Source organism: Pelmatolapia mariae, linkage group LG17, assembly GCF_036321145.2.
Source record: "Pelmatolapia mariae isolate MD_Pm_ZW linkage group LG17, Pm_UMD_F_2, whole genome shotgun sequence".
NCBI lineage: Eukaryota > Metazoa > Chordata > Actinopteri > Cichliformes > Cichlidae > Pelmatolapia > Pelmatolapia mariae.
Genome location: NC_086242.1, coordinates 3,023,497 through 3,248,885, shown reverse-complemented (window position 1 = coordinate 3,248,885; position 225,389 = coordinate 3,023,497). Strand labels below are relative to the sequence as shown.

Genomic DNA, 225,389 nt, shown 5'->3' with positions numbered 1-225,389 from the left:
CACTTTTCAAGTATTCCAGTGTTACTAAAGCTTACGTGCACTCCTGTGATCTTCGTTTATTAAGTACGCATTGACTTTTTAAGATGGAAGTCCGGCTTGAGTGAGCATTCCAGCTGAAAAATTCTGTTTTTCAAATGGGACGCACCAACAGAGATCCCCTGCACCGTGACGTCAGTAAACACATTTTTCTGATGACTTTATGACATTCATTCTGTAAACTATAGTCATTGTTAGAGTCATTAGAGATTCATAGATTCACATTGAAAGGAAGCATAAGTCTAAATCAGTTATCAGGCAGTATCTCTTGCCATTTTCTACACATCTTCCTACTGAACCCCTATTGGTATAACCGGTTCGTGAGTGTTTTCTAGAAATTCTTGGCTGTTGCTCAGTGAAATCTGATGGCGACAAAGAAGTCAAAAAGTGAGTATTGAACCAAACACCTCCATGTGATCGTGAGGCGGTTGACTTGGCACCCACTCGCCAACTAGCTGAGTGGTAGTAAAACTTGAAAAATGCAACACAAACTGGAAACAGAGGATGTGTGCATTCAAAATGTGCAACTTTTACTTAGATGGCAAATGGTCTACATTTCTGGTTTGTCTTGCACTTTTCACAGTTTCACTACCAACGAAAGATTTGACTAGAGCCAGATGGATATAGGATTTTTAAGACCAATACTGATATTTAGTGCTTTAAAAATCTGATATATCACTCACTGTTTTGTTTTTCTTTGACACAGATACACATATAGTTTCCTAACATTCGTTGTATCTTGTTGTTTATGAGTTTTTACAAATATAGAGTGACAGTGAAAAATAATCTTGTTTTATTTATTATTATTATTTATTTTAATATCGGCCAATTAACATCCACGATTGATATAGCATCCCCTACCAATATATCGGTAGGGGATGCTATATATGTTCTACTGGCAAGTGTTTGCTTATAAGTTGGTGTCTTCCATTCAGACTGTGGGTTCCAACATTTTCCTAGCAAACAAAAGAAGACCAAAAAGGGTTTTCGCCTGCTGGTCGGGGAATACACTTCCATTCAAAATGGAAGACAAGAGTGGTTACCGATCATATCACTGGTGGTCAAACCTCAGTGCACAAAGTGGGTATGTGTAATATGAAGTAATGACAAATACACTGGTAATTAACATCACTCTGTAGTTCTCCTCAGCCACATAAAATGCTTAGCCTCTTTTTAGCCTCTTTTAGTCAAGTGTTTTGATTTCATTTGGTTAGCAGTCCAAAATACTAGAATGAACTACTGGATTTACTACAGTTGGTCATTGTTATTAGTCATCTGTAAGCACTAATAGCTTGTTTTTCTGCCCCCAGATAATCAAAATTCAGTTGATATTGAAGAAGGAAACTGATCGATTATATAGGATATAGTTACTGTAAAATAAGTTCTTTGAACCAGGTAATTTGATTTAAACATCTTAATCAAGTAAGGTGCTATGCATCTTAGACTGTTGACCAAATGACTATATAGTAGGCTACTTAACCTGGTCATTGTGATCCTCTTGGTCAGATTTGTCTGTATTCCTTTATGATACTAAAGAAAATGTTGCTTTTTTAAGAGTAACAAGCATAATAGTTTCTGGTGGCAGCAGATGGTGGAAGAAGTGACAGGCAATAAAAAAAGGGGGGGGGGGGGGGGTGCGAAGGAATGGAAAAATCACTTCCAACATGTTTATACTCCTCGGAGTAAGGGAGGGGGACAGGAAGCAATGAAGCTGGTGGGGAATGTGCTGCACGTTAACAAGAAAATGCAGATGAGTGATGCCGGGGAACTTTAAATGTTCCTCCTGCTGCTGGAGGCTAAGACCTGGTGAGCTGGTTTCCAGTGCTAATGAAACATATCCGTTATAATGTGCTGGAAGTTCATCTAAATGAGAAAATCAATTTAAAAGTCGATAGTAAGTTTTTACATGAATTTCCGGTTAAAAATACAGCACATATTGATTATAACAGGCAGTAAGGCCAATCCTTCTTTTTGCATGTTTGAGATGGAAACAAACTGCAGGCAGGAGCCGTTCTGCTGCATGTTTCCAGCTGGTGGGACTAACAGATGGCAATAATGGGATTACAATAATCGGATTTTTAAAAGTGGCATATGTAATCTTAAACACCTACTGTAAAAACACTGTAATCTGATTACAGACTCTTTGAAGAGAAGAATGCAGAAAGCATTTAGATAAAATTAATGAGACTTGTTTTTGTTATAGCATTACTGGAAATGTCTTCACTGTGTTCAGCTGTGAAGCGGAAGAAAGCCTTCTTTCTTTCCATGTTCAGTCGAGGTGTAGGATGCATTAGGAGGTCATACAGCGCGGGGACGCCCCCAAGTGGAAATCAGCAGCATTACAGCATCAGTCCAAGATAAAAATATTTCGGTTTCGCTTTCCAATCATCAGAAAAGATACCGAAGTTTTCCTCCTCACATGAAACCAGCGGCCGCTGTCGTCAAGCTGCGGTTTGGTCTCACAGGCGGAAGGAAACGCAGGCAGAGCTCGGAAACGATGGAGACAGAAATACTGAAAATGATCTGCGCCAATCAAGGAGCAGTCAACACTGAGGATTTAGTGTATAATCTGTTTCCCGGCGATCCCACGAAGTTGTCGGAGATCATTTGTAACCAAGAGAAATTTGCTCGTTGTTGTCCAAACGGGCAGGAGAAGGTGGTGGCCAGGACCCACCTGAGACTTTGCAGAGCCAAAGACTGCCCGGGGACGTGCAGGGGTCTGCACCTGTGTAAAAACTTCCTCTTCGGATTCTGTGAGTTCAGTCAGCTCAGGTAAATGTACTAGAATTAAAGTAAATAATAGAGTTTACTGTATTGGGGTATTATCATTTCTGCACACCGTAAACATGTAAAGTCATCTGCCTGGTGTTCATTGGTTTCCCTCTCACTCAGTTATTCTCTGGGGAATTTTGAGTTCTGCTGCTTTTCACACAGTTAATGTCAGAGTTATAGTTGGCCATCTGACAGCTCAGGTGGAGGCAGGATTTCAAACTCTTTTATCGTGTAAACCTGATATCTGCATCGGTTGCTACTCACAACAAGAAATAAGTTATGTTTTGACACAATGAGCTGAACCATGTTGTAATTGGGAGGAACACTATGCAATATCTGCCTTGGACATTGCCATACACTTGCTACATATATTGTAATAAGTCAAATAACAGGAATAGAAATGAAGACACAAACAGAAAAACAGGAGGAGCCTACAGAGAATTTATAGAGCTGTTCTTGAAAAAGCAAAACCAAAATCCCTTAGACATATTTTCTCTGATGTTTTTTTTTTATGTGCAGCTACAACATCAGCTTAGCTTAGCAGTTAGAAAAAAAGAGTGGAAGTGAAAGGAAAATGGCTTTACAGTGTGTTGGGTTGAAGTTTTGTCTCAATTTTAAATGTTAAAGGGATTCTAGTTCTACCCAGCTATATATAAAAAGCTAGTATTAGACTAATCCCTCTAAAACATATGTCCCAAAACCTAAGTTTGACATTTATGTAATATTACTACCATGATTTATTAGGCTGTCATTTGATTTAACCCTTTGGTTTTAAACACTAACAGCCTCAAAAACAGCTGACTTTGTACCAGACAGGTAAGCTTTCACAATCATCCCACAGTGAGAGACATCGGCTAATTTAAAAGTATGACACTGTTTTTATTTTTGGTTTGGGTTTTTTCTTCATAACTGAGCAAATGGATGCTAGCACTCACAGTCACGAATCAGCTGTATGGATTCTGTTATAACAGGAGGGGCTGCTGCTTCTCCCATGAGCTGACCTCTGATCATAACCAAAGCCTTCTGAGGGAGCATGAGCTGGAGAGCCTGAGCCAGGAAGAGCTGTGCACCCTGCTGCTGCAGAGTGACCACACACTCCTTCCTGCTGTGAGTCTTACTACCGAGCACTCTTAAGTTGAATTTCAATCAATACTGGATCTGCTGATCAAGCAGCCTTTCTTTAGACACATTTTCTTGTCATGCTGATATCAAGCTCAACCTTCCCACCAACTTCACAAAATACAACAATATTAAAAAGCTTGAGAGAGTTTTTCTGTTGCAAACAAGTTAATAAGAAAATGATCCCACATTGACTGATGACCTCAGTAAAAATATTTCTAATACGTTTAGGATCTTGGGCACCAGTTTCACATTTTATTTATTTATAAAGCATTTTGCTAACTTTAATTTATCGTGCATTTATTGCACAGTAAAATAAGTGATAAAGCAAAGTATGATTTTGGGTTATACCTACTTACATGTCCTCAGTTGCTCAGTCAGATCCACCTCTCGCTTATAGCTAGTTAACATAAATAATCCATATCCATGTTTTATATACAGGCTATGATTGTAACCACCTTTTCTTTTCTTCCCTCCATCAGATATGCTACAACTACAACAATGGTGATGGAGAGTTCGGCAGGTGTCAGGATGGTGATGGTTGCAGGAGGCTCCACATCTGTGAGAACTACATCAGCTGTGAATGCAGCTGCTGGAAGAACCACGATTTTAATGCTCCACAGCCATTCAAAGCTTTGCAAGCTAGAGGCGTACCTGACACACTCTTTCAGTCCTTGAAGGCTGCTTATGCAAATAAACAGGCTTTGAGGCTGGCTGGAACCAACAGGGAAGATAGAGTCCACAGAGGAAACTGTTCCAGTGGTGAAGTCTCTGCTAATGACAACAACACTGATGAAAGCAGTCTTTTTGGTAAGAGCAAAAAGCGGCCACGCCGTTGGGGTAGAGGGAAGGATGGTAACCAGGTCAACCGAGAAAACGCCCGTTTCTCAAGTGACATTCATGCAGCTGACGATGAAGCTGCAAAAGCCAACAAAGGGCACAACAAGAGACAGAGGACCATTAGAGGTAAATCTGGAAACACTTCTATGGGGAGATGAACTAAAACTGCTGTCTGAATGAAGCCTGTGAAATATTTCTTGTTTCTTTCAGATAAAACAAAGATCTGCATGTACTTCATTAAAGGTCACTGCAAACATGATGGTGAGGAAGTCATATTTATTATATGTTTTAGGTTTTAATGTAGTTCTTTCTTGATTTTGATCAGCTGTCTTTATTCTTTCTCCTTAGATCAATGTTACAAAGCTCATGATAAGATGCCGTACCGATGGCAGGTCCAAGAAGGAGTCCAGTGGACTCCTTTGCCCGACAATGAGACAATTGAGAGAGACTACTGTGACCCCAGTAACTCTTGCAGGTACTCACACGATTAAATTCAGTGGGATTGAACTTCTTCAGAGATTTATTTTACACAATCATCTCAATGTTTTTAGATAAAGTGGAACTATTAAGCTTTTCCATATTTTCTTTCATATATACACTGATAAAATAACAGATGCTCATTTTAAACTTTGTCAAAGTTTAAAAAAATGATAATAATAATTTGAAACTTTAACATAATTATATCCTATAAAACAAAAAGGAAATATGAACTGAGATAAGATTTTCTGTTGCTACAGGAAAATCCTTTCATTGAGTGTTTCAATGCACAAAGGTTTTTGTTTTAACTGAACATTTTCATGTTAATACTTTCTGATTGTCTGTTTGCAGTAGCACCAGCCCGCCCGTGCACTTTGACACGATGACGTGTGGACAGAACAAAGTGTGTCGACTCTCGACAGAAAACTCAGTGATTGAGCCGACCTTCATCCACACCACCGAGTGGCTTTGGTACTGGCAGGATGAGTTTGGGAGTTGGAACATGTTTGCATCTGCCGTGAGTAACTACAAAGTGTTGGCAGAAACTTTGGCAGATTGCTAAAAATTAACCCATAAGGACCCAGAACATTTTTTTTCAGGACAATTATGAGTGACGTCAATCATACAAAATGGACCACCTTTAACACATTTCTGGAGCTTTTTAAATAATAGCTCCTCCCACTGTCAGAAAACTGTTTCTGGTTGTTAGTGATGAAGTATGAACCCTGCTTCTGGGTCCAAACTTCGACTTTGTTCATCACATGTTTTAATGCTTTGCATCTTGTTCTGTTTAATCTGAACAAGCCCTTAAAAATAGTCAGTGATCACTGTCGACCTCTCTGCATTTTTATTAGCACTGTTCATATGCAGCATGTTTTAAAGCTCAGTTTTTAAAACCTTAACTACAGCCCATTGCCCCACGGTTTGCAAGACACCAAATATTGGAACAGGTCAGGAAAGAATCACTTTGAGGCTAAGAAAGATTAAAATGGGTAGATGAAGCTGAGGATCAGGAATTTTTCATAGCAAACAATCCAAACCATGCAGCAGTACATTAATGACTAACCTCATATTGTAGATGGATTATCTTAGGGGTTCTCCTGACTGAAGTTTCTTCCATTTACAGGAACTTTTTCCTGCCATGCAGTTGCATCTCTGGCTATCGGGAATCTCATGTTAACTTCTTAAGGGCAAAAAACTGGACTGGACTGTACTAATGTGTTTATATTATGCTAACCATAGCTCCGTAGCTAGCCACCACATAGCAGAGCATAATATGCAAGCTAGCCAAACTTCAGTAACCCTACAAACTCGCTGCTGTTTAGTTTTCTGTCTTCATGTATGTGTGAAGTGATAGCAGAGCTGTACGTTGTAATTTTTCAGAAATCCCTCAGGTAGAACATGGCGTATCATCTTCAGTGGGAAACTGGTGAGCTTACTTCTAACTCTGTTAAACTTCGCAAATCCTGTTTTTCATGGATGACTTGATGTTACACTTTCCACAGCTGGTAGAGCAGCCACACTGATCATTTTTGTAAAGAAGAAAGAATTTTTAGGTCTCACTCATGCCGCAGTGTTTGCTTGAGTTTGGACCTGGAAACAGCTAATGATGTCCGACTTAAAGGCACATTGTTACAAATGTGTCACATTGGACGTTCATGATCAATTTATTCCCTATCTAGAAATGAATTAGCTAAACACAGAATCAACTTTGCATTTCCATAACATATATGATGATCATAACTTTGCTGGAAAAAAATTATATTTCAAAAAAGTGTGCAAAAAAAGACCAGTTACCATTTGGCTTAGGCTAAACTCCTAAAACAGCCACACTGTCACATATTTGAATAATTTCATTAATTTTCATAACCACCAAAAAAAAAAAAAAACAAGTTTTTTTTTACCAGACTGTAAACTGAGTGAATTTGGGTCATTTTAATATGTGAGGTTATGAGGACTTACCTGCTTTTTTTTTTTTTTTTTTTTTGCTTGGTCATTTAAGGAACTGCAGTCGTTATTTGGCACTTCAGAGTTGGCTTAATTATTGACTCTCGATGAGGTCAAATGTCTACTTCGAGAAGAGAAAGCATGGCTCCAAATGAATTCTAATCATGCTAATTTACTCCTGGATATGTTAATCACTAGCTGTTTGCTAATACATTGGTCATATCAGCTTATTGTCAACAAACTGTTGTCACTCTTTCATCAAATATCCAAAAAGTCTATTTCAGAGACCATTTTTGAGGCCACTGCCATTGCTTCTGCTGTAAGCCCCAATATACTGCAAGTGCAATAAATGCTACACACAATGGGAAAGAAATATTGCTGCCAAAAATGTATTCTTAAAGGAACTTAACATCTTGATGTGGCTCATCAGTTTGAGTTACTCTGCTTGTGGCCCCCTGTGGAGTCATGTGATTTTGGTAGGAAGGGCCGAGTGGTTCTGAAGAGACAGAAATATAAAAAATATAAAAAAAAGAGACAGAAATATAAAAATAAAAACCTACCCTTCTTTGCACTTGTTTTGATATGGTTTTTTTTTCTTGCGGTGTTGTGTTGTCTAAGCTTTTAACTTATTTTTTATACCTGTAAATCAAGGCTGCCAAAGTCTGTGTTTACAGCTCGGGCATCTCTGAGGAGTGGTCAGCAGCTGTGGTGACTGTATTTGATTGTAAGGAAAGTTTTAAGCCTAATCTTAAAAGTAGAGATAGTGTCTGCCTCCTGAATCCAAACTGGAAGCTGGGGGAAGAGGGGCCTGAAAACTGAAGGCTCTCCCTCCTGAGGATATGAAAAAAAGAACTGTTACTCTACATAAAGGTGGCCTAGACCAGGGGTCTCAAACTCGCGGCCCGCGGGCCATTTGCGGCCCACGTCACCTCTACTTGCGGCCCGCATATTGATGTGAAGAAATATTTTTAAAAAACTATTATACGAAAAATGATTTAATACGACGGCAGAGTGTTACGGGCATGGCCCTTTAAGACTGTAGCCTCGTGGGCGGTGTAGTCCTTGCAGCAGGGAGAACGTGTGGGACCCATACTCCGGAACAGTAGGAGGCGGTAATGCTCCTTTTACGTTGGTTGCCAACCGCCGTTAAAAAACAAAGAAGAAGAAGAAGAACGTGTGGGACCGCCCCTCCCGCTGTGTGTGTGTGAGCGTGAGGGAGGGAGAAAAAGGAGATAAGCACGAGCTGTCACCGAGCAGAAACGGGAGCTGGAGGCATGTAAATATAATAATAACCACTGCAGCCAAGAAGAGTGCCTGAGGAGCCCTGTTGTAAGTAAGCTATTAAGACTCGACTGTACACCGTGTTCGTGTTTTCCTCCGAAACAATAAAGTTCTGCTGGAGCAGCCTTTCAACGCCTCTTTCTGTCTCTCGCTAGCAAGGTTGACCCAGACAGCAAAGCTAGTTCCCGGCTACGAGCCCGACACGGAACCCACAGTATTAGCCAGAGGTCTCCTTACCACGGTTCGGAGCCGCGGACCTGGCCGAGGTAACAAGAGAGTGCAAACATGTTGAGGGATTGGCTGTGTTAGTTCAGTGAGAGATTTATTTGGAAAGAAAACAATTTTCACTTGCAGTCAAAAACTAATGTGTACGCTTATGCCTGCATTTTTATTTTGTTAAATACAAACAAAATTGTAGCAAATGTGCTGCCACGTGTCTGGCCAGAAAGAGCTGTTTATTTGGTAGTTCAATGAAACTACTGTACTATACTGTACTATACTGCTGAGTGACTGTCTTCTGCTTGTCAAATACATTTAATTGCAATGTTGACCCTGTGCTAACTTGCATATGACAAATGAAACTGAAAGGCTTCAGATAGTTAAGAGTGAGAAAAAAATTGCGTTCATGTTTGCAATTTTGTCTTGTTACACAATATTTGGAATTAAATAAAACAAACAAAACACTACATTTTAGGAAATATTAGTGAGTGTTTTTGTTTTTTTTGTACTACTTGGACACTAAAGTGGCCCTCCAATGAGATGACGGTGCCAGAAGTGGCCCGCGGCTCATTTGAGTTTGAGACCCCTGGCCTAGACTATAAGAATATTGCTAACACCCTGAAAATGAGCTGCAGCACGGTGGCCAAGACCAAACAGCAGTTTAACAGGACAGGTTCCACTCAGAACAAACCTCGCCATGGTCGACCAAAGAAGCTGAGTGCACATGTTCAACGTCATGTCCAGAGGTTGTCTTTTGAAAATAGATGAATGAGTGCTGCCGGCATTGCTGCAGAGGTTGAAGGCATGTAGAGTCAGAAGGAAGCCTCTTCTAAAGATTATGCACAAGGATGCAGTTTGCTGAAGACAAACAGACTGAAGACATTATCTGTGGTCTGATGAGACCAAGACAAACATATTTGGTTCAGATGGTGTCAAGGGTGTCTGGTGGCAGCCAGGTGAGGAGTACAAAGACAAGTGTGTCTTGCCTACAGTCAAGCATGGTGGTGGGATGCTGCATGAGTGCTGCTGGCACTGAGGAGCTACAGTTAATTGAGGGAACCATGATTGCCAACATGCACTGTGACATACTGAAGCAGAGCATGATCCTCTCCCTTTGAAAACTGGGCCTCAGGACAGTATACCAACATGATAACAACTCCAAACACACCTCCAAAAAGACCAGTGCCTTGCTAAATAAACTGAGGGTAAAGGTACTTGACTGGCCAAGCATGTGTCCAGACTTACACCCTATTGAGCATCTGTGGGGCATCCTCAAATGAAAGGTGGAGGAGCAAAAGGTCTCTAACATCCACCAGACATGCGGCTAAACATGTCACTCTTGGTTCAATTGGGGAGGGGACCAGAGAAAACTGCAGAGTCCGACATTGTTTGGGCAAAGTTACACACCGATTCAATATTGATTTTAGTGACCTCCGATTGACGTAACCGGGTGTCATTACTGCCAACATGAATTATAATTTTACGTTTATCCTTGGCCAGCTCTGGCCCCTGCAAGATAATTGACTATGGTTGCTGGTGTCTGTAGCTTCACATGTCTCAGAACAGAATCACCAATTACCAGAGTTTGATCCCCGGCGGGTGTGTCGAGGAGTGGGGAAAAGACTCATTCATACAGAAAGGAACATGTTGGTGATATGTCTGCATTTATAAATTAGATAGCAGTTATCTGCAAACGTTAGCTAATCTCTCTGTGAGTGATTAGAGTCAGTCCTTGCAGTCAGACTTGGACCGACTTGAACTTTCATGGTGTTGACCTTGCCTCCAATCAGACAACCTGTGCAATCACCTTGCGCTCAAAAGTGTGCAACATCCTCAAGCTCTGGGCAAAAATGTATTCACTACAAGTTGTAGTTGGTCACAGAATATGAATAAATAAATCAATAAATCACCAGGCAGCCACCAATTTTTACACCAGTCTTATTTTTACTTATTTTTTACCACGGACTAATCCAGTTAGCGCTGTCAAGCTAAGTGTGTCCAGTGTTGGATGGTCGTCAGTTGAATGTAAACATTATCTCAGCACGAGGGTCCATGAAACCAGCCCTCTTGTTCAAAGTATTTCCAGAGTATTTTAATTTAATTTGATGTATTGATATTTGGTGTCCATGTAGTGTTACAATATTACCATCCAAAATATTACGATACTATGGTGTATCAATGTTTCCCTCATTCCTGTGGTTGGCAGTTGTCCTTTTCTTATGAACTGTTCTTTGTTCATATGCCAATGCAGGTTTCCTTCTGAGGTACTGTTCTCACTTTGCAGATTGGTGGACATAAAGCAGCAGACATCAACAGCGCAAAGCTGGAGGAGAAGTTTCTGGCCAATGATAAAGACGTGGTGGAGTTCACTGCTGGTTCACAGTCATATTCACTCAGTTTCCAAGGTAAACAAAGAATATGGAACCATGCTGACTTCTGCATGTTAAAATATGAAAACGGCTTTATAATTATTGTGCAAGTTTAAACTTTTGCCCCTCAGACATGATACAGACAAACAAGCACTATGGCACCAAAAGGCCTGTTTGTAGACGGCCGCAGTTTGTCTCTGCTGCAGATGCTCTAAAAAAGAAAGTCAGGTATGTCATCCCAAAAACAGCTCCACCAGACTTCTTTTACGCCAAGATCTCTAGAGACCAGCATGTTGTCTTGAATCTAACATAATTTCTATTCAATACTGATAGGGTAACCATGCCAAAGTACCGATATTGCCTTGGTCTTTAGAGTCAAGCAAAGCTCACTAACCAAAAACAAACAAATAAAAAAAAAAAAATATTGCTGTTGTAGAGTACAGCTTCATAAAGCTTGACAAGAGCTGATGCCGGTAAACTTTAGTCCTGCAATTTGTCTCATTAAACATTTGCCTGATTGAAATGTCTGGATCCAGGAAAGTTGTAAACTTAATTTTAAACAAAAATAAAATTGGCCTTGTTTTTTCGACCTTTATAAAAATGACATCATTAAAGTAAATTTGAACCCTTTCTCTCTGCAGAAGGTCTTCAGCTCAAACCTCCGCTTCAATACCAAAAACCTGGGACAACACACAGATCCCTCAAACAGGATACTCGGTATTGTAAAAACCATAAAATATAACTTTTCTTTCTCCACTGTTTTAAGTCACACTCTTAAATTTTGATGTTTCCAAAATTAATTTTATTCTAATAATATTAAAAACAGAAGTAAGCAAGTAAATTTACTGACAAATAGCATCTTCAACTCTGCCAACTGCATTTTGTCCTCATGTCTAAGCTTTTCATTGGACTGAACCAGGAGGGACAGGATCAGAAATTCGTTTATTAGAAGGACAGCTCATGTTAAAGTTAGAGTTAACGTTAGAAAAAGAACAGTTTCATACAAGGTTTTCTGCTTCTTCACGTTCGTTCACGTGATTGTTTTATTCCTGTTTTTTATGGGGGCTTTTTTTCTTGTGATAAATTGTTAAATAATTTGAAAATCGAATGAAGTGCAGCCGTCTCACCTGGCTAATCTGACGTGAGAACAGAGTTTCTGTTGCAAATGGTGTAAGAGGAGACAGACAAAGGAAGAAAAAAAACTATAATAAAGAATTTAGTCGATATGTGTCGCTTTAGAGCCGTATCTCCAATTTTTAAAAAACGTTAGGTAACAATTCATTAAAAGTAAACAAGCTCAAATTTAGCATTGTTAGGCATTTATTTCTTTTTTGTAAGCAAAAGTACTTTAGTATTTTTGAATAGGCTAAAAAAGTACATTACATTAGGGCAGCCTGATTATTCTTTAATTATTATTTAGAAACACATTAGCTGATTGCTGTTAAGCATTGGGACGGCAATTTGTCCCTATTCAATTTAATTTAATTTAGTTTTATTTTATTTATATAGCACAAAAACGTCCCCTTAAGGCATTTTATATATTAAGTTAAAACCTTGCAATAACACAGAGAAAACCTCAACAACCAGACGACCCCCTATGAGCAAGCACTTGGCAACAGTGGGAAGGAAAAACTCCCTTTTAACAGGGAGAAACCTCCAGCAGAAGAAGGCTCAGGGAGGGGCGGGGCCATCTGCCATGAGCAATTGAGAGGAAAAGCAGAGAGCAGAGCACTTGTTATTTTTCATTGTCATTGTGAATAAAAATATTTAATGTTCCTGTTTTTGTTTTTTTTTTCATACAGCGAATCTCGCTCCAGCCCAGCTCAGAAGAATTTAAGGAGGTTGAAGCTCTTTTCTATAAAACCATGAAAGACTGTGATATCGTCAACATTGAGAGGATTCAGAACAAAGCTCTATGGGAAGCCTTTCAGTTGTACGTATTTCATTTAATGTGCACCCATCTTTCACTTTGAGTATAAAGTTACTGTTCCACTGCTGCCAGCTAAAGTGAGGTTATGGTTGTGTAACTGATATGACTGAGGTTTTTATTAAAGTGTATATAGTATTACCAGTTGTCAGTTCACTGAGGTTTGCAGGCATTCATTTATGCACCGCTCTGTTAAAGCCCTGCATTTCATTCAGGATTCATTCAGAGATGGCCTCACATTTGACCAGTGATGGGAATAACGGTGTTATAAGTAACGGCATTATTTTTTCAGTAACAAGTAATCTAACTTATTACTATTTCTATCGTTACAACGCTGTTACAGTTACTAACAAGAAAATGCGGTTGCGTTACTATTTTTGAACAAACAGACGGTTGAAGCTGTGTTCAGGTTACCGCATCTTATATCAGTTGCACGGAAGTAGCTGTAAGTAATCTGGGCGCTACAGCTTTGAGCAGCTGCGCGCGCTCCCGCGGATGGCAATCACTTTGTGGCACAACACCTGGAGCTAAGGGGGCAAAACAATCGTATGAGTGCTGCTGTTTGACTGAGGAAGAATAAAGTAGTCGTGGTAAGCCAGTCACATGACCACTTAAAGACAAAGCAACAAGGTGATATATACCAGTTTATAAATTGTGTTGATAGGCCACGTAAAACCAGAGTCATGATAAACAAGATATACGCGGCGTTTTTTCCTGAATACTTTCGTCATGTTTACTGTCTAAGGACAGCTCTAGCAAGCACTCTCTGCTTATGACCTTATGTTAGACCTGCAGGTATCAGGCTGTGATGTTCTCCTTTATAGTGGACAGAAATTATTTTTTGCAGTGGCACAAATAATTTGTGTGGCATCTTATTGAATACAGAACACCTGATTGTTATGTAAATAGTTTGAAATGGTTATAAAAAAAAGGGGTAAAAGGTAAATGGCTGCAAATAACTTTGTTGTTTGCAAAACTTGTGCATAGGATTTTAAAATTGACAATTTATATTTGCATTTAAAGTTATGAAATATGATTCAACAAAAATGTTTATGGTTGTTACAGTAAAAAATATCACTTTTTCTACTCAGATTTTATGTTTTTTGTCTGATTTCAGATCAGTTGTGCTAATACAGTATGTCAAAATGAAAACATAACAGTAAATTCCGACATGTGAGGTTGTGCTGAAAAGGATGATACCAAACAAGGCAAAGTAAATAGTTTTGAAAGGTGAAATGTGGAGGGAGAATTGAAAGTAATCAAAAACAGCCAATAATACTTAAAAATTAAACATTTTTTTAAAGTACCGCAATAGTTACTTTTCCTAGTAATTAATTACTTTTAGAATCTTGTAACTCAGTTACTAACTCAGTTACTTTTTTGAAGAAGTAATTAGTAACTATAATTAATTACTTTTTCAAAGTAACTTGCCCAACACTGCATTAGACTGTAGAATACTTTGGTATACAGAGGAGTTCATGGTTGACTCAGTGACTCCAAGGTGTCCAGGTCCTGTTGTTGTGTAAAAAACAAACCCAAATCGTCGCGCCTCCACCACCGAGCTTGAAAGCTGGTATGAGGTGTTTGTGCAGACATGCCCGTGCACTGTGGCCAGACATCTCCGCTTTGGTGTCATCTTTCTGAAGGACATTATTCCAGAAATCTTGTGTTTTGTTCAGATGCAATTTTGCAAACCTGAGCTGAACATTTAAGCTATATTTTCAGAACCAGAAGCTGCATCTGTTGTTTATACAGCATTTAGCTGCATTTAGCATTCAATGTTATCCTGGTTTCTGCTTGTGGCTACAGAGACTGCTGCTGCAGATGTTTGTAGTATATATACTGTAGATGTGTAGATGTATATAGTATATTTATTCACTTTATATTCCCACACTTACTGTACATGTACCAGTTAGAGTTAGTTTTTTCCTGTCTCCTATTTCAAGGCAGAAAAATCAAATGAAGAGCAAAAAAAGAGATGGAAAGGTGATGGAGAAAAAGCTTTTTCATGGCACTGACTCCAAATTTGTAGACACCATCTGCCACCACAACTTTGACTGGAGAATCTGCGGAACTCATGGAACAGCTTATGGCAAAGGTGAGTTAAAAAGGTTATTGAATATTCAAATTATGTTTTCATAAAAAATACATTTAAAATCAAAAATTCCAAACATTCTCATTTCAATCTTGCAGTCTTTTTTGTGACACCCTTGGGTGCTGGGAAGTGATACTTTAAAAAAATAAATAAACCAAAGGCTTTGTTTGTCTCTGTTTATCACTGAAGAAAATAATCCTTAGCCCTTTGTCTTTTCCCACAAATAAAGTTTTGATAATTGTATCTTTTGGTGTGTAAACACAGGTAGTTACTTTGCCCGTGATGCCAAATACTCCCACAACTACACCGGTGACACTGATGTGAGAGCCATGTTCATCTCACAGGTGCTGGTGGGAGACTACACCAAAGGGTCCTCTGATTATCGCCGACCTCCTTCCAAGGATGGAGGGGGCATCAACTTCTATGACAGCTGTGTGAATGATGTAATAGACCCCTCCATATATGTGGTGTTTGAGAAGCAGCAGATCTACCCCGAGTACCTGATACAGTACAAGACCACAAACCTACTTGATGTATACATTAGGAATGCAGCAACTATGGCAGGATTTAATCAAAGTACTATTAATTCTTGTGTCATTGCTTAACAAAAGTGGTGTAAAAGGGGGTAGGCAGTGTCTTGAAATGGAAATTTTCTTTTGAAGGAGCTCATTAAAGTTTGTGCTGAATAATTTAATCATATGCAAACACATACCTGAAAGCAAAAAAGCACAAAAAATTCTTAAGTAGAGATAAATATATAAAAAAAGAAGCAGTAGATATTAATGACAGATATGTTCACAATAGAAAAGAACTCTTACTTACTTCCACACGATTAGAAAATGTGAATTGTGAGCTGGTCTGTAGTTAATGTAGATTAACAGTTTATGATTAATTAGCTTCTCAGTCAGATGATATTAAAGCATTTTAGGTTTAATTCAAATGATGGGGAAACCTTGATGAAAATGCTGAATGATGAATGATTTATATTTTACATTTTCCTGTTGCACTTTATCATTTCTATTTTTGTTTTTGTTGTTTTGATGCTGAAGTTTTCCCACCTTGACCAAATGTAAAATGATTTTCTACAAATTGCCAGCATTTCCACTCACTTATTATTTATGAGCATATTGAAGATGCACAAAAAAACACGTTGGTACGATCCCATTTGCTGAGGTGTTGTTTATAGAAAATATACCAACTTTTAAACAGAATAATAAAAAAACAGCACAGTGAGTTAACCTTATCAGAAGAAACACCTAAGTGCTTTCCTCATGATTATTTGGAGGTTTTTTATGTCAGCCACATTTAGTGCTTATTATACAAACGAATCATAAAATGTCAATTAATGATAGACCAGATTAAATGGTAAATGGCAAATGGCCTGTATTTGTATAGCGCTTTACTAGTCCCTAAGGACCCCAAAGCGTTTTACGCATCCAGTCATCCACCCATTCACACACTGGTGATGGCAAGCTACAAATTAGACCATTAGAGTCAGAAATTCTCGTAATGACTTGTCCGAGACACATGATGGATTATGTGTTGGTGCTTGATTTTAGCAACAGGAAGCAGGGACCAACTTTTGAGAACATGAATAGAAACAAACAGCGGCTCTGTGTTTGGAAAAACCTGAAAAAAGAGAAAAATATTAAAAGGGCAGCACAAAGTCGATGCTGTGGTGGCTCGTAATCTCTTGAGTTAACTTTAAGATCGTCCCATTGTGCACTACAGAGCACACACCACTGCTCTTGGAGTCACGAAAACATAAAGGCTGCGTTAAAACTTGATAACTCATATAGCATTACACTTCTTTCAACTCAAGTTCCATTGCACTACTTTCAAGCACTTTGCAACCTGTCCTCTAATTTGGTCATTTCTTCTAGATGCATTTCTCTTGCTTGTATATATTTATTTTGTTGTATGTACTCCTTTTGTCTGTTATTTATTCTTGCCGTCCTACTATTTCTATTTTTATTTCATGCACAGTTGATGTGGAGAACCCGCAATTTGTTTTGTACATGCACAAAGAAAATAAAAGGCTATTCTATTCTATTCAAAAAAAAAAGAGGCATGCCTAACTGGCATCATTTAGTTATCAACTATGATGATAACTTCAAATGAATTCAGCTATGTTGCAACTGCAAGCAACAAAGTTGCAAAACAAAGAACAGTCCTGGGAACTGTTGGCTAACACATGGAGGTCTGTGCCACTTTTTAAGAATCATCAATGACCCACTGCCAAAGTGATCACACTGGATGTTTGCTGCCATGGCTCCAGACTCTAAGTCGTGTGCTCAGTGTGAGAAAGTGGTGACAGCAGTAGCAGAGCTATTTGTCAAATGCTAGGAAGGCGATAATGCATAATGTATATTGAATCATGCTGAGTATGCACAGGTGGCGGTGCCTGATTATTGTCACCAATGTTGGGTCCTTACTTAAATAATGTCTTTCACATTACTCCTTACTTTTCTTAAAATAATGCAGTACCTTACTTAATTACTTTACTGGAGAAAGTAATTGGTTAGCCATTTCACACTCCTGCACTGTCTGTCATGATCCTGGGTCTTTTGATTCATTAGGCTATGTAAGTTCATTTGCTTATTAGTTTCCCCTTGTGGTTTCAACCCCTGTTAAGTCTCCCTTGCCCTTCATATGTTTCATGTCTGCGAGTTTCATGCCTGTGTTCCTGTGCTCTGTGTTTAGTTTTACTCTCCCCTTGTGACATCGTTATGTTCATGTGTGTCAGCTGTTCCCATGTGTTCCCACTTCACTCATTAGCCTCCTGTGTGTATTTAGTCAGTGTGTTTTCAGTCAGTTCTTGTCAGGTCGTCTGCTCGTCCACTTTACATCTTCAGGTATCCATGTCAGTTCACCATGTTTAAGGTTTTTTCATGTTTTAGTTTTAGTTCACCCAGTTTAGGTTATTGTTTGGTTTCATGCATGCCCTTTGACTGTATTTATTTTGCCAGCCTTAATGTGATTGAAATTGTAAATATTCAAACTGCTGGGAAGATTGAAGAAGCATTTAAAACCGATGCAAAGATTATTACATATTTCAGTGTTTTATTTTCATTTTGTCAACATGGTTAATGTTACAAACAGTGCTTTTATGTGCTAACAGACTGTGAAGAGTGATTATCTGGAAATTCACTATGTCCTATGCAACCAGCTAGCAAGGTCTATGCACTGGCAAATGAATGTTGCCATTTGGACCTTTGGCATTGAAATTGTGTTTTATTTTGAACTGGAAACCTGATTTAGAAGGGTGCATCCAGGTAAGATTTTAAGGTGACTACTGTAGTTGTGCCACAAGGTTGTCAGTGAGAAAAAAACATTGGTACCAATGGGAAACTTTTACTTGACATATTTTTATTTTTTGTTTGTTACAAATTTTCTTTCTTTCCTAAAAAAAAAAAAAGAGAGAGAACATATACAACGCTACCCCTATATGGGGCAGTATAGTACAAGCCCCACTGTTCCAAGTGAAAAGTGGTGTCACAAACCAGTGGCAGCTTTCCCCCCTACACCATCCAAAGGCTGCATATGATGGAAAAAGGGTTCGTCGGAGGGCTGGCCCTACAGGAGGCCTCAGAATAAGAGGACTCCATAAGGGAGGAAATCCAAAATGAAATCCAAGAAAAATGGAAATTAGAAAATGATCCTGGCGACTGGAAGGAAACGCCAACAACTCTACGCCATTTAACCTGTACCAAAAGCACCTCTGGGAGGTTCTAAGGAAGGAATACCCAACTGATCGTAATACGGAAACCACGGGCAACATAAAAATGAAAGACAACGAAAGGATGCTGGAGTACTTAAAAAGGGCCACCACCCTGTGGGAGAAACATACAGGTGGACAATGTGTGAGTCCGGTACTGCAATGCAGGCACTCTGGCGGATGCAGTTTGTGAAGGGCCTAGGTAGGTTGCCCTACAGAATGCAGGTGGACAAATTGGAGCACTACCATCGTCGGTATGTGGTAAAGAGGAAAACAGGAGGGGAAAGAAGTTAAAGCTCCATTGAAAAGACTACTGCAGCACCAGGTGGCAAAGACTGATATGGTGTCTCGAGGAGCATATGCTCTGACAATGATTCACATTTCTCCAATAAAGAACTGGCAGAGGTAGAAAAGGCTCTAGGTATAACACACCGATTTGTTTACCACCCTGCCTCACAGGGTTGATTTGCCCTTTTCACCATGGTGAAAAGGGCAAATCAGACTTTGAAGAGAAAAATTATGGCATATATTAAGACAGTAGACTGAGATGGGTGGACGCTCTCCCCATTTTTCTTATGTCGATGAGAACCTCTCCGGGTGCGCATACACACCTGATGCCACATGAGTCGCTGAGAGGCAGGCCAATGCCTGGCCCAACCCTGAGAGGGAGGTCATATGACCTCTCTGGATGTTTGGCAGGTGAACTGTGATGAATATATGACAGCGTAGACTAAGTGAGTTTTTAAGTTTTGTTTAAGCAGGTGCAGCTGGCTGAGCCAGAGAAAACTACAACTGAGACTCCAGTAATAAAGGCTGGTGACTAGGTGTGGGTGAAAGTCCACAATAGAAAGTGGCTTGAACCCTGGTGGACAATAGAAAGTGGCTTGAACCCTGGTGGACTGGACCCTATGAGGTGATTAAATGCACATCCAGTCTAGTGCTGTCCAGATAAAAGGTAAAGCTGGAGCTAAATAGCACCACCTGACACATACCTGCACAATCACCTTTGTAAACTCTGGCTGAGGTTAAGCCTAATCTGCCAGAAACCGGTGAAGGCGCCAAACAAATAGTGATCTGACTCAAAAATTGACCATTGCATGTCCTTGTTAGTATAAATGGCATGTTTCCTAGCTACTATAGAGTGCTGCGGTTATTGTTGTTGTATTCTGCATGATTGAAGCTTGTTGAATAGACTGATAATAACCGCTTTGTCCAAGGAGAAAGGCCTACCACCCTATCAGTTGCTGTTGTTTGGACAACAGGAGGAGTTAGAGAATGATGAGGAGGTGCAGAACAGTAAAAACGGGGAGCAAAGGCTCTGAGGGCAATAGCTGGTGTGTGGTTGAAGGTTTGAAGCTTGTAGCGATTTGTTGTTAATAAACCATCAGACAGGATGGAATACCGGCAGACATGAAGGGAACCAGTGGACTGAAAATCATCCTTAAATAGGAACAGACCATACCACTGATAAAATTTAGGAAATTCCCCCACATTCATCTGATCATAAAACTAACGGCAATTAAATATAAATATAAACCAACTAAGTTAAATCGATACAAGATTCCATAAAAACTGAAACAGGAAAATGTTTGTACACACATATGATTATGGACAGAGGTCCACCCTTCCAACCAACCTCAGAACTCCACGCATGCACACATTAATGCAGATATGTCTTGATGCATGCTCAATCATCCAGGTAAGTAAATCTCCAAAAGTTGATTCTGTTCATCTGGACGTAGCGATTTGTGGGAGAAACGTTTCGTCACTCATCCAAGTGACTTCTTCAGTCTCAGCTGACTGCAGGTTTCCCCAACCTCATAAACAGTACATTTGCATAATGACTGAAACCAGCCCACTGAAGGAACAATGGGCTGTGAGCTCAGTTCCTTCATCATGATTATGCAAATTGTCATGACCATTGATCAACAACTACTGATCAGTGACCATGAGTACCATTCACAGAGAGTTGGGGAATGGCTGCAATCACAGCATTGTAAGATGGCGAAAGATGTACCCTTAGGCCCCCTCCTCGATTCACAGATGGTCTTTCCCTTTTCACATAAATGGCCTCCTTGACTCCGCGCTCAAACCAGCGTTCCTCCCTGTCCAGGATGTGTACATCCTCATCCTTGAAAGAGTGTCCACTGGCCTGTAGGTGTAAATAGACTGCAGAGTCCTGGCCTGACGAGGTAGCTCTTCTGTGTTGTGCCATCCGCTTCGCCAGAGGTTGTTTGGTTTCCCCGATGTATAAATCCTGGCAATCCTCCTGGCACTTAACAGCGTACACTATGTTACTCTGTTTGTGTCGGGGGACCCGATCCTTGGGGTGGACCAATTTTTGGTGCAGCATGTTTTGGGGTTTAAAAGCCACAGAGACCCGGTGTTTAGAAAAAATGCGTCTGAACTGCTCCAATACTCCTGACACTTATGGGATCGCTACAGGTTTTAGCTTAGGCAGCGGTTGTCCTTCTCTCCTGGATTGGCCGGAGCTTTCTTTTGGCGCCTTCCCAGCTTTGACAAAAGTCTCACGACGTACCACATTTCCCGGATCACATTAACTTGGTGGACCGACACATCAAATTCACCAGGGAGGATATGAAAAGTGGCAGGTTAGCCTTCTTAGACTGTTAGATTTCCATCAGTAATGGGGGACATCTAAAAGCTGATGTGTACCATAAACTAGTGGTGCAACGGATCACGGTTGATCCGAAATCCGAACCGATCCCACTCCACGGTTCGGTACGCACGTGATCCGAAGATTCGAAAAAGAAAAAAAAGTATGTGTATGGTGCGCGTGGTCAGTCTGTCAAGCGGTAGTTATGGCCAGCGCTAGCGGTCCAAGTAGCGGAGCAGAGGAGTTTGCGGCATTTAAGCAGCCCTTTGCTGCCCAATCCGACCGGGCTAAAGCTATTACAAAAGCTATTGGGGTGTTTAGCTGCAGACGGGAGGCCGTATTCCGTTGTGCAAAACAAGGGGTTTAAACTGTGATGAACGTGCTTGAGCCACGCTATGATATCTCGTTGCGCGTCCACTTCAGTGACAAGATCGTTCCAAGCATGTATGAGCAGGAAAAGTTTAAAGTTATGGCTGAACTGTCCCAGGCATCTTCTGTTGCTCTAACTACAAATGGGTGGAGCTCCAGGGCAACGGAAAGCCACGTGACCGTGACCGCTCGTTATATCACAGCGGAGTGGTAGATACAAAGCCCTGCACTGCCCTATAGATTACATTACATTAGATTAGATGAAACTTTATTTATCCCTCAGGTGGGTTCAAACTGAAATTCAGTTCCCAGTAGCACAGCACCGACAGAAGTTGCAGAATGTGAGCAGAAATATACCAAATATACACATATATAAATACAGAGACTACAAAAGGGATAAATAGAATAAATAGGAATAAGAATACAAGGGAACGGCACATTTCAAGTATTGTGAGTCTATTACACCGTTGGATATTAACAAAAACTATTGCACAGTGAAAAGGCACTACAGCTTACTTGTTCCCCCCTCCTTTGTCCCCATTTCCCCTCCCTCTCCCCTCCAGTGAGGAGTTAAACAGTTTGTTGGTGTCTGGGACAAAGGACTTTTTAAGTCTGCTGGTCTTTGACTTTGGGAGAAGCAACCTGTCACTGAACAGACTCCTCTGGTTGTTTATGGACCATGCTGGGCATCCTCTGCATCCTCTGCACGCAGCCATAATGTCCATATTGCACCTTAATTTGTTTTTATATAAGTGCATGGAATGAGTCTTCAGTTGAATGTTTTTTAATAGGCAAAAAATACTTAAATAAGTAAATGGCGAGTCGAATTTTTGTCTTTTTTTATTTTTGCTGATCCGAAAATTGATCCGATCCGTGACCCTAAAACCGTGATCCGATCCGAACCGTGAGATTTTTGATCCGTTGCACCACTACCGTAAACCTACACATACGGATCAGTATTTAAGGTTTGACTCTCATCATCCACTGGAGCATAAAATGGGTGTCATCAGGACGCTACAACACAGAGCGAACACCATCCCCACTGACACAGCAGCCAGGGAGGCAGAAGAACATCACATCAAGAAGGCCCTGAGTAAATGTGGTTATCCAGCTGGACATTTGTCAGAGCTGGGAAGGCACCAAAAGAAAGCTCCAGCCGATCCAGGAGAGAAGGACAACCGCCGCCTAAGTGAAAACTTTACATACACCATTTTTCCACCCATGCACTCCTCTACACCACTGATGGTACTGACTTCAAACACACCATAGTTGGTGCAAGGTTTCTTTTTTCTGTTTTATTTAGTTAAACTAGTTTGGATGACATTCCCATGCATCTCTGGTTTTTTGTCATGGCTGTGCAGCCTGGTTTGTGACAGCTACTCCTAATAGCTAAAATGTAGCTTTTGATTGTCACATGCTGCAGTTCAGTGCAATTAAGTATCAACCCAACAAATGTACAAACTAAGTACAATAATCAAACAAAATGAAATGCATTCATAACATATGTAGGCATAATATTATCCCTCTCACTCTCACATGCGCACGCACGCACAGAGGTATAGCATTGTGGAGGAATTTTAACCCACTCATCTTTGCAGAGTTGTTGTGATTCAGTCACATGTAGTTGTATACATAAGGATGGGTTTAGGGAGGTGCACCTACTTCATTTGTCTCAGGAAGTGCTGTCACTGCTGGGCCCTTTTTGTCACTGATTTGGTGTTGCTGGTCCAGGACAGGTCCTCTGTGATGTGAACACTGAGGAATTTGGTGCTCTTCACTCTACTGTGACACCAGCAATGCTGAGCAGGAGATGGACAGCCTCGGTCTTCTTAAAGTCAACAATCAGCTCTTTTGTTTTGTCAACATTAAGAGATAGATTATGGCATTGCACCAAAGTGCCAGCCACTGCACCTTCTCTCTGTATGCATCATCGTCCCTGGCAGCTAGTTATCAAGGCAGCCAGCCTGTCTCTGTAACCAGTTGGAGAGCTCCTTACATCACACGGCATGACAAACTTGCATTTCTTTTTGGAAATGTTAAATGGAATAGCTAATCTAAGGGCTAATCCCTTAATTAATCCCAAAGCTAATACATTTGCTAATATGATTTAAACTATTAAGGATAGAAAAGGTCAAAATAAATCTTTGATTTTTTTAATCCATTTCCCTTTAATTCTGTTTACTCATTTCTCTTTTTTAAATTGGCATAACATTTGTTTTTCAATAAATTCTAAATGTTTTTGTTGCGAATTTTCTGTTTTATATAGATCCTGTATCTTCATGGCATGTTTCATTACTGGAAATGTTTCAGCTGTGAAGTAGAAGAAAGTCGAGGTGTGGGATGTATGGAGGTCATACAGCGCGGTGACGACTCAGAGTGGAAAACAGCAGCATTACAGCATCAGTCCAGGTTAAAAGTTGTTGAGTTTCACTTTCCAGTCGTCAGAAATGAAGCTTTCGTCAGTTTAATGTCACAGGTGGAAGTTAACGCAGGCAGAGCTCGGACACGATGGAGACAGAAATACTGAGAATGATCTGCGCCGGTCACGGAGCAGTCAACACTGAGGATTTAGTGTATAATCTGTTTTCCGGCGATCCTACGAAGTTGTCGGAGATCATTTGTAACCGAGAGAAATTTGTTTCGTGTTGTCCAAACGGACAGCCGAAGGTGGTGGCCAGGACCCGCCTGAGACTTTGCAGAGTGAAAGACTGTCTGGGGACGTGCAGGGGTCTGCACCTGTGTAAAAACATCCTCTTCAGCGGATTCTGTCAGTTCACTCAGCTCAGGTAAATATACTGGACTTAAAGTAAGTAACAGAGCTTATTTAGGGATTGTTATTTATGTCATGTAGTTATATCACATATGGTTGTAAAATCAACAGGTTTAAAGTCCAGGACACTGATGGTGCCTTTAGGTATTGTTAGGAAAATCCGACAATTTATAGCAGTTTGACACATTTATTCAAAAAGCTAACCTAAACAAGTAACAAAATGTGGCTTTGAAGGCCAGTAGGAAAAGTTGCTCTCTGGTCGTCTTTTAGACTGAAGTTTAGCTTTGAAATGAGTAAAAAGAGTGACAGTGAAAAGAACATGGCTACGTTCATCCAAAGAACAGAAAGATTTTCCAACATTAGCAAAGTTTACTATGAAAAATAAAAACTAAAGCGGATGCTACGTCTACCCAGCCACATATAAAAAAAAAATCTACTATTGGGCTAATCCTGTTTCCCAAGCATGTTTCCCTAAACTTCAAACTTAGTTTTCACATTGATGTCGTACTGTTTCTGAGAGTTATCAGGGTGGCTATTTGCCTTGAACCTAACAGCTGACTTTGTACCATGCAGATAAGCCTTATTAATCATTACACAAAGACAGCTGTCTTATATGACGCTGTTTTTTTTTATTCTTAACTGAGCAAATAAATGCTAGCACACCCAGTCATGACTCAGCAGTATGACTTCTGTTATAACAGGAGGGGCTGCAGCTTCTCCCATGAGCTGACCTCTGGGCATAACCAAAGACTTCTGAGGGAGCATGAGCTGGAGAGCCTGAGCCGGGAAGAGCTGTGCACACTGCTGCTGCAGAGTGACTACACACTCCTTCCTGATGTAAGTCTAACAACACACATATCATGAACCAGACAAGTCTAGTTTGCATTAAAATGAACTGTCACCTTTTCTGATATTTGGCATCTTCCAGCTGATTTTACTCCCAGCTTTCAATTATTTAATTTTCTTTTTTTTCTTGTTATGTAAGTGATTGTTAGCTCACTAATTTAATCATTTAATTAAATCTGTATTGTCCTCCACTTTTCCTGCCAAGTTTTTATACGCAAGCTTAAGTGTAACTTTAATAAATACTGGATCTGTTGATCAAGCAAGCCCTCCATCGACTTCACAAAACATTACTGGTTTGAACAACAACAATATAAAAAATGAGTTGTATAGAAGTTTATGTGAAAATGATGACACATTGACCGCTGACCTCAGTCAACAGTTAACCTTGCAGTTTTTGGAACCATTTAGAGCAAAGTCTAAGGAGCTTGGAAAGAAAAGACTTCTTTAAGTTGCTTGAAGACGTTGTTATTGTTATTATTATTATTATTATTATTATTATTATTGTTGTTGTTATTGTTATTCCTACTACTACTACTACTACTACTAATAATAATAATAATAATAATAATAATAATAATAATAATAATAATAATAATAATATTATTATTATTATTATTATTATTATTATTATTATTATTATTATTGCCCTCTGACTACTGGTGGTGGTCAGAGGGCCCGGTGGCGCCAGTGTCCGGCAGCCTCGCCTCTGTCAGTGCGCCCCAGAGCAGCTGTGGCTACAATGTAGCTTGCCACCACCAGTGTGTGAATGTGTGTGTGAATGGGTGAATGACTGAATATAGTGTAAAGCGCTTCGGGGTCCTTAGGGACTAAGTAAAGCGCTATACAAATACAGGCCATTTACCATTTACCATGTTATTAATACTATGAGTCAAAATCAATTTAAATCAGTTGCTTGGAGTTTGGATGCAGAGAAAGTCTTTGATATGGTGCAATGGGAATTTCTTTATCTAGTACTAAAACAATTTGGATTCAAAGAGCAGATCATAGGCTGTTTGAAATTGCTATGCAGTTGTCCAACTGCGCGGATTAAAATGAATGGAAATTCGTCTTGGACTATTACACTGGAGAGTGCTTGTTTGCACTTTTTATAGAGCCCCTGGCTCAATGGATTAGAGAAGACCAGAAAATCGAGGGCATTCAAGTTAAAGGAGTGGAGAATAAAATATGCTTATACGCAGATGACAGATGACCTTTAAAAATCCAGACTCTAGTCTTCCCAAACTGATCACGCGCCTTGAACAGTTTAGCCAATACTCGTGTTACAAATTAAATATACACAAAACCCAAACTCAAACTTACAACTATGTACCAAAAGAAGACATACGTAAAATGATTTCAAATGGAATACTAACAAACCGACATATCTTGGAGTCACCATACCAAAGGATTTGACGGAAATTTATAACTTAAATATAAAATATATATATATAAAATATAAAAGTGGACTTGGGAAGATGGGCACCTTTGACAATTGGTCTGTGTGGTAGAATAGAAATTGTGAAAATGAATGTTTTACCCCGTCTGTTGTTTCTTTTTCAATCCCTGCCCATTGAAATTCCCCAAAAACAATTTAATGAGTGGAAAAGAATGACCTCACAATTTATTTGGCAATGTAAAAGACCCAGGGTACGACTTAAGACTCTACACTTACCAAAAGACCAAGGTGGATTATCCTTACCTAGCCTGGAGGACTATAACAATGCGGCACAGCTTCAGGATTTGGTTAAACTCTGTGATAACAGATATGAAGCAAAATGGAAAGATTTGGAACTTGCTCGATTAGATTCACCTCTACAGTCTTTACTGGGTGATATAAGTCTACAGAAAATTGCGTAAATTGCATGATTGCAGCAAAGTAGCTTTAAATATATGGATTAAACAAAGGAAAAAATTCAATTTGGAAAGGAAAATGCGAATACTAAGGATATGATACAGGTTTCACACCAGCACAGTTGGATGTGGTGTTCAGAGAATTTACAGCATACTGTAAAATCTCAACCAAAACAGACATGGACAGCTTCCTACAACTCAGTGAAACTTACAGGTTAAATAAAACACTTTTACAGATAATTACAATTGAGACACCATTTTAATAAAAATATTAAAAGTTGCAAGGGAGGATTCTGAGGAGGCGGGCCTCATTGACATGTTTGTCGACACCTATAAAGGTAAAGTACATAAAAGGCTGATCTCGAAACTGTACTGATGGTTACAATCATACAGGACGCACTCCACCCAGTATGTTAAGAACAGATGGGAGAAAGAAGCAGATATCACACTTATGTATGAAGATTGGTAAAATATTTGTAAAACAAACATAACTACCTCTAGCTCCCCTCTTTGGAGGGAATTTTCCTGGAAGAATAGTATTAGATTTTTCATTACATCTAAGTATAAATCACTTCAGAATAGCAAACCTGAACCTGGTAACTGCTGGAGGCAATGAGGCAACACTATGGATGACCACTACATATATTCTGGCACTGCCGGGCTATTAAATCTTTTTGGGCCGAAATTCTAATGAGGATTTAAAAGGTTATGGGTTTCAAGATTGAGTTTTGCTTTGCTACAATATATTTGGGAAATGTACCAGTTGAGATGAATATGAAAGATAAACACCTTTTTAAAATATTCCTGGCAGCAAGTAAAAAAACAATAACTAGAAGATGGCTGGACAAGGACCCACCAATGGTTGGACCGTAGTAAAAGATATTTGTGAAATGGAAAAGATGACCTTTTCTTTAAGACTCTGTAAAGACAAATTTCAAAGATATCGGTCGAAATGGTTTTCGCGTATGCAAAAGGACTGTGAAAAATGTGGGGAAAGGATCTTATTCATTCCCTTCCCATTCTCTTTTCATTTAACCTGATTTTCTGGTCTTAATTCCTTTTGATGCTGAATGGACACTTGTGTATGCATGCACAGAAATATGTAAAAGCGTATACATGCATGAGTATGCATGCATGCACGTGTAGATTATGTATGTATATGTAGATGTGAAATTCACATAGCCTTTTCCTTTGTGTTTGTGTAAATGTTAATGTTCCTGTTCCTAAAAATCAATAAAAATAAAGAAGTTGGACATCACGATGGCTATATTCATCTTTTATATACAGTCTACTATTGTAACTCCCCTTTTTCCCCCCTTTCTCCATCAGATATGCCACGACTACAACAACGGTGATGGAGAGTTCGGCAGGTGTCAGGATGGTGATCGTTGCAAGAGGCTCCACATCTGTGAGAACTACATCAGCCGTGAGTGCAGTTGCTGGAAGAACCACGATTTTAATGCTCCACAGCCATTCAAAGCTTTGAAAGCTAGAGGCGTACCTGACACACTCTTTCAGTCCTTGAAGGCTGCTTATGCAAATAAACAGGCTTTGAGGCTGGCTGGAGTCAGTGACCATGGTCAACAAAGTCAGAGAGGCAGAGGGAGAGGTGGCCATCAGCTCAGCAGGGGCTTTAGGAGAAACAGAGGAAACCACAACAGCCGCCCAGATCTGCATCGAGCCCGTTCACTTAGTGACATTGCTGCAAACATTGATGCCTTTGACCTGTGCTCCAGCGATAGACTGAATGAAAGTGACGATGAAAACTCTCCCGCCAGTGACATCGTTGTTACCAGGAACAGGGGCAACCATCAGCGTTTTCATAATGCTCGTTCCTTAAGTGACATTCATGCTGCTGTCAGTGATGAAGCTGCTAAAGGCGGAGAATGGCAGAACAATAGACAGAGGCCTGTCAGAGGTAAACAACAGCTGAAAACACTTCTGTGGGGAGATGAACTAAAACTGCTGTCTGAATGAAGCCTGTGAAATATCTCCTGTTTCTTTCAGATAAAACAGGGATCTGCATGTACTTCATTAAAGGTCACTGCAAACATGATGGTGAGGAAGTCATGGTTAGTAAGTGTTTTAGGTCTAATGTAGTTCTTTCTTTGATCAGCTGTCTTTCTTCTTTCTTCTTAGATCGATGTTTTAAAGCTCATGACAAGATGCCGTACCGATGGCAGGTCCAAGAGGGACACCAGTGGACTGATTTGCCCGATAATGAGACAATTGAGAGAGACTACTGTGACCCCAGTAACTCATACAGGTACTCATCAATTCATCAACTCAGCCATCTCAGGGGGGTTTTAAGATCTAGTGGAACTACTAAGCGTTTTCACTTTTCTCAAATATACATTGATAAAATAACAGATGCTCCTTTTAAACTAAAATCAAGCTCAGTGTATGTGATAGTAATATTTATGAGGGTAAAAAGTTTTTGAAAAGTTTTGATTTTGGCTCTGTATGATGTCAGTGCAAGATAATGTTATTAAAATGGTCATTTCAGGCACGCCGTGTTTGTTTCACGTACCACATTATTCCATGTTCACCAAAATTATTATAGTGAAATTTAGTTTAAATCACCACTAAATACTGAACAAAGAATCAGAAAAATCATCAAAGTTTTCACATAACTGAACGTCGTCATGTTAATACTTTCTTGACTGTTTTTTGCAGTAGTACCAGCCCACCCGTGCACTTTGACACTATGACCTGTGGACAGAACAAAGTGCGTCGACTCTCGACAGAAAACTCAGTGATTGAGCCGACCTTCATCCACACCACCGAGTGGCTTTGGTACTGGCAGGATGAGTTTGGGAGGTGGAACATGTTTGCATCCGCTGTGAGTAACTACAGAGTGTTGGCAGAAATTTTGGCAGATTGCTAAGACATTAAGGCACGACTTTAACAGTCCACTGTGTATCCACATTCAAAAAATGTAACTAATTGTGAGTCTGATTTAATAGTTTTATTGAAAAACACAAACAAACTATTTCTAATGTGAAAAATTCCTCATAGTTTGAGCCTGCAGTGCTTTGTTTCCCCTACAGGAGAACTCTACTATGCATTTCAGTGCTTTTCAGCTTGTGTTTCATGTTGTTGTTCTATCCTCCAAAAATATCATCAGCAGTGATTCCATTACACTCAAGGAGAAATTTTAAATGATTAAAAAAAATCTGAAAAAAAAAACCCAGTTACGGCCAGGGATCATATTTGGCTGCTAGATAGCAAAAGTTGCGGAGTAGCTTCCAAAAACTAGCATGTAGTACATGGATTGTCACTTCTCTGGTGTGGAAGGAGCCTGAGCTAGTACCTAGGTTTCAATAGTATTTCAATGTGCAAAAAAACCATACCAAAACCCGTTTTTGTACCAGGCTGTAAACATATTCAGTTCTGCTGTAAATTTGGGTCAGCTTTTTAAGGCTGTTTTTTGGTACTTAAGTGCTTACTTAATTTTTGACTCTTGATGCAGTCAGGTCTCCTTAAAGACAAAGTGGCTCTAAAAGAATTATAATGATGCTGATTTACAATTAGCTCAGGTACTATAATCAACTGTTCTTCATTAATGTCCCAGTGCAGGTTTGAGGTCAAAAACTCGCTCAGTTTTCTTGCTTTGCAGACTAGCGGACATAAAGCAGCAGACATCAACAGCACAAAGCTGGAGGAGAAGTTCCTGGCCAATGATAAAGATGTGTTGGAGTTCACTGCTGGTTCACACTCATATTCACTCAGTTTCCAGGGTAAATAAAGAATGTGGAAACTGTTTGCTGACTTCAGAAATGTTAACATGTACAATTGGCTTTATAATTATTGTGTAAGTTTAAACTTTTTTTTACCCATCAGACATGATGCAGACAAATAAGCACTATGGCACCAAAAGGCTTGTGTGCAGACGACCACGGTTTGTCTCTGCTGCAGATGTCCTAACAAAGAGAGTCAGGTACATCATCACAAAAACAGCCCTGCAAGAAAGTTTTCAGACCCCTTTACCTTTTTTTTTCTAAATCACGAGATCTTTGAATGCTGAGAAATGAGAAATATTGGCAAAATATGTTGAAAAACTCAAAAACTGGTGTTGATAAATTTTAGAAGCTCCTTTTGCAGCAGTACAGCCTTGAGTCTTCCTGACCACATCTCTACAGGCTCCACACTCGTGAATTTGTTTTTTTCTTGTCTTTATGGCAGATCCTATGAAGCTTTCTCAAATTGAATGGAAGACAACTGTCATTTTCACGGCACCATTATTTTGTACCAGGCTGTAAACATTATCCATTCTGCTGTAAAAGTGGGTCAACTTTTTAAGATATCTTCAAGTGGCCATTTAAGGAATTGCAGTTGTTTTTTGAAGACAAAACATGACTCTAAATGACTTCTGATGTTGATGATTTACTCATGGAGATGTAAATAAGTAGTTAGCCATATCAGTAATTGGTCATATTAGCTTTTTAGTCAACAAAGATTTCACAAAACATGATGTCTACAGGTTTCTTAGAGACACTGTTGGGCTTCTGGTCTCTTCCCTCAACAAGGATCTATTTAGTTACTTAACTTAATAAGATTCAAAGACTCTAGGAACAATCCTGATTGTTCTTAAATTCTTCTGTTTCACATTTATCAGCTGTGTTCATTTGATCTGATCAACCCCAATAGCTATAGTTTCTACAAAGAGTTGCTAAGACTTCATGACTTGTTTTTTACTGGCCATAGTTTGAATTACAGGGATATTATATGCACAGGTCTGTGCCTTTTTTCAGTCACGTTCAGGTTAGCCCATTTGATCTAAATCCCAAGAATTAAAAGCAAAAAAATATACAATTTCCCTCATTGTATATATTCTATTACTTATTCTATCCCCTGTTGAATTTGTAAGTTTGCTCATTAAAAAAATGTTATGATTTTAATGGAGTTTTATTTTAATAGGAAGAGTCAAAAATCAACCAGATATTTAGAAAAAAAACCCACATTGCATAAAAGTTACAAATAGATTTATATGTCACTGAGTGAAATAAGGATTTGCTCTTCAACCAAAAATGTCTTAATACTTGGTGGAGAACCTTTTTTGGCAAGCACAACAGTAAGTCACCAGGTTTGCACACATCTCAGTAAGGATTTTGGCGCATTCCTCTTTACAGAAACTCTCTAAATCCTTTAGAGTTCTTGGCTGCTGCATAGCAACTTGCAGTGTCAGCTGCCTCCACAGATTTTCTATAGCCTCCTTTATTGCCTTGATAGTATCTTTTGGGTTATTGTCATGCTGGAAAATTCATCCTTTACTCGACTTCTGTGTTCTGGCCTAAGGGAAGAAGGTTCTCGTCCAAGGTTTTACATTACATGACACTGTCCATTGGCCCCTCGATGTGGTGAAGTCTTCCTGTACCCTTAGCAGAAAAATAGCCCTGAATCATAAAGTGTCCACCTCTGTGATCGACTGTAGGGATGCTGTTCTCTGGGTCATACTTAGCATTTGTCTTCCTCCAAACCTGCCAGGGAGTTGAGGCCAAGTTTCATCTGACCGCAGCACTTTCGCCCAAGCCTTCTTTGAATCATTTAAATGTTCAATGGCAAATAGGTAGTCCTTAAGAATACCATTCTTGAGTCTCTCTGGCCTCTTGAGCAGAGGGACCTTGTAGGTGTCAGTCACCAACAGCACCACTGATAGCACACAACACGTAATGTGTTACCAGTGGTGTCCTTCACGACTGTGGAACCAGCTGCCTTCAGTTTATTCAGCACCTCCCTTGTAGTTTTGGGCTGATTCACCACCTTTCTCACGATCATCCTGCCTGACATCCTTCTCACTAAGCTTCTTGCTGATGGTCTTGCGGCCCATTCGAGCACGGTGCCGGTCTACAGTCATGTGCTTTAACAGCTCTTTGGCCTTAGTTTGTGGACAGGCTGGAATGCAAAAAAAGGACAGACGTGCTTTATATTGGATTCAGTTGAACTTATATTGCACCAAATTAAGATAATGGTCACCTTAAGGTGCTTTATACACATAAAGAGTTGAGATCAGGAGTAACCATAACTGACTGATTCTGTGGGAGGCAGAAATGTGGCTCCCTGTATGGGATAAAACCCTTATTTCACTCAGTGACATGCAAATCAAAGAACTCGGTAATGTGGGGTTTTGTTTCTGAATTTTTGGTTGATCTCTCCATTAAAATGAAATGACCATTAAAATGAGAGACTTTATTTTTTAATTTCCTTGTAAAGTGAGCAAACCTACAAATTCAGCAGGGTATCAAAAAGTTATTTCCCCGTCTGTGTGGAACCTTAGCATGAGTCAGAATTCTTTAGTTTTGTTTGTTTTTTTGTTTCGTTAGTTTGTTTTTCAAGGAATTTGCAAGAAATTAAAAAAATATGTTTTTCATTGTTGCTTATAACGGAAAAATATTTTATTCATTTAAAATCAAAACTTAAAAAGTTTGAATAAAGAAAAGTAGTCTGCATACCGCAGTGATTTATCTGATTTAAAAACAATGTCATAATTAAAGTCATTCTAACCCTTCCTCTCTGCAGAAGGCCTTTGGTTCAAACTTCCACTCCAATACCAGAAACCTGGGACAAGACACAGATCCCTCAAACAGGATACTCGGTATTGTAAAAAAATGATAACTATTTCTTTACTGCTATAGGCCACACTCTTAAATGCAGATGGTTTCTAAATGTATTTTATTTTGATAATATCTTTAAAAAGAAGTAAACAAGTAAATTCACTGAGAAAAAGAAATGAAGAAAAGATCAGAATGGCAGAGCTGAAGATGCTAAGATTTTCACTAGAAGTGACCAGGATGGGCCAGGATAAGAAATGAGTTTTTTAGAAGCACAGTTCATGTTGGATCCTTCAGCAGTTCATAGAGACCAACCAAAGAGTTTGAATCATAACTGAAAATAAATTCAAACATTTCACACTATCTGCTGAAAAACCTGCTTTATAGGTTTTCATATCACCTTAAAAGATTTGTGTGTTAGCATTGTGATCATGTTATTTGTCTCCACTAAAATTCTACTTTTCCTTTATAATTGTGACTGAAAATGTTTAATGTTCCTGTTTTTTCTTATAGCGAATCTCACTCCAACCCAGCTCGGAAGAATTTAGAGAGGTTGTAGCTCTTTTCTCTGAAACCATGAAAGGCTGTGACATCATCAACATTGAGAGGATTCAGAACAAAGCTCTTTGGGAAGCCTTTCAGCTGTACGTATTTCATTTAATGTGCATCCAGTAATTAAATGTGTTTGGCTTGTGTTGTAAAAATGCTTCTTGGAATAAAGCTCAATCTGGAAAGCCTGTTCATTTTCCCTTAATTGGTGCCACGTTTGTAAGGAAAATGCAGCTGCAGGTTGAGCAGCAGAGTTGAGTATGTGGGTTGACATCCTATCTTTCAACCAGCATTTGTCGCATGTCCCTTCTGTTCTGTCCTCTCCACTCCCAAATTCTGGAAGTAGTCTTTGGGGGTGAGCGTTGACATCTTGGAGGACAGAGCGGAGCTCCACACCATCACACTGCCAAACACAAACGTTAATCTTCCCTGTTTGAAAAGAATTTAAAAAAAAAAAACTTTTAGGGTTGTGTTGCTTAAGTTCATCGAGTTTGGTGGACATTTGTTTATGCACAGCTCTCTTAAGGTCCCACTACAATATTTCACTCATGAATGAGTCTGGGCCATTCATTGGGCATCATATTGATGTGTTTCTTTTTCAGCCATTCTGTTGTATATTTGTGGTTGTGCTTGGGATCATTGTCCTGATGCATGACCAAAGGTTTTGCTGTCAGACAAAACAATGAACAAATTGTAGTTCATGGTTGACTTCATGACTGCAATGTAGATTTTCAGAACCAGAAGCTTTATCTGTCTAAGATCAACACATGTATTTCTGACTTTTTTCTGCTTTGTCCAGTATAGTAGCATTTTAGTATTCTGTCCCAAAATGTTGAATGGACTGATTCTTATATAGCGCTTTTCTACTCTCCCGGAGTACTCAAAGTGCTGTATACAACATGCCTCATTCACACATTTATACATGCACTTCTAAACTCAAGTGCAAACTAACAACATTCACACACCGATGAAAAACCAGATTCTGTTCATCTGGACGTTTTCAGTGGGAGAAACATTTCGTCACTCATCCAAGTGACTTCTTCAGTCTCAGCTGACTGCAGGTTTCCAACCTTATAAATAGTACATTTACATAGTGAATGAAAATAGCACCAATCAATGAACAATGGGCTGTTAGGTCAGCTCCTTGATCATTAATATGTAAAGTGTCATGATCATTGCTTTCATGCTCTGGGGGATCTGTAGATGCCTGGGGTCTGGATCTCCTCCATGCCTGCTTCATGTCTGGGTGGCAGGGCTATGGCTCCCCAAACCTACTATTGGACACTTACATGAACAAACCTTATGAATACAAGTGTGCTCACACACACAGGTGTACAAACAGGTACTCACAGACACACACACTATCTTGGTTGGCTGTTGCCTGTAAACATATCGTGCATTACTAGTCGTGTATGCTGCTCAGTAACATTCTATATGTATTATTTACTGTTACTTATGCTTATGTTGGTTGTTACCGTGGTTTCCTACTGTTTTCTTTGGGGGTTTTTTTTCTAGAGCAGGTCATTATGCAGATTTTCAGTGTCTTTTCTCTCTCTATCCCTCTGTTCCCAACTTCTCTTTTCTTCTCTTTCTATCTTTCTTGTCCCCCGGGTTCTGGTTGCCTCAGATCTACATAGATTGAGTGACTTTACGTTCACACACTTACTGTACGTGTACCCCTTTGAGTTAATTTTTTCTGTCTCCTACTTGAAGGCAGAAGAATCAGATGAAGACCAAAAACAAAGGAGGAAATGTGACAGAAGAAAAGCTTTTTCATGGCACTGACTCCAAATTTGTAGACACCATCTGTCACCACAACTTTGACTGGAGAATCTGTGGAACTCATGGAACGTCTTATGGCAAAGGTGATTGGAAGAAATGTTGAATAGTATCCAGTTAAAACACAGAAACATTTTCATTTCAGTCTTGCAGATGATTTTTGTGACACTATGCTTCCCTGTTGTCTTTCCCCACAAATGCATTCTTTTCACAGTCATGTTTTTTTGGTGTCTAAACACAGGTAGTTACTTTGCCCGTGATGCCAGATACTCCCACAGCTACACCGGTGACACTGATGTGAGAGCCATGTTCATCTCACGGGTGCTGGTGGGAGACTTCACCAAAGGCTCCTCTGATTATCGCCGACCTCCTTCCAAGGATGGAGGGGGCATAAACTTCTATGACAGCTGTGTGAATGATGTAATGAACCCCTCCATATTTGTGGTGTTTGAGAAGCAGCAGATCTACCCCGAGTACCTGATACAGTACAAGACCACAAACATGTTTATTGATGGCACAGTACCAAAGCGAGTGGCAGGGTCGAGACTAGCACAGCAATCTGTGGCGGTACCAAGACAAGTGGCAGTAGGGAAACCACTGGTATTACCCACAGCAGCAGTAGTACAGAGACCAGCGGTAGCACACAAACTAAATACCATCTTAAGTCAAACCACTTCGCGGCACCTTCCCAGCACAGCTTCTTCCATGGACTCAACCAGTGGAACAGTCAACAAACCCACACCATCAACTCCATTTTCCACACTATCCCCAAGGGAATTGTTAGATTTTTCTGAAAATGTTAATTACAAGACATATGTAGCTGAGTTAGTAAAAAGGTTTTCCAGAAGTGGTACCTGAAAAAGTTATGATTTGTGAACTGTGCTCCAGAAAAAGAGTTGGTAGCACCAGCTTCCCAGTTAGATTCTATTAAAGTATTTTAGGTTTAATTTGAATGATGAAGAAACTTTGACAGACATGCTGAATATGTAGATTAGAGGTAGTGCAGGTTTCTAAAGAAAGCTTCAGAAATGTTAAATAATTCATACTTTCTCTTTCCATTTTCAAATTTCTTGTTTGTTTTTTCTCTTTGTTGTTTTGATGCTCAAACCTAAATCACATGTACTGTAAAATTATTTAAGGTGAATTTCTAATAATTGACAGCATTTCCACTCATTATGTATGTTTCTATGTTCAAATTAAACTTTGAAAGAACTTTTATACAGAATAATAGAGAAATGGCAGCACAATGCTAATATCACATAAGCACGCTGAGTGCTAGAAGAAAGAAGAAACACTTGATTGCTTTTCTCGTAACTATCTCAGGAAGTTAGTGGTTATCATATTAGCGCATCCCACTGTATTAACACACTGTCAGATTAGGCCATTACAGCCACAAATTCTCCTAATACTTTGGCCGAGACACATGACGGACTGTGTGTTGGTAGCTTTGCTGTTTAGACAACCTTTGTGATGTCAACAGGAAGCTGGGACCAACTTCTCGGAGCACAGATAGAAACAAAGTGCTGCAGTAGGGATGGGTATCGTTTAGGTTTTATCCGATACCGGTGCCAAACCGGTACTTTTGAAACGGTGCCGGTGCTTAAACGGTGCTCAAACCGGTGCTTAAAGAATGGAGAACACAAAATTGGTCCAAAAACCTCTCATGTTCAGCTGTTTCTTTTGTAAAAAGATAACAATGTTAGCCTTTTCTGCAGCTATAGGGCATATATGGTATCACTCTTGGCTGGAAGCAGTGCTTAAACAATGGAAAAAACACAAACTTTGTCCAAAAACCTCTCATGTTTAACTGTTTTCCACTTTTTCTTTGGTCATTTTAGCCTTTTTGGCCAGGGTGAAGGGAGTATCTGCCATCAAACAAGAAGACAGCCGCATGTAACTACGACGGTGTTTGCTAGTTCACCTTACATGCATTAATGTAATAATGTGGTTAGCGTACTCAACGTAAATTACACACGAACAACATTAAGCTACTCACGCAGAGAAGAACGGCTGCTGCTGCCATCATCATCCGTCATCATTTCTGCTACACTGGCAGGGCTAGGGGCCAGGACTCTACTCTTCGGGTTCTTGGGGGATGTTGCTAACTCCGGGTCCGATAACAGGCACCACACCCGCAGTAGATGTGCTCGGTGTGAGGTCTCGCAGCAAGCTATCAAACACGGCGCATTTCTCGGCTTTAAAAAAAAAACGCTATGCGTCGCCAGGTGTTTCATCAGATTTGAGGTGTTACCTCCTTTGACAGTATCACAGTATCAGCTTAAAGCACTTGTTGCAGGCTGCTGAGTTTGCATCTTTTGCTGTGAAGTACAGCCAGACTTTTGACCGCTTAGTCTTGGGCATTTTTAATCTGTAGCTCTGCTCTAAAAGAACCTACGTACCTGGACCCGCCTACTATCCTCGGAAACGTAAAATGATTGGCTAGAATTGGCTCAGGAAAAAAAAAGCACCGAAATAAAGCACCGAAATGTGCGCTGCTTTTCGGTCTGGTTACTACCGTTTATGTCAGAACGGCACCGGACACCGGTACCCATCCCTATGCTGCAGTGTGTGTGATACTCACTTCTCCGTGTTTGGAAAAACATGTAAAAAAAGAGAAAAAGAAAGAAAACAATAAACGATGAGCACAAAGACGATACTGTGGTAGTTGGTTATCTTTTAGCCTAACTTTCACACTTCGCCCTGTTGTGCACTGATGAGCGCACACTGCTGCTGTTGGAGTCAAACACATGGAAGTTTCCTTAAAACTTGATATGAGGGCAAAATATTAGCCTGTCAGTTTGTTATAAGCTATAATAACTTCAGCTGAATTCAGCTATACTACAGGGGACCAGGGATGGACAGTAACGCATTACAAGTAACTAAACTTGTAACGCGTTACTGTAATCTGATTCCTTTTTTCCATTAATGGGTAAAGTACAATATTACTATTGCAAAAAAGGAATTAGATTACTGCTACTTTCCAATAAGCGCTACTGCGTTACCGAAACGTGATTTTATTTGTGAGCGTGTCATACGAGCGCGTGACGTCTGTGGCAGCAGCAGACGTGTGTAGATGAAGAATGGATAATGTGGAGCTCGGGAGAGAGTCCGACCATGCAGCGTTTAAAGCTCGGAAGTACTCACATTACTTTGAGTTTGATTCTGTAAAAACATTAGCGTCCGCTGTGCACTCTGCATGATTAAAACTAATACTAAGTTTTTAAAAGATACTTTTTCATTTGATTCAATTTTATATGATGGATTATGCAGAAAAAATAGAATTGGGCTGATACCTGAATACGTTATAAAGCAATAGTACTTTATAACGTATTCAGGTTGCATATGTTTTTAAAAAGTAACTAAGTAATAGAGTAACTAATTACTTTTGAAAATGAGTAATCAGTAAAGTAAAGGGATTTCTTTCTAGTTCACAGTCTGAGTATAACTGCAGGTAAAAAAGTTTATAAAAAGAAAAATATACTGTTAGATGGTGATGGTTTGGATATTCCATTCTGTATATTACCTTCCTCTTTAGCTCTCCATTTGAAACCCCTTGCAGAGTAGGCTTAAGATAAGATAAGATAAGATAAGATAAACATTTATTAGTCCCACATGTGGGAATTTTTTGGTCCCAGCAGAAAGCACAACTTTATGAGCAGTAAAAGTTAAGAAAAACACAATAGAATAGGATAAGATAGAATAACATACTATACAACAAGAATAACATGCTATATACAATAGAATAAAGTACCAACAAAATAGAATAAAATTCTCTGTTATAGTAGGAAAAAAAGGTTCACATGGTATTGCACATAAGTATTGCACATAAGTATTGCACATAAGTATTGCACATAATATTGCATATAAGGGAGAGTGGGCGAGGGCTATCATGGTGTATTGGATGTTTGTGTGTGTCTGTCTGCACATGTGTGGTCATCTGCAGAGACCATGTTGTGGAGTCTGACAGCAGTTGGAAGAAAAGACCTGCAAAATCTATCCGTCCCACACCGTGGGTGCTGCAGCCTGCCACTGAAGGAGCTGCTCAGTGCTGTCAGAGTCTCCTGCATGGGGTGGGAGATGTTCTCCAACAGGAATGACAGCTTAGCCACCATTCTCCTGTCACTCACCACCTCCACTGGGTCCAGAGGGCATCCAAGAACAGAGCTGGCCCTGCGGATCAGCCTCTTCAGTCTCTTCCTGTCCCCAGCAGAGATGGTGCTGCCCCAGCAGACCACACCGTGCTCATTTTCATGATAAAACATGATTGGTCAGTAGTACTGGGACTACCTGTTATATTTTTATAATGATTAGATAAGATATGACTAAAATATATGATTACACACTGTTTAAAAATACAGTTAATCCAGTTCCTTCGCAATAGGCCATCCATACGTGCTGTCACAAGAGTTTGCTCTATAGCACAGCACTAGACTGTGCTGTGCAGTAGTATACAGGAGATGGGCTGTTGCGCAAGGACACATCCACAGAGCCATAGACGCATTGTGACGCCATGTGTTTTCATTACTGGACATGTTTCAGCTGTGAATCAAGAGTAAGCCTTTCTTTTCATTTTCAGTCGAGGTGTATGGAGGTCATACAGCGCGGTGATGCCCCCAAGTGGAAATCAGCAGCATTACAGCATCAGTCCAAGATAAAAATAGTTCAGTTTCGCTTTCCAATCGTCAGAAATGATACCGAGGTTTCCGCCTCCCATGAAACCAGCGGCCGCTGTCGTCAAGCTGCGCTTTGGTCTCACAGGTGGAAGTTAACGCAGGCAGAGCTCGGACACGATGGAGACAGAAATACTGAGAATGATCTGCGCCGGTCACGGAGCAGTCAACACTGAGGATTTAGTGTATAATCTGTTTTCCGGCGATCGTACGAAGGTGTCGGAGATCATTTCTAACCGAGAGAAATTTGCTCGGTGTTGTCCAAACGGACAGGAGAAGGTGGTGGCCAGGACCCGCCTGAGACTTTGCAGAGCCAAAGACTGCCCGGGGACGTGCAGGGGTCTGCACCTGTGTAAAAACTTCCTCTTCAGCGGATTCTGTCAGTTCACTCAGCTCAGGTAAATATACTGGACTTAAAGTAAAGAAACAGAGCTTATTTAGGGAGTGTCTGAGTCTTCGAAGTTAAACGGATGCTAGCTCTACCCAGCTGTACATCAAACCTATTATTGGGCTAATCCTGCTAAAACATTTTTCCCAAAACGCTGAACTTGACTTTCATATAATTCTATGTCCATGAGCTATCAGGCTGTCTTTTGACTTGCAAACGGACTTTCTACCAGAAAGATAACCCATGACGTACATGACAGCTTTTTTTTGTTGTTGTTGTCATTATTGTTTTGGGGTTTTTTTCTTTTTTCTTTTACTGAGTACTTACCGTCCTGACTCAGCTGTGTGGATTCTGTTATAACAGGAGGGGCTGCAGCTTCTCCCATGAGCTGACGTCTGATCATAACCAAAGACTTCTGAGGGAGCATGAGCTGGAGAGCCTGAGCCGAGAAGAGCTGTGCACCCTGCTGCTGCAGAGTGACTACACAGTTCTTCCTGATGTAAGTCTAACAACACACAGCATGAACCAGACGAGTCAGTCTAGTTTGCATTCCTACGACACAATGCCACACCCGTTGTTTCCACTAACATGTTACTTTTGTTTTTTAAATGAATTGAAAGTGTTTTTCTTTAAAAATGTTTTGTTTGGTTTTTTTGAAAAATGTAGCTATTGATAACAATGTTGAACATTATTACACAGGAAAAAACAACTACACGTAAAATAATTACACCATTGACGCCTCTGCCTTTCTAAACGGAGGGACAGCAACTGTGTGTGTAAATGTAAGCGTGTAAAAACTGCAGATAGTCAGATTAACAGTAACAGTATTTTGTCTCTATCCGCCATTGTAGACATTCATCTCATGTAAACAATAACGTGGCGCACAGCGTGACATGACAAAAGGCACATACGTTTGACGCTTCGTGATGAATTTCGTTTTCTTGTAAAACGAAGGGGGGGCTAGCAAAAAAAAAGTTTGGGAACCACTGTGTTAAATGAAAGTTCTTTAAATGCCTGCATTTTATTTAATGGCCAGCAGGGGGAGATTCAAATGGTTGCATCTCCCTTGAATTTACCTGTTTTTTAGAAGTTTATGACAAAATGACCTAAACTGATTCAAATCAAGCTTGTGCTGTCAGTCGTTTATCGTGTTTCCTGTCTTACTTATTTATACAGCTTATACGTACAGTGCCTTTTTAAAGTCAAAACAAACAACAACAAATCAAACGGGAATGTCAGACGGCTATATCCATCGTTAATAATAGAATGTATGATTATAATCCAGGTTTGATTTACAGTCTGTGATTATAACCACCTTCGCTTTTCATCTTTTCCTCTCTCCATATCTCCAGATATGCCACGACTACAACAACGGTGTTGGACTGTTTGGCAGGTGTCAGGATGGTGATCGTTGCAAGAGGCTCCACATCTGTGAGAACTACATCAGCCGTGAGTGCAGTTGCTGGAAGAACCACGATTTTAATGCTCCACAGCCATTCAAAGCTTTGCAAGCTAGAGGCGTACCTGACACACTCTTTCAGTCCTTGAAGGCTGCTTATGCAAATAAACAGGCTTTGAGGCTGATTCGAGTCAATGACCATGGTCAACGAAGTCAGAGAGGCAGAGGGAGAGGTGGCCATCAGCTCAGCAGAGGTGGGAGAGGTACTTGGGACAACAGGGGCTTTAGGGGAAACAGAGGAAGCCACAGCAGCCGCCTGGTGCAGGATCAGGCCTGTTCACTTAGTGACATTGCTGCAAACATTGACGCCCTTGACCTGTACACCAGTGATGGACTAAATGAAAGCGATGATGAAAACTCTCCCACTAGTGACATCTCTGCCGCCACTAGCGACAACGATGCGAGCAGCGAAAATGATGTAAGCCAAAACCGGACATGGCATCCAAAAAAAGCTGCAGTGCCTTTTAGAGGGAGAGGCGGCAACAGGGGCAACCATCGGCTTTTTCAAAATACTCGTTCCTTAAGTGACATTCATGCTGCTGTCAGTGATGAAGCTGCTAAAGGCGGAGAATGGCAGAACAATAGACAAAGGCCTGTCAGAGGTAAGCAACAGCTGAAAACACTTCTGTGGGGAGATGAACTAAAACTGCTGTCTGAATGAAGCCTGTGAAATATCTCCTGTTTCTGTCAGATAAAACAGGGATCTGCATGTACTTCATTAAAGGTCACTGCAAACATCAAGGTGAGAAAGTCATGGTTAGTAAGTGTTTTAGGTCTAATGTAGTTCTTTCTTGACTTTGATCAGCTGTCTTTCTTCTTTCTTCTTAGATCAATGTTTTAAAGCTCATGACAAGATGCCGTACCGATGGCAGGTCCAAGAGGGACACCAGTGGACTGATTTGCCCGATAATGAGACAATTGAGAGAGACTACTGTGACCCCAGTAACTCATACAGGTACTTACATTTATTCTTCAACTCAGCCATCGAAATTTTAGATAAAAGTTTTGTGCGTTTCCATATTTTCTGAAGGTAAAATGCTTCAGAAAGCTTTGGTTTTAGGAGGCGCTGGCTCTCTGTGATGTTAGTATAAGTTTTTTTTTTATCATTGTAACAAACTGGATTGCAAGTTAATCTGATCGTTGTGTCGTCAGCGTTATTGTGTTCAGATTTGTCACACAGCTATGACAGACTTGCTCCACACGTGCAATGATGTAATTTACTGAGTGTCCTTGAAGGTGTAATAGTCTAGAGGCTGTTAAGCCTGTCGATCATATCAAACACCTGTGACAGAGAGTCTGTAGGAGAACATGCTTGTGGTTGGCTGAGAGTGTATGTATGGGGGTGGGAGTTATGGAGCGTGTGTGTGTGTGTGTAGGGGGGAAAAAGTAGCACAAGTTTAAGAGGAGACAGAGGGATTGTTTTCATTCTTCAGGGAGCGCTCTCTTTGTTTTGGCGTTGTCTACAGCCCACAGCAGACTGTGTTACTGTTCCTAATGAACAGCTGGTACACGGAATACCGAGCGTCTCTGTCTCCTGTTGGAGGGACGCTACAATACGGCGGTTTCAGGTGCAACGCTCTGGATAAATATTAAAATAAAATATTTGATTCTTTGCTGAATTTGTAAGTTTGCTCACTTAAAATGAAATGAACAGAATTTTATGGTAGTTTTATGTTAGTTACTTATTTTAATGGAAGCAGATAGAATATCAACACATCACAGAAAAGTTCTTTAACCTGCATGTCGCTGAGTGAAATAAGGATTTGATCTCTGACATGGCACACAGAACTCTGTCACAGGAAGCTGTGTGGAGTGTGGTGGTTGTGGTTTGGTGACCAGGTTTTTATATTTTTATGTTCAGTGTTAAACACATTGAGTTGACATGAATTTCCAACAACAGTTCAGGGAGTCAACAACAGCTTTGGGACAAGGCAGAGAAGATGAAGTTGTTTACAGATTACAAATTACAATCAATCTATTAACCTGTTAATTACCATTACTCCTGATCTCAACTGTGTATAAAGCAGAATAGATTGAAATCTTGCTGCAACCTTAAGGTCCACCTGCTTAAGTGAACATCTTTATGATTGAGAGAAGGCTTGGGAGAAAGTGTTGTGGTCAGTCAGTCAGTCTCTTTGGCCACCATGTTTGGAAGAAGAGAAATGCTGAGTATGAGCCAAAGAACACTTTCACCACAGTCAAGCGCGGAGGTGGAAACATGTTTTCAGCTGTTTTCTGCTAAGCGTTCATAATGAGTTCCCCAGAATGAAGTTCCAATGGACAGTAGGTTTGAGAATCAGGATCCAATTCTTGCAGTGAACCAGTTCCCTGTTGTCCAAATCAGCTGATTTCAGTTTGTGTGTTGGAGGAGGAAAACAGTGGCGCAGTCTATAGCCTGGATATGGACTGTCCTTTTATTCTTATTGCACAAAAAAACAGACAAGAGCGTGATGGTAAAGTGGAAACTGCATCTAAGACAGAAACAGCTGCACTATGGTGGTAACACAACTTTGGCTCTTTGCACAGAGAGCATGCTAAGACTAAGCTAGCCAAGAACCCAAAGTAATGTTAAAGCTGCAGCCCATCAGCCAGAGCCTGAACTTCAACAAGTAACAAACTGATGAGCAGTCAGGCTGCAGGCTCTCTTTCTACCTGTTCATGTTTCTAAAGTAGAATCACCATGGCGATCGCTCTTTGTGCTGGTTTTCATCTTTGCTCTGTGTTGGCAGCTTTTTGTTTACACCTAAATACTATGACAAGGATCATATGTGTGTCCTCGTGTCGTCATGATTTGTGTTGGTGTGCTGAACTGTAGCCTAAGGTTTGTACTATTATACTATTAACTGGTTATTATGACAGTGTGTTTTAGTATTTTAGGAAATGTAAAGAGTAATGTAACAAATAGTTTCCTCCCCGGTGTAATTAGGTTATGTACTGCATTATTTTAAAAAAGGGTTTTGTGTAATTTGTGTAATACATGTTTACATTTTTTGAGTAATGACCACAAAACTGATCACAAGAAAGATGGGAAATCCCTCCAACATGCACAAACATTTGACCACACAAGAGGCAATTAATTCCATGAATGTAATGTCTTTGCTATGCTGCTTAGAGATGGTGGTGACTCAAAGCAGAGCCAATGAAAACCCAAGAAGAATTGATAAGTGCTATCAATCATGGAATCGGAATCGCTAAATTCTTATCAATTCCCATCCTAAATGGACAGGGCCATGCACCGTACAATCTTGGAAGAGAACTTCCTTCCCGCAGCGTGCCCACTGAATGGAGGGATTTTCCAGCATGGCAGTGACCCAAAACATACCAAGTCAACAAAGAAGTGGCTAAAGAAGAGCAAATTAAGGTCATGGAGTTGCCTAGACAGTCTTCAGACCTGTCCCATAGAAAATCTGTGGAGGGAGCTGAAGCTTTGAGTTGTTCAGTGGAACCCAAGAACCTGAAGGGTTTAAAGAGTTTCTGTAAAAAAGGAGTGGTCTAAGATCCCTCAGTGATGTGTGCAAACGTGATGGCCAACTACAAGAAATGTCTTAATGCTGTGTTTGCAGGAAGGGTTTCTCCACCGAATATTAAGTTATGTTTAGCTTGGAGATCAAAAATCTATTTCACTCAGCGACATACAAATCAGCGCAGAAGCCCCCCCCCCATTGTTTATTCCATAACTCAGTCGTCTTAAGTCATTCTTAAATGCCAACTTTTTCAAATGACACACACCCAGTACACAGCTGGCAGTGGATCCAAAACATTTTCTTTTAGTACCTTCTTAATTGTCTGTCTGCAGTAGTACCAGCCCAGCCGTGCACTTTGACACGATGACCTGTGAACTGAAGAAGGTACGTCGGCTCACGACAGAAAACTCGGTGACTGAGCCAACCTTCATCCACACCACCGAGTGGCTTTGGTACTGGCAGGATGAGTTTGGGAGGTGGAACATGTTTGCATCCGCTGTGAGTAACTACATTATTGTTACTGTATTTAAAATTTTTATGTTGTTGAGAAAAAGACAATATTAAGACATAACTTTAACAGACCGCTGTACAAACATATAAAATACGTATCTGACTGTTTACTAAAAAGGTTGTTTGCACTCTTTAATAAACAGTGAAGACAGTCGTCTTGTTGTCACCCATTAGTTTGTCGATTGCATTTCAAAGCTTCATTTTCACTGTTGTTGTGTTTTTGTTTTACTTTTTAAAACTGAACACATTAATTTTGTCAAGATATTTTAAACAAGACTCCAAATGCATGCTAGTTTTGTGGACATGTAAATAAAAAACTCTTTACTGCTGACACATTTAACATATCAGCAAGAGTCTGTTGCTAAATCCAAAAGCTCATACTGTCACATTTATTACGTAAGAGCAGTAATAAAGTAAGTAATGGGTTCTGTTTGTTCGTCTGTTTGTTAGCAGCCCAGTGTCCACAGTTTCAACTTTCAATTTTTGTATGATGGTAGAGCAGTACAACACACTTTATTTTGTCAATACGATGCACAACATCACAATGACAACAAACCAGACTGACATCATCATGTAATATAAACATCATTACTCACTTAAATTTTAGTATAGCTCTGGCCCGTTGGAGGGAGTTACGCTCTCTGACACTCTGTTATAGTAGATTGTTTTATAGAAGCCGTATTAAAGTAAATAATTTCCCACTACCATTTAATTTTGACGTTGCAGCCATTCAGAGCTTACACTTTCTGATCTTTTTAACAAACCAAAGGTTAAAGTCTTTGCCATGAGTAACTTCACGTCTTAGGAGGAGTGTAATGGTGAAGTAGTTCCTGAATGATATTTTTGTGAAACAGTGAACAAACATGGAAAAATAGCTGCAGCAGGTCAGAGTTTTATATCCACGCTGACGGCGTGCCTCAGCATGAAGAGCAGGTGGAGCTGATCTGTGCTAACTGTGCCACTGTACATCTGTCTCAGTCACATTATGAACGCCAGTGCTATTCCTACTGCTGTAGTTAATACTACATTTAAACTGCAAAAAATGATGTACACAAAGGAGAAAGAAGTGAAGCTGGCAGACATTTACTCTTAAAATAAATTAAGATCATGATATTTCTCAGCAGTTTGAGTTACACTAGCTGTGGCCCAGCGTGCTTTTTTATTTTTTTTATTTTGGCCTTCTTTATATCCTGATTTATTTGTTTCATGGTTAATGTTTTCTTTGCTCTATTCTCTTATTTACAGCTCATCTCCTAATCTTTAATCTTTTACCTACCAAATTTATTCCTCTCATTTCAAGCAAAAGAATTCAAGCATTGACTTTTTGAGGATAAAACTGAAATAAACACCTTCATAATCTCTATTCTGAATTAAAAACCTGTTGAGATTTTTAATACTAAAATAAGCAGTCATTTACCTTTGATTTATAGGAAAGAGGAAGACTTATATGCTACCAAACAAATGAATGCACTATAGCTTTGCTTTTCTTCCATTTTCATATAAAATGTCTGCAACCTAGGATCAAATTTTTTAAACTCTTAAGGCTCCAGGTGTGGTCGTTAACACATATACCTAACATGCAAAAGATCCCTAGCTTGATACCAAAACACAAATCTAGTGTCAGGAGTTCAAAAGTCCAAAGCCATGCCAGATGGGCGCCACATAAATGAGCTTGGTGAGGAAGGACGTCCAGCATGACGACTCTGCCAAATCAAATGTTACTGTTTTCATAATTGTGGCTATGCTAACTTGGGAATATCTACCTTGAGACCTTTATAATATTACAAGCTCTTTAGACAATATTCTTTTGCTTCCCAGCTATTTATTGTTCATATGGCAATTCCTGTTTGTTATGTGTTTAAAAACCTGCTTGCCTTTCTTACTTTGCAGATTGGTGGACATGAAGCAGCAGACATCAACAGCACAAAGCTGGAGAAGTTGTTCCTGGGCAACAATAAAGACGTGCTGGAGTTTACTGCTGGTTCACACTCGTATTCACTCAGTTTCGAGGGTAAACAAAGAATATGGAAACTGTATCTGATCGCTGATTTCTGTGTTTTAAAAGTGGTGTCATAATCATTGCACAAGTTTAAACTTTTATTTATGTTTTTTTTGTTACCCGTCAGACATGATGCAGACAAACAACCTTAATGGCACGAAGACGCTTGTGTGCAGACGGCCACGGTTTGTCTCTGCTGTAGACGTCCTAACAAAGAAAGTCAGGTACGCCATCCCAAAAGCAGCCGCAGCAGAAGGTTTTCAGACCCATTTTTAAAAATTAGCCCGATGTCAGAATTATCAGTTTATTCTCTGTGGTGTTCTTACATCTGAGAAATTCATTCTAATTGGGGAGGAGAATTCATGTTCTTGTTCAGTTTACTCTTCTCATTGAGACAATCAAAGCTCTAGATATGGTTTTATATACTTTCCTTTTCCTGTATCTAGACCTTACCACAGTATTACCTTGGAGATCTACAAAGACTTTATTTGGAACAATGTCAGGCCAAAAATCACTAGTTGATGAGATCTTTGAGCACTCAAGTGGCACTGCATTAAAAATAGGACTGTTGAGCATCTCTCTCTCTCGCAACTGGTCTCAGTTCCCAGACATTTGTGGACTGTTGTTAGAGAAGAGAGGGGATGCTACACATGAACTTGTGTTTTTGTTATGATGGTACAGTTTTTCCACTTTAAACATTCGACATGTTCTCTGTGCTCTAATGTGAAACAAATCATTGCAATCCAAAAATTGCAGCCTCAGACATAAATCTGTTTTTGTTGGTAGTTTTTTGATGAATTTGCAATAATAATAATCATCATCATAATAAATTTTTAAAAAATCCAGTAAAATAATCATACTATTGTTATTATGACTTTTAATGGGGAAAATGTCGATTTTAATTTTAATTAATTTCAGTACTGACACAACTATAAATGTGTTTTTGGGTTTTAAAACGAACAATAATGAAAGCATTCCTCATTTCTGTTTGCAGAAGGCCTGTGGTTCAAAATGTTGGCCCAGTACCGGACAACTGGGACAAGAAACAGATCCCTGAAACAGGATATTCGGTACTGTGAAAACCAACAATTATAAAAAATATAATTTTTCTCCGTTGGTTTAGCTCACAGTCAAGTTTAGGTCATTTCTAAATGTAAACATCATTGAGTAATTGGTCATCTATTATTTCTTATTCTTTGCAGTGTAATTTTTAACAAAATGTGGAAGGGATAATTAGTACCAGATAGCTGAGGTCGTTTTTCACATGTATGCAGATTTTAGGAGTCAACTTTCTTTAGTACAGCTGCTGAAAACTCAATGCCTCAGTTTATTCTGATATAAGACTTTGTATTTTTAATTTTCAAAAAAGGTTACGTATTTGTGAAATGAGGTGTTTGGTAATAAAAAAAAACTTTAAAAACAATATGGTTTGAATTGAAAAAAACATTGGCAACAATGTTTTCAAAGGAAAAGACAGTCAATGATTTCAGTATTGCTAGATATCTGCTGTTTCTTTTTTCATTTCATTGTTTTTTTTGAACAACATTTGAAAAGTATTTTACATTAGCACAGCCTGATTATCTCTTTCTTCAGCCAGCAAAGATGCTGTGTTAGCTAAATGGAACATAATAAAGTATTCAGCGAAAAAGACAGATATTTCCTTCAGCACTTGGTGGAGACCAAAGCAGAGCTAAAAAAGTGTTGTTTAGAAGCCAAAGTAAAAAAAAATGTTAATAATTCTTTCTGTTTCTGTGTTTGATGGTGTTTTAAAATTGTGATTACAGCTTGTTTTTGTTCGATGTTATTGTGACTGAACATTTTCTGTATTTCAATGTTTTCTTACAGCAAATTTCCCTCCAGAGCAGCTCAAGAGAATTTAAGGAGGTTGAAGCTCTTTTCTGTAAAACCATGAGAGACTCTGATATCGTCAACATTGTGAGAATTCAGAACAAAACTCTTTGGGAGGCCTTTCAGTTGTACGTAGTGACATCCAATTAATATGCATGCATCAGCTGCTTGTTAAATTTGGCTGACAGCTTGTGTCTACGATCGATTCTAACCAGGTTATTGTATCTGTGCAGGTAGCCACCCCTGTCTGATAAAGTGACATCATCAGTTACAAAACTCATGTTGTATTAAAGTAGACTTAAAACTATTAATGGAGAAAATCAACCCAATAGGGAAATATTTAATGAAGTCATAAATGAACTGAGAAGATTTTTGTTCCTACATTTAAATTAACTGACCACTTTTTTCAACTTTTTGCCCCCTGCTGGAGATTATAAAAATATAGAGCTTTAAGGTGCCCGCAGTGGTGTTACTTTTAAAATATACTGTGGAGGAGAACACAACCATGAGAACAAAACTGCGTCTCAACATCCAAAAGAACAAATCATGAACTCACAAAACATAAAAAAAACTTAAAACACAGGCTCAAAGACACAAGACCATGATTCACAGCTTGGTTTAATTTGTTTCCTGTCTCCTTTTTCAAGGCAGAAGAATCAGATGAGGACCAAAAACCGAGGGAGAGATGTGCCTGAACTAAGACTTTTTCATGGCATCGACTCCAAATCTGTAAACACCATCTGCCACAACAACTTCGACTGCAGAACTCATGGAATGGCTTATGGCAAAGGTGAGTGGGAGAAATGTTCGTGCTGAAATAGTTATTGGTTATTCAGCATATGTTCAGCATACATTTAAAAAGCAAAAACTCCAGCCACTCTCATCTTTGTGACACCGTGAGACCTGTGAAGTTATTCTTATGGAAAACATTTCACCTCGTAATCACCTCTGCATGTTTACCAGTGTCCTTCCCCACAAATAGATTTTTTCACAATTGTACCTTTTGGTGTCTAAACACAGGTAGTTACTTTGCCCGCGATGCCAAACACTCCCACGACTTCACCGGTGACACTGATGTCAGAGCCATGTTCATCTCACGGGTGCTGGTGGGAGACTACACCAAAGGGTCCTTCGACTATTGCCAACCTCCTTCAAAAGACGGAGGGGACATAAACTTCTATGACAGCTGTGTAGATGATGTAATGGACCCCGCCATATTTGTGGTGTTTGAGAAGCACCAGATCTACCCCGAGTACCTGATACAGTACAATTAGACAGACGTGTACTGGTGAAAGAAACCAGCTACACTATTAGCTTACCAACCGAGCACAGTTTTTTTCATGTGCTGATAGTGAGACAAATGTGAGCACTTTGTGTACTCAGAGTAGAAAAGAGATATGAGAACCACTCCGTTTACCATTTAGCATTTAGCAATGTTGGTAAAAATGTGTGAATTGTCCTGGGAAATACTTGGTAAAACTAGCTTCCCAGTCAGTTGCTATTTTAGGTTTAATTCAAATGATGAAAATGCTGAATAAGCAAGTTTCTTTTGTTTGTTTCGATGCTCAAAGTTTTTCAACTTGACCAAATGCAAAGTGATTTTTAAAAGAAGACAAATTTCCACAAATCACAAACATTTCCAGTCAGTCTGTCCTCATGTGCAAAAGATGCACATAAAAACAGGTTCGCACAATCCCATTTGCTGAGGTGTTTTTTATAGAAATTACAGTTTAATTATAAAATTAAACTTTTATACAAAATGAAAGAATGACATTTTGAATCGCTAATGATCTCAGCATATATCTGTATGTATCTCCTTAATGGTGGGCCAATCGAAAGAAAAGTTTTTCAATAACATTGCAGTTATTAACATCTATTTTAAGCCATGTCTTTAAGTTTTCATATTCATCTCCCTGACAATGCGATGATGTCTCCATTTGTTGTTGTTGTGACATTCAACATACGCGAAGGAATTTTGTTATACTCAACATAAATACAGAATGAAGAATTTGACAAAGCACTACAGGCTTAGCAAAAACCGCCCATAGGACAGGTTTATGCTAGTAATATAGATATGCTGCAGCGTGCTAACCATATCGGAAGAAAAGCCTGAGTGCTTTCCTCATGATTATCTCGGGAAGTTTTATACGTCCTCCACGTTTAGTGGTTATTATGCGAAAGCATCGTACCTAAAACATATCAAATAATAAAAAAGGATAACGTTGGAGGCGATTAGAGCCTCATATTCTCGTAAGGATTTGTCCAAGACACACGACGGACTACGTGTTGGTGCCTGATGATAGCTTTGCTGTTTTAGATGACCTTTGCAATGTCAGCAGCAAGCAAGGACCAACTTCTGGGAACACGTATAGAAACAAACAGCAGCAGTGTGCGATACTCACTGTGTTCGGAAAAGCTTGAGAAAAAAGAAAGCGAAAAACATAGACCTTCTTGTCCTGCGGTCCCCAACCTTTTTTGTGCCACGGACCGGTTTAATGTCAGACAATATTTTCACGGGCCGGTGTTCTGGGAATCCATCCTACGTGACAAACCATCCTACCCGTTGTTTGTACACATGCGCACAAATAAGTGGCGAACCGTCCTACCTTTGTGAGTATGAGCGAGAAACATACTCCGATGGGCAAAGTTAAGTGACAAACCATCATGCCTACTTAAATTTGTGCTGGAATTAGGAAGTAGGATGGTTTGTCAGAACACCGGCTTTTAAGGTGTCGCGGATAAATACAAGAGAATAAAATGATACGACCAAGACAAAATATAAAAATAAACGTGAATGCACTGTGTAATTGTGTAACTTTATTAGCAGTGTCCTCCTGAAATGCGCCAACAACACTGACAATAACGTCCTCCTCTCTGCCCCTTAATGCTCACTGGTCGCTATAGTAACGCGTAAATATTTATTTCAAAATAAGACACACAACTACAACACGGGAAAAGACTCAAGGAAACCGAGTTAACGATAAAAACCATGAAAACCATAAATTTCACACCCGAGCCTCAACTCTCGCGACCCGGTACCAAACCACTCACGGACCAGCACCGGTCCATGGCCCGGGGGTTGGGGACCGCTGCTCTAGTGCAGCACAAAGGTGATTGTTGGTTGTGGTGGTTGTTAAACGTTCACTTCGCCCTGTTGTGCACAGTGCACCTCGTTTCATTTGCCAGTCTTTCTAGTTCATAGTCTGACTGTAAATGCAGAAAAACGTTGATAAAAAAATTAATTTCTGTTTGAAGATGGTTTAGATGTTACATTGTGTATATTGCCTTTCTCTTTAGCTCTTTTGCAGTCATAGCCCGCTTGGTCAGTAGTACTTGGATTAGCGGTTATATATTTATAATGATTAGAAAAAGATATAAGAAAATACAAATACACCATGCTACTAGTTTTGCTTTTTGTTATTGTTCTTGACACTATATGAGAGGGTACTTACAGCCCATTCAGGTTGCACAGTTAGTCCAGTTCCTGGACCGCTCTGTCTCCCAAGACAAGAAGGCAGGCTGTGCGTGAGGAAACCCTGAAAGGGCCATAGAAGGGCATCAACCCAGCAGCAGGACCGCTATCTGTTGCTTTATGCAAAAAGTAATAGAAGGATCACTGCCAAAGCCTTACAGAATGGCATATTTATGTGCATGTTCCCAATGAAACTGTTAGGAACAGACTCCATGAGTATAGCTGAGGTCCTGATGTCTCAAACAGCAGTCATGAGAGCTGCTGACTAACACATGGAGGTCTGTGTTACCTTCCAAGGATATGCCTCCAAAGGCTTACCCACTCCCAAAAAAGTCATACTGGATGTTTCAGCCTTCATAAAGTTTGCCGATGGCGCCTCCAGATTTTTTTTTACATGTGCTCACTGTAAACCTGTTCTATTATTAAAGCTTTTATTCTTCTGAAATGTTCTATCAAATCAGATTTTTGTGTGTGTGCATGTTGGCAATCATTCAAATAAATAATTATTTAAGAGTTATCAAGACTGTTCACGTGTGTGGTTCTTGATTATGGCCCACTGTGGTTTACGTGGCCTAAATTATAGTCTGCATCAGGACATATGATGATCTGCACTTCCTTTTGGAGTCACAGTCGCAGGATAAAAAACTGCAAAACAAAAAAACCCCTCTTTACTATATTTGTTAAAGAGCAAAAAGACGAAGGCGAACAAGCTTCAGCAATAAGCTGTGGGTTTACAAACCTTCTTTTTGCCCTCAAAAACCCTGAAAAAGATTCGGAACAAATAAAGATTACGATAATATTTACAATAACAACATTCATATTTTCCCTTCATATTCAGTTCTGCTCAGGCGTTCCAACACCTTCAGTTAATGAGGAATACTTACTTCTAACTTAGATCTTATGAGATGAATCGTCATCATAATCATCAGTTTGGAAATACTGGACACATTTTAATGATCACTATTGCTGTGATTTTTACTTTCCAACAATAATGAGTTAACACAACAAAACACAGCTAACTGCTGTTCTTGTATTTTTAAAAAGTGAGCTTGTTGGCGAGCTGAAATGTAAAGGCGGCTGTCTCTAAAGTATTTTGGGTTAACTTCTGTTTTTTAAATGTGCTATGGGCTATAAATAAAATAGACGTGACAGTCAACACATAGTGCATGTATGAGGCATATTTTTTCATTTCCAAAAAGAAATAAATAACGCAGTTCAGTTGGTTACATATTGAACTTGGAGAAGACAAAACAAGATATCGATCCTCCTGTGCTCGTATCAATCTGTTACCAGTATTAGTGTTGGTATGATACTCTGGATATTCACATTGTTCAGTCGTTCAGATGTGCCACTGGGGAATCACCACAGTTTTTCACTGTGTTCTGTGTAGCAGTTATGCAAACAAGAAGAGCAAAGATATTTTTGGACTTGTGATTGTTGTTAGTGCACAGCTGTGGAGCACAAGTCAAAAAATGCTCACACAGTGTGGCACTCAGAAAGCTGTTACAACACCAACACAAAGAGTTTTGCTACAATAACAGTCCCACAGACGACATGACTTATATTTAGGTTCACCCTCCCCACCCCAGGCAGACATGCATAAGCTATTTAAGGTCCCTACAAGCTGCAAACACACAGCCTGGCAGCTGATGGACAGTTAAGCAGCTAAAGACCCGAAAATTCACCCCAAAGGTTTAAAGGAGAGCAAAGCTGAAACAGGAGGTAATAGCTATGACTTCCTTTAGTCAGACTTTGAGCTTTCTGTTAATCAGCTCTACTGTGTTAATGTTACACTGTGTGCTGAGTACAAATGTCTTCCCTATATTCTTTCATGGACGCCCCCAAGTGGAAAACAGCAGCATTACAGCATCAGTCCAAGATAAAAATAGTTCAGTTTCGCTTTCCAATCATCAGAAATGATACCGACGTTTTCCTCCTCCCATGAAACCAGCGGCCGCTGTCGTCAAGCTGCGGTTTGGTCTCCCAGGTGGAAGGAAACGCGGGCAGAGCTCGGACACGATGGAGACAGAAATACTGAAAATGATCTGCGCCGGTCACGGAGCAGTCAACACTGAGGATTTAGTGTATAATCTGTTTTCCGGCGATCCTACGAAGTTGTCGGAGATCATTTGTAACCAAGAGAAATTTGTTTCGTGTTGTCCAAACGGACAGCCGAAGGTGGTGGCCAGGACCCGCCTGAGACTTTGCAGAGTGAAAGACTGCCCGGGGACGTGCAGGGGTCTGCACCTGTGTAAAAACTTCCTCTTCAGCGGATTCTGTCAGTTCACTCAGCTCAGGTAAATATACTGGAAGTATAGTAAGAAAGGTGAGTCATGGCCCGAGTGAAACAGCCACCGTCTCTGTTTATGCAGGCCTTTTCTAGTAATGCTGAAAGTGGGTGCACAATATTCCAGGGTTAAAGGCCCTGATAGTGTCTCTGTTTACAGTCACTGAGTATGACACTGACGGTGCGTTCATGTATTGTTGGGAAAATTCGACATTTTAAGCAGTTTGACACAGGTTTGTTAGAAAAGCTAACCTGAGCAAATATCATGTGACTCGAAAGGCTAATAGGAAAAGTTCCTCTCTGTGCTTCCTTGTAACGACTTGTGAGTCTCAATAGAAACTTTATTTTTATTGTCGTATTTGTGTACAACCAAGTTACGGACCATTAAAGAGGCTAAAATGTCAAATAATTCGTAGTGTTTTTATTATCAGTAGTATTTATTATTGTCGTCATATTAACTGGTTTTGTCCCAGAAGCCAGCTACAATGACAAATTCTCGGGTTTGGAAAAATATAAGAACACATATGTTGACAGACACGGCAGTCAAAATTATTTTTTTATTGATATTGGGCAGAATCTGGAAACAGACACACACAGCATGTGTAAGTGTAATGATGAATTAATCCACGTTTGGCAGCACTTGGTTATCATGTTTGTGTGTGGCCCTAATCCTTCTCATGTCACAGTCCTGACTCAGCTGTGTGGATTCTGTTATAACAGGAGGGGCTGCAGCTTCTCCCATGACCTGACCTCTGATCATAACCAAAGCCTTCTGAGGGAGCATGAGCTGGAGAGCCTGAGCCGAGAAGAGCTGTGCACCCTGCTGCTGCAGAGTGACCACACACTCCTTCCTGCTGTGAGTCTTAACCTAACACACGATAAAGCACCCTGACGAAATATTTTAGGTTGAACTCATCATCATTGTCATAACATCTTTTCACATCTGATTTGTTCTGGATCATGTTCATTTAAATTGTAACACAGGGCGTTGGCAGATCGGTACTGTTGATACTGTAGCAATAACAAACAGTACAGCTGATACCCACACAGTGTAATATAATATGTAACTCTTCACAAATTGGCAGTCATTGAGGTGCTCTTAAAACTTAGAGGTAAAGGTGTTTTCCAAATGTGTATTGTTCTCCAATTTTAAAACACGTTTCTGTCACGTTGGTGGCAAATCAGCTTTTTTATACATGTCAAAAAGTATATTAAAAGTTTTAAAACGCATGCAATGTAATTGGTAAGTAATCATTTCCTTTCGTTTGTTTGTTTGTCTGCAGTACCGTCCACAGTTTTCAAGATATCTTTTTCAGATTTTGTGTGATGACAACAGCTGATTTAATTTAGATGAAAATTGGGTCACGGTCAAAGTCGCATCTAAAAAATCAGTCAAAACGTTATATTACCCACAATTTTTTATGGATCGTCTTTAAACTTGATAAAGCTATACTAGGGCTTCAGGGGACATAATTTGACCTTAACCTTCATTTTTTGTGCCCAAGGTCAAATTTCACCTTGGAAAGAAAAGTCAAGAAACCATATCAAGTAATATATCATATGGAAGGGCATAGTGAGAGCGGTACAACACACTTTTATTTTTTTCTATACAATGCACTACAATGTTACAAAGCTGCCATAAAAAGCTGACCTCATCATTTTGTAAAAAGACTTCCTCTTTTATCCTGTTGCATAGACGTTTAAGAATAAATGACCTAAGAAAACGTTTTGAACAATTTAATGTGGCATTTAGAGTAAAAAAATGCAAACTGGTCAAAAAAAGTAGGATGTTGCAATGTTTATATCCATCGTTTACATACAGTCAGTGATTGTATTCCATCTTTTACTTACAGTCCATGTATATAACCACGCTTTCCTTTCATTTTTTTCTCTCTCCACCAGATATGTTACGACTACAACAACGGTGATGGAGAGTTTGGCAGGTGTAAGGATGGTGATGGTTGCAAGAGGCTCCATATCTGCCAGAAGTACATCAGCCGTGAATGCAGCTGCTCGAGGAATATCAATTTTACTGCTCCACAGCCAATAAAAAATTTCCAAGAAAGAGGCATACCTGGTGCCCTTCTGCCATCCTTGAAGGCTGTGTATGCAAATAAAGAGGCGTTGAGGCTGGCTGAGAATGGTCAACAACAGCGGAGAGGCAGAGGGAGAGGGGGTAGGGGTGCAACAGGCAGCAGGGGCAATAGGGGAAACAGAGGAAACCAGAGCAGCCGCCCAGTGCAGGATCGAGCCTCCTCACTTACTGAGATGCTTGCTGGCACTGACATCTTCGATCTGTACACCAGCAATGGACTGAATGAAAGCGACGATGAAAGCTCTTCCACCAGTGACATCTCCGCCGCCACCAGCGAAAACGATGCGAGCAGTGAAAGTGGTGAGACTCGAAGACGGAGACGCCGTCATGGAAAAAGTCTAGCAGCTGTCAGAGGGAGAGGCGGCAACAGGGGCACCAATAAGCAACCACTACCAAAAACTCGTTCATCAAGCAACATTAACGCTGCTGTCAGTGATGAAGCTGCTAAAGGCGGAGAATGGCAGAACAATAGACAAAGGCCTGTCAGAGGTAAACAACAGCTGAAAACACTTCTGTGGGGAGATGAACTAAAACTGCTGTCTGAATGAAGCCTGTGAAATATCTCCTGTTTCTTTCAGATAAAACAGGGATCTGCATGTACTTCATCAAAGGTCACTGCATACATGATGGTGAGAAAGTCATGGTTAGTAAGTGTTTTAGGTCTAATGTAGTTCTTTCTTTGATCAGCTGTCTTTCTTCTTTCTTCTTAGATCGATGTTTTAAAGCTCATGACAAGATGCCGTACCGATGGCAGGTCCAAGAGGGACACCAGTGGACTGATTTGCCCGATAATGAGACAATTGAGAGAGACTACTGTGACCCCAGTAACTCATACAGGTGCTTACCAAGTTCTCACAGGACTCTATGCAGTCCTGCAAAACACAACGTGATAATCTGATAATCAAATACACTTGACTTTTTGATCATCACAGACTGTATAAAAGCAGAACTTTTGGCAGTTTGCTGGTTTGGAGCATTCAGTTAGGTGTAGGGATGGGAATCGAGAACAGTTCCCAGTAGTGGCATTCCTTGGAATTGTTAGTCTGCTTGCCTATTGATTCTAATATTTGTTCCACCTGCACTTGAATCAGCTGATTTCAGCTCATGTGTCTGAGGATGAAAGTAGTGGAGCGGTCCACAGCATGAGCACAGACATTACTTTTATTTTTATTCCACAAAAGAACAAGAGTGTGATGGTAAAGTGGAAACTGCATCCAGGATGGAAACAACTGCATTATCCTGCTAACACAACTTCAGCTCTTTGTAAGCACCGACACTGACAACATGCTAAAGCTAAGCTAGCCAAGAACCCAGAGTGATGTTAAAACTGAGTGTATGCTGACCCCGGCTCAGCAGCCACAGCCTGAACTTCAACAAGTGACAAACTGAGGAGCAGCTCAGTTTCTGCCTGTATATGTTTCCAAAGTAGAATCACCGTGGTGATCGCTTTAACGTCTTTTTGTGCTGGTTTTCATCTTTGCTTTGTGTTCATACATAAATACTATGACAAAGATCATATGTGTGTCCTCTTTAGAATAGGGATTTGTGTTGGTGTGTGGGCCTGTAGAATAAGGTTTACATTGGTAACGGGTAATTCACTAGCTGGGCCAACGTCCTCATTTATATTTGACAGCATTTTCGTAGATAAAGGTGAGTGGCTTTGACATGAATTGAGCTGCGGTTTGAGGAAGGCCTCGAAAGGGACCTACGGCGGCTCCGGGACCTGGCAGATCCCCACGTACTAAATACAAGTGAAGAAGTTAAAGAATTGAAAAGGGGATGGAGGGTGGGGCATGTAAACGAGAATGAACAGCTTGTAGGACTGGGGGAACCTATATAGATGAGAACTGGAAGGAGCGTGTTTGGAGGTGTGGTCCCACTCCTGAAGTTCTGATACTTAATCTCCAATTATGAGACAAATTTATCCTAAAGTGAGACCCAATACAAACACAAACACAAGGACCTCATACCAACTGTCCACATGGTTGTGGAAAGGAGACGATTTAGGTGATGATTCCATAGCCACAGGACACAATTCTTTATTTCTATTTCTGTTTCCTTAATATCAACTTCTTTCAAACTCCACACACCAGTAAAAAGGTAGCACGTGTTAAAATGTTAACATTATGTCTTCTGTTTTGGGTGTCTGCAGTAGCACCAGTCCAGCCGTGCACTTTGACACGATGACCTGTGGACTGAACAAAGTACGTCGACTCTCGACAGAAAACTCCGTGATTGAGCCGACCTTCATCCACACCACTGAGTGGCTTTGGTACTGGCAGGATGAGTTTGGGAAGTGGAACATTTATTCCTCAGATGTGAGTAGCATCAGAATCCACTGTTCATCCACAGTGTTTTCAAAAGGTTGTTAGCACTTGAGTCAGTACTTTTGTTGTAAACATGATCAAAAAAAACATTTGTAATGTGGAAAAAAGTCCCTCGAACTATGACCCTACAGGGTGTTTTCCCCCTCCAGGTGATCTCCACAAAGCATTTCAGTGCTTTTCAGCTTGTGTTTGTTTTTATTATTTTGTCCCCAACAGTGTTAGCTTTAGCTCTCACCAGGAGTGATTCTATGAGACACATGCAGCATTTTCAATGACAACAAATTCTTAAAAAGCGATTCTATAATATCTGCTCAGAACCATATTTAGGTGCTAGACAGCAGAAATAATGGAGCACTGAGCATGTAGGACCTTTACATAAAAGGTGCACACAAGCACCTTAGTGTCATCCACTGGGGTTTTTGACTATGTAAATGTGTAACTGTTTGCTAACACGTTCAATATATCAGCTTTGAAGTCACCTAATATTTCTCTGTTGTCACTCTCTCATTAAGTAGTTAAAAGTCTGTTAAAATGTCTATAAAGTCATACTGGCTCAATAGATTTATTACATCAGAGGCTGTTATTAAAGCGTAAACTATCTGATTTTCTATTCTAATCAAAGGTTAAAGTCTTTGCTCTGGGTAATGCCACGTCATGGGAGTGGTATAATTGTGAAACACTTCTCAACAGATTGTGAGGTAGAAAACAGTGAACAAACATGGAAAAAATAGCTGCTCCAGAGTTTTATTGAAGATATCCACACTGACAGCATGCCTCAGCAAGAAAAGCTAGCGGAGCTGATCTGAGCTAAAAATGGTCACTGAACCTCTGTTTTGGAGGCCACTGCATTGCTTCTGCTGCAATCACAACTATATTTTTCATATGTTTTTATCCCCTCTGTATTCTGTTGTTTAAGCTGCTGGACTTACAGCTCATGATTAAAGTTTTAATCTTATCTATTATGGCTGTAAATCGAGGCTGCCACAGTCTGTGCATACAGCTCTGGTATCTCTGAGGAGGAATTAGCAGCTGAAGTAAACGGCTACATGTACCAGCTGTGCTCAGTTGAACATGTGAACTGAGCATGCTCGTACTGGACTGTTGAGTTTAAAAAGTAAATAAGTGAAGTTTGGAGGCTCTGTTCTTCAACTTTCAAAGTTAAAGTCTGTTAGGGTAACTCTACTGGAGAGAACGTCAGACTTTCAAACGGCCTCAATGGTTTTCAGCTAAGCTAATTTGACAGCCGCTATCTTGGGATTTTTATTAAATATTATAAAATAATTTCTCTTACTAATTGTTCATTGTTCATATGCCAATGCAGGTTTGTTTACAGATTAAAAACACAGTCACGTTTCTTGCTTTGCAGACTAGTGGACATAAAGCAGCAGACATCAACAGCACAAAGCTGGAGGAGAAGTTCCTGGCCAATGACAAAGACGTGGTGGAGTTCACGGCTGGCTCCCAGTCGTATTCACTCAGTTTCCAGGGTAAACAAAAATATAGAAACTCTCTCTGTTGACTGATTTCTGCATGTTAAAATGTAAAACTGAGTTTCTCATTATTATTTAACTTTAAACTTCCCCCTCAGACATGATACAGACAAATAAGCACTATGGCACCAAAAGGCTTGTTTGCAGACGGCCACTGTTTGTCTCTGCTGCAGATGTCCTAACAAAGAAAGTCAGGTATGTCGTCCCAAAAACAGCCCCGCAAGAAAGTTTTAAGACACCTTCACTTTGGTTTGCACTATGTAGTGTTTTAAATGAGTCTGATAGAGTTGTTAACTCCTTGATTGTTACCAACCAGCCTGTAGAGACCAGCGTGTCTACAAAGAATCTAACATAATTCCTGTTCAACACTTGATTGAGCCGTTTAATTGTCATTAGCAATGTTACACGTACATGCAGTGAAATAGGACGCCTTCTGATTGTACATACAGAGAGATAAATGATGCAATACATGAGGGACGAGGAGGAAAAAAAGGAACTCCACCCAGATGGGAGAACAGTTTGAGAACAGAAAGAAAAAAAAAAAACCCGTAGCACAATGAAGCACATGAATCCTCACAACTTACAACGTAAAAAACACGTGACTTGCAACAGGGATTGGGGGGCGGGGGGTATAAATGGAGACAACAGTCATCTGATCCTGCAGCTGAAACCTGGCGCTGGACAGAGACCTGCCTGATCGCATCAGGTGTAAGCATCGAAGGCGTTTGGAGGGCGGGGTGTGTGTGATTGTATATCTGTGTCTGAGTACATGTGTATGTGCGCGTGTGTGTTTCCTGTATCCAACTCGAGCGAGAGAGTGCTCTTTCACCTAGTTTTAAGCGAAAGAAAACAATCCTCAAGCCGCTGCAGGTGACCTTGTGGAAGAATTTGGAAGAATTTGATGTTCCAGCTTTGGCCCTCGAGCTTCCAGCTGGTGAGGGAAGGCCACATGAAGATAGTGTTTGTTTGGGTTTGGTTTACCATTGTGGGTAAACGTGCCAACAAACTAGTGTTGCCAGGGCCTTAAGAGTAGAGTGAAGCAAATTCACCATGTTTGTCCATTCAGTAACAAGAATGTCAAAAAACAGGCAAGCACTAGACATTAAAAATGCTCCAGTCAGAGCTTGCTAAATGTAAGGTTTTTTTAAATTTCCACAAATTTCATTTAAAAAATCCCAAACCGATTTTGTAGAAGCTCCTTCAGTAGTAGTACAGCTGTGAGTCTGGCTTCTACACTCTTGGATTTGTTTGGTTTATTCTGGTCTTCATGGCAGGTCCTGTCAGACTTGGTTGTTTCAGGTCTGTTGATGCACATTATACTGTAGTGGAGTTTAACTCTGGACTTTGTCTGGACCACTGAAGGACAGACTCTCTGTAACCAGCAGCAATGCCTATGATGCAGGTCATTGCTGTGCTGAAATGTGAACCTTTATTTTGATCTCACTCAGCATTTGCCTGCTGTCTCTGCTGCCTGAAGCAGCACAGAGCATGATGCTACCAACACCGTGACATCACTTCATGTTGTGAGAGCTGTGTGCCAAGGGAGCTATCTGGTGCTCTTTACTCAAAGTGGCTTCTTTCAAGCTTCTTTCTGCCATAAAGACATAATTGATAAAACAGTGACACAGAGATATGATTCTAGACCCGTTCCCTGATCTAGACCTGGTGAGGCCTGTCGCCCTGGATGTTAAGAAAGAGTTCCTAAGATTTCATGGTTGGTTGGTTTGTTTGTTTTTTTCTGATGTTAGTATGAACTGTGGGGGTTATTACATGCTCAGGTGTGTGTCTTTCTTAACTGTATCCAGATCATCTCAGCAGTGGGTCCTATTTGTTCTTTTTAATTTAGCAATTATAAAAAATTGCTAAATTAAAAAAGAAAAAAAAACACCCCTAAAAATTACAAACATGAGCTCTTGTCATTATGGCATGTGATGGGAAAAATGTTTTGTTGATTTAAAATGAAATCTTGAACCATATGTAAAAAGTGAAGGTGTCTGTATATTGAGGAAACTTTTAATGGCGTTTGTATTACTTATTTTTTCAGACATATTATACCCAAACCTTGTGTATTTAAAGTCATCCTAACCCTCTGTCTCTGCAGACGGCCCGTGGTTAAAGCGTCTGCTCCAATACCAGACAACTGGGACAAGACACAGATCCCTGAAACAGGATATTCGGTATTGTGAAACCATAAAATATTACTTTTATGTCTGTGCTGTTTGAGCTCACACTCAAGTTTAGACATTTTTAAATATGTATATATATATATATATATATATATATATATATATATATATATATATATATATATATATATATATATATATATATATATATATATATATATATATATATATATATATATATATATATATATATATATATATATATATATATATATATATATATATATATATATATATATATATATATATATATATATATATATATATATATATATATATGTATATATATATATATATATATATATATATATGTATATATATATATGTATATATATATATATACATATGTTAACATATTCCAAACATAGTAATGTAGATGTACAACTTAATGTTATGCAGTGTAATTTTCTAGCAAAAGGTGAAAGCAATCAGTTTTTTTTAAATACAACACTATATTAAACAATTTAACAAGCATACAAAATAACAAAAAAAGAGATAGAAAAAAGATTAAATAAGACAGCCGAACGACATAAAATAAAAACAGACAAGCCTTTATCTTAAAAACGTATTTTTAAGATTATATCTGATCTGTCATCCTTCCTCAGATAGAAACTTGATTATGGCCTCACAGTATTTTTCAGTGTGGGCTCTTACGTTACACCATCCTGAATACTGGACGTTCCAGTTATCCATTAAAGCCTGGGAGTTTACATTCTCACAGACTTTATTACTGTAGTCCTTTCCGTGTGGGCTTTCCTCGGTACAGTTCCTGAATACTGAGCTCTCTGTGTATTCTGAAACTGGTCACCCTCTAATGTATTTACCACCCTGTCATATATCAGTAAACATTATCCTTCCTCCTCATTTACGATCTCATCGGCTGTCTGAGAGATTTGGAGAGTTTAACTTGAGACCCGGCTGTATTCACCGGGTATTGTATTGTATTGTTGATTTAAGACAAACACCATTTACTTTATTCATTCACTGGTTCCCACATTGCTTCCTGTGCAGATGCCACTTCAAGTGGAATTTCTACAGTAAGCAAAAGATTTTCCCAAATAATTTTTTCTAAGAACATATTTGGGGAAAAAAAGTTGAAAAAAAAAAAAAAAAGTTAAAAAAAAAAAGAAAAGCTAATCTTAGAAATATATTTCCTATCGTTGAATTGAGAGTTTCCATGTCTGTGTTTCTCCGTGTAGTCCGACTCTGCCATCAAGTTGTTGTTTTTAGGACTAAAATGCCTTTTTTAACACTGTTGCTGGCCTTGTTTAAAAATAACATTATAGAATTTATATTTGTACTCAATATGAATTCTTTAGCTTTATGTCTAACTAAATGGTGAGGGGAAATGCTCGTGTCGAAAGATTGCAATATTTTTTTGTTTTCTTACAGCGAATCTCCGTCCAGCGCGCTTCAGATGAATTTAAGACGGTGGAAACTCATTTCTGTAAAACCATGAAAGGCTTTGATATTGTCAAAATTGAGAGGATTCAGAACAAAGCTCTTTGGGAAGTCTTTCAATGGTACGTATTCTCTTCTGCGGTCCACAAGTCAGAGACTTCAGTAAACTGACTTCTTTTATCCATTTTTTGCCCCCTGCTGGTGATTTGAAAGAATACAGATTTAAGCATCCTGCACTGGTGTCACTCCTCAGAGCCAGAGGCTGTGTTAATGTTTGTGTACACAGTCTATGGTCAACGTGCACACTTTCTGACTTTTTTCTACTTTTTCCACTGTTTGGCAGCATTTTAGCATTTAGTGTTTTCCTGCTTCACATGTTTAGCAAATGTGACTAATGCTGCACATAAATTCACTTCACGGACACACACACGACATACAGACAAACCAGACTGACGTAAGATATTTGTATGTCTTCTATTTCAAGGCAAAAGAATCAGATGAAGACCAAAAACAAAGGGGGAAATGTGACTGAGAAAAAGTTTTTTCATGGCACTGACTCCAAATTTGTAGACACCATCTGCCACAACAACTTTGACTGGAGAATCTGCGGACTTAATGGAACGGCTTTTGGCAAAGGTGATTGGAAGAAATGTTCAAGCTGAAACAGTTATTGATAAAAAAAAAAAGAGCATGTTTTCATAAACCATAAACCAGCTCCAAACTCACCAAACAGACATTTTTGTCATCTGTGGTTGTGGGGAATGATGCTTATGTTTTTGCCCAATAATCACAGTGCTCTTTTGATGTCTAAACACAGGTAGTTACTTTGCCCGTGATGCCAAATACTCCCACAACTACACCGGTGACACTGACGTCAGAGCCATGTTCATCTCACGGGTGCTGGTGGGAGACTACACCAAAGGGTCCTCTGACTATCGCCGACCTCCTTCGAAGGACGGAGGGGACATAAACTTCTATGACAGCTGTGTTGATGATGTAATGAACCCCTCCATATATGTGGTGTTTGAGAAGCACCAGATCTACCCCGAGTACCTGATAAAGTACAAGACCACACACCCACTAGTTAGTACATTGATGTACAGTGGTGGTGCATCAGCACCAGCACCAAAGCCAGTGGCAGCACCAAAACCAGCAGCTACCATATCGGCTTACCAACCTAGCACGATCTCCTCTGGATATAAAGCCAGTGCTTCCTCTTCTTTTTACTCACCTAGTACAACCTCTTCCCCCTACCAATCTAGTTCCGCATCTTCCAGATACCAATCCAGCTCGGTGTCTTCTGGGTACCCATCTAGCTCGGTGTCTTCTGGGTACCCATCCAGCTCGGTGTCTTCTGGGTACCCATCCAGCTCGTTGTCTTCTGGGTACCCATCTAGCTCGGTGTCTTCTGGGTACCCATCCAGCTCGGTGTCTTCTGGGTACCAATACAGCAGCACCTCTTCACAAATGAGTACGTCTTCCTCCTCGTACTCAAACAGCAGAACAGTTAACCAGCCCACACACGTCCCTCCATCTCCCTCAGCACCCCCAAAGAAAACATCCGATTCTTGTGTCATTGCTTAACATCAGTGGTGTAAAGGGGGGTCGGTGGTGTTTTGCAATAATAATGATAACAATAATAATAATAATAATAGCATAAAAACAGACAGCAATGGCGGATCTTGAGCACTAAAAGTATTTATTGGAGCAACTGAGAAGAAAAAAAAATGAAGCCACAGATATGAATGAATTCCAGAAGATTAGAATATGTGATTTATTAGCTGCTGTTTATAATGAACAGATTACCAGTTTAGGAATAACTCACTTCTCAGTCAGCTGCTAGTAAAGCATTTTAGGTTTCAAATGACTTTGAATGATGACACTTTGGTTTGCTGAATAGGTAAGCAAGAGGCCGTGCAGTTTTCTGAAGAAAGCTTCAGAAATGTTACATTTTCCCGTTACACATTATAATTACTTTTTGTTGTTGTTTTGATGCTCGAATTTTTCCACCTCGAACAAATGTAAAATGATTTTCTACAAATTGCCAGCATTTCCACCCACTTTGTTTCTATGTGCAAATTGAAGATGCACATAAAAATGTGGCATGTTGCAATGCAACACGTTCTCACTCCCAAAGTGTAATATTTGACGCCATGTGACAAATCATCTACATATTGCGCTTCCACCTAACACGTCACTAAATGACGAGATCGGAAAAATGAGGAAACATGAGAACCGTTTGGAATCAATCTACACATGTTCGTTCATTTTACTTAAATCGCTTTGGAAAACACTATCTAACATCATTAAAGTGCTGGTTAGGGTTAGGGATAAGGTTAGGCTTAGACCTGGAATACAGGGCTGGAACGTGTATTACAGCGGGAGCTTCATTCTACTGCATTTCACCCATGACCCGCTGTGTAGCATAAGAAGGCGGAAGGTTACCTTTCGCGTTCCTCAGGAATGCCGCGGGACGTGACAAACCGTCGGGATGTTACACCTCAGGAGTGAGAGTGGGCTGCATGTTGGCACTATCACAATTGTTGAGGTGTTGTTTATAGAAACTACACTAACTTTTCTACAGAATAATAAAAAATAAACGGCAGCAGCGTGCTGGCCGTATCAGAAGAAACACCTGAATGCTTTCCTCATGATTATCTCAGGAAGTTTTATACGTCATCCACATTTAGTGGTTACCATACGAACGCATCGTACTGTATCAAGTAATGATGAAAAACACTGTGTCAGATTAGGCCATTAGTGTCACGAATTCTCGTAACAACTTAGTCAAGACACATGACGGACTGCGCGTTGGTGCCTGATGATAGCTTTGCTGCTTTAGACGACCTTTGTGATGTCAGCAGGAAGCTGGGCCCAACTTCTGGGAACACAGATAGAAACAAACAGCGGTGGCGTGTGATACTCACTGCTCCGTGTTTGGAAAAACCTGAAGAAAAATGTTAATGATGTTTACAACTTTACAACTACGAGTGACAAACTCAGGAGTACATAGCTACCTTGAGTCACTTTAAATATTGCTCTAGTGACTGGATGCCAGTATATCTCAGGTGATCCATATAACATAAGGCTGTTGCAGAGGGCCGGGCTCAAATCTGACCCCACACCATTTGCATGCCTTCTCCCTCCTTTACTGTCCTATCATAAACAAACACCCCCCGTAAATGTTGTTCACTTACTGGACTTGCGTCTTTCAGTGAACATTAAAAAAATATAACTGGTTGAGAATCAACCCCAGCCATTGCAACCTTACTGTTTCCGAGTGATGGCCAGCGTTTTGGGGCGATATCCAAGCGTGGCCTGCTCGTTCCGTTTGTCTATAAGGTCTTTTTTAAAAAAAATAAATCTTCCCATGAGAAGATTAACGATTGTTTGGATGTTGCATTTTGGCGATGTCTCTGTACGGTCCTGCACAAAGCCTGCTTAACCGTGATTGGTTAATGCTCCTTGGACTTTCTCTTTAATCTTTCAAGTGATTTGAAAATAATTTATGATTAAAATGAAAAAACGTGACTTAATCTTTTACCAACCACTAGAAGGTAAAAAAAACAGGCTATATTGATTATTTTATTGATAAAATGTAAATGAAAGGCTTGTAATGTGTATGGTGGCTGATTTGTGTCATGCAGTGTTTAGGGTGTGATTATTGATCATTTCACCTGCTCAACATGAATAATCACTGTTTTCACAATTATTAAAGTAAAGCATGTTGAAGCACATTAGAGTATGTGTGTTTGTTTGTTGCTGTCGGAGCTGCAGTTCGTTCTCTGTCTTTTTTTTCTGCGTGTCTCATAGCTGACATAAAAATTGCCACCAGCAGTCATTTTGGGGCTCTTAGTGAAATGAGGCAGGGCATGAAAAATGATCAATATGGCTGCCGGTGCTTCATCCGACACAAAACATTAGGCCTGTAAAGTAACCCCGCTGTAGCACCCCCTCCTATCAGCATACATGCACTAGCAACCGCCTCCTGTTATGTTTCCTATAAACTGCAGTGTGAATATGGGTACGTTTGGATGTTTCCACTGTAGCAACGAATGGTGGAAACAGACTTTTTGCACAAAGTTGTTAAATCCAGGTCTTCTGTGATCTGAATGAAAGAAAAAGAAAAAAGTAATCGGCCTTGGTTAAAGATCGAAAACAGTGTCACACTGATTCTGATTAGGCCTCACTCCTGGGAATTGTTTTAGCCATACACTGTATATAAAAGAAAAAAAAGAATACATTCTTAGCTTTGTGCAAGTGGAATTCACAATGAGGCAGATGTGACTTTGAAATGCAGAGATAAATATGCTCACTTGCTAGTGAGCCGTTGGGCAGACGATTGTCGACAGAAACCCCCCAAAAAAGCATCAGGAAAGGGGTTACTGAGCTGAGAGAGCAAGGCATTTAAGTGCAGTTTCCTCTTTAAACTTCTAAACAGCAGAATGTTTTGGTTTTTATTCAACTTTAAGTGTCGCCCTCTGGTGGCCATTAAGAAGCCTGATTCTATTACATGTCATATTACAGCAGTGTCAAACCTTCAGGCAGTGTCCATCTCACATCTGACACATCCACATCATGGTGACATTTAAAACTTTCCTCTCTGTGCTTCCAAGTTGCAAAGCATAATGCTGACAAATGGCATTATGCTGTCCATCTTACATATACAGTCTATGCTTTATCTTCATATTTTAGATTTTCTGCCCACTTCTTTTTTCCTTCAGCCCTTACCTTTTAGCATAAGTACCTGTTGAGGAGGCGGGGTTAAAATAGGGAGGCAGGTACACAAACAAACTGATAAAGCCACCAAGGAGTTATCAAACCAAATGCATTGTGTTTCCATGTATATTTATTTTTAATGTATGTAGTCCTGTTTCATTTCCAAATAAGTCTACATTATTTCAGCCTGTTTGCATTAATGATATCAAATCTGTAAGAATAAGTGCACCTGTGGTGGTTGATGGGGGACTGACACCATCACTACCTTTGGTTAAGTGTAATTGAGAGCAATTTTTTTTCTGTATGGAAAAAGACAAACAGCTCAGCCTCCACATTAGATTACAAAGACCCAATTCCCAGGGTGAAAATAAATTTGGCTGCCACTTCTGCTGCATCCATTTATCCACCACCCGTGCTTCATTATGCCTCTGCTGCCCATTAAGATAGAGCTGTCCTATGGGAAATGCAGCTGTGCCCTGCAGGATGCAGAAAGTCCACCAAGCGACAGTAAGTATCCACTGACATTAACCAGCTTAAGTGGGGCCCCTTCCTGTCTGACGTGTGCTTCGTGGCGGCTGCAGTCCTGGCCCTGGCTGTCATTTCCTGGACCTCCAGAGTCAGCTGCCAGGACCTTCCAGGCTTCGGCGTATCAGACAATCTGGTCTTTCGTGCAGTGCACTGGCTTATGAATTAAATATGACTCCTTTCTGCTTTGTTTGCACGTGGCCCTCCCGGCGTGTGAGATGTTTATGTTTCTGCTGAGTCACAGTGGTTTAGCACCAGCTGATGGAAGAATGCTATGGCAAAAACCGCAGGGTGGGGAGGCTATGAAAGCGAGTCAGATCTTTATTTCTGGCTGATGGCAGAAGTTTTTGTGGAGTATCTGAAATAGCTGCTTAAACTTAAATTGAAGGTGCAGCCAGCAGATCCATGCATGTGCAAGACTTCAGACATCTTTGTGGTGCAACAGTGTAATGTAAGTAAGTAATGTAAGGGGTTCAAAAGTCGTCTAGGGAATTTATATTTGAGATGTTAGAAAGCATCTTTTTATGGATAATTTTAAAAGAACTCTTTGATTTATGAACAAATATATAGAAAAATAACGACAATTCCCCCTCAGCTCAGCTCTACTTGATGGTCAGTGCTAATTAGGAAATGATTATCATGCTCTCATGCAAAAATAATATAGCTAGCCATCGGTAGTGAATCCCATCACGTTTGCCAGGTAATGCTGGCATTAAGGTCAAAGCACTTAGAGCCCTCAAAGCTTTTCTGGCTTCATTTAGGTGCGATAATTAATGTGTTTGTTAACGGTCCGAATGGGCCAGGGAAAGAAGCTGTTAGTGAGTCTGGAGGTGTGGGACCTGATTGAGACGCTACCAGTGGGCAGCAGGTCAAACGGGTGGTGGGTGGGGTCACTTGTGATGGCCCTTGTTCTCCTCAGACAGGAGGATCTGGCGATGGCCTCCAGGGGTGACAGAGGGCAGCCAATTATTTTTTGGGCAGTGTTAATTACCCTCTGCGCAGCCTTCCTCTTCTCATTGTGGCCCCTGCGTACCAAACATCCAGGCAGTAGGAGAGTCTCCACTGTGGAGTGGTACAAGGCCAGCAGCAGCTTCCTGGCCTCCTGGATCAAAGATTTCCTCACAAACCGGCCTCAATCAGCCCGACTCGACCCCCACCTCTCCCCCCGACAGATATTATTTAACTGTATTATTTTGTTATAGACACTGTATAGAAAAGATGGCTGTATCCACTGTGATGTCACAGTAGCCATCTTGTTCTTTTGAAGTGGTATGTGCTGAGCGAGGCATAGATTTCTTTTCTTAGAAAAAGAGGTACGCTGAATGAGAGCCACATTTTACATTGTAGCTCTAAAAAATAATCAAACCCTGAAATTTGTCACTCCGCATGCCTTCTTGTGAGAATTGGATGAACCTAGAATTTCCGTTTCTTCCATTTCTCTGAACATGAGGACCAGCTCATCATCGCTGTCAACGTCCTGTTTTTTATCATAGTGCATTTTTTGAGGATGAATTTTTCAAAAAAAGGCAAGAGGTTGGACGTGTATATAGGTTACACAGGAAGTCTGGATCCGTGAAATCCAGAAATTCTTTGCAATTTTCAAAATGCATTCAGTGTTAAAATATTTACTAAATATGTCTTTGCAGATGGAATTCTTTTTGTAATAGAAGTCATTATAAGTCATCCCCTCCTGGCTGTTAGAGAGAATGCAGGTTCAAGGCATTTCTTTAAAAAAAAAATGTTATAGCCATCTTTTATATACACTCTATAGCAAACCCCTGTAGACATCCTTGTTAATTAATTTATTGCAGTAAATGCATATCATTTTAAGGACTTTTCGCAGTTTCCACAAAAAGAAATAAAACTTAAAGAAAGTGAGTCTGAGGATTAGAAACAATGAACACAGTGCTTCTCAGGTGTACTTCTTCCCCCTTTCCTGTTTAAGCCATCTTTTATACCAATCAGCATTCAGTCTTTGCATAGTTTGGTAGGTGTTCCTCTACAGCAGGGGTGTCCAACTCCAGGCCTCGAGGGCCGGTGTCCTGCAGGTTTTAGATCTCACCCTGGGTCAACACACCTGAATCAAATAATTAGTTCATTACCAGGCCTCTGGAGAACTTCAAGACATGTTGAGGAGGTCATTTAGCCATTTAAATCAGCTGTGTTGGATCAAGGACACATCTTAAACCTGCAGGACACCGGCCCTCGATGCCTGGAGTTCCCCCAGGTTGACTTTATATCAAAAACAACACCATGAATGACGTCACAGCAGCTACACCCATGATTTATATACAGTCTGTGGTTCCACTATATGCACATTTTACTCATTTGCACGTCTGCTGGAGGTCTCTTAACCCCAAAATGTCATTGTAACTGTATTAAACAACTCACTTGGTCATTTTCCACAATCCACAGTTTCATTATACATCTAATCTGAAAAACCCCCAAAACAGCCCAAAACAGCAAAAACTGCACTAACAGTGCCACTGCTGTGAGACAGAGACTTCAATCTTCTGATGCTGCGCCGTCATGTCAGTTTGTATTTGTGTTCAGCTGTTGTACAGATGTATCCTGCTGTGAGCTGATGACAGCATTTGCACTGCACTTTGGGGATGCAGCCTCCTCTGTTCTTGTCTGCAACAGCTGTTTCACTGATGGAAAACTGAGCCAGGGCAGCAATGGATTTATGACCAAGAGCAGGCTGGATCATAAACTGTCACTGATACAACTAAAGGAACAAAAAAAGTCAAACAGGCTTAAAATTGAAACAAAGCAGCATAAAATATACATACAAAAGCTGATTCATGTGTACATCTGTAAACAACCATCAACAGCTCGTGCTGAGAGCTTTACTGCAGTGCAACATAAAAAAGTGGCGTTAATTAGATCCCATTGCAACGTTTGCATCCAGAGGGCTGGGAGATGGACCACTGCTTTTCATTAGAGTGTAATTAGCTCCAAAACAATCCTGGGATTTGTACATTCATTCACACTTTTACCCCTGAATTCATTAAAAGTTTTCTTAATCCAGCTTTGTGCCCGTGATGCTGCCGTCTGGCGTGCTCACTGAAGAGAGCGCAGAGTCATTATGAGGCAAGCATTCTGCATAACAAACTGATGAAACCTACTCTTATTGCATCAGCTTTTTCTGTTTTGACCCCAGTGAAACAAACTGGGCATCGTGTCTGCAGACAGTCGGTCATTAAAAGAAATCAGTGACGTTATTACTCTCTGTTACATCAGTAAAAGGCAGGGGGTCAGCTTTTAATCCCTTTTTTTTGCTGTCATCAAATATTTACCACTGCTGATATCAGCATCACCAATATCTTCCCACTGGTTTCTTCATTTATATTTTGTTGTGATGATGGTAAGTGGTGGTATGTTGGGAGGCTACCTATCATCGAAGCATTAGTAGATGTTTTATTGGTCACGTGTGGGCAGCGTACATACCTGTAGATCAGAGGTGTCCAACTCCAGGCCTCAAGGGCCGGTGTCCTGCAGGTTTTAGATCTCACCCTGGGTCAACACACCTGAATCAAATGATTAGTTCGTTACCAGGCCTCTGGAGAACTTCAAGACATGTTGAGGAGGTCATTTAGCCATTTAAATCAGCTGTGATGGACATCTTAAACATGCAGGACACCGGCCCTCGAGGCCTGGAGTTGGACACCTGTGCTGTAGACTTTGGTTGTGGCAAGTTGAGCACCTTAATTCTTTGTGTGCAGATTCAGTGAGGTGCTGGAATCATTCCTCAGAGATTTTAGTCCAAGTTTACATGACAGCATCCCACAGTTGCAGCAGATTTGTCAGCTCGGCATCTGTAATTTGAATCTACTGTTCCACCACATCTCAATGGTGCTCAATTGGATTTATATCTGGTGACTGTGGAGGCAATCTCAGTGCAGTGAACTTACTGTCATAAGTGCCTTTCTTGGATTGATACCACCGCAGTAAGATCAGTACTTTGTTTCTATCCTCCAAGTTCAGTTTGTAGCCCACTGAACATAGTCTGAACTTTTTTGTGCTGACTTTCATGTCTATTATATTTATAGCATATAAACAACAGACGTTGACCCAAAGTCCTTTAAAGACAGGCACATTTAGATTGCAGGTCTCAGAAAAACCCAGTTGCAAAATTATTGTGGAAAGTAAAAAAGATGTAAAAGTGTCATGGCACTACACTACATTTCGGGGGCAAATGTTGCACTTTGTGTCTGTGTGTGTGTGTTTCATTATTTCACATAAGTTTAGCAATGAAATATTAGACAATTTAAGATTTTTTGCAGTGTCACCGTCACCATGGTGATTCTCTTTGTCAAAGTGTCCCTTTGCACATTCTCTATATGCGCTGACATCCTTTGTTATAACAAACTTTAAGAGATTAACAAATACAGCAAACTGAATACATGGATCAGCAGGTTCATGTTTTCTACATTAAATACACATTTCATGATTAATTTAAAAAAAATCAAAAAATATTAAAAGGGATATTTGAATTAAACACACGAGAACATTTTTTAAAATATAATTTTCTTTAATTTATTTTTCCATTTCATTTTAAGAAATAATTATCCGACCAATGAGCTTACAGGGCCGACTGCGGTAATGAATACGCTACACCCCTCACGTTCCCAGCATGCATTGTGGAGAGAGAGTGAGAGAAAGAGAGTGAGGGGGGACTTGGCTGGGAGGCTGAGGAGGACCGCGGACCTGAGCGCAAAAGAAGAAGAGGCAGCAGCATCAGTAGAAGAAGAAGAAGAAGGGTCATCGCTCGACACTTGCTGATAACTGACAATTGCCGCTCAGGTAAATTGTGCGTGTTTGCGCTTTCTGGTTCTCAGCATCATGCCCACGTTTCTGTTCCCAGCCTTTGTCGGGGTGTTTGTGCTTCCTGCTGCGGGTTGTTCTGTTAGGAGAGAACAGCTGCTGCTTCACACAATGAAGCTTATTTTTTTCCTGGGCATTAATCATGTTTTATTGATTATTATCGCTCCGATGGAAAAGATGTGTTTTGGCTACACGAACGCAGCGTTTTGCTGTGTCAGACTCATTTGAATTGGCAGCTCGTGTAATATAGAGTAGGTCTGTGCAGGGATTCCCTCAGCCGTGTCTCTGCAGCCTACAGTCCAGTCACTCCTCCGCTGTAAGGGAGGGGAGGTGGGGAGAGGGGCTATCCATGTCATGACTGTGACCAGGGGGTGGCCAGTCTAGTGCTGTGTTAAGGCAGATGTCAGGCTACATTAACTCGTGTGTGTGTGTGTGCGCGTGTGTGTGTGTGCGTGTGTGCGTGTGTGTGTGTGTGTGTGTGGTTCCCATTCAGAGACATGAAACTGATGTAGAAGAGCCTGTTTTAGTCCTAATTAAGCTGCTACTTGTCACTAATCTGGTTTAAAGTAAAAAGCTAACTTTTAGATTTTACTTTTTAAGGTATTTTAATTATTTTAGGTAATAGCTTGATAATATTAAAAATCATATATATATATGCTTTTAACCCAATTTAAACCTGCAGTAACTATTACGGCCGCTTGGGGGCAGCAACGAGCGCAGCACAGAAAATTGACATTTTTATTTTGACTTCTTAGCATACAAATCAGAGCTCACCAGCTAGCCAGTATTAGCCTATCGTGATGTATGTGTATGATGACAGTACAGAATGTTACTGGCTATATGAAAGCTTAATAAATTTAAATACATTTAAGAACATAAAGAAAAAGAAAAAGAGTTGCTGATTCGGAGTCAAGTAAATATTGGCAATTGGTTGAAAAACCTGATATTGGTCAGAAGAATAATTTAACATCATTTGTTTCTGGCCTTCTGGTCCAAGATTTACTCTATTTCTGTGTCTGTTAATTTAAACTAGGTGTAGTTTTTTAGCTGCTAAATGCTAGCCAGTTGCTAGCACAGAGGTGCTTGCGACCACCATCTTGATTACTAGCCTGTTGCTAAGGCTGTATCCACACTGGAAGCGATTTGCTGGATGCTAAAGCTTTGACAGCTGGTCACTAGTGGACGTTCCACGTTTTGGTTGTCTAGGTAACTTTCAGATACATTTGTCCACCAATCAGAGTTTAGTAATGATGTTTTGATTTAGATGAATGATGACGGTGCTGTTATTTGTTTTTGTTGCCAGGTTACAGATCAGATTATACCACACCCAGTGTTTTTCTTATTTACCCAGAGAGCTTAATTGTTGTGGAGCAAGAAAAAAAAGCACTTAAAGAGTAAATAAAAAAAATTTCCTGGTCTATAAGTGTTGCAAACAAACATGCATATTTATTGTAATGCACTTCTGTGCTGCACAATGTATACAGTATTACAACTTAGTTATTAATATTTATTACCAATGACGCCACACTACAAAATAAACGCAATGAAATAGTAATGAGGTCATCAGGAGGCAGATGCAAGCCTTCTGTCCATCAGCAGTTATCTGCTTCCCTTCCAGCAGATGCTCCTCAGCATGAAAGGCTGACTGCAGCTGCTAATGATTCACGTTTTCTGGCTAAAAGATGAATTGCAAGATAAGAGTGACCTTTTTGTCCTTAATCAGCCGGCGTTACTGGACGCGTGTCAAAGTTAATGCAGAAAATAGAGCAGTTTGTGAAATGACTAGGAGAAACAAGCTGTAGTAATGTGGAGGCTTGTTCTGAATGAATCAATATGCCACTGATGCTGCGATTATGGAAATGATTCACTGACAACCTGTTGGTCATAGCTCAGATATGAAGGGAATGGATGGTGTATTGGATTACGTTGTGCTGGAGCTTTATACGAAATGCTGAAAGCCAGAATAGTGTTTACACTTCTATTTTTTTCCCTTTAACTGAAAGATGTCGTCTCTTTTAAGCTCGAGGTTGTTTGAGATTGACTGAGTGATTGATGGATTGATGAACCTCTAATCTCTGCAGCGATTCAGTACATTTAATCGGCCTCCTGCCTTTTTGTGTGGACGTGCACTAATGCGGTGTCTGCAGTGACGGCTTGGCTCGGTCACTACCGCGGTGACTTGGCGGTGACTCCTCGCCTCACCGGCTCCTCGCTGCTGCTGCTGCTGCTGCAGACACTTATAGTGAACTGAGACTGTTGTGTCACTTGAACCATCAAGTTTCGCAGTTTGACGATGACTTTCCTGCTCCTCCTAGGTGTGCTCTAAGTGCAAAATTAGTGAGATTTTCAGTTTAGGTCCAACGCTTCATGGTTTTTGAAATGGATTTTGTATTCCTAATCGGAATTATGTCCCCATTATCCAAATTGCGTCTTGGCACAATGTCTTGCTTGGAAGTAAGTTGGTAGAAAGGAGAGGCAGTGCACTGAAAGCATTTCGCAGCATGTTAGCATTTTGGTGCATTGAAATCAACACCCTAGAGGCTAATAGTGTCTTCACAAGCTGCCATTTTGCAAGTTTTGCGATGGCTGATCAACTAAGCAGCAGGCGTCCACGCACCCTCCCACAGCAACTCAACATACCATCTTTGCTGTAAACGTCTCGGCCGCCGCAGAGGCGAGAACGTACAGGGAGAGAAAGATACTGCAGATTAACAGTATGTTTTATAATGTTGTGCAGTTGGTATTTTTGGACTTCTGATATATTGGGAGGTTCTTATGGATCGAAGTCTGGAAAAATATGTGGCAAAACCTTTTGCTTGGTGTGGCCCAAATGCAAAGGATTCAGTTTTCTGCAAAGTTAGTCAGATTTAAAGGTTTTGGTTTTACCAGTCGGACCGATTGAAATCGTTTTGAGCCAGTGCTGTATAAAGATGGATATATGTATGTATGCATAAATAACAGTTTAGCTGATAGCAAATGCCACTGCTGATATTTAGGACTTAGAACACTTTCTGCTCTGAGCACATTCTGTATTGAGTATGAACACTATATATGTATTTATTACCATTAATTAATCTACTTTTTTATGTAGCAATTTCGGTAATGGACTCCTTATGAGGTCACGTAATACAGCCCAATAAAGTCATGCCATCATAATCAAACCAGTTTAATATTGTGCATTAAACATATCAGACTGAGACAGAAGTAATTTATTTATTCCAGAGCTTTATGTTGATGTTGTTATTGTATGATAATGACAGCTTGGTAGAGATGTTTTGTTTTTTTCCATTGGCTCCATAGCCTCCTAGTGCACTCCTAGTAGCAACATGAAAAAGGTGGTGGAGTGCTAGGCACACAAAGATGAGTCATGCAAACATCCCTGTTTCCTGAAAGGTTGGCGTGTTAGTTAGATGGACTTCTGCCCTGCTTGTAGCTGTACGTAAAATAAGCGTGGGTTACTAAGTGACTGAGAAGACAGTGCAGATTATGTGATGATGCTGTTGTTTTGTTATATTCTGAATTCTGTTATTTGCAAAGTACAGCGTACATATGGAACATCGAACGGTTAGCAGCATTTACAGCTAAGCAAACGTATGAAACATGAGCAGTGACGATCAGTGAAGATGAAAATGTATTTTTAGTTTCCCAAACGTTGCTCAAAGGCATTAACAGTCTGATTGTGTTAGCTTGTGGAGCCATATAATAGGAAATACCGCTAGCTTTGGACTGGGTTAAAAACAGCACTGCACTCTATAGGAAAGGCCAGAGTCGTCTCTGTTTTCTGAGGCGGCTGAGGTCCTTCAACATCGGACATTGCTCAGGATCTTCTATGAGTCTGTTGTGGCCAGTGCCATGTTCTATGTTGTTGCATGCTGGAGCAGCAGGTTGAGGGTCGCAGATGCCAACGGCCTCAGTAAACTGATCCGCAAGACCAGTAATGTTGTGGGGATGGAGCTGGACTCCCTTGGGGTGGTGTTGGAGAGGCGGATGTTGTCCAAGATAAGGACAATGCTGGATAACACCTCCCACCCACTCCATGACGTGCTGGCTAGTCACAGGAGCACGTTCAGTGAGAGACTGAGATTACCAAAAAGCACCACTGAACGACACAGGAAATCATTCCTGCCTGTGGCCATCTCCCTGTACACCTCCTCCATCTAACACACTGTAAACACTGCAGTAGTTACAGCCTTTTTGCACATGCTCTACAGCAGCGGTCCCCAACCATTTTTGCGCCACAGTCCGGTTTAATGTCAGACAGTATTTTCACAGATCGGCCTTTAAGGTGTCGCAGATAAATACAACAAAATAAAATGATACGACCAAGACATAAATTGTGGTATTTTGTAAATATAATAATAAACGCGAATTCACTGTGTAATTATGTAACTTTATTAGCAGCATCTGAAATGCGGCATCAACATTGAGAGTAACGTCCTCCTCTCTGCCCCTTAATGCTCTCTGGTCGCTATGGTAATGCGTAAATATTTCTTTTAAAATAAGACACACAACTACGACACAGGAAAAGACAGAGGGAAACCGAATTAACGATTTCAACTCTCGCAGCCCGGTACCAAACGACTCACGGACCGGTACCGGTCAATGGCCCGGGGGTTGGGGACCGCTGCTCTACAGTAAAATAGCAAATGACAAAGTTCACAGGTCAGAGTTAAGTGTCAATCATCTATATTTCACCTCTGTAATATTCTTGATATTTATAATTGTGCCATTTGTATATATTGTAAACTTTGTAACATTTTGTATTATTAATTAGTTTAGTCTGTTACTGTTACTGTCTTGGAGCAACTGTAACCAACATAATTTCCTTAGGAATTATTAAAGTATTCAGATTCAGATTCTAATGATTGTGAGGCCATACTTAGCAGGAGGCAGCCATTGCTTCTGAATAAGCTAGCTAAGCTCAGAAAGACAAAGAAAAACATGTCATACTGGATGAAAACATGAGTTTATCTTTTTACAAGCAATGAGATTCGCACCTTGTATCTAACTTTGGTACTATATAAATAAAAAGGAATTGAATAGACCCCAAAGGTGGACTGACTTATTGACAGATGACTAGATTAGCTGCTACTAGCTTACAGCTAGCACAGGCACAGAAAAGTATCAAAAGATTACAATAAAAGATGTCCACGACATGTCCATTATATATGAAAAATAAAATTACAGACAGGCTGTTTTGGTTTTTCCAAAGCAGAAATAACAAAGTCAAAAATCAAAATTGGGTTAAATGTTAATAGGAGAAGTTAGGTAATCTAATACAGTGTAAAGAAGTATTATAGTTAAATCCAAAAAAGCCAGACGTAGTAACGAAGCCTGGGACTCGACTTTGGAAAAACAAAAACATATGTATTTAATTTTTTTTTGCTTGAGGTGGGTGAGAGCATTGGTCTGAAGCAACAAAACAGCAGTGATTTAATTAGATTTTGAGGCTTGAGACAGGATGGCTCTACAGAAGAGGTCAAGGTAATTTGAAAGGATCTGATAAACCTTAATGGGCCCGGCGTATTTCATGGCTGTCTGCCTTGTAGATCAAGATGCTCGGCGTTGAGAAGTTTGACCGATTTGTTTCCAAAAACAGCAAAGGAAACAACAACACATGTGTACGGGTAGACAGAGAGACTGACTGACTGATGATGATCGATGAATATTAATATGATCTATGGTAACCATGACAACAGGGCCTGCCACCAAGGAATTTTTACTGTATGGCCCCAGGATAGTAACATCATGAGCATCAACACGGCACCGATTCCCACACATTTATTAATAATCCCCCAGAATGCCTCGGGGCAGGTTCCAGCCAGCTCTTTCTCCCAGCGTTTTGTCTCTCTGCTCTCTTTAATTTCATATACCTCGCTCTGACTCGAGTCCAGGCAGCTATGCTCTGCTCTCTCTCGTTACAACCCCCAGCCACTCACCTCAGACTGTCATGAATAATTAAAACCTTGTTCCACTGCTCGTGGTGACACGCTGCACACCGGGGAGATGAGCACTGATCCCTGTAAGCTCGTTCCAGTTTAGCAGACAATATCTGTCCGTGTGTTCGTGTTTGGCTTTGGGGTGTGAGGGGCGCTGTACGCTCCCGTAAGAGCCTTAAGAAGGAAGTTAAGAGCAGTTAGGGTCTTAGATAACACACGGTTTAGGTTTCCACACTTTGTCATTTAGGAGAGGCAGGCACTTGAAAACCTTAGCAGGGAGCAAGTAGTCTTTATGGCACGGTGTGAATATATGGCACGTGCTCTTAACTTCCTGTAGGCCTGTGGAGTGGTCAAAGAAGACGACGTGGCACTGCTGCATGTCTTCCATCACTCAGTCAACACTTCTAGCAGGCTTTGGTGTGTAAATTCACAGAAGAGGCGTTCAGATTATGTGCTAGATGTAACAGATTCGCAGACAGGATGTGAAGGAGGAAAGAACAGGAAGGAAGGCTGCTGGGTCTGCCGCACTCTCTCCTCGTCAATTTCGAGATTTTTAAATATAGAAAAACGCACGCTGTACATCAGCGGGGGTCCAGAGTATGGTGTGGCATTATCGTTCTCCTTCCCCTTCATTATGGAGCTAAGCCTTTGATTATTGCTGAGCCAAAGTCCTGTTGGCTGTTAGAGTTTTCTCTAATATGTCTTTTATATGCTGCTGATTTTTGCCACTCAGGCGACAGCGAGCGCAGCCGTTGTGTCAAATGTGATTCGGCATAACAGCCGCATTGTTGCTATCATCTATTTCACCTAAGAATTATTCAAGCTTTTGAATGTTTGGATATTTCAGTATAAACTCAGGCTTTGCCGCAATAACCAGCGATTGACCCTGTTTCTGCTACTTCCTGCTAGAGTCCCATGAGCAGTGTTGCCACCTGTTCAGGAGTAACAGTGTGCGGGTATACTGCTGAGAGAACGATGAGGAAAAACCTTTAAGGCTTTTATAACTTCAGGCACAGAGGAAACTTTGCTGAGGGGGTAGTTGAAAAAGTAGAAATGTGCCACAAGTGTAAAGATAGTGATATTCATCTTTTCAATGAGATCAAGTCGTTACAAAGAGGACAGAGCTGCCAGTCAGTAACTCTATGCCTGTAATTGCTACAGTTTGCTGTTCTCTTTATGCTCTCGGTTTTCTAGCTCCTGCTTTTGCTGTTTCTTTTACTGTAATGTGACTGAAACCTGGCTTATGTCTGTGAAGGTTCTCAGTGACTGAAACCTGGCTTGTTTGCATTGTATAAACTTTGCAGTGGTTGACATATTAGCATAAGTCCATGGGGGGATGCCCATCACTCGGTGGTAGGATACACTGTTAAGCTTAACTGCTGGAAAGCTTATTACAGCTCCTGTTTTGCTGTTCCTACTGACAACTGGGATCCTAATCCAGAATATACTCCTGGGCAACAACCCCTAAATTCAAGTAATAATAGAATAGAATAGAATAGAATAATCCTTTAATTGTCCCACAAGGGGAAATTTGGTTGTAACAGCAGCAAAAAGACACATATACAAACAAACAGTACACAGGACACAGAACAGAAACATACACAATAAAGTCTTAATCTCATAATATTCAGTATTTCTATGACTGTCATAAAGAAAGGACACTGTTGACTGTGATTCCATTCTCATGCTGCTGTATATTCAATAGAGAGTAAATGTGTATCAGTCTCAAGCCGCAGACTTTGATGCTGAAAACAAAGCCAGTGTGCCAAAATCTGCAATGCTTTAAACAGCCACTTGAGGCAGGCTTCAAACCCTGTACTTTAGTTATCTATGTTGCTAGAGGGACTTTTATATGTTAGCAATGCATAACATATATTTGTGTCTCTACAATTCACATTGCTAGCCAAGGTAGCTAGCATTAGGTACCTTGGCTAGCAATGCTTTAAATCTAGCAGTGCTTTATGTCCCATTACTTACTTCTTCACCCTCTCGTCCTAATGCAATCAAAAATATTTCAAAATACCAAGATGGCATCAGGTAAAACAAAACACACTCAAGGCTTTAAAATGTCCATATTTTATAAAAACCCACTTCCCAAAAAGTCGAAGGCGTCGTAAAATGTAATCGAAAACCGAAAGCATTGATTTTGCAAATATCATAAAGCCATATTTTATTCATAACAGAACACAGAAAATATATAAAATGTTTAAACTGAGAAAATGTACCATTAGCTCATGTTAATTTTGATGTCAGCAACACATCTTCAAAAAGTCTGTAAACTTCTGGGAGCTGAGGAGGTCTTAAGTTTTGGTTCATGATACTCTAAACGATTTCAGTTGGTTATCGGTCTGGACTGCAGACAGGCTAGTTCAGTTAGCATCATCTTGGTGAAATATGCAAGGCCTTCTCTGAGAAAGATGTCAACTGGATGCTCCCATCCAGCCTAGAATGAGGGTAGAGCACCACACAGACCAAACAAAACACAGGGCTTAAATACACAGAGGGGGCAATCAGGGAACGGGAGACAGGAGGGAAACACAGCTGGGACAAATCAGGGCTAACGAGACAACGGAAGCAAACCCAGATACATTAATATGAGACACAGACTTTCAAAGTCAAACAGGAAACATAACACAGAGACACGGACTTGACAAGAGGATACAGCTGACAGGGGAGACGGCAACTATGGAACACAGACAGAAACCAGAAGACTAAAATTCTGACATAAACACACAAAGAACCTAAGCTTAGAACAGTCCTGTAACCCATTAGACAAAGAAAGCTAGAATATAATCAAATAAACAAAATGAAAGAACCAAACACACAAAACACTGGGTCGAGGTCCAAGCACCCTAACACCCGTAGATGAGCTATTCAGAGTCTTCTCAGTTTTATGTTGAGGAACGTTCTGAAATTGTTCCACAATTTGTAGATGGAGGTTTTTTTGCAAATTGATAAACATCAGCTCGTCTTTATTTCTGGGAAAATTTGCCTCTAAGATACTTTTTGCCACAAACTTGTTGCCATTTAACCAAATTTGTTGCAAAGCATTCTCCTCAGTTTAAACACTTGATATGTTTTCTATGTTCTACTGTGAATGAAAGATTGATAGATTTATGATTTTGTTTTTATTTAGATTTTATTCAGTATTCCAGCATTTTGTAGGAAATGGGGTTCCCTCGGTACCATATGTTAAAAATTGCTTTACAGTGAGCAACTTTTTAAATGTCTATGAAAAAAATCAACATTTTTACACTAACAATCTTTCAGTTTTTTGTAATATGAAAAAAGTCAAATATATTTTACAGCTTCACACACTTTTGTGGAGAACTTTTGAGACTTTTATAGCTAATTTTAGTTTTCGACCTTGTACTTCAGTGTTGTGGTTCATTGTCACTGCTCTCACTCTCAGCAGCCCTGCTTTTCTAGCAGGGAGCCATGATAATATCACTGTATGCTATTTGCCCAGCAGCGAACAGCAATAAGGTGAAAGTTAGTCACTAACGGGGGAGCATAATTAGCAGATTAAGGGCCCGATCTTTTTCTCGGGACCTAGTGAAGACGAAATTAGAGCTAAGTGGATGGTGAATGCTGTATTTTAATTTGCTGGATGGCCAGATGATGCAATGAACGTTTTGTCTACAGAGTTAAAAGAGTGCAACTCTTACCTTAGGATGAAAACGATCAGGTCATTGTGGACACTGTGCTGTATTTAGATTTTGTAATAATTCATGTAACCTGACTGATATTAATAGGGCGTTACTCGTCTCTGAGCTCAGTGTTCTCTCAGAGAGATCCAGTGCCGCTTTATCACACTGCTAACAGCTGTAAACTGTGCTGCTGCTAAGCAGAATAGTACGGTTCAGCTTCTGTGCAGCTCAGGTCTCACTTCAGTTTCTTGCCTAGCAATATCAGACAACAGCTGCAAGTTTCACAGAAAGCTTCCTTTTGGCGATAACCTGACTACAATAACTTGTCAAGATGTAACATTTGCTCCAGATCCTTCTCTTATGTCTGCAGGCTTGTCAGGTTCTCCTCCCTTTGCAAAAACACAGCCACAAACACTGGGCGCATCCGCCTGAGACATGACGCCACAATAAGAAATGCACTTTCATCTAATCCAAGCTCCATTTATAGTGGGAGCAGCCTAGTTTTAATCAGGTTTAGGGGTTTCTTTTCCTCTCCGCTTGCGTGCGTGCTTCACTGCAGTTTGATGGCTAATCTGCCTGAATGTCTCTCCTCTGCCTCGCTGGGTTCCATGTGTTATATAACTGTTTTTTTCCAACTGACTCTTGTCTGCTTTACAAAGAAATGAGCTATGAATCTCCTCCAACTTTGCATCATCACGGCTGCGTCGCTGAATTATTTGCCAGCGGTTTCTGTCCCACCCGGCATGGGTAACTCGATCTTATGCAAATCGGGTTTAACAGATTCATAGCTGTTATAAGAAAAAAGAAAATCACAGTGGAACAACTTTGAAGTGTCACAGTAATAGCAGCTCTAGTTTTTCATCCTCATCGATGTGACACTGCTTTCCATCTGTGGTTCATTTTGCCTGAGGTCTGATTAGTGTGAACATGGAAAAGCAGAGAAGCATCATATTTTTAAATATTGGATCAGATTCATCTGTGCCTCAGCATCTAATCCTGATGCTTACATGCCATATACTGTAGTCTGCTCAGTGAACTCAAACTCTCCATAGATACTGCTGATAATCTTTTACTCACTTTAGGCTGTGTTAAAAAATTCATAGCCTGACAGCTTTTTCAGTGTCTTATCATCTGGATTACTGTAAACACACTACTGATATATTATCATCAGAACTAATCTCGAGAAAGCATTTCCTGTTTTTTTTTTTTTTTTTTTTTTTTTTTTTTTAAATCTTTATACCAAAGCTTCAGGACGCTCATGAGATAGTCCGCTATTAATAGATATGTATAAAGCTAAATGACGAGAATAATTAAATACATGGTAAATGGACTGGTACTTACATAGTGCTTTTCCACTCTAATAGAGAAAGTGCCCAAAGCTCTTTCTACTACAAATCTCACTCACCCTTTCATCAATTCTATCTGTGAAGCACCAAACTGTCACCTCATGGTGCTTTATATTGGAAGTTAAAGACAGAGAAATACGATTAGACGAGGAAGGAAAAAAAAGTTATCTTCCTGGTTAAAACTGTACATTTTAACACAAGAGTGTGTTGAGTTTGACTTCATTTAGGAGCAAACCTCAAGCTGCCATTTGAGGAACTGCAGTCAAGTTTGCATCATCCTGTTAATGTGCACTCATTTTGAGAAAGGGTGTTTGAAACTTCGTTGTTCTGTTGTGACCTTGTTTGCTCGGTGTAGGGAAGCACCAAACAGTTGTCTGTGCCATAACTATCATTGTCACTGTGCTTTAGTACATCCTCCATCATGATCATCATCTAGCCGCTAACTGTGTGATAAACTCATTTTGTACGTTTTTATCAGAGCTGTTTTTGCTTGATTAGCTGCCTGCTGGAGCAGGAAACATGGCTGATTAGAGCAGTTAGTCTGAATCAAAACATTAATTTTGCTGGCTGCAAGCAATTACCCAGAAGAAGTTAAAATGCTTCTTTAGCACTGGGGGATTTTCTGTGAATACGTCAATTCAGAATGCGACCAAAGAGACAACCACTCCAGCAAAGATTGCTGTAGCTTGTATGTTGGACTAACACAACATCAGACATAGAGAGCACTAAAAACTGAGCCTGAGCTCACTTCTTGTGTTTTGAATCTTCTCTTCTTTTTTTTTCTGTTTTTTTTTTTCAGGACTACAGGTTCTGTTCTTCCCTCTCACCTCTGGCCTGACTGACCCACCAGCCCATCACCATGAACTACCTTCGCCGGCGCCTGTCAGACAGCAGCTTTGTGGCCAACCTCCCCAACGGCTACATGATGGATCTGCAGAGGCCGACCCCGCCAGGCTCATCAACTTCTTCTCCTGCCTCCCCAGCCACAGAGAGGCGGCAGCCCCCGAGCATCCCAAGCCAGCCTCAAGCCTCGGGCGCATCCTCTGGCTCAGCCTCTGGTCCGGCCGCAGGCTCAGGGAGCTTCCTCAGCTCCTTCTCCAGCGTGGTGAAGAGTGCACAGATGGCCCAGAACGTGGCGGCTGCCGCGCATGCTAAGTCAGCGGCGGCGGCGGCGGCGGCTGCTGAAGGCGCCTCTGCAGGAGGTGTTCAGCCAGCCAAGCCTGTGATACGCAAGCCTAAGATCCTGCTGGTGATTGATGATCAGCACACAGACTGGTGAGCAGAAGCCTTTTAATGTAGTAGCACAAGTGTGAGTTTATATTTGAGCAGAAAACATTTCACATCACAGTGCTTGCTCTTTGAAGTCTGAAATGACTCATCTGAGATCACTTCAAGTTCCAGCAAATAATGAACTGAAGTGTGACTGATTTGTTTGTCAGGGTACTAGAACTCCTCCATGTCATTTAAAGTCGTGCTTCCCTTAAAATTTCCACAGTGGATCACAAAAACCAATGAGCAGTTAAGTGGAAGTAACCTTCTTACTGCTGTATAAAGTGTATAGTAGTATCTGCAGGTAGACATGGCAAATTAACAAATTACAAATTAAACTTTGTTCAAACTTAGAGTGAACTTCTTTGATACATCACCAGGCCTTCTAAAAGCAAGTCTACAGCTGGAAGACATATAAAATGTTCAGTGAGTTTACCCTGATATAAGGTTTCTTTACATTGACTGTTTGATTATTAAACTATAAATTAGCATGTTTTTAAAATGTATATAATTACAGAAAAAGTGTACATGCTTTGTAAAACAGGACTGCTGTCATGGATGTAAGAGTGAAGCTGGACTAAGCTGGCATTAGTAGGGATGGGTATTGATAAGATTTTCACGATTCTGATTCCATTTTCGATTCTGTTTAACGATTCGATTCTTTATCGATTCTCTTATCGATTCTTTTTAAAAAAGGAGAACATTAAGGTCGATTAGCTTAGAACTTTGTTTTATATCTATCTCTCTGAACAAGATAGAAATTTAGGAGTAACATGGCCTTACAAACCCAACAGTGAGAACTTAAGAGATCCACAGCCTACGGCTCTTCAATGGGGTGTCACAGGGACCCCAGGAAAAAAAATTGTAAATGTAAAATAATAAAATAAATATTCTTCTGTAGCAATAACAAAGTATAATATAAATTATTCTGTAGCAATTACACAAGAATATCCAGTAATGTCCCTGCCTACAATTAAACACATTCACTTACCGAAAATCGGGGGCATCTGCTGTGGCAAATGGGTGCAAGCTTTTTACCACAAACTTAGTCACTGCTCGGTGACATTCGTCTATCCTGGCCTGAAAGGAGACGCTACCGGTAGACTGCAGCGACAACTGCCAGCCAGACTCTGTCTGTCTCTCTCATCATGGTCACCTAAACGCACAGTAATGGCAGGTTTTGTAATAAGGCAGATCGCACTAACATAATATGCACTGTTAGTTGATTATTTACCTGCCGCATTAACGGGAGAGGACGTGCAAACGTTACCGCTGCTGCTGGGTTGAGATTCACGAGTCCGGAGCGGAATTAAAAACATGACATTCATTTAAGGTCATCGCGTGTTTTGTGAGCAAATGCTTTTGCATATTCGTATTGTTTCCTCCCTTAAATGAAATATCTATTTTGCAAGTATTGCAAGTTGCCCTGTTGTCATCCGTTCTCGTAAAGTATAACCAAACTTTTGAGCGTTTGTGGTGCGTAGGCGCCGTGTTTCCTGCCAGGTAAATGATGCTCCGCAACGTGGTGATGTCATTCGGGGCGACTGGAATCGATAAGGGAATCGTTTGTAAAAATGCCAAACAATTCCAAGGAATTGAAACAGTGGGAACTGGTTCTCAACAAGAACCGGGTTTCGATACCCATCCCTAGGCATTAGAGTAAATTGAAGATTAGAAACAGCTAGCCTAGCATTGCTAACTGACAAAATATAGTTTTTATTCATAAAGAAATAAATAAATATAAATATATAAATAAAATATAAAGTGACAATTTCCTGCTGTGTATTGTTTTTGTTACTGTAGTTCGTATAATTCAAGTAATTCTGAAAAGTGCTAGGCTAACTGTTTTCAATGTTTATGCTAAGTTAGGCTATCTACTTCTAGCTCCGGTTCCATACGTTTAACGCAATGATATTAACAGTAGTACTAATCCGACACTCTTGTCTGGAAGCAAGTAGGTGTATTTCGAAAAACATCTGTATTCCTTTAAGATGCTACTTTTAAAACATCTCATTGTCAGTAAGCTAATTAGCCACCAAAATCTTTAGCATCTAAAAAGAAGATATTGCTAAGATTAAAAAAAGTTCAACTTTGATAGCTTGTATTTCTCCTTCTACTCTCCTGCCAAATGGAAAACATTCTTGTGCTTCAGTTTGAATGAAGTGAGACGCGTTATTGTTTATGATAGACTCGTACGTCCTTGGTCTTAGCTGGCTTTTGCATTAGCGTTCTTTGCTGGAATTAAAATTGTCATGGTAACAAGGAAAAGGAACGATGGAATGTGACAGGAAAAAAACTGTGCTTTAATCAGAAGAAATGAGCTCTTCTTTCACTGACAGCCCATACATGAATTTTTGAAGCCGACTTCAGCTGCCTTTTACTCCCAACGCCGAAGGAATTGATTTCCTGAGCTGCAGTGAAGACACACGGCAGCCAGTTTATTGTGTTTGTCTTACGGAATCAATAAACCACTCATCCATTTCATGAATTGTTATTCTGTTGCCTGACATTTGCTGGTAGACCGACCTCAGCTGGGCTGTTATTAGCCATTTCTAGCCGCTCGAGCTGCACCCACAGAATTAGTAGGGATCATTATGTGCGGAGGCATCCTCTACTAAGGAGATCAGGCAGGGGTCTAAAAATGATCCCTAAATTAAAGCGCCCCACTGACAGCCGTGTCAAAAGCACCAAGATTGCTCTCAATTTCCCGCAAAGCCGGGTGGCCTCTTTTCCTTAAGCCGGCTGGCTGCAATCCCAAGAGGACCCATTTCTTTTCACACCCTGGTGTTTTTGAAATGAGTCGTCAGGGGATCATCCACCCTCTGAGGCACAAAAGCTCATTCAGCCACTCTGATGGAGCATCCTCACTGTTTGAGAGAACAGCGGGGTTTTTTTTTTCACCAACTCTGTTAGTGAAATAAAGAGAGAAGAATTGAAGTTTTTTGCGGTTGATTTATTTATTTTTTGTGAGCTTTTGCAGCAACAGGAACATCTGAGCAATATAAAGCAATCCAGGGTAACTAAACCTTACCTTCAAACGAGATTTTAGTATTCACATTTTGATCATATGAGTCAACTCTGTCAAAATAGCTTGCGGCACTGTTGTTGTGGGTTAGATTATGTGTGATGGATTGCGATTTTGAAGTCCAAGTGTCCATCTATGCTCCATAGTTTTGCTTTGCTTATTGTTATTTATTGATTGCAGCTTTTATTCAAAGTTTGAGCTTCTTTCTGCACAGTTTGACACGACAGTGCTGAGTTTAAGGCCCACATTTTAAGCACAAGCAGGATTTCTGTGATGCCACAGCTTGCTTTGAAGCCTTAAGCAATCCAGCATAACACCTACACATGTGAGATGTAGAAACACATCATTTTTTAATCATTTCTTACATCTTTTTAAACATTGCAACAGACTGGCAACCTGGCCAGGAGACCTCACATACCCAGCCACCCTCAATTTGATAAAAGGGATTTACTTAAAGCTTCCAAGCAACATTTTAATAACACATTATTTTTTTAAATATTGGTAGGCACTGCCTTATTTTTGGCATCGCTGAACACATTTTCTGCAATAACTTTTCAGCATTTTGCAATTTAAGTGCTCTAAGAGGAAACTGCATTTCTGTCTACTCTAGGATGTCTTCAGAGGTAGGAGACAAAGAGACAGTGATCCTGTTGGTTATCAATGCAAATGTGCATGGATGTCACTTCACAGGGCAAAGAGTCTCATTCAGTGTCAGGAAATAGAGAAGGAAAACATGATATTGCTTTTAACTAGTGAATTCAAAGTGTGTCAAGCTGCTGTTAAACGCTGCTAAATGTAGAACTGTTCCTGAGTTAACCACTGGGTGGCACTGTAGCTTACTAAAAGCCTCATAGACAGCTGCTTATCACTTCCCTTGACGCTTCAATGTTTCCTGTAGGAGTGATGAGCTTTGACCAGCAGATGGAGTTATCTGATAGACTATAAATTTTATCTGAAGCACTTCCTCCTGCAGTCTTGTAGCGTTTGAGCCTACAGATGTTCTCAGAGTATTAGTCTTTACATTATCACTTATCACTTTGATTTCATTTCAAACCAGTCTGGACTGTATGACCTCTCATGTTATCTCTAGAGATGAAGGTCACGTCTTTTCCATTTAGATAACAGACTGAAAGCAGTAATTAATCAATAATTAATATCCAGTTCAAGATGATTTTTTTTAGATTCACTTAACACTTCGGACTGTTATCACTGATGTTCATTGTTAGTGAATATACCTAAACTTGGCTCCAAAGCTGCCTGAACAACATCACATCCATCGAAGGCTACAGGTGCTTCTTCATATAATGCCATTTAGCCAATATGGAAACTGATACTGTTGTTGGACTAGTCGTGTCAAACATGAGGCCTGGGGGCCTGAATTGGCCTGGCAAGAACTCCAGTTTGGGCCACTGGATGACTTTGGAAATGTGAAGGAAATTTTGGACTTTGGACCGACAGATCTTTCATTTACTGCAGCAGGATTTCTTCATTGTGTAGATGTACCTTTGAAATTGCATCTTTTTCTTATGATAAGATGTCTCAGGGGTTAGTTAAACTTATTTACACTGAGAGAAAGGAGTTTCATCGATTAAGATCAAAGTGGGCTGCATGAGGCATGTAACATGAGCTGGACATCCCTGATTTGAAGCTTGAATTTGCTTGATGGATGTCCTGAGAGTAAAGACAACTGTTACTCATTCTGCAGGAGATTATAAATGTTCATCTCCAGCTCCTCTCTGGTATGTTTGCATGTTATCATTGACCAATGGCAGCTTTAAGAGTGTCAGCCATGGTGCTCCTGCTAACAATAAAACTGAACCAGCACTGAAGTGGTGACTGTGAATGTCCTCAAGATCAGCTCAGGAGGTGGCTGTCGACTTGAGTCTTGAGCCACTTCAGCCAGCAGTCGAACAGTTAACGCTCGACTCTCAGATGCAGATTGAGGGGGGAAAAATTTGGCTGCTCTTTTTGCAACATGTCTTCAACTAAACCTTGTCGCTGTATTTCATTTATAACCGTTGGGAAAGTGATGTATTGTGTGCTGCTTTGCTGTTGAAATCTCTAGGTTGCTCAAATGACAAAGTGAAGATAAGAGTTCCAATTGCGTTGGCCAGGTTTATGATTTGCTTTATGACCCTTTATTGACTCATGATGTACTCTTGATTTTTTTTTAAGCCCCAGGAGTCCAATGGTCTTTCAACATCGCGTTCTAAATAGATGCAATGTGGTTTTCATGTATTTACATAGAAAAACATCGAGCTTATTCTGTATATGGTCACAAGTTTAGAAGCTAACGTAATGGTTTTTGTATGGAAGAAGTGCAATTGCTAAAAAACACAACTTTAGCTCTTTGACAGACATTCAGCAGGTATATGGGCATCCATCCATCCATCCATCCATCCATCCATCTTCTTTTGCTTACGCCATTTTCCAATTTCTGATGGGGGATTGCAAAATGATCCCAGGACAGTTAAGATGTGTAATATCTCCAGTAGACTGGGCCTACTTTAAAGTTTCCCTTCAGCTTGTTGTGCCTAGAAAACACCCCAGAGGTATCCCAATGAGACGTTATAACCAATTCAGTTGGTTTGGTCCAGACGCCCTAGGACAGGGGTGTCCAACTCCAGGCCTCGAGGGCCGGTGTCCTGCAGGTTTTAGATCTCACCCTGGGTCAACACACCTGAATCAAATGATTAGTTCATTACCAGGCCTCTGGAGAACTTCAAGACATGTTGAGGAGGTCATTTAGCCATTTAAATCAGCTGTGTTGGATCAAGGACACATCCAATACCTGCAGGACACCGGCCCTCGGGGCCTGGAGTTGGACACTCCTGTCCCAGGGAGAAAAAGGCTTTGTGGCCTTTTGGATCTGATATCTCATACCGTCTATCATAACCCAAAGCTCCTGGCCTTAGCTACAGGTTGGTATTGGCTGGAAAAATTGAAAGATTACATGTTTACTGGTGAAAATCCAAATAATTTTGTACTTAAGTGAGAATAGCTTGGGCTAGAAACCCAACTAAACACAACCAGCGCAGATTGTCAGGCTGCATGAAAAACGATGAATTCACTTGCAGCTTTTCTTACTGAATTACTGCTGGACAGCGATGTGTTTATGTACAGTTGGGAAAAAGGGAACAAATTGCCCTGATCATCGGCCATCAATCTTTGAACCGAACTAAACAAAGTGACTGGTTCAGGCAAAGGAATATGTGATTTCCACAACAGCTGCCTTACTCTGCTGCCCGAACCTGATTGTTGGAAAAACAAACAAACAAAAAAATTCATTCATGTCATTCATCCAGCCCGTCTACTTGTCTAAATGTGCTTAACCTCCTAAGACCCGAACTCTTCCACGACATGCATTTTTAATTTCTCTTTGATATTTGGGCATATTGGGGCCCGATGAATGTAAAAACAAAGAATTACCAGATTTTTTTTTTTTTACCTTAATTTTGTTTTTAAGAAGAATAAGAGCCACGTATGAGGATATTTGTTTAAAATTTTGATAGAACAGTAGCAGTATAATGTCCTCGTAAGTAGATATCAGGCCCATGTAGGGCAAAATTGAGTATTTTGGTCTAAATAACCCAAAATGTGATGTCCACATATGTGGACGGCAGGTCCTAGGAGGTTAATATAATTCCAGATTCCAGCATGACATAAATAAATGGCTTTTAAAAAGACGTTTGTATACAATCATGTGGTCCATAAATGAAATGAAACTGTAGTTTTCATTGGGTTGTGCAGGAATATAGTGAAGCTATCTCTTTTGAGTGTAATAGGAACACCAGAACTTGTGCTGTGATTTCAGACAGGTTGCTCAATAGTTTGTCCAGTCTTTCTGAGCAGCCCTGACTCGAGAGCACTGTGAACATATCGGGTGTCCGTTGATCTATCCTTTCCCCCCCGGGGCTGAATTTCCTCCTGGGCATTCCAGCAGAGAGGCTGGGGTCTCTGGGGAAACCCTGCTCTGTCCTGACAGACTTGGCCTCCAGCAATGACTGATGCACAATAGCAGTACACAGCACTGAGAGCATCACCGCAACCACCAACAATCCTTCCTTTTCTGCCTCTCCCGCTGCCTCTCTTTCAGGCTGACTCGTAAGACGACGGGCCAAGTAGCTGTCAGTCTGTTTGCTCTGTGTTCTGAATGATATGAGCATCTGATTGCTCAATTCAGCCCCACGCTGGCATACTGCTTACTTCTTCACGAGTAGCCCAGTACTATTGACATCCCCTGGTCATCTCGAACCACATGAAGAGGATTTTAATTTTCTGTTTTGTCTGCAGAAGAAGCACAGAGGCCACACACTGGCACAAAAAAAGCTAAACATCCTCTCGCTGCGTTTGTTAATCTATGCTTTGTCTCACAAAGAGGCCAAACGTTCAGAAAGTGCAAAATGAATTCATTAGAAGGCCACTGGGTTTATAAAGCACTCAAAGGGTAAAGACAGTAATTTACTTTAGGAATGTTTAGTGCGCATCTAAAAGGTCCAGATAAAAACGTCCCAGAAAGTTTGATTAATTTTATTTGATCACTTTTAGATACAGATTTCTGGGGAAAAAACCCCTTTAAAGTGCATACCTTACAAAACAGGCACGTTTATTTTGGAGAATGCTCTAAAAATTAACAACATGAGAAAAGAAACGTGAAGTCGCTCACCTGCTTTCAGTCTCTGAGATTAGTAATCAGAGGCAAAGCCTCAAAGTCACTCCTACATTTACATTTTTCTCTGCATACAGGGCAAAATGTGACCATCAGAACGTTTCTACTTTCAGCATCAGCTCTGGTACATAAACCTCACAGTAAATGCAGATGGCACACTTTTTGTGTTTCAACTTACTGGAGGCCATGACGGCCACTCCACTTGATTCACCGGTCAGTCTATGTTCCCACCCTCAGCTATCGCCACCAGCTCTGGGTAGTGACCAAAAGAATGAGACGGCAGGTACAAGTGACAGAAATGACCTTCCTCCAAAGGGTGTCTGGCTTCACCCTAGAAAGAGGGTGATGGGGTTGATCATTTGGGAGGGATTGCTACCCCATCCACATCAAAAGTAGTCAGATGAGATGCTTTGGGTATCAGCCTCCTGGACGTTTACTAAGTGAAGTGTTTTGGGCATGTCCTGCTGAGAGGAAGCCCCGGGGCAGACCCATGACAATACTTGTAAGGTTACATCTCTGTGCTGGTTTAAGCTGCGTACATACTGGCAGCGATCGTTTTGCAGCTGCCAGCTGGTTGCTTGCAGACATTCCAGGCTCTGGTTGCCTAGGCGACCTTCTACTGTATTTACTAGCAGGTCAATTCAAGTTATTTATATACTGCCCAATCACAACAGTCACCTCATGGTACTTCATATTGTAAGATAGAGAGCCTACAATACAATATTGTAAAGGCTTACAATAATATAGAGAAAATTCCAAAAATCAGATGATCCTCTATGAGCAAGGACTTTGGCAACAGTGGGACGAAAAAACTCCCTTTTAACAGGAAGAAACCTAGAGGGGAGGGAGGGAGGACAAAAGAGCCAGAGAGTAATGATAATAAATGATTAAATGCAGGTCATATGCTAATCAACAGTATTTTTCACTCTCATTGGTATCCTTAGTTGCTTGCCTATAAAGTTTGTTGCAGATCCCGCCCACTTTGCATTGCCATCATTTATTTTTATATCGTAGTCAGTGAAAGCCACGAAACATCACTTTTATGAAGGCCTTGGAAAAGCTGGAGAAGGTGTCCAGGGAGGGTCTTAGACTGTTGTTCCCACAACCTTCAGCCTGATAAGCAACAGAAGGTGGATGGAGCTACAATTACACTTCTATTACAGATTAAAAATGAGTGGTGAAGTGGAGATGCGACTCACCAGTAATTGCCACAATCCAGCTGTTGATGACACATTAACAGGAGATTATGTGAGTTTGGTGCTTGCAGTTATTTGTAGTGTTTTTTTCTGAGTTTATTACAAACCTGCTGCATAAAACAAAAACAGGATCCATCCATGATCTCCTCCAAAACAACAGAGCTGTAACGTAAAGTAATACCATCCATGCATGCATCCATCTATCCACCCACCCATCCACCCACCCACCCCCTTTGAGTCCAGGGGGCAGCACATTGGGCAGAGAAGGCCAGACTTCCCTCACCAGTTCCACCTCTTCTTTTTTTTTTTTTTTTTTTTTTTTTTTTAAACCTGTCCCGTTTGTTTCTTTTGCCATCAGAATTATTGTCTAAAGGCGAAGAAAGATGCCCAACGGATTTACTTTACCAAATGGACCATCCCAGCCTTGCCGTAATGGTCCATTTGATTTACCTTTTATTGTTTATTTTATTTTATTTTTTTATTTTTACTTGCTAGATACGGGACAGGGGAAAAGAAAAGGGAGAAAGAAAGAGGGGAAAAAAAAAACAGCGGAGAAGAGGGACGGGGATAAAGGGCAAAAAACAAAAACCAACAAAATAAGCAGACAAAAAATACATATATCGATCACCTGGATCACCTGTTGAGAAAGAAAAAAGAAAATAAGCAGAAGAAAACGAGAGTAATAGAATAAACAACATCACAATGATATATGGGAATATAACACTAAATACTTAATATTAAACATTATTGTGCAGCACGTAAGATCGACAGCGCACAGTGTGCAGTTCCACCTCTTCTTGCTTATCCCGGGGGACACAGAGTCAATTCCAGGCCAGCTGAGAGATATATTCTCTCCGGGGAGTCCGGGGCCTCCTCCCAGTAGGAAATGTCCAAAATACCTCACCTAGGAAGCTTCCAGGAGGCATACTAGTCAGATGCCCGAACCACCTGAACTGGCTCGTGGTGAAAGACCAGCGGCTCTACTCCGAGTCATTCTGGAATAACTGAACTCGTCACCCTACCTATAAGAGAGCCCAGCCATCCTTCGAAGGAAACTCATCTCCTCCAAGAATTGCTTAGAATAAATTTCCCAGACACAGCAAAACAGTTGTATGAGGCGCTATCATCAAATGAAAGCGGTCACAGTCTTTCGGCCGCAGTTTAATAAGTTTGTATGCGTGCATTTCCCACAATGTGGCCTTTCAAATCATCAAAGTAACTTTCAAAAACTAGCCACAAACTCTGACTTCACGGATTATATGTTTTTATATACAGTCAGGTCCATAAATATTGGGACATCGACACAATTCTAACATTTTTGGCTCCATACACCACCACAATGGATTCCAAATGAAACGAACAAGACATGCTTTAACTGCAGACTGTCAGCTTTTATTTCAGGGTATTTACATCCAAATCAGGTGAACGGTGTAGGAAGTACAACAGTTTCAAATGTACCCCCCACTTCTTAAGGGGCCAAAAGTAATGGGACAGAATAAGAACCATAAATCAAACATTCATTTTTTAATACTTGGTTGCAAATCCTTTACAGTCAATCACAGCCTGAAGTCTGGAACACATAGACATCACCAGACGCCGGGTTTCATCCCTGGTGATGCTCTGCCAGGCCTCTACTGCAACAGTCTTCAGTTCCTGCTTGTTCTTGGGGCATTTTCCCTTCAGTTTTGTCTTCAGCAAGTGAAATACATGCTCAATCGGATTCAGGTCAGGTGATTGACTTGGCCATTGCAAAACAGTCCACTTCTTTCCCTTCAAAAACTCTTTGGTTGCTTTTGCAGTATGCTTTGGGTCGTTGTCCACCTGCACTGTGAAGCGCCGTCCAATGAGTTTTGAAGCATTTGTCTGAATATGAGCAGATAATATTGCCCGAAACACTTCAGAATTCATTGTGCTGCTTTTGTCAGCAGTCACATCATCAATAAATACAAGAGAACCAGTTCCACTGGCAGCCATACATGCCCACGCCATGACACTTCCACCACAATGCTTCACTGATGAGGTGGTATGCTTAGGATCATGAGCAGTTCCTTTCCTTCTCCATACTCTTCTCTTCCCATCACTCTGGTACAAGTTGATGTTGGTCTCATCTGTCCATAGGATGTTGTTCCAGAACTGCGACGGCTTTTTCAGATGTCGTTTGGCAAACTCTAATCTGGCCTGCCTGTTTTTGGGGCTCACCAAAGGTTTACATCTTGTGGTGAACCCTCTGTATTCACACTGTTGGAGTCTTCTCTTGATTGTTGACTCTGACGCACATACACCTGCCTCCTAGAGAGTGTTCTTGATCTGGCCAACTGTTGTGAAGGGTGTTTTCTTCACCAGGGAAAGGATTCTTTGGTCATCCACCACAGTTGTGTTCTGTGGTCTTCCTAGTTTTTTGGTGTTGCTGAGCTCACCAATGCGTTCCTTCTTTTTGGGAATGTTCTAAACAGTTGTTTTGGCCACGCCTGATGTTTTTGCAATCTCTCTGATGGGTTTGTTTTGTTTTTTCAGCCTAATGATGGCTTGCTTCACTGGTAGTGACAGCTCTTTGGATCTCATCCTGGCAGTTGACAGCAACAGGTTCAAAAAGCAAACAGCACACTTGAAATGAACTCTGGACTTTTTATTTGTTCATTGTAATTGGGGTAATGAGGAAACAACACACACCTGGCCATGGAACAGCTGAGAAGCCAATTGTCCCATTACTTTTGGTCCCTTAAGAAGTGGGAGGCACATATACAAACTGTCATAATTCCTATACTGTTCACCTGATTTGGATGTAAATACCCTCAAATAAAAGCTGACAGTCTGCATTTAAAGCACGTCTTGTTCGTTTCATTTGGAATCCATTGTGGTTGTGTATAGAGCCAAAAATGTTAGAATTGTGTCGATGTCCCAATATTTATGGACCTGACTGTATGTTTTATATAATATGTTTTATATTATATGTACATGACAAAAGAATTTCCCTCGGGATAAATAAAGTTGTTCTTATTCTTACACATATTCCATGAGCTCTGTGGCTCATTCCCTCAACGTCTGAATGAGCTGTGAAGAACACAAACATATATGTAACCTATGTCTGAATGACAGAATGCTACTTTAATTTAAAGCCATTGTCTGACTGACATTTCTGTTAAAGCACGCATGGCTGATCATCTGTGCCCACTAAGATGGCTGTGACCTTTGCTCTCTGATCATTCACCTGTTTGATACTTGATACTTTGTGCCTCTCTGCACACAGAAAGCACATCTGTTGTGATCAGCACTATCTGATCTTGGCTGTCTTTTTCTAATCCAGATAACTCTTTATAGTTCCATTTTTATTTTTACTTCTAAAAAAGTTCACATAGCTGCCTAGGACATAGTGTTACAGCAGATGTGACGCTACTGCGAGACATTGTCTATATTCTGCTGTTTCCAAGTGGCTAAAGAAATCACTATTTGCAGGTTTAAAGCTCAAGTTATTGTGATGGTCTTGTTATGCATCGCTATTGCGGCTTTGTGGGAGTCCCTCCTACAGCGGATGTCTCCAGTGGCCCATTTTTGCCCTCGCCACACACATGCGCACAATCAAATGGTGAAAACAACACCAGCTATATATATATATTTTTTAAACGAGCTAAACCAGCACATTTTAAATTTTTATCTGCTTGTAAAAATATGAGGGCACTATAGAAAATCTCCTTTAAAAACAGAGCGGTATTAGCACATCATCAGCTCTGATGGAGTCCTAATAAAAGCAGCGATAACACATGCATGACTCATACGCCTTCTATGAGGGGTACACAAAAAGAAGTAACTTATTCTCATGGTTACAAAAAAAAAGAAGTCGTTAAGCCTCGTGGTGTTTATATAGTGGGCGTATGCACGACCGAGGGATGGAAAGCCCAGGCCTCTGTGCAGCGCTTCTACATGTGATCACATCTAAAACACTCATTCAAACCAGAGAGCCCAGTGGTCTGTAAATTAAATTGATGTAAATTAAATGTTTTGCAATACCTTAAACATATACCGGGCTTTTTTTTTTTTTTTGGCCATTCAGCCTGCCTCGCGCTCTGAGGCAGCGGTGGTCCCGACTGTCAGGGGGCATTGCCTGTGTAGTATGTAGGTCAGTCACATTGAAGAATCACAGCTTCCACAATTACAGAGAATGAGACGGCTTGGGACCCAAAACTATCAAGCCCAACAGCTGGGAGATGTTAGGAAAAAAGATCCTCCTCAGTGACTGTAATGAACATTAATGAATGGAGCTAAAAGGACACATGTGGGCAGATGAAAAAGAAAAGAAGGCGGACAGGCAGAAGAGGAAAGAGGCTTTCTGTTTGGTGGAAGAGAAAAAAAATGTTGCAAAAAGGGAAATGTGTTTCAGTCTGAGGAGGTTGAAAAGCCCGTCCCAGTAACAGAAGGCCTGTAGCATGTAGCCCAGATCCTCAGCTCCTCAAGGGTCCAGCCTGGAGCCTTTGACAGATTGTTCACTGTCCCACGTCTGAGAGTTCAACAGCATCACCTGCGGCTATAAAACAAAAACAATAACCAAAGATCTTAAGAAGGGAGAGCTGACTTATATCAGATAATGCTGCTCTTATTTTGAGTTGTGTATCGTTAAATACTAATCAAATTGTGCCAAGTTGTATGAGTTTTTTTTTTTTTTTTTTTTTTAACTAAGGTTGTTGCAAATGATTGTGAGAAACCCCGTCTTCAGTTATATTCGCCATATATCATTACCCAACATGCACTGCGCAATTATGTATGCAAGACAAACTGGGTGTATTTTTATTCACATTAATGTAGTCATAGATAAGTTGATTCTATGAAAGTCTTAGGCTCAGAGCCTCCTCAGTATACATTAAAACTAGAGCATGATATTGTTGATACTGTGGCAGGTGTTGGGTCAGTCCACCATTATGGTCTAAATTAAAAATGAATAGACTGAAACAGTCAGATGGATGGAAACATATTCCAATTACAGTTATATAATTGACATGGACATAATGTGTAGACGCTTAGCTTTCATTTGAGGGTCTCCAGATTCAAATTGGATCAAAGATTTGGGACTTTCAGATCCTGAACATGTGCCACCCTCTTTTTAAAGGGACCAAATGTAATTGGACAACTGACTCAAAGGCTATTTCATGGGTAGGCGTGGGCAATTCCTTTGTTATTATATGCCATTATCAATTAAACAGATAAAAGGCCTGGAGTTGATTTGATGTGTGTAGATTTTTGTTGTGAAAAACATGCAGTTAAAGGAGCTCCCCATGCAGGTGAAACAAGTCATCCTTAACCTGCAAAAAGAGGAAAAAAAAATCCAAGAAATGGCTAGAATAGCCGGATTGGCAAAATCTACACTTTGGTAAATCCTGAGAATCAAGGGAAGCGCTGGTGAACTCGGTGCAAAAAGACCTGGATGTCCACAAAAGAAAACAGTAGCGGATGATCAAAGCAGATAAAACCCCTCAGAACGGCCAACCAAGTGAACAACACTCTCCAGGAGGTCGGCGTATTGATATCCAAATCTACAATAAAAAGAAGACTGCATGAAAGTAAATACAGAGGGTTCACTGGAAGGCACTCATAAGCCTCAAGAACAGAAAGGCTGGATTCTAAAAAAGCCAGCACAGTTCTGCAAAAACATTCTTTGGACAGATGAAACCAAGATCCACCTCTGTCAGAATGATGGCAAGTAAAAGTTTGGAGAAGGCAGCTCATGATCCAAAGGATACCACATCATTTGTAAAACATACCAGAGGTAGTGTGACGGTTTGGGCGTGCATGGCCGCCAGTGGCACTGGGACACGAGTGTTTACTGATGATGTGACACAGGACAGAAGCAGCCAAATGAATTCTGAAGCGTTCGGAGACAGACTGTCGGCTCAAATCCAGCTAAATGCAGCAAATTGATTGAGGAGTGTTTCATAATACAGAAGGACAATGATCCTAGACATACAGCCAAAGCAACCCAGGAGTGCATTAAAGCAAAGCAGTGGAATATTCCAAGTCAGTCACCTGATCTCAACCCAGCATGCATTTCACTTGTTGAAGACTAAACTTCAGACAGAAAGGCCCACAAACAAACAGCAACTGAACGCCGCTGCAGTAAAAGCCTGCTAGAGCATTAAAAAGAAGGAAAGCCAGCATCTGGTGATGTCCATGAGTTCAAGACTTCAGGCTGTCATTGCCAGCAAAGGGTTTTCAACCAAGTATTAGAAATGAACATTTTATTTTCAGTTATTACTTTTGGGCCCCTGAAATAAAGGGATTGTGTTGAAAAATGTTTTAGTTCCTCACATGTTTATCTTTTTGTTTAACCCACTGGATTAAAGCTGGAAGTCAACTGCATCTTAGTTGTTTCATTTAAAATTCTTTGTGGTAATGTACAGAACCAGAATGAGAAAAAAGTTGTCTCTGTCCAAGTGTATATGGACCTAATTGTAGCTGCTCTGTGTCTTTTTTTAGGCTTTTTTTAAACTGTGTGGTTTTTTTTTACCGGTTTAGCCGTGCATTGTACATTCAAATTAACCAAAGAGAAAAATATAACAAAGTTCACTTTTCACTTTTCTGTACACAAACATCTTGAAATAGCTCACAGACGCCACGTGCCTCTTGGTAAATCTAAATTCTGCAAGTCTGATGGGACAAAGTCTGATGGGATGTAAGATAACTCTTCTGGTAACTGGAACTTAATTGTGTCAGACCTCAAGGAAACGGCTGCACATCAGGACAGGATGATTCCTCTATTTTTCCCGCGTGACTGTCACGTGACTTCTAAACTTTAGAGCAGTGAGAGATCACTGAGTAAGTCCTCGATATATAGCAACCGCAGTGCAGTTTCACCCGCTCTACAAACTGCTGCCACAAACACATGAGAAAAAGCAACACACAGCTACTCATTCATCGTGCTGCCTTTATTAAAAGCACTTTCTTTCACCCTTAGCCAAGGGATTGTGTTTACTTGAAGCCCCGCAAGGTCAGATTCTGTAATCATGGAAAATGTGAGTCATTATTTTGCCTGCTTGCAAGGTATTTTGGAAGGTCTGTTGAAATTTCAGCCCTCTTTCTATCAAATAAACAAAGCTATTTTAAGGTTGTTTTCACTGTTAGGAGTGTTTAGAGCACGTACATTATTCTGCAGGAGAGGAATCACCATGTTGAACAGTGCATGTGACCTATAGTAACAAATCATTTTGTGTTGAAATAGTGATTTATACCCTCTGAGTATCGGCTGAAATCAGAATTCCACTGTAGAAATGCCAAAAGTGCATAATGCAAACAAAATAAATCATCTGATATGGATCAAAAGCAAATCTATTATCATTTCTTTTACAAATTCTCTCTTTTATTTCATCTAGGGCCAAGTATTTCCGAGGGAAAAAGCTGAACGGGGAGTACGAGATCCGTGTCGAGCAGGTACAGTGTATTTAATAACGCTATTCTGCCTATTCACCATTTTAAAGTCATCATTGATAGCTATTCTGTTATGCACTCATTGATCCTTTAAACATAAATATTTTGCTTCTTAACAGCTTCGTAGTGATTGTGCAGGCAACATGTCACTAACTTTGTTCTTTGAAAATATTTGTAATAAATGATATGAAATGATTTACGAAATGTTTGGATTTTTATCTGTTCAAAACGCCGAAACCAAAACTGTATAATAATGAATAATGCACACCAAGGTTATTGTCCATTTAATAAGAATGTAATAAATCCTGACAAGCTACATGTCGTCTTCCATTGAAAGTTTTTGTAAATCATCAGTTTGACACTTTGGGACATGTGTGCAGTGGTCCCTTGTTTATCGCAGGAGTTACGTTCCAAAAATAACCTGCAACAGACGAAATCCGCGAAGTAGTCAGCTTAATTTTTTTACAATTATTATAGATATTTTAAGGCTGTAAAACCCCCCCACTACACACTTTATACACTTTTCTCAGACAGGAATGAACATTTTCACACTTTTCTCTCTTGTTTAAACACTCTCAAAGTTCAAACCTTTGTAAAAAAATAAGTCCAGTATTATAAAATGAAACCTGTGTTGTATTTTTCTTTCGAACGTGAGGGTTTGAGGGCTTCAAGCATGAAGGCAGTCTTACTTTTCATATGTTTTCTTCAAGCTAAAACTGCACCGCTAGCTTAACGGCTAATTTAAGTTAATGAAGTTCTTCTTTGTCTTAATGGACACTTAAAATTTCTTCTCAGTCTTGAAATCTAAATGATAAGAGGTTGTTTTTTTTGTTTTGTTTTTTTTTAATTAACAGCGTATAACATTTAAGTGAGTGCTTTAGTTGTTTAGGGGAAAAAAGCTCCTAACGCTTTCACTCATGTTTCACTATATTCAAGTATTCCTGTAAGGAAGAAAGCTTATGTTAATTCAGTACAGTTATGAAATTACCGCTTATATGTCTAGACATGCGGTATTTACAGTGTGTAGATACCATCTAATTTACCTTTAAAAAGCTGTTCAGTTTGACATGTGCAAGCCATTGTTGAGACTGAAGCTGTCTTTGAAATGGAGTGGTGTGTTTTTATGTGAGAAGGGAAAGAAACCACAGAAAGCTGGAACGCTGATTTTATAGCCTGTTTGCTTTACTCTCAACTGTTGTGGTCACATCCTCTTTGTAGGACGGCGTGGGAGCTGGAATGAATCAACACTTTCTTTTGAAAATTAATTTTTCTTTTTTTAATCTTGCGGCGTCATAATTATTGAACTCCAATAAAAATATCGCTGATTTAATAATAAGCTCCCTTAAGAGAATAGTGAGGGTGAAGCGGCATATGAGCACCCCTCCACCCCCCACATAGCTCAGCTATAGCTTGAACTGACCTACTTGGATTTTGTTCGACCCTCTTTCCCAGAAGCCCCCTGCACTGACAAATACAAGTCGGTTGCTAATTGCCTTCAGCAGCCAGTTTCTTCATCGGCTGTTTGGAGCCTCAAAATGATGGAAACACGATCTCTGTGTGAAAACTTTGCGACATGCTGTGATGAACCATTTTAGGGAACAACAATAAAAGCAGAGAGTCCTGCTGCACTGGCTTCTGCTCTCTTGAATTCCACTGTTGTTGGCTTTTTATATAAATGTCCTTTCTTGAGTGACTTTGGGCTTTGGGGAGGCCAATCAATGTCTGATAGGTTTCCACTGTGTGTTTTTCTACCCAGGAATGTTTTTACACACTGCACTGGGAGTGTGTTTGGGATAATTGCTGTTGCCAGTCAAACACTTTCCAGATGATACTACTTGGCAGATAAGAAAAATCTAACTGCACTTTTCTGCCTTCATATTTCCATCCAGTGTGACAGTTTGGGAGCTGAAATGCAGTTCCGCACCATGACAGAGCCTCCGTCGTGTTTTACAGTTCTGATGGGGCTTTTTGTGACCTGTGATCGACTAAAGGGCCAGATGCATCTCTTAGGTCTTTGTTGTATTTTTTTTTTTTTTGTCATTTTTGAAGAACATGACTTTTAGATGCTATTCAGTTGCTTCAGATTTAGTTTTTGGGGCCTGCCACTTCCTTTTTTGTCCTCCGCTTGTTCAGTTTCCTCAATTTTCTTTAACAAAATGTACACCATGCCAAGATATGTCAAGTATTTGGCTAATAGCTCTTTGGGAATCACTTTGTTGGTGCAAAAATACTTTTTTATGCCTGTTAAACTGTTATCTTTGGCACCTTTACAACTAAAGAAATGGGAACAAATGGTGTGACGGGCTGCTAGTGACAAAGTGCCTAAAGATACAATTTGAATTGGCTCTTTGCTAATTTGTCTGCTTTGTATAGACACAGCACTGGTAAAAAAAAGGGGGCCAATGTTCAAAGTAAGACCGGCAAAAAGCCTGGAGAACTGCTGCTCAAGACTGCTTTGAAAAGTTACAAGACAGTGTGGCTTTTCAGAAGCAAAACATAAAGAAATCAAGGGTGGCTCAAGATTTTTGCCCAGTACTGAAAATAGCCTCTTTGTTTTTTTCACCAGAGTTGAAAGATAGCTCAACATGAAGGCCGTTTAGGTGCTCCCTGAGCTGTTTTTTCTCAAATCTCTGTTATAATGTAATTACAAACTGCATGCCTTACATGGATGGACATTTAGTTTGCTAGTTGTCATGCATCATGTTCATGCTGGTTAAGCTTTCTAAAGCAATGCCAAACCTTCATAACTCTTCTCTGACTTGCTTGCTGCCATATAAGGTACCATCTTTAGACTCACAGAGCACACACTCACCACAGCGTGTGATGGTGCACTAAAGGAGGCCGCATGCCAGTCTCTATGAAAGAGAACCAGGAGAGACTGGCTTTGATTCTCAGATGTGATCTCTCATTAAAGTGTGCTACCTCTATAGGACATTTGCGTACCTATTATTGTGGATTATTCCCTTTTATTTACACGACTCACTTCGAACTTCAGTTTAGTTGATGCTCACAGCCCCGTGTACACTGGCTAATCCCATTTTTCTTTTTTTTAACCACTAAACAGATGCTTGTGGGAGTGCTGCTGGTGGCTTCTTTGTGCTCCTAAGTGACTCATAAAACAAGCTTGAACCCATTGCTTTCTCACAAAATCATTACATGCAGCTTGTTCAGTAGTATTTCTTGATTCTGTTGGGGTTGAGGGTAACTGTAAGTCAGCATACCTTCTGGATTACAAATACACAAACAGTCCTGACTGCAGAGAGCATTCCCCGTTTCTGTGTAACTTCTTCACTGCACTCGGCAGTCATAGGGCTGGGAGTTGTAGATTTCTTTCTTTCATTGAAGCAGTTAGGCAGCACGGTGGCACGGTGGTTAGCACTGGTGCCGGTCCTGAGTTTAATTCCACCATCAGGCCGGTGTCTTTCTGTGTGGAGTTTGCATGTTCTCCCCGTGTTTGCGTGGGTTCCCTCCGGGTACTCCGGCTTCCTCCCACCGTCTAAAGACATGCAGTTTGTGGGGATAGGTTAATTGATTAATCCAAATTGCCCATAGGTGCGAATGTGTGAGTGAATGTGAACGCGAATGGTTGTCTGTCCCTGTGTGTTAGCCCTGCGACAGACTGGCGACCTGTCCAGGGTGTACCCCGCCTCTCGCCCTATGACAGCTGGGATAGGCTCCAGCGCCCCCTGTGACCCTGAAAAGGATAAGCGGAAGCGAATGGATGGATGGATTGAAGCAGTTAATTCTGGTGCCTTAAATGTTATATGCTGTTGGAGATTGATCGTAAGCTGTTGTGGGCAACCGTGTTCAATCCTCAAACGCTTGACTGCGATCACTCTCAGACAGATTGTCTGCCTTGATCTCACCTCATCATTAGCATCCTCTTCTGTCACACCAACCATCTGCATGTCTTCCTTCACCACATCCATGAACCCCTCTGTGGTTCTTCCTCTTTCCCTCCTGCTTATATTGAGCATCCTGTGCTCGGTGTATCCATATCCCTCCTGCACGTCTCAGATTTGCCTCTCTGAGTCTCCACACTGCTCTACCCGAGCTGTCCCTGTGATGTATGTTACACTTATCCTGTCCATCGTGCTCATTCTCACTAAAACTCTTTATCTCTGACAACTCTAGCTCCATCTTTCTTTTCAGAATCAGAGTCAGAGAAACTTTCTTAATCCCAGAGAGAAATTGTGCTGTCATAGCAGCAAGTATACAACAAACATCAAGCACTGATATAAAGTGAGTGTAGAAACAGAGATATTGACAGATAAATATTAAGATAAATAGATCAATATGGAGATACAGGTATCAATATATATATACATATAAATATAAAGTGACAGGGTGCACTGAGGTGTGATTAATTATCTTAATGTCTGACCCAAGTGGATGAATTAAAGAGTCTGATGGCAGCAGAAGGAACGCTCTCCTGTAACGTTCCCTCAGACGGCGAGGTTGAAGGAACCTGTTGCTGAAACTGCTCTTCAGATTGTCCAGTGTGTCATGGAGGGGTGGGAGTCATTGTCCATGGTTGCCAGCAGTCTGTCACTGATCACCTCCTCCAGAGTGGAGGACAACAGACTGGGCCTTCCTGATGAGTTTGTTCAGTCTGTTTGCGTCCTTTGCTTGATGCCTCGCCCCCTGCATGCCGCAGCAAAGAAGATGGTGCTCGCAACAACAGACTGATATAACAAACATATAGAGCAGCCAGCTGCATACATTGAAGTATTTGAGCTTTTGTAGAAAGTAAATCCAGCTCAGACCCTTTTTGTAGGCAGCGTCGGTGTTAGCAGACCACTGCAGCCTGTGGTCCAGTTGATACTTATGTAAATGGTAAATGGCCTGTATTTATATAGCGCTTTACTCAGTCCCTATGGACCCCAAAGCGCTTTACACTACATTCAGTCATCCACCCATTCACACACACATTCACACACTGGTGATAGCAAGCTACATTGTAGCCACAGCTGCCCTGGGGCGCACTGACAGAGGCGAGGCTGCCGGACACTGGCGCCACCGGGCCCTCTGACCACCACCAGTAGGCAACGGGTGAAGTGTCTTGCACAAAGACACAACGACCGAGACTGTCGGAGCCGGGGCTCAAACCGGCAACCTTACAATTACAAGACGAACTGCCAACTCTTGAGCCACGATCGCCCCATATTTTGTATTGTGAATATTTTAATATCAGTCCCACTAATGCAGACAGGGGAGGGTCGGGATCTGTTCCTGCCAAAGTCCACCACCAGCTCCTTTGTTTTGGCCACATTTAGCTGCAGGTGATTAACCTCACACCACCTCACACACCGATCAGTCAGTCCTCTGTACTCCTCTTCCTATCCCATCTCCACACTTCCAGTAATGGCTGTGTCATCAGAGAATTTCTGCAGGAGACGAGTTTCTTTGATGTACTTGAAGTCGGTTCTATAGATGATGAAGAGAAAAGGGGAGAGCACAGTTTCCCTGCATTTCCATCCCAATCTTTAATCACTCTAACCCAGGGGTCGGCAACCTGCGGCTCTTTAGTCCTTATAGTGCGGCTCCGCGTGGTTTGGGAAAATAAATTAGAAGTATTTAGCTGAAGTGTATTTTATTTATGTTAGTTCTTTTTTTAACTTGTAGTTCTAAATTGGAAGATTATTGTGATATTGAAATATAAAAATAAAATTATATTTTATTATTTTTTCATCGCTCAAAATAAGCGTCACACTCGCGGAAGCCGGTGTACCCGCTGAAACGCCGTGCATTTATCGAGACTTTATGTAATAAATGATATGAAATGATTTACGAAATGTTTGGATTTTTATCTGTTCAAAACTTCGAAACCAAAACTGTATAATAATGAATAATGCACACCAAGGTTATTGTCCATTTAATAAGAATGTAATAAATGTTGACAGATTATGGCAATCCTGACAAGCTACATGTCGTCTTCCATTGAAAGTTTTTGTAAATCATCAGTTTGACACTTTGGGACTTTATGCTGACACAATGTGGATCTTCGGAGCCATGTTAAAAACAAACACCGCTCACGCCTCACAGATGACAGCTTACAGTCCTGCGTAAAGATGAAAGTGACTTCGTACAGCCCCGATTTGCAGACGCTGTGCGCAGAGGTTCAGGAGCAGAAGTCCCATTGTAAACATACCACAGCAGACCCGACGATGTTTCCATGAACACGCTTGTCAGCATCTCTTTACTGACCACTTTTCACACACGGTTGCTGTAAGCATACAGCCGGCTGTAGCTTTTCAGCTCACAGCCCGACACATACCAACAACAACACAACAGCATAGATGGCACAGACGTTAAGGCGGCGAGGCGTGAATGCGGGTACCGCTCAGGTGCGTCCGCCTCCCCTGCAGCGGCGCTGCAGACCACGCCCCGCCACACACATTAACCAGGTAAAATGCATATTTAGGCAGAATTTTGCAAATATCTATTTTTCATCTTTTAGCAGCATAGTGCTTTTTTTCCAATTATTTTTTAAAAGTCAGGTCAAGGCTCCAAAAGCCCAAAGGCGATATAACAGTTTTTGTTTGCTACATGGATCATTTTAGTTCAGCTGGGTGTCTTTCCTTTTGTTATATTTCTTTAAGAGTTCAAAATGTGTTAATTACATAGATAAAATGTAATTTTCTCTGTAGCACTTCATGGATTTCATAAGCAACACACCTTAGTTATTCACACAAAGCATAAAGGTAAAAAACAATATATACAGTGTTATCTTCATTTTAGATGTCAAAAAGTATTTGCGGCTCCCAGTGTTTTCTTTTGCGTGGAAACCGGCTCCAAATGGCTCTTTCGGTGTTAAAGGTTGCTGACCCCTGCTCTAACCTGTTGCACATCCTTTCCAGTTGATTTCTTGAGGTCTTTTTCTCCTTCCTTAGTGTTCGGCCTCACATACACCCAGTGTTGGGTGTAACGCGTTACTGTAATTAAAATACTTTTCCACTGAAAAAGTAGAGTAACTAATTACTGTTCATTTTTAGGTATTTTAATTACAGTTACTTACAATGTACTTGCGTTACATTGTAAAATAATTAAACTCGCTGAATATCATTATTTAATTTCAATAATTTATCTTCTAAACGTAGAAGTAAACTCCGCCGCTTTAACATCGCTGTAGTGCAGCTGCACGTCATTTCGCGCCAGTTTGCTGCATAGTCGTATTCTACAGCGGAAGACGTCGGACTCGGCTGAAGTGTGTGGCTGTTTTACGAAATGGACATATTCCTGTCTCTTCACTTTTCTGAAACAAGCAGACAAGAATATTACAGCAACATGTAAGCTATGTGCTGGGGAGAAAAAACTATCGGCTGCTGTTAATAGTGCGAGTAATCTACTGAAGCGCCTGACACGAGAGCATAGATGAACACTTCTGAGTGATCCTTGTTCATCATCCATGGATAACACCGCGGCAACTCCTGCTAAGCAGCAAAACATGATTTTACTTCAGCAGCACAGAAAGCGTCTGAAGGTGAGCTTAAAAAATGACTGCAGGCTACATAGCTGGACTGGCCATCGGGCATACCGGGCATTTGCCCGGTGGGCCGATGGTGATCTCCCTCTGTTTCTACTTTAATCATGAAACTGATCAGTGATCAGCTGATCGGCTTTTCTCTCTTGTTTGTTTATCGCTCTGAATCTTATAACAAACGTTTTCATCTGATGTAAAATGTATAGAAATCCATTATTGTACATAGTAATTTTTTAGGGTCCCATCATATTTTCTTCAGAAGTAGCTAAGTACTGTTTATGATGCCAGCATTTTCCCACATTTTCTAGATTCTGTACCAGTACTGTGTGTGAAATGCCATCAAAAAGTCAATTAAGTTTTTCTTTCTCACCTGTCTCTCTATCTCCTTTCACTTTTTAAAGGTTGCCATGTTAGAAAAAATATTTTGCCCTGCCATGCTGTTTATTGATGTGGCAAATGAATGATTTATGAAAATATATCTAAATCTGTCATCAGTAATCAGTAATGATCATGTCTCACCTCTAGTCTTTGTCTTACTTTCAGGTTTTCACTATGTGTTGTAGATAGTTCAGGAGGTTAACTCGACCAATACCAGAATAGGGAGGATGGTGAAGGTTTAAGTTTATTAGATTGATACATATATACCAACAAGACAGTGTACATCACTGTGACAACAGCGTTTGTTTTCATTCAAAGGCTTTATGGCTTTTCCTATAATACCTGGTGGACCGGTCTCTAGTCTAAATGCCCGGGCCGATTTTTTTTGTCCCAGTCCGGCCCTGCCAGGCTACATTGTGGAACAGATGCTACCGCTGCGTACTGTAGCGTGTCCGTCTTTAAAAAAATTTATTTATTATTTAAAGAGTTTAATTTCTATTGTTTGTCCACTCAAGGTTTATATGGATTTTAAGAAGTATTTAGTTAAATACTTATGTAGTAATTAAGTTACTTTTCTGACACAGTAATTAGATAAGTATTTTAAATACAATATTGACTAAGTAATTAGTAATAGTAATTAATTACTTTTTTAAAGTAACTTACCCAACACTGCATACACCTCACTACAAACCATTTCCTTTGCAACCCCCCCACTGAACATTAATGAAATTTGATAAATAGTAAAAGGGTAAAACCGGTTATGACAAAGGCTCGGTAATATCTACAGATTTCCCAGATATTTCTACCTCACTGTGGTCCTGTCTAACCAAGCAAGGCCCAAACAGGGAAACATCAGAAATCAATTATATCCCTAAGATAACCCCGTCTTCTGACCTGCATCTGTATTATATCCTTCATAGATGTTTCCTTGAGGAGTTTTATCTTGCAGTAGGTGGCTGTAGATTATTCGACCCACTGACTCAGTCAATTTGTTATTTGAACACTTGCCTGCTGTTTTACATTTAGACTCAAGAGCTGTGTTCATTCAGACGAGTGGTACATTCCACAGATCTTTGGAGCTTGTGGGATATCCATCTCCTACAATGCCTTTTGTATGTGTCTGAAGGGTCTTGGATGTGTTGCAGGCTTGTGGCAGTGCCAAGTTCAAGACCTTCTCATTTAGTTTCTCGTGCACTGGCAGTTTTTTACCATGCCTGTTTCACTTTTAGATATTCAGAAAATTCTGACAGTCTGCTGCAGGATTTTTGTAAAGTTCAACAGCTACAATCAATGTTGATCACAGACGTAATGACACCCAACAACAGGCTGGCAGACAAACTGCCTGTTTACTACCCACAACTCATAAACACTGCAATTTACACAATTGGACAGATTAAACAGAACTGAAGAGGTCTGTTGTTTGCAAAAGAACAAGAGGCACTTCTGTAGGGTTGCCGGCTCATGTGTGGTTTGGGTCGCGCGGGGCAACATCTGCTGAGCAGGCATATGACCTCAGCGCTGTCCACGCTCCTTTCCGCTGCAGTCATGGCAGCTCACAGGCAGTTGGCTGTATGTTATCCGTACCCTTTTTTGGCTCGTACTTGCCCATGACATAGGGCATGTGGGGAGAGCTTTCAGAAGACGGATGTGTAACTTGGTGTGTAACTTGCTGCCTTCTGTTGCTCCGTTGCACTTAGCATCTGTCGTGAATTTCAGCCGTCAGTGCCTCAGTGGATTATTTCACTGTTGCACAAGGTGGTAGCTATTAGCAACAAATACCTCTCTGTGGTGCATATGAATAGTCCACTGTACTTCAGGCTTCTCAATTGCATCAGCATGGGATTCAGCCGAGCTTATCGAGAACGACGAAAACATTAAACAAAGTATCTGCCCCGCAACTACTGTATGTTCCCCATGTGCTGAGTCAAGTCACGCAGTTTTGTTCTGACTGCAGCGTAAAACTGAACAGCTCGACCTCAAATAACAAAAACAGCGCCTCACATGCCAGATAATAAAACTGCTATATTTATGTAACGTTTTCTATTTAGAGTTGTATTTAAACTAGGTTTTAGTTTGTCAAGGTATTCCCCATTGAAACCAGAGATGTAAAGCAATAAAAGAAGCAGTTTGGAGCAGAAAAACATCTATTTTGAGGTGAAAAGAAATCACACAATTGGAGCTGGGGATAGTGAGATTTTATCAATAGCCACTGGGGAACAACAACAAAAAGAACAACTGTCATCAGTCTGGGTTAAAAGAAATATAATGGGCATTTGTGGAGAGGAACCATAATAGTTCAGTTGGGTTAATCATGGCTTAGATCTTCATAAACTGTTCTGAAGAACATTTATTGATTTATCTTTTATTTTGCCTTCATGATTCCCTGTAATGCCGGAATATAGCGCTCAAACTGCTTTAGCCTCTCATACTTAAAACGACATTTCAGCTGCGTTCATCAAAGTCATAATTCAGCTCTTATCATCTCCAACACTTAAGATTTAAGACTGAGCTGTATTTATGTCTTGTACTTGAAATGACACTTCCACTACCTTTATCTGTTTTATATTGAAATAAAAAATCCATTTCATTCATTTCCTTTAGTTAAAATTACACTTCAAATAAAGACTCATCTGTGTTTAGTCTGTCTTCCACTTGAAATGCTACTTTCACTGCTTTCATCTGTTTTTAACTGGTTTAGCTTCCAGTTTGTCTGTGTCAAATGACGCCCCTACCCCATTCCTCCATTTAAGCTGAACTGACTTTTTACCTTGCAGCTCAACGACTGTTTCGTTCTCATTTAAAATGCCAAATTACAGTGAAGCTGTGAGACATTTCAGTTGCTTTCATTACCTTACTCAGGGTTACTGTCACGGTGAGCTGTGTGGCAGACAGTGGTTGGACTCACGTAGGACTCAGAGACAGAATATTTAACTTAAAGGCGGCAGTTTTTATTCACTGGCAGAAAACGAACTTAGAAACACAATACATGAGCACTAGAAACAAAACCAAAATCCAAACTAGGAAGGATGATCTCATGACGTGGCCTGACATAACCTGACAAAACATGACAAAACATGACGACTGAGGAACACACAGCTAACATGGAGGACGCGTGGGAAAAACACAGGGCTTAAATACATGCTGGCATAATCAGGGAAATGGGAGACAGGAGGGAAACACAGCTGGGATAATGTACTCATGACGAGACACTGGGAAGCAGAACTGAAACCATAAACATGGGACAAGGACTACCAAAGTAAAACAGGAAACTGAGACAAAGCACCAAGACGCAGACTAGACACTAAGACGTGGAAACATAGGAACCTGAAGCACAGAGATGATACAAAACAGAAACCACAATCCAAGGACTGAAGATGTAACATAAGCAGAAAAGCATAAATCATAATGATAATCAGAACTATCAGTTCACCAATAAACACAAAGCACTGGGTCATGGACCCAGTACCGTGACAGTTACTGAGACTTCACCGCTTACGCTTAAGATGACACTTCAGTTTGTCTTGGAGACTTGCAAACTTAAAGACCCCAAATTTCCATTGCACTTATTACACTTCAAATAAATTCAGACAATTTCAGCTTTAATACTTCAACTAATCTTTGCTCCTTCAGTCAAAACTGGAAATCATAAAATATTTTATGTAAAGTTATCAAATGTTTTCACCTTCAAGAAAAAAAAATGTCGTTCTGGACATTTTTGCAAATCAAAGATTTAGGTGTAACATGGCTGGTCCGTTTAAGTTGTTTTTGATTCAGGACCAAGCAAAAGGCACCTTTAACCGCGTGAAAGTTAATAACCTTCCTCAGTCCAGATCTAAAAACACCAACAAAGATTCCAGATGAGCTGCTGTCTAATGGTGTTTACTGTACTATCCATGGGTTCATGTAACTTGGCAAAGTTGACAGAGTGCACAAATAAATACTCCTTGTTGCCTTTCACCACAGCAGTGTTTGCCTGGTATGAGACTTTATCAGTCAGGAAGAGGCTGTATCTGATTCAAAGGCCAATTAGACGTTAGCTGTGTGCTAAAAAGAAGAAAAGATCACAAGTTTGGATTACTGTGATGAAAGTAGCTGTGAGTAGAGGGAATGACAATGAAATTGAAAGTGCAGAAATTCAAACAAGCTTAAGTAAGCAAGATTTGTTGATCTCAGCTTTGAGCCATAGTTAAACTTAATCATAAATCAACTTTCTCCCCAAACGGTGCTTCTGCTATAGCAGTTTGACTGCACACCATTCTTAATTCAGCCTGGATGCAGGTCAACAGATGAGAAGAATCAGTTCTGGAGGCAGTTGTCCTGTGTATCACTTCCTGTTTTCCTTTCCCAGGGCAAGAGCTGTTCCAAGACAAGTGTCTGAATGTGGTACCGTGATGGTAACCATGGCACTGTGTAAAGCCTCCTGCCCTGGCTTCTGGGCCTGTGCCCTGTACCAGCTTCTTCATCCATTACTACCCAGTGACACTGGCTGTTAGCACTCCTTTTAAATGTAACCAGCCAATTGGAGATGGCGTGTAATTCTTGAAGCTTGCCAAAATGTTGCCCACTCTCTGGTTTTATCAGGTCGCCGCACAAGCCACTGTAGGCCCTGGTGTTTGGGATGGGATTTGTTTAGAAGCAGCACGGTGCATTAGTGTGTACATGTGCATGGGAGTGTCACGCAGTCAGTGTGCATTTGGGTGTGTTGTGCATTTAGGAGCCTTTCTTGGCACGGCATGTGCTGCAGAGCACACAGATGTTTCTTTTGGGAATGGGTATCAGTAAGAGGGGAGCTGAGAAAAGAACCAGAGCCAAATACATGTCCTTCAGGCACAGTGAGCATGAGTGGCGCCTCGTTGTCCCTGAAATAAGATTATGGTATTTATTCGCCCCCTGCTCTTCCTCTGAGAGTGCAAAACAATAAATAAAAAGAGGTGGGTGGGTTTTTTTTCTCCCTCTCGCTCTTGCCCCCCCACCACCCAAAAAACCCAAACAGTTTTGTTACTCAGCAAATTCTTTTCAAAGGAAGTTTACTCCCCCATACAAGGTTTACATGGGCCACAGAGCTATCCTATCCTGATAATATTCCTTTTTATGCAGATGAAAGCCCATGCGAGTCTCAATAAAGCTTGGCAGCGCCTCAGATGAAAAACGCAGCTTGAGGATGTCCAGATACCAAATTGTTTAACTAGCAATGCAAGCTTATTTGCTTATTAAATTACACAAATACTGGACTGAAAATGAGTGGCATCAGGGCCTTACGGAGTGATGAATCCAAATTTTACATTTTTTGGTTAAAATCAGCATTAATATGTAAGAGAAAGGTATAAAGGTCTCTGCAACCATCAAAACACAGTGGAGGCTGTCATGGTTTTGGCTGAATTCATCCAGTGATGAGCTTATCAAAACTGATGGAAGAATGAATGCAGAAAAATACTGCTCTGGAAAGCAACTGATTGGTAATAGCTTCACGTTTTGCTCTGACAGTGATTCCAAATCTAGTTTCAGTCCAGTAAAAGCATACCCGGATAGAAAAAGACATAATGGGACAGTCATGGACTGGCCTCCCCAGAGCCCGAACCTTAACATTATGTAAGCAGTGTGTGATCATCTTGACAGAGAACAGACCAAACGTTGACTTTCAAGCTTGTTAGAATTGTAAACTAAATCTGATATTGACTCTTTTTTTGTCTGTATTGTTGTCTGCCAACACCTAAGGGGAAATGTCTTAGCTGCTAAATGCCCAATTGTGTTTTTGTAATGTGTAATGAATTTGGGATTTTGTAAGAGTTCTACACTGGTAGAATAAAAGCAGTCTACCAATGACATTGTGAGTAAAAAAAAAAAAAAAAGCAAAAAAAAATGGTTTGCTGACCATTCTTGCAGTTAACTACAACTTTCTCCAAGCTGTGAAACGGTGACATACCTTAATGCAGATTTGTCAGACCAGCTGCAAAGGGTTTCTTGCATCTAACAAGTCCATGATTTAAACCGTCAGCCCTCGAGTCATAAACGTATTTCTGTGATTAGCTGAATGCCATATGTCATTAGCCATGTGCTGTACATGTGTGCTGGGATTTATTCCAAAGGCCAGATGTCACTGTGGGAAGGTGTTTTTCACCCCATGAGTGTCCTTGGGAAACATTTGAATTGTAAAAATAAGAAGAATCTTTTCAACTAAATTGACCAGAATCCGAGTTTTGAATCATTAAAACATCACGCTGCGAGAAAGCCGAAGTTTTTCTTCGATAATAATATTAATAGTATGTTCAGATGTAGCCCATTAGGTGTGCTACATATTGATATAATTTCTGGGTCCGGCTCTCCAGCCAAAAGCAGTGTTTTCAGTATCTCGTCCTCGTGCCGTAGTCATGCAGCAGTTAAAGCAGAGCTGAGAACCAAACAAACGCTTTGCTCTCTGTTTGACACTTTTGTGAAATGGTTATGAAATGGTCGCTTGGTCATTATTTCATTTTTGCTCACCGAGCCACAGCCGAGCCACAGCCGAGCCACAGCTGGCTCGGGATTAGCATACCAGGAAATGCAGCCGTGTTTCCTGTGAAATGTGGCGCTCGAGAGTTGACCACGTCACTTCAGATTGACTTTTTGCTTTTCCACAGAGTGCAGGCTACTTGTTTAGGGCCCATTTAATCCACTACTTGAGTGTCATGTCTCATACTTGAAACTGATGTGACGACTAGCAAACGGCAGTGTTTCGTGTCTGAGGTCAACCGACTGCTGTTTAGTGTCCCTCCAGGGGCGTTCTGTACCTGCGGCAGATGGAAGTTTACAGTTACACAGCTTGACAGACTCTCCTCTGAGGGAAAGCAGAGAGCATGTTCAGAGTGAGGAATGAGGTCTGACAAACAGGCTGGAGCTGCATATTTAGGGTGTAGCTTTGGTTATATTACACAGACATATGTAGCGTACTATTGTTTCTGCTGTACAATGCAATTCAACTCTTTATAACTGACTACAGTAGCTGTAGGGGCACCAATGACTGTAAATAGGCGTTGTGTTTTTTAAGTGGATATGATGACTGTATTTGTACAAGAAGGTACAGCTGGAGAGTTTTTAGCTAATCCTAGCTAGCATGAGTAATTCACAATTATAAACACAAAGAGGTATTAATGTTGGCTAGCAAAGAACAGGAATTTATTTCTTTGACAAACTTGCTCAGGAGGTAGAGAAAGTTATCTACGTATTGGAAGTTTGGTGTTTTGGTCTCTGGCTGTTCCAGTTTGTTTGCCAAAGTGTCTTTGGGTGAGATACTGAATGGCAATGCCTCAAGATACTCTCTGAGGCATTCATCGGCGTATGAGTGCATGTGAATTGGATGAATGAAGCATGTCGTGCACTCAGTGCTTTGCTTCGAGTGATCAAGTAGAGTAGAAAAACTACATAAGAACTAGTCCATTTACCATTTAATTAGAGGATATGGGAATTCTTGGGGAGAACATGAGGCCCAAGTGGAGCTGAACCACAGTTTTTGGTTGATTTTTAAGTCCTGGAGTTTGCCATATGGGTGAATGCCACAGTTGACAGTAAAGGTCTAAGCATAACTTCATGATCATTCATCTAATGGTTAGAGGTAGATATACACTCAGCAGAAACTTTAGTAGAAACTGGGTTGGATCCACTTTTGTCTTGGCAGAGATTCAATAAGATGCTGGAAACATCCTTCAGCGATTCTGCTCCATATGGACATGATACCATCTCACAGTTGTTGCACACCCATGATTCAAATCTACTGTTCCACTCTCTGTTGCTCTATTGGATTGAGATCTGATGACTGTGATGGTTATTTGAGTACATTGAACTCTTTGTCATGTTCAGAAAACCACTTTGAGATGTTCTGAGCATTGTGACATGGTGCATTGTCCTGCTTTAAGCAGCAGTCAGAAGATGGATATACTGTGGTCATAGAGGGAATGGCACGATTAGCAAAAATACTGAGATAAGCAGCGGCATTGAAACGATTCTGACTTGGTAGGAAGAGGCCCAAAGTGTGCCAAGAAAATATTTCCCACACCATTACACCACCAGCAGCCTGAGCTGTTGACTGAGCAAACAAGGCATGCTTTCATGTTGTTTATGCCAAATTCTGACCCTACCACAGCTATTAGGTCACCAAGGTCTGGACCTCGGTAATTTCTTTTCCAAAACAAGACAATAAAACTGAGACAAATCAGTGTTCATTTGCCACATGACTTTTAATTTGAAAATTTTATGAAGTCCCTGCCTGTCCTACAGTCCCTCTTACTGGGATGTATTGAGAAGGTTAGGTTGATAAATCACCCACAAGGAAGGATAATAGGTTGATTTAGGAGCGATGGGTGAATCAGAGGCACAGTAGGGCCAGAGTCACTGAGTAAGTAACTTTTTCCTTTGTGCAATTTTAATTTCAGTATTTACTTTCAGTATTATGCTATACATATAGCTCACATTTCTTTTTACTCCCACAAAAGAAGGAAGATGATAAAAATAGTTTTTTACAGCTTTCAAAATTTCTGGTTTTGATTGTGTCGCAACTCTAGGAGCCTGTCTCCTCTGAAGTGTAGCCTTTTCTGTTGGTTATTAGAGGTGCTTCACCTTAAACATAAGATATTAACAGAAACAAATTTGGACCTCATGGATTTCTAAACCTGAGCATGATGCTGAACGTGACATACACGCACAAATCCAACAGGCACATTTGTTGTCGTTTTCCCATTTTAGCAGGTTTGCCTGGGTTTTGTGTAAGTTCTGGTCTACAAAGAGTTTCTTTATGAGCTTGTCTTTGCCTGCATATGTGCTGAGGTCATTCTCTAATGGTTGGAGCTTGTTTGGGGAAAGGAAGGTCTGATGTACCTCTGACCAGCATCACTGAATGGTGCAGTCAGAAGTATGCGCACACCCATTAATGATGTTATGGTATTCTGGCACGCACTGGAGTAATTTCCTATTTCCTCATTGCTGTCTAGCCGCAACAAAGTTTCTTACTATTTTGATCATTTCTTTAGGAAACCTTGAGAAATCCTTTGTAGTAACTTGGTTATCAATCTGACAGAATTACTCTTACTCTACTCTGAAATTTGGTCCAAAGCAGTAAACTTGAATAGATTTATGGGCTGTTGTGACAATCAGTACAAGGAAATTTGAATCATCCCTCCCAATCGTGCACAAAGTCCATTCCCAGAAGTCAACTGTCGCCTTTCCTTCTGAGTATTTCTGGACGTTTGACTGAGTCATTAGGTAGCCAGGCTACGGCCTTTCACAAGGCCCTCACTGTCCAGGAGGCCACTGACTGGGAATAACTCAATTAGCCTTCTCTCACCAGCTCACTCTGTCACTCTGTATTTTGCTCATTTCCATGCAAGTGCAGAAATGTAAAACGGAGGTGAAAGAGTGTGTTGTAGCACTATCTTGGTGGTTGTTGGTACTTTTCACAAACAACATAAAGTCAAATTTGAATGCAGTCTAATGCAGTGCCCATATTTCTTCCAGCTTGCACACACTGATTCAAATGCACTGTAAAATGCTCTGTTTGTGCATGTTGTTGTATGAGCTTGACATGCCTTGTCTTCGTTACCCCTAGGCAGAGTTCTCAGAGATCAACTTGGCTTCCTACGTTAACTCGGGATGTATGGTGGACATGCAGGTCAATAAAGGTGGCACCAAAGTGATCAGGTAAGACACTCGAAGGGAAGTCGTTTGAGGCACTAGGCCATCCAGTATATACTGTGCCACAGTGAGCCTGCACACTTCTTTTGTCTCAGTGCTGTTAAGCATGGCTCTGTGTTTCAACCCCCCTCCCCCAGCATGAGTGCGACTCTGTAAAATCAATGCTTTAATGCGATTTAGCCTTTGAAAAAACTAAAAACGGCTTGCTTACTAATTTTTAACCTTGCAGGAAAATCTGTGTGACAGTGGAAAACTGTTTAATCTTTTCACTTTGGTCACAGTTTTCATGTGCGTTTGAGCTTTCTTTTATCTCTGGCTCTCACAGCGTCACCGTGAGGTTTTTCCACCCTGCAAATGCATGTTAAACAAGCAGGAGTTGTAGCTAAGTGACCGAATTAGAACTCTGGCAAAACTGACGGTTGCTATTAATCTACTTGTACTAGTTCTTTGCATAAATGTTTCTAAATAACATGTAGACCTCATGTTGCTTTTACTTCATGAAACCTTTCAGTACAGCTGTTGTGGGCTGATGATGGTGACAAGCTTGGACTCCACACAAGTCATGTCTTTGGTGTTTTTAGTGACGTACTGAGCAGTTGGGTCAAAAATGAAAATATTAGCAAACTTTTCATTCTTTAGCTCGCAAGAATGGCTTCTCTTCCTGTAGTACTAGTTTCATTTTAGGAAAACTTGCACACAATGATCAACGAATGGCTCTTGACCAAACGTTTGTTCGATGTCAAGGCCATTTTTGTTGTTTTATTGACCCTGTTCCAAGAATCACAAGAATGGGCTCCTAAAAGAGTCGCTCTGGATTATGATTAATTTCATAAATGAAGTGTATGCTGTGAGATAACGTTGCCTCCAGTCTAAACCATTTCCACATGGGACAGGATTTAGTCTTAGTCTTAGCTAACCTGTAGAAACCCATGTACAAGGATAAATCCAACTTAATTTTAAGTTAAGATATTTTGCTGATGCATGGCTAAGGCCTCATACGTGCGGTTCTATGATTGCCGTTGTTGATATTACACCTCTGTCTACTTATTGTTCTTCCGTTTTACGCCTTAGCTGTAAAAGCCTGATATCCTTGTTTCCCTGGTGGGTGGGCGAGCAACGTGGACACATAGGTTTGAAAATGAGAACGAAGCAACGTAGAACTTTCAAGTTGACATAATAGGTGTGTACTAAAACTCTCAGAATCTCAGTGACCTCAACCTCAAGGTCAAGGTCAGAGGTCAAGTTTCCTAGAAGTGTGGTAACTGCGATAACCCCCTCAGGTACCAGCAGTGGTACCTGAGGGGGTACCAGGAATTTCTGTTATTACTCTTCCTGGGTTTTAGCTTGGATGGCACTAATTGGCTAATCATTAGTCTTTCTTAGGCAATCATTGGATCAACCAATGAAGTGGTCTGAACCCAAGCAGTGCACTTTAGATGGTAGTTAAAAATGTTACTTTTCCAATGGACTTTTCAGCAATTGGACTGCACTGTTTCCAGTCCTAAGCAAAACAAACGTAGGTACTTCCTATTAGCTGCTAACATCCAGCTAATATTTAGCAGCAGTGGAGCAAAATAGGAGTCGGAGGAGACAAAACAAAATGATAGTAATAACAAAAATGATACTAATAATAACTGTCGTTGTGATACTGTAGCTATAGAAAATTTGAAAATGAAATAAAATAGTAGTAATAACTGTACAGTGTTTTATAAATAATTACATTTAAAATAAAAATAAAAGAGAATCCTTAAATGTAACCTAAACTGTGCAAAATCATGTTTTATTTTTAATTAGCAGTGTTACCATCTATGTTTGTTATCTCATTAAATTAATTTTCCTGTTGAAATATTGTTGCGTATGGGGAGTTATGGGAAGAAGCCTGACCATGTTACAAATCAAGTGAGAATAACTGCCGACCGAGAAGGCGAATGGTGCTAATGTTACAATGCCACCTGTTGTCAGAGTTGACACTGAGGTTATTGTGGGGGTTGAATATTTTTCATGATGTTGCTGTAATGGTGGAGAAGCCAAATTGGTTACAGATGGTGTTACTGCTGCCTCGCTCACAAACACTGACATTCACTGCCAGATTATTTGGGCTTAGCTTATCATTTATTATTCCGAACTTGACCCTAGAGAGTGTAATGGCTGTTGTAAGTAAGCAGGCTGATTGGATGAATTCTGTCAGTAATCATAGTTCCTCATTGAGTAGCACCGAACTGTTCTTTGGATGAATAAACTGTAAACTGATTAAAATCTGTTCATTGTATAGATCATAACCAGTGAAAGCTAATTTTCAATTTCATTAAATAACACATTAAATTAAAAAAGAAATTGAAACACAAATTTACAAATCATATATCAGTTCATTACAGCACAGTACAAGTCTTATGCCACCTCTCATTTCACAGGTTTATTCTCTAAGGCCTCAGTCACAGGCCTAGAGACTGGGCCATGACTGTGGGCCTGTGTGGCTCGTGCCTGAACCACTTAACAATCAAGCATATAAAAGACAGACTGTATTTCTAGGGGAAAGCCAACGAAGCTTCATCAGAAAAGGTCAGAAATGAAAGAAATGAAGCCATTCTTAAGGAATGACTTCTTGACAGGGAAACTAAGACACGGAGAAGGCTGCGTCATGGCTTGGTGCCGTATTTCAGCGAGTGGTGTTGGAAATTTTGTCAAAAATGATGAGATTATGAATGCAGGAAAGTACTATCCACCATGGAAGTCGATTTACTAAGGAAAGAGTGATTGGCAGTGGCATGATAATGGCTCCAAACACACTGCCCGTGCAGAAAAATCATACCTGGATAGAAAAAGACACAGAGGAACAGAATCAGTCAAGGACTGGTCTCCTCAGAGCCGAGACCTCAATATTATTAAAGCAGTGTGGGATCGTGTTGACCGAAAACGGAGCAAACTCCAAAGAAGAGCTTTGAATGACCCTCAAGAAGTCTGAAGAACTATTCCTGAAGACTTTAAAGAAGATTTAAAGAAACAAAAAGAAAGCGAAGAGAGTCCAGGCTGTGATACAAAATTTGACAAGCTAAATGTGGTGCCGAATATTGACTTTCAAGCTTGTTAGAATTGTACAAATCTGTGGATTTGTGCATATTTCAATACATTTCTGCACCTGTTTCCCATTTTGCAAAATAGAAAAAAAAGAGGGACAGCCTAAGGTTTTTGCACAGTACACTCTAAGCCAGCAGTCCCCAACCTTTTTTGCGCCACGGACCGGTTTATGCCCAACAATATTTTCACGGACCGGCCTTTAAGGTGTCGCGGATAAATACAACAAAATAAAACTATTACCGGTACCGAAAAAATGAAGATTTATTCATAACACACGTGAAAAGACCCAGGAAAACCGAGTTAACGATAAAAACGATAACAAAATAACGCTGAAAACCGATAAAAACCCTGAAAACCATACATTTCACACCTGAGCCTCAACTCTCGCGGCCCGGTACCAAACGACTCACGGACCGGTACCGGTACGAGGCCCGGGGCTTGGAGACCGCTGCTCTAAGCTGTAGAAGGATGGACTTTACATGTTGTGCTTATGTGGTATAACAAGGCAAATAGCCATCAAATATAACAAGCTCTCTGACCTGATATATCCGTGTGCATGAAAATGAAAGATATTAATCAGTTCACTCATGGATTTATTTGGCTCTTTAGCTCTTTAATCTGTTTTTATCTCTTAAGAGATTCACGTTTGATTTGATATTTTAATATTTGAAGTGTGGCGAGAGTTATATTTCATGGAAAAGAGACTGTATCTTAAAGCAAAATGTTTGTCATCTGGTGAGTATGATGACAATTAGAGATTAGCAGGGCAGTCATGTAATCTTTAAACTGTCTTTATACTTTCAACTGGGAATGCAGTAAAACCCAAGCAGTCAGCAAAATTACAGATGCTGACTTGAATTGACTTGGATGTCTAAAATGCACGCTAAGAGTTTGCTTTGCCACCAGAAGTGAGGGCTTTATTAGAGGGTATAGAAATACAAAGTGTCTTTTAAATATTTGTTTTTGTCTTTGTTGTCAGCGTAACCCAAACAATATCAGTGCTGAGATGCATTTAAATATTAACATGAGTGATGAACACACACATGAGGAAACTGATTTACTTTCTGTCCAAATGACCTCATCCATCCATATTCATTTGTTGACTCCCCCGATCACACTGAAATCTAAAACAAGCTAGTAGTAAAACACTGGAGTAGAACACTGTAGATTTAGATGTAATCGATTACATTTTATTGAGCTATTTACAGCAAACAGTGAAGCAAAATGGAGGGACGGAGGGAGGGTAAAGGGTATTGTGTAAGGAAAAAGGGTTGGGGGGTAAAGGATCAAGGTGTGATGGGGATAAAATGGAGGAGATGTAGGATTCTGAATCTCCTGAATCCTTCACAGTTTTCTGGATGTGGTGGAGGAATGGGAGAGGGAGAGCTGGTGCTGGAGGATAGAGGCAGTTTCTGAGAGGGATGAGTTAGGGGAAAGATGGAGGAAGGTGGAGAGGGGAAACGGTAGGAATCAAAGTTGCTTTCTCCGCACTCCTGTGTGCCTCCTCCCTCTTTCATTGTCTTTCCTCTGCATTTTCCTCTTCCCTCCATCTCCCCCAAGTCTTTCTCTTCCTTCCTTTTCCTCCTCTCCTTCCTCCTCCTTTTTCTCCACCTTTTACACTTTCTGATTTTTGTGCCACGACCCCTAACCCTTTCTGTTCCTTTTCTAAAGTGCAAGCTGTTTGACAAAAAAAAAATCACTAAGGATTCTGCATTAAACTGTGAAACATTCTGAAATGCTTTTGGGATCCAACAGAACATTATCGTGAAATGTCTGTGAAGGTTCTCAGTCATCCAGGTCATCGTAGTCTAAGGAGCTTGGAAAGAAAAGCGTCTGGACTTCTTAAAGTTGCTTGAAGACGTTTCACCTCTCATCCGAGAAGCTTCTTCAGTTCTAAGGTCAAATGGCCGAGAGTCCCAGATTTAAACCCAGTGGGAGTTTCCCCCCAAAGAGGGACAAAGGACCCCCTGGTGATCCTCTAATCACATGAGCCAAGGTGTGAAAGCGGGTGTGGGACCTAATCAGCCAGGGTTTCGGGTGAGCTCATTATCGTGAAATCCAACGATCAGCTCAGGCTGCGTACCTGAAGCTGTTGGATCCTGCTGATGAAGAGTTTTGTGTCTTTTTCTGCCTCTCTTGCTTTACCATCCCACTGATTCCCTTCATCCAGAAATTCTCAGAGACAATGTTTCTCTCGTTCTCCTCCTTTTGGACTTTGGTTATGCAGGATTCCTCCTGTCGAGCAACGTTATCTTGAAGAGCAGCACAGGCGTCGTTCCATTCTACTTCTTTTCTCACGGTGGACGAGGTCAGGTACCTTTGTTTTATGCCCATCTTCTTGGATAGCGATCTTTTCTTTGGGAGAGCTGTGTTCCTCTTTTAGAGTTTTCATTTCTTTTATTGTTGAGGATCCTGTGTCTCTTAGCTCTTGCACGGTTGCTGATTGTAGCAGCTGGTTTGTGGGTTGCTGCTGACTGAGTGCAGTGTTGTCTCAGCTGATGCTCGCTGTAAACGGCAGCACAAATGTGAACTAGGCCTAAAGCCTGAAAGCATAAATGTAGCTATTGCAAAACTCCAGCCTCATTCTTATCATTAGATACACATAAAAACACAATGTGTCTACTTATGTATGCACCACATTCACTCCAGCACGCCACACTTGGCTATAGGACCTGCTGTTATCCAAGGACAGCAGTTGTTGCTGCCAAATGGGATTCTTAGGCTTCTTATTTCCACACTTACACGGGTATTTTTTTAAATTTGGATTTTTCCAAGTTTGATTTGAAACACAAAAACTCAAGAAATGATCCCAAGTGATTTCAAGTTCATGGCAGAGCGACAGGTGGCGCTATAACGCACACTGTGAAGAAATGTTAGCCAATCAAAAACCTGCAAACGATAACATGGCGTGTAATGACATCACAAAAGGAGCTAAAAGCACACACCTTTGTGTAATTAAGTAAGTTGTGTAATTAAATCTCAATTTTCCATATCCACATATAAATGCAAAAATGGAGTTTTGGAAAATCTTCACCCTGGTAGATTTTCATAAGCGATCCAAAATGGCGTTTATTTAGACTTTCCATGACACTTTTGCCACTGCAGTAGCAAAGCAGGATAAGATGCACATTGGCTGTTGCATTTGACAAGATCCTTAACCAAGATCAAGATTTGGCAAGAAAGCGATGACGCCAACCTGGTTATTTAGCCAGCTGAACCTTAGTGTCCAACAAATGCACATGATTAGTCTTGGTGCTTTATGGACTTCCTGCCTAAACATAGGAAATGTTAAGAATGCCGGTCTGGTATCATGGTGTGAGGACAACAACCTCAACACTGATAAAACAAAGGAGATGATTGTGGACATGAGGAAGAAGAAGAGGCCTCACCAGCTGCTGTTTATCCAGGAGTGTGAAGTGGAGAGGGTGAGCAGCTTTAGGTACCTGGGCGTCCACATCAGCGAGGACCTCACCTGGACACTGAACACCACACAGCTGCCCTCTCTGCAGAGCAGCTACCATCGCAGAGTCCAGAGGAGCGCCGCCTCCATCCTCAAAGACCCCACACACCCCCAACACAGACTGTTCACGCTTCTGCCCTCCAGACGAAGGTTTAGGAGTGTGAAACCCAGAACGTCCCGACTCAACAGCTCGTTCTTCCCCACTGCTGTCAGACTCCTGAACAGATGACCTACCTCAACTGCAATTTGCACGTCAGACACTTTGCACACTAAGTTCATTTTGCACATTAAGCTCCTTGTACATCCATCTACATCAACATTTGCATACCACACTCTTCTTCCTTTACTTATTTTTGTACTTATTTATTTATCTTCCATTATTTTTTATCCTCATTTCTCTTTATTTATCTTGTTCTTTTAACCCTTACCTAACTTGGCATTTGTGTATGGACAGCAAAGGAAAAACGTGCAACGTGGCACAAGCTGTACAGCCTACAGTAGAGCAGAGTGACACACCACAAGGTACAGTAGTTCTGGCATTTTATTCCCTGCTGCTCTGCTGTAGTCAGCCCTTTGGCTTCTCTGCTCTCTGCTGCCAAAACCTCCAGCCAGGCTGCTCGGCTCAAAGTGGGAACACTGGTCGCGGCAGCCAAAGTTTGATAAGCCACAGAGCAGTGTTCCTCTCCTCTGCCATCTTCACAGAGCTCTAACTGTGGTTAATAAAGGCAGATGATTCATTAATGGTGATTAATATTGGGCTATGGGGACGTTAACTGCTGGCGGTTGAGTATTTTATTGAGCTTGTTTTACTGTTGCACTCACTGGAAGTAGTTTGGGGCTGGAGCCAGATGCTTAAAATATAAATGTACAATTAGAGTGGACGTGGAGGATTGAGAAGCTTTGGCGTGTTCTCTGTAATGCAACACTGAACCGTCATCGTGGCGAGGATCACAGTTTTATAAAAAATCTTTTACTAGTCTTGGAGGATCTAATTAATACTTCTGCACACGTTATTATACCCTCGAGGACACTGATACTTACAGTAACACTAGATCTCACAAGTGAACCACTCCAAATGCCCTTATAAATAAAGTTCAGCAAATACATTTAGTAGATGATGAAATGGTGAGTATTATTAACCCACTTAGCTCCAGCCCAAAAGCAGCAGTTGTATGGACAGAATAGCAGCGACATTCAGTCCAACCAGAACCTTGTAGATTAGAAAGAGCAATTCAGAAGTTCCTCCATACTTAGTGATGTTAGCTGCAAAAAGACACAGGTACTCAGCAACCTCGCTTTAATGTAGCACTGTAACTGAGCTGTACTCGTGGGTGCAGATTGGCAACATGTTGCAACCAATCTGTCTGTGTTTATAAAGGAGTGGGTTAGGGCTGTTCGATATAACGACATATATATCGGATGATGATGTGAAAACATCTATTGTTTCATATTATACCCTTTCGTTTGTTTCGTGGTGTTGCAAAATAAACTGTTTACGGCAATATGTTTTCATGGTTTGATGGTCACTGTAGTAGCTAGATTAATTTCTTAAAGTTCCCTATTTCTCTTTTATGTATTTATTATTTATTACACTACAGATGGACAAGCGAATGTTTTTATGTGTTGTCGTTAGCAACAACAACGGTAAACCCAGCGTGTGGCTCCGCTGTCCGCTTGTTTATTTTCCACATAAACCTTTCACAATAAAGCTGAAGATCGTCTTGAGATTTTTCAAAATAAACTGAAATGATATACATTATTCTCAAACATCAAATTTCAGAAGATGCATCAAACAAATTACCTCAAATAAAAACATGAAGTAACTATAAATGTTATAGTAACCACATGGATGCAGGCACAGAGAATACCAGCATGGCCAGTGAAGATGACGCAGAGCCAGGTAGCTCCAAACAGAAGGACCAGTCAAAACAAACTGAGGACTTTATTCCTAAATGAGGTGCTACCTCTGTAGCGTGGAATTAGAATAGAATAGAATAGAATTCAACTTTATTGTCATTGCACATGTCACAAGTACAAGGCAACGAAATGCAGTTTGCATCCATCTAGAAGTGCTTTTTTAGCCATAATATAGATATATTACAAAATATATATTAGCAATAACATAGATATACAGATATATTACAGAAATCGGTCTGTTATAGGTATGAGGGTACAAAATATGGGTCTATTATGGGTATGTTACAATGTACACGGTATGAAGGTATGTTATGAATATGCTATAACTATAAGTATGTACAGGCTATGAACAGGATATAAATATTAAAACTATACAGAAATATTAACTATGCAAGTTATAAACAGTTGTAGAATTATAATTATCTTATTGTGTGATTGTCTATACAGCATTTACAGTAGTGCAATTAAGGTAAGTGAAATATGTGGGATAATTTCTACAGAGGTTATATGAAGTGCTAGTGGTTGTGAGTGGTGGTTCAGTCCATGTTATTATTGTGTGTATGAGGGTACAGTTGTCCATTTGTTTGTTTTTGTCCATTTTCCTCTAAGCTAATGTTGGGCTCAAGTGTCCTAAAAATCACACTTTCCCTCTGAGAAGTTTGATTACATGCTGACATTACATGAGAGTTCATTCACTAAGTGTCCCACTTAAAGAAAGTTTCACTAACGCTGGCGAACAGCAGCAAAAACAGCAGCGCTTACCAAAAGAAAGGTTCTGGATATTCTCAACAACTCACCTCAGCATCGCTGTCTTTGGTCAGAATTGCGCTTCATTGACTCACTGACTCACTGAAGTCTTACAGCGGTCTCCAGAGACATGGACACCTGACTCTAAGGTAAACGGACTATGTACTCGAATTGGGAGGGGTAAGAAAACTGAATTCAGCTGCCGGCTACCAACCTAAAAGTTCACGTTTCTATTAACCATTATTCTTACCCATAAGCATTGGGTTTTTTTCTCAGGGATATAGTCCTTTAAAACAGCGGTCCCCAACCTTTTTTGCACCACAGACTGGCCATTAAAGTGTCGCGGATAAATACAACAAAATAAACGACTCACGGACCGGTACCGGTCCATGGCCCGGGGGTTGGGGACCGCTGCTCTAAAATGTCTCAATGCATGCTCAATCATCCAGATAAGTAAATCCCGTCATCCAGACGTAGCATTTTCAGTGGGAGAAACGTTTCATCACTCATCCAAGTGACTCTTCAGAAAGTCGCTTCTGGTCACACCTCATTGCTGTGATTGGTCAAATTTTGCTCCCTTCAGCGGGCATTACACCAGACTTCAGGTGGTGATGCAGAGGTCTAGAAAACAGACTGACTTACGTTTTAATATTACTTAAAAATGTCCTGTGGAATCTTTTTGTAGATAAACACAAGTTCACACAAAAAAACCCGAACTGATCAATAACTCCACTATTTAAAATGAGCCTATTTAAAGGATGTAACATATGCTATTGTTATTCATCAATAAGAGCCGAGGTGAGGGCAGTCATGGGTAAATACACATACATACAAATTATCACGTACTCGTTTGGGCACATATTGCAGTTCTGTCATTTTCTGTCAATAAAAACCTAATTTTGGATGAACTGTCAGGGCTGGAGGTGATGCTCTGAATCGGTTTCAACATTAGATCCAGACTTCTCTTTAATTCTGCGCTTTTTTTCACTCTCTGTCTCAAATGGCTGAATTAGCTCGTCACATTCCTCGCCATTCTCAACCCCACAGATGGACAGAGGGAGGGAGGCCGCCAGATTACATTAGCAGATCCTTGTCCTGTTTCTTTCTTTTTTTTACCCCCTCTTTTCATTTAATTTTCTATGCTGAGAGCTACCCGCCAAAGAAGGCCACCCCCGCTTCCCTTTCCAAATCCCTTCTGCACATATAACAAGACTCTCTGCCTTTGGTTACCTCAGGTGACAATTTACAATTTAGACCACACAGAGGCTGTTCACACACGTACACACACACACACATTGGCTAGCAAAGAATCCTTAACATCCCGCCCCCCTTCTGCTGACCCCCTTAAAAACCCATTTTAATCAGGGAAGGAACTGTCTGCCCAGAGCAGCCTGAACACTTAATACCTCAAACAGGTTCATCTTGTTACCGAGCAAATAAATCCCGCTCACAGACACGCTGAGTTGAGACGTGGCTTTAGGAGGCCTGAGGGTGCTTTCTTTTGACTGCAGTGAAAGCATGCAGCGGCCGTGAGGCCCGATCCACCATCTCTGCTTTTGTAATATAGCCATGAATACAAATGGCCCCGCTAATTCACTCAAACTCCTAACAACGCTCATTTCCCCTCCTGCCAGAGGTCATTTGGCGCTGTGTTCCTCTCGCAGCTCCTTTTCCTCATTACATCTGCCTCCCGTGGGACTCTTTTTCCTAATCTTCAACAACTAAACATTCTCAAAATTGCGGCACGCTAAAGTTACTCCCACTCCCGTTTAGATTTAACACGTGTGAAGTTTTATTTTTTTGGTGCTGGGCCCCGTTTCTTTTTTTGGGTTGTTTTCTGTGTGACCTCAGTGCCGTGTCAAGATCAGCCTCGGATTGCGAGCTCAGCTGGAGACAATCCAGACCTCTGGCAGCCCTGACAGCAACTTCCCAGGATCTGAGATGCTGCCAGGTCACTCTGGTGCCACCAGGCCTGGAGCCACGGCCGCAACCACAAGGAGTCCTAGAGTCAGACTAGGGGACCACAACAAGATGCTCGGCTACAGGGAGAGACGGGACACAGAGAGAGAAATAAGAGTTGTTCAGAGCCTTTGGATATGGTAGCGTCATGTGTCCAGTCCTTAGTAAAAATCCAAAACAGCAAACTGAATGAATTGTTTTAACTTCATAAAAGTGGCTTTATTAATTATTTAATCTCATCAGTGTTCAGGTTCACATTTTTGCGTCTACTGTGTCAAACTGTTTTTAGTTGAACAGATTTTCTAAAACTCAGGAACCTTTTCTGTCTGTGCTGCACTCGAGTGCAGTGGGGCCTCTGAAATGTCCTGTAGCTACAGACGCTAACGAGCGCTGCGACATCGAACGGTAGAATTCTGCATAGAACATACATTTTATTATAAAATAATTTGTTTCATTGTATTGATCAATTATAGCTTGTTTAAATCATGCAATCTCTAACGTGTTAAGCTAACTGTGTTTTTCAGCTATGAGGTAAGCTAATTGGCTCGCAGAGCCATCTCTGTGCTGGTTGAGACTGTATATAAAAGATGAACAGCAGCTGTGATACCTCTTACGTGCTGCTGTTTTGAACCTTTAGATTAGCGTTTTGGCCATTATTTATTTATTTATTTATTTATTTTTATATAGTGACCAAATGCGACTATATTCTGATGAGGATGCAAACGTTGGGACCTCTGAGCTAATGCTGGCTAGTTTTGTTAGAAAAATGCGCCTGCAGTCCACTGATTAAATGTAACGTTGATTTTTAACTAGCGAAAAACAAAATGTACTCGCCAGGGAAACAGAAAAGCCAGCTCCAGTGGTTTCCAAAGTGTGGACCGGTGCCCCCTGATGGGACGCAAAACGTACTGCAGGTGGGCTGCAGTAATATAAAAACTGAAATTCAGTTTTAAATTACTCACAATTATTTACATTCACATATTTATATAAATGTAGTTATTTATGTAAAAAGCAAATTAAAACTGGTAATAGGAGGGGGTTAGTTTGTGATATCACTCATTACTCTGACCTAAATTTACTGCTCTTGGGGTTGGGTCACTCATTCGCCTTAACACCTAGAGTATGACTGGTAGCATTAGTGGTTTTTAGCCTGCACCCTGTGTTAGGTTCCCATTGACTTAAGGAAAAACTGCCTTAGTGTGTTCAGTCAATCCTGAAGAAGAAAAAGTGGCAGAGTGACTATACCTCATGAAAAATGTAAAAGTTGTAAAGAAAATCATCTGTCCTGTAGTTGTCTTGAAGTAGGAAATGTTCCCCATATATACACATAAAATGATTGTGGCCTGATTGAGAGTTTTTGCTCTGGAGTGCGTCCTCCTAACAGGAAAGCACAGACTTTTCTCTCTAAGGTGCATTTCCCTCTGATGACAGGGAGCCAGCGCGGCACAATGCACCATTGTGTACGAGCGCTGTGCTGATCCTCGGTATGTACTGTTTGACATTTGTGGCATTCCCGCCGAGTTCTACCCTGATTATGCTTATCAATGAGAGACAGACTGATGGTGGAAGATAAGGCCCTCACCAGCTTTTGAAACAGCCACAGGACCGTTTCGAGAACAAATGTTCCCCACAGTTCAGACATCCCTTTGGAGCCTATTAGAAGGTCAGAGATTCTGTATGATAAATGGATCTGGAGACCAAACGGCAGCATATTGTCCTGAGTTTTGAATACTTTCCTGCTCCAAGAATGCTGATGAAAACATCCTGTTGGCGCTGTTGTGCGGTATATTTTATGATGGGCTTACGTAACTGCCAGGCTCGCTGTGTATTCACAGCCACTATAAAGTGGAGTGTTTTAAACATGTTTATCTGTGCTTTGAGAATTACCTGCCTTGTGCTATGACTCTTTCTGTCCTATAGAATTTGCACCTTTTCTCACTGGAGCAGTGGAAACGCAAACACAGCGCAAGATCGTAGAGTTGGCGGTGTTTTGGGGGTTACTCATGAAACCGAAGCAGAGCAAATATTACTTTGGAGATGTTAGTATGTCTGTGTGACAAATTAGTAATCACCCTTCTTCTGGATCTATTTTCTGTCACCCGTTTCAAGGGGAAATATTTTACTGTTGGAGCAACCAAATGTTCCCCTGTGTTCCCCAGCTAGCTGTTGACCTGTGTTTAAAGGGTTGTATGATGGATCTTACTCAGATCAAAGCTGTAACAGTTTACCAAAATATTAAATTCAAAACCTGTAAAGCCAAAGCAACCAGACGTGAGATGCTGAAACTCACCCACAAAGCTGGGGGAAACTGCAGAGTCAGGCAGTTTTTCTCTGTGGGTTCGTCACTGGGAGCGGCTGCATTCACGAGCAAGGAGTCATGAGATGAAGATGTTGACTTAAAATAGTGTCAGTAGCAGCTCCCAAACATTTTCTATGACTTATAATCAGCACATACTTTAGCTCATATTTGCACACAGCTAGTGTCGTGCAGTGACACCTCCCTGTTTTGAGGGTTTTTGTGAAGTGACTGTAAGAGTGACGTGTTGATACGGGACAAGTCACCAGTCTATACCAGGCGAACACACAGAAAGTGAGAAGACCTCAAACTCTCACATCCACAGCTAGAGCCAGATGAGAGTCACCAGTTAACCCTATCATGCTGTGGGAGGAGCACCTGCACAGACAGGTAGAAATAACATGCACGCGCCACACAGAACCACCCACTCGGTCCCTGTCTGGCTTACTTTACAAATCCTGTCTTATCTGTGGAATTATGAATCCACACGGATCCTTTCTGTCCTCACCTCCTAATCTATATCTGTGCTCTTCCCCCATCTGAGCCTCTTATTAGCCTTTTATTGCACTGTAACCTATTCAAAGGCCACATTAGAATATCGCCTGTGAAGCGGTGAGTCTCGGGGGCCCGAGGTGTTAGCATCGTAAAACATAAACGTGCTGCTTCAGGGTTAATCCGTGGCTCGCGGGAAGCAGTGCTTTAACAGGATGAGCCCAGGTGAAGACACACAAAAGCAAAGTTAATGGGTGACAAACTTCAGTGATGCTCTGCTGCTCCAGGGCACTGCCTTCATTAACTCTAGCCCAGTGAAATCCCACTGTGCTGAACGACCGCTGCGTCTGCCCGTTCTGTTATAATCAAGTAGTGTAATCAAGTATGTTGTTTGAGGCTAATAAGGTGTACTTTGATTAAACTGCTCGTGCACAGTTGTAACCAGAATGGAGTTTGCTTGGAACAGCACGTCCCGTGTTTAGGAAGCAGTCGAGTCTGGTCGGGTTCTGGGCTTCAATAAACAGCTCCATCCAGTATAAATAGCAGAGCCTTTGGTCTGTTGCCACTGCGGCCGAGCGCAGCAGCAGCAGCAGGGAGGAACAGCTGTAGTCGCTCTGTCGCCGAGGACAGATCACTCCTCAGCCATCCTGCCAGTCTTCTCTGTGCAGTCTAACATGAGCAGCGCTTGAGGACCACAGAGTCTGCTGGAGGGCCTTGCTATAATTTCAGCCCTCTACCTACTGCACGCACCTGTGTCTGTAACTGCAGGTAATCCAGGGGCTTGCTGTGTACCTTTGTGTTCTGTTTTAATACGTTTAAGTATTCGTCACGAGGGGAATGTGTCAAAAGGCGTCTCCCTTAGCAACAAAGAATTTTCCCACTCTGTAGTTTCCATCAGCTTTATATTGCCTCAGTGTCTTTCATTGTTTTGGTTTTATATCCCACAACTTTGTTTGGGTTTAGTCTCACCGCTCTCATCAGCTTGGTTTCCACCTGCAGCGGGCTGATGCTTCCTTTAGAAAAATCATGTCGGAGCATGTCAGATTTGGTACTAACCACGGAAACATGAGTGCGAGGATTTTACCAGTCTCAGTCTGTTGAATCTTTGTTTCAAAGCCACTGGAATCTCACAAGTATATACAATGTGTCATTTTACATTAGTGTCATTATGCACCAAGTTGTGGAAATGGGTAGGTGAGTCTCTCATGACCAATTTATTAAATATGGACACTTTTGTGTGCAAGCCAGACGTCACTGTATGATTGAGATCAATTTTAGAGCCTGATCAAATTAATGGGCGGGGCTCATATATTGGCTGATTTTAGCTATTTGCCTGTATGTCTGTATCGGCTTTTATAACGGCTGATAAATTAATGAATATTGGAAAGTAAAGAACAGGCAGGAGAAACGCCCTTATGAATGTCGATGTTGCACAATTTGTCCACTAGAGGGCACCCTGCAACATCCCGTATGGTTAGAACACTAAAACCTGATGTTCTGAGCAGAGTGCGGCACAGCATAAACTATTAATCCGTAACTCGTTGTCATAATAAAACAAGATCTTTTTTTAAAACTTCATTGCCAAAGTAAGGACTCAGAAATTCACATAACAAATGTTTATTTCCCATGTCCCCAAAAAAATATCCCCTAACATGTCAGATTTTCAAATGAGCAAATATTGGTCTTATATTGGCCGGGCTCTAATAATTTTTACATCAATGTAACAATTGGCAGGAACATTTGTATAGAACTTTAAAGTTTCCAGGTAAATAAATAAATAAAAGTCAAACTGAATTCCCATTGTTACTATGAAATGTGGGCTAGTTTAAAAGAGGCTTTCAGGTGGGTGATGGGGCACTTGGCTCTGATCCCAGAACAGTGTGTAAAAAGGAAGGATTAGGCTGGGTTAATTGGATAGATGGTCCAAAAAGATTAGGTGCTGCAAGGAGCATTACTTTACCCCATCAGCTCGATGCACTGAACGACAGACTGTAAACACAGCGTCCAGATATAGTGTGTTAATAATGTGCCAACAGAGCTGTCAGCCTGCAAGGAGACACTGTGCTGGAGATGCTTGCCCTCAGTGCTGTTAGGTTAGGTGTTAAACAGGAAGTTGATTGTTACATGGAGGAGTGGGTGGATGGTTATGATCTGCCAAAAGAGTCACATTGTACTCCACCTGTTGGGTCCAGTTTACATGATCAATAAAAAACTTTTCTGGGACATCAGGCACCTTAAAACAGCTGTACTCATGAACCAGTGCTGTCAGAATATATATATATGTATGTATATATATATAATATATATTTCAAAGTGGTATAACACAACCACTTTGAAATGCAGTGGTTAGGAGTGGAAATGCAGGCTAGAAGGAGCCCGGGATTGAACCACCAACCTTGCTCTACTTCTACCTATTGAGTCAAAGCTGCCTGGAATTCTTCCCTACTCTAACCCTAAACAGCCTAACTGTATGCGTAACCTTGACAACAGGCCCAGTTTGATGGTTCCTTTTCCATATCCGTCCTGCTGCAGGTCCTTCAAGCCAGACTTTGTTCTGATTCGCCAGCACGCCTACAGCATGATTCCCGGTGAGGACTTCAGGAATCTTGTCATCGGCCTCCATTTTGGCGGCGTCCCGAGCGTCAACTCTGTCTTCTCCATATACAACTTCTGCAGCAAACCTTGGGTGGTAAGCGCTCCGTAACAGCTCTCTTTGCTCTACTTTAACCCACACAAAGGTGTCGCAAAGTCCCTCCCTCAGCAGCTGCGTCCGACTGATTTATTTGTGCTATTAAATGGAGCTGCAACACCTGTGATTTGAGCCAGCCAGCAGAGCGGGCGGCCTCGGCCACCACGTGTTTTTAGTCACAGTGCTGAGAAAAGCTACAAAACTGCAGTGAAAAGTATGTAGATGCTTGGCTTTGAAAGAGGTCATAAATTTAGGTTTAAAGCAGGAAATATGCAGCACAGTTTTGTTAAATGTGCCATTCTTCACTACATATTTACAGTTCTGTTACCCATTTTACAAAGCACAAGTTAAAAAAAAAATGAGGTGGTTGATCACCAGTAATGCACCTATCATGCTGTATATGTTAACCAACTGCTGAATGCAACATGTTTAAAACAATGAACCGAAGCAGGTCTGAAGACAAATCTATTGGAAAGGAAATTCCAGCACCTCGAGAATAAATAACTCCAAGAAAGAATTACCTCGGGGTGTAAGCAAATGGATTATTGATTTTAGAAGAACAGGTGTTCAAACCCTCACACTAACAGGTGGGTCTAACTGTACCAGGCCACATTTTATAAACAAAAAAAAAAAACAACAAAAAAAACCTGGAGTTTCAGACGATCCATATCCTCTGCTCCTAAAAGTCGTTAACACGCATGAATCTTATAGAAGTTTCTGTTTGTCGTCCTTCTTGAATAATGACGTCTTGTTTATTTCTGCTTGCAGTTTTCTCAGATGATTAAGCTGTACCGCTCCCTCGGCCCTGAGAAATTCCCCCTGAATGAACAAACTTTTTATCCCAACCACACACAGATGGTGAGTGCCTCGCAGATATTCTTCATTTCAACGGGACACGGGGCGGGGGGGTGTTCACTCTCATGGATGTGCACAATTTATATAAAAAAAAAAAAAAAAAAAAAAAAAAAAAAAAAAAATCACGAAAGACCTCCTGTGGAGCATTTTTCAGTAAGTCTTTATTATAAAAATATAAAACACAGAAATTAAGTCAAACATTTCTACAACCCCAACAAGGAAATATCCCCAACCCACATAATTCATAAATCAGTGTTTACACACAGACTGTACACAGCTTCCTTGATTGGATTTTTTTTCCTTTTGACTGATTTCTGTGTTAAGCAGATAGTATATTTACATAAACATGAACCACAGAAATAATGACACAGAAATGCCACAGCTGGAGGAAGAGCCTCATCATTATGTATGGAGGTGAAGAACGATAAACTAAATACTGCTGAAAAATTCAGGTATAAAAAAAATTCAGTAAAAACAACAAAAACCAAACAAAAACAGTTTTATAATGGTACTGATTATTTTTATCCTCTCGGCTAACCTTAGCTCAAAATGCTGTTTAAAAAACAAAAGAGAACAAAAAAAACAACAACAAAAAAAACAAATAAGAGAAAATATAGAATTTTGTAGAAATTAAAGGGATAAAAAAAGTGACATAGATAACCAGAAATGGACCATAAATTAAACACAACCTAGTTAGCCTAGCTTCACATAGTCTGGAAATAGCACAGCTAGCATAACTCACACCATCTCAACATATGAAACATACACAGTAGTGTTTGAACGAACTTTAAAACACCATAGTTTGTCCTTCCTCTCCAGTATGCTATGCGAGGCAGTTTACAGTATCCTGCTTTAAGCTACCATAAACTAGGCTAAATGACTGCCAAAAATAGATGCATAATTAGCACAAACATGTCAGAGTGCTATCAGTATTCTTTTAGCAAACTAACAGTTTCTGTGCTTGGTGCTCTCTTAGCATAAATTACGAATGGGCTCTTCCTCTTTGTGAGGCCAGTCTGTGTCCGTTATTGGAATGGAATGAAGGGAAGTAAAAATAAGAGAAAACCCCAGACGGGAACAGGCGAACAAGAATGAATTTAGTGACAATATATTGTTACTTTCATTTATATATAATGTTCATCTCAAATAGTTAAATAAAAAAGATTGAATATACACTTACAAAATATGTCCTTCTCTGAAACCTCTGTTATAATTTTAATTTCATCGGATTGGTAACGAGTACCAGCTTGGTGGGGGGACTATAATGAAGCCAAAAAAACAAACTACCATAATAGTACCATAATATTGAATTTGCTGATGCTGGTGCTTCATTTAATACACTGCAGTGAGTTCACGATATTATTTGGCCTGTTTTTCTTTTACGCACATATACCACATAGTATAACCCAATAAACATATAAATAAATGTAATAGAGGTTTCAGATGAGTTGATTTCTGTAGCTTATTTTATATACAGCAACAAATAAAATATCACCATCTCTGCAAGAAATCGGGCGCTTCCCCGCGCTGGCACTGTGTTACTTTTAGCATTTGTGAAGCAGTGCGCAACAGTCGCTTTAAAAACAGGAAGCAGACTTACTACCATTATAAAGACGTGTGTTACAGTTCAAACTGAACATAACCGATGAATACTTCACTGTGAAACATTGTCCATTTCACAAAGGGGTTTGAAGCCAAAATAGACGTGTATCTTTAACATATATAATATGTTGGCGCTGTTTCGGCCATGTTCGGTATATTGATAGCAACAAGCTAGCTTTACTCAGCAAATTTACAAAGGATCATCTTCGTAGAATACTTCGTCTGACACCTCCTGGCTTTTGCTTTAGAGACTTCTCCTCGTTCAAATGATCCTGACACTAGCTACTAGCTAAACTGCAGGTTGCTAATTGAAGCCAATGATACTGATGCTGTAAATAATACTTATGATTAAATCTTTTCAGAAGCTCTCGGTAGGTGGAGCGAGGTCTTACACTTTTTATTGGCCCTTTCTGTCTTTGTCACCGATGTCAACTTGGTGCAAAGGATGGTGTTTGTAGTACAAGGGAAAAGGAGCTACAGGACAAGCGGTACAAAAAAAGGGAGGGTGGGGGTATTATTTTCTATCAGAAGTGCTACAAACAGGCACTGTAATAGATTTGCTCTTTTTTTTTTCCTTTATTACCCCTTTAAAAAGGGGGACATCACCCAGGCAGGTGAGCTTGAAGAGTCCTGTAATACTCTAAACGTGACCAGGGATGGGACGGAGTTTGGGAGGCGGCAGCGAGTTTCAGTCAGAGGGCGTTTGGGTTCAGGGGTCAGTGGCATTGATGGTGGTTTTATCACGGGTGGTCATGCCTCGGTACCAGCTGCAGTAGCCCTCCTTCTGCTGGATGCAGGCGTAGTGCCGGGACTGGTAGCCGGGATAACCGAAGTGGGACAGCATGTCTGTCCATAAGCACTCATTCTTGGAGGTCACGAAGCAGGGCAGGTAGTGGCAGGGCTTAATCTACAGAGAAAGGAGAAAAATCCGAGATGAAGCTTGACAAGCACTATCCCATGATTTGGCATGTTGCTAGAACATACATGATACTGAGTTATAACAGCTTTTTATTAGTGCTGTCAGCGTTAATCTTGTTAAAATGACGTTAACGCGGCAAATCTCCGTTAACTCCCTAACGGAGTTTTGCCGCATTAATGCGGTTATGGCGTTAACGTAATTTTAACGAGATTAACGCTGACAGCACTATTTTTATATTATAACTGAATATCATACCATAGCGCTAATTAGCTTAGCACTTATTAGCTTTGCAAGAAGAGGTTAAAAATGGCGGAAAATGGTAACACTAGTTGAGCTTGGATCTGGCTTCCTAGTTAGCATAGCAAAAAGACAAATGAGCAGATTTTGGCAGTATGAAAGATGTTCCCTAAATACTTAAACAATTTACCGACTGCATTTTCTCAAATCCTAAAGTACTTCGAGTTTACAGTATTTAGGTTTACTTAAGGTTCAAAGTAGAATTAGCTTAATGAGTGTTAAGAAAAATAGCTTGGATCTTCAAAGACACTTGACATGAAATACACGCTTGGTGAAACAAGCAAAACATGCATCTTTGCTCTACTGCCTTTCAGCGTTTGCTTTCAGGGATTTACTGCAGCAGATTTATTGATCTGATGGGACTGGGGGAAAAAAAAATGACAGCTCTCTAAATAACTAAGCTCAAACCCTGTAAGTCTACACTGGCACGTGCTGCTTTGTGCGACGGAACGTTGATGTCTTCCTGAAGCAGCGAGAGTTTTTTGTAGTTTGTTAAGGATTCAGTTCGATGTTAGCCTTTCGTGCGTCACCACTCCAGGTGCTCACACAAAAAGCAGCTTCACAGATGAATATACAGCCTGAAGTGACAGGAAGATTCACATAACTAACCGGGGCGCTGCGTAACTGAGTCATCACACTTATCTGGATATGAATTCAGCAGCAAATTCAATTAGTACATTAAAGGCCACGTTTGCCATTTTTGGCTGCTTTTGTTACTCAGGCCAAGAAAGTTTATCCTCCGTGGCTCAGAGATGTCTGACATAACTTCCCAGTTCGAGTGCTTCTAATGATCTGTAGAGAGTAATAAAACTGCCACGACATGCTTCTTCGCTCTCCAGTGCAGCAAGTCCTCATTTGTGAAGGAATGCGAAGGACAGTGGAGCGGGTTTTTTAAAACAGTGCAGTGATTTCTGTGTCTGCTTTGCGCTTAAGGGCCGTCACCGTAAAGCCTCAGCTGATTGATTGCCTTCTTCGGATGCCTCTGGGCTGCTGCCACGTACAATCTGAGCACAGTTTACTTGCTCTGGCCCGTATTGGGAACAAACAGGTCTCCCTGCTAATCCACTTATACTGATAGGGGCCCAGCGTGTTAGCAGATGTCCGCGGCGCCGCTGTACAGTAGGATGTTTATGAGGCGTTTCGGCAGCTGCGCAGCAGCAAGCTACATGTGTGAGTCACATGAAATGGGAGGCTTGAGATGATTCCAGACCTGTTACTTAATTCCCAGTGACAGTAGTAAAACTTGTTTTTTTTCTCCATTTCTATCCCAGCTAAACATCCGTGATGAATAATAGTGGGAATTAAACACTTAAAAAGGAGCTCATATTTCAGTCTTGATAAAAAAAAAATAATATCCGTTCAATGGCTTGCAGTAGAATTAATGATTGATTTGATTCTTCACACAGAGCCACCATAACTAAGTATACACATCCTTCCTCCTGTACGGTTTAAATCCTGTTATATTAATCAACTTTATAAGTGGTCATCCAGCAGGATAACATTTAGTTGCCTTTGTAAAAATGAGCAGCAGTAAGCTCCTCTTGTCCTCGTCTTCCCTCATCTATCATATCCTTGTTGGGGCAAAGGTTGCCTGTTGACACTCACCCTGCAGTTGCAGCCCAGCTGGTAGCGATGGTTGATGCCTTTCTTCTGTGCCAGCGAGAGGCGCTCCCACCGCTCGTTCAGGTTGCACAGCCCCGTGTAAACCTTGCCGTCGTAGACTCGTCCTGTGGAAGCACAGGATATTTGGATGTCACTCTTAGATTGTGTTCTCACCTCTGTACAAAACGATGTTTAAGTACCTCTTAGTCTTTAAAACGGACTCTGGAGTCATACAAACAGATGTGAGGATTTGGCGTTTTTCTTTGCCAGACACACACATGACAAACTGAATCTTCGACTTTGGACCAACCAACAGACCGACATTATCGACCTAATTCACAGAAATTCAAATATTTTCGAAGGCTTTAAGGAGCCTTACAACTGTATTTACTTAGCTCTCTCTGGCGCCCAATAATAGCACCTGTACTTGATTAATGTGTAAAGACCCACACATTAATCCCGACTCAGGTCACGATGCATGCATGCCACTTTATTATTTCGTAATCGTTTCAGTATAACACAGGATACTGTAGTCCCATCACTCAACCAGTCCAACTTGTTTGCCCATGGTAAGACAATATCATACAGTAAGCCCATATTAAACCAGCACCTCTATTTCTGGATATCCAAATGTCAGCAGACATCTATTTTTAGTGCTGGACCATTTGCACCTTACGGACTCCTGAGACAGGTGCACAATGGCACACTGCATGTGCTCAGGAACGTTTCGATGTCATCAGTGTTGTCACCACATGGGAATGTGACAGCTCACAAATATGTGCATCTTCGACCCCCAGTGCACCTCCCAATCGGCCTGCAACGTTGGACTGGGATTACTGGAGTCGCTTGTGGTTTATTACATGGTGCCGAGTGTGCGACATGCACCTAAAATACTAATCGGGGTCGGCGCCCTTATACTTGATCAAAAGAGATTTTAGCAACTCACCCTGCAGGCCTCGGTGTGTTTAAATTGTTCTTAATACAATCCTAATCATATGGAGTTCTTTCTATAGATGCCCTGGAAGGAGCGAAAGACACTGATGTCCCCTCGCACCCGGACTGGGTAAACATAGCAGTCACTGCCCAGCAACGCCAGCTCGTTGGCTTGCACGGTGTGGTGTAGTTAGAGTATTTACAGGTCGGGACTTAGCGACAGTTATATACACCAAGCACAGCAGGGTCCAAAGTAAACTGCACCTCTGTTAGAAATAGCAACTCATAAAGTGCTTCTGCTGGAAAATGTCAGTCGCTTCCTGCTGGCTGCTAATTACGAGTTGTGTGAGAGGAAAAAACAAAACAAAACTGCAGTTTCTAGACGGCGAAGCTAAGGGAAATGAGTTTTAAGAGGACCATTCCTTTGCCACCTTGCACGGTGGCAAACAGTAGGTTGTAATTAGTGGGAAACTTTGTGTGACAGGACAAACCAAGAAATCCTTGGGGAGGAGAAGTGTGTGTGTGTCTTGCAGTGATGCTGGCTGGAAGGCCTCTGAATGTTTTCAGCACCCATTTGGTGATAAAATGGATTCAGTTTGGAGGATTTAATCATGCCACAAGCTCAAAAGGATATATTCAGAAAGAGTGTTGCTAACAGTTACACGTCCCCTGAGATTGTCACATACAGGCAGTGACTAAGTTTATGGTATTACGAAACAGACCGCAAGTGGTCAGTTACAACTTTCTCTGGTGCTATCACAAATGCCAAAGGCAGTAAAATCAAATAAAAACAGTTATTTTGGACAATCAAAGACCTTCACAATGAGGATATTTTGTAAAAGCAACTTTCAGCTCTTATCCCACCTCCATACCCTTTAAAAGGCCTGTTTGATGTTTGATGGCTGAGATTTAAGTCAGAATTAAGTGCCAGTTACACTCGGGGTAAAGCTTTGGCACTTAGCTGTGAAGATTCAACTTGGGGGAGGAGTCTTTGGAATGCACCAATTAATCTCCTCATGAAGACGTGACTCTGAGCCCCTCCCCCTACACACAGAGTGGAGCAGCCACTCCAGAATACTTTTTAACAGAAAACTAATTTTAGCCAAAACTTAATCATTGCTTGTTCCACTTACATTAAACTCAGTACTAAAAATTACTCTGTGAGGAGCAGACAGCCATCGAGCAAAGCTGGATAACTTAGCTTAGAGTTCAAGATTTTTTTCTTCCTTTATATAATTTGATTACGGTGACATTTCCCCCCTTAGCACAGATTTCTGTAAAAGTTGCATAGCCTAGCTTTGAGAGGGTTTCTCACACTTAACGTTGATTATTTCAACAGTCTGAGTAAAAATCAGTCGATCAGAGCAACGCTCAAAAACACGGCTCACCTGTGATCAGGTACTGGTACTTGTTGATGTCAAACTTCACACCGCACAAACTCTCCGAGGCGTCTGTGTAAATGTGCTGCACATGCTGGACTTTTTCAAATCCTTTGTACATCTGTAAGACATGAGAATCAAACATGGAATTACACCCCCATACTCTTTAAAAATAGGAAAGTAATGTTTCTGCACCATGGCACTCCATCTCTTCCTCAACCTCCACATATAAATAATGAGGAATGGAAACAGCACACTGGCTTTATCAGATGACATTTCTTAAGGAGCGCCTCAGGGGAGAAGGAGTATTTGGCTCTGCCCTCAACCTAATCATAGATAACATAGCTACGTTGTGTAATATGCTTTCACTTTGATGGCGTTTTGGCAAGGTCACTGCTAAAATCCAGTCCTTCCATTCAGCTCAGTCATGTAGAGCCCTAAGTGAATGTTTGCTCTGAGAACTTTCTGGATTTTTCTTCCCCTGGCAGTGTAATCTATTTGTCTGGGAACAACAGGAAATCCCTGTTTAGATGCGGCGTTCTGAGAAAAGCAGAACAAACCGTTACTTAAGCCAGAAACTGTGGCACTTTGGGAAAGCCAAAGGCACAAGTCTCATAGGATCTGTTGAAATTTGAAAGGAACTGTGTAAGCAAAGCACTGTTTTCAGTACAAACCAGCAGACTGAAATACAAATAAATAAACCAAGAGGCTCAAAGGCCACGTCTAATTCCTGAGGATAATCCCAGAGTGACACCTGCTATGCTTCGCCATCAACAGGCCACTTGATGTTTTTGTTACAAACTGGGATTTTACTGATGCATCGCATGACTCTACTGAAATATTTACACTCAGAGTGAGGAGTTTGGTTGAGCTCTAATGCCCGTAAGCCTGCTAATCCTCCAGCCTGGCTTCTATCTGAGCAGCAGGCCGATGTCAGCATCTGTCAGAAATATGCAGCGTTATGTAAGAATATAGAGGAAGTAAAGAACGAGCTTTCAGGGCAAGTATCCTGAAATGCTTTTCAGCTATTACACAGCAGCTGAGGGGGCGGAGAGACAGCATTGTAAGTAAAATGTAACAATCCACGATATGTAGTCAGTTATACTTAAAAATGAGAGCAAAGAATGTTCTTCAGTTGAAAAGATGCAGAAATGTTACAATTTATTTGCTTCAGATAAAAAAAACAAAACAAACAAAAACCTTAAATAAGTGACAACACTGGGGGGGAAAGCCAATCTTTACTAATAATAATCAGCATATTTCTTTCCTGTAGTGTGACAAAAGAAAACTAGATAGGCAAGCCTCATATATATACACACGTATGTGTGGATATTTTCAGGCTATACAGGTAACGTCCCATGTCAGCAGATGTCATGATTTCATGGAGCTCAGGATTAACTTGTCATCACTAGCTAGTACATATCATTAGCTAATAATAGCAAAATTATTTTTCTCTGTTCATGAGAGCTAAAGAAAAATGTATAGGTATAAATCTTATATAGAGACTATTTTAGAATATTTAGATAGTTTGTGATTAGCTTAGTTTAACAGAAGAACTGGAGACAACCAGCCATTTCTGTAAGTGTCCAGTCAGTTGCTAATATGACTTTGAGTTAAATATGGCGCTGTAGTATAGTTAGCTATACTTTAGCAGGAAAAAACAAAACAAGACTTCAATATTGTTAAACTACTCTGTTATTTGTATAACATGTTATTTGATCCTGTTTTTGAAATGTAAACAAAAGCAAGATTAGAGGTTTCGTTACTTTTGGTCGTTTGCTGCGTGTCCTGGAAATCTCTTCTTCGTCATGTTATTGCACAAACACAGGAATTAAACTGAAACTTGCCATAAAAGGATTTTGGTTTCTGTAGCTTTGTATTTAACTCAGGGAAACAGCATCGGATTAAGCAGATGATGTTTGTTCTCACCTTCATTTGCTTGACAGTGTAGCGCATGGTTCCAAACGGTCCATCTCTCAGGAGCTTCTTGCCCACCACTTTAGCTCGAATCACTGTGAAGAGACACGTGCATTCCTTTTAGCGTACAACTTTCTAAGCAAATAAACACATTGCTTCTGTTAAATGCCGTTTCAGGACCAGGTTGGCACCACAGTTAATCATTTATCCAATTTTCTGCATTACTTCCATTTGCTGAGAAAGCCAATAGAGAAAAATCACTAAAGGAAAGAATGAGTTTGATACAGAAATGGAAGGAAAAGAGTCTGAACTAGAAAGGCATGGATGTCTGCAAATAACTACTCTAGGGCGGGATTGGAAAAAAACATTCATGTTCACTGTTATTAACTTTTGACAATCTGAGTACTAAATCTTCACATAATTAGGAAAAAGTGCGACTTCAAACAAAAACAGGGTCCCATCTTTGGGAGTACAGCTTGACAACGATCTTATCAGAGTGCAGGACCCTCATGTAAATGTTGGCGAGGTGAAAATGCTTAGCGGCGAGTTTGATTTGTTTGCTTTCACTTGTGTTGGAGTAAGGGGGCTTATTATGAAAGGCCAGGAACTGGGAGTGTACAAAATGAGTGATCATTTGAGCTGCTGCTTCAGCGCCTACCTCGAGCTGCGGGCCCTGCATGAGCTTTCAGTCCCGCTCTGAAGTTCACCTGCTGCCCAAAGCCCAACAGCCACAGACACAACTAACACTGACTATGTTTGTTATCTTCTCCCTGTGGAATTTCCTTCCCAGATTCTTTGGGGTTTCACATTCCCCAGAAAGGGGGGGGAGAAAGAAATGAGGCATGTGGCATCTTCTGTTGGATTTCTGTTTGTCTAGCTGTCCTGCTAAAAGGCAGAAGGAAATTGGGCATAAAACTACAAGTCAAATAGGAAGCTATTACAGCATGGCCACCCAAAAGTGGTGACCACAGATTTATTTTAGTCATACGGTCCCCTATTTGAACCGAGACTTTATTTATGCAACACACCAAATCCTATTTTGAAGCAGTAAATTGAGCAATGCAGCCATCCAGGAGCCTCAAACAGATTTTGTGTTACTTTTCATTCATTTCAGTCTTCTTTAGTAGAAAGCCTCACTTTCAGTGTCACTTTGCAGCAAAAATGCACAACTCATGTGGTGGCATTTTGTTAACTGTCACCAAATAAATAAAATAAAGATTAAATCACATTAAATTGTAAATTAATTAAAAAAAAAACAAAAAAAAACATGGGTCACTCCTTCCAGATTAACACACTGTTCAGAGCCCCTGCCTGCCCTCTACTTTCTGAACTTTTGCAATAACTTGGTGCACAGCATTCGATCCATTAACCTGTCAGCTCGCTCTATATGAACTCAGGAGCGCTGCTATGTGATCAACCTCTGCTAAATGTATCTAAATGCTGTCTGACAGACGTCTGCAGCTGCAATTACAACAGCACAGGAGCACAATTACACAGGAATGTGCAGATATAACTGGATACTTTTGCCTCAGTTCAGTACACTGCCGCCATTATTTTCAAATGCCACCCGAAAACGCAGTTTCCTTCTCTGCCCCAGCCTCAAAACCAACCCTCAGGACTAACAAATGTTTGTGTTTGAAGAGTCACAGGTCAGCTGATTTAGCTGAAGTACATCCAGATAGGACCCCTTCGTTTTTCTTTAGACGAAGGCCACTAATTGGCCTGTGATAATAATAGTGAAGCACCAAAGACAGAGGATTTGTGTCATTTCCTCGAATTGACCTTCTCTGCATTCAGCAGTTATATTTGCAAATGACCGCAGAGTTGCCAGCTCACATATTTAAACCCATTTCTCACATTACCCTGGTTCATCTGGAAACTACGGGTATACTAAGTGGGTACTTTCTAAACTTCTTTTAGTGTTTTAGATTGACTCAAAGTTAGCAAACTACGCTAGCTAACCTAGCCTGGCTTCCAGGTCTAAAAAAGGAAGTCAACAGCACTTCCAGCCTTAAATGTGTATTCTTTTTAATGCCCAGCAGGAGGCGCTCATCTGGTTGCAAAATATAATTAATTTGTATAAAAACATTTAGTTTATCAAAGCTAATATTTTAGTAAAACACTTTTCTTATTAGTTCATGGGGATCATCACCAGGTTCAATAAAACCTGAAGTTAGTAAATTATGCTCTTTATTTGAATCTAAATTACAGCTATCGTTTCTACTGTTAATGAGTGGAAGCTAGGTAACCTAGCTAAGAGTGATAATGATTGAAAAAAAAATGTTTGGCTTTAACAACTTTTGAACTAAACCAAGTAAAATAACATGTGTACTAGTTTTGTTACAAAAATGTATTTTAATATCAGTCACGTATTACCTGGCTGAAGGTTCACTCCATCTTGTGAGGTAAATATATTAAGTATTACACCATAGCCATGTCTGTCATGTTAAGTTTAGGTTAGCGAAACCTAACCCGGGCTTATGCAGTGTTCTTGCTATTGGAACTGTCAGTGACGAGTGAGGAAGAGGAGTCTTTCCCTGTGGTTGTCACTGCAACTGCTAGTATAACTAAAATTTGCATGAAGAAAATTTCGATCTGGAAGCACCCTCATGAGAAGAAGAAATTAATCTCTTTGCGCAACAAAAGCAGTAGGCTAGGCCCAAAATAGAAAGAAAGTTGACCTCAAGTAGTTGACCAACATATTGTTATTCAAAACAGGCTATAACCCCCACCCTCTTCCGCCACTACCTCCCCTCAGAACACTTTCCTTGTGACGCACAGGGATTCATCTTCTGCTGAAGACCTGATACACATTTTCAACAGTGGGAGTCTTTTTGTCATAAGGGAGGTAAACAGGAAATAACCTGAAAAAAAGAAAAGAAAAAACCAAAATCCCCCTCCACTCTCTTGCCTGAAGCAGGCGATTACACAAGCATGGATGCTAATTCTAAGTCTTAAGGTGAGCGTGTAATTTAGTTAAACATTTAGCCAGCCTACGTACAATGTGGCAAACTGCAAGCATGGCAAGAATAAGGCTAGTCGTTTGAGTGTGTCTGTGGATGTGTGAGGGAGAGGAGGAAAGCAAGGCACGGGGCGCCGATTTTGGTATGCAGAAAGTTGTCCAAGCTTGAGGAGGCGAGTAGGAGGAAGAGGAATTCTCAGGACGACACACTACCACGCTCAAAAATAAACACTGAAACCGAATCCCCATTGCAGAGCTTTATGTCAGGTGAAAAAGACTGGTGCAGAGAGCATGCAGCGCTCGCTCACATGCCAAATAGAGGGAAGCTTATGAAGCACAGGGATTTTTCTTTCCTATCACTCTCATACCATGATGGTCGATTTCTGCCAAATCAAACATAAGAACCTAACAGTCTTTAAATTTGGCTTAAATGTGCTCAAACGTAGCAGACTTCTTAAAAAGTACCCAACTGTAATGTCAGTTATCAAGCTTCTAGCTAATATTTAAGCTAAGTGAATACCAACACACAGCTGGTAATGCCAGACAAAGCAAAGTGCAGTGCATGAAAACGAAAATCCATTTAACTGCCTGTGAATTCAACTTCTTATTCACCAAATTAGAAAGCTGATTTCCCTTCATTAGAGGCTCCTGCGGGATCGAGCGACAGGAACCTTGAACCAACTACTCGTTTAAATGTTGCCGTCACGCTAGCAGACCTCAAAAATGCTAGTTGCCCGAGTTAAAATTGGTACCCTTTTGCACACTTTGGCCAAAGTATCTAAAACACAGCATCGTGCTCTGCAATGAAACCTTGTATCTAAATTAGGGAGTATGCTGAGAAAGCTCTGGGAAAGGCAGCCACAACCCAACACTGGGTGCTATCTGTGCATCGTACTACCTTTGCACCTGCTTTGCATTTTCCTCTTCTTGCTTTTTATCTTTGCCACTCACCAACTTGCTGTTACTCACTCAAATCACCAGCTGCCTTTCACCTTTTTACCTGTTAGACTGCAAGTGTTGCATACATCTTGGTAACACTGACAGTTAGAGGTCAGTATAGATCAAACAGTACTTGTTACTATTCTTTCAAGTTCGCTAACCTTTAATAAACATACTAAAGCTGAATAACTGACAGGTTTTTGGTTTATTCTTCATTGTGTTTTCATGTGTTGTACCATTGTGCGTCACCCCTGTATTGGCCTCTTGTTTTGGAACAGTTAACCTCTGGGTGGCTGTGTGGTCATTAGAAGGGAAGGGCGGGCTGGACATTTGATACGCCTGGCTCAGGGGACGAACATCCCAAGCTTGTATGGAATCCAGACTCTTTGACATCTCCTCGAATTTTAACTCGCTTGAGGAAAACTATAAAAATCTGATCCAAGCTTACATAATTCAGCGGTGGGGGGAGGGAGCAGATGCTGCTAAAGGGAGTAGCTATTTACCTGAATGCTACATAACTCATTAATAGGAGGATGAGGTCACAAAGCCCAATGCCATGCATCGCTCTAAACCCACTATGCTTTGCTTGTTTCACTAAGCTCCTCTATGGATAGCAAACATCCACAGTGGGGCAGGATCCTTTCTTTCAATGGCCTGATCCCCAATCCAAGCATAAACACATATCACGCTGATCCTCAGCTTCTAACCCGGTTTACAGCGCAAGCATGTGAAAGTTTGCTCCTGTCACCTCCAAGCACTTTGGGAATGAGCGGCATTACGAAGCAATATTGAATTTCAGGGTCAAAGCTTACTCCCAGACCTCTAATCTTGCTTCGGGAGGGCTTTGGAAAAACAAGTGCTGCACATTTCCTCCTTGTGAATGGGCTGCTTTAACCCAGCTGCCTAGTAGAGGCCAACAAGGTCTTTGCATAAGGCAGCAGCCAGGTCATTGCCCAGTGCTCAGGTATGTAGCAGGGGAAAAAAGAAAACAACAAAAAACAACCAGCTACAACTCTGCCAACTCTAACAGTAGGCAGCACATTTTGGGCCTTTCTATCACATGACCACAGAATAAAGTCCAACACAGACAAGAAACTGCAGCACATGCATGCTTTTGTATGTCACAGTTTTAGACTTGAAGTAAAAAGGAGACATTCTGCAATAACCTAATTTTCAACCCCTTTAACCTAATTGTGATTCATCCAGTGGAGTGCCTGCGGGTGATTGTGGGTCAGGGCCAAGAAACCAAGAGGGAAAATGCTTTGAACGCCACTGATGGTCTTAAATTTGGAAGATACAGGCTTGTTGCCTTTGATGTTGACGTTGAGAATTACAGCCCTTCTCTCCTGTCAAATGAGCATTTCAACCCTATGCCGTGTTGTTTTCCACGTCTCCGAGTCCAGCGAAGAAAAGCAGGAAAGCAGGTTTCAGTTTAAGTTGACAGGAAGAAAAATAGACTTTCAGCTAAAACAACAACAATAAAAAGATCTCTACACCAGTTATACAGTTAAATTGTCCATGATTTGGTAATTGCACATGCTGGGAGGCTACACTTGACCCAGAATATCCTGTGAGCATGTGACCTTTTAGTGTTTCTGAAGCGTTTCTCATCGAGGGACTGGAGGTGCGCAAGCAAACCGCAAGCATTCAAAGCACATCCCAAGCTAAGCCCAGGGCCTTGGAAATGGGATTTGTGGGGCTCACAACTGATCGCTGGCCCCCATTGAAGTCAGTCCCAGATTCTACACTGCAAGTCTCATGGGGTGCCAACACCACAAGCTATCCAAAAGATCTGAAGGACTGTGAAAGGCATCGCTTGAGCGTTTGTCAAACGGGGTCACTTGGCTGAAGACACACCCACAGGCTCTGTGATCAGTCCCCACCAAAGAGAAAACGGCCATTTTGGGGCTGTAATGTCACAGTTTCTGTTATCTCCCCTTATAAACAGTAGGATCCTCTAAAGTATGACAGGCTAAACCTGCACCACCTCCTCCTCTAAGATGCTGCAGAGGATTCACCAAACCATCATTGTGAGTTGCTGCCCACGTCAGAGCTAAATGAAGTGACTTCCACCTACAGAGGCACGCTGGTTCTGTCCTCAGAATCTGAGCAAAGAGAAGCCTCCTTTTCACAGGCAAGTCTGGCAAAGCCTTAGGAAAAGTAAAGTCTTGTGGAGCGATTATGACACTCTGAGACTGGAAAAAGGAAACTGCAAATGAAATGGCATTTTTAAAGTTACACCGTGTCCTCAATGTGACGTTTTTCTTGCTGCCAAGGGGTAATAAAAATATGTGAATTGAACAGGATGTCAATCAAGGAGAGAAAAGCAGGTTTATGAGAGCTGCTGGATTCTGGAAATATGAGCTTTATTATTGTTTATTGATGGTGATCCATATGCTAAATCGTTAAGGTTAACAGAGCATTTCATTGGGAAAATCTACTTTCAGAGTTAGCTGACACCACTAGCTTTGTGCCGGTATGAATACCATGCTGTACACTGAAGATAACCAAAGCTAAAGCTTCAAGCTTAGCAAGTTAGGCATTGCTACCTTGATGTTTTGAAACTTGATGTAATGCCTCTAGGCTCATCCTAAACCAAATCCTCCTCTAAGACTCTAATGGGGACCACAGACCCCCCAGTACATCTCTACAGAGTTGGATGTTTTATAAGAGTCAGAGGAGTCACCGCCTGCTGGCTACTGAAGATAATGCAAGTTCAAGGCACTTAACCCTTTAAAGCATCAACCATCAAATAATTGCCAAAAAATAAAATCTAACAAAATTACAAATACACATGTATATTAATTTGGATATATGAGTTTTAGTTTGTATCATATTTGTTACATACAGCTTTGTTGTGCTATTTATTGCTTAAAAATATATTGTGCATTTAATTTTTTCAGGTTGGGGTGGCGTGTGTGTTCAAAAATAAAATCACACTGATGATGTAGAAGTCTCAAAAAGTCATGTATCAAATATGGTACACTTTGCATTGCAGGTGTATTACTGAATTCAGACCAATAAGCTGTGTCCATCTTTTATCTACAGTTTATGTTCACTACCTTCAAGTTAGTTCGCTTAGCTTAGCTTAACTTAGCATAAAGACTATGAAAAAAGGAGGAACCAGCCAGCCTGGTTATGTCCAAAGACTCAACTATAATTCTAAAGTTGAATAAATAATGCCTTCTTTGTTTAATTAATATGAAAAGGAAGTAGGAAGTCTGCTTCACCTTTAAGAATAATGGGTATCATTTGTGCAGTAAATTATGATTCGGTGTGTGTATTTAACATGAAGAAGTCTCCAATTTCATTAAGATTTTAAGGCATCAGTAACTAATGTTCTCTATAATCGTTTTCAGCCTCTACTGGTTACTAGTAGCAAGTACAAGATCATTAACAATGATGTCAGAGTGTGTTTATGTGAATTAGCTGACAGTAGGTGTGGGCTTACACACATGGTTGCTGTGTGTGTGTGTGTGTGTGTGTGTGTGTGTGTGTGTGTGTGTGTGTGTGTGTATACGCGCTTGGTCTGAACTGAGAGATTATTGTTTGAGCTCGGGTTAAGGATTTTAGAGTGCCTCATGACGGTTCCCACATTTTCAGGTCAAATGAGATTAAAACAAAATATCGGCTCCAGTCAGAAACCCAAATGCGAGTCTGCGCTCCTCGTCTGCAATAAAAACCGCCTTTCTGTCCCATCTGAAACACTTCAGCCCTCTCTCCCTACAGCAGAGATCAAATGATCCTCGGGTCTTTACTGGTGTTATCCAACCACAGAGGTCAGGTTGGACCGGCGTTCCAGGCTAAGCCAGATCCTAAATTCATATTATTCTGGGCAGTCAGAGTAAGCACACCCAGGCCAGTAAAACAAGCATGTACACCTCGACCCTCCATTGCTGCTTTATCAACCCGAGGCCGGGCGTACTGAGCCGCTCAACACAGAAATACCAGAGCGTGCAGATAAATAAATAGTATTTGAAACATGTAAACTCACCGTGGGTCTTGTTTTCAACTGGTTCCAAGTCACACCAATCAAAGCACATTCCCCCTCACCCACCCATCCTCCCACCAGAGCACAGCTTTGGGAAGAATGTGCAGACATTTGTGTCCGGAGCAAAAGCGGAATATTTGAAGTGAATTAAAAGTCAAACAGTTTTCTGACACAGACACACACAGAGCAACAACATTCAATCATCTGTGTGGGGAAGCCTGCTAAGGATCATCAAGGCTGATGCTGGAAGAGAACTCTGCACTCGCTCCGATTTAAACAGGTGGGACCACGAGGTGAACTGAATCAGGTGATTCTTAAACTCAGGTCCTCAAGCGTCTTCATCAGTCTGGGACATTTTAAGCTCTCTCACTTTAATCAGCATCCTGCACTGACCAAAAACTACCAGAGTTTATTAAAAATGTCCAATTCACAGTGAGAGATCCGCAAGCTAAAACCCAGAAAGGACTGGAACGAACCAGTTTTTTCACGCTCCTGTGACAAGCAAAGCTTTTATTTTAACATCTGACCTCCGTGCAGTGGTTAGAATAAAGTCACACTAATTCTCATGAGTATGAGAGGGGGGAAAAAAATCGGGGTTACCCACCTATGTCGGAGTTGCAGAAGGCGTCTTGGGGGTGCGTGAGAGCGCACGAGCAGCCCTCCGTCAGCTGGTTAACATGCAGGGTGCTGAAGATAAACAGCAGGCTGACCAGGTACACTGAGTGCATTTCTCCAAACTTTCTCACTCCCTCTCTGGAATAAAACTGTCCGACTAAGTCCGCTGAATCACCACCACACACTGGCTGCTGCTTCGGTAAGTAGTCAGTAGATGCAGCAAGTTCTGTGAGTACCGTCCACGTCTGTAGTGCTGCTCGTCTGTCACAGCTCGCTTCTCTCTGCTCGAGCGTTTCTCCCTGATCCCGCGGAGGAGCACACACGCACATATAAGCGCGCGACGAAAGGTTCACGCCCCTCCCTCTTCTGAGCTCGCGACCAGTGCGGCCAATCACACGCTATTAGGAATAACAGACACGATGACATACTGGAACATTTCCCCCGCTTCATCTTATTTTCCCATACAGACCTAAATATAATGAAAACAACAACAACAACAACAACAACAACAACAACAACAACAACAATAATAATAATAATAATAATAATAATACAGAAACATAAAGTAGAGAATGAGATGTTAGCTAAAAAAATATGCGTGCAACTGTTTGATGTTGATCACAGAAGGGAAAGCGGGGTGAGAGAAGTGAAGCTCAACTAGTAAAAATGTCGTCTAGCGTCATGTTCATTACAAACAGGATTTAGTGATGTAATAACTAATGAAAGATATGTAGATAGCCAGTATGAACTCACATGTCATACTGGTACATAAAAAAAACAATAAACACAGTTTATAAGTAATACTAATGAATTTAAAGAGTTTTTTATCAAATCTCATTCACTAGATTAATTCCAGAAATACTTTATCTCCCCCTCTCCTCACCCCCTTCTGACTGCAAGAAGAATAACTAAATAATAAACAATGTCTCCTTTATTCTTTTGTTTCATTTTTGCTCATTTCTCACCAAGGAGCCTCACTTAGTCATCCTGCCCACCCTCTGACGCCCCCTTTAATTACCAATGCTGAGTAATAGCAAACACAGTCTGCAGCAGCAATCTGAGGCAGCCAGATGACTCTTCATCTCTGCACAGTAAAATCAACAGATGTGAGGGCAGAGAAAGCCACTTTGTCTTCTTTTTTCTCTCCCCTCTCCCTCTTTAAGGTTGATCATCACTGTGCTTGAAGATTCATGTGGACCTGTGGATAGCTTCACTTTGTTTTGCAAAGGCTTTACTCAAGCCACCTGTTAGGCACATTCAGTTATATTAGCCAGTTAAAGCCTCTTTCCTCTCCCTCCTGACTGCTTCACAGATCCGCTGCTCTGTCGCCGCCGGGGCTTATCTGCTGAGAGACTGAGCGAGCTATGTTAAGTGTTCACGCTGCTCGTGGTTACATAAGCGCAGCACAAATAATCATGTCGGGGAACTCTGACCCTAGATGGGCCTTCATTAATGGTTATCACGCTTTAAAGAGACATCGCAGGCACACCAAGGCTTAATTTTGTAATTAGCAGGGGACTGATAAGCATGTGAAATTTCAGTTTTAAACTTTTAATCATAAAATTTAAAGCTGACTGTTTGCCTTGTTCATGTGGTCCCATTATGCTCGTTTCTTGGATTCTGTTAGAGTAAATTTGCACAACTCTAAACTCTTTAAACGCTGTTTTAGCACCTCTTTAAGCCAGCTTACTTCTGATTGCCTGCCCCAGGCAAACTGAAGGTTTGAACAGCCAGTGGGGGCGGGCCTTGTGTAACTGCTACATTAAGGACATCCCATCTTTTTGACATCATGTAGATCAAAAAGTTGAGAAGTTGTTGGCAGCATCCATTGATTTTACTGCAGAGAGATTGCTTGTTCTTGGAAAAGCATATGCCAACTTTGAGAAAATTCAGCCATTTAAAGGCCACTTAATGGATGCTTTTGTTAATGTGTCACACTCAGAAAGACTAACAGGCTGAAATACTGCACAGGCACCTCAGGACTTTCCGTTTTATCCCTCACCCATGACTCACATCAAGAACTCATCAAAAGAAGTCCGTGTTTGTTTAGCGGTACATTCAGGTGTAACGCGTCAACGCATTTCAGCCAGCAGGACATTAGCCGTCTGCGGAAATTCATTTTCACAGTGTGTTATCAGAGGTACAGCCTCATCCGATGGTCAACAGCAGCTACATTTCCAGCACACATTATTGAAAACACGTCAGCTGCGTAATTGTCTTCAAGCACAGAAAATGCCCATGCTGTTAGTACTGTTAGTTCAGTCTCCGACCTCAAATCTAAGCCAAATTTATTGGCGTCCCCTACTGAAGCAGTGAATCTGCATGTGTCATTTGTGGCTTTGGCGATGAAAACGGGAAGGTCCAGACTAGCAGGAAGTTAAGGCCGGCTGCAGAAAGGAGTGATTCACTTGGGCCAAATTACATATGACTTCATAGCAGTGGAACAACTCTGCATTTCTAACATATTGTATAAGATAACAACATGAATCAGGGCCAAAGAATGCACAAACCTAATATGGTGATTATTGGCATAGACTGCTTTAAAATATAAATTGTCCTTAAAGTTGTCAGAAGTGATTGTCAGCTCAGAGCCAGTTGTGCCATACTATGACAGGCTGAGGACTGACAATTTTCTTTTCTTTCTTTTTTCTTTTTCTTCTTCTCAAGTCCCTCGAGTTTGTAGGTTCTCTGTCATCCAGGAAATGGTAGTCCTAAGTCAGGAACTCCAGGCCTCAAGGGCCGGTGTCCTGCAGGTTTTAGATTTCAACCTGGGTCAACACACCTGAACCAAATGATTCGTTCATTACCAGGCTTCTCTAGAACTTCAAGACATGTTGAGGAGGTCATTTAGCCATTTAAATCAGCTGTGTTGGATCAAGGACACCCCTAAAACCTTCAGGACACCGGCCCTCGATGCCTGGATTTCGACACCTGTGTCCTAAGTTCTTGAAATTATGGCATCTGGACTAGAAGAGCACAAATCACAACAGGTGTTTGCAACTGTTGAAGATTTCCACCAATAAGAAGGGAGCTTTTTCAGTAGGGCTTTATAGATAAAAATATACTAAGTGCTATTGTCTCTTTACACTTAACGAAAGCATAAAAATATACAAGTCATCAAATTTAATATGAAATAAAGAACTGTGAGAGTCTATTCAACTGAATTAAATTCAGTTTTATTTATGTAGTGCTAAATCACAACAGGAGTCACCTAAAAGTGCTTTATATTGTAAATAATACAGAGAAAACCCCATCCATCAAGAACTCCCTTATGAGCACTCACATGGTGACAGTGGGAAGGAAAAACTCCCTTTTAACAGAAAGAAACATCCAGCAGAGCCAGGCTCAGGGTGGGGCACCCATCTGCAGTGGCGATGGTGTGCGGTGAACACACTCGCACGTTGTCATGACCATTTAAGTCGTGGCACACAGTGCTCACTGAGCCCATACAATGATTTTGGACTCCTGTCGGGCACCGTGACGTCATTCTGGGATTGATTGTTCCTTCTTTGTTTTGTCCTTGCAGAGTCGTCTGCAGATGTACGTATGATAAGGAGCTATAAATGAACTTGAATGGGCCCCGCCCTCCTCTTCCTTTTGGGTCTGTTTCTGCTCACTCTAATCTGGGCAGAAAGCAACATGCTAACTTTGTCCTCTGGTTTCTGTCAACAGGAATTCTTGAAAATGTAGGAAGTTGCAGTGTGAATGTTTACGAGGGAGGCCGACGGAAGGTGGCTCGAAAATGAAAAGCGCAACACTTCACTGCAAAATATTTCTCGGAATGTAGCAAGCATCAAAAAAGTGATTTATTATGTGTAGCGCAGAGCATGTGAAGGTAAATTTTCCTTTTTGGAGTGAGCAGCTGAATAGGGAGAGCTGTTCACCATATGTGTGTGGGTTCAATGTGTCTTTTTGGCTTGAGACGCTCTCGCTGGATAGTCGAGAGAGTAAGACAGATGCGGTAGGGATGCTCGAGTTCAACAATAAGTTTATGTTTGAAGATTGTAGGTGCACTATTAAAAATGATAGGCCCATGCTATGCAAGCATCGTGTTCTACTTTAACTTTACTGTCAGAAATGGGACAAGATAAAACAGACGATGGCCTCCAGAATATTCTGGTTATGTGTGTCTCTCACAGTCTGTCACTGTGACTTGATCCATGCAACTGAAGGGAAAAAAACCCCTCAACACCCTCTGGAAATCATGCTGCTAAAAGTAGGCCAGCATCCTGTAAGAATAATGCAGAGCATAGTGCATTTCATCTGAAAAAGTCCAATTATAGAAAAAGGTTTGTTGTGAGGCTGGCCGTTCGCCGGGGGAGCAGACAACAGCTTTGTGTACTGGAGGTCTTTAAGCCCTGGTTGACAAAAGAGAACATAGTGGTGACTCAGAGGAAATACCTTTCATCCGACTGACAGGCCTCTAGAGAGGCACAGGAAGAGTTGAAACTTGAAAAGATAGCACCGCCGGGAGAGACGGTCGCCGAGGGACAGCATCCAGCCCTCACTCACCCGGCCCTGGTGTTCGGCTTACATGCCATTCCACTTAAATGGGACACACAGGATGACCTCTGCTCTGCAGCTCGGCGCTGTGAGGAGGACCGGCAGTGAAAGTCGTGACACAGCAGGCGCACTGGCGGTATTTCGCAGGAGGATTTGGGATCTTGTGGTTTGGCGAAGGATCTTTCTCCAACTCGCTGGGTGGCTGCTTGGACACAAAGGAAACACCTGTTGTCCAGTGAAATTCCACTGGGTGGTAAACTGAACCGCAGGTGGAGTGTGGTTATTAGGAAGGGACTGGAAGTTATTTCACACAGTTTACCCAAACCAGTGCAGTTGGTACAAGCAGATGCTTTTTCACAGGCATTTAATGTTTCTATTTTCAAGTCAGCATTGACACTATAAAGTAAAAGTATTGTTTGGCTTGTAGGCATAAAGGAAAAGTCATCCAAAGGTTGCCAGTTTGAGGCCAGATGCACGTTATTCCTCCTATCTCACAGTTTCTGTTTTCTGTACTAAAAATTTCGAGGATTGATTTGCTTAGTTCTGTACAGGAGTTATGCTTCAGGTTCACCAAACATGTAAGCCTTTGATGACCGCTCCTGGGTCAGATGTGCCACGGAATGTATGGAATGCATATTTATAGTGGTTACACCTGCAGCGCGCGTTTGATGTGGAGCCGTCTGATTCACAGGCAGAGCAAGTTTGGTGAGCTTTTCTTCTGTATTCTGTGGTGTTTTCAGGTTTAAGAGTTGCTACACTGTTGCAAAACTGTGTAACAGGAGTAGGTTAACAACTACAGGTTTAAGTTACTAAGCAACCTCTAGCTCAGGGGTCAGCGGTTACTTTTCTCAAGGGGCCACATGGTAAGCTGGGACTGTTGTAAACTGGGAGAGTTCCACGAAGAAGCTAAACTCAATTCTGCTGAATTCTAATTCGATCTTTTTAGAAACTGCTACTGATGAGGATGGATGTTACACTTAAGTGATGATATGAATGAAACAGGCATAGTCAAAGTGGTGATATTTTGTCACTATTTAATCAGCATTCCTGTTTTGTCCCATTTCATCCCCCAGCCTAACTAGGCATGCAGTTACGACTGTGAACTTCCTGTACCTTTGATTGAGCGTGTTGCTGCCAGTTCCTCTGTAATCTTTAACTCTTTTGTTATCCCACATACAAAGATTAGTGACTGGGCTGTCTCGTGGGCAACACAGCTTTCATTCTGAGCCAAGGAGAAAAATCCACGATTTCCTGGATCTGTCTTGTCTGTCAGTCTGGAGAGAGACACATTTTCAAAGCTTTCTTTTTTTCTCAGGGTATATTAACACAGCAGAGTACGCTTTTCCATAACACTCTTTGATGAACTTCTCACATTTGAGTCCTAATTTTCCATTGACCAAAGGTTTGGATGTAGTATCCAGGCAGTACAATGCTGAAATCTGTGCTAGCTGGTACTAGCAAGTTCAACGCACATGCTAGATTCAGGTGTTCAGTGTAGCCACAGCATTCGAGTGTTGTTGCTCTAATGATGCATTTGAGCCATCACAGTTCATTCTGCTCCAAGATCAGGGCTTGAAGGTGGACGGCACTCTCAGTACTGAGATTTTTTTTTTTCCTGCTATCTTGGGGTGGAAAAGAAACACATTCCTTGCATCCACTTCTCAGGGTCCATCACTTCTAAAAAGTGACCTGCTAACTTTGTTAATTAACACCTTAATTTGTTAATTAACGTACAGCAGTGTTGCGGTGGGCTGGTGACACCAACACAAAAACTAAAACAGGGCAGTGCTGTAGACATAGGAGTCACCAAACACACCACAATACAACTTTATCACAATACTTCACTCACAATATGATATTATTGCAACATTTTGCAATATGGGGAATAGTACAATAACACATATTATGATTTACCACATTTTTTTAAACTGCAAATTATGTCCTCAAATGTAACATTGGCAGCTGTCGCTGTCTTATCCAGTAAGATAAAGACATCTCACCTCAGCATAACAACACTGTCACTAAAACCTGCCCTAAATGTTGCCACTCTCGATGGAGGACATTGAACCACATCTACCAATTTGGAACCACGATAACAGAGTTTGGGCTGATTGGAGCTGGCTTGGACCTGGCTTATCGAAGAACAAGAAGCGGCTACAGCTGTTCAAAATCCCATAAGGCTGGCCGACATGATAGACGATTGGCAGGGCTGTGAGTACTCAGACTGTGTTTTGAACGCAATATGGATAAGACCTTGGAGAAGCTCATGGCTCTGCAATATGGATAACATCTTGGAGAAGAACAACGGGAATTGAGATGATTGGTGACCAGTGATGGACATTAGATCAACTGTAAAAATTGGATGCAGTTGTTCGCACTAAACCCAAACATTCACCATCTTCACTCATGCGGCCCCCCTGGCGCCAGCTGAAGGCCTGCCAAGGTTGAAGCTGACTGGAACAACAAATTCTTCCCATGATAACAGGATTGTTGTCAGAACTCTTTGTACCTCCTTCAAGGCCACCTGGGTCCACTGGAGACTGTTAACCTTCGCTTAACCGGGCGTGGCGACACTTTCTCTCAGCTGAACACGGGATACACACACACACATGCACACGCACGAAACATGTACACTGATACTGATACGCCCTCACTATCACCCTCCCTCCCCCAAATCCAACACCTCCTCCCATGATTAGCTCCCATCCGATGTGGACACCGGATCAGCCGGAGGCGCAATCGAAGATTGCAGCGGACCCAGATCAGCTGTACACACTGGAACACTCTCCCATGTTGCTTGTCTGTGTTTTATTGTGTTATGGTGTGTTGATATCTGTGCATTCCTGGATTATCCTTTTGTGTTACACATTTCGATGTTTTTTTTCCCCCTTGCTACCTAGCCTGACCTGTCTCCCCAATGTTATGTTTGTATATTGTATGTACGGTCGGCAAGGTCTGTCATCTCGGTTGTGGGCAACTGCAACTGACAAATAAAGGCTATCTCATCATCTCTCTCTCATCATCATAAGATGGAGTCAGTCTGCTATCATTCCCCTATCAGTCTGTGATTGAGTGGGGTCAGTGGGGTCAAGTTGGCAATTACATGCAATCTTCTGATAATCTTAGTATTAGTAGTATTCCCAGAATATTTACATTTATTTAATAAAATATTGACATTTTGGCTCCCTGTATGGATACAATATCACAACACAAAACACTGGGATATTACACTTTATCAACTTTTACTCCCTTCCCCACAGTGCTTTTAGTAAAACCTGAAAGATGCTGAAAGATGCTAAAACACTTTGTGCTGTAGAGCTGGCAAACAAAAATGAAGCAACGTAATAAATATTTAGCTGTTAGTCTTTATCTGCACCTGTTTTTCTTTTAAAAAAAAAAAAAAAGGCGAAATGCAGGTTTGTGATCTGCCCTTTTTTTTTATCATTTAGCACTCCTTAAAAATGAAAGAAATCTAATGCAGGCCTCTTTGCTGTTCTGTTTTTCTTTCTTTCTTTTTTTTGGTGCCAGAAGGGAAAGAGCATTTGTCTGAACATAAAGGAGTAGTGGACTTAGACTGTGACCTTGCTTGCCTGATATTGTTCCAAATAAAGGAAGTGCAAGCCAGTTATTCTGTCTCTGTTTCTAAGTGTCTAGGAAAGTAGAGTAAACCAAGAAATGGCTGTAAGGGCACAAGTGATGTCATTGTTTCTCTGGTATGGAATGACGTTACTAGATAACCTTAGCTATCACAGTTGCTTTTATCTGAACAATAGAGTTTGAATAGTTGGAAATGAGCTCAGGGCTTGCTATCTGAAACCAGTCTGTACAAGTTTGATATTGGTGGCTGTTCACTTCCCCACTGTTGCAGCTGAATTTTAAAAAATGACATGACGGCCTGATGTTGAGCTACTCAGCATGTTAACGTCACTGAATATTTGAGCAGATGCTCACTGGTTACCAACTCCAGCATGTCTGTCATTTGATGTGTAGTTAAGACATCAGAAGAAAAAACACAAACATGGCCCTGACCCATGATCCTGCTCACAATGGGACTCCCCCTACAATAAAATATGATGAACGGTCAGTAACTTCCTACTCAGGCGGGCCAAATGCAACCGCAGCACTCGCTGCTCAGACGCAGGCTCCCCTGCTGTACTGTACTGTACATATTTGGTGTGTGTGCGGTCAGGAAACCCCACAAAATGACTATGTTGTATTACGGCATGAGACAATGAGACACCAGGCCTAACCATAAACATGCGCATATGACAGCATGGAAATAGCTTTGACAAATTCCTTAAGGTTGAGAGAATGCCGAAGCCGGATTCAGTGCTGAGAACAGGGAAAAAAATAAAAAAATCTGTTAGGTGGCCTCAAACTAGTCCATCATCACATTAATCTGTGACATACAGTGGAACCCCGGCTTACGAAGACCCCATTTAATGAAAAATTCAAGTTACGAAGGCACTTAACGGCAATATTTCTGCCCGCGTAACGAAATAGATAAAATAGAAAATTTAAAAAAAATTAAATTAAATTCCATAATGTTATGTACATGTACACGTACATATGTATGCATGCATACGTATGCTTTCTTCAACCTCCGCCACCTCCTCCTCCACCAAGAACTTCGTCTTCAGCCAGCATCTCCTCACTCAAAAGGCGATGGAAAAAGGTTCTTCGACTTCCGAAAATTTTGACTTACGAAAGACCCTCTGGAATGAATTAATTTCGTAAGTCGGGGTTCCACTGTATTTATGTAAATTAAAAAAAAATGTTAAAAGATTTTTTTAAAAATTTGACTTAACTGGCAAATCTTACAATATGAAAAGGCCTCCGGGAGAAAAATATATATGTATATATTTTTAAGAAAACATGAAAATAGATTATCAGGCTTTTAAAAGATGATACATAATAACAACATAAACTATGCTGCTCACTGCATGGTTATCATCATTTTTTTAGTGGCTCATAATGTTATTACACTCCTCAAAAAAATGAAAGGAACACTTTAATCAGAGTTTATCATCAACTCAGTTAAACTTTCAGGATATTGATCTGGTCAGTTAAGTTTTGGAAGCGTTGTTAATCAGTTTAAGCTGCTTTGGTGTTGATGAACTTAGCAGCAGGTACAGGTCTTTGTCCTGAGCCACAGCCACCCCAAAACAGTGCTCAGTGAATTTAAGCATGGTAGGACGCCATCACTGAAAGAACTACGAGGTTTAGGAACTCAGCCACAAAATCTTACAGAGCGGCGTCTCTGTGTGCTAAAGCGTAGCCACCAACTCTTTGCTAACTCAGCAACTGCAGAGTTCCAAACGTCCTCTGGGATTAAAATCAGCACGAAAACTTTGCACTGAGAGCTTCGTAACATAAGTTTTCATGGCCAAGCAACTCCTAGCAACGTCCTACAACAAGAAAGTCAAGTTTTCCACTTTTGCATAATTTTATCTTAAATTCTGTTTCTATTCATAAGTGTTTTGCCTGCATCACTGTACAGTGCAATAGAGTAACATTCATATTAACATTTCCTATGAGCTAAAACGTCCCTGAATTTACTCTGCAAATGTATTTTAAGGAAGTTTAATAAAATGGCGTGATCTATTTTAAAGTATGATGTCATTTTGATTGATGTCGTTTAGATGACTCAGGTGTAAGTGTAGGTGAAAAACAAACACACCTCAAAGAACAGTTTTACTCACATTTATTAGAAAGACAAGAACTAAGAACTGCTCTTTGATATGTTAGCATGATTGCTGTCCCCAAATAGTCTATAAATTAGTGTTGTCAACATTAACACATTAACGCGTCAAAATTGTCAATTGACTTAACGCAGATTAGTTCGTGTGAGGGGTTATTAGGTGTTAATGCAGCTCAGAGGTGTTAACGCCATCATCACTACTAATGCAATTAAAAATGTACTAATCTGGAGCGTACACTGTCTCAAAATCGCTGGAATGTCTCTGTCAACGCATTTTGGGCAGTTTGTCTGAAGTTTGTCCATTCTGCGCTCCACACGGGTTGAGTGGGTTTTAATCGCGTTAATCGTGATGACTGCGTTAACGCGTTTAGCTAACGCAGTAATGCCGTATTAACGACTTAACATTGACAGCACTACTATAAATATAACACTATTACCTTGAAGTGATAGTTAGGGGGGGTTTCCAAGTTATTTTTCAGATTATAGAAAATTTAGTCTGTATTCTGCTCATTAGTTAGCTCAAAACTGTTAGTAAGATCCAAATGCCCCATTGCCAGCTACTGACACGTAGCTGACTAGCAAAAGAAACCTTCGTGATAAGGTTAAGCTTGTAGTCAACATATCTGAGCTGAATAAAGTATACCACTCTCCTTGTCACTGGTAAAATTTAAGAAGAAACACCCAAGGAAACCAGTATTTACGTTATTGGTCACCTGTTTTAATTTCAGTTGATTTCTGGGAAAGCAGACAAAAATAACCTGCATTTCTGAGAATCATTTACCTATTTGAGTAAGAAGCCCAAACAGGTACGTGCGTTTAGTCATATTGCTTTCCTCTAAACAAGCGTGGCATTCTTTAGCAAGTATAATGGTGTTCTTTATTAACTGCTTCAAACAGAGTTCATCTGGCAAATGGTAAATGGTTTCTTATGATCAGAAACTGTAAAAAAAACAACCAAAAAAACAGCTTTTCCCAGAAACCCGAACAACAGTGGGAAGGTGCATGTGGGAGGGGGAGAGGGAAAGTTAATTTAGGGAAGATGGTCAAGTGAGTCATCGTCAGGTCAGAGGTTAAGGGTGTCTATGGGGTTCGCAGGATGCTGACATCACACACTGGGAGGGCGGAGGGTGCTCAGGCAGGGTTAAACTTAGAAACATGACATCACAGTATCAGGATTCCCCTGCCACTTTTTTTTCCATCTGTCTGAGCATACTGTATGTAATTCAGGCGTTTGAAATTTTCCATAATGTTTAACAGAACAGGAAACTGAGACAGTTGATGAGTTACTGTTTTAAGAATCATGTAACCTTGTGGACGAGATTATATTTATAGAAAAGTTTAATTTCATGGACTTGGTGGGAAGTGGAAAATTCCACAGTTTATCATTCCTGTGGATTGCTGCTTTTTTCAAGCAGTATCAGGAGGTCATGTTACCCTGAATCTGCTCTGTTTATTCTTACCTGCTCTGTAACTCAAACGTACCCTTTTCTTACTAATTCAGGCCTCCTCTCTCTCCTAAATGTTGTTGCATAACAAGAGGCCAAATCAACATGTGAGTGAATATGTCATTAGCATAATTAAGCCGCAGAAAATCATCCCCCCCCTCCCCCAGCTCTACAGAACCTTTTAATGTTCTCTGGCACATTGTAATATATACACTGCTTAAACAAGTTAAAGCATTACTTTGAAAAACTGTCACATCTCAATGGGACAAAAGAATGCTGGATATTTATACTGATTTGGACTGAGTAATGTATTAGGCACCAAAGGATGACACATCATTTCATTGGAATGAAAATGATCTATCTACAGAGAGCTTAATTCAAAAAGTGAAAAAATGAAACTCAAAAAGGTCTCCTAAGCTCTCCTCCCTGATCTGGACCAGGGCATCACTGAGCTCCTGGACAGTCTGAGGTAAAACCTGGCAGCGTTAGACTGAACCATGATGTTTCTGAGGTGTACTATTGGATTTAGGTTAGGTGGATGCGGGAGTCAGACATTGGTATCGACTCCTTCATCCTCCAGGAGCTGCGTACATACTATCACCACATGAAACCGGGCATTGTCATTCACCCTTGTGTTCCTCCATCGTTATGCCTCTCCAGACCATCACTGACCCACCACTAAACCAGTCCTGACGAACGACGTTACAGGCAGCATAAGATCGTCCACAGCTGCTCTAGACCCTTTCACATCTGTCACATGTGCTCAGCGTGAACCTGCTTTCATTTGTGAAAAGCACAGTGCTGCCAATTCTGGTGCTCTATGCTATGGTGCTGGGCAGTGAGCACAGGCCCAACCAGAAGACGATTGTTTGGTCGGACACATTCACACCAGTGGCCTGCTGGAGGTCATTTTGTAGGGCTCTGTCAATGCTCGTCCTGGTCCACCTTGTACCACGATATAAAAAGGGATGGACTTGCTTTTAGAGCCAGCCTCGTGTGGACAGTAAAGGAAATGCTGTACAGGCACTCCTGTACTGGCTACATTTTCAGAATTGAAGATTGCTTTTTGCCACAAACTAATAGTTGCTTAACGGAAATGATAAATATTTTAAAATAGTGCTGTAGCGCCATCACATCCACAATGATGTCGCAAGGCTTACCACATAGAAGCACACGCAGACAGCTGCTGACTACTTTCTAGTCCATTTGGAATAAGTATGTGTAGCTGGTTTGTAGTATAGTCACCACAGCAAATTGGATGGTATGTGAACACACACATAGAGCCTCGCTTACACTCACTGATGGCAACATTTACATCAGACAGAAGGTGTACCTCTAGCACAAAGAGCGTAGGCTTGGCCAAAACTCTTTAAATGCCTGTTGGTCCCATCTTTGAAAACACTGACTGACAAAAACTGCTATCAATGAGTTCCTTGTAATATCTGAGCGATCTCACACGTGGTTGACATTACAGATGGTTAGCCAATATATTTTAATAACAGGACACAGCCACTACTGCAGTCCAGTCTATTCATTTTAAATAAACAGAGATTTGTTTGAAACTCAGTGTTAAGTACATGTCCAGACTCCACTTGAGTGCAGCTATTTAGGTCCAGCTCCTCTGCGGTTGTGCTGTAATAGGGACCTGGACAGGCCTTATTAGTGATAATCAATTCACTAACCTACATTCCTGCTCCTGAAGAAAAAGGACAGACGGGTCCTGGGTGAGCCAGTCCTGCAAAAGTCATCAACACTGTGCCACATTCCTTTCACTCTAAAGGAAAAGCGATGCTTCTTTCCCAGTTTCCAGGGGCTCCGGCAGTATTAGGTCTCGGAAAAGATGGAGCAGAAATGAAATGGCTGTGTGCAGATTTGGCCTCGGTGCGTTATGATGCATGGAGTGAATGGAATCATTCAGTCAAACCTTTCAGCTCAGTGATGCTGGCAAAAACAATCGCCGATCCAAACCTGCACCTGTGAGTAACGCGACAGCGCACAAATACAAAATGTTCTCTCGTGACGTCAAATGTATTTTCCCCTGCCCGTGTCTCCGCACACTTCGAGAGTTCAAAGGTCACAGTGACACACTGCTGGCAGTTGGTACTGTCCGTGAAAGCCGCTCAGCTGCCTCTACTCATCTCGGACCACGTGATTCTTCCAAGAAAACGTCCTTGCAGTCTCTTTTTGAATAATTCCTTCCTGTACTATATCCTGCTCCAATTTCCTGTTCCCACAGAAAAAACATTAAAACAAAGGAGGATGTTTTAAATATGCAGTTTCATTTATGATATTTGGGACATAAAGCAGATGTCAAGAGTCTGCATAGAGTGTTTCTTTAACTGCGTTTACACTGGGCTTTAACTTCATGGTTTGCTACAGTTTCGTGCAACTTTGTGAAGAAAATTACAGCTCGCCAAGGCATGAATTAAATCCCTCAATGCTGGGATCAAGTGTTTATTCAAACGGAGCAAAAGGCAGAGTGGGAACTTAAACTTTTCAAACATAAATGTATTCAATTTGCTTCACCCCCAACAACTCCGGTCTAGACCCAAGAGAGACAAATCTGGGGCCTATGCATAGGCAGGCTCACGACCCTTTTATTAGTTGTCATTTCTATGAGAATTAGAAAATTCAAGCTTCACATGATCCCATTCATCTGTAGAGGTTATTAGGACAATCAGTAATGAAGTGAGAAAGCCTGCATGGTGTGATTTGATTGACAGGTGTCCTGTCATAGGCAGCTGTAGCCAGTCGGTGTCTGCTAGACCTCCCCTCAGCTAACTGGAGTAACTGAACTAGACATGTTCACCGTGTTTGTGCAGTTGGAGCATTTTCATTTTCAAATAATATGACTTACTTTGTGGCACAAACCATCTGAGATCATACTTCAGTTTCACTGAATAAGTTCTAGGCTTTTATTAGTCTTCTGTCTCAGGGATTTTATTAATGTGACTCTGTCTATAATACCTGTGCAGCTTCCAGATGCAATCTGCTTACCGAGCTTGCCAGTGTTAGCTGACAATTTAGCTCCCTCTCATTCTGCTACTTCTACTTCTGGCTATAAAAAACCAACATGGCGAAGCCAAAACCAATGGGTAATTTCACGGTGGCTTTGTCCATCTTTCATGTAAAGTCTATGGTCTATATATTCCCATGTTAACAGCGTGGTACATAAAAACAGCTAATGGCCTCAAAGGGTAGCTTCTCCCATCATTCCCTCGTTGAAAAGTCCATTTTTGTGTAGAACTGATCCATTTGTACACATTTAAATGTTAAAGTTAGGGGTGTTTGACAGGAGGAATAAGCAACTTTTTGGACAGTGGAGGAGGGAAGGCAGCCATGTGCAGCGTGCATACCAGGGCTCGGCCCAAATGTCAGCACTGCTACTGTTTTTAATTAAGACATGGTACACGGGGAGGAGAGAAGGAGAACATCAAGGAGGAAGATGGTTTGGAACAGCTGGATGTGGCAAAGCTAATCTGTATTCATACCAGCTGTGCAAGCAGCGGGAAAGGGCGGTACTCTGCAAAACACTGCAGCAGTACTGATAAATGAGCTGGAATTGATCTACATTTGAAAGCAATCAAGCTGTTGAAGTCTCCTAAATACATTTCAGTCATAGAAAGCATTCAGGAATAATAAGTGCAAATTTGGATTTGAACCAGAATACATTTGATGATAATCAACTACAGTGGTGTGAAAAGTGTTTGCCCCCTTCCTGATTTCCTATTTTTTTGCATATTTGTCACACTTGCATGTTTCAGATCATCAAACAAATTTTAACATTAGACAAAGATAACCCGAGTAAATACAAAATGCAGTTTTTAAACCATAATTTCAGGGATTTAAGGGAGAAAAGTTATCCAAACCTTCCCGGTCCTGTGTGAAAAAGTAATTGCCCATCTTCTTAAATCATAAATTAGTTGTGATTAACCAAATTTTTTGGAAAGCTGAGTTCAGTTTCACTAAACACAATCAGGTCTGATTATTGGCAGCCCTGTTGAATCAAGAAATCACTTAATTAGAACCTGTGTGACAAGGTGAAACAGGCTAAATATCTCAAAAAGCAACACATCATACCATGATCTAAAAGAACCACTGAGAAACAAAGTTACTGGCATCTGTCAGTCTGGAAAGGCTTAAGGCCCAAGGCTTTGGGACTCCATTGAACCACACTGAACCATTATTTACAAATCGAGAAAACTTGGAACAGTGGTGAAGCTTCCCAGGAGCAACCAACCGACCAAAATTACTCCAAGAGCTCTTGGGTTGTGCGGCGGGACAGTGATCCAAAACACACACCGGCAGGTCCACCTCTCAATGGCTTAAGAAAAACAAAATAAAGACTTTGGAGTGGCCTAGTAAAAGTCCTGACCTCAATCCGATCTAGATGCTGTGGCAGGGGTGGTTAACTCCAGGCCTCGAGGGCTGGTGTCCTGCAGGTTTTAGATGTGTCCTTGAGCCAACACAGCTGATTTAAATGGCTAAATTACCTCCTCAACATGTCCCGAAGTTCTCCAGAGGCTTGGTAATGAACTAATCATGTGATTCAGGTGTGTTGACCCAGGGTAATATCTAAAACTTGCAGGACACCGGCGGTTCATGCTCAAAAACCCTCCAATGTGGCTCAATTACAACAATTCTGCAAAGAATAGTGATGTAAAAGACTCATTGCCAGTTATCAAAAAACGCTTGACTGCAGTTGTTGCTGCGAAGGGTGGCTCAACCAGTTATTAGGTTTAGGGGTCAATCAATTTTTCACACAGGGCCCTTCTAGGTTTGGATTTTTTTCCCCCCTTAATAATAAACACTTTCATTTAGATACTGCATTTTGTGTTTTCTTGTGTTATCTTTGTCTAATATTTAAATTTGTTCGATGATCTGAAACATTTAACTGTGACAAACATGCAAAAAAATAGGAAATCAGGAAGAGGGCAAACACTCTTTCACACCATTTAGTTTCATGTCATTTAGCTTTTTAGCTTTTTCGCCTTCAAACGTTTTTGCTTAGCAGTAAATTAGCCCAGGAATTCAGATACGTTTTGTTGGTGGTTTTTTTTTGTTTGTTTTTTTATTTCCAGATTTGAAAAGTAAAGAAAAAATCCAGGAAATCACCAAACAGTCAGTCAGTTTTTGTCCATCCATCCATCTTCTTCCGCTTATCTGGGGCTGGGTCGCGGGGGCAGCAGGCCAAGCAGAGAGGCCCAGACCTCCCTCTCCCCAGCCACCTCCTCTAGCTTGTCCGGGAGAACACCAAGGTGTTCCCAGGCCAGCCGAGAGATATAATCTCTCCAGCGTGTCCTGGGTCTGCCCCGGGGCCTCCTCCCGGCCAGTCTTGGTAGCCAGGTATCAGACCGCCAGGGCCTCTGCTCCTGGCCGCCGCCTGGCACACAATGCACCCGACCCCTACTGTGCCTCCTGCGGGTGGTGGGCCTGCAGGAGGATGGGCCCATGTCCCCTTTTTGGGCTGTGCCTAGCCGAGCCCCATGGACTAAGGCCCGGCCACCAGACGCTCACCCTCGGGCAACCTCCCCAGGCGGGGCCCCGGTAACCCTATCCCGGACAGGGTAAACTGTTCCCTCGGTGATATTCTCATAAGGGTCATCTGAATCGCTCGTTGTCTGGTCCCTCACCCAGGACCAATTTGCCATGGGAGACCCTACCAGGGGGCAAAAGCTCCGGGACAACATAGCCCCTGGGATCCCTGGTACACACAAACCCCTCCACCATGATAAGGTAGCGATTCACGGAGGGGAGTAAGTTTGTTTTTTGTTTTTTTTTTATTTCGTAAAGAAGCTGAATATCTGTTTCATTAGCCACAAAACCACAAAAAATGTTATTGGGTAACTTTTCAATACAGAGTCGTTTGTCCCTTGTAACACCTTTAATCTGCATGCAACAGTTTATCACAAACTCGATGTCTACAAACGATGAAAACTGTGAGCAATAACATGATCGTTCTTTCTTGAATGTTGTTTTTAAATACACATTCACATTTAGGTCAGATTTTAACTATGCAGTGAGGAAATATAATGTTGTGTAGCATACCCTAACCTTCTAATCTTACATAATCTGATAGAAGTATTGAAATGAACCTGCGTCAAATGTAATGAACAACTGTGGTAGAACCGAGATGAGCAAACACACCAGAAGGTTGAGTGTTTGTGAGATGACTAAGATAACGGGTAGAGATCCTCTCTGCCAGTTTAATCAAAACACTGTTATTGCAAGCTATCTAAACACCTTTGTGAATATCTTAACAGCTAGAAAAAATACTTGCATAATGTGACTGTGTTTCCATGCTGTGCATAAATGTTTGTGTAGAGTCTCCGGTCTGGATTAAGGGGGGATTCCAGTCATAAAACTAAATGTAGGATGACTTGCCTCCTGCTCTGGTTTGTACAGCTATGAACAACAAAACACACACCCTCTGGTCTCACCAGGGTATGGTTCATGACTAACCACAGAAAGACTGAGCCATCCAAAAGAAGAGGTTTTAAAGGACACACTCCAAACGAGTTAGATTTTGTTTGATTTTCCCCTTTTTCTTTTCTAAAATACCTTTCACCATTTATAAGTTTCTAAAAGTTCATCAATAAAACACTTCTGAGAAATTATGTTTTGCTCAAACAGTGGTTGTCATTAAATTTTTTAAAGCTAAATGAAAATAAAACTGAGGTTGTCATTTTTGGCACCTTTAATCATATCGACAGCACTCTGTGCCCCCTTTCCTCGTATTGTAAAACACATGTAAAAAACCTCGGTGTCTACATTGATGGTTCTTTTAAATTGAATAAGCAGGTGAGTGCAGTAGTTCAGTCCTGCTTTTTTCAGCTAAGACAGCTAGCCAAGGTAAAGCCATACCTCCCGGCTAACGTCTTTGAGCGTGTTATTCACCTTTTCCTTACTTGCAGATTAGACTACTGCAATTCATTGTATTATGGTCTAGATCAGGCCACCATCCATCGTCTTCAGATGGTTCAAAATGCAGCTGCTCGCCTGCTAACTGGTACCAAACGGAGAGAGCATATAACCCCAGTTTTAGCTTCTTTACACTGGCTTCCTGTCTCCTACAGGATCCAATTTAAAGTTTTACTTTTTGTTTTTAAGTCACTTAATGCCCGAGCCCCTCCTTACCTGTCTGAGCTCCTCTCTGCCTATGCTCCAGGAAAGACCATGAGGTCTAGCTCAAAATTAATGCTGTCCATCCCACGGACTTATCTCAAATCCCGTGGTGATAGATCCTTCTCTGTGGCAGGTCCCAGACTCTGGAATAGTCTCCCCTTAAATATTAGATCTGCACAAACACTTGAGCAATTTAAATCTTTACTAAAGACACATTTTTATGCCCTGGCTTTTAACACACTATGATCCAAGCATTTTGGTCTTATTTGAATCAGTTTTAGTTATTGTTTTAATTCTTTTATTGTCCTATTATTGTTTTTTATTGTTATTATTGTATTACATTGTTGCTTTTCAATGCCATTTTTATATTGTTAAGCACTTTGTGCAGCATTGGCTGTTTGAAATGTGCTATATAAATAAATTTGACCTTGACCTTGACCTTGCTCCATCCATCGCTGCCAGGTTGTACCTAAGTTGTACCTTGGGGTGACTTTAGCTCAGTTGGTAGAGCAGGTCAGCTACTAATTGGATGCCTGTCTCCTTCAGTCTGCATGCCAAATATCCTTGGGCAAGATACTAACCCCCAGTTGCTCTCATACGTCCATTGGAGTATAATTGTGTGTGAATTTTAGCTAGAAAGCGCTTGCATAAAACAAAGTGCTTGTGTGAATGGGTGTATGAGGCAAATTGTGTAAAGCGCTTTGAGTGCTCATAGAGTGCAAAAGTGCTATATAAGAACCATCCCATTTACCATTTACCGGTGATGCCCTGTTCCAGATCTGGGAGGAAATCTCACAGGACGCTATCTGTCATCCCATCCCAAGAAACATGCATACAAGCACATGGGGGCAATAAAAACTACTTCTCACTATTTTGAGTTACTGCAATGACATTTTAGCAAATTGGACTAGTGTCCCACGTTTTTAATTCCCGGGGTGTCTTTGAATTCAGCCCACTGTAGGTTGATTCTTTTCTTTTCCATCAAATGATGTGGCATCCTTTCATAGATCCAATTCAAATCAGTTTAGATATCCAGCGTGATTTTTTTTCCACTTCGGAAAAAAATCACGGACAGAAGTGAACTTCATTGCCTTTCAGTGTAATAGTAACTTTTTAGATTCAGGTTTACTGGTTTAGTAAATGTAAATTAATTTAAAACAAATGAGTGCATTCATTCTTACAGTTTTTGTGGCTTCCCATTGATTGCTACAAATGTGGGATCAAATATATCTTTTTATCTAAAGGACTACTCTGTCAGCTCTAAATATTTCATAACTTTTGCATGGAGTTGAAGGCCTTTATCTTGAGAAAGAGCCCACAGCAAACATTTCTTCCTGTCCTTAAACACTTGCCTATGATGACAAAGCAGGTGGCTCGACCACCAGAAGACACCACCGGCCATTTCCATCACTACTCCATCAGCACTTTAGTGCTAGGAAGCATCCACCCCGGAAACTTCTATCCTCGGGATTGTTTTCCAGACAGCTGCCTCCTTCATGGAAATACACCAGGACAGACCCTAATGGAAGCCAGATGAGTTTAAATTCCACAACAATAATTACCACACTGCATTAAATGGCTTTTACTGTACACACTTTAACACAATGGACATCTGCCACAGTTTTGGGCGGATGTTTGTCCAGGAAGTTGCTATGACAACTTTTTGAAGTCTGCTCTAGTGATGGATCCTGGAACTACTGCATGTGTCATGATTATGTCACTCTTGGTTTGGGGGCATGTGTAAAATTTGTTCTGAAGGTTTATAGTCTGAGTGAGGAAAATGGCTGACTGCTGTTCCAAGTACTTGAAGCAAATTTTAGGAGGTCTTAGATACAAATTAGGACTTTAAGTTTGAACGTCCTCGTTGTAAAAAGTATTTGTAACAAACAGGGACAGTTTCACTAAGAAATGATACCAGACAAGGACCTGTTGACATTATTTTGAACAGCAGATATGAACAGTTTAACATTTTAGTCATTTTCTGTCTATCCGCTTTAAATATGTAGCTAAAACCTGTAGGTTAGCTTAACTTAGCAAAGAGGCTGTTTACAGTGGTAACAAAATTCTGTGTCCTCTTAAGTAAATGAACACTTTGTGACTTGTTTAACACCTAAAAATTACATTTTACACCCTAACACGGTGTGCTGAACCATTTATCTCTACTTACAAACAAAAGAGTTTTAAAGTAGAGACACGGCTTAATGAAAAATGTTAACTAAACAAAGATCAAGTACAACTTCTGAAATACTTTCAGAGGGCAAAAACAAATATCTTAAAGTGACAATAAAGTTCATCACTCAAACTGAGTACGAGCTCTAATTCACTTATTAGATGCTGCTCTTTATAACTGTAAAAAGTTGGTTCACCTGTAGCCATAATATAAATAACCCTTGATTCTCTAAATTGTATGCATTTGGATTCAACCCCTGGTCTTACCAGATGATTAAAATCTAGACTTGTACCCACCATCGTCGTTTAAAGCACCTTATGTCATCCCTGCAGGGTTCTGGTCTAATAAATGTTTATTTGCACTGGCCACCTATCCACTTAATATTGCTCCAAAGCAAATTTACGCTCCTGCTTTCAGTTAAAACACACAGGTTTACACAGAGCAGTTTCAAAGGCTTCCATTCCTGTCAGGTGTATGAATTCAGTCAGTAACTTAGCAGGGACCTGCGTGATAAACGTTACTGGCCTCTTGAGGCTCACTTAGTCCCCAGGCAGAGTTTTGATGTGGGCGAACTGTCTTTGGTCTCGTTGCGGTCAGACTCTTGAAAAGGATTCTGGGTCGGGGTCCCCCCTGCTCTCGTCGTCTGCCTAAACCATCATGCCTCATGTCTTCTCCTTGATGTGGCAGCTTTGAGTGGCCATAATAAAAATTAAGACATCATAAATGCAGGATGGATGCACCATGTGTTTTCCTTTATAATGCATGAGCCCCTAGTGAGAGGTTTAACTCCCGCTGCAACTCGAGCAACTGAACCCTTCTCTGCAAGGTTTTCATTGTGTTGTGTGTGTCTGTGTGTGTTTGTGTGTCATACTGACAGACCGCAAGTAATTCACTGTGGCGCAGAAGACAACTGTTGGTGGGTTGGTTGAATAAAGAAGTTGACTTGCTGCTGCTATAATAAATAGTTTTGGCATTAGCAATGGATGAAATGATTTTATAAGGCTTTTCAGCATCTTTTTGTGTTGTGTTGATTCTGAAAGCTGAAAACTTGCCGGCATTTATTTGTGATTAATCCTGAGATTGATTTGCCAGTTCGAATTTGTCACTTCGCTGGGACGAATGAATATGTTTCCACTGGATACAGACCTGCCCTCCAGTCACAGATGGAAGCGTTCAACATGTCACATGGATTTGTTTTGAAGTTAGGAAGGCATGATTCACCTCAGACACCAACCTGAGGAACAGTCCCGGCTGACTCACACAAGCTTTGCATACAGCTATGCGGAGGGGGCGGTGAGGTCGGCGGATGGGTTTCCCTGAAGTATTTCTACCATGTGCCACCTCCGATCGTCTGCCACTTTTACTGTAACTCGAGGGGAGCCTGTGTGTTCCCAAAGAAGGACCTAGACTGGTAAAATCACCCACCGTATAATTAGCTTTTTTAGCATGTGACTTCTTAACATCTTTACCACACTGGATGCCTTTTACAGACTGCTGGGAACAAAAGGCTGAATGGTGAAGCTGAAGTTTTAGACCAACATTTCCACATCGGACAGCTCCGAGACGCTGACGGCCACCGAGGTTTTTTCTTTTCGAAGACGGAAACTTGTTTTGTCATACTCTCTCCTTAAAAATATCAATCACTGTCAAGTAAAGACTTTTCTTATAAAATAGACTCCCTTATGTCTGAAGAAAAGCTTACCGCCACAGTTTAAACCAGTCGCTCCTTTTTATAGCTGAAATCTTCAGAATACATTTAAAGTTTTAACTCCAGCTCTCAAATAGAAATGAGACAGTGCTTTGCAAAGAATTTCAATTCTGCTTTCCAAACCTTTTAAATTTTAAACCCAAGTGTCATTAAATGTGTTTTATTTAGAGACTTTTAACACGACAAAACAGACATGACTTAAGCTCACAAATATGACTTCTAGTCCTGTTAGTGAGCAAGCTAACTGGCAGTCGTTGACCTTGCTTGCTCACAGAGCTTTTATCCTGCTCAACCGCTTTGCTAATGAAACGCTGCACAATAGCTTTGATAACAAGAAGCCAGAGGGGAGACCAAAACTGAAAATAAAGAATATATATGGATTTAAATGCTGTGTTAGGTTTTAAGTGTAGGGAAGCTATGGCACAGCTAAGTTAGTTTGACTTAGACTTCTGTAGCTACTATTGCTGTAAAGGTATGCAGAAGCATCTTTGATGGCACAACATGTGGAACCTTGAAGCAGGTGGACTACTGCAGCAGAAGACCGCCGCATCAGGTGCCACACCTGTCACTCACGACAATTTGGCTCAAACATCATGAACACAGATCCATCACAGATCCATCCTTGCTTATATCAACAGTTCAGGCTGGTGTTGTAGTGGTGTGGATGCTTTCTTGGCTCACTTTAGGCCCCCATAGCACCAACTAAGTATCGTTTAAACACCACAGCACACCTAAGGACTGTTCCTGACCCTTTATCATCTCTTTATGAACACACATGTTCTAATGGCTGCTTTCAGCAGGATAACACACCATGCCATAAGATCAAATCATTCGAAACAGCTTGAACAGGACAATGAGTTCACTGTACTCCAACCAATTAAGAACCTTTCAGATGTGCTGAAACAGGAGATTCCAGGAGACAAATCTGCAGCAACTGTGTGACGCTGGCATGTCAACATAGACAAGAATCTGTGAGGAGTGTTTCCGGCCTTGCTGGATCTCTGATTTGACGAATTAAAACAGTTCTAAACAAAACGCGGAAGCAAGCTCTATCCAGTGAGTGTATTCCAGACTTCTTTCCTTGTTACAGACATTTCTGGAAGAGTTACTGCTGTTCTGCATTTATTAGCTGTTTTAGTATAGCTTTAGCAGTTGTTGGACCTGAACACAGCAGCACAGGAGCCCCACTGACGTCTAATTTTATTAAGGTGTTAATGCAGAACTAGAGCAAGTTTAAATATTATAAACCGGGTCAGCCACTAGCATGGGCTTTGTGTAAATTCAGCACACGTTTTTCTTTTTAAGTTGAAATCCAAGTATTATGCATCAACCTGCCAAAAGCATGTAATGCAAGATTTGAAATGTAAAATATTGAGACCGTCTTTATCCCTACAGATGACACACAGTGACATCCTTGGTCAAATGACTCTTCAAATAGTCCCTGGATGTCTAAATTTGATAGTTTTGGCGATCAGTCTTAATCTTTGTCTAGCTGATATTGTAATTTCAGTTGAGCTGTTTTTGTGGTCAGTGAAGAAACAAAGAGATAATAGCGAGGCCTCGTCAGTTTGTTGGGAAGCACAGGATGTGGTCTTCTCATCTTGACAAGTCTGCCGTCATCGCCATGCAAATGGGAATGACTGGAAGCAACGTGTCCAGACAGAGTGGGTGGTTGCAGCCCTTTCCACCCTGAACAGAAGATAAATAGACACCCACACTCTACTGCTACTGCTGGGCTCTTCTCAGACACTTGTTGAACCTCAGGCATCTTATCATTTGTCATGTGACGCACACATGTAACCGCTGTACAAGTTTGGAACTCCTGACTGCTCTCCTACTTCCCACAGTCTTTAAAACAACGAGAAAACACAGGTCTGATTTAGATGTCAGCTCTGTTTCTGCTAATTAAGAGAGTTAGGACAAATTATGCATTAGAACAACTTGTTGAATCTTGTTGAAGGATGCGGAGGTGTTAAGTTGTGCAGCAGTATATTTGCAAGACAAGCAGAAAGATCCTTGGCCAGATAGAAGCATATGTGGAATTTTAACACCACAAGAAATTCATTCCAGCTCAGTGTAGTGCGAACACTTTTCAGTTATGTTATGGTCTCAGATGTGCTGTTGTGGAATTTAGGGAATGCAACACTTTTGCACAAAACTAAAGTGGTGACATGGCTTTACACAATAAGGTTCTTCGAAATCACACAATAAAGCTCTGATAACTGATCTTGATAGCATATATTGATAAAGCAGGTTCCCAAATGGGGTTTGTAATCAGCAGGATTTAATGTGGGTGTCAATCATAGACTGTATATAAAAGATGGCCATTGCCATCGCAGGACATGAGCATGTTTAGATGGGAGGAGTGACAATGAAATGCTACCTAGCTTGGATAGAGTAAGGTGTATTTTAATCTGAAAGCCAGTTTTAGCGAGTGCTGCAAAATAAAGCTTAAAAACTAAATTTCCTTCCTGCACCCGTAAACACATCAGTCTTGATGTAACCATACCCCAGAGCATGTACTGTTTTATTATTTTGTCATCTGTTTGTCTGAATGTAACCAAAATTTTAAAAAATGAAAAACATCTTGTATCTCACAAGAATTGAAATTATCAAAATAAACTTTAAGCCTATAAGGAAAGTTGTTTATGTCACGGTCAGTGGGAGCTGACTGTGTGTTTGAATGAATAGTAGGACCCAAATGCAGACACGGTAGGAGATGGAACTGAGTTCTAAACAAAAGGCGAGCCGTTTGTGAACACAAAAACAAAGCAAGAGCGAACAGGGCAAACCCTAACCTGAAACTAACCTGGGAAACCAGAGACATGGACATGAAACCGAACAGGTACGTGTGACTATGGAACTCTGAAATAAACCGAACATGAACCTGATCAGTACGAAGAACTCTGAGACATGACGTCGCTAGACATGCAAACAAAGACTGAAAGAAAACACAGACTAAATACACACAGGAAGTGATCGGGGGAAGTGGAAACACATGGGGAAAACAGCTGACTAGAATGACATCATGACACCGCAGGGAAAAGTAACACTAAGCATAGAACATAGAAACGACTTTCAAAGTAAAACAGGAACATAATGGGATGCAGACATGACACATGACAGGTTAAAGACACACAAACCAACAAGGGAGACAAACACAGGCGTGATGACACAAAGGCATCGAATACACAAAGAACTAAAACTGAGCAACCCTGGAGCTTAACCTCCTAGGACCTGGCGTCCACATATGTGGACATCACATTTTGGGTTATTTAGACCAAAATACTCAATTTTGCTCTACAAGGGCCTGATATCCACTTACAAGGACATTATACTGCTACTGTTCTATCGAAATGTTAAACGAATATCCTCATATGTGGCTCTCATTTTTCTTAGAAACAAAAATCAGGTAAAAAAAAAATCTGGTAATTCTTTGTTTTTACATTCATCGGGTCCCAATATGTCCAAATATCAAAGAGAAATTAAAAATGCATGCCGTGGAAGAGTTAAGATGACTAAATGAACTTAAACATAAACAATGAATATCGGAATACAGGGAAATTCAAAACACTGGGTCACACGACTCAGGACCGTGACAGTTTACTGTTGTCATAAATGAAGTGAGACATTATTTATCTTTTAGATGTAAACCTGAAGAAGTCCAGTTTCTTTCCTTCTGAGCTCCTTGGACCTTTTATGGCTAGACGTCTTTTTTAACCAGAAGAGGTGACTGGAAGTAATACAGGTTTAGAAGCACTTTTACTTTTCAGTCCTGGAGGCACCATCCATCTTTTATATACAGCCTATGCTTTGAAGGCAGTTTGAAATCTGTGCGATATTGATGGATTTCACAACTATTTATTAAAAAAAAGAGGCAAAAGCAAGATTTGATTTCATGAAACTGTGGAGGATGATGACTTAAACCTTGTTACCATAGTTACATTTCAGTCCATGACTCTAAGGCACAGATATAGGCTTTTATATACTGTATTGCTGTGTTACATTTGACTTTTTACATCTACATTTTTCCAGTTTGCATATTCCTCCCCCCTTACATAATGCTTCATACCTAGTTAAGTTAAGTACTTGGACATTAGAAGGAGAACCTCATTCTGCAGCCTTGCCTCCCTCCTTTATTCTGGCACTTGTAAAGTGATAATGGAGTCAGTTAGAGTACACTTTATCTTGGCAGTGTGTCAGACAGGCCTGTACTGTCAAAACCTGTCAGCAGAAGCGGCGTTCACAGCCTCAAGCAGCTCCGTGTCCGTTCAAGTCTCGAAACGAGTTGACAGCAGCGTTAGGATGTGCAGTCACATGACTGCCAGGGAGGCCCTGGATCAAATGATAGCAGCTGTTTGGGCGTATCCTTCCTCCTGGCAGGCCTGGTCTTACATTTCAGTGTATGATCTGGCCTGGTGCCCGTGCCCTTAACATCTTCATTTACAGTGTTTATTTAAGCTTCACCTGCAGGTATTCACATCGATAAGCACAGTGTACACAGTACTTATCTAGATGCATTTGTGAAAATGGAAAATGCACGAAGGCTTTTTGAATATTTTTGAATATTGAAAACTTGACTTTGAATAGAATTGTATGTTTCTGAGTTTTTTTATAAATTGAATAATTCAAATAATGTTATTCTCTATTACAGCTGCTGTAAACGACCTTCAGACCTCTCGTCTAACTAGGCGTTGCTGCCTGAGAGCTATTTCATGCAAGAGTGGGAAAAGTGCTCATGAAACTGGAAAAGTCCCTGTTCAGACTGCATCCCGTTTACAATCATATCAGCAAATTGATCAAGGGCGTTTAAACCACGTTTGAAGTAATGTGTTGATATTTCATCCATTTCAGTTGCGTAAACTATGAGAAAGAGTGTGTTTGCGGTCTGTCGGGTTTGTCCAAACCCATTCCATTGAGCTGTGGTCTTCCCTCCAGCTTCCCAGAACGTTGGCGTTTTGTGTAATAAACCCACACATTCTTCTGTCTCCTCATCCTTTCTAAACTGAGCAGCTTTAGGTTCAGCAGGAATGGCACGGGAGCCAGGGCGTTATTTTACAAGACGGATCTGGACACTGGATGTATACATCCAAGACAGTTGCAAAGGAAATAGCTGTCTGCTTTGAGTTGTGTCTCAGTGTGGCGTTTACCACACGTCTGTCTTACTGTATATATAAAAAGGGAGAGTGCAAAGTGCAGTTCTGTTCTTTTTCAAGCCTTTAGGACACTCCCCGAGCTTACTCTTATATATTATATCAAGAATTTACATAAAAAAAGCAAGAAAATATATGTCAGAGTTGTTGTTGTTGTTTGTGTTGACAGATTTCAATAATGACACTCAGTTGATCCGTAGAACTAGACAAGAATACATTTCAGATGTTAAAGAGCTAAATATTTTTCTCATAAACCATAAATGCTGCTGCCAGAAGCATAGCAGCTGTATTTGGTGATGATACAGTATGTGATTGTTATGTTACAGTGACTGTGTAAAAGGTCATGGAACATTAAGCAGACTACTGAAAAAGAAAATATGTATTTGACCTTTGACTTTATCACTGGCGTAACATCCAAGTCCTTGGATGTTTTCACTGCTGCGCTTTTTAGACCATTTTCAGGCCGTAAATCAAAAGCGGATTCATTTCTTTTCGTGTCATTTGTGCAGACGGAAACACGGTAATTGCACTCGGGTGCAAAACAATCACACCAAGACCCTTTGCAGGAGATGGCTTCATTCGTACTTCTCTCATTTTAATGTGCAGCACTTTGCTCAGTTCTGTTGTTTTAAAGTACTAGTACTAAAGTACTTTAAAGTCAATCAGTTTGAAGTGTGAGCTGCAGTAAACGCCTTCGCGTAGTCAGGTATTGTTTGAACTCCGACACCACAGACGTTCGCCCTGGATTTACTTTTTTTCTTCTGCAATAAGCAGACAAAATCTCCTCACATGGTTTGTTGTGCCGCAGTAAGTGAAGCAAAAGTTGCGAAAACATCCTTAACGTGATGTCTGGGTGCGAAGATATCTGCTTTTCACATCACATCATATCACACATCAAATTATTGTGGTCAAAATAATGTATAATAACTATGTTATTGTAGTATCTATGAAACAATTATAGCAGTAATGGTAACAAATGACTTTGTTTCTGTCTTTGTTGAGTCCTGAGAGTGAGAGCTTGGTGGTCAGACGCAAACGAGGTGCAGAGGCAGACAGAGAGAACAGTTACACATTATGATATTATCAATATATGCATCGTTGACACTGTATTGATCGTTTTAAATTATACAGCTATTGTGAAACCCCACTGTTATGTTTTTGTTTTTTTACAGGTCACAAGTCCATCCTTCCCTGTGGTTGTGAAGATGGGCCACGCCCACGCCGGCATGGGAAAGGTGAGTCTCCTTTACGATTTGTACATGAATCCACTCTTTTATCTTCAAGCATATATTACACTTCCTGCTGAAGTGTGAAAATTTCCCTGTGATTACAAAAACGACCTGGATTTGGTGTTGAAATAGGGGCACTTCGGGGGGGGGGGGGGGGGGGGGGGGGGGGGGGGTGTTCAGCTCCCAGCCATAATGTCATGCATCTTGTGCCTTGTAATTAATATTAATGGAATAATGCTGTTTACTAATGTTATCAACCCTTTACAAAAGAAACCTAATTAGTTGGATGACCTATATTTGTGTCTAAGAATATTTCAGAGGGAATAATCAGAGATTTCAATCTAATCCACCCGTTTTAGGGTGGAGCCTTTAATTATGAAACCCGAGGCAAGGCTCTCCCTTCTTTTCCCTCTCCATCCTCCTCTGTCAGGCTTTATTCAGTCACCCAAAAGTTAAATGAGCAAATAAAACATGTAAACTGGTCCATATCAGTTTAAAGCACTAATAAAATTAAATTCCGGCTGCTCCCGGACATAGTAACATCATTTTGACCTGCTGTCACCTGGATCTGGAACAAAAACTGAAGCCCATTTCAACCTGAATAGGAACAGAAATTTTTTAACAAACTTAATAAAGTAGATCAGCTCCTTGGCTCGTGTTATCCCAGCAGACAAGCGGATCAGAAGGTTAAAATCAGCTAATAAGCTAAGCTACATCAGCTAACATTTTGGACTATATTTAGACAACAAATAAAAACAAGCTGACACTTTATATGTTACAGCAATCAGTCCCCACATTATCCAAACAGTTTGAACTTTTGCTATATTTCAGTTAAAGTGTGTTTTAAATCTGCATCACTGATTCGTGTTATTAAATTACCTCTTCATCTTCTTTCTGCTGCAGCAGCGAAGGTCTCATGTCGCAGATAACCAAACCAGCCACACCTCTGTGTGAGCGCACTGTAACATCATGACATCAACAACACTGGAGTTAAACCTGCTGTCATTCAGTCCTGTACTGTTGTTAAAATAGACAAGTTAGGAAAATACACCATTTGAAGACAATTCCAGAAAATAATACTAAAATACGGTATTTTTAAAAGGGTCTAAAATCGCCTATGAGATAAAATTTAAATTAAATATAAGATCCATGTCTTTTTTTTTTATTTTACACACAAGCTGCTCAGTAGCTCAGATTTTCTCTTTTACCAGGTCAGACTCACACACACACACACACACACACACACACACACACATACAAGTTGTCTATATTCCATATATGCAAATTAAACATGATACTATCTGGACAGCTTCGGTTGGTCTGAGGTTCAGACAGGAGGTCTGAAGCCTAAACTGCTGTCTGTTCTAGTTTTTACAGACATCTCTGTAAGGGTTCAAATCGGCCACAGTAGCCAAATTGCTCTTACAGTAAAGTTGTAAAGTGAGTAATGTGTTCCTGGGGTCAAACTAAGTTGATATCTAAGTGTTAACCTGGTGGAGTAACAGTTTTACTGCTTTGTTACACAATAGCCTGACTAACAGTTTCCAACCATTTACTGTGATTGCTGCATAGAAATAACTGGACTGATGCTAATCATCTCTGCTAAATACATAATGAGAAATGAACTGTGGATATTTTGCGTATGTAATTTATTTATTTCAAGACATGGAGTCACACTCTTGACACAATGACATAATTCACACATTTAGCCTCTCCCCTTTCTCCCGTATTTAAATATACAAGGAGCGACACTTTCTTTATGTCTTTTTCCCTCATCTGTGGGCTTGGTTTCCTGTTCAGAAGCCAGACATGCTATAGAATTTCCCATGAGCCTCATGGGGAACTTGGAAAGTCCTTTCAGACTAAGATCTTGCTTAGCCCCTCAGACCTCACAGAACTCTGAGAATGAATATAAAGGATTTAGGTCACTGTAATTTTATTTGCTTTTGAGAGAAAAACCCTTCGAGGTGGAGAAAAGAAATTGAATGTGCCAGCAACTCTCATATATTGATTATAAATAATACTAAAGTAGAACTTAACCACACTACACGTAGTAGTCTACACTTTTGAATTTACCATTGCTAATACATAAAAGAAAAATAACTTAATTTATAACCGAAAACAGGAAGACGGTGCTTTTGTTCTGAAATTAAGGCACATATGCTTAAAAAGTAACACTAACTTTTCAAACAAAATATAAAACAATCTTTGTTTTGTACATAAAAATTAGAGTTTTGAAACAATAAAAAAATGGCTTATTCTTTAGCTTGCTTATTTTGTACAGGCAAATAGCTAGCCAAGTTTCATAGTGGAATATGCAATGGCTACAGTGGGTCTCAATAAAAACACTGTATTTTTACAATATAGACTGTAAAATGATGAGATGTCTATATTTTGTGACATATTCTTGGTTTTGAATGAAGCCGTAACCTCTTAGGCTGAATAGTAACTTGGAAGTGCTAGAAAACTGCAGTTCACTGAATGCCCACTTGAGGCTAGGCTCTGAAAGCGAATCCAAGATTTTAGCTAATGGACATTACAGCTTTAACTCACAGCTGATCACTGCTAGGCCTCACCTCTGCTAATTTAGAGTTAGTGAACTGGACCTCTCAACCATTTATTGTAAGAGAAATTCTCATGTTTTATCAGTTAAAGAGCAAATGCCGGTGAATGTGTGTGTGTTGCTCTGTTGCATACATACAATTTATTAATACATTTTGCCAAGCCTAACCAAGCCTTGCTAACATTAGTTGAAAACTGACCACTTAACTTTCTTATTCAAATATGGCCAAGTCTGCCTCCACGAAAGAAACATGGTGGCAGCCAAAAGTTCAATTTAAGGCTTTAGAAAGTAAAATGAGAAACGAGTGGTGACATCATGTTGGTGACATCCATCTTTTATGTACAGTTTATGGTTGGACTCTTAAACCCGTAAATTGAAAGCCTTTGTAGCTTACTGTAGGTCAACATTTACACATTTTGCTGCCATTTTGTTTCTTTTTTTGCTATTTTCTCAAACATATTATGCATATGCTGTATAATATATAATTGCTGAGGTTGTTCACCTTATGACCTTTCGGTAACTGATTTCAGACATTTACTGGAATTTAATGGCGATTTTGTTCATTAGCTAACAATAGAAAATCTACAGCTCAAAGTAATATTGCCATATTTTGTTTTGTTGGGTTGTCATAGGCAGTCTCTATTAATAAAACACACATTAATGACATCAGTTAAGGACAAATCATGTTGATATTACTGTGGTATTGTTACCTGTAACTAATAGCAATGTTTGTATATGTTTATCTGATTGCAGTTTACATATTAAAATATAATTACACACTTTGCCTTTTTCATTTGACAAACAGCAGTAGAGAGTAAGCCTTTCTACTCAGCTTTCCCATTACGCTATTAGAGCAGCAGGCCTCTGTAATGAAGGTGGTATGTCATGTTATCTGGACACTAACCACCAGTTTCACCACCAGGCACAGCTCTTCATTTCTCTGCCAGTGCTTCACCTTTTCCGGCTTACCTTCTGTTTCTGTCTGCATCATTGCAGTTTGTTTAGTTACTCAGAGGAATTGCGTAAGTCTCTGGACAGGTTTGTGTGCCTACCGCTCACAACTGGACCAGTTCCTTGTGGTCAGCTTCTGCTTTTGCTACCATGACGTACTCTTTTAGTCACATTGCTGTAGTCAGTGGATTTTGTTATTTTAGCTTCTGGTCTTTTCGTGTTTCTATAAGAAACACTGACTGTATTATTTAATGATATGCGCCTTTAGTGTTTTTACAGTTTTTCACAGTTGCAGTTCTGAAATCTGTGAACACAAAACCCAGTTTTTCAATCTGAGTGTCGTGAGCACAGAGTTTCTTTATGTTGGGTTGTCCTGTTTACCTTATTGTCTGTTAAAGTACAAGGACATGATCTTTCACAGCTGCTTGTATTTTATCTGAAATGCACTGTTGGTCTTCCTCTTCTTGCCTTCTGCCGCCTTTCCATCTTCCTCATCCACCAACTCCCCCCACACATTTCCTCTTGTGCATCTCAGCTTGTTACTATCTGTTTTGTGGTATCGGTCTTCAACTCACCATGGTGCCTGTCCGCCCTGACGTGGCGTACACTGGTCTGATCACTTCATTAGCAAGTGTGAAAAATGGTTCATTGTTATGTGTAAGCACTGAAATCTGCCACCTGTGCCTACCCTTGCGCAACACAAGTACATCACAGTGAGAACTGAATGAATGTGAGTGTATCTAAAGTATTGCAAAAAGGGTAAAATAATATCTGCAAATTATGTCCTAAAAGAATGTACGTTCAGTACATTCAGCATGTTGGTTCTCATGGCAAAGAGTGGAATTTGGTGTTTTAGCAATTTAGGGAAACTCTAATACAAACTAGGAGAAAGCTTAGTAAATAAAATACAAGCTATTTAGTGAATTCTTTAAAAAAACAACACACACATACTATGCATATTTTCTTTTATATATGAAGCACTGAATTTATTACCTACAAAGCACATTCTCTAGGTTTCCTGGTTTTCCTATGAAGCCTCACTTGGCCAGGTTTAACTGGATGCTAATGATAGCGAATGTTAATCTGAGCAGACACAGTTAATATAATGTTACTGCATTAGACTGGGTTTTTTTTATGTCATTTGGTTGTGCTGTGTTTACATAATATTTCTGCATGTCACATATGAAGTAAAACTTACATGTCAATGTCTAAAGTTTGCTAACACTAGCTAGCAGTAGGCGCTATAAGCTCCCACTATGGTGGAAAACTTATGAGTAATGAAATGAGCAAAAGTTGGATTCAATGTTTTGCTTGAAAGAGGAAGAAGAGTTACTTTCTGTTAAAAAATGTCTATATTGGATCTTAATCGGTAAGGTGTCTTTTCAGGTTTTACAGTGACATGACAGCCAACCATGTGATATTAACTTGTCTGGCATTATGGACATATGATGCTGACGGGTCAGGTGAAAAAGGCACAAGAAAATAATTCCCTGACTGGTTGCAAATGGTTTATGATGCGGCTGTCAACGTTAACGCATTAATGCGCATTAATCCATCCATTAACATTTTTAATGAAATTAACCCATCTGGAGCGCAGACTGACTCAAAATCCCTGAAATGTCACTGTCAACGCATTTCGGGCAGTTTGTACAAACTTTGTCCATTCTGTGCTCCAGATGGGTTAATTGCATTAAAAATGTTAATCGTGACAACGGATTAACGAGCGTTAATGTGTTAACATTGACAGCCCTAGTTTATGACAGTCGCAAGGTGAAATTGGTCGGGAGACAGTTTCTAGCTACAATACCGCAAACCGGAATAGAGACCAACTTTGAAGGAGAATGTTCTTTGTTTCCAGTTTGTGTCACAGCTTCACAAGTTTGGCTGCCACTTAGTTAGTCAGTTAGCAAACGTTTGCAGACATGTCTGTGTCTTCCTTGCAAGCTACAGGCGACCACAGCAGTCTGCTAGTGACCAAAGCGATTTAAAAAAAAAAGTTTTTTGGTGCAGCACTCGCTTTGTGACCAGTTTCACCTAGCAACAGCAAGCAACCTCCAAGAACCCCCAACCACTCAGGGAATAGACATTTTTAACACCGAAAACAATAGTTAAACACGATTTTGGTTACTTCTTCGTCTTTTCTAATTAGCTGTTCATGACTGTAAACACAGTTTAACTCAACCATGTCTAGTCTTAAACATGGTCATTCTTTTAATACAGTACACCCACTAATAACAAGCACAAGCACCCTGTACGTGCATTTTAGCGAAAGTCTTGGAATAAAATGTGCTTAAAGCTAACAGAGAAGCTAACATCACACAGTCAAAATCCATAATTTCCTTAATGACCAGCAAGCGGTAGAAGTGTTTCAAACTAGGCATTAGTTGTGTTGTTGTTTTCTAAAATCTGATATGGAGCCCAAGGAAATGCTCTAAGAAAATACAGTCATGTTTTTTTAAATCTGTTGGCTTATTTGAAGCTATTTCATAGTCTGCCTTGTAAGCTCATTTTAGAAACTCACTGATTTAGCGTCAGCGACATATGTGGGTTTTGACAAGCATGCTCATTATGTAATTACCCATCAAAGTGACAACACTGTTTATGTGACCACATTCACCATCAAAGCTGCCCACCCGTCTTTAAAAAATTAAAATTTACTTTTATTGTTCTGGTGTCATTGGTGTCACTCTTTTCGGATTTTCCTCATTTCTTTTCCTATTGACGTTTTTTTGTGTTCGTTTTCTGAAGGTGGGTTGCATCATCTGAAAACAAAACAAAATCTCCTTGGGATTTCTTTGTTCCACCCAGACAACTTGTCCTTAGTTTTTACTAGTTTTGGGGATTTGAAAGTGCATTAAAGTAAAACTCTCATAAACACACAGTTAAACTGTTGCTTAAGACCTCACAAATTGTTGCATGTAGACACAAGTGTCTTGTGCCTTGCCTTTCCAGAACCTCTTTTATCTCTCTTTGAAGCACATTACAAAGAAATAGGAGTGTGGGCTAACCCATCGTCAGACATTTCAAAAGTAATATCAGTGCCATAGCAACAAACTGAACCATTTCGACACTATGTATGACTATGTTGGCTGGGTTTTTTTAACCCTTTATTGACCATGGGCCCACCGGCGGGCCCATTTTACAGGTAAATTTGAAGGGCCGGTCAATAAAGGGTTAACTAAAGTTGACCATAAATTGAGGTAACCCTATCGATGTATATAAAGGGACTTCTTGACTAATGGATATGCAACTGTTTAGTCCACAGAATCATCTAAAGCTTTCTATATATTACCATTTGCGGAAAACTTAGTGCCCCAGTGTAAACACAGAAACAGACTTTGTTTATGGTACATACCATTTCGGTATGGAAAATGGTTGCCTTTAGATGTGCTATTTGAAGAACAGAAAAACAGAAGACGAAGCCCCCGAGGAAAAATCAACCTCCTGTTTTCCTTATCTGGTTTGTGTTTTATCATGACGGAAGCGCAATGTTTCCATCGCTTCCTCCGTGATGGTGCTAGTGAGAGGGATGGTGATGAGTGAGCAGATGCTCTGGACCGACTCGTTTGATGCCTGAGACAAGAAAACTCGTAGCCGCACAATAACGTTGGCGATTGATGTGACTGTCTCTTAGGATGCCCAGTTTCCCATTGGAAGCACACCTCATTAATCTTTGTATCAACATAAATTACAATAATAATACCACTCAACAAGAAACATCAGAGTAAGTCTTCTAAAAATATATGAGAGCCTTAGTTTCCTGCAAATGGCCCTCAGTGGTAATTATCACTGGAGGAAAATATTTGTTTCCTCCGTATTTTACGCTGTCACACCTCATTGTTACCTAATAATCTCACGGTGAAATTGAAAAATGGCTTTGAATTATATGATATAAACATGTTGTGTGTCGATAGGCTCCCATTGCATCATTTCCCTCTTAGTCTGCGTCTGCAGTCTACTGTTTAATAACTGGGAAAGAGGTGACGTAGTTTCAAAGCCGCCCCCGGCAATGTTTCCATACGTGGACCCCTCATTATTCAGCTTGTGTACAAGTGTGAAATTCCTGTGGGATTTTAAAGCAGCCGCTGCCAGTTTCAGCAGCGTCCTTTGTAATTAGCTGCCCGCTAACAAGTGGCGTCTCTCCTGCAGATTAAAGTCGAAAACCAACAGGACTTCCAGGACATCACCAGCGTGGTGGCTCTGGCAGGGACGTACGCCACCACCGAGCCCTACATCCAGTCCAAGTACGATATCAGGATCCAGAAGATCGGCAGCAACTACAAAGCTTACATGTAAGGTGTTTTTTATTGGCTTGCTGCAGCCAACTTCTGGTGGCTGTTGGTGGCATTGCAGGTGAATTTGATAGCAAAAATTTTAAGCGTTTTAGTAGGTTAATGGTAGCAAGGCATGTGGAGCCAGTGGGAAATGAACTCTCATAAAGCATCATCTATGGAAAAAACAGTTTCACCAATAATGGCAAATTATATGTTAAAGTAGCACTTTTCTTGGATTCCAGGCAGTTTTCAGCATTAATGCCTTTATTTTCATGGCCTCATGCCCCAACTCCACCCATCTGGAAGCCAGAGACATTCCTGTCAGCCAAGGATATTACAACAAAGAATTTGTGCTCAACCTTTTAGCTTTCAAGACTGTATCTGAACAATTGCTCAACCGAAATCGGAGCGGGGGGGCAAAGTAGCCAAGCCTTATCTCATCGTGTTTTTTTCCTGCCCTCACCATTAAACTGTGTTTTTGATTGGCTTTTACACAAACATTATCTAGGTGTGGATTAAAATGGTCATCATTGATGAACTGATGATAGCTTCCCCCTTGAGGTTTGTTCCTTCAGTCACACAAGCAAAAGTTGGGAGCGATTAACTGTTGCTGGAGCATTTTAGCTTGTTTTTTGCAGAAATATGAATTCATTTCCTGGTGCCCCCCCCCCTTCAGGAGAACATCCATTTCTGGTAACTGGAAGGCCAACACAGGTTCTGCCATGTTGGAACAGATCGCAATGACTGACAGGTGAGCTGGTTCAGAGATTCTCTTGGAAAAATGCAGATCTGTTTATACAGTTACACTGAATCATTCAGACATCTGTGTTCAATTGAATACACTGGCACTACTTTTAAGCATGAATCTGATTATCTCATTGTCCAAAAGTCTTGGAAGCCTTTACTGACATTTATAGCTGTTAAGTCCATTCTTCCTTTAATGATATCTGTAGTGATTATTGGGGTTTTAAACAGTCAGCTGTTTGCGTCCCTGTGCTTCAGATATCGTATGTGGATAGACTCCTGCGCTGAGATGTTTGGGGGCCTAGACATCTGTGCTGTGAAGGCCGTGCATGGAAAAGACGGGAACGACTATATTATCGAGGTCAGTGTGTTTTCATCTACAGCTCCAGGGAGAGTTTCAGGAAACAGAGGCTGAAACTTGCTCTTTCATTGCATTAGGGTGTATTTTAGATAAATAAGATCTGTCATCATGTTTCATGAGAATATTGCAGGACATCTGCAGTGCCCATTTCAAACATAACGGTTAACCAGCAGTTAGATCACTTCTCAGCAGCATCACAGGGCTAAAGCAGTTTGTGTAAGCGTTACCTTGGATTTATTCTCTTTCCCTGCTGATAATACTTTTCATATCATGGGTGAAAGTCAACCGGGAAGGGTGTAACCAGACTTGCTGGCACATGATCTTCACAGCCTTGAAAGAACGATTAGTCTGCAGACCAAACACAGGCAGCTGAATGAAAACAACATCAGGAGTCAGCGGTTGACTCACTTCATCTTCTAATCCAGTCTGTTTGTTTGAGTCTGCTGGTAAAGTTTGGCATTGGAAGTGTAGCTTGCAGTTTGTAGGCAAATAAAACTGTCATGGCGTGACTTGACGCAACCAGTTTGGTTGGAGGTTTGGGCTTTCAATGTGATGAGCGTGGCAGTAACAGTGCCTGGGACGGGGTTTCCACTGGGGCCACTAGAGGTTCACTGTTCTGTATCTGTACATACAGCATATAACATATTTTACACATAAGCATGGTTTAAAGGTGCAGTCTGTGGTTTTTTTTAGATGTATAGATGCATCAGAGAGCAACCCGGGGTTCGTATCATGCCTGCACCCTGCAGACAGTATCATGCATGCAGACTGGAACAGCCAGGGATGGAAAATACAATCTGACATGGCAAAGGTTAGCATAGCAACAAATCTATGTTGCTATCATTGTCTATTAGATTAGTTAGATAAATTATTGTTGGTCATTCACATAACATTCTTACGTACTTTTTTTTTCTCAATAATGACATGAGAATTATAATTCATTTATTTAGAATATGTGTTATGGGGCTTTATGGGTCAACTCACTTTATTTATCACTATTAAATAAAGAAAATCATTTAATAATTACACACACACGCCATCTCCAGCAGCCTCACAGGTCTCACAGCCCCAACAGAAGGAATAACTTGCACATATATGTTACTATGATCTCTCCTTGTTACCCCTAAAGCTTCCCTGGAACTCACACTTTCTGTATGTCTTACTTTTGTTCCACTCCAATAACTTGTTGTAATGCTTATTGATTCTAATCAAAGTTGTCAGTTTATTTATTTCTTTTTTTTTATATTTGATTTCTGTCCTTTTTAAAAAAATATCTGTTTATATAAAATCGTAAATACCTTACCCAGAAATGCACATTTTCCTTTAACAGTTATTCCCAGGGGCGAAGCAAGAGACAAATAGTTGTGTGCAATCAGTTTTGTTTTTAGAGCAGCTTCCTATGCCTTCAAGTCTGAGGAAATGAGCCAGTCTGGACATCTGAAATGCCCAAACTTAGGATCAGAACATGACATCACTCTGGTGACTATCTGTGTGCTGGGAGAGAGCGGTTGTGAGAAAGCAAAAAAGACCTCAAACTATCTCAGGAAGTATCTATCAGCTCCCCAGGGGTGTGTAGTCTCATTACTAGGCTGCTACGACAGAGAAACCCATGACACAGTCAAGTAGCAATGTTTCCTGACAAGCATTACTTCCTCCTCCTTTACTCCAACACTAGATGGAATTTAATTAAGTGCGACGTTGAAGCGCTGTCGGCCCGTCACAGTCAGAAACTGTTTTCTTTCTTTCTGTTTTTTTTTTTTTTGCCTCACCCTAATGAACAGTAATGAGCTACTCAGAAGCACTTCATTAACACATTACTGCAGCTGGTATCAACATGAGGCAAACTCCAGCTTGTGTCACTTCACTGGAAAATGTATAGATAATAGGGGTGCAGTATTGTTATGTAACATGACACAGTGCACCACAGCGTTTGACAAAATGACATGACAGAAAGTATTTTATATACACAGCTGATCCGACAGGATGTGTCAGCCACATGACATGAAGTAGAATGACAGTGCTGGTGTAGTCAGTGTCAGTCAGTCCATCTCTTTGGGTAAGACTGTGAAGATTGTTGCAGACCAATCAAAACACGTCCCATAGCAACGGCACTCCCCAGTGGCAGAAGCCTCACCACACCACAAAAGTGTGGCTTGAGTAACACAACAACGACCAAACACTCAATGAATGCCAGATCCCAGCGCAGCTGTGCATCCACGGGACGCACTAAGTCTAATGAGGCTTCCCATCCCACAACCCACAGGACCCAAAAGACCCACCGTCAGATTTTGGTTGCGCGTCCCCAAAGGACACTTGCTGAAGTCCATGTGATCCTATGACCAGTCCGAGTTGTTTTCGCAGCACATGGGGAGCCTACACAATAGCAGGCACATAATACTATAAAGAAATTTTATTTAATTTACCACATGTAAATTCAACAGACTTTACATAAAAGGTAGGTCTACGATGCCTTAAGGCAAGAAAAATAACACAACTTTCTAATCCTTTGAGATTATTAGTACAAAAAAAGTTTTTTAAAAAAGTTAAAAAGTTATGAAGAGCAAAGCTGTCAAAAAAAGATTTTGTACAAATGTAACAAAATAAAAAAGATTACAATGTCAAATGTAATATTTTTCTACTGGTCCACAGAAAAAAAAACCTTTTTGTATTTTTAAATATGAATATACTTCATACATTTATTATATTATACTTGTATGTGACATATGCATTTGAATGCGATATTAATATAAATCTGCAAAATAATGTTAGCAAAACTTAAAGGGCTAATGTTATGCCTAATAACGATTAGAACATTATTGGCCTTATCTTAAGAAAATATCATTATATTATAGATTCAGCCATCGGGACTGACTTTATCTCTTGACAGAGATATTTCAGATATTGTGCCTTGAAGCTAGCAAAAGAGAACAGCACACATGTTGCTATCTTGAAGCTAAAGTTGTTTTCCCAGAAATGGATGACCCTCTGGCCAGCCCTGAACTTCAACTGCACCATAATTTTCAACGAGCACATTTCACTTTTGCTCTGTAAACATTTGCCATGCAGCCCGGTATTGTCCAGAAAACACAAAACTTTGCTGCTTAGTAAAAGTACAGGAAAGAACTACAGCAGATCCAGTCTTCTGTTAGATGACTCTGTATCCTAATAAATCAGCAGGGTGGATCCCGCTTTAGCTTGCCACCGCACGCCGTTTGAAGTGGGGCCTGGCGGTCTTTTACCAGGCCTGCATTCAGTCCCCTGTGGTAATGACTCAACTGGCCAAAACACCGTGCCACACCCGACCTCGCCGCCAAATCCTAGCCAAGAAGCTGGGTACACACAAAAAAGGGGGAGCTTTAAAGGGTTCTTTAGTTTGGGAAGTGGTTCTGTGCAGAACAGAGAAATCCCAAACAGCTGTGAAAAGCAAAGAAAATGAGTGGAAAAGACGAATAGTTTGGGTGTCCTCAGTTTGTTATAGGCGTTCTTAGAGGCTCTTTTAAATAAAGCTTTTGATTTGCTTTCAATTTTTTGTCATCAAATGTGGATTTTTTAATCAATTTAGATTGTGCTTACAAAGGACGACATAAAAACTTCTGTTTTATTCATTATCACTGACAGATTGTTCCACGACTTTTCAACAATTAGCTTTTTTGAGAAAGTTTTTGCAGTGTGTAGCAAGCCCACAAAAGAAACAGCCCTATAATGCTATGCAAAAAAAGCTTTAAATTAATAAGAAATAAAATAGATAAATTTAAACCTACAACTGCCTTTGGGTGCCCTCTTCCTTGCTAGGTGTAGTTTCAGTCCGAGTTTCTGTAGAGCAGTGCACTCTTGGTTTCTTGTATTACGCAAAGAAATCATTAAATAAATCTTACACTTTGGTCCGTAGTTTGCTGTACTAAGACGGCTTTTGTAGTTTTGCCTCTGTATACCACTACAGTGGATCTTAAATCAGATAGTTAATATGGAATTGAAATGCTGTATTTCAAGGGGTTTTACAAAATTATTAGATGAAGTTTTCAGGATTTATATTTTTATGCAAATCCCCCATTTTCAGAATCTTAACAAATAATTGGACAATTGACTGAAAAGCTGTTTCAGGGCCAGGTCAGGCCTGTTCCCTTGTTTTGGAGTAACCAAATCAAAAATCTACCCTTCTAAATTATTTACATTGGGAGAAGCAGCTTCACCATAGCTATCAAGCCAAGAACACACGCAAGGAGGTAGCAAGTGATGTGCAAACCACTGGTTACACTCATAGACAGTATAAATCATGAACTTAGCCATAGTTTCTGGTCCTGGTCCTGTTTTGGAGCATCAAGTTGAACATTTTCCCGTTGCCATCTTTGCAACATAGAAAAACACTGTGGATCAGACGGTGAAACTGGCGAACGGCATGTTATTGAAAACTCATTAGCTGGCGATGTGTCGATTCCGTACCACAACTAATCCTCAGCTTTTGGAACCAAAATTTACAAAAAAGACTAGATTTTTCTATTCAATATGGCCCAAAACAAGTGAACGAGCCAGCAGGAAAGTGTTTACAGACAGGAAGCCATTTCTTCTTTTTGCAGCCATAGCGATCACCATATGATAACCTTAAACAGATTGCAGGTCTTAGATGCCAAGTTTTGTTGCTCTGGAAACTAGCTCCATGTTCTATACCAGGGGTCCCCAACTCCTGGTGTCCTGCAGGTTTTAGATGTGTCCATTATCCATCACAGCTGATTCAAATGGCTAAATGACCTCCTCAACATGTCTTGAAGTTCTCCAGAGGCCTGGCAATGAACTAATCGTTTGATTCAGGTGTGTTGACCCAGGGTGAGATCTAAAACCTGCAGGACACCGGCCCTTGAGGCCTGGAGTTGGGGACCCCTGTTCTATACTGTCTATGGCTACACTCAAGATCAAGAAGGCCAGATTAAAAAACTTGTACTGTTCTGAAAAGATTAACTTGTAAAAGAATGATGGGAGAAAAGGCGATCAGTCAAACATGGTGGAGGCGGTGTTATGGTATGGACAGCTGTTTAAAATGTGCCCAAAATTTTGAAAAAGAGCCTAAAGAACAACTCTAGCCTGTGTGAAAACAACAAGTGGCTGCTCTGCATCGTACCCCAATCACCCCCGAACCGGTCGGAGCAGCTGGTTGCGCCTCCATGAGCCTGGATCTGCAGGTTTCCTCCTTTTAAGTGTAAATTTTTCCCTCCCACTGTCATGAGTGCTTGCTTAAAAGAGGTCGTTTGATTTTTGTTTTTTTCTCTACATTGTTGTAGGCTCTTTACCTTGCAATATAAAGCACCTTAAGGCGACTGTTGTGAACTGAAGTGAGTTAAGTCTTTGCCTGCATCAGTATCTTGTGCCATAATAAGTCGCATTCATTTGAATCTAAGCAAACACCAAGTGTGTGCTAAGAGGCCGGTTTGTCTGAAATTGGACTAAAGAACATATTTGGGATTTAACTGATACCACTAATAAAAACAACTTCAGCCACAGAGAGATCCAGTACAGTCTAATCTCTGCCTGGCATATGCTGTGTACCAGAGGATAAGCACACACACACACACACACACACACACATGCATGCATGCCTGCTGATGTGTTTACAGCCTGCAGCTGGGGTGCGGTGCAGCAGCTTCTTCCACCATGATGGGCATCTACATCCTAGCCAGCAGCAGCAACACTCCTTTGCTCCTGTTTGTTTTGGTTTTTAGGGAGGAGGACAGCAGGTCTCTGAGCCTCATGAGGCCTGCGGTTCTGCAGCACACATGGACCTGCATGTGAGCTCAAGTGCTGGGAAAAAACATTTTCCTTGTTTTTTTTCTTTTTCTTTTTTGATTACTTTAATTATTTGTGTGGCAATGGGTTTGGTCTATGCCCTTCAAAGTCATGCCCCAGCAACATAATATTTACAGATGGAGCCACTTTTTTTTGCAGATCACTGGAAATTCTAACTTTGGCTTCTTGTGTGTGTTCAGATAAACCTATTTAGTTTATCCAGAGCTTAACTAGAGAAGCCTGTGAGCCGTCAAAATGAAACTGTTGTAGAGTTTATATGAACCTACACATATAGAGAAATAAACTAAAGCATCTTTTTTTGCTTCTGTTTATGTGATTGATTGCCAGAGCACCGAAGACCTCCTGAGAAGACAGAAACTCACAGTTTTCATCACACACTTCTTTATATCCTCCAAACTGTGGTTGCCACAGGGCTGTAAAGCTTGTTTCTGACCCCAACAAACATGTGATCTACACTAAATGACTCATCACGTGTGTCCACACACAGTGTTATCACTAATATCACTTGAGGGTCAGAGTAGAGGAATTCTGAATAAGAGGTAACATCCTGCCATCTAGTGGGGGAATTTTAACACTTCAGCTGAGGTCTGTTTGTTTTCTGTCTCTCCAGGTGATGGACAGTTCAATGCCTCTGATTGGCGAGCATGTGGAGGAGGATAAACAGCTGATCACAGAGCTGGTCATCAACAAGATGGCCCAGGTGCTGCTGGGAGTTTCCATGCCTCAGCCTTGTACTGTTAAGGTACAGAAAGCTTTTAAACAAGCTACTACTACTACTGTAACTCACTTTTTTCATAGTACCAGAGAGTAATTATAAAAACTGCTACTAATTACAAAACTTTGTTACTACTTCTACCAATAATGCTAATAAAATTTTTCTACTATGGATACTTATTATCAGGTCTGTTAATTAATAATTTTGTCACTGATGAACACTATAACGCTACACAGTTTTACCAACTGCAGTGACTACTGTTGGAGTAGCACTGTAATTACAAGCAGTGCTTGTATGGCCATACTTTCACCTGTATTAACACTGATAATGCTGCTGTTATTTTTACTGATACTGTCACCACATTTTAAGTATAGGCGTGGTTAAAGTAAAATTACTGCTTAATTCCAGTCCTTTAAATGAGTCGACACAATAATAAGCTATGGATGGAATTTGAAATCAAGCCCAGTGTTAGTTCGGGAAGTATCCTGACACTCTTCTGCAAATTCAGTAGGGAAATCTAGTGGAATACCCATCTGCAAGCTGCTTTGCAACCCACCTTCACTGTTTTCATCGCTGTAGCCGGTTTAATCGGTGCCGTGTCTGTTTTCATTTTTGCCTGGATCTCACCGCCGTTCCCTGAACAGTACCATGGCAGAAAGCAATAGTATTCTTTTCACCATGTTGGTGCAGACCACAATGGAATTTAGACCTTAATGTTGTTAAACAGGAATAACAGATGTATAGCATCTAGGTAGCTATATGTTTGTGGACATTTTCAGGTGTGGAGGGGGACTTCATGACACCATCACCTGCCAGTCAATCAGAACAGTAATCCAAATAAGTTTAGCCATTTAAAAAAATCAAACTTTTGACAAAATCGGTAATGAGAAGATGGGTTTTACTTGAGAAAGCCTTCAGTGCCAGACTTTACACTTCTTTGTGTTCTCTCTACACCGCGTTCCGAATTATTATGCAAATGATATTTTTCTCTGTTTTTCCTAAATAGTCGATTCAAATGACAGTCGGCATAATTTTCGAGTCATCGACCAATCGAGTATAATTCAAATGTAACTGAACAAAACTCCCAATTAAAACAGTATTTTTTTCAAAAATAAAAAACTTAAAATGCACTGTTCCAAATTATTACGCACACAGAGTTTCAAAAGATTTTATAGGTTGTAGAGAATTGAAAATGGTCATTTGTTGAATTTGCAGCATTAGTAGATCAGTTTCACTGAAATCAAAAGCTATTTCAATCAAAAACATCTTAACAGGTCAAGTTACATATTAACCAGCCCGTTCTCACTCCCGAGGCGTAACATGCTGACGTTTTGTCACGTCCCGCGGCGTTCCTGAGGAACGCGAAAGGTGACCTTCTGCGTTCTGATGGTACGCGGCGGGTTATGGCTGAATTCCAGTGGAATGACGGTCCCGTGGTAATATACGTTCCAGCCATGTATTCCAGCCGTAAGCCTAACCTTATCCCTAACCCTAACCATAACCCTATTCCTAACCTTAACCAGCACAGAAATGACATGAAATAGTGTTTTCCAAAGATTTTAAGAAAAAGAACGAACATGTGTGGATTGAGTCCAAACGGTTCTCATGTTTTCTCATTTTTCCGATCTCGTCATTTAGGAACGTGCCCGAAAACGTAATATGTTGACGATTTGTCACATGGCGTAAAATATTACGCTTAGGGAGTGAGAACGTGTTGTATTAACATAGGACCCCTTATTTGATAGCAGTTTTACAATTCTTGCATCCATGGAACTTGTAAGTTTTTGGAAAGTTTCTACTTGAATGTCTTTGCAGGATGTCAGAATAGCCTCCCAGATCAACCACTTCACTAGCGCCCTTGTTTTGTTTTGTTTTTTTCAAACTGTCATCACAATTAATGACTTCCACATATAGTATAGATTGCATATTGTTGGTTCATCAACAACCATATAGCTTGAAGCCTGATTGGACCATCTGAAAGGAAACAGCAGGAGGAAAGCTCTGTGATGGTTTGGGGTAGGATATGTTGGAGCTGATCATCTGTGGCATCAACCTGAGTTGATGTATTTGCAAAGACAATCGAAATGTCTCAGCGTGGAAACTGTTCCCTTTCCATGTTTTCAAAAATGTGTTGTTGTCATGGTATTAGCAGTAAAATCCAAGCATTTTTATGTAAACGATGCTATATCTGTGTCTTTTTGTGTCTTCTTCAGACCACGCAGCCCAGACGAGGTAAGTAAAGTGCTTCATTATGATCCATTCCACTATCTTCTGTGGTGATACAGTACAGAGAAATAATAAGCCTGTGCATCACGTGTTCATGTATGGTAGGGGGACATCGTTCCGCTTCTGCCTCTCCATCTCAGTCGGCCCAGGGATCCCCTCAGAGAGCCCGGTCCGCCACTACGTCTCCCAGCCAGGCGTTCCAGCCCGGTCCCATCCCTGCCTCTTCTGGACCTGGAGCTCAGAAACAGTCACCGCAGCTGAAGTAAGTCCAAGCTGGGGTTCTGTTAATCTCACACATGACTTTGGTTACCATGTATGATTTTCCTCGTCGGGTAGCTAAACCGTCTTCGTCTTCGTCGCGCAGCAAATCGCAGTCGCTGACAAACAGCTTCACGGAGACGTTACGAGGAAGCTTGACCGACGACGAGGCCAAAGCCGAGACCATCCGCTCCCTCCGACAGTCCTTCGCCAGCCTCTTCTCTGACTAAAAACGTCCCTACAACCTTCCTCTTCCTGTCATCAGGTTTCAGAAAATAATAATAATAATAATTGCTTACTCTGTTTGTTATGGAGTCGCCTCTCTCCTTTCCATGTTTGTGAAGTTTAACACTGGTGCAACCCTCTGTCCTCAAATCAGTGATCAATCTATCACTAGAAAGGCCAGTGGATTTCAGAGGACCTACACCATGTTGACTGGAGATGGTAGATTTTAAGATGTCACCAAACCCCCATTCACTTTTCTATTACTTTCAGGGAGCTTTGTTTTTTGCTAATTATTCCATATTCACGTTTAATCTACGAAACTCCTGAAACATTTTTAGTCACTCCAGTGTTGTGTTTAAACCTAAAACTTATGCATAGAAATTGAACTTCCTAGAAAGCAAAACCAGCCAATGGCCTTTTTAGTGGTAGGTGATCACAGTAGATATTCATATTCTCGCTCGTGCTGCTTGGTATATAATTGTTATTCTGCACTCTCTTTGTCCAACCGGTGAAACTATTTCTGTGTTCATATTTCTACATTTATGTACATCCGTCTATCTTCAGTTTCTTTATTTGACACAAATTGTTTGCAGATGTCCATGGCAATATTCTGATCTGAACCAGTTCCACCTGAGTCATGAGAAGCGTACTGAATCCTCTCGCTTCACCAGCGGTCTCTTAAGCATCTTAGCCAGCAGCAGCATTTCTCAGACATCCGTGTGCTGTAGACACATATTGGCTTATGTAGTGACTCCTCTGCCTTGGCCTAACTTTACCAAAGTGCTTTTTAATAACAAAAAAAGAACAGTTTTTTTTAAAAGAAACAACCCCTTAACTTGTTTGAGAACACAATCACACAGCTAAGAAAAACCTTTGAGCTTGTGATTTTTTTAACGAGGTGCAAATGCTGTACTGGCTTACAGCCATCGTCTTCCATCACAGCTCTGCTCTTCCCCAGCAAATTGTTCCTTTTCTTAATCTTTTGTGCTTCGTTAATAGCACCGTGGGGTATTTGTTGGTGTGGGGATTGATCTAGCAACTAGTACTGGTGAGTCTTTAGAAGCAAACAGCAAGGGTCTGATATTTTAATCATCTGTCTCTTGTTCTCTGTCAGCTAGGATTGCAGCTCATTTATTGTAGTTCTTTTTAGGAGTTTTGCTCTGTAGCAGATATAACCTACGCACACATATACCTGCAGGAATGGCAGCCATCCTCTTCTAACATCCGTCACTGTTTTGGATCTGCATGTAAATGAATGTGATATGTGGAGCCAACCTGTTTTCTTCCACAGTTTATTTGATGGGAGCTGACGCTTACTTTGAATTTTCTGAAAAAAAGTGCATTTTTGGGTAACTTATTATGAAATTAGACACCAAGTACTTTTGGTTTATCGTAGATGGACTCTGTAGATTTTCAGCATATTTCGCAAGATGGAATTTGCATACGCAATGAAGCCTTCAAAGAAAAACTCTTAATTGATAACTGATGGCAAAGATCTCTTATGACTATTCATTAGTTTGGTCTGAAGGGTATGCAAAACATCTTTGATAGTTTACCAAAGTCTTAAATTTCCAAAATATTCTTTTAAAACTTTTTTTCAAAAAATAATGAGTGAGCTACAGATTTTAGCTTCTTGTAGCGGCAAGCTCGGAGACACAAACTGACTACATGATTTTGCTTTCCATGCAAAGAACAATCAAAGTATGATACTCTATATAAATTGGTACTTTTATTGGAAAATTATCAAAATGGTAATGGTAAATAATAGTTTTATCTGAAACAACTAGTCTTGTGACCTAGAATGAGCTTGTAATAGTTTCTCCCACCTTCCATTTAATTCAGAATCTGGATCTTTAGTAGTCTAAATGATAATCCCAAAGCCAGTGTTAAATGATGAAAGTTCCAGAAAAGGAGAAAAAAGTTAACTAGCCATTTTTGCAATAATTACATTCATTGCAGGAAAATAATTGCCACCACAGATTGCATATTTATCCTGCAAAACATGGAAACATTACAGTGGCAGTGACTAAAGAGAGCATGGCTTAGCGGATGTAAATAAAGTGAATTCATGCTTTGTTTAGTTTCCTTAGCTTCAGCTACTACTCATAAATGTAACTAACAGGTTTCTTTCTTCCTTTGGAGCAATGTTAGTGTGGTGGCAATTTTTTTCTGCATTTTTCAAATGGCTGGTTCTTGAGTTCAACTAGAAAGCTAACTAGCTAGCTAGAATGCAGCTAGTCAGCTAACAGATTTTAGCAGTAGTGGCTTATTAGCTTGCTACACCAAAGGGGACGCCATGGGTTTGTTAAAAATAAATTAGTAAATTAAACTTAAATATGCATTTCTGATGGAAACGGTTTGAGGCTAAACATACTAGGATACACGAAACAACAGAATAGTGCTAACTAAAAATAAATTACATGAAAGTGCTAATTACTCCTAAATAACTTCAGGAAGACCATTTCAAATTTTAGTCTAGCTAAATGTTATTTAAATCATGGCCAAGAGAGTATGCTTTGTTGTTTCTATCTTCCAGAGAGAATGTTCCACTTCAAGAAAAGGCATTTGTGAGTTTTCAATGCTAGCTTGGTCAACTTGGTTGGGGTTTCAAAGGTCTAAAGTTCCACAAATGTATTTATTTATTTATAAAGAGCAGGCTCAATCTGCTCGTGTTAACCATCCTTGACAATTTAAATATTACTTTATTTTTTTAAATGCTCATTAGGCTTTAAAGTAACAACATCGTGGTTTTTCCACTGTAGGCAGTAAGCTAATTCTCCTGTCAGTTGTCATGCTAGGGCAGATAAACACTAATGTAATAATTACTTTGCTTGTATTTTTCGTTTTGGAATAATGAAAATATTGACATTGCTTACTGTGATTCTTTTGTTTCAAGTTATCGCTGGCTGTATTAATTCTGACTTTTTGTCAAATTCTCATCTGTAATCTCAGATTTACTGCAGTGTCTTGTGTTAAACACATTTGCAAGCATCTCGTAGCTTTTGGTACTGTGTCAAAGTGGACCAAATCTGCATTTGATTGTGAGGCCCCTTAAAGGTTTACATTAAATTGTTCCATCTTACCTGTAAAGATTATTGCCACTTCGTATATAATACTGCAGTGTGATAAGCCATAACCAAACCGTGAGGATTTCCTATCCCTTATGTGCCACGCAATAATGGCTGTGACGTCGCTGATAAATTGAAATGTTAACTTTAAACACTGTGTCTATAGCCTCTCTTGTCCTGGAGAGAAACAGCAGTTACTCTTTCTGGATATCAAGGTAATCTCAAGATATAATTATTTGCTCATTCTGTCAGGATGAAAGATGAAAGAACTATGATGTCACTTTTCTCACATTTTGGGTTTAAAATACAGTTTAGGATCTGGCATGTTCCATAAATCTGTTTTATTGGGTCAAATTATAAACAATGACCGGATATCAAATAATTTTAGTTTTGTCACTACTGTAGGTTTGCTTCCCTTTTGTCTGAGGGTCAGATGTGGTCTCAGCTGTTTTAGCTGGACGCGTACCCGATAGTTTCTGAGCTGATTTAATTGGAACTGAGCTGCAATGTTGATTGGTAACTACCTCAAGTTCAGCAGTGCTCTGCTGAAACTGACAATAGAGTGGTAGTATTGGACAAGATTTTGTGCACTGAGCATGGCTTCATGTTATAACTGATGTGCTCATAAAACAATAAGCCTGCTGTGGTAAAACAACATCTAAGTGCAGAAAGAATGAGAGGAATATAATTTTGTTAAAGTCAAATATCGAGTCAGACATTTTAAAATTCTTTGTCTCAAAATTCCCCCCCCAGTTTATACATTTCTCCAGTTTTTCAAAATTTTATTTAATTTATAAATTGTCTTTCCTCTTTCATAACATGTCAATTAAAGAAAACATTATGTAACGTGTTACTAGAATGCAATATAAATTGAAATGATTTGGGCTCTTGAAGGTATCTGTGTCAAAATCTTATTTGAATATTGTATGTTTATTATTTCAAGTGATGTTGTGCTTACTATACTGTACATGTTACAGATTTCATATTTATGACAGATATTTTGATGTCACTTTTAAGAATTTTACTTCCTTTATGATGAAACATAGACTGTATATCAAAGATGGACATGGCCACTGCGCTAGCATGTGTTGGTTTGTAGTTAACAATCCTAGAGCTTTCACTTTCACATTTTGGTCATCAACATTTTGGTCTTTTGAGTGTATTTGGAGCTGATTAGTTAACACTTAGACTAGCTAGTTAGACTTGTTACCAAAGTGCATCCGTTATTCACTGTGATATTAATTTGGATGCCAGTTTTTGCTAACAACAGGCTTAAACCAAATGTGTAAACTTAAAAAGGCTGTCCCCCTAAAAAGCCTAGTGCTGGAAAAGCAAGGATGAAATTACAATTAGGAGGTTAGCTTACTGTCATTAACAACTTAACCATGGGCCAAAGCACTGCTAGCTTTAAATAGACTTAAAGCTAGCATTTAAGACCATAAATACATCAATAAAGTGAGAATTTTCCCATTTCTTTTACAATAGAATTTCTTTTTGAATCCAGAAGAGTCGCCCCCTGCTGTCATTTAGAAAAAATGCAGGTTTAAGGCACATCCTCACCAGCTTCACTTTTCATGTCCATCTTTAACATACAGTTTGTGGGTTTAAAAGGGCACTCTCACAGGTATTTACGCCCCAGGTTTACTTCTGCTCGCTCTCTTTGTCTCTATAGATGTAAGCATTTCTAGGAATCCCAAAAGGTTGATTCTGTTCTGGATGTAGCTTTTTCAGTGGGAGAAACAGGTTTCCCCAACCTTACAAACAGGAGATTTGCAGAATAACTGTCACTTGAAATGTACTGTTTATAAGGTTGGGGAAACCTGCAGTCAGCTGAGACTGAAAACGTCACTCGGATGAGTGACGAAATGTTTCTCCCACTGAAAACACTACGTCCAGAACAGAATCAACCTTTTTTGGATTTACTTAGCTGGACGATTGAGCATGCATCAAGACATTTCTAAGAATAGTTCACATATCATTTGTCATCGTAAAGAGAGAGGTGTTTGAGTTAAGCAGGTTGATAGCTATCTTAGCCAATCACAGTGCCAGATTCACCTGTTTCTCCCAAAACAGATCGCTGATGTCACCAGTGCTATATCTGGGAACTTTTACAGTGTGTATGGAACGTATGCTCATTTCATAAACCTTTTTTTTTATTTCCCCAACATTGTTTTAATTTAATATATAATTTGGAGCAAAGGCAATACTCTGCTACCGGGGTTGGCTCATCGTTATTTGCTCTGGGTGTGTTGAAGTGATACATAGTGTAAGACTGAATTAATATGCAGCCACAGAGACTTACAATGAAATACAGCTATTACTGAAAGCAAACTCAACTCTACTTTAATGTGGCATATGTACATGAGAGAAATAATGCCATTGCACGGGTTCATTTGCCAATTTTTGAGTTCACTGTGTCCCTTCCTCTCTGCTGAATGGTGGGTGATATTGTAAGTGTATTAATGTTGTGTATATTGGTGTAAATGTGGCATGAAAACCAACCCCTCTTGTGTGCCTCAGGTGTATAAATTTAGGCGTTATGTGATCTCGATGTCTGGCTGCTTATTTGTGAGAAGTGTGATGTAATTTATTAGTATTACCATTATTTCTGTACTTTTGTTCTTTTGTCTGAACGAAAGATTTCTGTTAATAAAGTAAAAACTTTTATTATACCTGTTGCAGTGCATTCCAGTCTCTATCAGTCATCTGCTGAGCTCCACTTGATCAGATTTGAAGGTTTTTTTCTCCATTTATGGTCATTGAAACAGAACGCTTGGCTATTACTGTACTTTTAAAAGCCCTGTTTGAAAAACGCAACTTTCAGAATATGTAGCGATAATCCCAAAATCCTTTCATCTTGGATTATTACCCTTTTTTATTTCTCTTGGCATGATACTCAGGGTGTTAAAAGCTGACTGGCAACACAAGGCCATGGAGAAAGAAACCTGCCGGCATCCGGGGCTCCCTTTCATCTGCTGCCCACTTCACGTCAGGTCCAGAAATTAATTGTTTTAAGAGATAATATGAAACACACTCAGCTGTGAATATGTCACTGAGCACACACGAACGTGTTACGAATTCTCAAACAACACGATCATCATTCAGGTATTACTACTTTACGACCGAATGTGACAGCCAGACTCGAAATATTTTATGCCCAGCTTTAAGGAGTAAAGTACTCAAGAAGAACTGAACTGAGACGATCGTATTTTTGTGGCCAACCTTAAATTCAAACTACAGTATTTCTTTTCCCCCTTTTTTAATCACTTTGGAGCACTAGAATAAAGTGTAAACAGATGTAGGTGTGCAAAATGTCTGAACTTAGAACAAATTTTGAACACTTCCTCTTGTACGTAAGTATGCAGGTCCAAATAAAAGCTGCTTTTTAGGTTAACAAATACAAGGAAAGTTCATAAGGATATTTTTTTTCCTTGCATCCAGTCATGATGAAGTGATGAGCCCTGTTGCCCGTCCACTAAAAGGTATGAACAAATATTTATGACACCTTTACCAACACCACTGATTAAATGATGCACATGTTTACACATCAAGCAGACACTGATCAGCACTAGCTTTCAGTTAGAGTTGTGTTTCTGTTGCAGTTCATTTCCACCGTATGCTGAAAGCATTATGTGGCTCTTGAGCAGCTCTGTGTACATCGCCTAGTCACTATAAAAACAAAAAAGAGAACCTTTGAGCTTTTAACCTAAAGCGAATACTATGTGTTCATCAATCACTGTGAGTGACCCCATTCACATTACACACTCATCGTTTTATCTCCTTTTTTTTATAGTAAAAATACTCATTGGCATTGGTATAAAATTTACAACATGACACAACATCATGGACAAGAAAAAGACTGACTTTACCTCCAACTGCAATATTTGTTTGTCAAAAAGATAATCAAAAATCTAATTATTTAAAATTACTTACACAGTATAGTAATATTGGTGGGGTGTGTGTATACTAGCTTGACTGTATCATAACTTTAAGAAAGAAACCCACTACCTATACTGTTCGCATCATCCAGATTTATGTTACTTCACTACAATATAAACAATGTGCCAGTAAGAACACCACAATCTGGCAACCCAATAGAGAAGATAGTTATAACAAATACAAAGTGAATGATTTACTGTTTATATGACAGAAGTTGAAACGCTAATATGGAGGTAGCCAGATACAATAACGCGATTATTGTGGCTGAGATGATGATGTTCGTCTCAGCCACAGTAAGATGGCAGCATATTAGCTTCTACAAATCGGAGCCCGCTTGTGTATTTTTAATGGATTAATTCTAAGTTTCTCTGAATACATCAGTGTGTTGGAAGATGCACTATTAATGTATTTTTATGGGTACAACATTCCCTTTTTCCTATTAAATTACCTAAAAATTACTTACTGTACCTTTAAAACAAACTAATGATTACAACTGTGTGACAACAAGTGTACACATCTTATACCTTTCCTTTTCTAACTCGTTTTAATTCAAAGTTCCCACTTTGGTACATCCAGGTGACATGTAACACTCATGTAACATGTCCCAGTTAATATAAAGCATTTTAAACTCGAAACACAGTGGATTAACAAACTCTTTTACCCGCCTGTTTTCTTGGGATTTGAAGCTCCTCGAGTTATTTAGTATGAAATCAATGAGATGGCAGGTTTGTGTTCTGCAGATCAACCCAGCTACATTTAACATCAACTGATTTAAGGAGGGAGAGACTGCAACCTAATTCTTCCCCAAGAATTCATCCCACATGCTGATTTATGTTATCTTTACAAAGGTGTTAAACTCTCTTCCCTACGATGAACCTCTGACCTCTCACAGCACCCGGTGCCTGCTCTCACTCTTTGTTCTGCAGTTCTCAGTTGTTTCACGAACCACAGTTGCATACCAGACCACTGGCAGCCTGATGGTAATCTGCTGCCAGTGTAATTTCTTGCATTCTTAAGGTGGAATGTCCAATCTTTTATCAGCCGCAGGTCCCTGCCTGCCTGCCTGCAGCCTCCACTGGCTGAAAAGAAATCCATTCCCACCACACTGTAGTGTGCAAATATCGATGAAAAATAGATGTATGAACTAAATTACCCTTCACCTCTTACCTCCAAATGCTGTTTGGGGTAGGAATCAAAGGGTCTTTACACATTTCCACAGTAAATTGATTAAACCAGTAGGCCAGTAGGGGGCATTGTCCACTCAGCGATACCCAGTCCACCCCTCCTAACTTTTCAAGGATATTTAAGCCTTCATCATGTTTCAGGGAAAGCACCTTCACACATCTTCATTTGCATCTCCTGGAAAACAAGTCAGTGCCGTCTCAGACGATAGTGGCACCAGCCTGTCTCTTAAGGATGGAAACTGGGAGTGATTTACCTGCAAGATAACAGACCAAAGTATTTTCAACTTCACTTATTTTCCCTAACATGCCAGCATTACACCTTATTAGGTTTAGGGCGCTGTTACAATAGTTGTGTGGTACAGTTGGGATCTGTGTAAGTCATGACACAGCACAATAAAGAAACATTAAAGCGCCCCCTAGTATACATTTTTAAAGGAATAATATGAAAAAGAAAACTGTGTAAAGTGGGTAATGTCACTTAGCCTGACAGATCCATACAGAAGTATCATGAGACTCTGTTGTTACCTTTGTGCTTTACATATTTTAGTGTCTTTTGGCTTTTTGTGGTTTCAGTTCATTTGCTCTGTTTGGTTCAGTGCAGTCGTCGGCAGCTGTTTTCAACTAAAAAGCTGTGATAGCCCCATTCTTAGGGGGAAAAGGCAAACATCCAATTATTTGAAGATTTCCATGTCTTTCTCAAAACCACGAAGGCCGTCCACACAGCTCCAAATGAATAACAATCTTTCTCAGTTTTTAAAAATATACTTGCCAGCACATCAGTCCGGTATTACACAGGATGCTTCAAAGCATGAACAGCTTCAATCCAGCAGCATCAGAATAGGACTTGTCCAGGTAAATGTGAAGAGGAAAGAGGCAAGAAGGTGTTGCTTAGCAACAAATGGAACATCAACACATGAAAACTGCACAAATAATTATTACATTTTGCATCAATGTTGTTTGAACACACACGCAAGCACTGCAGTGATGCAAAAAGCTGCTGCTAGAGGATCATACATAAACAGTTCCTGTATGAAACTGTGAGATTGTAACATCACAGTTTTCAGAACAAGTTTCACTCAAACATTTGTTTGAGTTTATGCTCTCTGCATAGACTGTATCTAAAAGATGAACACAGACAGACCTTTTATTTTACCCTTAGGTCTTGCCTTTAACTTTGCTTTGTTTGGTGTCATTCTTTTCAGCACAACCTTACATATATGTAAGGTTGTGCTGAACCCCCCCAACCTTGATAAGCAGAAGAGAATGGATGGATGGATTGTTTTTTTCCCTCTGTGCTTAGAAAATCCAGTTATGACCTTTTCAACAGTATTCATGAAAAAGCATGCCATACACTATTTAACTTCAACACAATTTGGTAAAACGTATTTTAAAGTTTGTTCTGAGAGTCAGCGAAGGTGTGTCCTGCAGCTACATCATCTTAGATGTGGATCCGTAAGAAATGTTTCAAAAAGCTCCAACAGAAAAAAGATGGTGAAATTTCAATGCACCACTTTAACCCTCAGTTTCCTCCCTAAAGTTGGGCATTTTAAAAGGAGTCTAAGGAATGACTCACTTTTGGAAGCAGCCTCAAGTGGCAAACTGAGGAACTGCAGTTTTGTCACTTCTGCAGTGGGTTAATTTAAATACTTGTCAGTGTCCAAAACGACTCCCAATCCCTGTCCAATCCTTGTTCTCATGATAAAACTAAACTATCACAATAGTCAAATTTGGACACAAATGCTGTGTCCAGAATGGTGTGTCCAATGCTGGGAAATGTTTTATTTGTCTCTGATGACTGTCATGTTTTCTCGTGAAAGCTACAAGTCAAAGTGTGTAACTAGGAAGCCTGCAGGAAAGAGGGCATTGATTTCAAATCTATATTTAACCATCACTCTGTTTTATTCAGTTGTCTAACCTGTTACAGTTGGACATCATTTAACCCCTGTTTGAACACATATGTGTAGGTGGATGTGCACCCATGCGCCAACGTGTCCTGTATTTGCACACTTGAGCGAGTATATATGTGAGAAACCCTGCTGTATCATCTCAGACCTGCCCACAGTACAACAATGTCTCGGTCACCATAGTGAATCCCTTTAAAACAAGGAAAGGCCTTGGTTGTCATGGCAACTGCAATGCTTCGTAAAGCACAGAAAGATGGAAGTCCTCTACTCTTGTCTCCAGACTTTGTTGTATCTCTGCTGACGTTTCTGTGATTCTACAGTCAGAAAGGCTTGTTCCTGTCACTGGGCTATACATCCTTTATATCACTTTCACAACAAGAAACTGACATGGGAAAAACACCAAATGACCAAATCATCGGGAGAAATTTTGAACCCTGTGTCCGGCGCGTGTATAGATATGGACAAGAAACTGAACAAACCATCAGTGCAAGTACATTTTTAGCCATTTCTTGAGCTGGAATTTTATTTCCTTTGTGTGACGTGCTCCCTGTTTTTACAGCTAAGACATATTTCAGTAAAGAAGAATGAGCAGGTAGGGTGGTGGTGGTTTGTGGAAAGCAGGAGAGTTTAAGTGGTTGCTATTCAGAAGCAGACACCGGCACACAGATGTGTTTCTGTCACTACAAAGGTCATTAAACTGACTTAGAGGCGGGTGACAAATAAAAAAGGGTTTTGTAAAGTGTTAGTAAAGCCTCCTGCAGCTTCATGCAACTTTCCAGTGATTCTCTAACTCATGACCCTTTCAAGGAAACTCATGGTGCACCATTCTACCAAAAGATGTTTCCTCATTTAAAGTTTTGATGGTGTTACTGGAGAGACGCGTCCACAACACTTAACCCCCTCATTATAGGGATCAAAAGTTCATATTTTTCTTTTAATTTGTAAATATGTGTTCAATCATCAATCAAGTTCATAAAGTTGCCTTAAATCGCTGAGATATGTTGATATTTCTATTGAAAATTAAGTGGTCAACCTCCATAAAAGGTCGTTTTCAACCCTCATGTAAAAGCTTTACACATTTCAAGATTGTCATTGTATTCATTATACAGTCACATGAAAAAGAAAGTACATTCTCTTTTTATGTATCAAGACACAATAAAAATAATAATCTGGTCCTTGAATACAACCTCAGGTGAACAGCAGTGACTATTAACACTGTGTCATCATTTGTTTAATAAAATTAGGGCAAAATATTGTAGCAGTGTGTGGAAGAACTAAGCACACCCCGGCAATCAACAGCTTGTGGAACCATCTTTAGCAGCAATAGCTGGTGATGGTTATGTGTATGACTTTCTCAGTCTCTCACATAATTGTGGAGGAATTTTGGCCAACTCTTTACAAAGTCATTGAAGTTCACTTTTCACACTCCTGCTGTCCAGCAGCCGGTTCAGGAGCATTCAGACCTGCACTAGCAGACACAGGAATAGTTTCTACCCACAAGCCACCAGGCTGTAGAACTGCTGACATTCTGTACACACCATTACACACTCACTACAAATATAATGGCACACTTTCTATATGCTCATGCAAAGCTGAGGAGCACGAGCCAAAGAAGTGGTTACACTGTTTATCTGTACCATAAAACTTGAAACTTGAAGTTGGGCATTAATTTATCCACAGTTCTTTTAAGGTTTCACCACAACATTTCAATCAGGTTTGACTGGGCTATTGCAACACTTTGGTACTCTTTTTTTCAGATTTGCTGCTGTGCTTTGGTATTCATGCTCTGTGCATCATGTCCGTCCAAATATCTTCACTTTGGTCTTGGCTGTTCCAGAAATCTTGTTGTTGTTCAAATCCAACTTTGCAAAGCTAATGTCTGCTGCTGTGTTCTTTTTGGAGAGAAGAGGTTCTTTGCTCATAACTTTTTCAAACAAGCCTTACACATTTAGTCTTTTTCTAACTGTACTGTCATGAACTTTAATTTATAACAAAGTAACAGAGGCTCGTAGAGTCTGAGATGCAGCTCTTCGAGTTTTTTTGCAGCTCCTCTGAGCATTGTTTGATCTGACCTTGGGGTGAATTTCTTGGGACATCCTCTCCTGGGAAGGTTGGCAACTGTCTTGAATGTTTTCCACTTGAGCTTTCTCACTGTAGAACCATGCACTGCATATTGTTTGGAAATGGCCTTTTAACCCATCTCAGATTGATGAACAGCAATAAATGCCTCTCTAAGATCAGTGTTTTCCTCCTTTGGATTGTGTTAACAGACAGCTGAATGCTCAAGCAAACTGCCAAAAATGTCTGCTTTTATAGAGCCGCTCACGCTTGCTGATGATCACTTCAGCAAATAGATTTGATTAGCAGCGCTAGGCTGTTACTTACTCTCTAGATTTCTATGAAAGCAGTTCACTTCTGGATTATGCTTTTATTTTTGTTAAATTAAATGGCACAGTGTAATATGTCACGTTGTTGTTCATCTAAAATTATATTAACCTCATTTTAACACCTGTTAAAATCACTAAAACCTTTGAAGTTTCACATGGCTGTATTAGAAAAAAACAGTTTTGTTTCACGCTTACGACTCCGTGCAACAAAAACATCTGAGTTGATGACGTTTTTCTTTTTTAAAGCGGACGTGCTGTATATCACTTTTGGAAACAAACTCTTTAAAGTTTAAATTAAACAGCGTGTCAGTGTGTCACCAACCCGTTCTCAGAGGAATCGCAGGGTATTTCCAAGAGACCAAAGTGAAGAGAAAAGAAGAGCTTTGAAGAGTCGATTTGTTTACAGAGGGAACATTACCCCTCTCTGCATGCCTTTCATTTCCTCCACTATGAAACTATCCTGTTTTTTTCTTCTCTCTCCACTTTGTGGAGGAAAATTTAATCACCGAGGTCAGGGCAGCGCGTCTGCTCCCAAACACGCTCATAAAAATAACATCTGAACGTCCGAACTCACTTCTACTGATTTGTAATTGATTCGTATAATAAATTATAATCTGTTGTGTCTCGGTAATGCTGTACATCTATTTTGTTTTATAAGCGTGTGCTGAATCACTGCAGAGCTCATTTTCCCCATGATTGCATATCTAAACAGGATGTATGGGGATATCAGCATCTGCAAGGATATGGGAGTTATTTTTGCTCCAGAGATATGAGCAGCAAGATTAGCATGCTTTCCAAGAGTTTTTGCTGAATGCAATTAGTATTGGAAATGTATAATTTTCCCTTGTATAATTTTGAAATGTGTTGCATCAGTACTACTTTTTGTATAATAATTCTTCCATCTGTATGATTAAAAAAAACATTTATTCAGCATCTGCTGCTAAAGATCAGTCTTTGAACCATTGCTGCTTTGTTGTCCACTGACTGAGCAAGTGTCTGGCTATGGCATTGGGCAATTAGTGATCAGTAACACAATAAAGACAATAAAGCAATAAAGACTAAACTTAAGTGAAAAAAAAAACAACTAGTTATCTAATAAGTGTGTAGAGTCACTGTTAAACCTTGTCTAGCTTTGTAAAACTGTAAAGAGGTAAAAATCAGTCTGTAAGTGTTTTTATTGGAATACGTTTACCTCCAGTGGACTGTTTCCAATGGTCTACCTTAGCTTTTAACCTCTTAAGCCGCAAAGCGGTTTCTGAGCTTCCTGCTCGAAAATGAAGTGCCCAAGATTAATTCATTATTTCTCAGCAATTACAAACTCCGTGCTTACAATCTTGGTATTAAAATAAAGCTGACACTTGTGAAATTTCATCAGAGGTGTAAATATTGCAGCAAATATTACTGTGTCAAAGTTACTGAGACTGGAACACAGAAAAAGTTAGTAGATTTTATCCTCACCTAATTTTTTAATTTATTTATTTATTTTTTAGCATATAACCCTTTTAAAATTATGCCTCAGTTCACATTTCATTCCAGACATTAAGTAACCAACATATAAACATCATCAAGATTTATGTTTCTAACGTGAAACAGTGAAAACTTATTATGAATATCCAGACGTTCAACAAAAAATTGCACACATTGGACACCATGCCAGTTGAATTTTTTTAGGTATTAAAGAGCAGAAATGATTTTATTAACAGGCCTAAAAATGCTTTTTTTTTTTTTTTTTTTAAAATATATATTTGTGAAGAATTAACCACACATTTACATGGCAATGGCCCTTTTCTGCCGTGCGCATGGAGCGTTTTATTGGTCTCTGGCCCTTTAAACTCTGAGAGGCTGTAACTTTGGTTTCTTTTGGTCAATTTGTATGATTGACCTCTCTTTTTAATCGTTTGAGCCAATAGGATCACAGTAACAGTGCCATGTTCGGGTCACTTCAACCAATCAGAAGTTTCGAGGTCAAAACTCACGTGGGCACAAATTTACCTCATGTGGCGTCTGTCCAGTCACGTGTCTGTAGGTGGGTCTAAAATGGAGCTTGTTGACGGAAAACGGCTCTGATGCAGCTAGGTAGGCGTGGTAACTGCTGATAATCACGTGGCTACCGGCTACCGGCGAAAATAATGGAGGAAATCGGGACGGTAAGCCAATTCCTGTCTTAGCGCATTTGTGTTTGTGTGGTCTTCTTTTGTTTTCGTTGTGTTTGGTGGTTGTAGAAAGGGTTTATATGAGATTTTAGCTGAGATTCAGAGATTTCTGTGTATACCACACATGTCGGAACTTATATTTCTGACCCCGTGTTATAACCGATTAAACGTGATCTCCTCCTTTTTGCCCCGGGGGCGTGGGGCTTAAGTGCCTGGGTTTTTCTAATGAGTACTATTAAAGTCCCTTCGCACAGAAGTGTCTCAATTTTGAAATGCGCATTTTCAACAACTTTTATTTTTTGCTCCTCTGCTCAGTAGGACATGAAACTGTATATTGAGACACCAATCAAATCTGATTAAAGTGAGATTTTGAAAAGCTTCATAATTGTTTCAACAAGCTCGTGTTAGCTCCGTTAATGTCTCTGGTCTAATCACTGCCTGTTAGCTGTATTCATATCACCATTTTTAACTGTGTTTTATGAGGTTTTGTGGATTTGGGGATTGTGTTCTTGGGATATTCTGCTGCCATGGGGGCCAGTTAGCTGCACACTGATGCTGGCAGAGCCTGAGCCGGACTGTTCACGGCACCGTGCACTGCTGGAGAGCTTCCACAGAAATGTGAGTGTGATTACATAATGTTAGAGCGACTTGCAAACAGATTTGGGATTAATGCCCTACAGATTAATTAGCTAAATTCTCAAATGCTTTTCTGTTGTGACAAGAAGTTTAATGTAACGTGGTGGTTTTGATATTTAAAAATGTTACAAATAATGTATTTTGATGGATTTTAAAAAAAAAATGTTATCCCGTAATGAAAAATGCTCAGTTTCCTCGTATACTGTAACTGATAACTGAGCAGGTGCATGACTTTTTCCCCCTACATGACATAAAACCTCGACCTTAATCATATTTAGACACTCGGCTGTCTGCACGTTGATAATGAAGTCCTCCCTATGGAAACATGTGGAGTGCCCTTGTCACAGTACTGGGTCACAGACCCAGTGCTTTGTGTTTATTGGTGAACTGATAGTTCTGATTATTATTATGATTTATGCTTTTCTGCTTATGTTACATCTTCAGTCCTTGGATTGTGGTTTCTGTTTTGTATCATCTCTGTGCTTCAGGTTCCTATGTTTCCACGTCTTAGTGTCTAGTCTGCGTCTTGGTGCTTTGTCTCAGTTTCCTGTTTTACTTTGGTAGTCCTTGTCCCATGTTTATGGTTTCAGTTCAGTCTCGCCATGAGTGCATTATCCCAGCTGTGTGTTCATCCCTCGTCCTGTGTCGTCAGGTTATGACATGCCACGCCATGTATTCCCAGTTTAGTTAAACCCTCCTAGTTTTGTTTTTGTTTAGTACTCATGTGTTGTGTTGCTAAGTTTGTTTTGCCAGCAAATAAAGCTGCTGCCTTTAAGTTAAATATTCCGTCTCTGAGTCCTGCGCTTGGGCCCAACCACGGCCTGCCACACAGTTAACTGTGACAACACTTTGCTTTGATCGTTTCTGTTGTGTCTGTCAAAGGACTGCAGCTCCCACAGATGTCTGCTCTGAACCTGAAATGAACAAATTCTGGCCTCAACCTTGCGACTTTAAATTAAATTTACACCGTATTCTCGTGTGTCAGGAGTGTCGACAGCTCGTTACTGAGCAGAAATCACAGTTGTAGTGGGAAGTGGGTGCCCCCCTGTCCCCAGCAGCAACCAAGGAGAAAGATGAATCCATTTAAAATTGTGATTTCTTTTGTTTTCTTTTGTTTTCCTACAGAGGAGAATTGGTTTTCACAACGGTGGTGAGCAAAACTATTGTTAAAATATCTTTCTATACTTTAAAACCCTGCTCCTCATCTCCACTCTGCTACCTTTGGCATGGCAGTTCCTGAGTGCTATGTGGGGAGGCGTCCCATTTATTCCAAAGGTTTATTTCACTGCCTCCACAGTTAGCTTCAGCGAGCTTTGTGAAGCGGCACAAGAAGCAGCTCTCCACCCACAGGCAAAAAAGTTGTCCCCAACGTGTGCAGTGTTTTCCTTGCCAATTTTCTACTGTGTATTTGTGGCGTTTATTTATGATCAGATATTGCGATTTCCTTTGGGGGCCACACCTGCTTTGCTCTTGGTTCCCCCCTGCACCCCACTACAAACATCCTGGAAAAAATGCTGTTTGAAAGCGTATTTGCTGATCCATAGTTCAGTTTCCTCTGTCCCACCTCCTCCCACACACACACTAATCTAAGACACAAAAAGCAAGTTGCAGTCACAAATCTCCTTGGCCGCCACTGACACCGCCTCATCCATCCAGAAGCAGAATACTCTGGTGTCAGTGTGATCCGTGTGGGAGTACCAACAGTTCACAACTCACAACCCAACCAACTTCCGCAGCACTGCAGCGTAACAGCATAAGGAGAAGGCACACAAGTTCAGCAGTCATCTCCCCTTCCTTCTGCTGTGTTTTCTGACCAGCTCTGCTGAATCTTCACTTATCTGTATTTTAACATAAGGAGGTGGTTTGAAGAATCATCATTAATGATTCCCCTCGGCTTTAGGATGGATTTTAGCATCTTGAAGTCCAATGCTTCAGCCTTGTTGCTGTTTAGTTACATTGGTTCTTAAACTGTGGGGCGGTGGTGAGGTGAGTTGTGGGTGAACAGGAGAGAAATATAGAGTGGAACTACGTAGAGTGAATATAACTTTTTAAGGGGAAATGATTAAAACAGAGGTTGATGATGCTGTGGTGCTGATTTCACTACTGTTCATCTTAGATCACAGGATGGTGAAGTGGGGCATGCCAGCAAAGGTTTGAACCACTGCATTAGATCATTGCTATTATCACTGTGGGTTTCAATAGCAACTCCAAATCAGCACTGGATACTCACATTCCTGTGCTTTACTGTGGACTCCAGTCCTATTAATGCACTGTCCCAGTTCACAGTGAAGTATTACCTTCAATCATTAAATTAAAAGTAACTAAATATGGCTCGTAATGTAAACAGCAGGGATGGCAAAACCATAAATTGCTCTTTTCTCCTGCTGGTCAGGATAAGAAGGAACCCTGTGGCTCCTTTCCTGGGTTATTATGAGATTTCCCACTGTAGTAATTATCTGCCAGATCGCTGAGCCACTTCTTTCTGCTTCATTCACAGTCTGTCTGAAGTAACAGGGTGTGCTCAGTCAGAAGTTTCCTTTTTTAACACAGGACAATGTCAGAAATCCGTTGACTTTGAGCTTCTTGGCTGCTATATCGCATATGGAAGAAAAGCTTTTAGACATGGTCCTTCTTAATCTAGAACTGCAGGAAAACAAGAGCAGGTATAAAAAATGCTTTATAACTGCTGAAACAAAGAGCTACAAGAGCTCTAGTGTAGATCTAGGCAGCATTTGCAGTGAGGGTGACACAAAATCACTGTTCATCAGTCTATACATGAAGGTCACAAACACACTAATCAAGATTTAATGCACTAACCACGGTAACGTTCCACCAAAGTCTGATAAGATAAATTAAAATTGTTACAGTAAATGTCTAATAGTACAAAAAGAAATTATATTTTATATCCAAAATGTCAAACCTGAAAAGAAATGAATGAAAACTGTTATTTGACTGGTAAGTCAGAGATGTACAGCAAAAGCGGCAGTTCTCAAATTTTATACCTGATGCTTAGATTGCATGTGTGGTGGGCGAAATTAAGCATTACTATGGATAATTTGCAAGTATCAGATGGTGTGCAAAAAACAGAAAAGGTTAAAATGTTACCCATGAAACACCTTATACTCAGTGACTGCCATCTTGGCTACATACCACAATGGAAGTGTACACCAAACAATGTTCTGCCTGTTGAAGGAGTATATAGCTAGTTCACTCACTTGGCCCACGTCCTCATTTTAGGTTTGACAGCATTTTAGTAGATAAAGGTGAACGGCTTGGACATGAACTGAGCTGTGGTTTGGGGAAGGCCTCAAAGGGGACTGGCAGCGGCTCCGGGGCCTGGCAGATCCCCATGTACTAAACAGAAGTGAAGAAGTTAAAGAATTGAAAAGGGCAGGGAGGGTGGGGCACGTAAACAAGAACGAACAGATTGTAGAACTGGGGGAACATATATAGATAAGAACCGGAAGGAGTGTGTTTGGAGGCGTGGTCCTGCTCCTGAAATTCAGATACTTTATCTCCAACTAGAACTGCCAATAATGTTAGTTCTAGCTAGCTAGCTGTTAGCTAGGAGCCAGGAGCTTGCCTGTAAATTCATGTACTACACAAAGAAATACATATGAGGATGGTGCATTAAAAGCATGCTAATAGAAGTATCCAAGCTGAGACACTGAGTTTAAATGGGTCAGGCTTTGTTGCCCAGTTGCAGTGATGCTGGAATTGCTGGGGTTGGTTCTGTGAACCAGAACTGGTTTGCTAAAGAGAAGAAACTGTCTCTTTTTAAAGTGTAAAAATTGCAGTTGAGGTAACCATCATTATTGGACACAAAGCCACTGTGGTTCATGTGAGCCAGTAGACTTAATCAACATCAGTTTTACAGCCTTTTCTCTAAGTCGAGACATGACTTGATGTTTTATTGTAGAAAACTTGCATTTGTGTCTATTTGGAATTTTTTTCATTATTATCTTACAGCCAAATTAAAAATTGCTAACATTTTGTGCGTGCCTCTCTGTGTGTAAAGTAAATGTACATCTAAGTTCAAATCTAATCGTTAACATAACCATGGATTTTCAAATTAAGATGTGAATACATCCAGTTCCAGTAGTTTTCCACAGCGAGTCTCTTTAATTAGAAGAAAGCCTTAATGATGTAACTCAGACGCTCCGCCACAGCTCTTACTTTGGTGCTGTACTGCAGACCCTGGGTAATGTCTCTGCAGGAGCTTTCCTCTCTTCAGGAACTCTCTCTGCAGGAGGGGGAGATACAGGAGTGGTGGAGGAAGATCTCAGCCTGGGCGTCTATTGTCTTGTGTAGTCTGGAAGATGAGTGGATGATGGGGTGGGTGCAGTTTTCTCTGTGGTGGGGTCGGGTGAATTGTCCCGGGCTCTGTGGGGCCGGGGGGCGCTGCTGCACTGGGCCCCGGTCCGGATGGGCCTGGGCCCCCTTTCCCTGGCGGGTTGCACAGCATGGGGGTGCCTACTGGGGTCAGCGGGGGAGCTGGCCCCAGGGAGGGGTCACTTGCCCCTCCCTTCCTTCCCTCCCCATCTCCAGCGGCCTCCCTCTTCCCGCTCCACCACAATCACCCACACATGCAGGGCCTTGGGGTAGGGGTGTGTCACCAGGGTGCAGAGGAGACATCCCCCCCCTCTGTCCCCTTCTGGCTGCCTCTGCCTCAATTTTATCTCACAACTTAGACATTCACATTACTCACACTCTCATTACACATACATATAGGATCTTGGAGATGGGCACGCTACACGGATTCCAAACTACCATCAGGGTGTACACCTCACCCCTGGCGTCGTTGCCCACCTCTCAATTTTAAATACATGTAGAAATTGAGGGCTAGCAGGAGGGGCTATATGCTTACCTGCTGCTCTGGCTGGTGGCTCCATGCCCTCCTGGGTTTTAAATGCACCTTAGAACACACATACATCAACACTACATATGAGCGGGTGGAGGGAGGTTTGGAGTCTTCCTACACCCCCGTTCTCTGCGGCCTGCTGGAGCAGGGGGGCTAGGAGGAGGAGTTGGCCGTCCGACTGGGGTCTGGTGTATGGGGCCTCCCTGCTGCTGCGGAGTCGGGGCGGTCTGCTTCTCCCCACCGCAGGGAAAAGGGTTACACCACCTGAGTCTGGGTGCAGTTTCCCCCTCCAGGGGCAAGGGTACCTAGACTCGGGGCTTAGAGTACGCTTGGGGAGTGTGATTGTGTGTACAGCGTCTCTCTATGTCTGTCTCCACGTTGGGTGAGTGTTGAGCAATTGTATATGAGAGCATGAGGGTGGGAATAGATGTTTGTATCTGTGTGTGCCTGTTTGTCTGTGTCTATATGTCAGGTTGGGTATCAGACGCCACCTCTCTGAGGACATCTCAGGCCCTCCAAGGTTTGGAGGCCCATCTCCCCCCACCACTTCCCCTGCCGGTGGCGGACGCCCTCAGACATCGGTGCGTTGGTGGTTCTCTGTCTCCGGGGGTGGGCGCCCGGGTACCCACCGGCTCACTCCTTGGCGGCTGCTTATTGGGGCCTGGAGCCTGGGGCTCGCTCGGGCCACTTTGGGGATGGGGTGCCCTCGGCCTCACGGCCCGGGGCTCGGCCACTCAGGCACAGCTGGCTGCCGGCGGAGCTCACGGGCACGTCACTGCAACCCCCCCTGGCTTCTGCTCCGCGGCTGCTGAGTGACCCCTCATCTGGGACTCTCCTCAGCTCTTTCTGGGATAGTGGCGCGGCTGCCCCTCTGTTGGTCTTCCTTGGTCTCTTGTGTTCTGGGGGCCTCTGGATGTCTGGAGTCTTGATCTCCTCCATACCTGCTTCATGCCCTGGAGGTCGGGGCAGTGGCCCCCCACACCCTCTAGCAGATCATTACATGAAGGAACCTTTTAAAAACAAGCGCGTTCATGCTCACAGGTGTACACACGGGTGATCACACACACAAATTACACCCTTTTTGGCTCCTACCTCAAAGCACACTGTGCGCTGTCGATCTCACGTGCTGCACAATAATGTTTAATATTTAGTATTTACTGTCATATTCTCATATATCATTGTGATCTTGTTTATTACTCTCGTTTTCTTCTGCTTGCTTTCTTTTTTCTTTCTCAACAGGTGATCCAGGTGATCGATATATGTATTTTTTGTCTGCTTATTCTGTTGGTTTTTGTTTTTTGCCCTTTTTCCCCATCCCTCTTCTCAGGTTTTTTTTCTTTCCCTCTTTCTTTCTCCACATTCTCTCCTCCAGTCAAGTCTGTCCCGTATTCAGCAAGTGAAAATAAAATAAACAATAAAAAGTTGAATCAAATGGACCATTACGGCAAGGCTGGGATGGTCCATTTGGTAAAGTAAATCCGTTGGGCATCTTTCTTCGCCTTTAGACAATAATTCTGATGGCAAAAGAACCAAACGGGACAGGTTAAAAAAAAAAAAAAAAAAAAAAAAAAAAAAAGTTTTCTACAATAAAACATCAAGTCACTGAGCTTCCACAACTTTTTCATGAGTTTTTCACGAAT

The 225,389-nt window shown here is 40.7% G+C and overlaps 6 protein-coding genes across 6 annotated transcripts; 5 read left to right on the top strand and 1 right to left on the bottom strand.

The window, feature by feature from the left end:
* Positions 1-2,258: 2,258 nt before the first annotated feature.
* Positions 2,259-17,113, top strand: si:ch73-252i11.1 (uncharacterized protein LOC553517 homolog). Its single transcript, XM_063501200.1, has 12 exons — positions 2,259-2,808; positions 3,780-3,915; positions 4,410-4,893; positions 4,978-5,028; positions 5,116-5,242; positions 5,596-5,761; positions 10,976-11,096; positions 11,192-11,288; positions 11,702-11,777; positions 12,863-12,993; positions 14,934-15,085; positions 15,347-17,113. The coding sequence occupies exons 1-12, from the start codon at positions 2,456-2,458 to the stop codon at positions 15,685-15,687; spliced, it is 2,235 nt and encodes a 744-aa protein (XP_063357270.1). The 5' UTR covers positions 2,259-2,455; the 3' UTR covers positions 15,688-17,113.
* Positions 17,114-24,282: 7,169 nt separating this feature from the next.
* LOC134615876 (protein mono-ADP-ribosyltransferase PARP12-like) lies at positions 24,283-40,386 on the top strand. The gene is made up of 13 exons (XM_065469507.1): positions 24,283-24,572; positions 25,258-25,393; positions 28,583-29,171; positions 29,261-29,311; positions 29,393-29,519; positions 29,930-30,095; positions 30,873-30,993; positions 31,097-31,193; positions 33,773-33,848; positions 34,318-34,448; positions 36,067-36,218; positions 36,374-36,671; positions 40,155-40,386. The coding sequence occupies exons 1-13, from the start codon at positions 24,295-24,297 to the stop codon at positions 40,384-40,386; spliced, it is 2,454 nt and encodes an 817-aa protein (XP_065325579.1). The 5' UTR covers positions 24,283-24,294.
* A 452-nt stretch (positions 40,387-40,838) lies between these two features.
* Positions 40,839-54,425, top strand: LOC134615795 (protein mono-ADP-ribosyltransferase PARP12-like). Its single transcript, XM_063460457.1, has 12 exons — positions 40,839-41,200; positions 41,554-41,689; positions 42,543-43,251; positions 43,341-43,391; positions 43,478-43,604; positions 46,446-46,611; positions 48,514-48,634; positions 48,750-48,846; positions 49,617-49,692; positions 50,468-50,598; positions 51,118-51,260; positions 51,491-54,425. Exons 1-12 carry the CDS (start codon positions 40,923-40,925, stop codon positions 51,742-51,744), a joined length of 2,289 nt encoding a protein of 762 aa, XP_063316527.1. The 5' UTR covers positions 40,839-40,922; the 3' UTR covers positions 51,745-54,425.
* Positions 54,426-55,881: 1,456 nt separating this feature from the next.
* LOC134646897 (protein mono-ADP-ribosyltransferase PARP12-like) lies at positions 55,882-69,445 on the top strand. Its single transcript, XM_063500914.1, has 12 exons — positions 55,882-56,239; positions 56,950-57,085; positions 58,132-58,813; positions 58,903-58,953; positions 59,035-59,161; positions 60,477-60,642; positions 62,018-62,138; positions 62,240-62,336; positions 64,243-64,318; positions 65,720-65,850; positions 66,213-66,364; positions 66,546-69,445. The coding sequence occupies exons 1-12, from the start codon at positions 55,884-55,886 to the stop codon at positions 67,310-67,312; spliced, it is 2,862 nt and encodes a 953-aa protein (XP_063356984.1). The 5' UTR covers positions 55,882-55,883; the 3' UTR covers positions 67,313-69,445.
* Positions 69,446-75,640: 6,195 nt separating this feature from the next.
* LOC134646907 (synapsin-3-like) lies at positions 75,641-209,303 on the top strand. Its single transcript, XM_063500939.1, has 14 exons — positions 75,641-75,778; positions 87,534-88,009; positions 104,249-104,306; positions 121,739-121,830; positions 138,303-138,459; positions 139,228-139,317; positions 185,448-185,510; positions 193,168-193,310; positions 193,969-194,043; positions 194,295-194,397; positions 200,804-200,935; positions 203,122-203,140; positions 203,240-203,396; positions 203,499-209,303. The coding sequence occupies exons 2-14, from the start codon at positions 87,594-87,596 to the stop codon at positions 203,620-203,622; spliced, it is 1,629 nt and encodes a 542-aa protein (XP_063357009.1). The 5' UTR covers positions 75,641-75,778; positions 87,534-87,593; the 3' UTR covers positions 203,623-209,303.
* LOC134647187 (metalloproteinase inhibitor 3) lies at positions 139,456-156,787 on the bottom strand. Its single transcript, XM_063501415.1, has 5 exons — positions 156,460-156,787; positions 147,976-148,058; positions 146,056-146,167; positions 143,738-143,859; positions 139,456-141,823 (listed from the first exon to the last, which is right to left on the bottom strand). Exons 1-5 carry the CDS (start codon positions 156,581-156,583, stop codon positions 141,626-141,628), a joined length of 639 nt encoding a protein of 212 aa, XP_063357485.1. The 5' UTR covers positions 156,584-156,787; the 3' UTR covers positions 139,456-141,625.
* Positions 209,304-225,389: the final 16,086 nt, after the last annotated feature.

Excerpts from the sequence above, each read along its gene's own strand:
- LOC134615795 (XM_063460457.1), top strand. The coding sequence starts at position 40,923 with ATGGAGACAGAAATACTGAGAATGATCTGCGCCGGTCACGGAGCAGTC. Across the intron at positions 41,201-41,553 it reads TGTCAGTTCACTCAGCTCAG|GAGGGGCTGCAGCTTCTCCC; the intron begins GTAAATATACTG and ends CTGTTATAACAG. Across the intron at positions 50,599-51,117 it reads CTTTGGGAGGCCTTTCAGTT|GCAGAAGAATCAGATGAGGA; the intron begins GTACGTAGTGAC and ends TCCTTTTTCAAG.
- si:ch73-252i11.1 (XM_063501200.1), top strand. The coding sequence starts at position 2,456 with ATGAAACCAGCGGCCGCTGTCGTCAAGCTGCGGTTTGGTCTCACAGGC. Across the intron at positions 2,809-3,779 it reads TGTGAGTTCAGTCAGCTCAG|GAGGGGCTGCTGCTTCTCCC; the intron begins GTAAATGTACTA and ends CTGTTATAACAG. Across the intron at positions 11,097-11,191 it reads ATATTCACTCAGTTTCCAAG|ACATGATACAGACAAACAAG; the intron begins GTAAACAAAGAA and ends TTTGCCCCTCAG.
- LOC134647187 (XM_063501415.1), bottom strand. The coding sequence starts at position 156,583 with ATGCACTCAGTGTACCTGGTCAGCCTGCTGTTTATCTTCAGCACCCTG. Across the intron at positions 146,168-147,975 it reads ACACTGTCAAGCAAATGAAG|ATGTACAAAGGATTTGAAAA; the intron begins GTGAGAACAAAC and ends CATGTCTTACAG. Across the intron at positions 143,860-146,055 it reads GTACCAGTACCTGATCACAG|GACGAGTCTACGACGGCAAG; the intron begins GTGAGCCGTGTT and ends GTGCTTCCACAG.
- LOC134646907 (XM_063500939.1), top strand. The coding sequence starts at position 87,594 with ATGAACTACCTTCGCCGGCGCCTGTCAGACAGCAGCTTTGTGGCCAAC. Across the intron at positions 104,307-121,738 it reads ACGAGATCCGTGTCGAGCAG|GCAGAGTTCTCAGAGATCAA; the intron begins GTACAGTGTATT and ends CGTTACCCCTAG. Across the intron at positions 139,318-185,447 it reads ATCCCAACCACACACAGATG|GTCACAAGTCCATCCTTCCC; the intron begins GTGAGTGCCTCG and ends GTTTTTTTACAG.
- LOC134646897 (XM_063500914.1), top strand. The coding sequence starts at position 55,884 with ATGAAACCAGCGGCCGCTGTCGTCAAGCTGCGGTTTGGTCTCCCAGGT. Across the intron at positions 56,240-56,949 it reads TGTCAGTTCACTCAGCTCAG|GAGGGGCTGCAGCTTCTCCC; the intron begins GTAAATATACTG and ends CTGTTATAACAG. Across the intron at positions 62,139-62,239 it reads GTATTCACTCAGTTTCCAGG|ACATGATACAGACAAATAAG; the intron begins GTAAACAAAAAT and ends CTTCCCCCTCAG.
- LOC134615876 (XM_065469507.1), top strand. The coding sequence starts at position 24,295 with ATGGAGACAGAAATACTGAGAATGATCTGCGCCGGTCACGGAGCAGTC. Across the intron at positions 29,520-29,929 it reads GACCCCAGTAACTCATACAG|TAGTACCAGCCCACCCGTGC; the intron begins GTACTCATCAAT and ends TGTTTTTTGCAG. Across the intron at positions 36,672-40,154 it reads GTACCAAAGCGAGTGGCAGG|CCTGCCACTGAAGGAGCTGC; the intron begins GTCGAGACTAGC and ends TGGGTGCTGCAG.